General features: G+C 41.5%; 6 protein-coding genes across 8 annotated transcripts; 4 read left to right on the forward strand and 2 right to left on the reverse strand.

Annotated features, from left to right (window-relative positions):
* The first annotated feature begins 14,865 nt into the window (after window positions 1–14,865).
* Window positions 14,866–35,494, forward strand: PDE6B (phosphodiesterase 6B). The gene is made up of 22 exons (XM_032205888.1): window positions 14,866–15,276; window positions 17,734–17,886; window positions 18,223–18,312; window positions 20,584–20,724; window positions 21,736–21,810; window positions 21,901–21,965; window positions 23,425–23,491; window positions 23,648–23,695; window positions 23,867–24,016; window positions 25,009–25,152; window positions 25,768–25,833; window positions 26,434–26,580; window positions 27,634–27,741; window positions 28,681–28,790; window positions 29,802–29,889; window positions 30,505–30,605; window positions 31,941–32,048; window positions 32,437–32,500; window positions 33,295–33,369; window positions 34,365–34,448; window positions 34,556–34,712; window positions 35,436–35,494. Exons 1-22 carry the CDS (start codon window positions 14,866–14,868, stop codon window positions 35,492–35,494), a joined length of 2,511 nt encoding a protein of 836 aa, XP_032061779.1.
* Window positions 35,495–39,913: 4,419 nt separating this feature from the next.
* ATP5ME (ATP synthase membrane subunit e) lies at window positions 39,914–42,182 on the reverse strand. Its single transcript, XM_032205889.1, has 4 exons — window positions 42,088–42,182; window positions 41,868–41,922; window positions 41,493–41,591; window positions 39,914–40,051 (listed from the first exon to the last, which is right to left on the reverse strand). Exons 1-4 carry the CDS (start codon window positions 42,121–42,123, stop codon window positions 40,026–40,028), a joined length of 216 nt encoding a protein of 71 aa, XP_032061780.1. The 5' UTR covers window positions 42,124–42,182; the 3' UTR covers window positions 39,914–40,025.
* A 2,741-nt stretch (window positions 42,183–44,923) lies between these two features.
* Window positions 44,924–58,308, reverse strand: TMEM175 (transmembrane protein 175). The gene is made up of 10 exons (XM_032206363.1): window positions 58,144–58,308; window positions 57,937–57,975; window positions 56,618–56,715; window positions 54,663–54,714; window positions 52,942–52,977; window positions 51,717–51,800; window positions 50,864–51,028; window positions 48,997–49,075; window positions 47,038–47,179; window positions 44,924–46,484 (listed from the first exon to the last, which is right to left on the reverse strand). The coding sequence occupies exons 1-10, from the start codon at window positions 58,306–58,308 to the stop codon at window positions 45,821–45,823; spliced, it is 1,524 nt and encodes a 507-aa protein (XP_032062254.1). The 3' UTR covers window positions 44,924–45,820.
* A 5,725-nt stretch (window positions 58,309–64,033) lies between these two features.
* On the forward strand, window positions 64,034–84,705 carry LOC116500750 (S-adenosylmethionine synthase-like). 2 transcript variants are annotated; one of them, XM_032205970.1, is made up of 9 exons: window positions 64,034–64,160; window positions 68,887–68,964; window positions 72,537–72,659; window positions 73,304–73,416; window positions 74,170–74,313; window positions 75,735–75,953; window positions 77,506–77,688; window positions 80,397–80,530; window positions 83,799–84,705. In XM_032205970.1, exons 1-9 carry the CDS (start codon window positions 64,088–64,090, stop codon window positions 83,899–83,901), a joined length of 1,170 nt encoding a protein of 389 aa, XP_032061861.1. In that variant the 5' UTR covers window positions 64,034–64,087; the 3' UTR covers window positions 83,902–84,705. The 2 variants fall into 2 exon arrangements, with proteins under 2 accessions (XP_032061861.1, XP_032061862.1); XM_032205971.1 differs by lacking the exon at window positions 68,887–68,964.
* Window positions 84,706–88,137: 3,432 nt separating this feature from the next.
* Window positions 88,138–158,255, forward strand: GAK (cyclin G associated kinase). Its single transcript, XM_032205458.1, has 28 exons — window positions 88,138–88,306; window positions 99,824–99,885; window positions 101,260–101,319; window positions 103,240–103,354; window positions 103,766–103,908; window positions 106,566–106,691; window positions 107,436–107,525; window positions 112,199–112,334; window positions 112,975–113,087; window positions 113,644–113,755; window positions 115,509–115,632; window positions 123,016–123,065; window positions 123,152–123,300; window positions 126,634–126,756; window positions 128,575–128,708; window positions 130,516–130,710; window positions 131,840–131,957; window positions 135,856–135,935; window positions 136,233–136,426; window positions 138,296–138,454; window positions 139,312–139,773; window positions 141,658–141,828; window positions 145,804–145,938; window positions 146,306–146,407; window positions 150,187–150,399; window positions 151,525–151,673; window positions 153,722–153,898; window positions 155,430–158,255. Exons 1-28 carry the CDS (start codon window positions 88,165–88,167, stop codon window positions 155,529–155,531), a joined length of 3,936 nt encoding a protein of 1,311 aa, XP_032061349.1. The 5' UTR covers window positions 88,138–88,164; the 3' UTR covers window positions 155,532–158,255.
* A 22,349-nt stretch (window positions 158,256–180,604) lies between these two features.
* Window positions 180,605–254,990, forward strand: PIGG (phosphatidylinositol glycan anchor biosynthesis class G). Of its 2 annotated transcripts, XM_032205648.1 has the most exons (13): window positions 180,605–180,770; window positions 180,874–181,079; window positions 181,841–182,050; window positions 183,525–183,713; window positions 185,382–185,523; window positions 188,024–188,236; window positions 195,051–195,268; window positions 197,971–198,252; window positions 207,119–207,576; window positions 214,603–214,794; window positions 219,904–220,213; window positions 230,377–230,540; window positions 254,067–254,990. In XM_032205648.1, the coding sequence occupies exons 1-13, from the start codon at window positions 180,605–180,607 to the stop codon at window positions 254,290–254,292; spliced, it is 2,976 nt and encodes a 991-aa protein (XP_032061539.1). In that variant the 3' UTR covers window positions 254,293–254,990. The 2 variants fall into 2 exon arrangements, with proteins under 2 accessions (XP_032061539.1, XP_032061540.1); XM_032205649.1 differs by lacking the exons at window positions 230,377–230,540; window positions 254,067–254,990 and having other exon boundaries at window positions 219,999–220,129.
* Window positions 254,991–288,358: the final 33,368 nt, after the last annotated feature.

Raw genomic sequence — 288,358 nt, forward strand, 5'->3', positions numbered from 1 at the left:
GAGCACTAATCGGAAACTCATGGACCATACATGCCCATCTGCAGAGGCATGTGTTCATGTTTAACTGCTTCCACAGGGCAGATAGATCATTAGCACTTCCAATATCTGCATCATCAAATGAAGGTGATCCCTGCTAGACAGATACTATGCATTATCTGCTGAAAAAAAAAAAAAAAAAAAAAAAAAAGACAAAAACAAACAAACAAACATAAGGAGTGCAAAAATAAAGATTTTTGCCCTCATATTCTTACCAAAGCCTTGGAATGCCCAGTACATCTGTGCAGTGAAACATCTTTATACACATTCTTTCCAACTTGCCAACATTTCCAGTTACATAAATGACATAAATGTTACAGCCCTCTCCTTCCCATGATGCTCTTTCAAGTTGATTTCCATGGGGATGCAATAAGGAACAAAAGGAAAAATAATAAAAAATGAATAGAATAGAATAGAAGTAGAATAATAAAATAAAATAAAATAAAATAAAATAAAATAAAATAAAATAAAATAAAATAAAATAAAATAAAATAAAATAAAATAAAATAAAATAAAATAAAATAAAATAAAATAAAATAAAGAATGCAGAAATGGCTAGGCTAGGAAAAAAAAAATGTTAGTAAACACTGCCTGCCATTCTTTCAATTTCCCAAAATCATCAGAAAATTTCCCCAACTGCACAGGCTCTCCACGTACTCTTCCTACCCAGGGTCACCTGGACAGAGACTGAAAACTTCAGACACTCACTTAGGAGTTGCCATCACTGGTGGCTACTTCTCCCACTGGGCTGATGGGTGCCACGAAGCCTTGGATATCCTCACTGGGGATGACTGTAGTTCAGATAACTTGTTAAGGGTTGCCCATTATGTGGGAAAGACAGTGCCAGCTTGCTGCCAGGGGAAACTTTGTTCTGGCCTTTGTGCAGCTTCCACTTCCACCTTAGATGGAGACAATGATACTTTGCATCTGCCGTCTGGTGGGTGTGTGCCTTGTTTCTCCAAATGCGCAGAATGAAACTATCTTTCAGAGGCTGCTTTGCATGTGGACCCTTCACAAGCACGTCGTACATAAAAAAGCAGAAGCTTGCTTTTTGTTTTTGTTAAAAAAAAGAGACTGGATTAAACAAAAACTGGCTTTGGAGCCAATCATAGCCAGTGATATGGTAGGGAAAGAAAGCAGAGGAGTACTCCATGGCTAGGAGTACACCCTTGGGTGGTGAAGACCTTGTGCAGAAGCAGTTGGTGGGACATCGCCTTCACATCTCCAAACACCACCAACCAGGTCTGTATTTGATCCCCGCACCAGATATGCACATGCAGGATATTGGCAGCTGCCAATAAAGTGTCTGCAGGAGCTACCAAAATACTGTCTACAGAATTTCCTGTCATTACAGGCAATTGCCCTTCCCACAGAATAGTGACAAAGGTATTGTCTCCTGAAAATGAGATCGGGAGGCCGTGTGGTGAGCTGTGAAGCAGAACACGGTGGTGCTGAAATTGCCTCAAAGGCATCCTGGGCAAGTTGACAGGGGAGTGACCCTCTGGAGGCTGGTGGGTACCCAAAACCTGATCCTGGGTGAGGAGCAGGACAGGGCTTTGCTCCTCAGCACTGGTGGGAAGGGGAGAGCTGATGGAGCACTTGGGGGTGGTCAGCTTTATGAGCGATGGTCCCTTCTTCTCCCTTTGGTTGTTTGTGTCTGGGCTTATCCAGGGCCACCGGGACCTGGAGATGTGGGGAGATGACACATGCCCAGCTGCTGCAGCATGACCTGGGCAATGTAGATCCACCTTGTCCTGCCTCGACCCTTGGCCTGTTTTTCTAGAGAGATGCCAAATGGCCATTTGCCGGGCTAATCCTTCAGCTGCAGCTGTCCGCTCGCCATATGCACTGTGCCCCGGGGATCAGCAGGGTCCCTGGAGGGATTGCGCAGGGCTGGCAGCCTCCAGCACCAAGTGTGAAGGTAACCAGCTCTCTTAATTCAGGCACAGCTTGTTACCTGTGGCCTCGTGCACACGCCATGCTGCCCAGCCTCAGTTTCCCTGGGACACGCTCCTTGTCTTCACATCTTGTTCACCAGCAGCGCTTGCTGCATTTAGGAGTGGAAGGAAAATCGAGAGAGTGCTTGAAATGCTTGGCCACTTACAGAGTGACAGGAGGAGTGGGTTCCTGACTGCTTTAAGTTGGGTGCCCACCAGCACCCAAAAGGTAAATTCTGAGGAATTTACCCTGAAACATCTGAGCGCAGAATTGTTCTTGTCCACCCCGAAGTGGTGAGTTGAGAGGGAATGAACTACAGCGTTTTCTGTAAATTAGAAGGGCTTTAAAACACTTATCACTTCATCTGTTTCCAACAAAACAGATTAGTTTATGTCCCTGTGAGACATAGGTGACACTTCAAGCCATGCTTAGGTGACCACTTAATCCCCTGGAGATTATAGACATGCTAATAATAGCTAATCACAGCACAAGATTTTGGTTGGTGACTATAACATCTGTCACTCCATTATTTGCTGTTTGGAGAAAGAAGGAAACAAAATCAAACTAAACTTCATTTTTACAGTATTATGGTAGTTCATGCTGGGCATAGGAAAAAAATAAAATAAAATAAAAGAGGGGAAAGACATCTAAGTATACTCCCAGGCCTGTTATATCTGATATAACATGAGAAGGATCTTATAAAGACAGAGGTACTCTGGAGGGTCTGGTTATCAGTGAAAATATCCAAGAGCCTATTCCAGACCTGCTCACCAAAACTATCTGTTTGTTTGTTTGACTGATTTTTCATGTAAGAGGTGCTTAGGCAAAAGAAAACACATGTCCAGTCTACTGGACTCAGCCCAAGAGTTGACAGTAGTTTGAAATGCCTGCAGTAAAACTGGAGTGCAGGTGAGATGATTACTGTCATCTTCTGCCCTATCCTATGAAATACAGAAGCAGCAGTTTGGGTTTTCCTATCCCTAGCAGCCCCCCTTCTTATACCTTATTATTGGAATAAGCATTGGGTAAACTGCTCTGCGAATTACTGCAATTGCACTGCTGGCTCAGATTTAGCAACATGTGCTAGCTCAGCAGCCGATGGCACAGCCTGAGATCTCTAAATAGCCTCCTGCATCAGGCCTTAAGTTTCCTGCTGTCCAGCAGGCAATCGAGTTGTGGGCTTGTTTACCAACATGCTGGAGAACAGCTTTATGCAGGTGCATTTTGAGTTGCCTTTGACAGAGTCAGTAGTGGCCATTGTCCTGCAAGGCGTGAGGATTTCCTGCTGTAGCTTCAGCTCCCGTTCGTGTTGATACAGATTCGGGGCTTCCTGCTGGGGTGTCACACACCTCTTGTCTGCACCCATATCCCCACCCCAGGTCTGCCAAGCCCTGAGAGGGCAGCGATAGCCTGCCCTGCTGCCTCACCCAGGCAGAAGGCAGGAGAAACGAGGCTTCCCTGTGGCAGCAGAACACGCAGAGGCCATTGGCTGGGGACTTCTCGGTTTCTGTGACTTCTGCTCAGAAATGCTGATCTTTTCCTACAAAGACAGCGGTGCAATATCAATGACGGGAAAATCACTTGAAGTTTGTTCCTCTGTGATTCAAGGGTAAGGTTCTTGGGTGTGTTGCATTGTTAGATAAAAAAGGCAGCATAAATCACTGCCTTATGACTCTTAAGGCGCCATTTAAATACCTCGCTGCTTTAAATGACATAAACTGAAAGGCACCTTTTCCCCTTCTGGAGTATGATAATGGCATTCTTGCTAAACATGTTGACTGGTAGTTTATAGACCAGGGGCTTGTTTGCTGCTCTGCACATGACACAGCCCAGGCAGACAGAATCACACATCCCCCCAGCTGGCAAGCAAGAACAGAGGGCACAGAGGAGCCAAGGAGTCTCAGCTCCCCTGCTGCGATGGGTGCTTGGCCCTGGGGCTGTCCTCCTCGGTCCTGCCTGTCCCCCTTGCTCTGCATCCCTGGGCTGCAAGGGATGAAGGGAAGGCATTATGCCCCACCACCATTCCTTGCACACCACTAACCAAAAAGGTGTAACTTGAATTTCAAAGCCACGCAGGGACATTTGCTTTTTCCTTGCAGCTAGTGCAAACTTCTTGTGACCTTAGAGGGGCCATTTCTCTTAGACCTGCAGCCAGCAGGCAGATGAGACCCAAATGCTTGTCTGCTCACTTTCCAAGGCTGCATTGCAGTTGGTGTTGTATTCAACATAATCATTAGAGTTCGTCCCTCTAATTGCACTGCCTTGCTGCAACAGGCCTGGTTGGACTTTTCTCACTTTACATTTTCTCAAGCTTTAAGAGCATAGTCTCACTGGTGGTTTCATCAGGGACAATGTGGAGGGCTTGGCCTCTGTCAAAAAGGTTACTGCCTCTGTCCCAAGCCCCTCAGCCTTGGCAGCACAGAGTGAATACAGAGGTGGCTAAATCTCTCCTGAACTGGGATGTGAATATGCAGGGATCTGCTGACCAAAGGAGCAGATCAGTTTTCGTGCCATCACCTGTTTTCTTCACAGCTGTGTGGAAGATGGTAGCAGCTTGATCAATAAAGCTGCTGGATTCCATTCCAAGTCATGACAGTTCCCCTCATGGCCTCTTGCTGCTCGGAACCAAGAGACCATCCAAGCCCAGAGCAAAAACTCGATGAAAAAGACACTTTTTGACCATCAGATAAAGTTGATACGTATTTTATTATTTTTATTTTATTTTATATTATATCTACCATTTGCTACTACACTTTCTTTTCACCATAGTATGTCTACATTTACTGCTACTGAACTGGGCTATTTGCATATGTTGGCAGATTTATCCATTTCAGTTGTAGCACCTGTTTAAAGCCACAACATTTGTATTTTTATGTCACTGCCCCAGCTCCTGGATCACGGAGGGCACCCACTACAGCACTGCACTTTCAGGGTGGATGAGGAGGATGGCATCTGCAAACAGAAGGGGAATTAAGCTGTCTGGGCCTAAAGTCTTTGCACTTGAAGACAGTCTTAGGGTATGTTAATGGCCTGATGTTTTTCTTTTCCTGGGGGGAGGCAGGAGGAAATAGGTTGTCTCCTTGATGCAGATAGTGCATGCCACATCAATGCACTGTTGGGTGACAGACTGGAGCTTGTTTAATCCCTGGAGTTATTCCCAGGATGCTTGCTGAAGATAAGAGGCATAGAAAGCATGCGAACGTCCTTGAAGGTACAAAATATGCGTGTAGCATTTTAGGTTTAGTTTCTGAATGGAAGAAGCTTAACACCAAAAAATCAGGAATAAATCTATGGGCTCTAAGCTACTGTAAAGCACAGTCTAAGGGTAGAACATTAAAATGCTGCAGACAGCAAGTGCTGCCTCCAGATTATTCCAACAGGGTATTTACAGCTCCTTACATGGCATGCATCTGAAGGTGCTTTACAAAAGACATACTGCTGGCACAGAGCTTGAGCAGTTCTGGATAAGACAGGATGTCCATGCCAGCCCTGAAGATGGATTTAAAAGCTAAAACCAGAAGCACAAATTACCAAAGCCACGGGAATCTCTATGTGCATGCGGCCAAAGACCATTAGTCAGGCACCTGACCTTAGTAAGTATTAAAGGACACAGTTTCCATCTGCAACAGAAGGTAGAAGCAGACTAAGGAGGAAAGGTTTAGGTCAGAGGACTTCTCTGTGCTACAAGGAAAGGGCAGCACATGAACATGAGGCTTAGTGAGTCACAGAGCTGGAGAATAAGCCAAAGGCTTTCACATACACCTGCATTTCAGCTTCCTCTCTCTGCTTTCTCTGTGGGAGGAAAGGATGGCCTACATTATATTGCTTTGGAAAAAGGAAAATAATTGTGGTGGGGTTTTTTGTTCTCTTTTTGTTTTCCTAAGCTATCAAAGATGATTAAACTAACACTGTTTTTATGGAGGGGGTTCTTTTTTGTTTGTTTGTTTTGTTTTATAATGTAAGCAGATGATTTTCTTTGAATCTGCGAGAACTGAGTTAGAGTAAATCTTTCATGGGTAGGAAACTTCAACATTCTCACCTTGGCATGCTTCTTGTCAGCTGGGGGCACTAAAGTAACAGGTTGATTTATTTTACAGAGAGGTCTGAAGGTTCCAGCCAACTCTCAGGGTCCCAACATGTTACCAACTCTGTAAACTTGCAGCTTGAATGCATTTGACCTGAAGACCATGTTTATGTCCACTTCAGACTGAGCAACAAGAAGGAAACTGTGGAAATTGCACGAATAGCTTCAAAGAAATGGTTACAAGCGCCCGCTCAAAATACTGTTATTATCACTGCATCAACCCCTGCTGCAGGAAGCAAATGTAAAGCATTCCTCAGCCTGCAGAGAAGCAAACATTAAACATTCCTTGGCTGCAAGGAGAGAAGGAGTAGGGGGTGAAGTGAAAGTGAAGCCACTTTCTGTGAGTGCAGGCCAGTGCCCAACACATCATATTATCCTGGAAAGGCCTGTCCCTGAGCTGCTGCCATCTTCATTATCTCAGTATGCCATCAGCCTCTTTCTAAATTCACTGGAACATATAATTCCCTGAGCATCTCCCCAGCCTGGTATAGTTGTCCTGGGACTGTTGTGGTGAGAGTTACATGGCATCACCTGCTGCCATCTGAGCAGCCAAAAGCAAACTCTGAAACATTCCCTGTGGGACCCCTGCAGCCTTGATTTTCCTCTTCCTGACAGCCTTATCGGCATGCAGCAATCACCTTCATCCCCCAGATCTCTGCCGGTGACAGGCCCAGGGATTTCTCTGAACAGGTGATGCCAGAAGCATGGTGGGCCATTTTCTGATAGCTTTTACCCGTGGCCCTCCGGGCTTTTTAACACTCTTTTTAATCACCATGCTCTCTGTGCTATACATATAGCTTCTTAAGTTTCAGTCCTTGGCCGTTTCCCCCATTTTTATGGGTTCACTAGCCCATTTTTTCTTCCTCGTTACTTTGTCATCTTCTTTGTTCTTTCTTCACCCTTGAATTTAGAATCACTTCTCCACATCTTCTCTGGTAGGCAGTCCTATCTTCTGCCTTTTCTTTCTACTGTGGCCATGCTTTCACCAATCATTTCACTCATCTGAGATGCTACCCTCTTGTTCTCCAGACATCTGCAAAAACTGAGTTTTTCTTAGACTCTCTGTGCCCTTCGTCATGACATTGGTGTTCCTTCTTAATGTTTTGTGTGTTCTAACATTTCATTTTCCCTAATTTCATACACGGAGGATTTGGAGAAAGTGGCTGCACAAAAAAAAAAAAAAAAAAAAAAAAAGGCACATGATAGAACTTGCAAAGAGTTTAATGATCTCTCTTGTTCTTCAGCTTCATAGGACATTTGACCAAGTAAGTAATAGTCTTATCTAAGTTTCAGTGATTTGTTCCAAGAGCTTTGGATAAAATTAGTCAATTGAAAAATAATAGACCCATGTAGTCTCATTGAAGAAAATTACCACCTTTGCTATACTGCAATAATATATTTTTTTTTAATTATTTTTTACTTTATTTTTTAACTGAGCCATCTTACCTTAAAATTAAGAGGAAGGGAATCTCTGCATGTTTGTGATGGATACAAGGAGGACAAAGACAAGAAGTCACGTCTCCATGAGATATTTGGTGGACTGACTTACTCAAGGCTTGGACACCAGTATTCTGGCGTAGCAAAGATGCCTTTACTCAAAGGTCTCTCTCAAAAAAAAATATCATCCAGAGCTGCTAAATCCCAAAGTGACTTATGTGCTGGAGTGTAAGGAAAAGTTTTGAAATCCCAGAACATGACCTGGAGTGCTGGTCAGTGCAAGGGCCAGCCTCTTGCACGGGGTTTTTCCCTCTGAGTGAAGTGTCTCCGACATAACATCCCTCGTAACACTAGGCAATTACCATGGAAAAAAAAAATGAATAAATACTGCCATTCATTTTAAAACTTTGCAAGATTCTGCACTTGGAGAGGTTTCTTTGTCTGACTCTGGCTTATTGTTGCTTTTTTAGTTTTGTATTTTGCCGTGTTTTGCCTTGTTTTGGGCTGGGCGTCCCCGGGGCCCAGCAGGCCTGTGCTGCACTGCCATCTAAAGGTGCCGGGGGGGACCGGGAGGAGCCAGGGGGAGGCTTCTGGGCAGGAGGTTTTGGTCGCCATCCCCTCGTGGGGCTGGGGGATTGGGGGGCTGTGGGCCGAGGAGCAGGTCCTGGTGCCAGAGGGGCGAGGGGCGAGGGACGAGGGACGAGGGACGAGGGACGAGGGACGAGGGACGTAGCCGTCACCCTCAGCGGGCTGGCCGAGCCCGAGGCAGGAAGGCTTATTCTTGGACACAAGCAGGTGGCATGAGAATATTACTTGGTAAATCAGATAAGCTGCAATCTCGTTATGCCGACGGATGAGTGAGCCTGAAAGGTTTGAGTGTAGCTGTCAATACAGCATCCTGAAAGGATAATGGCTAATCAAATTAGCCACCCGCAGCTCCCCGCCCCGCAGGCTCTTGGTTAGGAGAAAAACACTGTTCCCATGAAGGAGGGGCACAAGCGTCTTCAGACCCATCATCCCCAGCTTCTGCCATCACCCTTTCTTGCTTTATGGGTACTATCAGCTCCATCTGCTTTGGACACAGTCCCACAAATGTCCCTAACAGCAGTATGCTTCGCATCATGCCTGCTGGATTGCTTTCCTTCACAACTGGAGCTTCCCATCAAGAGTCCGAGATACAAGTTGTTCAACAGGGAGGGATTTTATTCCAAGGGAATAAAATTTTACTCCACTTCATTTTCCCAGCTACTGGCCAAGCCCTCAAGGCAGCTTAAATGTTTGGGGTTTCTAGCAAAGGACATCCACCAACACCCAACAAGGCGGAGGTGTTATGCCGACGCTGCAATTCAGTTTTAAAGCTATTAAAAACAAATGTGTGCAACCACACGTGCTCAGATATTATTATGCTGTGAGAGCCTACTGCAAGTTTCCTAAAATAGCAGCCTCATCCTCCTCCAAAATCCTCCATTGTCTGCCTAAGCCCAATCAAACAGCATTATCCAGATGCAAGCTTAGGCTGCATCCACCTCAATTATCATTGTTATGCCAGCCACGGTGCCACATAGGTTTCCCTGAAGGCCTCAAGAACACATGCAGCCTTTGAACCATGCTTTGAATTCTGGGTCCATCCATCCATGCTCCTCCAAGGAGGTTGCTTTGGCACCCCTTTGCACTGATGATTTAGATTCCCGCCTGCCAACCCTACCTGGTTTCTTTTACACTGCAGCTCTGGCTTAGCTTAACCAATGCTACCTCAGTTTCTCCTCTTCTGTGGCTATAAACTTAAGTACTTCGGGACCTATGTGGGTTCCCACTAAAAATCTTATCGCTTTGTGTAGTTTCCAGACCTGCAGTTGGAGGAAAGAACTTGAATATTCTGTGTTTGGAGCCTGGAGTGTCACTGTTGGATACTGTTTGGTTTTCTTATAAATGTTTCAAAACAAAAACATTTATCTTGCACTGAACAGAACGTTTTGTACTGAGAAAAGTGCAGGAGTTTGCCAGGTTGAGATCCAAAAGAGTGTCAACTTTGATTCAATACAAGCAGTTTCCCCATTTGCAATTTTTCAGCTCCCAAATCAAAACCCAAAAGTGCATACAATGATTTGTATACCCCTTAAAACAGTCACTAAACCTGGTTATGTCAGCCTATGCATAAAAAATGAAGCATGGAAAACACCATATGGTACCAATCTCAAAAGGCCTTCTGTTCAAACACAGGGCATCCTGAACACACACCCCAGTTGCATAGATCTGTGCTGAGATACCTGATGTACAGCCCATTTCTTGGGCATTGAAACAATTCAGGAAAGTGGCTGTTAGCTCCCAAAAAAACATTCCTTCCACAAAGGACCTGCTGGGAAAAGGAAGGCCCACTGGGTTAGGAAAATTGTCAGGCCACAGAGCTACACTTAACTTCAGACCATCCTCAAAATCCAGGTGATAGGAAGCTTCATTCCTCTGGAACACCAGCATCCCAAATGGACTGTGTGTGATTTTACACTGTCCTTTCCCCTCCCTGTTGGTATGGGATGAAACAAAGCTGGTGTTTTACAGAATGCTGGGAGGGCTCAGGTTGATATTTGGGTGGAGGCCTTGAAAGGCAGAAGGATGATTCTGGCTTTCATCATGAATAATCACAAAAATTACTCCCATATGGCAGACTTTCACTGCTGCAAGGAAGTTTTTCCTCATGCACGGAGAATTGTTTCCTCACTCCTAACTGTCCTAAGAGGCTGTGGAGAAGGAAGGTTGGGCCCTCAGGAAAATGGGATTCCCTCCACCTATAAGAAGTTGTTTGTCCATACCTCTTCCAGCAAGCTGGCGTCATTTTGTGTGTATCACTTGTGGCATGTTTATTAGGAAAAGAATGGCATCCCTATTTCTGGAGGTATCTAAGAGAAGATGGGAGTCATCTCTTTCAGTGTTTCCCTGTTCCCACTGTTGTGGAAGCCATTCCCTTGCAGATCTGATAGCTTCTCCTGTCCTTCATGACCATGAAGAACAGGCTTTTTCTTCTTTCTTGGCAGTAGTCTTTTATACATTTATACATACACTGTTTTGTTTAAAAAAAAAAAAAAAAAAAAAGAGATGACTCAAAAGAGACATGACAAACCTCAGTCTTTACTTAGAGGTCACATTTTCCCAGTCTTCCAGGTGACTTACCTATTTTGTACAAGCTGGTAAACTGTGTTACACAACAGAAGTTTCCTTCTAATAGATGCATATCCCCTTCTGCACATCAGTGTTCACAGGTATTCAGCCTGTGATAAGCTCAGATAGTGGCTCACTGCCCACCCTGAATTCAACAGGTGACTGTTCCACATAAGCAAGGCTTTACATGCATCCTCTGTGGGTTGTAGTCCACACCTGTTTGTAATTTATTTAAAAGATGGTACTCAATCACATTGACCATGGCATATATGCTAATTTAATATGCATTTTTCCACTCATCAGTGGAAATACTGAGATGCTCTACAGTAGAACAACCTTTGCAGAGAATCCTCCTGAACGAGTTTTTACATTTCATTGCTAGTGAGCTGCTAGCAATTACTTCTCTTCTTCCAAAGAGATTTGTCACTACCTTTTAAGTATTTCATCAAAGCCTTCACCTTAAGACAGACTATTTCGTGTTTCATTTCCTGAAGCCAAGAGCTATGAAACGTGTTACTTTTAGACTTCTTACTGTGGTGTACAGAAATTTATGCTGGTTGAACAGTTTGCTCTTAACAAAACCACACTGAATACTACTTATCTCATCTAGTTATTTACAACAACATTTTTTTTCCCTATTTTCTGAGAGTTATATTAAAGCATGCTAATGGAAGACTCTCAAACTCTTTTTTTATTTTTTTTTCAGTTTTATTAAGACTACATAAATTAACGGAACAACATTGACAGCTCAGAGGTTATTTCATGTAGCCCTCTAAACACTTCAGTCCTTCAATACTGTCCTTGATATTCCTACTCTTTCCAGTATGGTAACTGAAAATGCTCATTTTGTCCTTCATGTTCCTAATTTCATCTAATTTTGCATCCTGGCCTTTCTGGCTTTCCATTTTTTTACTGATTCATGGTATTTTTATACACATCTCTTAAGATTAACTCTTACCATGTGGTAATATGCTCTTTCTAACAAGATTAGCAAAATGGCCTATTTCTTCAATTTCAAACTCTCACTTCATGGTCTTGCTCTCTTTAACTACCCCCCACCTTCAAGTTCTTTGATAGTTTTTCCCCTTGACTCCAGTTAAAAGAAAACACCCTTCTGCTCCTTCTGCCACCCTCTGTAACCAGAGAACTGCTGTAACATGGAAGATCTTATTGGACAGACTACAACCTCTTGCATTCCCTGCAGATGTAATGCAATTAAAATTTCCCATTGCTACAGGGTCCTGTGCTTGTTGCTTGCAACAAGACTCCATCCTCTTCCATTTTGGAGATCTGGAGCAGACCCCCACCATGCTAGTGCTGAGGTGGTCCTTGTCCCTCTGTAGAATGTGGTCATTGAAGGCAACGTGTGCCCCTGGGATACACTACCTAATTCAACAGTCTTCTGGAGAAACAATTCTATTTTAATGCCCTGGCTGTGTGAACTACTGCAGCAAATCTCTGCCATGCTAGCATAAAGGTGTCTAAGATGTTCAACCAGCTGATGCAACAATTTACTGCCTTTCCAGTAATCCAGGAACCGAAAGAGGAAATGCAAAAAAAATATTAGATTATAAATACATTTTTAGATCTTGATTCCAGTATCCACTCTTTTGCCTGTAATCTTCTGAAAGGATTTTTCTGTTAACCACCTTCTCCTACACTTCTGTTTGCACACCTCTGTGGGAAGATGGTAACTTCCCCTTTCAGAGGTGGAGAGGTACTGATCATCACCTAGCTAATCTGTCCTTGCTGCTGATGGGAGATAAGGTCCTCCACATCTGTCCTCTTCCCAAGCTCCAGGCCCACATGCATATGCATTTCTAGTATTGCTGCCTCTGCTCCTTATCCTGTCACCCTCTTTCTAGGCACCCACAGTCACATCTGGGCTGTTGTGCACTCTTGGCAGTAGTGCCAATATTCATCTGGGCAGGCAGCCTGGACCTTTTCTCCTTGTGCAGGTGAGCTTTGGCTATCTTCCAGTAAAATGGAGAATTTAGGATGATGATTCTCCCTGTTCCCCACAGATGAAGACCCTGGCGCATTTTTTCAATTTCCCTGTAGAGTAGTGGCTTCTGTGATATTTGCCTCAAAAGCCTTGGCTGAAGCATTCAGGACTGGTGCCTTACAGCACCTGTAAAAATACAGAATAACCTTTACAGCAGTGGATAAACATGCAAAAGAGAAAGCCTTAAAAGAGCAGAATTATCTCACTGTTTTTGTTCTGACCATCGTGCTTTTTTGTGCAGGATGTGCTTCATACTACTGCATCCAGACCTTGCATGACTGGAGAAGTTCCCACAGCTAGATGAACCCCAGGGATGCTGGTCCACCACCCTGCATCTGTAGAGGTTTTTAAGGCCCACTGCTACTGCTGGGACGAGATCAGCTCAGGGAGATCTGTGGCTGATTGTGGCCTGGCTCAACAAGAACATCTGACTGCAGTGTGCATAGGAAAACCTCTCACACAAGCAAGAGTTATGGCATGGCCTGCTCAATGAGGGTGAAAATTCTAGCCTGCAATTTAAGGGATTCCGGGAACTATCTGCCCAAGCCTACACTCTTGAAGGTATCTTGTGTTTTCAATGCAGTTAAATGAAGAGGTCAGCTTGTGTGCCTCCTATCTGGTGGTGAAACACAACTGCCTGTGGTCAGAATGCAGGAAGCCGAAATCTCGAAAGGCCAGCATGTACTTTTTGTTGCACACAGGAAGCACAGCTTGCATGGAGAGCTGAAGAAGAAAGAAATGCATAGTCGGACAGGCAAATCTCTACCACATCTAGGGGCACAAAGTGCAGCCAACTCTTCTCTGGCATTAGACAGCTTTTCAGTTTTGATATTGCTTGTTAGACACATCATTCAGCACAATATCCTACTAGCAGACACTCAAGATCCTGGACTGCCTCCTTTGCTAATCTTGACCAAGAGTGTCTGTAGATTATACCTGTGAAGTCTTTGTGTGCTATCAGTCACTTCAAAGCCTCAGTTCCAGGAGAAAAGCTGGCCCAAAACTTTCTTAAAGGCATCCTAAGTGCTTTGTCCATGTTCTGTCTACCAAAGCAGTAAAGAGGTGTCCTGTTTACCCACAAGACAGCTATTATACACATTTCTGTCCACCTTGGTAATGGGCTGCATCTATTCCCTCTAAGACACTGCTTCTAATCTTGGAGTATTTCTGTATTTCTTCCCCCAAAAGATGGCAGGGAAATACAGCTGAGTGCAGGAATGGGCAGAATGCATGGTACAGGTCTTAAGGCAGTGGTAGGGTAGGAAAATCAGGAAGACAAACAAGATGGCCTGGGTAGAATTAACCCTGTCAACATCAGCACTGAAATTATGTTAAACCAGAACTGGGTTTTGTATTTTCCAAGGCAGGTAAATTATTCATAGTGGAAAATTTAAGTGCCCCTTCCAAAACAGTGCACGGAAGGCCATTCAGAGAGCTTCTCCCATTTTAACCAATGAGAAGATGTTATCCACTTCCCTCATGAACAGAAATGCTGTTCATTTCCCATCAAAAAAGCTCCACAGATCTGACATCAAGTCTACATGAACAACTGGAGTGTGCATGTATCCTTATCTTATCTGCATGGAAATACCCATTCTTTTTAGTCTCATTAATGACTAGTAAACATAATTTGTAGTTGCCGTACTCTACCAATAACTTCATTAAGCTTTAAAGATTGACATGTTTAACATTCAATGAGAGATGTTTCTTAGAGAAGCTGGGAGAGCAGAAATAATAAGATGCTCACCTTGTTAGCCTAGGATTAGGTCCAAGCAGTATATATTTAATTAGACTTTAAAGAGCTTATTTCAATGTTAGGAGATGCAGCTCTTCTCTGTTGCTGCAACCTCAATATAATTGTTTCTGTAAGTTTTCTGCTTATCGAGAGAAGGGATAGCGCTTTAAGATATTGCGAATACTCAGTTTTTGTTTGCATTTAGATTAAGAAGAAGAAAGTTGACCCAAAGCTTTTGTAGAGGTCATCTAATCTGTTTGGTTGAGAAGATCTGTCCTCCCACAGACTCACCTCCGGCAGTATAAAGGAATACCTTCCTGATGACAGTCTCTCTTTGCAGTGCTACCTTATCCCTGGTCGTTCGAGAAGCATCATCTTCTATTATGAAAATTTAGGAACTAGATCAGAGATAAGAGTGCTCCTCACATAGATCGCATCCTTGGACTACTACGTGTTACAAGATCCAGGACATTCACAATGAGCATTAGTGAAGACGACGTGGAAAAGTTTCTTGATGGAAACCCTGCTTTTGCCAAGCAGTACTTTGAGAAGAAAGTGAAAACAGAGTCCTGGGATGACAATGAAAGTGATATACTTTTTGAGTTGATCCAAGACATGCAAGAAAGCATCAACATGGAGAAAGTTGTTTTCAAGACCCTGAGAAGAATCAGGTCCCTTATTCATGCTGACCGCTGTAGTCTCTTCATGTACAGGCAGAGAAACGGCACACCAGAATTGGCAACGAGGCTTTTCAACATCCAAGAGGGAAGCACGCTGGAGGAATGCCTGGTCTCCCCAGACTGCGAGATAGTCTATCCGTTGGACTTAGGCATTGTGGGCTATGTTGCACAAACCAAGAAAACCATGAATATCAAGGATGTCAGCGAGGTAGGTCTGGCATTTATTCATTCACTCTGTAGACAAAATGCTTGCATGATTACTTGTTCTAAGGGGTCAAGAGATAGCAGGGAACCTTGGTGCTTGGTCAAAACTCTTGCATTGTAATTGCTCTATAGTGGAAACCGAAGCACCAGTAGACAGTGTGTAAGTTGCTTCCAATCTCACTTATGGAGCAAGGTGAAGCTAAGCACATTCAACTACATTGGACATTAATGCCTGCAAACATGTGCTCTGTCACACCTTACCTATCTCATTAAAATAAATAAATCACTTCGAGGGCAGCGGAGAAGAGAGAGTGAGGTAGTCAGATCTGTACCGAACACACCTAGAATTTTCCACACACATTTATCTTCCTTCCATGAGTAACAGTCAGAGAGAAACCCTTTACAATGGGTCCATAAAGGGGTTTCCACCACTCATGACATTTGTAAGTGCTTGTTGTCTGGTGCCGTTTGGGCCAAGGACCTTTAGAAGCATTTTTATCAAGCAAAGGGTGTGGACCTTGGAGCAGGTGAGTTAACTGCAACCTGAGTATGGCTGGTCTTCAAGAGGTATACTTAGACTAAAAAACACTCTTTCAGTAGATGCTGCACACTGCAATACCAGGAGGGATCCACAGAAGTTTTATGTTTTATTCTTATGCTTTCATGACAGTATTTACCCCTCATACTTATACTTTGAATCATGTAAATCTGAATGGCAGCAATTACAATCCGCTTGTTCTAATCATAGGTATAAAACTAAAATCCATGTGACCCAAATATGGCATTTGGGATTACTCAATCTATTGTTTGCTAGTTACAAAGAGACCATCTGTTTATCCATCCGTTTGTTGCTCAGGATGAGCATATCCAAAAGCTTCAGCAATATCTTTGTTGCCCTCCATGGAACATGCTAAGATATTGATTTTGGTTTTGTAACCATTCTTTTGCAAAATTTGCATCAGTGTATAACTTGGAAGGTTTAAGTCTCTCTCTTCAGGCATTTCTCTGAGAATAAGGAAGGATTTCAGAGCTGCCAGCCAAGTGCTGCACTCCAACTCTAGTTCTTTCAGGTGCCGCTATTCTTAACATCAATTCTTCTTAAGGAAACACAGATAATTAAATGCTTGGTCTGCCCTACTTGGCAGTGAAGGCCAACAGTGGGGGATATATGGGGAGAAGGGGCACTAGGGAGTGATTATTCTCTCAGGTGCAGCCTCCCTAATGTGGTCTGAGGAGTCAAATTTCTGGGCTTTTTCTTCTTCAAATAAAAGGAAATGTAGCCGACAAGATGTTCAGCAGAACAGGGAGATGATCTTGGGTCAGCAAGGCCATCTCTGCACTCCCTGTCAGCAGGTGAGGAAGAGGATGTCAATAAGGCACTGTGCAGGACATTGGGCTATCTGCCTTCCCCACATTACCCTTTCTGAGCTTCATTTTATTTTGGCATGAGGGGGAAAACGACATTTTAAGCAACTAGTGGTTGAGTTCCCTTTATGCTGCTCCTACAGCATGATCTAGCACTCTCCTTGTGGTTTGAATGGTGATTCCCTCAAGGGCAGCCCTCTCTGGGCATCCAAACCATGACAGTGCTATCTGCACCTTGCAGCCCCGACCTGGGGCAAGAAGAGAGTGCCAGAAACCATGTGTCACTTGTGCCAGTTGTGTATCCCTGGGATAACCTGCCTTCCATCCCATGAACAAAGGCCCAGCACCATCATGGTTCATGCTACGGTCACTACCACATTTTTTTTTCTCTGCTTTCCAATATCAGCCATAAACCACCATCACATACAGTGTTGATAGGTCGGTTTCTCACGTCTGCTGCTGCATGAAGGAGAGGTGAAGTAACAGCTAGGTGCTGTACATGTAAGACTAAGGCTAATGGTGCTCACACCAACAGGGGAGGGAATTCTCTGGAAAATATTTTTCAACAGAACCAATGGCTAGATAGCTCCACGGAGCCTGCAAACCAGCAGCAGTTTCAGGGGCCAGGGTGAAGCGGAAGAAAATTGAGAAGGGGTACGTGTTCATCGTGCCTGTACTAGAAAGCACTGGTTTAAAAACTGGCTATGCAGCACAGCATAGAAACTGGTTATATGCACCTCGCAGTGTCAATTCAGTGTTGGAGGAAAGGAGGCAGGAGGTTCAGTACAGGATATCAGTCATCTGAGGATGGTTAGCAAAGACTCCTCATGGCAAAGTCCAACACATTAAAGCTCTTGATCAGCAAGATCTTTGCAAAAAGTGAAAAAGTGCATGTGTAATCAAAAGCTACAGCCAGTTTGTCTTTGTACTAGCTTTATCACCTGTATGTTGTCCAATTTTCTAATTCATTTATCTTCTTCAGTAACTGTTTGAACAAAGCTTTCTCTAGGCAGCTTCTCTAGGCTGTGCTTTGGTTTGGCTTTAAGACTACAGACGTTGTGTTAAGTGCTTAATTTGTAAATTCTCCTTTGAACAGTGTGCCCAGTTCAGTCCATTTGTTGATGAGCTCACCGACTACACTACAAAAAGCATCCTTGCAACACCGATCTTGAACGGCAAAGATCTAGTTGCTGTCATTTTGGCTCTTAATAAGCTGAACGGCCCACACTTCACCAGCTCTGATGAAACAGTAAGTGGTCAGTAGCTCAGTTTCTATCAAGCAGTTGTTGCTTTTGCTATATAACATGGATTGCTCCTCTTAACACTAGGGATGTCCGCTTTACTGAAGCACCATGGGTGCAAATTTCCCTACAGGAACCCTGTAACAGATGAGGCTTATTATGAGGATGCTTATCTCAGAAATCTTTCAGGGAAATTACTGTGGGATAAGCCTTATCTCACAGTGGTGCAAAGCAAAGCATTTATCCAGGGGAATTACCGTGACGTTGCTATAGTGGTGTTATGAAATCCAGTATACACGAGGCTGCTACTGCATTTGACTCAATCTCATTGTTTGCCTTTACAGCTTTTCCTGAAGTACCTGAATTTTGCATCCTTAAACTTGAAAATTTATCACTTGAGTTACCTTCACAATTGTGAGACTCGAAGAGGCCAGGTAAGACCGAAAAAGCAGATTGGGCTGTATCTCAAAGTCAAACCCAGTTTTTCTGGTTTTAAAAATGAAGCTGATCTGCTTCAGAGATCTGTGCCTGAAGAGCAGAAAGAAGTTGTCCACAAAGGCTTTCAGATACTGCCCCTTCCTTAGAGTCCCTCATTAGTTTCTCTGCCTGCTGCTCTTGGCAAGACTTCAGGAGTTGAAGCAGTGGCACCACCTTCAGCAGGACTGAGCTACAGAGGTTTTGTTGAGTTCAGTCTATGAAATACTCCTGATGCATTTAGCCACTTCAGACATCAACACTGAAAGAACCTCAAAAACAATTAAGAATGCAGTATTTTTTCCTTCTCTGTTTATTAAAAAACAAAAAACCACACACTTTAGAATTCCTTCTTAGTGGCAGTAAAATGATTCTCACATGACTGTTCTCTTTGTCTCCTTTGGTAGAAATTAATATAAATTATGGACTTATGGTATTTTGAAAGGAACCAGTTCAGCCATGATTCATTTCCATGATTTGCTTTGTGAAAGAACTCTTGAATTTTGTTGGGATGGATGTGAATCCATGCAATCACTTCCTGCAGCAGACAAAAGGTTGTCATTGAAGAGGACGTGCAATTGAGACTACACTTCATGGCAGTCATTTTTTCACCAGTGAGGCCTCCTATGGGGGATGAATGTCTATTTCAGCAAATGGATGCAGAATGAGAGTTTATTTGTGAAGCTTTTTTCAGCACCTACATTTAACAATTCATCATCTCTTGTTCTCTGTCTAATTCTTTGAGCATTCCTAAAACTATGAATAATGATCAGGTGCTAGAGCCATCTAGCAATGCTGAGTAATCAGAATAAGGTAGAATTAGCTAAGGTTTATTCCTTCTGTGGGCTTAGCAGTAATGCAGTAGAAGTTGAGAAGGACTGGAGGAGGCAAGGAAGGTGCTAGAAGGCAGAGTAGATACCCAAAGATCTAATACCTCCTGCAGGGTGTTCTGCTCTGGACTTGAACCCAGGAGTATCTAAATACAGACTAAGTACAGACAAAATGTTGAAAAGTTTCAACAAAAATGACATTTTTGAAAATAGTCTAGGATTACAACATTGCAAGGTCTCAACCACAAAACCTCAGACATACTGTAAGTAAAATGGCTTGTGCAAAGACAATTCAGGCTGCTGGTGCAGGTGCAATAAGAATCTTATTAGAAAACCACATAACATTTTTGCTAGACTTCTTTACATTGTTCCATGATCTGACCTTTCTTCAGGTGTTTCTTACAGTCCTTCTCACTGTGTTGGTGGGTTTGATCCTTTTTTGTTGCACACTGTAAAACAGCAAAAATAAGCCATTAAAAAATAATTTTCCACTAATGATTTGCATAACAACAACACTATCCTATCTATGGGATGCTGAAAGGCTGGTGGCATTTAGCAGCATGTCAGACTCTAAAAGGATGGTAGATTTTTCCTATCTCATGGATTAGAAACAGAGACCAATGCAGGTCAGAATTGAGAAAAATATCCACTAGCCCCCAGTGACTCAGTGATGCACACTTTTCCTGCCTATGGCCATGTGATAGTGCCTCATGTCCCAAGCATTTTGAAGTGCTTCCACTGCTGTCTCCTGGGCTCTCATCTAGTCCAGTCTCAGCAGGCATGCAGGCACCAGTTAAGCTAGGCATTACCATTTCAGTGATGATGAAGTTCTCCCTTAGGCCCACGAAGATCCTCCTTTTTCTACCAGAAATATCTGCCTAATTCACTGCATAACCTCCATTTTTACAAATGAAATAGTAGTCTTAGCAACAGCTTTTTTAAGGCCACGCAGCAGAGCACGGGAAAGTGGGTCATAGGCTGATGCACACACAAGACAGCTCTGCCAAGGCTTCAAGGAAAGTGCTCATTCAGGTATTTCCAACTCCAGCCTTTGCAACCTTAGTGTTAGCTATGTTTGGATGCAAGATTTTACTTATTGATAAAAAAAATAAAAATAGGTGAGGCAGTCCAATTTTCTTTTGGTACCACTACCAGTGCGAGATTGGACTTTAACATAGTGCTCCGTGATGGCATGACCATTCCTCAGACTGCATGCTTCCTTAGTAATTCCCAGTGAGAATAAGCAACACTTTTACATTTTGCCATACGTATTGCTATTGCACTTTTCAGGAAAAGTAGTCTAAAAAAAAAAAACCCAAAGTTTCCTTGTTATTACAGACACATTTGGGAAGTCCAGGTTTCAAGGGGAGGCTATGCTTACATTTGGTTTTTGTCCTGCAGGTGCTGTTGTGGTCAGCTAATAAGGTTTTTGAGGAACTGACAGATATTGAGAGGCAGTTCCACAAGGCTTTCTACACAGTGAGAGCGTACCTGAACTGTGACAGGTACTCTGTAGGCCTCCTGGACATGACCAAGCAGAAGGTAAGTGCTCACCTATGAATTGTTTGTCTTTCTGCCTTGCTGCTATCCACTGATGGGTGATTTGTAAGGATAAGGTTTATTGGGGCAGCCAAAGTCTGGGATAAAACTGGGAAAGACTGGGATAAAGAAAAGAGAGGAAGAGGAAAGAGCTTATCCCTGGACTGCCTAAGCAGTTAGAGACTGGGAAGACAGAGGAGGGGCAAATATGTATGACCATTGAACAACAATCCTGGTCAAAGCCTTAAGCACACACACAGTCTTACCAAGTCTGTGGATGCCAGAAATATAGTGAGAAGCCTGTGGAGCACTGAAGCCATCCTCTTCGAGGATTTATCCATACACATACAATCCAGGCTTTTAGCAGAAATTTGGCTTCGTGACAATGCACACTTACAAAAAGCTGAGTTAGTTCTGCCACTCTGATTTGGTCTGATTGCTTGCAAGCTGATTGACAAGCTTTATGTGGGGGTTACACAGAAATTTTTCATAGGAGCCCTGCTTTACACTATGGTCAGGCTAGTTAAGGCTACCATTGACTTTGATCTCCACCACATTGACAGAGCCATTATAGCACTTGGTCTTATGAAGAGACATATAAAAAGATTGTTAGCGTAGTAAAGACTCTTTTGTAAGCTTTATAATGCAGCCTAAGAAAAAAATGCTCTTTCACTTTAGCAAGGTAGCAAGTCACCCCTATAGCCACGCTCTGGAAAAATAAGAACATGGGAAATACTGAAATAGCTGCTTGCTCTGAGTACAGCTCTTGCTGTTCACTGAATGAAGTGGAGTTATGTGTATAAGCAGTATATAGCTACATACAGCCTTATAATGCACCTGACACTTCCTGATTTGGATGCACCATTATGCTGCAACCAATATTGATCTAGCCATGTTGTTTCATGCCTTGTTTATGGAGCACCAAAACCAGCATGGTAGAGCAGCAGTTACTTTGAGGTTTGATGCAGAATGCATTTTTCCACTCTAAATATACTTCTTTCATCTGAAACACAGGAATTTTTTGATCTGTGGCCAGTGCTGCTGGGCGAAGTTCCTCCCTACTCAGGACCTCGCACTCCAGATGGCAGAGTAAGTGATGACCAGCTTTCCTGAAGTCTCTCTTGTCTGGCTGGATTGTCTCACCTGTTATTTTAACAGTGATCTTCTTTTTACTTCTAGGAAATAGTCTTTTACAAAGTCATTGATTATATATTACATGGAAAAGAAGACATTAAAGTCATCCCGTAAGTGTCTGGCCTACTGCTACTGTTTGTGTGTGCTTGGTACTGACAGGGTGCAGCTAAATCGAGGGTTGTCCCTTGTTTAAAGACGTTCATAAGGAGGTATGCAAAGAACCAACTGAAGACTGAATAAGAAGCCAGATCGTAAGCTGGTGCTTTGTCTTACATTTTGTAGGACAGAGATTTCTTCTAGGGCAGTGGGATCCTGACTTGTAAGTTAGTCTCCAAGAATCACTGAAAAAAAAAAAAAAAGAACAACTCTTTATACCCAGGAATTAACTGATTTGACTACCTGCAGTTTTGCTATTCTCCATGCCAAGTCAAATCATAACTACTCCTTGGTGCCTTCCCTGTGTCAGTGGCTGAGTCCATGCAGCTTGCCCTGGTGTTGAGGCACCTGCTGTCCCAGCCCTGCCTGTCATCCCTCTGGTACCCTCCTGACCACTCAGGGTCACTCCTGTTCTGTTCCCCCACCTGTCCTCCAGCTCCCTTGCTTCTCTCTTCTCTTCTGGTCACTCCACCTCAAGTTTGTCTCTGACCTTTCCTCCTCTCTTGACCCTACACCGAGATCCCCTCCTTCTGAAACCCACCCTCTCTTCTTGCCACTGGATTTTTTGGAGGAGCCTTGGGCACCATTTCCCCTGGGCTCTGAGAAGACATCACCACCATCCTGGTGGTTTAACACTCCAAACTACTTCTGTATGACATGTGTCTCTCTCTGTTTTCTCCTCACTTAACAAAAGGTAAGAAGAGAAAAGCAGCTAACTGCACTTGCAGGAGCTGGTGAAAGAGCACCTTGCTGATCAAGCTTCCTAGCCCATTATTGTGTGCCCGACCAGCTCCTTTCCATCCATAGATATACATCTGCTCTTAATCTCTTCAAATGCTTTCTTGTATACCCCTCTTTATCCCTCAGCACTCTCATTCTCTACCTTTTCCCACTGGTGTAGGATATGGTTAAATGTCAAGTGACTGACAAATCTGACATAACAGAAATTTTGCCCAGTTCTGGTGACATCGCTTCACATTGCTGTAAATTGGATATCCACCTTCATGCTTCAAGAAAAGCCCCCGTTACTTAGATACAGTAGTGGTCAGTCTGGCAGACTCTCTTAACCAGAAACTTTCTTTTATCTTTCTGTATGCTGTAGCTCTGAAACATGAACCCCATTACCAAGAACAGTTTTTTTCTTAAGTCAAATATTCTGCAGACTAAGATATTGTATGTTCTAATCTGTACTGAAACCTTGACAGAAAATATTTACTACAAAAATATTTACATGAAAAATTTATGCTTGCACACATAGGCAGGTTTGAAAGTAACAGGACTGCTTAGTAGCTGAGAAAGAAATGTGTATATGTGGATTGTGCAACCAGATGAAAACATTTCATCTCTGAGATCATCATTGTCCTTCAATAAACTTATATCCTTAATTTTCTTTTTTATTTTTCTTTCAATCAGAAATCCTACCCCAGATCACTGGGCACTAGTAACTGGACTGCCAACATATGTGGCTGAAAGTGGATTTGTAAGTACATAGTTTGGATTCTATTAATGTTTTCTGAAATGAAGCCTGACCAATGCTGTTTTCATCAATTCAGTTTTTTGTTTGATATTTAAACTTCTCACTGTTAAAATTATACTCTCTCTATATATACATTATTTTTTTTCTGTAATCCTCTAGATTTGCAACATTATGAATGCTGCTGCAGATGAGATGTTTAACTTTCAGGTAATGTGCACACTTCAAATTCTATCAATTGCTTACAGAAATGTAATTTACAGTCAATATTAGGCACACGAAAATGTCTTTAGCCATAGGTCATGATGTAAAATGGGATTGCTGCTGTGTTTAGAAAACACATTAAGTACATGGTGTCTTTCTGCTTGCTATTGCTTCAAGGAAGGTCCTCTAGACGAATCAGGATGGACTATCAAAAATGTTCTCTCCATGCCAATAGTCAACAAAAAGGAAGAAATTGTTGGTGTTGTCACATTTTATAACAGAAAAGATGGGAAACCATTTGATGAACAGGACGAGACCCTTATGGAGGTATAGTTCCTTGCTATGTCTGGAAGTAGTTCATATGGTTGAGAGAGATCACTGTTTCGCATTGCAGCCCTGCAAAAAGTCCCCCACTGTTCTGAAGCTAAGTAAGTTTATTTGTTGCTTATACAGGTATTACACAGTAGCTTGAAAGTTTTGAAAGCAGCTAAATGAAGTGATGGGTGTTTGGAGGTTTTGAAAACTCAGCTGTGTTCAGATCATTTTGTTTTGGCATTCTTAGATTGACTGCCTAACTGTGAGCAGCTATGATGTAGTAACAAGACCACTTTGACCTGTGATCAGATACAGCTGGGCAATTGCCTCCAGAAGTTACACCTGAGTAATCTGTGTGGCTGTGATACAAAGTGTGGCCAGCTATTGAATCTACCAACAGCAGCCTTCATCAAAGTCCTTGTGGCTGAGAAATGTTTCTGTGCTAGTTTCAGTCCAATACAAACATCCAGCTCTTGGCATCTATTATCAGCTAGAGCATTTCCTGAAAAAGGTTTTTGCTATCAAACAAAATGACCAAACAAACAACAACAACAAAAAAATAATCAGTTGGAATTGGCCACTGAACAGCAAACATGCTGAGTGCAAACACAGAGTGTGAGTAAACAGATGTGAAAGGTGATGAGACCTCCTTGCTCTCCCTTGATACAAAGGTTCCTGACCTGCTGTCATGGTTATGACACCAGCCTTTCCATAGGCGTGGAGTACTATACTGAACACCTGTAACAACACACAAGTAGCTTTCTGTATGCTGAATGGGACAGAGGGTCCTCAAACCTTTGTCATACAGACACTCTTGAGACCTAGTCAGATCCATCAGCTGGGGTACTGCTGTGCTAAAGAGCAAGTAGTGGTTGGGAGCAGATGCGTGACTGCCCATTGCTAGACTTGGAACCAGCGTGGAGCTTATGTTGTTATAAAAATACATCATGTGGTGTAGAGATGCTTTGCTTACTTTACTGTTTCTCATTTTTCTTCTCTCCAAGTCCCTGACACAGTTTCTGGGCTGGTCCGTACTCAACACAGACACATATGATAAGATGAACAAGCTGGAGAACCGCAAGGACATTGCCCAGGATATGGTGCTCTACCACGTGAAGTGTGACAAGGATGAAATTCAGGAAATTCTGGTAATGCCTTGCAAACTGCAACACACCCATGAGCATACTGGCCTGGCATGTGCGCACAAGCCTGGTCTGTGCCAAACAGCAGCGGTGTCTGTGGACACGGGTCTCCCATAACTCAGAAATGCTTCCAGCCACTGCAGCGTAGAGGCTGGACGATGCGTTTAGTGCACGATGGCAGAACAAGACTTCACTTTGACTTGGGGCCAGTTGTGGTCTGCCCTTTACCTCAGCAGGCTGTGCTGAGTCCTCTCAGGTTTTCTCAGCAAAGCTAGCCGTGGAGGGGGGCTCACACAGATGCTGCCCAGGGCAGAGGTGTGGGGGGTGAAAGAGGAGCTAATGTATATCCCAAAATCTCCTCAGTACAGAGGATGTGGGGTTACTGAACGCGACTGAGACACTGGGAATTTTATAGAGGAATTTTTGCAAGTGGAGGAAAACCAAGCCAAAATCAATGAAAGGTAGGACATTCCTACAAAGAAAAACACATTAAAACACCAGAAATAAAAGTGAGGTCTGGAAAGAAAACATGATCTGCATATGAGAGCTGCCTCTAAAGCAGCACAGCACAAAGTCCTGCGGAATACAGTAGCCAATGTAACATGTCCGTGCTCTTTGCAGCCAACACGTGAAAAGCTGGGGAAAGAGCCAAATGAGTGTGAGGAAGAGGAGCTGGCAAGTATCCTGGTAAGGGCAATGTACCTCTGGAATTGGAAGTGATGCCAAACAAATATGGCCTGGGTGGGGGCAGGAAAGAGTTGCAAGTGCTGGCACGCCAGTGCACATCAGCAGGGCACCCGGTGAAGGGTGAAGGTGAAGCACACCCGCCCTTCCTGTGCTGTGCGAGTGTGAGGCCATTATGGTCATGTAGCAGAGAATGCCTTCCCAGCTCCCAGAAAGTGACTGCTCTGTGCCTCTTTATCTCAGGAGGTGCAGTGTCCACCTGGGAGCACATCAGTGGCCTTGACATATCATACATTATATTCAACAGAGCAAATAAGGGACTTTAAGACTTCTCCTGTAAGACCTGACAGCTTTGGAGTCTCCAATCTAATCAAATCAAAAGGAAGAGCACTTAGCAGAAAGCAAGCAGTATTCCTCAAAATTGACCAAAAATGCTTTACTTCTTCCCCCACTAACGGGGTTATTGTGAAAATCTGCATTTAATTTGAAACGGGAAGGTTCCAAGAACAATCAGACTGATTTTTTTTATTTAGATAAAACACTTCCAGGTGTTCCTAGGGACAGCATGAATGTCACAAACAAACAAACAAACCTCTTTTGCAGAAAGAAGAACTCCCAGGGCCCACCAAATTCGAAATCTATGAGTTCAGGTTCTCCGATTTCGACTGCACCGAGCTGGAGCTGGTGAAGTGCGGCATTCAGATGTACTACGAGCTTGGTGTGGTGAAGAAGTTCCAGATCCCGCAGGAGGTAGGGGCTGGCAGTGCCCAGGGACTCCCAAATTGTCCCATGCCTGCAGGCAAGGGTCAACCAGCAGCTCAGAAATCAGGCAGACGGCTGGGTTGCTGTGGGCTTGCAGGCAGAGGGGCTGGCACCCCGAGCCCCCAAGCCCTGCTGAGAGCAAGGAACCCACTCTCAAACCAGTGGTGGTCAGAATGGGTTTGGATCTTGAAGCCAGATGCTTCTGTTCTGGACTGTCTGAACTCCTGTTCTGCTACAGGAATGGGTTTGCTATGAGGTCTACACAGACGAGGACTGCCCCATGCAAACACTTGCTTATCCCAGTATCGAAGCTTTTTCAACCCCAAAGCCCCCGATCTGCAAATTCAAGGCCGTTTGCAGCCAGCATTGCCCCTGTATGGCTCTGAAAACTGGCGTTTAGGCAGCCCTGTGCCTCCCGGAGGGGTTTTTCAGAGCTTCATGTGAGGCTGACCTCCATCTAGTGGATTCTGCAAGCAACTGCACGCAGAGTTTTCAGCCGCACATCCCTCACCCTGGAAAGGCAGGCTGGAAAGTAGGAGGGAAAGGACGGGCTGTGCAAGGAAATTACTTAGCATGAGCAAATGCAAAAAGCACTCACTATATCTACTCTGGAATAACTAGCTTCTGATGCAGGTGTGAAAAACAGTCATTCTTTGCTGTTCCTTTGAGCAGCTGAGATTTTAAAAAATGAATATTTATCCATGATTTATTCCCTTGCCAATGGAGAAAAACTCTGTAGCTACTCTGTAGCTACTAGAGTTTGTCCACATGAAGAAGTTGAATGCAGACAGAAAGAAAAAACAACACTGTATTATTAAATGTATATTGTAATAGGTGATATAATATATTCCATGTCTCTAGTCCTAGAGTGCCATCTATTTTCAAGCAACATAAATATTAGTAATCAGAATATATGGAAGGGACAAGGCTCTAATCCTCATCCATGACTTCCATATGTGGTCTTTATCCCAAGAGCAAGAGCTGCCAGCTCACAAGTCAGCTGTCATCACACAAACTAACACCCTCTCTCCCAATTTGCAGGTTCTGGTGAGGTTTGTGTACTCTGTCAGCAAAGGCTACCGGAGGATAACGTATCACAACTGGCGCCACGGCTTCAATGTTGCACAGACCATGTTCACGCTCCTCATGGTAAGGTAACACCACCCCAATTAATCCTGTGGCACAGCTTTTTCGGCACTAGGTCTGATGTTGCGCCCTGGAGACACGCAGGGCTCCCTTTGGATCTTGTTGTAGGATGTTTGTCACTTCAAGCACATCTCCTACCAAATGAGGCCTCCATTCACCTTAAGTGATGAGTCTGTGAGTTACCACCTGGGGCCACAACCACTGAATGGAGCGTTTCACTTCTCAAGTGTGGCATTGAAAAGCCTCCAGGTTACCCCTTCTGCAGGGTAGGGGAATGACTGCAGGAATCCCCTTCCTCCAACAGTTTCTGGCAGTAACAGCTGGGCTGCCATTACCTTGGATGAGGACAACCTCACCCCCTCCATTTGTAGCCAGGACAGCAGGGGTGTACATCTTTGGCTAGCATGAGTGTGGCAAGTGCCATTTCTCATGGGCTGTTGGGGTGAGAGGAAACCCACCAAGAATAATAGTGTTGGACGTGTGCCCCACAAAAGCTCAGCCCCATGGCTCAGTGCAGAGGGCATGCCCTGCATACCTGGTGGCAGAATTACACCTTCCACCCCCAGCCCACCCGCTGAGCAGCTCAGCTTTCAGGCCCACTGGCCAGAAGGACACAGAGTGCCTTGTGTCCAGCGAGAGGAGAGGTGTGGTTATCAGGGTGCAAGTGTCCTCAAGGCTGCTGGAGCAGCGGGTAGCCAGCATAGCATGCAGGCATCAAGCACACATGCATGACACACATGCCTCCTTGAGTCTGAAACATTTTGTTTCCAGCTGCTTCCCCACGTTAACCTAATTGTACCACGTACTGTATCTAGTTTCACAAGTATTTTCAGTTCTCCTGGACTGTTTCAACACAGAGATCCCCGGCACAGAGCAGTCACAGCCCAGTACCTTTTCCTGTAAGAGATACTAACAGAGGGCATGCAAATTCTCACCCTCCAGACTGGCAAACTGAAGCGTTACTACACAGACCTAGAAGCCCTTGCAATGGTAACTGCTGCTCTGTGCCACGATATCGACCACAGAGGAACCAACAACCTTTACCAGATGAAGTAAGCACTCTCCTGCCACTTCCAACCATTTCCTGCTGCTTTTGCGTAGAGTGGGGTCAGGCTGTGATCACAGCAAACTCCAGCACAGCTCTGTTTTATGCAGGTTAAGAGCCTTCCTTTGCAAGTAACTTCTCTTTTCACCTTGCCACGGCACTTGGGCTTGTGCCTCAGCCAGCGGGGAAGCCAATATTTTGCAGTGCTCACTGGGGCTTGCTTTACCTCCTAGCAGTCTGGCCTAAGCTGTTTGTTTAAAGCAACACTCTACATTGCTGTTAAAGGGAGGACCAAGTGCAGTGCAGACATTTAGTAGCCTGAGTATAACAGGAGACTCAGGATGCTACTGGCAGCACTCTGGACATGTAAAGCCAGCTTTGTACTGGAAGGTGTCTATGCAGAAAGCACCATGCACAGCACTGCCCTCGCCTGGAGAAACCTAGCACCTGAGAGGATGTGAGCACTGCTATGGGTAGAGTAGTTACCAGCTTCACAAAAACAGCTGCATCATTTCACTGACCAGTCTGTTGCTGGCTTCAGGCACTGTCAGGTCACAGGTTTTTTGATTGATGGCTGTACTATCTAACTGATTTCTGGAGCCTTGGGAAAACATAGGTGAAGCTGGCTGGTGCTTTGGATATAAGCGTGTCCTGCTCTTTGGCTAGGGAGGTGTCCAAGGGCTGCTGGTTTTCCTGTTGCTTTAACCAGATGTAAACATATAGTTCTTCAGAAACTAAACAACAAGCTTGCTATACTGAGTAATAACAGTACTGTTATGAACAACATTTTAGGTGATATTCACAGGTGGAAGGATACATGTATTTTATACAGTGTCCAAATTGCTACAAGCAGAGTTACAGTCTGTTGCCAGTTAGAATGAAGTTGTTAGCTATTAAAAATATTACTCTTAAGCCCTTCATAAAATAAGTTGAACTTGTCTGTGACAAATTTCAATTGGGAGACTTTTTATTTAAGTGCTATACTAACATCTGCATTTTTTTTTCTTTACGCAACCAGATCTCAAAATCCATTAGCTAAACTTCACGGATCCTCAATTTTAGAGAGGCATCACTTGGAATTTGGAAAGTTTTTGCTCTCTGAAGAGGTTTGTAATGAGCTGTAATGTAAGATCCTGAATAATTTACTTGCCACAAAGTCTTTTAGCAACATACACCATGGCTGTCAGCTGCTATGACTCTTTTGCCCAGAAGCTTAGCATAGAATCTTTCTCTGGTTTGGGTTTCTGAGAACCTGCAGCCACCTCACTCCCTTCTACCCACAACTGATTTCTGCTCACCAGAGACCAAAACTCTTAGGCTTCCTATATGCGTGGCTTGGTTTCTTCAGAAGCCATGTTATTAGTCCTGTAGGAAAGTGTTAAACACAGGATTCTCCTCCTGTAGCCCCTCTGATAGGACCAAGGCTGACACACACACACAGCTAACTTTCAGGCAAATTCCTGCTGGGATGAGTGGACGTGGTTTAAGCACAAAGTGTGTATCAAGCTACAGACACCAACCCTGCTCGGTGAGCACGGGGGGAGTTCACCAACAGATGGTGAACTGGGCTCACAGCCCTTGCACCTTAGGGGGAGCAAGATACAACACTTAGAAAATAAACTAAGAAAAAAAAAAAAAAACACATTTGAGAGAGGGAAATGCCCACTAGCTCACAACAACACAGAGCTTGGATTCTGCAGCTTCCTTTGCTTGTTTTTCAGTCGCTGAACATATGCCAGAACCTCAACCGGAGACAGCATGAGCACATGATTCACCTGATGGACATTGCCATTATAGCAACAGATCTGGCGCTGTACTTCAAGTAAGTTGGTCACGTATGCTGTGGGTGAAGGGCAGGGAGCAGCTGGTGCTGTACAAACACAAAACGTGATGCTTTGCTGAGAGAGCCCCTCCGTGTAGCAATCCTCTACACAGATGCTTCCTCCAGAAGACTACTTTTAATGCTGATATAAGAGACAGGGGGAAGAATTCAGATTGTTCAGAAGAATTTTGAGAATTAGATCATGTATGTGACTTTTAGCCTTCTATTTCCAACAAGACTGTGCTATATGACCCCCTAACAGAAAAAGAGATGCTATTTTCTTTTTTTTTTTTTTTTTTTCTACCTAGCACTTCAGCAGTAAAAATACTTATTAATGCTCAATAGCATGGCCTGGGCTCCATTAACTTCTCTGTGAAAGCAGCACAACTCAAATACTAAGTGGTCTATTATATGTGAATATGCAGTTCATAGTCTATTTCACATCCAAAAATCAGAAATGCCCAACACCACAGAGCTGCATACACTGACTTCCTAGGGCATAAAACTGTAAGTCAGCAACATATGACATCCTCAGTAGCAAGGAGCTTTCAAAATGTGTTTTCAAATACAGGGCCAAGACCGGAGACTGCTTCTATGTTTCACACTGAAGAATCATTACACAAAATATAAATAGTCCAAAAAAAAGTAGAGTATGAGGAAGGGCCCAAGACCCAGTCCTCTTACTTTACAGCCTGAATGTTTATATGGGAGCAGATACCACTACTTCCCTACCAGGTGGGAACAAGCTGGTCTTTGCTATCTTTGGCTCACAGTCTATAAAGGAAGGTTTGATTTAGATCAGATTCCAGGCAAAACAGTATGGACAGATTACATCGTCAAGTCTCTTTGTGAATCTGGCCTAACTGTCTTATTTGCTGGCATTAAACCAGATTTTTTTTCATGATTTCACACCTCTCAAAATGCGAGTGTGTTGTATATAAACCACTCCCCAAAATTTGCTACAATATCTAGGTAAATAAATATTTTTAACAAGGTCAGACTGAATTTATAGCGACAGGTAGTCTTAAAATACTCCAACACCTGGGCCAGCTCTGTGTGTCTGCCATTTCCTTAACATTCAGGCAAAAGCCTTCCTGTGTTGTCAGTAAAGCCAATAACATTTCTCAGCTTGCATAACCTACAGTAGCACATACTTTCAAGCAACCTGCTCAAGTCTCACCACAACACTTACTTTTTCTTTAAGCCATTTGCAATAGTTTCCCTTGAGGACCTAACTGCCTGGACAACAACCACTAGAAACCCAGCCATCTGTTTTTAACACAGTTTCTTCTTCTTTTCTTTCTTTTTTTTTTTTTTTTTTTTTTTTCCTCAAAGGAAAAGGACAATGTTCCAGAAGATTGTTGATGAGTCTAAGACATACGATAACATGAATGCCTGGACTGAATACCTGTCTCTGGAGACGACAAAGAAAGAGGTTGTCATGTGAGTAAATTATCTCTTGAGGCGTTAATGATGTGGTTGTGTCCTTCTTTCTGGGCTTACCAGTGGGAGCTCCAAAACATGCCTATAGTATGTCCAGTTTTAAAAAGAATTCTTCTGCTTCAGCAGCAATGGTCTCTAGCTAATACACTCTCTAGCTAATACACTTCTGACACACTTCTCAGAAGCAAGCAGTTCCCTAGCACAAATCCATTTGTACCAAGAGAGCAATCCTTAATGTGTGTCCCAGCCTGCTACAGCAACCCATCTCCTGTATCTACCACTCCAGCACAGAGCTGGGACATAACACAGTACTGGGTGGGGCATGAGTAGCCTGCAAGAGGCCAGGTGAGGGCTCCAGAGAAGAAACTAATTTCTCTTCTGTTTTCAGGGCCATGATGATGACTGCTTGTGATTTGTCAGCCATCACTAAACCTTGGGAAGTCCAGAGTAAGGTCAGGTGCTTGATATACTGTCAGATTTCTCTAGTTTATACTTCAAAGTAATGCAAATTTCTAAGCTGCCTGAAAACTGAGTCAAAGTTTCCTACTAACAATACTGAAAAGACTTCAGAATAATGACAGTTTTGATGGATAAATCTATGTTGAAGACTGAAACTGTGCATTCTGTAGGAATTTATGTTTACCAAAGGGAAAATAATAATAATAATAATAATAATAATAATAATAATAATAATAATAATAATAATAAATAAGTTTCTTGGGCTATTATTGGGCTAATTTTGTGCATGGCATGACATTTTTATTTATTTATCTATTTAGTTATTTATTTTTAAGTGATACTAGCTTGCTGGTCTGTTGTTTGATTTCCTTTAGGACTTCCTTCCTGAACTGTGCTTGCTCAATTGCTAAGTAAGAAACATTAACAGTTAAAGAAGGATAAAAAGAAATAAAGCTCACCTTCATGTTCAGCATGGGAAAAGGACAGCTGAGGAAGTCCTAATAGGAATCCACAACTCTGACTGCGAAGCAAATCCTTGCAAGGATTTCTTTTGAGACATTTCTGAATAGATGAGCAGTAGCTCCAACGCTAAGTTGGTTTTTGGGTTGTAACTGCACAGGTGCAAACCTGTTGCCACTGCTGCCATTTGCAGCAGAAAAGTTGGGGCTGGATGTGAAGTGATGGAGGGGCTGGAAGTGACATTTGTTTCATAAAGGAGATGTAAGGTGAATCGAATAGAGAGCCAAAACCAGTCCTAACTTTTCTTTTTCCCTCCTCATCAATGTAGGTAGCTCTCCTGGTAGCAGCTGAGTTCTGGGAGCAAGGGGACTTGGAAATAAGCGTCCTTCAGCAGCAGCCCATTGTAAGTATCCTGTGAGAGCCAAACAGCTCAGATCAGAAAGTAGGTCTCAGCAGAGACCTTCTTCAAGCATTGATGCTCTCAGGGTGCTGTGAGTCTTTCTGAAACTACCAGGCTGCCCAAAATTCATCAGAAAAGTGGCCATTCAGATCAAAAAGACCCTTTGTGACAGGGCCTCTTGTCCAGCTCTTCATTTAGTTAGATACGGTTCCATTTGGCTGTGAACAAGCAAGGAGTGACTGTCCCACTGGAGGTTTTTCACTGGTCCCATACAAAAAAAAAGAAAACAAAATACCTACAACATAGAGGAAAGCAGACTTTACAATAAAGATAAAAATTAAAAAGAAAAAAAAAAAAAACTTTTTAAAGTCCAGAAATTATTTCTGGTAGGAGCAAGTACTACACGACAGTATTTCTTAATGTACTTTTTTTTTTTTTTCTGCTGAAGTAATAAATATTTAAATTTGGCAGTGAAAAAATCAAGAGTTAATCCTTGACATTGCATCCACCCGTGTGGTTCTGGTTTTCTTCAATCATAGAAACATTGAATATCCCATGTTGAAAGGGACCCAGTAGACTTAAGTAGACTTAATGTAGACTCTAATATATTCCCTCTACCCACAGACCTTATGAGAACATAATTTCATGTTCAGGTATATTTTAGAGAAAAAACAAACAAACAAACAAAAAAAACTCTTCAGCACTTTGTAACACAATCCTTCTCTCAGGTATCTGGATAAAAGGAGCAAGGAAAATACTCTGTCCCCCTCCCCATGATATAAACTGAAAGAGTTGTCTAAAATTTCTGCTGAAACAGCACAGGAAATGAGCCACTTGATCCCTCTGAGGAGCAAGATGAGGGTCGTGGTGGAGAGCCTTTATGGCCAGCACAGCAGAGCAGCCAGGCTGGCACAAGGCAGCTTTGGGGGAAAAAAAGAGAGGAATGTTCTTCAGTGCAGTGCTCTCATAAATCACGGCATGTTTGTGTCCTCCCACAGCCCATGATGGACAGGAGGAAAGCCGCTGAGCTTCCAAAGCTTCAAGTGGGTTTCATCGACTTTGTGTGCACGTTTGTCTATAAGGTAAGCACTCCATCATTCTCAACAGAGAGGTTCAAGTCCCAGCTTCCAGGTCAGCCATGGTGCAGCAGCAGCACACTGAATTGCGCTGATGGTTGTGTTTTGGTCAGGAATTTTCACGTTTCCATGAGGAAATTCAGCCTATGCTCGATGGGCTGCTGAACAATAGGAATGAGTGGAAGACCCGTGCTGATGAGTACGATGCAAAAATGAAAGCTCTGGAGGAAGAGAAGAAAAAAGAGGAAGAGAAGATGGCGGCACAAAAAGGTCAGAAAAAACACTGATTGTTTCATTCCTAACTCAAAATATGCTTATGCAATACTCTCCCGGACCTGCAGCAAGGTTTGTAGCCACAGCAAAGTCAGCAAAGTCCAGAACAGTTTCCTCAATCCTGTCCAACTAGCAAGGTTTAAAAAAGAACTCCAAATTACACCTTGTCTTCAGGCCTGACACCACGACTGGGTGTCAGAAAGGCCATCAGGGGCTCGTGCCTGAGAAACAAGCTACATGCAGCACAAGGTCCCATGCAGCTGGGGCTAGCAAGAATCCTGGGCAGTGTCCATAGGTCCCTGTAAAAGAGCAGGGACACATCCCTTTGTACACAGGGGCGGTCCAGTACCACAGGTTGTGAAGCAAGAGGAGTAAAGAAAAAAAAAAAAAAAAAAACAAAAAAACAAGAAACCTAACACACTCCTAGGTAGCAGTATAAAATATCAGAAGCAAGTGATTTGGAAAATTGTAGAAAAATTATTTCCTAACTAAGGAATTATTTTTTAAGTGAGAAAGTTGTCTGTTAATTCTAAAGCAGTTTCAAAGTAGCTTTGCATGTACAATTACTTTGCATAGCAGATATCTATAGATATGAGTACTTTAAATATTACACTGATCAGTGGATAATTACAAATGCCAAAAACTCCTGTGGTGCCTGAGAAGAGATTTTAGGACATTTATGACTTCATCTCTAATTCTTCGTTTCTTTTTATATGGCAGATGGAATAACCTGTAATGGAGGAACAGCTCCAGCTTCAAAAACCTGCAGTATACTTTAGACCTATTTCCAATGCAATATACAACACCCAGAATGAGAATGCCCATGCTTTTTTTAAAAACAAACAAAAGAAATTATCATGGCTTACAAATACATTCCTGATTGGACTGTTTTGCTACTTTAATTAGGCTTACAACCAACCAGGGAAGGGCTAGATCTCGTTTGCCTTAATTGAATCTTTTCCTGATGGTGAGGAGCCTGTTCTGTCCTGTCCCTCTCTCCATTTAATGTACCCGATGCTGTCAGATGGCATGTGGCAAGTCAGAGCAATGCTTGGCCCAAAAAAACAGGTTACATGACTGCAGAAAAAAAAAAAAATATCCAGCACTGAAACATTTCAAAACCCAAAGCTGATGGGGCCAGCTGAATTCATATTCTATTCTGTACAACCCCACGTGATTGATGTGCAGAGCAGACAAACTGAGGAGCAGCTGAATTTAGCGTATCTAAGCCCGTATCTTTGCAGATATCAAAAAGAAATCTGTAGGTAGGGATGAAGTATGAACACCTTTGAGCTGTTCTGAAAAGTTGCATTTCCATGTAAATCTAAATAAGTGACAGTAATTCTGTGTTCACTTCAGGGCTGTAGGTAGGGTGCTGCTCTAAAAAGCCCAGAGACACACGTGCAAGATCGGGCAGCTGCAGAATCCAGCAGCTGCCGCCTTCTCCAGCAGGATCCATCTACACTGTGTGTTACAACCACTCACTGCAGCTCCAGTTACCCAAGCAACCTGAATCGTGGCATCTCACTTCATGCAGTTTTACCTTGTAATGCCAATGTTATTTAATGCAGTCCTCTTCTGATCGGTCCCAGCCCTCCTTCCCTTTCTCCTTCTGCTCTGAGATGTCTGGTCCTCTCATTCCCCTCCAAACTTCAAAGGACTGATGACTTCCACTCTTCTATTTTAGATAAAAGTTAGTGTTCAAGATTATTAATGCAGCCATGTTAGAACATTCAATTGCACTCTTACAGAGACACCCTTCTGTGCTCCTCCTGCCCTTCCTCCTTCTCTCTCTCTTTCTCTCTCTTTCTCTCTCTCAGTGCATGGTGTATCAGCCATGTAACAAGAGTTCAATTTGTGGGGATTTTATTCATCTTCTATTACTCCTGCTACCTTCAGTGCTTTTACCCTTCAGTAACTTATTTTGCATTACAGAAGTACTGTAAGGAAAAGGAAAACTATAGCCATAGAGGTATCTGGAGCTCGTTTATCCAGGTCCCAGTGTACTAGGCAAGATATAATCCTCTATTGCTTCGCAGCTGTTACGTGAGCAGCAAGTTGTCCTTCAGGAAAATGCAGACACCCGTCCACTTGCATGAAAGCTAAATATGCAGCTGGCAATTGCTTCACACTGTGTGTCTCAGCTCCATTAGTGACCGTGTAGGAAGCTCCCATCGCGTAGCAGCACTTCCAGGACACGAAGCCAAACAAGTCATTGCTTTCAGCCAGCAAAACGCCACGAGCTTATCTTGGTGTGGCACGGCAAGAAGGGGGGGGTTTCAGATCACCTCCAGCCCCTGTAGGGTTAAATGCCTGTTGCTGAGACAAGCTCTCTGTGACTTCACACATTTTCCTGGAAATAAAGAGCTAACTTCCCGTCCTGTGTGCTGGATGCTGCTGGTGTGGTGGGTGCTGCGGGAGGGTTTCTCGTGCTCAGGGGTCAGCGCACCCTGTGCTGGCAGGAGCTGGGCTGGGAGGTGAAATTGCTGAGTAGGGAGGGCTGCGTCCCCTCCTGCCACCCCAATTCCACTTGTAGCACATCGGGCGTCCCATGCAAAGCACACACAGCTCTGCTGCCCGAAGCCATTTCGTTGGACTGTCTGCACATCTGTGCTGGCTCCCCTGGCTCTCTGCCTCCTGGGTGTCGTAGCCTTTCCCTCGGGCATGCCCCACCACCTGCTGTAGGGCTCCACGTTTTCTCACCAGCAGAAAAGCAATTGGGTTAGGTTCCTCCACCCCATGTCCCAGCTGACAGCCCCTCATGCTGCTGTGCAAAGCCATGTGCAGCAACCAGCAGCAAGAAATTCCCAGCAGCTGAATCCCAGGGGGCTGCAGAGATACGCAGAGGCGGCATCCCTGCAGCAGTCACCCCTGGTGCTCTGGGGTGGGAGGGGACAGGCCCGTGCTCCTGCCTGCCTGGTGCTTCATGCAGGGTGGGCACAAAGAGGGGCCGTCACCCACCCTGTGCCCACCTGTACGCACCCCCACGGTGGGCTCGGGAGGCTCCAAAACACACAAGGACGTGCAGGCTTCTCTCTGTCTTAAATTCCATTATTGCTACCTACTAAAAATTGCTATTCCTAAAGCAAGTATATACGACAAGTAGTGATAAATGACCCCAAGTAAAGCGAGTGTACACTCATGATCAATTACTTACATGTATCCCTAAATACATACATGATTTCTAAACGTTAGCATTACAGCACTCCTCAGCTTGCTCTCAGAGGTGGTGCAGATCGGTGCTGGACAGACCCTCGCTGAGAAGGCCCACTCCGCAGAGCTGGAGCCCAGCCACCCCCAGCACGGGTCCAGCCCATCCAGGTCTCACATGGAGACATTCATGGTGGGGGCTCTCAGACACAAGCTACATTTGGGATAGAAATGGGTCATTTTGTGTAACATTAGAGACATCGGGGGATGTAGGATACCACCACCTGAGCAGCCAGTAGATGCTGCTAACTTGTTTTTTTTGCCTGTAATACCCAATAGGTGGAGCTGTTTTGTATTTTCTCAGGCCACTTCTGACTTTTCTCTGACTTCTTTCTGTATTTCCAGCTACAGCAGTCGATAGCTGTCCCCATTTCCTACATTTTCAGACTCCTTTCCACTTCCCAGATAAGCTTGCTGTAAGAATTAATTAGATTTACCCTCGCAGCTTCTTGCTTTTGCACTTACTGAGAGTGTCTCGGATGTGCCAGGCTCTGAGGGAGGCAGCTGCACTTCGAGGATGCCAGCTGTGCTTCCCATGGCTGCTCCTGGCTCCGAGGCCAGCAGACATCTCCCCACCACACCCAGGCTGCTCTCGGGGCTGCTCCCATCGGCTGTAAGGGTATGCGGGCAGGGTGATGGAACCTATTTTTTTGCAGAATAGTAGTCACCGGGTAGTCATTTTTTAAAAGGCCAGGACTGCTCTCCTGTTGGGTCAGCGATCCTTCACTAACAGGCGTTTCTCCACCTCGTGGCACTGCCGCAACCACACCGCTTGTAATTTGCTCCCCACTCAAGGTGTTAGACAGGCGAGGCAACCAGCTGCCCTGGGGGGTGCTGTAATTTAGTTCTGCTTCTGGAATACCTACCTACAGCCCAAGGGGGTTGTTTCACCTTTGAATCAGCACTCAGCTCCAGTGGGAGAGCAGGAGGGGACACTGCAAGATGTGTTACAATGTTCAGAAGTACTATTACTACAGCTCTTTAGCACTGTTTTTTGTTTGTTTGTTTGTTTGTTTGTTAATTTATCCCAGTGCAAAATGTTTTACAAGAGGTTTGCTTGCCTGTCCCCGCAGCCAGGTTTTGAGGACTCCATTGGCATGGTGGCACTTCCACCTCAGCCACATTCCGCCTCAAGGCAGCTCAAGCTGCAGAAATCCCCTGGAGCTCCTCCACCAGATTCACCCTCCACCCTAGCAGTGTTACTTGTGCTGTGTTTACTCACCAGGACGCACTGGAGGTCCAGTTCCAGCAACCGCCAGCTAAAAGCAATGCTGACCTCCATGGCCAGCCCTTAACTAGAACAATGCAAATATTTCAGCTTAAATACCACTATAATCACACTCTGTTTAAGCACAGTGTTACAGCTGAATCCCCAATGTGTTTCATCTTGGTGTTCTTTTCCGTAACCTTTATTTTACGTAATCAGTACTTGACTGCTTAAAGCTTAGCATCACAGACATGGCTGAGCACCAGTGCTTTAAAAAAAATAAATAAATAAAAAAAATTCCAGCAATTCAGATCTTAGAGCTCCTGAAAATAAGCCTTGTGAAAGGATGTTGGCTTTTAAGTATGTAAAACATCCTGTTATCTTGTGAGGTTAAGATGCAATGTTTTGTTTCAAACTTTTTAAAACTTTTTTTTTTTTTAATAGGTTCTTAAAAAGAACCTATTTCTTAAAAAGAACCTATTAATAAGTCAGCAGTAATTCCTCAGATTTCCAAAAGGCTCAAAAAATCAGTGAAATTACAGGCAACAAGTGCAATGACAGCCTTTTCCATGGGCTCAAAAATATGTTAAATCCCATGGATATCCTGATCACAAACATTCCCTATGTGCAATAGGTGCGGAGCCCAGCTCTGATGCCAGAGGAATGCAAGGGGGTGTTCTGTCAGCAGCAGCAGTGGTCAACTTGTGATCAACGTTTCCTCTTTGACACTGTGCAAGTACTTCTGTTGTTTTTCAGTGCAATTCAGTCAAAAAATACTAACTGAAATGTATTAAGTGTTTTATTGATAGAATAACATACAGAGTCCATCAACCATTACACAGTTCAGAGCCTAGCCATGTATTTAGGCGTGAAACTAAGATCCAATCTTACGTTCATTTCAGAATGGAATCTTCACTCGCTAGAAGGGAAGGAAAAACAAACACAGTTAGGGCTACTTGTCACTCCCATGCAGCACTAAAATTTGCAAAACACTAGCAGGATCAAAGGCTGCCCTTAATTATGCCATTTTTTCCTAGCTGGCTTTTGCAATTCCCGCTTCTGCTTATTCAACAGAAGTGTATTTCTTTCCTCTAGGGTAAAGACACTTTTTTGTCTTACTCATTGGTAAATGACAGTTTCTTGGAACTGCCACTTCAAATAAGCCCAGATAGAGTTATCATTATAGATACTTACACTTACCCATTTTTAAAAAACAATCTTCCACTACGAAAAAAGAATCAAGTTAAGCAATTGCTTTTCGTACTGGAAAACCATGCCAAATTGCTGCTGAGAAAGCAGCCAGGCAATTACAGGGCATTTAAATAGATTAACCATCCTAAGGACATCATCACAGAATTCCACTAGCAAATTCAGTAGCAATCCTGTGGTACAGCACCTGTCCCTCAAAATGCAAAAAGCTCCAGCTAAACTAGAAAATATCTAAAAAAGTCAATTTAAATAGTTCAATGAAAGCTGCATATTTAAGGCGGTAGACCTGTGCAAAATAGCTATGCCTCCATTAAAGAATACTATTCAGCAACTTGATTATTTGATTTTATGTACGTGTAGTTTGTTTGTGGTTAGTTTTAATGGGCTTTATTCAGCATTAACCTTGCTCAGGACAACACAAATGCCAATATTACCTACAGAAAAAGTAACTAAGCATGTAGCTACACCAAATACAGCCAGGGTTATTAACCAGTAATCTTCAAGTCTTCCCTTATTTTCAGTGCACTTAAACTCAGGCCTAAGAGCATGTTCCGCTCTAATGATACTGGAAAAGCATAGAAGACCAAAGAAATAACGCTGAGGATGAGAGAAAGCATGCGGCAGCAGGAATATTGTATGGCAGAAAGGAATGAGATATAAAAGCAGCAGGCCACCTTCATTTTTTTCATGAGGCACCACAAATGAAGCTGACCTCTAACACTATGCCGGTGATTACATTTCAAAGTGACTCGCAATCACAAGCAGGTGTATAAGACATTGGATTTTGACCACCAGGTGCCTTTGTGAGAATGGTGTAGCAGGGATAAACAGGGACACAGGTTTACTACACCCAGCTGAAAAGAGGTTGCTGAGTACAGGTAACACTCAACTCCGGGATACTGTTTCCAGAATGAACAACACTTTTCAGCTGCTTGTTTCCTCAGTGGAAATTCAGACAGCCACCTAACCTGGCCTAAGCTCTGCTAGGCTACAACACTGCTTTGCCCTGTTTCTCTGCACACACGGGCAGGATGGAGAGCCCTTCAGAGCCCTGGCCACCAGTCTGTGGACACACAGAGCCTGCAGCCCATGGCTCAGCACCTCGGGTGCACACAGAGCAGCGGCATGGCTCAGGTAATGTGCACAGTTACCTTCTGCAAGCTCCTTTGCGATCCTCTCCAGCTCCTCGCGCTTCTTCTTCTCCTCAGCCTCTACCCTCCGCTCCTCCTCGGCGATCGGCTTCAGGTAGTCTGCCGCCAACACGGGTGGTTACCGACAGGGTGCCCAGCGCTCGGGGGGGGGGGGCACGCTGAGCACCTGCCAGCTCCCTCAGACCGGGATAAAAACCCAAAAGAGGGCGGCGAGGAGAGGCGCAGCCACACGGCCCCGCACCGCCCGGCGCTGCATGGGGCTGGGGGGAAATGGCGGCCGGGCGGCGGCCTCAAGGTGCCCTTGCGGGGCGGGAGGGAGGCAGGGGAGCAGGGACGAGCCCGGGGTGGCCGCGGAGCCCCCCGGGCGGCACTCACCGTATCGCTTCTTGCCGTAGATCATCCCCATCAGCAGGGCCGAGTAGCGGGTGAACTGCAGGGGAGCAAGAGACAAGGGTGTGCCCTCCGCTCAGACCCCGCCGCCCTGCCCTACCCCTACCCCTACCCCTGCCCCTGCCCGGCCATGCCCGGCTCAGTCCCGCGCCTCGCCTCGCCTCGCCTCAGGGCGAGATGGCGGCAGCGGCCGCCGCGGGCTCACCTTGATGAGGGGCGAGACCTGCACCGGGGGGATCATCCTGGCAGCTCGGCGAGGACGGGGCGGCGGAAGGCAACCGGCGGAAGGAGGCGGCCGCTGGAGGCCGGGGGGCGGTGGAGGGAAGGCGGGGAAGCACCGCCCGCCCGCCCCGTCCCGGCTCCGCCTCATGGCAGCCATGGCGCTGTACCCGCCAGGCGTCTGTGCAGCCCCTCAGAAGGGAGCTGCCTGCAGTAAAATGTCAGATTATAAGAGCTGGGGGAGATCTGTGCTTCGCGCCCCGCTACAAAAGCGTCCCCCCTCTCTGCCCTGTTTGGTAATAGCGAACATGGGGTCAGCAACCAGGCACCGTGCTATGCTAACTAACCCCACAAGTTTTCCAACCAGAAGTCTGCAAGCCAAATTGCTGCAGTGAATTAAGGCTTTGGAGAGGGACTCTTCACTCAGATTGACAGCGATAAGACAAGGAGGAATGGTCTTAGACTAAGGATAGCTCTTCATTAGCAAGAAATTCTTCCCTCAGAGGGCAGTGAGGCCTTGGCACAGGCTGCCCAGAGAAGCTGTGGATGCCCCATCCCTGGAGGTGTTCAAGGCCAGGCTGGATGGGGCTTTGGGCAACCTGGGCTGGTGGGAGGTGTCCCTGCCCATGGCAGGGGGTTGGTGTTGGATGATCTTTAAGGCCCCTTCCAACCCAAACCATTCTGTGATGACAATGCTGCCTGCCAGTGGCTGTTAGCATCTTCTGATGTCTCGAATGGATTCATGTTGAACATGAATTCATTAAGGCCAACCTGCCTGAACAAAAGAAACTATCATCATCTTGGAATCACAGTTTTATAAATGGAGAGACAATGGACTTTTCAAATACCCTCCCGTGAATGACCATGTTGTCAAACGTGACCTATTCACAGCTTCAGAGGTAGTTTTTCTTCAGTAGCAGTGCCAGTACCACAGGCAACAATTCCAGTGTCATTAGAACAAAAGTTTTACTGCAGCTTTCCTTCTTTCTTCACATTCGTATTTTATTTAAACTGCTATTGGGACAAAGAATGTAACCAAAATCCTAGACTTCGGAAAGTGTCACCAGCAGGTAAAGGGAGGTAACTGCTAAGACCATGTCTAGAGTGCTTCATTCAGTTGTTGTTTCCTCAGTACACGAGAGCCAGTGACAGTCCAAACTGAGTACAGCAAAGGGCCATGAGGACAACAGAGAGGTTGGAGCGTCTCTCATGAAAGGACAGACAGAGAGCTGGACCTGTTCAGCCCACAAGAGAAGGCTCAGGAGAAATCCTGCCCATGTTTAAGAATACATGATGGGGAGGAGTAAAGACTGAGCCGGTCCCTTCCTGGTTGTGCCCAGGGGTAGAACAAAACACGATGGGCACAAACTGAAATTCAGGAAGTTCCTTCAAAATGGACCACCACCACCACATTTTTTACTCTAAGGGTGTTAAATACTCAGACACATTGACTGGAGAGGTTGTGGAGTCTCTGTGTGTAGACACTCAAAGTCTGAATGGACATAGCCCTGAGCAACCTGCTCAAACCAACCCTAACTTGGCAAGCAGGGTTGGACTAGACAGTCTGCGGCTGTCCCTTTCAACCTCATCCATTCTTTTGATTCTGGGATTATTATAATCACTCTAAGTGTGTCACTTTAACTTTTCTAGAGGCAAAAAACCTGTGGCCATTAGTAATCCTGTAGAAAGTAACTTGTTAGATTTGGGAATATTATTTCTACCTGAGAATATCACAATTCAAATCAATGCTTTTTTCCAAAATGCATTTTGTTTCGTCAACTTATAAAAAATGTCAGTCAAAATGATCTTAAACCAACTCTGTTTATATGAAAACTCAGATCAAGTTTGCCTTCAAATTTAGGTTCTGAGACATTACGAAATTTTGTTTAAATACTACTACCCTGGCTACAGGAAAAAAAGTTCTTTCTGCAGAAGAAATCATTTATTTCCAAATGGGGAAAAAATAAAAAAGGAAAAATGCTTTATTTAGTCACTTTTATTTATTCAGTGCAATTCAAAGCATCCCTGTAAACGCTGGAATGAAACTCTGTGGTCAGATTCAGTTGCAGGTCTCATTTTCAAGTACCAACAAAAAAAGAATAAACCTTTCAAACCTTTTTTTACATCCAATTAAAAGTTTAGGTGTTTTTCCATGCTGCCTTTACGATCTGACTGTCTAAACACTACCTATCACAAAGCATGCAGGTTAGTTCTGTTTTTTTTTTTTTTACATCCATCAACTTCTCTGAGCTGAACCCCAGAACCTAAACTATTCCAGAGCTCACTCACACATATCTGATAAAAAAAAATTGGTATTAACACATATACTTACTATGACAGAAGATAAAAATTTGCAACAAGATGACCAAACTGCGAAAGCAGAAATAAAGGGCTGGAAGCTTTGCTGTTTTTCTTCACTGATTGAAATTTATTACAAATACAGATATTCACTGCTTACGTGCCGACGGCATAGTTGAAACAAAAACACAGAACCAAAAGTGCTTTTATTAGTTATTAGAACGAAAGAGCAACACGTAACACATCACATAATCTTACTGCAAATCATTTATCCTAAACCAGGTATAAAACTCCTTGCATATTTGAAGATACTTTTTCACAAGAATTACACAATACTAAGGATTAGATGTCAGTACCAAGGTGCTTCAAACCAAAAGTACAAGTGCTTTCAGACTGATCTGAACTGAAACTAGGTATCTGAATTTGTTCTCACTATCATTACTCCAAGCGTTATTTGCCAGAGCACTTTGGTTTTATTTTATTGTTGTTGTTATTGTTGTTTGTTTTGTGGTGCTTTTTTTTTTTTTTTTTTGAACACCAAAATCCCCCAAATGCTTTTAAATAAAGCATTAAAGCTGTTAGGCACTAAGTTCAAGATACAAACGAATGCCTCTGCCAAAAAGAAATGTAAGGACTGACAAATTTACCTCTAGTCCCACAGCTCTTGAGATTTCTTCCCAGGGATATACCAAAACTAGTTCATGTAGTCACATGGATCCTCATTTGTGAAATACAGCCTTTCGAAAAAGAACAAGTATGACTGAAGAACTTGTGTTCAGGCAGCCTGGGAGAAGGCATATGGGTCTCAATTGCAACTTCTATCTGAACTTATGCTCAGAGTCATTCAGAATGAAGTAGTTTTCAAAACGCTACCACAAGTTTGTGGCTACACAGAAGAGGCAACGAAACCATAAAAAATAAAAATAAAATTAAAAGGGAGACCACCAATCTGTATACACAAATGTTTACAGTGATTCACCATCCAGAAAAACAGGTCTCCATCATCTCTTCCAAACCTCACTCCCTATCTTGTAGCAGCATAACCAGCTTCTACACCTGTGCTTGGTTGCCACAATGACTATCACAGGTCTGAAAAAGGATATTTTGCTGGGTATCTGTGTATTTCATCATCGATCATCACTGCAGTTGTACTTCAAGCAGCATTTGTTTCCAAAAGGTTAATTGTCAAGGCAGGGGAACATGCTTTCTGTCTTCCCTACTTAGCTCCTTCTCCCCCACCCCCTTATTTTTTTCAGTTACTGGTTTTGCAGAGTCTCAAGCATGACCAGCTACAGCTGAAGTATGACCCAGTTATGGCAAACACAGGCTTTAATTTAGATCAATACAGATTACACATCAAGACAATGTGAGTTAGAAGAATTGCAATTAATGTTGCAACTTCGCATGCACTGCATGGAAATTTATGACAGTGTATCAGTAGGAGACAAACATGCCTCCTCCTCTTCTAGCAGTACAACCTTCCGCCTGGAGAGAGACATCACAGACTTTATGAGAGTTAAGGAAATTCTAACAAAAATGCGCAAGGCAAGAAAAGCAAATGGGATTACAATCTGCATAAGATGGAAAATTTCTGTGCTAAATTCACTTAACAAGCACGTTAGAAAGAAGGCCCCTAGGCTTACGCAAGGGTAGAGAGCCAGCTTGGCAAACATGAAGGCATGCTCCTTGCCACCATACCTAGCAAAAGGATGCAACGTTTCCCTTTCATGCAGGAGGGCTGTAGTCCATATTGCAAACTGAAATATGCTGGCAAAGAAAGTAATAACACAGCTGACCTGAATGGCTTCTATTTCATTGTGAGACTTCTCTGCAAATTCACTGGTCAGCTGGTAAGCCAGTGGAAGCCCGCCAATGAATGCCAATGAAAGTATATTAAGCAGTCCCATTAATCGGGTGGCTTTTGTTACATATAGGAAAAGTGAGTGATGGACAAACCACAGGAGACCAATTGTTACAAATGAGCCAAAGTAGGCAAGGTAGTTTGGCCCATATTCACTTAAAGCTTCAAGAAGGCTGCCATGAAACTTCTCTCTCACTTCTCTTGGATCGGGGACATTGTCTTCACTGTGGAGAGAAAACTCACTTTACTTTGCATGTTAGTTTTATAAAAACACTCCTGGGGCAACAGTTAAGTATTTTGTTTTAATCTGGGTGTGTAGGAAAGAACAGGCATCCACTCTGTAGTTCTCTAGTTTGTACCTCAAAAGAAGCATTTCAAATAAAAGTTCATGAATTAAATTAAATCTGAAAGGAAACACAAAAGAAAATTGGCTTTCCTTCAGGTTAATTTAATAAAGCTGCCACAGGGACTAAACAGCTTTTGTTGGTAAAAGGCTTTTATCTGAAAACACATCTAAACATAAAGGAGACTTTGTCCTTCAAGACTCTCCAACCCAATATACGTTAAACAGACTAATGATTAGTACTTCTGAAATGTGCTAAAAATATCTTCCATTTGTGCACTGTAACTTTCCAAAATATCACACTTGAGATAACCACTACAGGCTTTAGAAGTAAAAAGCAATGTTTGGTTAGCTTTATTTCCTCAGATATTACATATAGACATGAATTGGCATTATAGTTAACACTAATTGTCAGAGGCAACACAAAATCTTACCATATGTCCAAAATGAGCAAGGTTGCTACAATGGCATAGACTCCATCGCTGAATGCTTCTACCCGTTCCTTACTCAGAGGCTCACTAAGGTAAAAACTAAAGGTTTCTAAGCTATGGTATTCCTCTTCTTCATTTCTCTGACCTGGAAAACAAACCTGGATGTATACTAATGAAAGACAAAAATCAGACAGTACAAAGCAAGGTACTTAAAGCATTAAAAAACAAAAACAACAACAACAACAAAAAACCTACTGTGATCTCCCTTTTTCTTTCTCTCCACCCCTCAAAATCTTTCCATAGAAAGAAGGGTCCTATCCACCTACACATGTCACTCATTCCACTTTTTTTCCTGCAGCCGTGGCTCCCCCTGAAGTTCATGTTGCTTCCCTACAGGACAAGCACAACAGAGACAAAAAATCCCTGTCCTTTAAACCGTGTAGCAGACCATCTCCACCAAATGAACACGGGCCCAAAGCTCTAATTGAACAAAATATTTGAGCTAAACAAATCAGATGCTGTGCCAGGAGGGCACAGGACATCTTCCCCAGGAAGCCTTAATAACTGTGGGTCCCCAAAGACACTGTGGAGAACTTATACTGCACAGGAAGAAAAACCTCACTGCAGAACCGGGGCTGCACTGGCACATGAAATCACCTGCTTTAAAATAAATCCAGCCTTTCGCCGGAAGATGGGGCTCTGGAGCTTTTAAGGAAAACATCAAACTCATCCCTAAAGACTGAGCTTTGAATTGCCCAGCTAGCCAAGCTGCACCACCTCAGGAGTATAGATTTGATGAAGAAAAAGCCTGCAGTTTCCAGAATTAAAGAGAGAAACACAATTAAAAAGCAAGTGTAAACACATCTCAATCAATATAACAGTAAATTACGTTAGCCATCTGACAGGGTTAGACAAATACAGCCTTGACCTGGCTGTGAACAGCGGTGTGCCCACTGCAGCAGGCACAGCAAAATATCTCTGCCCATTTTTTCTCTGGATCTGAGACTCTGGCTTCAGCTGTTTCAAAGCATTTCTACCTGTCTAATCCTGCTTCTGCATGGCAGAATCAAATAGGTTCCTATTCGTAGCAAACAAAGATAGACTTGTCCTGGGCTAAAATGGAGCAGCAGAGGCACAAAGGTGTTACTCTGCTGACTCACCTATGCAGTGCTTATTCCAAAGACATACATCTGTTTGGTATTTTTCTGCTCAGTTAATATTACTCTCAAAGGGGGGCAGTGCCTCTTTTGGCTAAATAGCTTGCGTGGTAACATCTCCTCTTTTATTTTGGCACTGGCAACATCTCTCCTCAGTAGAGTCTCAGCAGAGCTGAATAGCAGAAGTGGCTGTTGGCACGGTTATGCAATGGTCAGTGTTGACAGAAAGGGGGCGGAAGGAACCTCAGCAAGGAGCATGAGGGAAGGCAGCATGGATTTAGGCTGCCTTTAGCCATGTGTGAATTTAAACCACAGCAGTTAGATACGTAAGGCATAATGCACTGAACAGTTACTTACACTAGATGTGCTTCAATTACATATCTGCTTGTTACAGACTCTCAAACATGCTGCTGATTGCTGGTTTGAGAATGTGGGACCATAGAGTACTGCTGGGAAATGATACAGGTACAGAGCTTGCTTTCTATATTTTTCTGTCCTCATTCTCCTTTTTTAGAAGGGAAGAAGGATTGCCTGCAGCCATCACTCAGCAAAAAACAGAGAGGTTTTGCTTTCAGAAACAACTTAGTAATGCATACCTTACATATACATGTATCTATTAGTAAATTAAAGGGAAAGCAGAGGGCTACGGAGAAACTGGAAGCAAAGCAATAAAACACCAAATCACTGTACGCCAAGAGTGAAATTGGAAGTAGAGTTAAAATTACTTCATTCCGTGCTATTTGGATAACATGTTGACAACCTAATAACATATCTGAACATACTCCCTAGAAATGCTCTTACTCACCCAAAATCTTGGTTTTACACCACGTAATGAATCGAGACAGATGTGGAAAAATGATTACAAGCCCGAGAAGTACGTAAGACTATGGAGAAAAAAATAAACAGAGGTTAAATTTAGTTATCAAAATGTAAATTTCTTTCTAAGTTTAACATTAAACTGTTATTCTCAACCTTTAGGTATAATCACATTGAGAAAAAAAATCTTGATTTTATGACATGGAAATGACTCACCTGAAATCAACACGCACCTCTTGAATATTACATGTGCATCCTAATGCTTTTTGATAGCTAGTTTAGTTTTGATAGCTAGTTTAGTGCCAGCTATGAATACTGAATTAAAACAGGAAGAGAAATAATCCTGCTAACAAATGCAGTAACGATTTCTTGGGAGTTTGGAGAACCGTTGCATATTTCTAATACTATCTGTCACTTGCCACTCAACCTGAAATGTCAAGTTTGACAGCTAAAACTCCTAAGCACCCCTGCATTGTGCTGGCAAGTTATTTGGATAACAATGTAATAACGTGATCAGGAAAGGCTGTAGACAACAAAACCAGAAAACAAACAAGAAAAGCACAAAATACTTTCTTTGGTTGAATCACAATTTTAATTCCAGCAGGCTGCACAAAAAATGTATTGAAATAAGGTGATGGAGGGTGGTGGCAAGGAAGGAGATATAAAGGTTTCTTAAGCTAAAGCAAAGAAACAGCCGTGAGGGATACTCTCAAGGACAGAGCTCTTCGCAGATTTTGACCAGCATTCTGTAAGAACTTCATAAAATTCTTTGAATCTCTGCTGGTTCCTTTATGTCTTTGATGAAGGCAGAAGCTCTGCTAAGCATCTCTGTGAAAAGTCATTATTACAAAAACACCCCATCTCTCTCAAATTTGAATACATTTATTTCAACAAGTTCCCTAAAAAAAGACCATGATTTAAGTGTCTGTGTCCTGAACTTTACATGCTTTTTGAAGTGTGTAACTGTCTCTGTCCCATTGTGCCAGCTGTACTTAGGGGGGAATTTGCATATGCTGCATGTCTCTGTGTACTACTTCTGTCCAAAAAACAGCTCAGTGGGTCACAAGTGGTTCACAGACTGCACAAGTCTAAACACAAGTGCAACCTGTAGATTAATTTGACTGATGTTAATTAAAAAAAAATAAAAATACTAGTGAACTAGAGAGAGAAGGAAGTAACAGGGAAGACTGAGATGAGGAGAGTATTTTGTTAAAATTGGATATTTTCATGCTTGGACTCATAATTGGCCCTTTTATCAATAGTAACCAAAATTTTGTGGTAAAAACATTGATTATTTTCCATGGTTATTAATATGTAGATGCAACCTTACCACTTAATAAAGGTGGCCGAGGCTGCCATAAGTGCAGGCTTTAGTGAAAAACATTTGTTTTGAGATGCAGGTTGGCTAACTGGTCTATTTATTCAATTCCTTCTTGCACCTTGCGAGTACAGCAATTATATTCACCTATCTTCAGTTGTGCAGTGTGATGTTTATTTCATGTAACCTTTCACATTATCTCACTGACTTACGGTAAGCAAAATGCTAAGTTACTGTTTAGATCTGCTTCTGAAGATCAATTAAGGGAACCATTACAAAAACCAAGGCTAAGCAAGTAAAGCAAATACTGTAGCAGAATATTCTTTGAAAACCCATGCAAAATTCATAGATTAAACAAAATTGGCCTGTATGAATTGAAAACATCCAATGCAAAATAGCAACCATGATTACATCACCATAAAACCAGCAACTGAGAAAGTCTGCATATTTAACGTGGACACCATTATTTTAACACAGGCACAAACACAGATAATACATACTGCTGTACCCAAGTACTCTGTTAACTGGGAGAACTTACCAAAGGAATAAAGAAAAAGGAAAAGACAGCTGCTAAAAAACATAAAATCGGTCCTCTTAGGATAATCTTCAAGATATGACGCTTATAGAAATTCTGATTTTCAGACACTTGTATCTGTTGATTCAGTAAGTGTGGGTGATAGAATCCATACAGTACTATCACAGCCTGCAAGGAGAAGAGCGTTACTGAAGGTAATACACACAAGTACACACAGCATTTCAGCACTATAACTGCAAAATTATAAATAAACAAATATATTTACAAATTCCAGAACACATTCAACCTTATTTTTCACTCCCACATGGAGGACCTGTCTTAGAAACTCTGCGATTTCACACTTTTCTGTGTATCAGGATTTTAGTTTCCTCTGCAGAGCATGACATGACCATGGATCTTACATGAAGAAGGCAGGCCTCCATAGCAAGGAACAGAAAGTGACAAGGCACTGTTCCAGGCAACAAACAGTGCCGTGCTATGTATTTAGCACTGAGTCAGAAAGCCTCTCTCTGTTCACTCAGCCACTGCTGTGTGGCTCAGTGGGAACTTAGGCAGGCAAGGTCAACTACTGTTTCATCAATATTTAAATTTAAAGAATTTAAAAAAAAAATTAAAGAGAGGGAAGAAATTCTGTGGGTCAGCTGATTTAGCTGCATGTATCAGTTTCACAGGACAGTGTCAATCATCTCATTAGCACATGTTTTCTCACAGCAACAGGCGCAGCTTTGAAAAATACTGCTATACAAAAGAAAAAGACACTTAGCAATTTATATCCACAGTTAATAAACCTAATTTTAGTTCTGCCCAATAGAATCTAGGCTCTAAAAGTGAAAATGTAAGGGGATAGCTCTAATACCTGTATAAGGCCAATGACAACAGCGCAGACACTGAACAGGAATATTCCAAAAGGTACTCCTGGAAAGGAGGCCATTAAGGAAAACTAGAAAAAATGCAACCAGATCAAACATTTAGTTTGGAAGCAACGTAGGAACAACAACAGAGAAAAAGGAGTATTCTTCATTCGATACTGAAACTTTAAAGCATAAACACTTGGCTTTCTGATATAATTCCACTAAATGCAGTTTCTAGCCACAAGCACATGCAAGCATCCCAACAGAGGGTATCTGGATAGACGGCTTTGCTCATATGCTGATACTGCTAAAATTCACCCCCTCTAATGCTATGTCTTCTTAATAACTACAGGCTGATTTGCAGCTGAGCATGAAGTTTAACATTTTCAGTAGACGAGATGTTCATAACTGAATATTCTTGATATTAAGATACCTTCTTGAACCTTTTAATTTCTCTACCTCCATGGCTGCTTGTTGTATCAACTTCTGCAGCTTCATTAGGTGAGACAAAAAAAAAAAAAGAAAAAAAAAGAAGCGGGCAGTAAAAGTGTGTATTAGGGTAACACAGCTAACTTTCCAAAAATTATTTCAGCTTGGAGGCAAAGGAAGAAGTAGGTGCTCTTGCTGACAAAGGCCCTTTTGCTGACCACAGCTTTATTCTTTGCAGATTAATACATAACACAGATATATCCATGGAGAAACAAATTACTAGATCATCAAATCTGCATATTTAAAAAGTAGATACTTTTTGCTAGAACCACCACTGCTGAATAAGCCACAAATGATACCAAAAACTCTCTCCAGGTTACAAGAGTAAAATACTCTGCTATCTAAAGAGGAGTTTGAAATACAGGTATAGTTCCCTTAGAAAATTCAAAATTCTCATCAGTGAACTTTGACATTCAATTCATCTGCTTCTTTTAAATAAAACCTGGGATACTATGGCTTTCCATGGTTATTATTTATCTTACACATTACCCATTTTCTGCCAGGCCTACATATGACATGCAGGAGATGAAGAATTTTCAGAAAATTCTTCCATATTTTTTTTTTGATGAATTTTAAGAAATTAAGGATTAATGCACTAATTGTAAAATTAACTGCTAGAATGGATTCAGGGTTTACACTATAATAATAGTCTCCTGGCTTTCGGAATACTTTGGTATAACCTTTCCAAATAAGGAAAAAACCGTAACATAAATATATGTCAACATTTAGAAAAGTACTTACAGTGTATGGCAAGAAAGTTATGATCATCATACAAGCCTAAAGAAAAGAAAAAAAGTGTACTGAAACACTAGGTGAACTACAAGCAAGCAATAGCATCATTTAAGATGTAGCCAGAGAATTGAACACAAACAACTCAAATGCAAGTGTTGCATCTTGAGAAGAAAACATTTCTGAAGTGGCTGAGCTATGACTGAAAGATACAGCCAGTTCTGTACACACCTTCAAGGTTTGCTATGCAAACTGTACACACTTATTTTAGAAAATTCTAGTTTTCTTTACAGTGCCACAGATAAAAGTCTTCCTTATGGCTCCTAACAGACTTCTCACTGGACTAGCAATGCCAAAAATAGAAGCGCCTCCTTAGGATGTGTGATTTCCCTTGACAAAGCCATTAATTTCTGATCATAAATTTTTCAAATATTAGCTAAGGAAGGACAAACAAACAAACCTAAAACAGGCAGAAAAGATGATCAGACAGGGGGAGCACCTCTCCTGTGAAGAAAGGCTGAGGGAGCTGGGGCTGTCCAGGCTGAAGAAGAGAAGGCTCCAGGGAGACCTCCTTGTGGCCTTTCAAAACTTAAAGGGGTCTTATAAAAAGGATGGAGAGGGACTCCACTCAAATAGATAATAACAGGACAAGGGGGAATGGTCTTAAAACTAAGAGGACAGATTTAGATTAGACATTAGGAAGAAATTCTTCACTGTAAGGGGCCATGAGTCTGGCACAGGCTGCCCAGAGAAGCTGTGGATGCCCCATCCCTTGAGGTGCTCAAGGCCAGGCTGGATGGGGCCTTGGCCAGCCTGATCTAGTGGGTGGCATCACTGCCTATGGCAGGGTGCTGAAGTTGGATGATCTTTAAGGTCTCCTCCAATTCAAGCCATTCAATGTTTCTATGAAATGCATAGTTTTGAAAGCTAAATTACAGAAGAATTATATGCCTTAAACAACTCTTCTTACATGAATTCTTGTAGTGTTCTCACAGAATTTAAACTCAGTATTTTTTAGTCACTAAAGTTAAACAAACTGTGTAATTGTACATTGTCGAGAGAACCGAATTTTAAGCAATATAGTAAAAATACGAAGCTTTATCTGAAAGCAGAAATACACTTTCCATTGCAGCATCCCATTACAACTAACTGTAACCAAGATATTACAAGGTAGCTCATTAAAAAATACACACCCAAATAAAGAAAGAATTTTTAACAGATAAGGTTTAGGAAAGAGTGAATCTCAAAACACTGCATCAGAGACTGGTCTCTCAGACGTAGTTTTTTTTAAGATTGTGTTTCAAATAAGCTTCACAATGAATTTCTGGGTAACTCAAACATAGAAATGGCTGAAACCTTAACTCAAACTCAAACCCATAGCTATCATTTTTGCCACAAAAGACATAAAATGTCATTTTCTCAAGTCTGGAGGAAAAAAGTCACATAGACCAGGAAAGTCAAAAGCTTTGTGCTTAGGTACCTCTTGAGTTCCCTAAGATGAACTTCCACCTAACCTCGTGCAGATCTTCTTTTGGTGTACAATGCAAGTTAAAAGCAAGTTAGTTATCAAACATGTGCTTTGGCGAAGAGGAGTTAAAGCTCTCTGTACCTTATGGGCTTTGAAATTTGGTGGAATTGATTTAAATTAGAAACATTCTGTTGTATGTATACAGTCTAAAGAAAAAGTGACCTACAGTTGGTAGCTAATCACAGGTATGTTGGGTAAGACTCACCAGATTTAGAAGCGCAAGGACGTCATCTATAAGTTCTATCACCTGAAACAACCTGTCAAGGCAAGTTAAGATACCATGAACAAGCCAGCTCCCGAAATATGTTACAACACTGCATACAAATTATGCATTTATTGTATTACAGGGGAACCTGATTTCCCTTGCTCCAGAATTTAGGCAAGCAGTCCAAGTGCTACCAAAACATAAATTTAAACATGGAAGTCACTTGTTAGAAAAAAAAAAAAATGAAAAGCTAGATATGAACAGTCAAGTCCAATCAATGGAAAAGTTGTTAAGAACCCCATTTCTATTTGAAGGACAAGTGGCATAAGACGTATCAAACTGACCTCTTATTTTTATTTTTTATTTTTTTGGCTCTATCCTTCCTCTGCACTTGTAATTGTACCTTTACTGTGAGGTAAATTTAACTGTTGTTAAGAGCCAATTCATGTGTGAAAAAGGAATCAAGATGGCCATTCTGACACATCAAGGCGCCACAATCCTAACAATGCAGAGAGCTACAAATGGGTATCACACCTTGGAAAATGGAACACAGGAGGTAATCACAGGTTGCGCCTCTGACAGAATAGGATCAATCCACTTACTTAGAGGAAAAACAGTGGTAATATTTGCTAACGTGATAAATTAAAAAAGCACTGCCATGATTGCTTACAGTGTCCCATCGTTGGAAGTATTCAAGGCCAGGCTGGATGGGGCTTTGAGCAACCTGGTCCAGTGGGAGGTGTCCCTTCCCAATAGGATGGTGGGGGAATTCGATGATCTGTAAGGTCCCTTCCAACCCAAACCATTCTATGACCCTGTGATTCCAATACTGTAGAGAGTAAACTGCAGAGCTGCCTTGATTTTTAGCTTGACTGAGAGGATTTTAATAATACCATAGAGATAACATTTATTCAGGCCATGTTTCCTTTAAAACTATCCTATCTATTTATTCACAGCTTTCTAATATACGCTGACTTAGAAATTAATAACACTCAATTACATTTCATGTTTTCCTTAATTTTTAAGAGGCTGTTGCTTTACCCAGAAAGAAGTACACCAAAGACTGACTGTCGTATTTCAGCTCACCTGTTAACACTGCAAGGTGTTCACTAGAGGTAAGCATATCAAGTTTGAAAAACAAAATGTTGCTTTGGACTATAGCTGTTTGCTATCTAATTATTGTAAATACTTGGATGTATTACCAAGAATCCAGGCTATTAGGGAAAAAAAATGACAAATTAGAATTGCCTCCGTACAACTGATCTCTAAAGAAAGCAAAGTTACTTTATTTTTTAGTGACTTCATTAGAACACAATCCAAACTGTCTTTAAATGAATGGATTTGGAAAGAGGACCAGCTTACCTTGTTCTTAAGAATAAAAACCCTCAAAATACTATGGCAGAAGAAAAAAAAAATGCTTGCTGCCCTACCCCCACAAAACACCTGCATATTAATTTCCTTTTGACTACTAAGGTACGTGTAAGCGGCAAAGTGGCAATGTCCACAGCTGTGGAAAATGCAGCATCTGCAACATCACAACTAGTTTTGCAAGAAGCACTGCTGAGGACTGAAAAAGACAAGTTTTAGGCCAGCAGTCCTATCTGGATTCCTCTATTTGTGCATCACACAACTTAAAATGTCATGCTTTTTCAGCATACTCTTACGTTTAATTCCATCAAGAATATTAAGTGAAATGAAGAGTAACTCTGAATTTAAGGACATATAATACTTCTTTTTCTTTGTATCACAGTTTCTATAGTGTAGAAACACATTAAGTCACTGATTAGGATAGCACTTCTTACAGTGTATTTTCATAATTACTATCCAACAACAAAAAGTCCAGAAACATATCAGCAACATAGGAACGTATCAGACAGAAGGTGATCTTCTGCCCTTTTAAACAACAGCTTTTCTTTGACTCTGTAGTGGAGTTAAACATTTTTGCTTGTTCCTACCTTACATGAGCTGCCCATGCCACTGTGACTATTAAGAAGGTCATCAAGTAGACTGCAATTTTTGTTAGAAGAAGTTGCTGAACGCTTTCACCTAGTTTCTGAAACAAAATAAAAAGTGTCACCCAGACAGAAAGAAAAAAATAGTTATTTTCTGAAAGTACTAGCATTACTTACAAGTGGGAATGACATGCAGTCATACAGAGTATTTTTTTGAAAACGCTTGCCAGTAATGCAGTTTTCCTCCAATAGTCTTTTTTTTTTTTTTACCATCATGCAGACAAACTGTATTAGACACTGATAAGTATACTGAAATGTGTAGTTAATGGACTATGATATTCCAACACAACTCTTCAACCTGTAAAATTTGGGCTTTCCAGACCTCAGTTCACCCTTTGATTCATTCATGCACTCTCACATTGCTGTTACTGTGATAATGCATTTTAGGAGAAGGGCTGGCTACAAAACATCCCTATTATTTCCTTAACAGTGACTTCTGAAGTAAATGCATCCTACGGATTTTCATATGATGATTATTCACAATGAGGCAGGGAAGAGCTCAACCACATCAGTTCTGCACATACCACCACAACATCAGAATAGATTACACAGACTGATGCAGTGTATTTGCTGGATCATACCCGAGTTTCCTAAACTGAGGCAAAACGTTCAACATTGAGTCTAGCTCTGTTTTTAAGAGCGGATAAACAAACTGTGATTAAAAAAATTGTGAATCTCCTCAAGAGACTACATTGCATTGCCCAACACTCCTGCTTCATTCTGATTTAATTTTCTGTAGTCCCTTTTTATTATTATTATTATTATTATTATTATTATTATTCTGATTACAGTTGTGATTAAACTGGTCTTAAAGCCAGCACTACATTAAGTGGCTTCTCTGACAGATGATATATTACAAATAAGAGCTGATTTTTATTTATTTTTTAAATTTTTTTTTCTGGAAGATGCTTTGGTTTGACAGGTAATTTATCTTCATACAAAAGTATGAAATCTATGTATAATAAAAGTATAAAATGTATGTATAATAAAAGTATAAAATCTATGATGTGTATACATATACATTTCATTCAGGTTTTATGTCATTACTCCTGTAGATTACACGGATCTTCAGTATTTAAAATTTTTCACCTTGAGTTCAACAGCTCCTCCTCCTAGAGGAAATTTCTTGTTAGATATAACGTTATTTAGCTTTCTTTGTGAAGTTTGGAGCTTGAACTGAAGTGGGGTGTTAAATCAGGACGTCACATGCATGTCCAAAGATACCAGAAACAACAACAACAGAACAAGAACAGCAGAGATACCTGATCGGGGTGTATTTTTGTGTGGGCCACAGGCAGAATCTGAAAGAAGAAAGCCCAATGAGTACACACGCAGCTCATTTCCTCGCTCGGAGCATGAATGAAGCCCAACACAACTCCAGACGGCTGCAGATAGACATTCGCGCAGTCCCGGCTCCCTGCTCCCCGCACCCCCCCGGTCCCTACAAACCCGGGCAGCCCGGGGCTCACCATCACGGTGGCGATGATGGAGAGCAGCGCGTCGCTGTAGGCCAGCAGCCGGTGCGAGGTCTGCGTGCTGCTGCCCAGCTCCAGCTCCAGCGCCCGGCCGTGCAAAGCCTCCCCCGGCACGGCTCCGGGGACGGGGCCCGGCGTGGCGGCCCGCGGAGCCGACATGGCCCCGCCGGCAGCCGGCGCCTCCCGCGGGGCGGTGGCGGGGCCCGGCCGGGAAGCGGGCCCGAGAGACGCCGGCCCCGCCGGGCAGGAGAGCAGCGGAGCGGCCCCGGGGCACGCGGCGGGAGGCGGCTGCCGACCGTGGCCCTGCCCCGCCGCTCGCCGCCGCACCGGCACCGCCACCGCTGCGGGAGCTGCGTGTGCCCAGCCCCGGGCGGAGCGGGATGAGGGGAGGCCTCATGGCGGCCTGCAGCTCCCTCACCAGGGGAGCGGAGCGGCAGGCGCTGAGCTCTGCTCTCTGGGGACAGCGACAGGACCCGAGGGGACGGCATGGAGCTGGGACAGGGGAGGGTCAGGATGGGGGTTAGGGAAAGGGTCTGCACCCAGAGGGTGCTCGGGCACTGGCACGGGCTGCCCAGAGCAGTGGTCACAGCACTGAGCCTGCTGGAACTCCAGAAGCATTTGGACAATGCTCTCAGACACATGGTCTGATTTTTTGGAAATACGAATTAAGAATGATTTTCCTTAGGTCTGGGAGTGTCAGTGAGAGTATCTTGAAGTTGGTGCCTGGTACAGGTGACTTGAGTTGGCTCTTTACATCTAATGTGTATACACCAAAAATGACACTTCACAGAGGCTGTGATGTTCAGAATTTCTCAGTTTTGTTTATACATCATATTTTAAAATCTGTATGTGAATTCCAAAGTAGCTTTTTTCTTTTTTTTCTTAATTACTATTTTTGTTTTATTACTGGCCCAACCAGCCTTGCCACTTCAAATCATTTGCTTTATGTACTTTGTTCTCTCCTTTGCAGCTGCAACTAGAGGCTTTTGGTTTACGTTCATGTTTTTATCTTGTTGGCATTTAGTTCATACCACAACGACAGTCCATCTGGAATATATATAATTTATAAGCCTACATATAGGCGTATGGTTTCAGTGAAGTTGTGCTCCAGCTGATGTGATTCAAACACTGTTGCAAAGTGGTTTTACTACACAGAACTACTTTCATTGTTAGTCTTTTCTTGTAACTGAACGGGAATATTCCCAAATTTGTGAAAGATTTTAGTCTGGCAGTATCTTAGTCATCATCATCATATTATTATTTTCCCCAGTTCCTAGAAGAGGTATTCTCTACATAGTGGGTTTCATGTAAGACCTCTTAGAGAAGAAGCCAAGAACTCAAATTGCTTGCCCACACTGCTGGGGTGAAAATGTTCTAGGTTTGGAGAAATTCAAATCTGAGAATACACTGAGAGCGTGGTTTAATTCTTAAACATCTGACTGTGCTTACTGACTGGAATTAGATATCCAAGATGGTCTAGACTGAAAAAAAAAAAATCAAAATATAAGATTTTGCACTCTAGCAGTAGAAGGTGCTGCTTGCAGTAATCAGTAATTGATTTGCCTCAGTTCCTCTATCAGCTGAAGCAAAAAGTACAGAGGCTAGATCAGAAATAAGTTGCTGAGCATATACCACATTGGAATGAATTTGTAATAGACTTCTTGAAAGGAATATTTCAGCAGGTATGCCAGAAATGCTGTGGAAATCTCTGAAGTTTATAAATAGGAGTTGGAAATTAGAGAGTAAGATCCAGGCAATAGTTGCAAGAACTTGTGGATGTCAGTCAGTTGTGCCTCAGACTCTGCTGGGGTGTTTCTACACCTGGTAGAAGTTTGCTTTTAAATGAATTGGGGTCTGCAGTGAGGGGGGTAGATGTTATAGACCTATCTGGGTTCCACCACTGATCAGCCTGAGACAGCAAAACATAGTCTTCCAGGAGAGAAGAATGTGAAAAGAGATGAGAATCTTGTCTGCACGCAGAAGCAAGAAACGGCAGAGGAGAGAGCTGCGAAGTTGCAAGGCGTCACCCGGAAAAGGGTAGGAGCTACGCAGCTTTGTAACGTGTATGGGGAGACTTGTGAGGAACTGAAACACGCTAGCAATGGAGCTTAGCAGAGAGAGGCCTGGGAAATCACCTCAGAAATTTTTGTGGAGTGCCAGCAACAATCCAGAGAGCAGATCCTGAGTAAATTTGCCAGTTAGGACAGCATTTGTTCTGCAGAAATTTCCTGAGGCAGGTATGTAAACTGCGACTGATACCCCCCTGTCCCCAATCCCCTGTAATATGGTTAGCAGAACCAACAGTAAGGTAAAGAGCTGTAACACATCAGTCAGCTCGCCATGTATTGCCCCCCACTGCCCTTCTCTGTCCCCCGTTCCTGGCACCAGGGTGTGTTGACAGCCACTAGCAGGCAAGCCTCCTGCTGGCGGTGTGATTAAGCCCTTCAGCGTTATCAAAGCCTGGGTGCTGGGCCACCAACACGTGGCGACACCCATCATGGAACAGGGACGCCTAACAGCACGTGAGATATTGCCTATAAAATCAAGCAGCAGTAAGCCCTCACTGGGGCTTAGACTGGAACTGCTGCTGGACAGCAAAACCTTTGATCCCCATGAGGCCAGGGACACCCCCACCATCATCTTCTTCCTCTGAGGACTGAGTGAGTGACTCATGTTCTTTTAGGTGAAGTCTGAATGTGGAGTATGATTGCTGTATTATATGCTGATTATTAAGAATTTGACATATGATCTGCAGAGGATCCAGGTGGCTGAAAAGTCCACGTAACTAAGAATTTTATATAATAAGATAGCTGTATTAATTATTAGGCATTCTACATTAACTGTAAGCTAAATGCTAGAAATTTTACATAGGAATGAGATATGCTGACTGCTAAAGTTTTTATGTAATAATAAAGCTATAATTCTAACCAGAACCCTATGGCTATTCTTCATTCTGCCAAGGATACCCAGAAGAACCTTCCTGTCCCCCGTAGCCTCAGGTGACGTTCATTTCAGGCTGGCCTGAATGGTCTAAGCTGCAGTATGTGTTGTTAAAACTGAACAAAGTGACCAAGATGTAAGAACTACGTGAGCTGTGAGATCTCTGAAAGCTGCGGTTTTTTTTATAAGCCAGTTGAACTGAAGTGTTGTATTGACAATGAAAGGAAATAGCAGAACTGTGGCAAAAATAAGCTTGTAAAACAACAAGGGGGAAGCCTTTGGCTGAAATACCGAAATGGTGTGCCAAATACAAGCAGGATATGTGTGGACTTCAGTTGGGATTGGTACAGTTTTATGGCTCAAATAGCGATTTCTTTTTGAGATCATGGGCTACAGAGCAATAGTGGAAGTGATTACATCTGTGGAAGGTCTTCCGGATCATCTCTCCATTTTCCATAACAGTTGTTTGCATCTAGTGACACCAACAGTGTTTTTTACACTTGGTCAAGAAGCATTAGCAAGTGAGGAAAGGAAACATGACTGTTAGAGAAGCAGTTCACATTGTTATAGAAAATTCACCAGTGATAGATGAATATAAGCCTGTTCCAGCATTTTGTAACCCTCACTGTAAAGCAGTTCTTACGCATGTTTGTGTGGAATTTCCTGTGTTCCCGTTTTTGGCCATTGCCCCTTGTCCTATTGCTGCACAGCACTGCAAAGAGCCTGGCCCCCTCTATTTGCCTCCCACACTTCAGATATTTATAAACATGGATCAGTTCACCCCTCAGTCTTCTCCAGGCTGAACAGACCCAGGTCTCTCAGCCTTTCTTCATGGGGAAGATGCTCCAGGCCCCGTATCATCTTCGTGGCTCTCCTCTGGACTCTCTCCAGGAGATCCCTGTCTTTTTTGTACCGGGGAGCCCAGAACTGGACACAGTACTCCAGGTGAGGCCTGACTGGGGCAGAGTAGAGGGGCAGGATCACCTCCCTTGACCTGCTGGCCATGCTCTTTTTAATGTACCCCAGGATCCCGTTGGACTTCTTGGCCACAAAGGCTCACTGCTGGCTCAAGGCCAACCCGTCGTCCACCATCCCCAGGTCCTTCTCTGCAGAGCTCCTCTGCAGCAGGTCAGCTGCAGGAGAAGACTGAAATTGTTCATGTGAACATTTTTAGGTGCTTTGTACAACGTGTTTTGCAGAACTTGAGCTCAGGGTATTGCACAGAAGTGATATCCTTCCAAGAACACATATCTCTGTGACTAGTTTATTTTTGAGAGGTATTATAATGAACTTTTTGAAACTAAAGAGAGTCAACAAAATAAAACAAGTGAGTTAATGGACTTCAAAGGGCATTTCTGATAATCATTAACTGCGGTGTAAAGTCTTTATTGTTCTCCTTCACACACATGAGCAATCCTCTGAGAACAGGTGCTCTTTAGTGTTACATGCTGAAAACTCTTGCCCCTAGGATTAATAATGAAAAAAAAAAAGGCAAAACTGAAATGGGTGCACGTGGTCTTTTGCCTCCTCCTCTTCATGTGGTTTTCATTACATTGTCAGTAAATAACTGCAGTTATTTCTGGAAAACTAGTACACACTTTCAGGATGTAAATGTATTGCAACAAGAAATACAAGCTTACAGTGAGGTAAAGTATGTGGGGAAAAAAAAACCCACATGCTGTTGGTTTTGGCTCATTTGTCTAAGTGTTTTATGTTCATTACTGCTTTTATTACCACATATATCACATAAATGGGAAGATGTGTCCTGAAATGAGACACACTCTTATCAGTGAAGCCTTTGCAGAATGAACAGACACCCCTCACAAGACATCTATTGGTGGCCTAGTGAGTGATGTCTTCTGTTCATGATGGCCAATAAGGTGTTCGGTTGTAGCTCTCCACCTGTGTCTCAGTACCCCTCTTGTTGCTGTATAACATGCTTAGGTCATGGAGCAAGACTTTTGGAAATGGCTGCTGATTTAGTGAAGCTGAGCTGAACATGGTATATTGCAGCAGTGGAGAACTGCAGTGGGAACAGGGGGTTTTTAAGACCAGACACACCTGCTGTTTCCTAAGTAGCTTTGTGACACTGTGTTGTACTTCACTATTCCAATGTGCAATTGCAATGTATTCCAAAAAATGCTAAAATAAAACAAGCTTCCAAAGGGGCGGAGCTTGCTTGCTTTTTTTAGATATCTTGAATCCAGCTGTTCCCTAGTGTATCTCTTCATCAAGGCAAACAGTAGGAGAAAAGGATTCTGTAAAATGAACTGAGAAAGCCTGACCATACACAAGTTTACTATTTTTTGAGCAAGGGCATACCCTTTAGTCTCAGAATTCAAGGTAATTTATAACGAACACGCTGCCTTTACTACTGGCTCTACAGACCATGCTGTTGGTTGTTATATATATGTAGCTCTTCACTGAGCCACTGAAAAAAAAAAGCAGTATTTGAGAAGAAGACCACAGCTTATCACCTGGAGCTGTTGTAAACATATCTTCTTGTATAAAAAAGAGATAAATTTCTGCACAGTTCATCACTGAAGCTAAGTACAGTGTATGGGTATTATGCCTAAGATAAAACTTCATTTGCCCTTACAAATTCAGATAAAATCTCCGTGTTTTTTACTATCTTGAAATGCTTTTTACTTAGCACTTAGAAGCAAGTGAGAATGGAGGCTTGGGGAAGTGTGCAAAAGTATTAAACTCTGGCTTAACTTACATTTAACTCACATTTAACTTAATGATTACACTTCTGCAGACTTTAACAGGACCAAGGTTAATCAAACACAAAAGTCTTATGAAAGATTTTTCTGTAGCAATGCTTTTTAAGATCCACAAAGATCAGCCTTAATCTTTTGAGGAACAAACATGCGGAAGCAATTACGTCGGCTGTTTGCATAGATACATTAACCTTTCCACCTCACGTTCTGTCTGTGCTTGTTCTGTAGCTGCTCTGGGTCTTTCTTATTTACAGGCTCGCTAAAAATACTAAGACATGTCAAGTCATACCTCAAAAAAAGAAAAGCGATTTCTTTTTACCTCAGAATCTGTTGCTGAAGGACATTCTGGTAAGTCAAAATACTGACTGAAACTTTGCTTTTATTAATACTTGCACTGAAGAATGCTATTTGATGGGAGTTTAATCATATCTTCCCTCGTGGAGAAAAAAAAAAAAAAAAAAAAAAAAACCAATTAATTACTTTGATTAGACTTCAGATTAATGTTTTTGTTTGCTTGGCAAGAATTTGTTTTATTTGTTTAGTATGTAACATAGTCTGGCATGAAGGGCTTTAAACTTTTGCTTGAGAGGAAGAAGTTTGGAGACATCTTCTACAACTAGACTTAGAGCTACCACATATACAGTGCATTGATTGCTTTTGTAATTCTGCAATGAAAAAAAAATATGTTTTTTTACATAGGTGATCATTTGTCTCAATTTCTGAAACATTTGGAATATTGAGCTTTGATTTTCTTGAGAGCTGCATTCCAGATACTAAATATAGCTGTTTTGCCACGTTGCTCTCCCTAATGCAAGTTTACATATGCTGTAGGCGGTACAAAACTAGTTTATTTTCCAGGGTCTGGGACTGAAAGACAATGCTTCAGCTCTAATTGCTGTTCATTAAAATCAGTTATTTTCCGCACAACATTGTTTAGACAGATGCGCATCTAGAAGATATGTTAACTTGTGGAGTAGAGGAAGTTTGGACCTTCAACATAAATACTAGTGATTTACATTTGCAGTAAAGGTAGCAACAGTTCCTTTTATTTTAACCTTCAGATGGATCATTTTAATTCTAAGGCTAAAATTAACATTACTTCTTTCCATATTAAAATAAAAGACAAAAAGCCTAATAGTAAGAAAATAAGGCTGATGTCAAACACTAAACTTTTTGCAGCTGAGTTTTTGTTGTGTATCTGTGTTCTCAGGATTGCAGTTTGCTATGTGGGAATGGCGTAGTGTGAGACCAGTTATAGTGTCACATCTGTCTGCCCAGCCCCTAGTGAATAGCCCAAGAGCTGCAAAACCACTGCAGCATGTAGTGTGTCACATCTAGAACCGCTGAAAAACACTTATTTGCTTTTAAACACTATGCTGTATGTTGTAATGGGGCAAATAGCTGAAGGCAATAAAACTTATCAGTTGTTCCAGGTTATGCCATTTCTGCTTGAGCATCAGATTCTGTGGCATAAACCTATTTTGCAACTTTCAGGGCTCAGTTTGACTCAGGGCAGTTGGCATATTTGCCATCTAATAAACTTTGAGCTTGGCATTACTGAATTTACACTGGATTTTAAATATAATTTCTGGGTCTGAAATTATGACCACATGATGTTTCTGTCTTTCATCTTACGTCCTTGTGTCATCAAACTGTGGTCATTTTTTAATCAGTGGTGGTACAATATAACTTATATAACCAACCATGTTTGTGATCCTGTAAGTAAATGCTCTAGCAAGAAATTTCAGTAAGGTAAGAGGACAAAGATCACACCCATCTGCAAAAGGGGCCCCACAGAGGATCTGGGAAACTACGGGGCCATTAGTCTTACTTCAAACCCTGAGAAGGTAATGGAACAAGTCCACTTATAAATGATTATAAGCCAAATGAAATAGGTGACTGGGAGGATCCAATACAACATCATTACTTGGAGTATCATCCTTGACAAACTGGCAAGATATAGATGGGACATGTCATCTGAGAGATGGAAATTGGCTAGCAGACCACACTCAGAGGGTGGTGATTGATGCCTTTCATGCAGCCTGGCAGCCCTTCACAAGTAGGGTCTGCCAGGGGTCGATGATGGGCCTCATGATGTTCAATACCTTCACAAATGATCTGGACAATGACATTGAAAGCCCCCTCATAAGTTTGCTGCTGACACTAATCTGGGTGGTGAGGTGGACATGTTGCAAGGGAGAGCCATTTTACATGGATATGGACAGGATGGAAGAGTTGGCAAGTGAGAACTGGATGTAGTTTAATAAGGACAAGCACAAGGTCCTGTGTCTGGGAGGACATGACCGAAGAGCCCAGTACAGGCTAGGAACTGTGCTTTGCTTTTAGCCTCATTCTAATTTGTGTTTGAGGTAATATTGATGGCACAAAGATCCACCTGTTCAAAGTTACAGGCTAGCATGGTTCACATTTCCTTTCTCTTAAAGTATGTTGGAAGTTGTACCATTCTGTTAGGAGAATCAAAATAGCACTTTTTGCATATCTGTGGGAAAGCTGAACACACTGCAAGTCTCTTTTCAGAGAAAATTTGAAAAGTACATATTTGTTATTTGGCAGATTGACAGGTATTAAACTTGTCTCTGAAGTAATTTAAATGACCTAAATTGTAAGTTTAAAATCAATGGGCCACTAGGCCTAGCTGTTAGCGCCGTCATGGAAATTGAATGTGCAGCCTGCTCCGTCAGCAAACACAAACCTGTGAGGAGTACAGGAAACCTCTGGGATATGGGAGGCCAGAGGAGGTGTCACCACCAGAGATGCTGCTGGACAGGGGATTGTGCACATGGGGGCAGGAGCAGGGCTGAAACATCCTGGGTGCAAGTCAGCCTACAGTGCCATGGCGGTGTGGCCTTCAGGGTCTGCAGCTGGTGGGAGGCGCCTTCACATGGGCTCCTTGGCCATTTGGCCAGTTTTTGTCACTTTGGCCAAATTTTTGGCCAAACTCTGGCTCAATGGGTGTTACCAGCTCTGGCCTGTGAAATCCCAATTTAAATTCCTGAATGAAAAGTAATTGTCCTAATGTGTATAAGCTACAGTGATTAACTGAATTAATAGTTTCCTTTAACAGGTGTTCGTGAAATGTCAGGTTTCTGAATGGTTCAAATGTGGTTTCTCACTCATGAATGTCCTATGAGGACACTTGGGCTGTCCAGTCTGGAGAAGAGGAAGACAAGGGGCGATCTGGTGGCTCTCTGCAGCTCCCTGAGGAGGAGAAGCGCAGAGGGAGGTGCAGGTCTCTGCTCCCTGGTCACCCATGTCGGGACAGGAGGGAACGGCACGGAGCTGTGCCAGGGAAGTTCAGACTGGGCATTAGGAAGAAAGTCTGTACCATGAGGGTGGGCAAACACTGGAACAAGCTTCCTAGGGAGGTGGTTGGAGCACCCATGCCTGTTGGTGTTCAAGAATAAAATATCCTTAATTATATCCATTAACTTTTGGTTAGCTCTGAAGTGACCTTGAAAGGTCCCTTCTGAATGAACCCTTCATCATTCCTGGTGATGGTCCCTTCCATCACTCTATACTACTCTGCAGTTCTCATATTAACTTCACTTTAAGCCTTAAACTTTGCATTGAATTACAGATATTTGGGGGCATAGAATAACTGTTATTTTATAATTTCATTCTTATATGCTTTCTTTCAAAGAAGATTAGAAGTAAATAAGTTGTTTAAGGTGAACATTCAGTTACACTCCTCCTTCATTAACTTCATCTTTGGGCTCTCTAGTTTACCTGCATATGTAATGATATTCCCAGAGGAGAGCAACAATAACATAGATAATTACATAGATAATTATGTAAACTTGCAAACAATAAAGACACCTGGTTTATGGATTCAGACAGTGCTGTAGATCTAGCTGCGTAGTTGTATGGCTGAATGTATTTACGATTTTTTTTGTTGTAATGATGGTGGGTACACTCTCTGCTGGGTTAAAAGCTGGCAGGATGGCTGGACCCAGAGAGTAGTGGTGAGGAGAGTGAAATCCAGCTGGTGACTGGTTATGAGTGGTGTTCCCCAGGGGTCGGTGCTAGAGCCCATCCTCTTTAACACCTTTATTGATTATTTGGATGAGGGAATTGAGTGCACCCTCACTAAGTTTGCAGACGACACCAAGTTGGGGGGGAAGTCTTGATATGCTGGAGGGCAGGAAGGCCCTGCAGGGGGACCTGGACAGGATGGGTGGGTGGGCAGAGGCCAGTGGGATGAGGTTCAACATGGCTAGGAGCTGGGTCCTGCACTTTGGCCACAACAACCCCATGCAGCGCCCCAGGCTTGGGGCAGAGTGGCTGGAAAGCTGTGCAGAGAAAAAGGATCTGGGGGAGCTGGTTGATGCTTGCCTGAACATCAGCCAGCAGCGTGCCCAGGTGGCCAAGAAGACCACTGGCATCCTGGCTTGTGGCAGGAACAGTGCAGCCAGCAGGAGCAGGGAGGTGATCATCCCCCTGTGCTCTGCTCTGGTGAGGCCGCACCTCAAGTACTGTGTTCAGTTTTGGGCCCCTCACTACAAGAAGAACATTGAGGCCCTGGAGCGTGTCCAGAGCAGGGCTGCAAAGCTGGTGAGGGGCCTGGAGCGCAAGTCCTGTGAGGAGCAGCTGAGGGAGCTGGGGGTGTTTAGTCTGGAGAAGAGGAGGCTCAGGGCAGACCTGCGCAATAAAATGCAGAAAGAGCAATAAAGAGGGTAGGAATGCAAACCCCTCACTGAAAGAGCTTGTCTTAAATACATGCTCAGAACATGCTTCTTACAACTCTTCTCCTAAAAATAGTATTTCTGGATGCATTTGCAGGTCTTTCTCTTTGTCCCTGACCCACTAGGCTGCTGGTCCTTGCAGACCATAGTAATATGTTTGTTAGATTTGACTTGAGGAGCGTTGTGAACACGGGTTAAGACATGTTCAGAATTTAAGTTATTAAAATAGCCTCTTGGCAGATGTTCTATAAACAGAAGTCTCTTGGCCACTGGAAATAAAATTTTACTACGATTTTCACTTTTCAGTTTTTATCACAAAAATAAATGTTATGTGTTTCTTTTTTTTTTTTTTTTTTTTTTTTTTCTTTTAGACAAGATGTGTGATCAGATAAGTGATGCTGTTCTAGATGCTCATCTCAGTATTGATCCAGATGCCAAGGTTGCCTGTGGTAAGTTCAAAGCAGATAGAAAAACAGATTAATGAAGCACAACAAGTAATCTCCGTTGATAAAACATCCTGTGCTCCAAAATTCTTGCAGTAGTTGGCTGGCAGTCAACACTTCAATAGTCAGTCAAGAGGCCAGTTCTTGTGTGCTGACTCGGAGGAGAAGGGAAGACAGGAAAAAGACTGTAGAACATGAACAGAAAAAAAAAAAAAAAAAGAGAGAGAACAGAGGAAACGTATATGTCAGGACACATTTTCTGGTATAGTGAGTAAAATGTATTAATAAAACTAAAATCCTTGAGTGCTAAATATATATTTGCTGTGCCTTTACAGAACCAGTTCATTTGTATGTGATTCTGATCAAACTGGAGGCTAAGAACTTACTGTTCTTAGGATTGGGATGAACACAGAATGGGAATGTTTCTAAGGGCCTTTGAGAGAAAAGCCATTTCTTTCACAGAATAAGTGATACAGGCCATAGTTGGAGCAACAGCATCTTGGGAGTACCATGATCTAATGAGTCAGTTGGTCTAAGAAATCTCTTTTGATCCTTGAGGCACAGATGTAAGCAATGAGAAGAGGTAGGGGGAGGGTTTACTGTTTACATTAGACTTGGTGAAGCATGTATTTCAGTATTGCAGGCAGTTATGCTTCTAAAAGCTGGAGCTGGTAACAGAGAAACACTGCAAAAATGACAAGGACTAAAAATGGGTCACAAGAGATGTGAGAAACAAGATCAGTTGGTCTTATCAAAAAGAAGACTGAAGTGTGACATGATTACATAGGTAAACCCTTAATGCCTGTGATCTGTTGGGGGGGGGGGGGGAATAAGAGAAAAAAATTAGAAAAATATTAAAACTGCTGGCTAGAGTCAGAAAACTGGAGTATAGCATTAATGTATAAGTCTGGAAAAGATAATTGGTTGACCAGATGCAGTTTGCTTTTTAAAAAAATAAAAAGTAAAAAATAGTTGCTTAGAGAAGAAAAAGCAGTTTCTGGGTAAAACTTAGAATTTCTATTTAATCGGTCAGGCCTACCCTCAAAGTTTCTGAAAGAAAAATAAAAGCATTATGCAAGTACTAAGTCACTGTAACACCACATTTTTATGTAACTATGAAACGTAATTTATGGAGATGTTGAAACTAGGTTCTATCTACCAATATAAAAAACTATATGAAGTTCTCTGAATTTTATTTGCTGCTTGGGCTTGTATGATCAGTGAGTTTTGCATATGAAGTTCTTAATTATTACACTGGCAAGTGCCACTTGCTGGTCGGTCTATGTGCTGCTGACATAAGATATAGCAGTAAAGTCAAGCAGGAGAATACTGTGTGCAAGTAACATAAAGCCAAAGGCAAAATCAGTATTCTACTTCCTCTCTGGTTAAGTGCAAGCCAAATGCTTTCTTGGGAATAAGAGATCCTTCCCAGTGTGTTCAGCAAATCAAAGTCAAGAGACAAAATTAGCTAACCATAAACCATGACAGTATAAAAATGAACTGGAAATTTCTACCTTGTAGTGGAGTATTCTTCTGGGAAGTGGTGTATTCTTTTGGGAAGGCTTAAACATTTAAGAAATTAATCCCCCCATGAAAAGCCCCAAACCTTGTAAGTTAACTTTCTCTCGAGTAGAACAAATGGGGGTGTTGTTAGGTCTCAGTTATGTGTTGCAGCTGTAGTGCAGCTCCTGAGCCATGCTTTCTTTTGGTTGCATTAAATTTCAGTCAGGATGGGAAGTGGTCATAGGTAGCAAGATGAATCATTCTTCTCCTCATACTAAAAGAAGTGTCTTTGTGCCATGAAGTCTTGCGTCACTGTCAAAGCTTTGTGTGGTTGTTACTGGCCTGGGAATGTTTCTAGGGACTATTGGTAATGACTGGAGCCTTATTTTGCTGTTTCTCCAAGCCCTGGTTCTGTAACTTTGCGTTCTTCTGGAAAGACTTTCCCTGCTGGTAGGGACCACACAGGAAATGCTGCAAGTCATTCTGCTCCTCTTTGTGCCTGGAATATAAGGTCTCTTCTGCCAGTACAGGAATCACAGTATGATACCTGCCTCACACACTTAGGTGGTCTGCTACAGTCAGGCAGGCAGGAAGAAGATCACAGGTCAGTAGGGCAGGAGCACAGGGCTGAGTGTGAAACTAATGTTATCAGGATACCTTGTGCTGTAGCGGTATCGCTGCTTGGGTTTGATGTGCTCTGTAGGTTTAGGGCTACTGTGCTATTATGGACTCTCACTGAAGACCACCATGCTGTGTTCACAGCATAATTCAGAGATACAATGTGAGTTGGTATATAGCCCAGTAGTTCAGTATAGACTAATTCCTCTTGCAAACAGAAAAAAAGGTTGCCCTGCACTGTTTTTAACAGATTATCTAAGCTAAACTAGCAAGTGAAGCAAGCTTAATTGTCTTTATGTGATACTGCAGTCCATACCTCTACAATCTTATAGCATATTCCTGCCTGTAATACTTAACCTTGAAAACAAAATTATTCAGATTAGATGATGAAGAGATGGTAAAAGTGATGGATGAAATTCAGCCTAGGTCTATGTAAGGAGAAAGAGAGCACACTTAATCCCAAATATTAAAGGCTAGGTTCGTTGCAAGCACACAGAAGTTGTACAATTACACGGGGGTTGTCACAGACACACATTTCTGTGGAAAGAGTCAGTTCTCAGTAGCTGTAAAAGCCCATGCTGAGGGTTAGGGATTGCACTGAAGCTAATGGACAGTGGAACCGAGAACATTGTTAAGCCAGTATGTAAATTCGGGGTTGCCTGTTGTGAATGCTGTGTGCAGTCTGTTCCTCTTATCCATCCCAGAAAGGCAATAGCAAGATTGTAAAAAGCCCTGGAAATAGTAACAGCATTGTCATGTGATGTCTTTAAATGAATAGCCTAGACCTCTTCAGTTCAGAACACAGGGGATTGAATGGGATATGAAATAGAGCTATATAGTTGTAGGTTGTAGTGATGCGGTGATTTTTTTGTGGTTGAATGCAGTATGGTTTAACACAAAATGTAGAAGGCATGACATGAGATTTGAAGACCACATTGATGCTTGAAACAATATGAAATGATTCTGCACAGAATTTGTAATGTAGTTGTGGAGCTTCCCACTCCAGGATGCTGTAGATGCTAAAAGTTTTCATGGTTGCTAAGAGCAACTGTGTGAATTAATGTAACAAAAATCTGTCAGACTGGTAATGCCATCTGTTAATAAATGATGTCCCTCTAGCTTCAGCAAGTCCCTGAGCTGAAATTGGTGTAGACCAGGAAAGCATTTGGAGCACAGTGCTGTAGACTTGACATGCTCTTATAAATGTTTGGTGCTGGCTACTATCAAGATAGGATAATTGCATTAGATGGAACCCTCATGTACTGATTTTAATGTTAGTATCAGCTAAAGAGAAGAGTAACTGCACATGGACCTATGCTTATGCTAAGGCATTTCTGAGTTTCCTCTATAAGTAATCATTTGTTTATAGAACCTTCTTCAGAATCTTCTTGTGTAATTGTAATGATAGTAGCAGTGTATATTTATATTTTTAATTAATTTATTTTTTTTCCCTGCAGAGTGTGTAGCAAAAACTGGAATGATTTTGCTTTGTGGAGAGATCACATCCCGGGCTATAGTAGATTACCAACAAATTGTAAGAGAGACCCTTAAGAGGATAGGGTATGATGACTCTTCTAAAGGTGAGTGAGATCCTTCTTGCATTCATTGGTGGATCTATTCTGCATGTGGCCAAAGTCTTGTTTTTTTTACGGTCTTCTTGAAAATAAAATGAAACGTGTATCCAGACCTACAAGAAAACTGCACAGTGGTTGATACAATTTTAGTGCCACAACTGGTACTGGGGAAGCTATTTGAAGTTGGCATGTTCAAAAAGACTTGTTCTTGAAAGGGCCATCTACCTCTTGCTCCTTGATGCAGAACTGGTGTTTGCTCAAATGTCAGAAGATGGTTACATCTGCAGGTTTGTACAGCAAAAGCTTTGACACTGGTGCTCCTTGTGCTTGGGGTGAATAAGCCTACAAAAGGATTATAAGCAACATCACAAGCTTTTGTGGGGCAGCTTGTACAGCTACACTTCATACACCAGTTTAAAGAGCTAATTTTTCAACTAATACCTTGTACTTGCCCAGATCTTGAGACTGTTGAATGTGTTGATACTGTCTGCTTCTGTTAGCAATACAAAGCCATGACAGTTTAGGAAAGTTACATGCTTAGAGTTATTAAAGTCTTAGCCAAAATAACTAGATATTCCAAAAATGTTTCTCTAGCAGTTCCTGAACTTTGAAGAATATATGACCTAACTTTCCAAAACTCCCTTCATTAGGATTGGACTATAAGACTTGCACAGTTTTAGTGGCCTTAGAACAACAGTGTAAAGAGATCAAGCATGCTGTCTCCCATGGCAAGAGTGATGATGACCTTGGAGCAGGGGATCAGGTAATGGGACTTCATTCCAGGCACTTACTCAGATTTAGTATATGCACAAAGAGTTAGATTTGTGTTGGAGCAGAGCCTTAAAAGCAACTGTACTGTAAGAATGAATGGCTAAATACTGTGCACTCTCTTAGCCTCTAGAAATGAATAAATAAATAAATAAATAAAATAAAATAAATAAATAAATAAATAAATAAGTTAAATAAATAAAAATAAAAAGAGAAGGAGAAAAAGTAACATAGCCATCTTATGGGTCCCTTCCAACTCGGGCTATTCTATGATTCTATGATCAGTAGCTTCACTGAAAGTGGCTTTTCTTGTTTCCTGCGGCCTTACTGACTAGAGCTACAATTAACCTTTTTATCAGTAGGTGGCAGTGCTGGTCTTTCGAGTCCTTTTGAGTAGCCTTTCTGCCTCTCAGGCATCAGATGTAGCATTATTTTAATTGCCATGAATGGGAGAGGACTGAGCAGTCTTTATGAGGTTTATGTCTATTAATCCTTTGGATTCTTATGGATGTTGAAGTCACTCTTGGGAACCCAATCCTGGTGTGTCTCTGATTCTTGTGCATGAAGATGTATAAATGTTATTTCAGACTGGCTGTGTTCACTTTGCACATTACTGCTGTATATTTCTAGGCTTGGGTGGTTTTAAAGTACTGTGTGGCAAAGGCAGGTGCAGAAATGCAAAGAGAACATGGAAATATGTGGCCTTTTTTCCCTGTTTTTCAATACAGTTCTCTGTTTTTCAATGCAGGGTTTGATGTTTGGTTATGCCACTGATGAAACTGAGGAATGCATGCCCTTAACAATCCTCCTGGCACACAAGCTTACTGCAAGGATAAAGGCTCTGGAACGGAATGGAACATGGCCCTGGGTTAGACCAGATGGGAAAACACAGGTTTGTAAAGTAGAAGCATAAAAAGGAGCTTACAAACTTTAAGGGTGAGTAACAAGAGAAATCATTTACCCTGTCTGCTGCTAAACCAGGATTCATATTGTTCTTGTTTGTTTGTTTTCCCAAAAATGGTGGTGTCTATTTTATATTCCAAGGTGGGGTGAATTTCACAAGGTACATGTGTGTAGCACACATGGGATGTTTAATCTGTTCTGTCAGTGCCTTTGCAGTTTTCTTCAAAATAACACTTGCATTTTGTTTCTTTTCCCCTGGAGTCTAAGATTAACAAATTACTGTCATCAAGCAGTTTTTGTTGTTGTTGTTTGTATGTTTGTTTTCTGAACAAATACCAGTATTCCAGAATCCTGGACTGAGATAGTTCTATGGTTTCTCAGCTAAAGCAGGCCTGCTTTTGTGTCAAACCCTATATATGCCGTATTTGATCGTTGGTCAGAGCCACTAACAGCCGTGTTGCAGAGCTGAGTGGATGAGTCACTGTGCCACACTGTAAGAGTGATGTACTTTGGCAGTCTCAAAGGCAGTAAGTCATCTGTCTTTCAGGCTGTGAAATCTTCAGCAGAGGAAAGGAAATCTATGCATGTGGCATTTCCAAGGCAGTGCAGTGTTTTATTCTTAATTGTTGTTGCTTTAGTGGGAATGAACTGCATTGAGTTGTACTGCTGCAGCTGTTACAGTGCAACACGGGTTGTGTCCGTTTCTTTTGGCAGCAGTGCATAGAATACATGAATATGCCTGCCATGGTGTAGGTATCCAAACATTTTTGAAGAGTAGGAAAGTAGATGTCTTCTGAGTCTGCAAGAAAACCTGTATTAAGGATGAAGCAATGCCATATATTTGCACGTATGTAAAAGGCATGCAGCGTGTAGCAAAAGATACAGCCCACCATATCATAAACTACAGTTACATATTTCAGCAGGGTTCTCCAAAAATTAATTTGGCTTTACTACTTGAAGTTACGTTAACATGCCAAACTGAATGAGTTTAGCATCTGTCAGTAGAAATCTTAGGCTTCTGTATCATACCAGCTGATTTTTTCTATCTCTGTGGAAACACATGTAATATCCTTTACCTAACTCTTTTGGTGATGGTACTTTAACACTTTCTGTATCTTTTCCCATGGTGATACTAAACATCAGCAACAACCCATTAATTTTCATCCATTTTATTTTATTTTATTTTATTTTATTTTATTTTATTTTATTTTATTTTATTTTATTTTATTTTATTTTATTTTATTTTATTTTATTTTATTTTATTTTATTTTATTTTATTTTATTTTTGCTGTAGAAAAGAATTGTGAAGTGTTTTTTTGTTTGTTTGTTTGTTTTTAATTTTCCAACTAGTGTTCCATCTGAAGAAGAGTACCGTAGAGGTGCTGCTGACCTTGAGTGATTTGTTTCCAGGTCACTATGGAATACAAGGACAGCAATGGAACAGTGGAACCCATCCGAGTACACACAGTTGTGATTTCAGTACATCATGCCCCAGATGTACCTCTACAACACATACAGAAGGAGCTAATGGAGAAAGTTGTTAAAGAAGTCATTCCAGAGAAATATCTTGATGAGCAAACAATTTATCATCTGCTTCCAAGTGAAAAGTTTGTAGAAGGTGGTCCTAAGGTATGGTGCTCTGAAAGAAGAAAGGCTAAACAGGCTTGGATTCAGAAAGCCTGAACAGATGTTGCCACATTTCTAAATGCTGTCTTGCACTGCTATGACTTTAAATAAAAAAGTATATATATTTTTAAGGAAGCTTCAGTCACTTCTACTGGAGTTTTAGTACTGAACAGCTTGCATCTAAACTGAGCTGTACCTGCTTGGATAGCCAATTATAAAGATTCTTGGATTTTTGTCTTGCTCTCAGAAGGTATTTTAAATGACTGAATGTTTTCCTGTAGGTCACATGCTAAAATGCCTGACAGGAAGAATCTATTTGCTTTCACACTAAAAACAAAATATAATAATAATAATAATAATAATAATTAATTAAATAAATAAATAAATAAAAAACCCCAAAACAGAAATAACTACATCTTCTATAATTGAGTTTCTACACATAAATAAGCAAGCATCTACATTTATATCATTCAGAAAGCTTCACAAAAGTTAATGGAACCCTTAATGTACTAAACCCCTTGCTACTTGTTAGAATTTGACTTCTGTTCCAGTTTCAACATACTAGTACCAATAAGCAGGTCATTGCTATGAATTTGTAAAAAGTTTCATTGTACAAAACTTTTTAGTTTTGTGTAAGGAATTAAATTACTAAACTTACAAGGTGTGCTCATGATCATACTGGGATGGTGTAGGGAAACTGTTTTCACTGAGGAATAAATATCAGCTTTACTCCTATATTACTTATTTGGAGATTTAATGTTAGTGTATTAACTAAATTAATACAATTAAACAGTTAATGCTGTTCTAGGATGGAGTTTCTTGACATTCTAGTGTTTGTTTAACAGCTTGCAGTTAACAGCTTTGCTAATCTCACAGAAAGACAATAATTCTCTGCTGGTTGAACAAGTTAAATCATCTCATCAAGTTGTGGGAAGCAGGCCAAAGTCCATGCAAAAGGGTGGTTTTCCATCACTGGGGATGCAGGCAGGTGGGAAGAAGCTAGGAGAAGTATCAAGCAGTCCTTGTACCACCAGTGAACCGTTGGATGAACTCAGATAAAATATTTCAGTGCCCTTGTGCGAGACAGCACTGAGATGCAGCTCTGTGAAGCTACTGCTTCCACTTTAGTATGTGTATGTAAGCGAAGCTTGTTAACCTTTTGGGTCTTACGTGATCTGTTGTTCAGCAAGGCCTTTTGTCTCTCAAAATTCTTCACCTCTGTCAAGTGTTATTGAATGAAGTCATTGGTCAGCAATCCAGAGAAAGTATTTCAACATTGCTGATTTGAAGGCAGCACACTTTTTGTGACACGTTCAGTTATGCCACTTTCTTATTAGTTTTCTAACGTTATTGCAGCAGGGATGGTTTAGTACATCCCTGAAAAAATAATTCCAGTTATGTACATACCATTCATTAAACAGTTGTATGTGAAAGTAGGTACTGTGAACAATGAGTTGTATCTGTGGCAAATGCGAAATAAAGCTGTACCTAGTAACCTAGCATGGGATTGGATAAACTGCTGTGTCTCATGAATATTGAATTGTTTGTCCTGCAGAGTGATGCTGGACTGACTGGCAGGAAGATCATTGTGGATACCTATGGAGGCTGGGGGGCCCATGGCGGAGGTGCTTTCTCTGGAAAAGACCCTTCCAAAGTCGATCGTTCTGCAGCGTATGCAGCTCGCTGGGTTGCAAAATCACTGGTAAAAGCTGGTCTCTGCAAAAGAGTATTAATCCAGGTAAGGGCAACTGTGGAAGTAATACACCATAACAGAAATTCTGTCTCTTCAGTTTTTCCCTCAGAATACATGCCAAAATCACAGTCCCACTCCAGGTTAAGAAGATCATGTCCCATATTAAAATGGGTCTCCAGGGTGTTCATCTTGGGAAAGTGTTAAGGAGGCCTGTGAGGGAAGCCAAAGACACAGACCAGGAAGTACCTGAAACAAGGAGTGTTCTTAGTAGTACTCTTCCTCCAGCTCTGTTGCTACCCCTGCTTCTGGGCACTATACCATTGCTGCTTTTATTTCAGGGAACTCAAGTGATCTTCCCCACACATGTGCACTTCCAGCACTTCAACTTGTGTTGCACTGCACATTACAGACAGCTATGTTAGCAGTATCTAGATGCAGCTGCGCAACCTTCTCTTCTAAATGTTCATATTGCTTGTAGCTTAAACCACTTCAAGCTGTATTTGAAATTACCCAAAAGCTACTGCAAATTCTCTGTCGTGGGTTCCTGTTATACTATTATTGTGTGAGCTAAGACTAAAAGCAAAATTCAATTATATAAGACTTTTTAAAGAATTTAATACAAGAACAACTTTCATCAATCTTATATGTTCAGAAGAAATGCACTTCCTTTCTCAGGCATGAATTTTGGGGACTATTAAGTCTAAGAAATGGAAGGAGATTTTTTATTGACACTTACACAGTTACACCATTAAGTACAAATCCAAAGTAAATGCTAAACAATTGAGGTTTGTCCAGGCAGTTGGTAATACACCAGATCAAGCTGTGATCTGATTGATGCTTTGTTGGAGAAGTATGTTTAGAGTTCTTTACCTTCACCACTGAGCAGAGAGGAGGTCCACTGAATCTGTTTAAAATCAAGGATTTGATACCCAGACATACTGATTAGGAACAAGACCCATTACTTTATATGTGCATGTGTTTGATATCTGATTAAACTTAAAGTCTTGAGTAAAACAAGAAAAGGGGAGATTGGGAATACAGCAAGCACAGATAGCAATGTTTACCAAATTACTATTTTATTTTATTTTATTTTATTTTATTTTATTTTATTTTATTTTATTTTATTTTATTTTATTTTATTTTATTTTATTTTATTTTATTATTTTCCTGAGGGAATACAAATTTCTGACTTGGTATGCATATTTGTAGTGGTATTTTTGAACACATATATCACTGTCTTAATTCATTAGTTAGGTGGGAATGTTGTTATTTCATAACTCTTAGACACCCTCCTTAAGTTCCTGAGTCTGACTGTAGTAGACAAGGCAAGATTAATTTCGTAAACAGCAAAATACGGAGATGTCAGATATTAGCAATATTGGGAAGAAAGGAAGAGAGAAGAGGATGAGAGCAGAAAAGCAAAGGTCCTTGTAAGTTGTAGAAGGCTGGATTAAAGATTAACATGGAAAAATCTATCAAGTGGAAATATTAATGTGTTTTCATCCCAGTAGTGGCTGTATTGTAAGACCCTGCCAGCCTCCAGCGAGGCTTATGATTGAGCTGGCTTTGCTATGGACATTGTTTCCACACTAACCAGCTTTTAATACTAAAAAGGCAACATGCAGTTCCAGATGGGAACTGCAGGCTGATTAGCTGTATATTATCACACATACCATGTAGTTTTTATTTAGCATTATATAGAATTATCAGCCTATTTTTTTAATGAAAAACAGGCTTACCATTACAGTGACTTATACTTAGTCCGACTGATGGTTAAACAACACAAAATTATCTAAGGGGAAGATTTGCATTATTGGGGTAGTTTCTATCAAAAATCAATTCTGGGTTACTAAAAAGTACCAAGATAGAACTGAGCCACTGGACTTACTGCTTCCTGAAGTCTGCAGAAACCAGACACAGTGAGGAAGACCTGTGAACTTCAGTGAAATGGTTTGTGTTGCTTAGTTACATTCAAGCAAAACACATTTTCATATAAATGCATCCTGATTAAAAAAAAAAAATGAAGCATGTGTTAGCCTATGCTACAGGAGGACTATGTTTCTGAAAGGGACTGAATGACAAAAGCAAATAGATTTCAAGAGAACTTGACAGTACTGTGCTATGGTGAAAAGAAACTAATGCGATTCTTGGACATCAGAAAGATGCTATAGAGCTGAATATAATGAAATTGCAGGCAGTACTCCCTGCATTACTTTGTGTCTTTCTGATAATTGTGTTTTTAAAAGTACATGAAAGTATTGGATGAAGACAGTGCATGCAAAAAGTTGTTCTGGGAAAAAAAGTGCTTTAAGAAGTAAAGCTTTTCTTCTTTTTTTAAGACCCATCCTACATACTTTTTTCTTTTTTTTACTTGCCTCTGGGAAAAAAAAAAAAATATATATATATATATATATTTGTAGATCTCAGAACCTGGAGTCTCAGGGGCTTGAAGTCCTTGAGTCTAACCAATGGTGAAGGATGCAAAATGACAGTATCTGAGCACGTAGAAGGTACCTCTTTCGCTTTTAAGGCTTGTCACCCAGGTCTAATATTTGATCAAGACGAACATTTTATGAAGAAAATAGGCGATTTCCTAACATAAAAGAAAACCAGCAAAAACATATTTCCTAGCTTTCTATATACAGAAAAAGTACATATGAACTTCCCTTGTTAAATAAGATAGATCTTTCTCTTAAACAAAATGTAGGAAGGACTCTTTAACTGCATCTGAGTTATGTGTGTGTCTTCCACAGCTATCATATGCTATTGGTCTGAGTCATCCTCTTGCGATCTCAGTGTTTCATTATGGAACCTCAGACAGATCCGAAGAAGAGCTGCTCGAGATTGTACAGAAAAACTTTGATCTACGCCTTGGAGCTATCATAAGGTTTGTGTGCTATTAGTATTTGCTGAAAGGAATCGTGTTCTTAATGCTTTTCTAAAGCAGTTTAATATTAATATTTCTGGCTCCTAACCTCACAGAAGTCACCTTCATCATATGTCTATTGCTGCTGTCACTTCTGCTGTTGCCTGACCCACACACTCAGTACAGCATACAAAGCCTGGTTCATAAATCCTATCACAAGATGTTCTGAATAAGTAAGGTCTGGCCGAACTGTATAATGCCACATCTCCCAGTAACCCTGGTAGTGTGCTATGGAGCAGTTCATTAGTCAGGTGGTAGCAAGCTTGGTTAAGTAGAATTAGAATTTAACATTAGATGTAGAGTGTAAGCCTCCCCGTCCCAGGTTTATCTGGAGAGCATCAGAAATATTGCCTCTTACTGAAAGAAGTACTCGGTTAAATATGGTCTCCCCGCATTCGATCTTTAGGTGGCAACAAATTGTAAGTCAGCTGCCATGAGACGGCAAGATTCTGGTGTCTTCACTTTACTAGCAGTCCCTTTGAAATGAGTGGGTAGTTAGTGCCGTAATTTGCTCTTACTCATGCACAGAAACTGTGCGTTGCCTTACCACAGTAGTGGCAGAATGGTGCTTGCTGTTGCTTTTCTGGGGATGTTGACCATTAGCCCCAAAGAGAAAGCAGCACTTGTAAGGTACTAGCTTCTCCAAAAGAGCAAAATGTAACCTGTGTTCTGCATCAGGAAATCTGAAGTCAGCTAAACTTAATTTAAATGGAATGCAGGTATCTTAAATGCTCTCTTAAGCCTCCTTAAGAGGTTGAAGTATCTTGTGTTTAAAATAATGGGGGGGGGGGGGGGGGGGGGGGGAGATAAATAAATAAATAAATAATCCTGCCATGAGATGTCCTGAAGTGAAAAGTCAGTTATGATCAGAAACGTATGAGTCATTGAGGCTACCACGCAGTCACTGAGGACAAGAAAATCCAAGACTACTCAGGCTGCTTCCTGCAGCCAACCCAGGTATATACCTTTCTGAAATATTTGTGGACCTGAGCAAGGAGGTGTTTTAGACAGACATAGTCGTTATATTTAAAGAAGCATGGGAATTGTGATCTTCTCTCAGAGCACAAAAGGCTGGAAGAGAGAAGCAGAGTCAGCTCCTGTGCTTATCAGCAGTGACCCGCCTACACACCATGCAGCAGTAATTTGACCCTAATATTTTTCCTTCTTTTTGTCCTTTTTGTGAACAACTCAGGATGTGAACTTTTAGGAGGTAGATGTCATTACAAGTTTGTAGTCCATCATCCTGAGACCTAATTATAGAGTCTCACTCTCTCAGTCGTGAAGAAGTTTTGAATCTCCTGGCCGATTTTCACCAAACTTTGCAGTCTTGACTTCATTTTGTGAAATATACAACTAATGGAGAGAGACACTCTCTCTTTTTTCTATTAAAGGAGCTGCCACACAAACTTTACTTCTTATTAAAATCTGTAGAATTTGACATGGGAGCTCAAGTCTGAGACAGATAGCAGCAAGAGTCTTCATGAATTGAGTCTGTCACTTTGAGCAATACTGGTTTTAAAACATCAGTTCTGAAATGCTAACATGTGTGTTTGATGTCTCATTATTTGAGGAAACCACTTGTAATGATTCACTTCTTTTTTTGCTCTGGAGCTATTAATATCATTCTGGTCTATGTATTCTGGAGAAATCTTTATTGTATTTGACTATGAGGGGGAAAATGCCAACGTCTGAATGAATATGAGGGCTCTTTTTTCCTTAGGAGGGAGCCGTTTCTCAATACCAATCCACTATGAGACGGTATCAATATTTTTCCAGTGAGGCCAACCTTTTACAATTCTTTTCAGAATGTTTTCTGAACATATACACTGAGCGTAGAGTTGAAGTTTTTGTTTTTGTTTGTTGTTTTTTAATATATATATTCTGAGTTATTATGGCAACTTAAGTTGCTAAGCAATGTTTTCTACATGTCATCAGTTTTACAAATTGAATTGAAACTCTAATTTTCCTTTGTAATTATGGCAGTTCGTTGCCATCAATAGTTTGTGTGGAGGTTCCCAGACACATTCCTTGATTTGGTACAGAAAAAAATACTGCATTTTTAAAGTACATTTTCTTAGTCCCAGAACTTGCGAAGACAGAAGGAAGAAAACAGGCAAAACCAAGATAATTGTTTAGTGAATATTTCCTTGGTAAATTTACCTCATGACAGTTAAAGTCCTTTAAATGGTGCTAGCTACCAATTCTAACCAACTAAGCACCGAAGTATTTTATGCTGTCTTACTTTTCATCTAGTTGGAACTCACATTTTGATGTTTTTTGCTATTACAATCAAGTACGGATGACTGTAGTGGCTCTTGAAGCATGTGATCGTATTACATAAAATGTTATTTGAGGCAAGACTTAGCTGCTGTTCATCATAAGATCCACAAATGACCCCTTAAGTGTTAGAATATGTAATATCTTCACCATCTAAAAAGAATTAACAATCCTGCTAGTATTTGTGTTGCTTTGCTTACTTTGCTATTCCTCAGCTGGTTTTCTCTCTAGCAGCTTAAGATATGAATCATCTATTTTAAACGTGCTTTTAAAGATAATTAAACATAATAATAACGAATGAAGAAAGCACAAATAGAGGAAAATGTCAGGCCTTGCCTGAAATAAAGAAAAACATGGGTGTAGATACCTTTGACTAACCATTTAGCATAGCTGCAATCTGCTACATGATGCAGACTAAAACCCAAGAATCATGACTTGCATCTTCATTATTTATCTAGCCACAGTCATTGTTATGCCCTATTCTGGTGAGTCTGTGCAGTAGACATAAGCAGTTTTAAACCTCCACAATTACTCAGTCCACTAGATGATGATCGTCTTTGGCTGCTTTTTTTGAGATCAACATTGTCTATCTAGAAGAGTAGCACTCGAAAATATTCTGCATTAGACTCACAATAACACAAAATGCATTCTTGCTTGCACAGGTATACCTGAACTTCATTCCAATTGCAATGCTTCTGCATTAGAGTGCTTGCTTATAAAGCTTAACTGTATTACCTTATCTTTGTTAAATTTGAAGAAAGCTGACTGTAGTTACTTTAAATTGAAGCTATCAGCTCACTACCTTTCCTGATGTAATGCTTAGTGACTGGGCAAGGAAACAATGCCTAATATTTTAAATCTTTATTCTAGGGGTAATACTGATTGTCCCTCCGACATGTCTAAATCACAAAACACACTGGAGTAAAGTGTTGTGTTTTTTCTTTTCATTCAGGGAGCTGGATTTGAAGAGGCCAATCTATCAAAAAACAGCTTGCTATGGGCACTTTGGGAGAGAAGAATTTACATGGGAAATACCCAAAAAGCTTGTGTATTAAGCTTTTCAGAATGCTTCATTTAATTGAAAGGTGGTTTAACAATCAGATGCAATTCCAAGCTGTTCATGAAAAGACTGTATCTACTCTTTTTTTTTTTTTTTTAAATGACGTTGTGTAGCTAACAGATGTACTAAAAAATAATTGTATTTAATTTCTAGCTTTCACCATGACCTCACTCTTTAAATGTATGCAGCTCAATTAACATACTTTTCAGCTCTGTCTTTGGTAACGTGTGAACAACTTAGGCCTTTGGCTTCCATCAGATGTAAATTGTACAGATGCTTGTCAAAGTCACTACTGTCCTGCCAGAGAAGCCTGCTACTGCTTACCCAGTTAACTTTGTCCTGAAGTGGGCAAGGTAACTTCCAACAGCTGCCTGTGACAGGAGAAAGAAATAGTGCAAATTGCCTAAATTCTCTGGGCAGTGACCTCCACAATTACAGTTTTAGTTATGGTATTTCTGGTCAGAGCAAATGATTAAAAACACCCATTTCAGAACGTAGCTTGTTGTAACTCTAAATGTACTTAGGTCTGAGGTAGTGTTATCTGTTTGCTTTTAACATTGTAGTGTTGTAGGTTTACCTCTGTGAAAGCTGATGGACTCCTTTGTTGTAATGCCTTTACTTATTTATAGTTACTCCTTTTCAAACTGAAAATATCCATGTCTGCATGAGTTGGAAAAGGTTGTGTAACGTTTCAGTTAAGTTTCATTTAGTCACTTCTGAAATGTAAAATCTTTTTGCAAAAAAACACTTGGAGGACATTATTTTCCTTTGACTTCTGGTTAAGAGCACAAAATGGAGAGGGAGAATTCAAAATCATTCAGCTTTTGGTTTTTTTTTTTTTTTCCAAGGACTGGAAAAGATGAAAAGGCTTGCATACAGGAGGTAGCACTATCCATCCAATCTCCAGAGCTTCTGCTTACACATTTTTAGCAAATCTTCCAATAAGTATTGAATTAATGTTATTTTCATAGGGTAGCTATTTTGCTCAATGTGAAATTTTCCTCAAAAACAGTAGAGGACATGTGCCTTGTTTAAAACAAGCAAACAGAAAAAGGCTACCTCTGCTAAATTTGTAGTGCTTAGTACAAAACCAGAGACAAAACAATTGCTCCACAAAATCAATTAACATCTTTTCAAAATGCTTTCCTACTGCAAGTCTATAAATGAATCACTTAAGCTGTAGCCTCAAAACTGAAAAATGATGCCCAGAGCAGACATAATCATCAAGACTGAAGTTATTGCTGAAAATTTAGGTAAATTATAATGTAGCCTACATACAGCAGTCAATCAAAATATTTTTATTTCCAAGTGTTGCAACTGATATTTTAATAAATGTGTTAATCTCAAACGAACAGGCTTTTCTTTGAAATATGTGTCTACAATATGTTGTACAAATCCATCAAAACATAGTAGTTCATCACCTGTGTGAGAAATTGTAACTGCATATCAGATTAAAAGCCCCAAATAGTTTATGCATTGTACTTTGAGACTTCAGCCAGAGTAGCAGTCTGCACAGATATTCAGCTAATAAAGTTACAAGTATGAAAAATATGTGTTATAGTAAAATAATTTGTAACATCATAACGATGTACACTGTAAAATATAGAGCCATTAGTGGCTGTTCTAGGAAACGTGATGTTTTTGTTTTTTTTTTTTTTTTTTTCAAATAGTGAACTTAGATGTGCACTTCCAAAAGTTAATGATCCTCATGAAGTCCTTTGAGGTAGAACTAAACCTAAATCTTTCAAAAGGACATAGTTTCGCTCAAACCTAGAGAAGCCAATTAGAGAAGAAAATGAATGAAACGGAAGTGCCAGCTTGGCTATGAAAGTCCCTTTCTTTCTGATCTCAGAAGAGATGAAGAGTTTCTGCTGGCAAAACGAAGACATTAAAATTAAGAAAGGTCAAAACCTGTTCTATTTGCTTTGTGTCAGAATTAGCTTTGACTCATGCTTTCAGAGTACATCACAAGATCAGCTGCACCAAAAAATACAAACCTTAGAGATGTAATTAATCTTCCTGCTAAGATGGGACACTCTCCTTCTTCTGAAATAGATTTTCAGCTGTGCTGAACCTAGCAAACCTTATCTAGAGCCATGCAGACATTATTATGTATCCCATTTTGTTAACTGTATTTCTCTTAAACGCTACAGAGAAACGCAAAGTGGAATGTTAATTCATCACTTTTCAATTCATTTAATTCCTAATGAGCTGAAAGCAATTACTGGAATGGAAATTAAAGTGCACATCTTCACTACATGCTAATAAACACAATGAACTTGTCATTTAACAATACCTCAGTTTATAGCTCTCCACTGCCTTGACCTTGTGGTACGAAAGGACATGCCTTCTTTACTATCTTCACCACCTAAGGTTTTTGGTCTAAGTGCTCTTTGCTCCTTTTGGTGCAGGCTGTAGAAGGTCTGGATGAGAGTTAAAATGAGAAGACCTCAGCATTTTCATCAGGAGCTCAACCATCCTGCAGCAGTCCAGCCTGTTTGTCAGAACTGGGATGCAAATTTTTAACAGATGGCAAAATCTTGTTTTCCTCTGCTTTTGATGATGCCAGCATAAAAACTGATAGGCCTTAATGCCTTTAGCAACTTTAAAAAACTATGATGCATAAATAACAAAGAACATGATACTCCTTTTGGCTGCATACCATTAAAACTGGAGCAGTTTAACACAGGTTTTTTTTTTTTTTTTTTTTTTTTTTACTCAGCAATAAATAAAAAAAGCTCAGCCCCACACTACTGGAGAGGCTTTCAAGCAGCTGCACACATTTCAGACCCTATTGTACTTAGTCGTCTGCTTGACCTCTCGAGGATGGTCCTAAATATTAAAAAAAAAAAAACAAAACACAGTAAAATACCCTGATATATATTACCCTATATTACCCTGGTCAGTACAATACCCTGGTATTCTTTCCAACATTTTGGCCAGGAAAACAACATTTATGTCAAACGTCTCCTACTAATAACTATAGTAATTGGAGTTCTAGATCTATCCTGATTTTTTCCAAATGCAGCATTCCTGCTTCTTACCCTAAATTTTTTCCTAGGTTCCCTTCACGTGTAACATGCACTCTCCTGCAGTCTTCCTTGGGATGGACTCCCACTGGTATCTGTTACTGTGCCATCTGAGCAATTTGAAGGAACCAGGGGAATTGTACAAATTGGGGGATTTTCGTATCAGATCTCACATTTGGTGCCTGCCTGCATGCAATATTTTGACTGAAATTCTGGATTATTCGCTCCTTGTGCCAAGATCCTTTTGCAACAGTCAAATCAAATCTCTCTCCTCGCACAGTTTTATAATTTTAAATGAAGTCAGTTTTCACTGGTGGAGTTTCATTTGCTCGCTTTTGTTCTTTAAAAATATATGTACGCTCTGCTAGAGAACTAAGATTTTTAGGCAACATCTAAGGGCATTTCAAGCAGGCACAAGCCCTGCAGGGCTGCTGAAGGAAATAGTTCTGCTGTCCTGTCACCCTCAACGTTTTTTTCCAGCCTTTGTAGCACCTCCTTGTTGCTGAGGTAAATGTGAGGCTTGGCAGTGAAACTGTCAGGAGAGGAGGAGGCTCAGGGGAGACCTCATTGCTCTCTGCAGCTGCCTGAAAGGAAGCTGTGGGGAGCTGGGGGTTGGTGTCTTGTCACAGGTAACCGGTGATAGGAGCAGAGGGAATGGCCCCAAGTTGTGCCAGGGGAGGTTCAGGTTGGCAATGAGGAGACATTTCTGCTCAGACAGAGCAGTCAGGCGTTGGGACGGGTTGCCCAGGGTGGTGGTGGGGTCACCGTCCCTGGGGGTGTGCAAGGACAGGCTGGACGTGGTGCTTGGGGACAGGGTTTAGGACCCAACGGGGCGCTGGGGTCCGCCCAGCCGCCACCTCACGCCCTGAGGCACCGCCTCAAGGGGACGCGGGGAGGGAGGGGCCGCCATAACGGCCCGCCCAACGGCCGCCCAACGGCTGGGCGGGCAGCCGCGCCCCGCCCCTCGTGGGCGTGGCCTCGCCGCACGGCGGGGCGGCTCCGTGATGTCACGAGTGACGCACCGCTCCCGGAAGCAGGCCGGAGCGGAGGGTACGGTGGCTGAGGAGGCGCCCCCCGCCCTCCCCCCCCTCCCTCCGTTCCCCGCCGCTCTCGGTGTCTCGGCGGCGGCGCCCCCCGCCCGCCCGCACGCGCGTTCTGCCCCCCCCCCGCCCCGGCCCCTTTCTGACCCTCGGCGGCCGCCGTGCCCGGGGCGGCGGTGTGGCGCAGCCATGTCGCTGCTGCAGTCCGCCCTGGACTTCCTGGCGGGGCCCGGCTCGCTGGGGGCCGCCAGCCGCGACCAGAACGACTTCGTGGGGCAGACGGTGGAGATGGGCGACATGAGGCTGCGAGTCCGCAGGGTCATCGCCGAGGGTACGGCCGGGGGGGCCGGGGGGGGGTCGGGGTGGCAGTGAGGAGCCATTTCTGCTCAGACAGAGCAGTCAGGCGCTGGGACGGGTTGCCCGGGGAGGTGGTGGGGTCACTGTCCCTGGGGGTGTGCAAGAACAGGCTGGACGTGGTGCTTGGGGACAGGGTTCAGTGGGTGACATTGGTGGTAGGGGGTGGTTGGGCCAGGTGGTCCTGGAGGGCTCTTCCAAGCGTGTCTGTGTCCGCGTTATGGCTGTGCTTCTTGCGTTCCCTTTGATTGAAATAGGCGCCCACAGCTTGCTGGTGGCACGGAGTGAGGCTAGGCAACGCCGCTGACCCAAAGCAACCCGTAGGTATAATCGCTATTCGCCCGGGTGCAGTTTGCTACAGTGAGCCTGTGCTGACACCTGAACATCTTGGTACACCACTCCTAGAAGAGGCGCTTGAAGACACCTGCTCAATTAGTCACTATCTTAAAAAAGAAATAAAAAGGGGGGGTGAGAGGAACCCACCCCACCCCACCCCACAAAAAAAGCCACAAGGTTTTCATTATAAACCATAGTTAGTTCAGTTAAGCTTGGAGCTACAGGGTGTCTGAAAAGTTCCTGCCACTTCTGCCGTCTTTGGACTTGAAAGAGGAGTGGCTCTGCCTTAAACTCACCACTTTGATTTGTTGCCGATACCGTTTTTCCTCCAGCTCTGAACCTGTGCTCAACGCTTTCTTGCAAGTGCTTGCGTAAGTGTTCTGAAGAGCAGCCTTCTCCATGCTCAACAAACTGAAAATCTGTTCGTTTTCAAGTGAGTTCTTTCATGCCAGGTTCCCTGCTAGAATTCAAGGGCTGCTTTCTCAATTTAGATTTCAAGTCTGTGGTGAGATGTGCGTGTACTGCCAAGACAGAGAAGTGGCCTTTTCTATAAGATTGTATGGTCTCCTTTGATTTCAATTGATGTGAGCAGCGTCTGTGGGTTGCAAAGTATTGTGGCAGGCAGGGTAAGTTTGGTGGTTATTGCGCCCCGCAGCTCTGTCCAGATCAGCGCTGTGCTGCCTGCCCGTGTTGGTGCCGATACCTGTGTGCCCATGTTTCGAGCTGGGACACTAGCTACACAGTTTGTGCAGGTCTGTTTCCCTGACTCATTTTGCAGAGATACCACCCTAAGAGCAGGACGGGGCTGACTGAAAATGTGGTGTGCTGCGGCAGGACTGTGAGAACAATGTGGGGAGGACAGGCAGGCGAAGATCCCTTGCACTGATACGACCTCCACACAGAGGATGAGCAGATGCTTGAACAGATTAAGTGTTTCAGGGGATGGCCTGAGTGCTTCTGGAGTAGTCTGCTGTGTCTTCGGCTTTGACTTTTCAATTGCTCGCTGCAGCTAAGAAATTTTAGAGGTAATGGGTCAGTGCCTTGACATTTAATCCCTGCTTGCCTTTCATGTGATGCTGGCTTCAGCAGCTGTCATGGTTCTTTGGGGTCTTCCAGTTAGGTGCTCGTGCTGCTGCAAAGTTCTCCTTACACTAGGTTACTTGCCTAGTTAGTAAAGGTGAGTGAAGGCAACTTCAAGCTCTTTTGTATGCGTGCAAGTCACTTGCCAGGCAAGTATTTCGTACTCGTCTCCCTTACTGTGTGGGCATCTCCTTGTACCAGGGAGCCTGCACACATGGAGTCTAGCTACACGAGACAGAGAACTCTGTAAATGGTGTTAGGTGATGGTGGCTTCAACTGCAATCTGTCAGATCCCTTGCTGTTCACATGAACAGCATGCACAATTTTTTATGCTTTTGCTTCTTTTATGACTTTTCGCTTCTTCGTTTGGTTTTCTGGAGTGTCCTCCCCCTATGTTCAGGATCCTTGTGTCAGCCTGTGCTGGTTAGCTGAGGGATGGAGACTGCTGAGCTGATGATCTGAGTATCGATACGCTGGCACATTATACCTTGTAAGGGTGGGAGGGAGCAGGGGACTGGAGCAGGCTGAGCGGTAGTCCTTAGAAAGTTCTTAATTCGTGCTCCTGAGAGATGGCAGTCTTTAAATATTATGTTCTTCCATGAATGTTTCTAGTGAGCCTGTTTTGTAAAAAGCAGTTAGCGGTGGCACTTTAATTGGTGTGAACAGAGCCTGTTGAGTAGCATTACAAAGTATCATAGGGTAGCAGAAACAGAGTCATTCATAAATTTATGTATCTCATTGACAAAGTGAAAATACAGTAGGTATAGAGAGCTTGAGGGTGTCCCATAACAGTAAGCAAAAGCTTGAGTTGATCTGTGAAACCTCTATGATACCTTTCAACCTCTTGTAAGGTTGAAAAAAATAAGCTTATTCTGCAAGTATTATGTTAAGTGTTTGATTAAATCAGGTAACATTTTTAAAGGTTTTCATAGCGTGTTAAAAATCAGTTGGCAGGGAGTTTGCTAGTAGTTCCTACTGCCACTCAGCAGATAATGTAATTTTCCTACAAGTACTTTATGGCTAGTGAGATGTTAATTTGCTTCTTGAGAACGGCTCTCGAGTCTTACAGGTTAAATAGGGCACTGTTGATAATTTCGTATTTGCGATTTCAGCTTTGTTAAATTTTCTGGAACAGAGATCACAGTAATGGAGAATTAATCTTTAAGAAGTTTTGAGGATTCTTCTGGTAAGATAAGTGAGATAAACCAGACAGAAAATAGGTCTCTATTAGTGCTTTCAATTACTTATTTTGAAATTCTTTGTGTTTGAGTTTTTTTTTTTTTTGAAATCCGTGCTAGAGATGATTGCATCAAGAAAAACTTTTTATGACATAATTACTGTTTAAATATAGTTTTTGTCTTTGTCAACAGGTAATTCAGCTGCGGATTGATTAACCCTTATGGTTTCCTCTTTACTCTTGAGAGTGTAATTGCTGTTCTGTGAAGTATAGATGAAGTTGTTGATTTCTGTATGAACTGGGGCAGTGGTATCCTGGTTCAAACTTAAAGATTTTACACAAAGCAACTCAAGGCCTTGTCACTGGGAAGAGCTGATGGCATGGAATTAGCAGCGCTTGTTCCTCAAAGTCTATTGAGAAATATGCAGCCTGCTTGTGTAGGTTTATTGTAATGTGTTTGAAAACTTGTGTTAGCTGGGTACTCCTTGGTCTGACAGATGAGGAGCAAAACCTAGGCATAAATGATGGAATTGGGGTTTCAGTGCCCATAAAGTTCTCTTGCGTAACAATCAGGGATTTTTATATCCACTAATGAACTGTCAGTGAAGAAGGAGAGTTCACTGTTCCCTTTAACAGCCTAATGAGCAGGTTGGGGGTGCCTGGCTCCTCTTCATGTCTCATGAAATGCAGACTCTGTAGTACTGATCCATGCATGGGACAGCTGAGAGAAGTTGGAGAAAACTGCTTTTCACGCTGTACAGAGGTACTAGGCAAAGCAGCAGAACTTCTCCAACACTTTATCTAAATTACAATTTTATAACACGCTATTTAGCCTTATTTTAGCCTTATTTTTCTTCCAGATGCTGTGATGAGAAGGCAAAGACATGAAGTTTTAGTAAAACTTGTCCCTCAGATTAGAAAGAAACACTTTGAGAGATGTGCAATTTTTTTTTCCTCCAGTGGAGGTCAGGAATGTGACTTCTGGCACGCTGAAGTCTTTAAGGCTTTTTGATATAGGTTAGTATCAATACTAGTCCTTATTCTTTTTAACACAGAATTTTCCTCTCAACACCGTGGCATTTTGTAAATAAGACTTCCCCTTGATATGCTTGTCCAACTGTGCTGCTGCTGGAGTGAAGTTTCACGTTGTGGTGGTAGATTTCCCACTTGCTGGAAAAAGCCAAGGAAAATCATAATTGATGAGTTGTATGGAAGGAAATTCCCTGAAATATCTCATTTGTGTTTTTTTTTTAATTTATCTGGATTTAAGGGAAAAAATACTTCTGTTTCCTTGTTGTACATTTAATAACTTTAAAGTGTTTTTGCTGGTTGTTTTACATAGGAGACAGCAACTGAGAATAAATGAAGTGTGCAGCTTTTTGAGGAGCAGGGAACAAGGAAGTTCTGTAGCATTTATGTCTACTGATCTATTAAGGTTTCTTTAAGTAACAAGTATGGGCAGAAGAATAAGACCATGGAACAGAACCATGGTGACACAAGTTCTGCATCACTGCGACTTGGAGCTGAGTTTAGAAAAATCACTATGAAGAAAGAACCATTACTTAATGAAAAAAGTAGCAGTACAGGCTACAGGCCTAAATTCCTTCTGAGTTCAACGAGCTGTCAGGAGCTGAAGTCATGTATGTGACTTGCTCAAAGCAGTACTAGGACAAAATAAAACTTGTATCTATTGTTAAAGCATTGTGAGAAAAATCTACTTCGATCTTTTGAGTTTATGCAATTAATATTTTGCAAGTAAACAGGCAGAATTACGGTTCACCAAGTTTAGAGGTATGGTTTTATGGTCTCTGCAGCTCCTGGATTCACAGCATGGTGAATCATAGAACGGCTCAGTTTGGAAGGGACATTAAAGATCCCACAGCTCCAACCCCCCTGCCACCCACTCGATGAGGTTGCCCAAAGCCCCATCCAGCCTGGCCTTGAACACCTCCAGGGATGGGGCATCCACAGCTTCTCTGGGCAGCCTGTGCCAGGGCCTCACCTCCCTCTGAGGGAAGAGAGGGTGGCGATGTAATTAAATGCTGGATAGATATAATGCATAAACTTTGGCCAGCAGAGTCACAATGAACTGTTTTGGGGTGTTTAGTTGGTTTGATTTGCTGGCAGGTAGATGGATTTGCTATGAAGGGAGGAGAGCTCGCATCGTGTCAAAGGGAAGTTGGAACAGCCGTGAAGTAAAGGATGAACTGGCAGCTCTGCAAACCGTGTGAGGCAGACTGCTCAGAAGCAGGAAACAAAGTCAGACTCGCTAAGGAAGAGCCCAAGCACCCTGACGTAGTAGCTTTCTGGTTCACGCTCCCTTTACTGCAGGTATAGAGAGGATTTTTCAGCATGAAGCACGGCAATACTGTTTGTTGTTCAAAGCTTGTTTCTTAGGTTCATGCTTGCAGGGGAGCAGTGAATGTTTCAGTGCTCTACTTCTCCAGTTCTCGAGGCTCTGGGGAAAAACTCCCGATCTTTCAGCATACTTCACCTCTGGGGTTGTTTCTTCCTGTCATTAGGACTTTGCAGTTAACACAAATTTATGACTGGACTTGAAGTGCTTATCAGTGCTTGGCAATGATAACACAGTATCTCTCCCTTTTTGATCAAGGGTGTTGCTTCTACTCCTTTAGAAAAGCATCTGCCTGCTTTAAGGTAGGGTGCAATGTAGCTTGTAGTCCACGCTACAATTAGTGTGTTTCAACTGAGCTATAATCAAAATGTGAGCAACGCGGGATAGAAGTAGAAAGAAATTTGGTCAGTGTTTGGGAGGGGAGCGGACAAGTCACACCAAGTACTTAAAAACAGGAAGTTATTCACGTCATCTCTTTCTCATGACTAGCTAAGCGTGTAGAGAAACAAGGCGTTACAGCAGCACGCAGTTTTATGCTGTGGTTGATATCCCTTCAGATTTCATGCCGCCCTAGCCACCAAGAAGCAGAGCAGTCATTTCACTGAAATGGTTTCTGTGAAGATCAGTGAGGGCAGGAAAAACAGAAACCTAATCAAAAAGAAAAGAAGTTTTACATCCCTGTAGGCTTGTAGCGCAGTGAACTTATTTGATACTATGAGGTGCCAAGGTTTACCTCGGAGGAGAAGGCAGATCTCTTTGTTGGAAATGAAAGGGTCTTCTCAGCTCTGTAAGAGGATGATGGAAAAACTGGCAGCAGCATTGCACTCGGGTTGTGGTGGTGTAAGGACAGGTACAGAGTGCTAATTACTAACACCAGAGAGGTAAGGCTAGTTCCCAATGCCAAGCAAGTCAGAAGGCAGTGGCAGTGTGGACCGGGAGGTGAGGCTGGTAAGCTCTGTGCTCTGATTGTGGTGCGTGGGGCAGGCTGTTTCCAGGACCGGCTGTCGTACTTGGCTACTCTGTTTTCATGCGTGGGCATAGTGCTTTGTGTAGCGTGCCTCCTACAGCTAAGTTTGTGCCTACAGAAGATGAAGAAAACCAGTTTTGTTCTGTGGTGGTTTCTGTGACAAAACGGTCTGAGAACTTTTTGGAAGCTCTGTCTGCATTCTAGAAATGGGACTGAAATGCCTCAAGACTGTAAATTTTGTTCCTTGGGGCACGAGCTTGGATGTGTGTGTGTGTGTGTATACATACATACACACAGGTAACCTGTATGGAGAAATCCTAAAATTATTTTGCTGATATGAAAAACCTCAGAAAACTGGCTTAAAAAAAAATATCTACGTATGTTTGCAGGAGTGGAAGTGATGAGTGAAACCACCCAAAACAAAACTCCTTTCTGCACCCCTAGGAAAGAAACTGAAGTAGTCCTTCTGTCCTTAACTTTCATTTCCTCGTTTGCATCGGTTGGTCTGCAGTGGAGGTGTTTGCTTATCCAGGTATGTTGGTGCAGGGACGTGGTCCTTGGCTGACACGACTGACAGGGAAATCCCTGGTGTGGATGTAGTTGGGTAGGTTGTGTTGTTTGCCCCATGAAGATCAGTGGTGAGTGTTCTCCCTGTCCTTGTCTCAACCCCTGGGCCCTTCCCCTCCTATTTTCTCCCCCTTTTTCTTTGAGGAGGGGCAGTGGGGGAGCGGCTGTGGTGGATTTCAGCTGCTCAGCAGGGTACAACCACCACAGTCCTTGCTGGTGCCCAAAAAGGCTCCAAATGTGGGGCTCCGGAAGGTTGAGATAAGGATGATAATTGAGAGAAGTAACAGTCAAAACAGGGGCTGGATGTTGTTTATTAATGTAATAGTTGAGAAGGACTTCAGTAATAATTGCGAGGAATGTGTTTCAGTACTGTGGTGAAAGGACGAGGAGTGGAGCGTGTGTAAATTGTCCACTTTGCTGGTGTTGTGGTGATCTTACATTTCTTTTGGTGTGGGGAATTCTTTCTGATGTTTGTGAACTTCATGAAGATTGATTGTGAAGTAAGAGTGTGTTCTGATCACTCTTAAATATGCTTTTCATTGAGGCAAGGGGTGGAACGAATTTATTTATTTATTTATTCTGTGGCAAGGGTTTGGTAGCAGGGGGCTGCAGGGGTGGCCTCTGTGAGCAGAGCCCAGCAGCTGCCCCATGTCAGAGCAGAGCCAGCTCCAGACGGCTCCAAAAGGGACCTGCTGCTGGCCAGAGCTGAGCCAGGGAGTCATGCTGGGTGGGCCTCTGGGACAGCAGATTGAAAGAAGGGAAAAAAAGCCCAGAGAGCAGGTGGATGTGGCCTGGAGGAGGCTGCGGCCCATGGAGAGCCCCCGCAGGAGCAGGCCCCGGGCCGGAGCTGCAGCCCGTGGAGAGGAGCCCACACAGGAGCAGGGGGTCTGGGGGGAGCTGCCGCCCACCCGTGGGGGACCCGTGCTGGAGCAGACCTTGTGGGATGGACCCATATCTGGAGCAGTGCTTGAGGAGCTGCTGCCTGTGGGCAGCCCCTGCAGGCTCAGAGACGAAGCACTACAGCCGCCGTTCCCAAGGGAGGAGGTGGAGGAGGGTGGATGGAGGGAAGGTGTTTTTTGGTTTGCTTTTAGTTCTCACTGTTCTAATCTGCTAGTGATAGGCAAGAAATTGTTATAACCTCCCTCATGCTGAGTCTGTTTTACCCGTGACGGTAGTTGTTGAGTGATCTCCCCATCCTTATCTTACCCCCTGAGCCCTTTGCCATTGTATTTTCTTCCCCGTTCCCTTTGTGGAGGGAGAGAGAAAGAAGTTGTGGGGAAGTTCAGCTACCCAGCAGAGCAGGGTGAAAGCGCTACACAGATGAAACTGCTTTTTTTTTTTTATTTTTGCAAATCGTATTACTTACTGTCTTGGTCGTGGCAAAGAAGTTTAGCCAGTGAAGTTGTTTCTATTCAGGGTATGTTTAAACTGCTTGAACAGGCTAGCTCTACAAGGAAGCTAGTACCAAATTCTAAATAAAACTGCTTCTAGTAGTGAAGCAGTAGGACGCATTTTGTCTTTTTTATTTTTGAAAATAATTGCTTTTATCGAAAATAGGTGGCTGGACCAAGTAAATAAGTAGCTTCACAACTTCTCACCAGACTTTTTGTTTCCCAGAAAATCTATAGACATAAAATTAGTATCAGCTGTACTACTGCAGTAAGAGTGGATAGATAATATTGTATGGAACCAAACTGTGTTCAGGTGAAACAGAACGAAATAACTGAATGAGAAACTTAAAATTGGTGTTTGACAGGCATGTAGCTGTAAAGGATCAGATTAAGCCCTGCAGCAGTGAAAGGCACTTTATTTATTAAATGGGCATGTGTACTGGGTCTGGCTGGAATGTTAACTTTCCCGGCAGCAGCCCATACAGTGCCGTACTCTGTACTTGTAGCTGGAACAGCAGTGTTACCACACCAGTGTTGTGTCTACTGCTGAGCAGCAGTGGCACAGCATTGGGCCTTTCTCTAACCCTCCTAGGGGGTGGGCAAAAAAGTGAGGAGAGAAACATCACTAGGGCAGCTGACCTAAACCAATCCAAGGGATATTCCATACCATGTGGTGTCACACTCAGCAATAAAAGGTGGAAACAGGAAGAAGAGGGGAGGGGTGGGCTCTCGTTGAGAAGACGTCGGTCCTCCTCTCGAACACCGGCTGCGTGCGTTGAGGCCTTGCTTCAAGGACGTGGTCAATCATCGCTCATTTGTGGGAAGTAGAGAGTAATTTCTTTCCTCTGCACTTCCATATAGCCTTCATTTATTTTGTTTGTTTGTTTTCCTCCCTTTTCCCCTTTCCCTTTTTATTTCCCCTTATTTAAATTGTTTAGTTCATGGTAGTCTTTATTTAATTGTTATTATTATTTCCCTTTAATTAAATTATCCTTATCTCAACCCGTGAGTTGTTCTTTGCTTTACTTCTCCCCCTCCTCATCTAAAAGAGGGGGAGTGAGAGAGCGGTTGTGGGGTTTAGCTGCCCAGCACGGTAAAACCACCACAGCATGGTAAAGAGAATTTAACCAAGCATAATACCAGCTGGCTGGCTTTTGTTTGGGGTTCTGAAAAGTGCAGTGTACTTAATGTATTTAGCATTGCTGCACTTGATTTCTGGTATAATTACTGAAATAAGTGTTTCCTTTAAACTATTTGTATACCCTCAAGCTATCAATATTTTAATCAAGTTGCTTCTTTCGATTTACTGTTTGATGTGAGTTAGTTCTGATGTATTGATTCTGTCACCTGTGCAAATCCAAAGGCATCATTTGATGCTTTTGGGTGAAGCATAAGCTGTATTTTGGAGTGCGTCTGTGTAGATACGTGGACATTGGTGTTTGTGGCGGTGTTAAGAGAGGTGTGTGCTTGAAATACATTTGGACTGACCCCGTTTCAGCACTCAGAGAACACTTGCCAGTGTACCCGGTGCAGCTGAGCATGCAAAGTAACACTTCAGTCACCTGGGGTGCCACTGTCACCATTTGGCACTTGAGTCCCGTCCAGAAAACTGCGTGGTAACTTTCTGTAGTAGAAAACGGTGCTATTAGAAGACCCCAGCTTTGTAAACTAAAGCATGCATTTTTTCAATGTGCCGTTTGCAGGGCTGTTAGAATAAGGCCAGGAGATATTTATCAAGACGCATGCGAAGACTTTCTTCTACAGGTCCAGCAGTACTTTCCCTGTGAGGCCTGTGTAGAAGAGAGGTGTGGAGGCAGTACCACAGCAGCATGGTGCCTGGTGTATGTGGCCTACTGACTGCAAGGGTGGGCTCTGAACCCTGGGTCATGCCTCGTGCTGTGAGCAGGGAACTGGTAGGGGAAACTGAGTATGGGCTGTGGCTTCCCAGCACCTAGCTTCAGTCCAGGGATGGCCCGTGGATTACCTTGCTTGTTTCACTAGTGCTATGAAATCTGTAAGCAGCAGTCGTAGCTGATCGGCTGTGGTTTTATTGCCTATGTTCTCGTTCAGAAAGGAGCCAAAACCTCGTCAGGTCGTACACGAGGATGGTGGCATGCACTTCATTCTGTCTTCAGCCCCTGCCCCCATCAGCATCCCAAATTCAGGTGATCGCAGTTGCCAACCAGAACACTTGTACTGAGGGCATGTGGAAAGCAGCAAACCTGCTTTTAGGAAAAGGATCGAAATAAATGGATAAACACAAAGCAGGCCTGTAAGGGAGGACTGAAGTACTCTGGCAGGGGGTACCGTCTGTCCTCTTTGATACCATTGATACTTCCACTCTTCTTTAGTGCTGTAGTTGCTCTTTATCTTGTTCTCCTTGCTACTGGGGTTTTGGTTTTGTGGTTTCTGCATAAAATTGTACTGTAAAAGAACTGAGTATCAGGGAGCCTGTGATTCATTCAGATTTTGCTGTTGCTGCTTATGGCACAGTAACAGGATATGTTGGTGGTAACATTTGGGAGTTGTGGAGTTTAAAAAGTGAGTACGTGATGGCTGATTGCCATGTGACACTTTTGAGGGTACTTCTTGAAAAGCCTTCAATCTCATTGAATTGCATGAGGCACGTAAGTGTTTGCTTCAGCCTCATGTTAATGTTCCTTGTCCATAGAGAAAAGGTACTGGGCGTTAGTATAACCAGTTATTTGGATCATGCATCTTTTAAAAAGTGCCTTGTCAGCTTATTTCTTGCTTGACGTTTTTATTCCTTACTCTGTTCTCTTAGACCTTTTGACCAGTGAAATTTTCTAGGTCACTGACATCTGGGCTTATTTTCCAAATTACTTCTGGAGAGGATGTCCCTAGGTATTTGAATAGAATTTATACTAATGGTGTAGAAAGGCAACTCAGCTCAAGTTTGTTACTTGCTGTGGTTGGCTATGAGTCCACCAGGTGTTTGCTGCAATAGGTGGAGAGCGAGTGTGCAACCATACTGTTAATGTAACCCCGAGGAAGATATTCACAGGAAAAATAGAAATGGTATAAGGAATGATTAAATTTCAGATAAGTGACAACATCATACTTTATGTGGTAGAGGAAATGTGTGCTTCAGTGCTTGAAAATGCTTTGGGCTTTTAATATGAACACTGAATGGTAGTTATCCTAAACATACAAAGAGATTTGTATTTAAAATTTTAAACTACCTTGTGTTTTTTTTTTTTTTTTTTTTTCTTTTTATGGCAAGACTAATAATAAAAACAAATAAGCAAACAATAATAGTTTTAATTAAAATCATTCAGTATATAGGCTGTAGCAAATGTTGGTTTTATCTGTGCTTGCATTTGGGAAAAAAAAAATAAATAAATCCACATGTGCATACTAACAAAACGCAGAACAGTTACAAAGCTGGTGGGGCAAAAGACACCTGCAAAAGAAAGCAAGTACTGTCAAGAATATATCAGCTCTTGTATGTAGCTTATGTATACTATTGGCACCAGAAAACACGTATACTTACATTCAGTAAAGCTTCTTTATTCTAACGAAGCTGATGTGTGAATTTAAAAATTGGTTTATCTGAATGCTGAAAATTAAAACTGACTTAACGTGTCTTTGTCTTGCAGGTGGTTTTGCTTTTGTCTACGAAGCTCAGGATCTTGGAAGTGGCAAAGAATATGCTTTAAAGGTAAAATGAATTTATTTAACTACAGGTTTGCAACGTCCATCTTTCCCTAATACTTTAGGATGATAGTTATTTCTTGATATATTCCACTGAACAAGGCGTTTGGAAAAATCCAGAATGATACAGTGGTGTTCGTACTGCACTATACCCATATTTAGAACTGTCATTAATCTCAGGACCCTGCATTTTATACTTACATAACAAAAACAGGAGTTACTGTATTAAGTAATAGTGCTGTGTGCCTTATTTTATTTGGGCCTTATGTAGAAGTTCATGACTCTGCCCTGGGGTTTTGTTGTGTGGATATAAAGAACCTGGAACATTTTCATATTAAAATAAAAATATTTAAAATGTTCCATACTTTCACCCGTTCAGCAGTGCACTTTTCAGACATGCTCCTCTGGATTCTCATGTTCTGAAGGCTTAAAATAATCATTTGACAGCTAACAAACAAGTGTTGTGGGGAGGACAATAAAATGAAATCATTTACTCTGTCATACGTTGCTGGAAAAAATCACACTTGTCACTTGTTTCCTACAAAATGACTTCAGTCTTGGAGTAGGGATGTTCTGTGCCTGTATCAGAAAGGAGATCTCTGTCTTGGGGAGGAAGGGGAAAAGGGTAGTAGTGCAAGAGTTGGGAGCAGTAAGGTGGCATTACACAACTGAAAATGACTTGCTCTGTTGTTTTTTTTCCCTACCACATCTTACATAACAAAGCTTGTGACCATAAAGCATGCTTTAGTTGCATGCTTTGTTACCGTAGTATGTGGTCACGACATTCAAAATGTCATGTAGGTTAAAAAAAGTGAACCATTACTGTACTTCTGTAGTTTTGTTGAACTAGAAGTAGCAAATGCTCAGGTTAGTCCTATTCAAATGTTGACTCCAGGTCCAAACAGTACTCAAAATAGTAGTGCTTGTTTTTGTTGCTCATTACTCAGGTACCTAGAAGAAGTTGAGCTACCTCTTTGGACAAAAAACTTGACTAATTAAGGTGTAGTAAATGTTAATCGTATCTTCTTGAGACATAAGATGAATCTTTACTTGTCAGTATGCAGTGCTGGAATCAGGAGACTGCAGTGCTGTATACAGCAGAAGACTGTCAGAGCAGTACGTTTACAAGTGTCAGAGGTTACCACTGCTTATTTGTACCTAAACATGATCAGTACAAGTAGTTGGAAAATTTACCATTACGTTTGTCGCAGTATGTCCAAATGTGCAAAAACCCTGCTCTGCTTACTGCCCCATTGCAGTTCCTTAAGGTTTTGACTCTAGCTTATCCTTTGTGTTCTGAAAAATAAAATACATAAAAACAGTATGCATTGTTTTTCCGGTATTTTCTCAAATATATGTTATTTTTGTTTGTTTCTGACAGAGGTTGTTGTCTAATGAGGAAGAAAAGAATAAAGCCATCATTCAGGAAGTTTGTTTCATGGTATCCTTTTCTGAATGTATTTAAATGTTTTGATTTAATTGCTTGGTGTGAAACGTTTCTGAGAAATAGACTGGTCTACAGATTTGTCTCTGTTCATGCCTTATGCTGGTTAAGAGGACTGACATTTGAGGAAGATCTGAATTCCTGGCTTGATGTGATTCTGGCACTGACATTCCAATAAGCTCAGTTCCTCAAGTTGCAGGAATTTAATGTGCACAGATAATTTTAGTAGGTGGTGTAGACTTTGCCATGTACTCTGTCTACCAAGTAATGAAATTCTTATTTGAGCATTCTTGTGGTCCTCTGGCCACCATGAAGAGAGCTTTTGACCTTTATGATGATATTTAAATCTTAATGATACTTCCTCACATGCACTGGATTTACTGCCTTTTTGACTACTCAAAATCTTGCTTTTACTGTCAGTATATCTTAATTTCTGCATCAGATGCACCTTACTTTAAAAAGTAATAGTGAATTTTGAGGAAGGAATTTCAGTAGAATCCATGGAGCAGAAACAAGGGGCAGAACCATCAGTGTGTTCATCCTTTTCACGTCCAATGATGTCAGGTGTTAGGTATAATACAATCTGTCATGTTTTATTTCTCAGTCCAGGTAATGTTCTCAGTCCTCAGCTTTAGAAGACTTGATACTTGTATCCCAGCATCTCTAATACCCTTACTTTGTTTCAAGAGTCAGTGAGTAGCGGTGGCATGCCGCTGGATTTTGGCTACTATATTCAGTTGCATTTTGAGTTACCATGCAAAATCACTGATCTTAAGTTAAGCTACTAAGATGTTTCTTTGTATGCCTGCTGAAATGTTTGTCAAAAATGTCAAGTGGACACAGTCTGCTGAAAAAAATACACTTGCAAAGAGCTGAATACCAGAACACTGTACAATTTTTAGCTACTCTGACTGCGTCTTGCCAGGAGTAAGTGATTATTCTTTGTGTGTATTTTCACAGCTCACTCACTGAAGTATACTTACAATGGGAAAGAGGCTTAACTGTGCTAACTTTCTGAGATAATATAACTATGTAATGAAACTACTTCTCACAGTAGTTAGCAAAAGGCTCTGAAGAGATGCATATGATAAAAGAAAAAGCACTTCTGATTCATACTAACTTGATGGATTTAACTTGCACTTTTTGTTTTTATACCTCAGTTAGGTTGTCTTTCTTTTTTTTTTTAATTTTTAGACTTGGTGAATGCAGCTTGCAAATCATTTGTTTGTCTCACAGACATGATTCTCAGTGTTTGGCTAGGGTGATGCACATCAGGAACAACACAAGTAGGCATAGTGCAATGTAAATCTCCACTAGAAGGAGCTGAGATCACTTTCGTGGTTCTCCTATTCACATAGTTCAAAAATGATATCTTGGATATTTGAACTGTAAGTGAAAAATGGCAAGAGTTTTAGTATGAGTTATTACTCATAAGAAGGTAAGTTTCCCAGTCGTTTAGAACTTTTATTTACTTTGAACTTTATTGTACTGACTTAATTTTAAGCATTGTGGACTTAATACTTGTCTTGTAGAGGCAGATGTTAATACAACAGCCCTTTCTTGATAAGCTGGCTAGAGAAGCATCTAGTTATTAAAATGTATCCCTGACACTTCTGTTAATGCTTTGCAGTCATTATAAAAAGAGAAGGAGTATCTAAGGCTGTTACAAAGTCCAGTGTCCTTGAAGCCTTAATAACAAGGATGTTTTTATTTTTGCTATGTTACTTTCAGTGGCTTGCCTTGAAGTCTATTTTTGCAGCTGAGACATGGATTTACTTGTTCGGCTGAGTATCTTAAGTGCAGCAGTAATACCTTCTGTGATTTTGAGCTAACATTCAAAAGAGGTGTCTGTGAACTGCTATATACAGTAATATCAATATATTTGACAGTATTCTTCCTTAAACACATTACCTCCAGAAAAAACTTTCAGGCCATCCCAACATTGTCCAGTTCTGCTCTGCTGCATCTATAGGAAAAGAAGAATCAGACACGGGACAGGGAGAGTTTCTTCTGCTTACAGAGTTGTGTAAAGGTAAACATTTTTTCTCTAAGCACTGGACATCACTTCTGACAGCTGTTTTGCCCAGGTTGCTTCACAGCTTAGTTCTAAAAACATCCTAAATATAGCATAGCTCATTAGAGCTAGAATTCAGCTCCCTCTTTCATAAGAGTTGTGTTATGTTCTTTGAGATGGTTTAACATCTTCTTAAATATGGGGTAATCACGAAGTTCTTTGTATTTGAGACCAGTCCAGGAAGGAACAGCAGGAATGTTTCCCAGGAGTGCTATTTCCCTTGGCACTGCAGTCTGTGTGGATTTGCCATTTTTTGGAATTTCTATCTCAAGATTGTAGACCTTTCTTGATGAGTGTCTATTCATGACAGGCTTTCAGACTTTATGTTGTTCTGTGTGTGCTTATGTGAATTTATGTGATTTTCTACAGGACAGCTTGTGGAATTCTTAAAGAAGGTAGAACCCAAAGGACCCATCTCCTGTGATACAGTTTTGAAGATCTTTTATCAAACCTGCAGAGCTGTGCAGCATATGCATAAACAGAAGCCTCCTATAATCCACAGAGACTTAAAGGTCTGTTACAGTGCAAAGGCTGATTTACTCTTAAGGCTGTTGCTCAATTACAGTGGACAGTCACGAGCATAGAGCTTACGTGTATTGCCTTGCCAAGAATACTGGTTGTTGATGAAGGTCATCACTGAAATACTTGCAGCTTTGCAAGTACCATCTTTTTCTTATATTTGTGGCATTATTTTTTTCTATTAGCTAGTACAGGTAGGTTACAAAAAATCATATAACATCTTTTGCTGGTTAAGTTAGTGTAAAAGTTTTTTGTTTTTAATAAAATAACCAGAGTTATGACTTACAAATTGCAGTTTTGGCAAGGAGGTTTTCTCAGTACTGACAAACAGGCTCCTAGGTCATACCAAATAAGAGACTTTAATCAAGCTGGGATGCGTCTTTTTTGGTTATACTTTCTAGAATAAGATCTTGCAATCTTGGCAGAAATCTCTATGCACTGGCCACTAGAAAAGCTTGTTTAAAAAAAAAAAAAAAAGAAGACTCCCCTCTCAAAAAGGGATGGAAAGCTATTTACAGATACACAGTGTCTTACATAGCCAGTTCCATACAAGGTCTTCAGTGTGTTATAGCTGAGCCAATGCTGTAATTAGGTCTGCTTTTTTTCTTGTCAAGGGAAATTCCTGTCAGAGATCAAATAAGGAAAGAGGCAGAAATTTGGTATCATTTTAGAGGCTGTAAAACAAGATGAAATGACAGTTGTGCTGCAATAGGCAGGGACCTTACTATAATCAAGTGTCAAATGGGGATCACTTAACTGTGCTACACTTTCAGGAAAGCAGGCCTGCACTGCGGCATAAAAAACAAACAAACAAAAAACCCTAAGTTAAAAGTTTTGAGTCTACCTTCAAATGAGATCTGAGATGGTAGTGTGTTTTTGGGGAGAGGTGTAATAGGCTGCAGTCCAAAAAGACTGTCTAAACTCTTTTGACTGAAAATAGTAGGATACATAGAGTTTCTGCAGTATAGCTTAAAGATCAGCTTCATATAGTGGTGTCTGTTTCTGTCTTCCTGTGGCTTCCTTCTCTTGCTTTTCAGTGTAACACATTCTGAATCCCTTTGGACAAAGTTTGCAGTTAAAATGCATGTATACAGCACTGGAAGAACCCAGCTAGTTACTGAATTGTGAAAGTTCAAGCTAGTTAAAGAGTGATTGGTAAACAGTCAGTTCTTGTCTGATATTTTAATCGTCTAAATTTGATCTTTACAGGATTTGGCTCCCATAACACAGGTCATGGGGTCTATTAGAGACTATCTGAATAATCAGCTGAAACTTTTTTAGTTATTAGCAACCTTCAGCAGAGTATGCAGCACAACATGTTCACAAAATCTTGATTTTTGTCCAGTGTTACTGGACCCATTTTTAGTGTTCAAACTTGATTCGATATTGAATCATAGAATGTTTTTTGTTTGAAGGGACCTTGAATATCACCCTGCTCTGGGGTATCTTCATTTCTAACCGTAGTCAGGGATGCCACCATCCTTAGATCAGGTTGCCCAGGGCCCCAACCAACCTGGCCTTGAATACCCCCAGGGATGAGGCATCCACAGCTTCTTTGGGCAACCTGTTCCACTACTTTACCACCCTCACAGTAAAGATTTCTTCTTAATATGTAGTCTAAATCTACCTTCTTTAAGTTTAAAGCGATTACTCCTTGTCATTGCCTCCCATTTTCATTGTATATAGAGGTGAGCAAAAGTTATCCAACAAAGGAATTCAATTTGCTTATTGAGTTTGATACTTAAACAGCTGACTGTCATCTTTACAGGGTAGTCAAAATTCATTTTATGGTGGAAGAAGGACATGTCTAAGGGAGGTCAGTGGGATGTTATGAAAACTGAAGTTTTGGAGAATGACATCCAGAGATACAGCAGTGTCAAAAGGAAAGGGAAGATAGATCTGTCTATCTGGAATGTGGTAGCATAATGTTGGAAAAGTTAAAATGCACATCGGACCCTTTTTATGACTTGTATCTTAGCAGTTTTGTGGACATGACCATGTGATACTTCTGCCCAGTATTTACTCTCCATTTTAAGTTTCCTCTCAGTTTCATTGAGCAGTCCAGAAGGGTTGGATTTTCAGGCACTAAGAAAGGGAAGGGTTGAAGATGAAATGTTCAGGCAGCACATGTTCCTCTAACAGTTGGATTCTGTCTGCTCATGAGGTCATGGCTGCATCGTTCTGGCTGTCCACCAACAGCCTGCTTCTCTGCTGGTAACTTCTGTATTTTGTATCTACAGCAGTCCTAACCTCCACTCCACTGCAGTTGAGCTAACAATGTTCAGTTCTGTGAATGAAAGCATTTGTATTTCAAGATACTGCTTATGCAAGTGATGATATAAAAAACAAGCCTATCCTTGGGCACTAATAAAATGACGTTTTTCTCCCCAGGGTTTAGTTCTTGTTCTCTTGGATGTGTAATGCTTATACCATTTTTGATGCTTCCTCTTAAAAATTGTCTGTATTGCAGTGTAGTGCTGTTTGAAACCTTTGTTTTCCAGTAAACAGCTACGTTCCGGGCTAGACTGAAATATTTTCCATACATGTGTTTTTTATATTTGTTATGTACAAATAAGTTGATATTTAAAGTATGTGTTTTGGTGTTTAAAAGTGGAATGTCTTCAATTTATTATTCTACTTCTTTTTGAAGGTGGAAAACCTGCTCATTAGTAACCAAGGGACAATTAAACTCTGTGACTTTGGTAGTGCTACAACTGTAGCTTACTACCCTGACTATAGCTGGTCTGCACAAAAGAGAGCACTGGTTGAAGAAGAGGTGAGACTATTTTAAAGTAATTAATGTTGACAGTTGATTCAGTTATCTGCTATTAATCTGCTGTTAATTCATGGAACTTCTAAGACAAATGAAGATTCTTACAGTTGTGTTCATAAGTTCTGTTTTTATATTCATGTTGCTAGAGTTTAAAGACTGCCTGCAGTTAAAATCATAGCTTGTTTTCTGTAGCTGTGTCTGTAAGCACAGATTCATTTTGAACAGTGTCCTCTCTGCGGTCTGGTGTGGAAATAGAAGTGATTGATTAATAGAGCCTCTTCTAATTGCACTATCAACAGGAAGTTGAAAATTGGTTATGCTGAAGAGATTCTCACCTTCTGAATTTTCTGTTAAAAGGTTTATGAAGAAATAACAGGTCTTCTGAGCAGGACTTAAGTAGGCAGTATTACTGTGCTCCGAGGACTACGGTGACAGCATTAAATATGCTGTTGATTTTTTCCAAAGTGCATTTGCTCTTTATTTTGAGGTGAGAATAATGTTCCTAACGTGGAAGAGTGATTTAGCTTCACATACTTGAGTTTTGGAAATATTCTTGAAGATTACAATGTTATCAAAGTCCTTGTGACTATTACATGATTCAGTTGATGGCTTCTGCATGGACAAGTGTTTCTGAAATTAATTTTCAAAGATAGCTGCCCATACAGACTGGATAGCATTCTATCTCTGTGGCTGATTGTCACTAAAGCTTATTCTAGTTTCTGCTTCAAGAAATTCTATCTTCCACAGATCACCAGGAATACAACACCAATGTACAGGACACCAGAGATGATAGACTTGTATTCAAATTTTCCAATCAGTGAAAAGCAGGACATTTGGGTAAGAAATAGTCTTTTGCTTTATCATAGCTTCTTACGTCATAGTGAGACTGATTATGCAGTCTGCATCTTAATTTTTTGACTAAAATGAATGAAAATAAATGTGGATTAGACTCTGTCAAAATCAATTTAACTACTGTGAACTGTGTATCTAAGTAGTGAGATGTAGACTTAATGTTTTTTCCCCCCAGTTCTAGCTTGACTTCCATTGTGAAAGGAAATGCTGAGCTTTATTTGACAATCAATTGATCTGTTGCTTAGGTGGAGCTTACCACAATACAGACATAATACTTACATGTATAGTCCTTAAATTCAAAATTCAAATTCTTTCCTTTCATGTTCTGTCATGCATGTCATCCTGTGACAACTTGCTGCTAAGTTGAGTTAAAGCCGAGTACATCTAGGTACATCTTGCAAGCTGCTTCATGTATTCCCACTATCTAATACTTCTGGAAATGCAAATGAGGGGCTCTTTGCTGAGGAGTAAAATTTCAAATTTGGGTTCTCCTTAACCAGTACTTGGTAAGAAATTCTTCAGTTTTTGTAAGATCCAGATTTTACTTCTGTATGATTTGAGTATCTGTAGATTTCATGTCCCTTATTTTTTTTTCAGAAATTATTTTGGAGTGTTTGTGTATGCATGGAACAATACTATAAAACTTTTGATTATTTTTTCTTACTGCCTGAAACCTGAGCTGGGTGCGGGAATAACAGTATCTCGATTTGTTTCAAAATCTTCTCCTCCTTTCCTCAAAAGGCACTACGTTCCTCCCCTCCCCCCCAAAAAAACAACAAACAAACAAACAAAAAACAACAACGACGAAAAAAAAAAACCCACAACAACAAAACAACAAAAACAAGAAATAATAACCCTGAACACTTCCACTATGCTAAGGAGTGAGATGAGACAAAATGGTAAAGGAAAATTAAGATTTGTTTGTGGCAGTGCTTTGTGTTGAGTCAGCATTAGTTGACGACAATATCCCCAGGTTCAGTGAGTTTTCTTCCATTCAGGCAAGTCTGCATACCTTTGTCATGAGATTTAACACCTGTTGTGACAAAGTAATTAAAGGCTTTTTTGTCACTTAGTTTTTTCATTTTCTTCTGCCCAGACTACTTAGAACTTCTTAGCAAAAAAGAGGAAAGTTTAATAGTATAGTTGTTAAATTCAGGAACTTCCAGTAAGCTGATCTTTGGTATTAATCCTGCTTTATTTCAATGTACTCTGACATCTCAGAACGCATTTGATATGCTGATTCCAAATATAGAATATGGACTGTAGTCAAAATTCAGAATGGATGGCTGGTTATAACCCTTCTCACTTGATTTTTTTTTTTTTTTAATTATGTGCTCAATCTGTCAAACATTGACTCCTTTCTAGCATTACCACTGCAAGAAAAAGCCTGTCTTGAAGGATTTTTTTTTTTAAATTAAAACTACGGTAGACATCTACCCTCTACCCTCTGGAATGGTGAGGGTAGGAAATTCAAAACAGTAATATCTTTCCAGATTTCCAGGAATAATTTGGACTATAGCTCCTGGTGGTTAAAACTAGATTTTGTACTTTCTCAGGGAGCTGAGGGATCGTATGAATTGTGCTGAATGCTTATTTTCAGTGCTAGGCAAAATAATTGAAAGATAAAAGGGACCAAACATTAATAACATTAATATTTTAGTGTTAAGTAACTGAGATTGGTTATTAGTTGTCTTTTGACTTCTGAATATATTAGAAATGAATTTGTTCTGATAAACATGTTCTGTTTTTTGATATACTTCTGTTGTCAGTCTGGTTCCCTTTAGGAATCTAATTAAACATTAGACAACCTGCTCTATGATTACAGTATTACATTTGGGAAAATTGGCTAAATACAAAAATTCAGAAGTTGTGTTATAATGGGAATAAAAGTGATTATACTGAGTGTTGTAGCGAAGGCTCGATGAAATGGGTCAGTATTAGCAAAATGATGTGAAAATAACGTACTGTGAATTTTAAATGCATCTGGAGCTTAATCTACTTCAGGTACCTGATTAAGAATGACAGGCAGATCTTTAAACTGGAGCTCTTCAGAAAGACTATCTAATTATGTATGCTGATGGCTTCGGAATTACTGACTTCTGAGGAGATTTTATAGATATCACTGAAGGTTACCTTATGAAGATTTACCACTCAGTGCATGAATTCAAGGAGATGGATAGGCTCACTTTTGGCATTGCATTCTGAAACACCACCAGTGTGTGCTGCAGTGGTTTTAACACCTTTATGCTGGGGGCTAGCTGAAATGCTGCTTAAGGCTGCTAGCAAACCAGCCTTCTGGAGGAAGCACTGCTTCTGTAGACGATGGAAATGTAATCAGAATGAGTAGACTAGATTCTGAATAAGCTACTTGCCTAACGAATAACTTTTTCCCACTCTTTAATACTGTCTTGCTTTGTATGATAATGTTGTATGATCCTAACTGCTGAGATTCAGGAGTGCTGTGCCCAACCCTGGAATGTCAGTGAATTATTCATAGTTATTTTTTAACTTTGACATGCTGCATTTTTTTTCTGCTGGTACATAAGTTCACAAATTGACCCAGGCAGGTTCTTTAATGGTTCTTTCCAAAGTTCTGGGGCAACATCTTGGGGAAATGGGCTCTTCTGTTAAGTACATCTGCACAGCCTCAGCACCGATAATACTGGCTTTGGGGAATGCCTTAATGCAACTGGAATTGACTGTAGCCAAATTGAATCACAATTGGAGTTTAAAGTGTTAAAAAATACTAGTTACGATTCTAAGATACAGATGAAGGAGGAGGAATAAATAATACTCCATATCAATTAAAGCAAAGATTGAATCCAAGTGGTCTCTTTGTGTTCACCCAATTGTCTCTGTGCTGTTCTCCCTCGTGTGACTATGGATGCTGATGTGCTTGATGTATTGAACTGCATAGGAAATAGTTTAATTCCTCCAACCAAATTATGATCTGTCTTACGTCTTTCAAAGCAGATATTCCTGTGGCAGAGTAGTTACTGTTCCAGTATTCTCCTGCTGGATTAATTAATGTAGACTACATGGTGGTTCAATGTATACATTATATGGAGTTCTTTATTTTATATCGTCAGACACAAATGTACTTGCTATATGATAACATACAGAATTAGTATACACAGCTTGCTTCTGGCCCAGGATTTAGTGAATTAACAAGTCGTTTCGGAGTGACTATATGTCAAGCCTTAGATTTTAATAATGTTCAACTCTTTGAAATTGTTCTTGGGATAAACGGACAAGCAAAGACAGTTTGAGACAGTGTGCAAGGAGGACTGAAAGCAGTAAACAGATTTCTCAGCTAGTATCTTTGCTGGCTTGTTTTCTGGAGGGAAGGATATAAGAACCCATATGCTTTAGTAAGTAAGCTGGGTACAGAAGAGAGTAAGGAAGAATTTACCAGTACATTGTGCAAACGTTTTCTTAGAGGTATTGGGTGCTTTACTATAAAGCTTTTGTAAGCCAGAGGGAAGCATGGTTCTTCTATGCCAGGATCACTCTGCAAATAGGTTTCATATATTCTTATGAGTTCATATTTACGTATATACACACACACACACAGAGTGTGTGTGTGTATATATATATATATACACACACATATATACAAAACTTAAATTTACTTAACTAACATGCAAAATTGTTCTAACTAATCCATAGCACCTAGAGTATTCAGAAATTAGAACTCGTTATGTCCTGCTGGCTCTGATAGTTGTTCCCTTGTCAGGTTACACAGGTCAGTTAAGTTTGGACACTTCAAGGAACTTTGAAGTTCCTAGAATGTGGTAGTCACAACTCTGTGATTTTTTTCTCTGAGGCTTGAAAAATCCATCTGGGATTGATTTTCAACTTTACTCGCTAGAAAGAATTGAATAACCTTCTGATTAAAGTTGTTACGTGGCTATTAGGAAATAAAGGGACAATCGTTTCAGGCTGATTTTCTTCAAATCTTTATCAAAACAACTGTTTGAGAGACAACTTTGTGTTCCTGTGGCATGGCATTTAAACAGACTGGTTTATACTTAAATGCTTACCTTGCTGGTGCATTGTATAGTAAAGTATTTGGGTTAGAAATAAGAAAGTCCAAACTCCTACTCAAGAAACAGAATTAGTCTCCTTGAAGCCTAAGATGAAGTTTAGAAATAAAAGGTCTAATAATTCTGTAAGAAAAACTGTTCCTGAACATGCTCAGTGTTGCAAGTGCTCATTTTTTTTGCATACCGCAAAATGCAAAAAATAGATGTATTATTATGATTTTTAAAAAGACGTGAATAGGAGAATCACTGAAACTGAAAGCTTCAGGGAGGGGAGGGAAGAACAAACCACATACCTATTTAAAAGCAGTTTCACTTCTAGGAGTGCTCTAAAATGACAAGTGAATGTTTTACTAAGTGTTTCTGTCCTCAGAGAAACATCAAGGCTAATTATTTCAGGAGTGTGAAACTGATACCTAAAGCATTATTTTATATATATATATATACATATACATATGTATGTATGTACATAAAATTAAGGTTGCATGAGTCAGCAGTTGATGATTGAAATCTGATCTGCAAGCTCCATTAAGGAACTTAATCAATTGCATAGTCTAAAATTCCACTTCAGTTATCAGTTCCTGAATTAAATATTTCTGCCTTATCTCTCTGTAGGCTCTGGGCTGTATCCTGTATTTACTCTGCTTTAGGCAACATCCTTTTGAAGATGGAGCTAAACTTCGCATAGTCAATGGAAAATACACTATTCCACAAAATGACACCCGCTATTCTGTGTTTCATGATCTCATCAGTAAGTTGATAGTGTTACTAGCTTGGTGGTCTCAATGGATGTATCTTAGTATTTGTGTTATATTCCTGGAATTAAGTGTTGTCAATCTCTGCATAATCATGTGATGATGGAAAAGTTAACTGTAACAACTTTTCATTGTATTCAAAATTTTAATCCAAATTCAGAAAACTTAAACTTTAAATGAAACGTATTTTTTAACCATGTCACCTGTCTTGTTTAGTGTTTGAATCATTCCATAGGAGTGATTAGTGTTTTGATGAATTCTTTGAATTTTCTTTCGAAATACTTATTTCTTTCAATTCATATAGGTTGCCAAAAGCTTTGATTACAGTACCAGAACTTTGGCTACAAATCCAACATTATTAAATTGTTGTCAAAAAATAAATCCAACATTGCTTCTGAGGTTGGTCATTAATAGACTCCTAAAGTATATGCTATGAAATATTCTTGACCATAAATGGTGTTAGTTGTATCACTTAACAACAGTGATACTTGAATATGGATTTAGTGGCTGCTCCACACTGTTTCACATGTTTGAGTGCTCATATTGCTTTAGAGTGCACTGAAGAAAGTACTGATGTTTGCTGAAAGAAGAGCTCTAAAGGGTATCTGTTTTATTGCCTGAATCATGTTTTTTTAGGCTCTTCCTTGAAAGTGAACCCAGAGGAGAGATTGTCAATCACTGAACTAGTGAATCAACTGCAGGAGATTGCAGCAGCTAGGAATGTGAACCCTAAATCCCCCATCACAGAGGTAAAGGAATCTCATAAAGGAGTATTATTGATTAGGTCTCCTTCCTTTCTCTCCTTTTTTATCCAATGTGAGTTTAGTAACAAATGTCAGAGCAGGTCCCATGTTCCTTAGTCTTTTGAAAACTTCACAATTTTATAATTCATTTGAATTGATCAACATTACCTGTATAGTCTTTGAAAATGTGCTTTTATAATTCAGAGCTTATGTGACATTAGAGTAAACTAATTATAGTTCTTACTGCTTAATGAAAAAATGTCACGATCTTGGGTCATTCCTTTGTAAGTAAGTGCTCTATTTTACATGCTGCATTTAATAATCATTAACTTGCACAGGAAAATCTAATACATGAGGACTCTGCCTACATTGACTGGAAACCCACTTATTTGTCTCCAGTTTGATTAATATACACAATATTGAAACTGAATGAATTGCTATACTTGACCTTCCTGGCTTTCTCACAGATTGCATGCTTGTTCTCACCAAGTTATACTGTGTAAATTACTGTTACAAGTTGGCTAAGTGAGCAAGAAAATCATCACAGTATTGATCTCCACAGCTCCTGGAACAAAATGGAGGCTATGGGAACAATGCTCAGCCTCGGGTGTCTGTAACATCAGTTTCACAGAGCTCCAAGCCTGCAGGACAGCTCAATAACATGTACAATGCAGGTATGTGCAGAAGGAAATATCTTGTTTTTGGAAAAAAAAATAAGTCACTTTAGGGTTTTAGACATTTATGTGGCTACTTTGAATTTACATTGCTGTTTCTAACCTTCTTCCTTTTTCTCAGGGTTTGGTTGTATGTTGATAATGCAAATGTGAATTTCTCAAATTTGTTGCTAAAGATAAAATTTACTTTCTTGTGTAGAACAATTGAAACTAAAATGCGTTATTGACTTGTAGATGGGTAAGAAGTTCTGATAATGAATTAATTGATGAGAGTAACTGACAGAATAAGAAATAGTATTTCTAAGAATAAGAGCTACAGTGAAAGTAAACAAAAATATTTTACTTTAAACCTCAAACTTTCCAGTTCAGTGAGGCATATGATATTTTGAAATATTCAGTGTAAAGTGAGAATTTGTAAAGTTAAATTTAACTGCTGAAAATCTTCTCAGAAGTGCTGAATTATAACAAAAACCTTGATATGTTGTGGCACAAGTTAGCAAAATTGGTTCATATCTTGAGGTCTTGCACAACATTGGATCTCTAATGTAGGAAGATGACACTTGTCTCTTTTCCAAGCAGAACTACTTAGCATTATATATGATATGACCAAAAGCAGCCATTCTGTGTCTTTTTGCATAACTTTATGCTAAAACAGGCTTGTTAATCTAGGTGTTGAGGTAGTCCAACCAAAATCAATCCTAAAATAAAATTTTTTGACAACCTCAAGAAGGTAAAAAGCAGAAGCCTAAGCTCATTTATGGGTAGTCAAGTCATTGCATTCAGAAGCACCATAGCTGATGCTGCCTTGAGTCCAGCTAATTAAGGGATGATTATGCAGAGTTGTGCCAGAGGAACTTTACTGATGAGAAGTTGTGTTAGCATCTGAAGAAAAGCAGTAGTTAGGCTAACAGCACTTAATTGAATCAACCAAAGCATGTCTTCAAAATGACACAATTAAAAGCTCATGTACCCGTTCTATAAAAGTAGGTATTCCAGGGTTCACTCAATTGGAAATATTTGTAGTTCATATAGCAAAGAAAATAAAAAGCTAATGGGCTTACTTGCATCTAATTTCTTAATGAAAGGCAGTTTCTGCAACTATCTTACATCAAGTATGAGTATGTTGCTTAACATTACAATTAATGTAGAAGAAGTCAAGGGAGTATTTCATACTGTATTCAGTTTTCCTTCCAGTTTGGTGGTACTTGCATTATATTATGTATGCTGAATTGCCAGTAAGAGGGTATTAAAGCTCAAGAGGAAATTTAAAAAATTGGGTAATATTTATTTGCAGTAATTTTGTCTGTATATGAATTGCTGAATAGGAATCTAGCTTCCAAATAGGAGTATAATCAAAAGGCTGTCTGGCCATCTGTTTTGTGCGGGATTGAGTACTCTTTGTATACTATCATGCTAACAAATAGATGTTTCTAGCTGAGATTTTGGGCTTAAAATGTAACTTAATTATGCCTGCACAGGCTATGTGAAATGCCTTACTTTTATGAATCTTTTACTGTTTTCTCTTAAATGTGAGTAGTCAACTAAGCAATCTGTTATGTAGTTTACCAATAGCTCTTGATCATGCAGAGGTCATTCTTTTCATAGGCCATCATTAAGGAAAGCTTTTGAACTGTGAGCCTTACAACAAAGTTTAGCCTGTATATACTTCCATCTTTGTAGGCAACTTGCTTTAAAATGGAGCCTATTCCAGGATATGACTTAAAGTACAGTTACTTCTGTTTGACTACTCTAGGCCTGACTGTTGCAGAGTGTGACCAGACTTACGGAGGGTTCTTTGATATTCTGAGAGGAGGAACAGAACGGTTTTTCACAAATATTAAGGATACGTCTTCTAAAGTTATCCAGTCTGTGGCCAAGTGAGTAAAAATAAACTGTGCTGGTAAGAGCTCTAAATGAAGGCTCAAGAGCTTATTGTAGAAATAGTCAAATTCAGCATTGTTTTCTAAATATGAACTCTAATAGCTAATAGTTAGCACTGAGACTTTATGAATTATTATTTCTACCATAGCTTTTGTATTAATATGTTTTAGAAATATAGACAGGCTTTCCCCCCAGCATAAGTGCTGCATTTCCTGCTGTTGTCTGCTGTTTTACACATGCTGAAAACCTGGGAGAGATGAGTGGGGAGGGGCTGGAGCAGGGAGGAGTGGTATAGAAATAAGGTTATCATGGGTCAAAAACAAACAAACAAACAAAAAAACAACAAAACTATACGATGTGTCAATGAATAAAGAAGGAATAATGAAAGATAGAGTAGTGTTAGTTAAAGGGAATGGAGGGGAGAGAAACTGCAGGGAAATGGTGCATTGGCTCTTCTGTCCAGTTTAGTTTGCAGTTGTCATCCAGTGTCCTCTTTCATTCTGTCAAATATGGGTGATTGAATGGAGAGACTTTAGGCAAAATGAGTGGTTCTGCACTTTGTCTCCTTTGCCCTGAATTACATAGAAGAATACTTTCCTCCCTGGATGTGTATGTTCTCAGAGTATTAGTGTAGTGTTGTTTCTAATGATTCTTTTCACTCCCACTAAAAATGGTTTTCACTGCCTCTATATGATTGGTCATCAAAGTATGGATTCATACATTTTTGAACTTATAATCAAGTTTGATACAGTGTGAAAACTTTTTCTTAATTCTAGGAAGAGAGGAAGGTAAGTCAATAGGATAATAGAAGTACAACAACTGTACTTTGTCCTTTACTGTAGGGTTTGTAGCCCTTTAATTGGAAATACCATACTTGAAGTCTTTTTCTTGTAACTGCTTTTCTGTCAGGTGTAGTCTGTTTATTGTACTGCTCTAAACTGTTTGTAATGATCAGAGAACTCGGGTCTGTGGAACTTGCACCTCTGTAGCTACTTTGAGTGTGTTTTTCTTTGTTTGTTCTTATGTTTAGTCTGTTTAAACTTCTCATGTATGGCTTAAAAAGGCTAGGTCCTCTGTTTTTAAAGGTCAGAAAAGCTATGTAGCTTTGATCTGTCCTTACAAGCCTTCCACAGATAAAAGCAATTGGCACAACATCAAATTTTTTTTTGGAGAACTACACTGACTCAAGAGAAGAGTGGGAGGTGTACAAGGGGAGTGAACTGTCGCATGATGAAAAACAGTGAGTTCTCAGCAGCATAGCAGAACTGCAGGAATTCTGTGTATGAAGTATTATGATGAGCTGCTTTTAACTTTTCAGCAACCGTTCCCCATTTTAGTTCTTTGGCACATGCTGTCTTACAGACCTCTGTTCTTTATCTCCTTGCACCTGCTACCTTTTGTGGAACTGATCTTCCTCTGACCGTCTGTTCAGCCTTGCTTTTGTTGCTTTTATGGTGTCTTTTTGAAGAAAATTTCTGTGTGATAATAGTTATATTCTGCCAATTCCTTGCCTTTAGCAGCTCTACTACTTAAAAACGTGAAGGTACTAAATTCCTTGTCTTAAATTCTGCTATTTTGCATTAATTTTGAAGTTTAACAGAGAAATGACTTTTCCTTAGTGATAGTCCTTATTCGTTTTTTCCTTTGACAAAGTTAAAAAATTATAAAGCTTTAAGCTGTCATTCTTGTGCCTTTGTTTTTACTCTTTCACTCTAGTATTTTGATTGTACACTGCATGCTTCTGCACTATTCTTGCACTCCACTTCTTGTGCTGTTGTCTCCACATGACTTTCTGTATTGTGCCTCCAGTTACATCCGAAGAAGTTTCTCTTCCTGTGCTTGCAAGCAGTTTATTCCTTAATGGCCACTGGATGTTTGATTACTTTCTGAATTTCATCTTGTGCTGCTCTCCTCTTTTCCCAGGGGTGAGGGATAAGAGCTCTCTACAGGTGACCTTTCAGGATGGAATGCCTCATGCTGACTTCTCACCTTATTTTTATTTCTTACCTGACTGGTTTGTGGGGCTTTCTGCGTTGTGTGTTTTCATTTGGTTCCATAATAAAAGTAGCATGCAAGCAGTAAAATAGTAACTGTATATTCAAACTCATCTGGCAGCTTCTGATGTATAGAACAGTGAGTACTTAATGGTCAGAGATGCTGGTCAGTTCACATGCTCTTCTCTCTCTGAAATTATTTGTTAGAGAATTGTGATTGCCCAAATAAGTTTTGCATCTTAGTTACAGTGTTCATTTTGAATTGCTAGTTACTGTACTGTTGCTGAACTATATCCTTGGCACTTTAGTTAGAATCAAGTTTTCAACTTTTTTTAATTTTTATTTTATTTTTTACAATTTTGGAAGAGTATGATTGAGATGGAAGCTCTTGTGCCCTGCCCAAAACCAGGGTCACTTAGGCCTTAAATCACAATGAGACACAAGCTGCTGAAGTTCTCTAAACTGCTTCAGACTTAATCCGGCATGATTTACTTTGTTATAGTGTCTGAGCCGCTGTCAGGGATCTGAGTGCTGTTGGAGATATTTCTGTGCATGTCTTGTGGAAATCAATAAATATTCTTAGTCAGGAAAAAGCTCTTCACTTTTCCATCTCATTTGCATTACTCACAGAAGGTCATATGTGGTTATTCACTAGAATTGAGTAACTTGAGAGCACAGGTTGGGGTGGGGTTTTTACACTTAACAGTTGTAAGTGCTAAGATATTCAAATTAGATCATAGACTCATAGAATGGTTTGAGTTCAAAGGGACCTCATGGATCATCCAGTTCCAGCCCCCCTGCCATAGACGGTGATGCCACCCACTAGATCAGCATGCTCAGGGCCTCATCTAACCTGGCAGATAACCAACCATTGGTCTCTTCTAGCTAAAGGGGGATAAAATGCTTCCATGTCCTGTGAGAAACTGAGAGAGGATCATCAGAGTATCATCAGACAGTGTCTGTAAATGTGCCACGACTTAATGGCAAGCTGTCACTTTTGCTTTAAATTGTCTAAACATTAAATACCAAGTGTAATCATGAGGAGATGGGTTCCTCTCCAATGTTTTGGACTGGGCTGATTAAATACAGATTGATGTCTAAGGTGACTCATGCACCTTAAAGGGAATGTGAGGTTGTCAAATATATTAAAGCTCTGCACTAGTAAAAACAAATATTGCTCTTATGGAGAACTGTCTTGATACAACTGCATTTTTTTTCCTGTTTTCCATGTGAATTTGTTCATTGGTTTTGGGAAAGAAAGAAAAGGAGGGAATGCATCAAGTACATGGATGTGCTAGTGAGAATCAGTTACTTCAATACTTGTTTTCCATATGATGTTTAATCAATACTCAAAGAAAACCTTTTCCACTTGGAATTCATCAGCGCTCTTTAGTGGCCCTTAATGCTGCAAGTTTCATTCTCTGAGTCTGTATTCCATTTCACTGGAATGGCAGCACATGAATTAGTGTGAGCAATATTTAATGTTTTACAAGACCTATGTGGTCTGAAGTTCTTTAGCATTTACACACTCACCGTGCTTCTGAGAGTCTTACCACTAGGCTTGTGCATTCTTAAACTTCTTGTATTTTAACTGTGCTAAAATGCTAATCCATTCTTTGTGTCTGCTGTAGGACATAGCTGTTTTCTGTCAGGGTCATTCTCTGCCCTCACAAACTTGTGTTGTGGCTACAGCTTACAGAATAAAGGATTAAATAATGCCTTTTCTACTACTGATTGCATCCTTGACTACCTTTATAAAACTCTTCAATAAACATGAGAAGCAGGCATTCTGGATAAACTAAAATGTCTCTTCCCTGAAATGCATTTTCCAACTCCTTGTGTTGGGGTCTGTCATCTAGTTAGAATCAGAGAGAGGCTTGGGATGGAAGGTACCTGATATTGAAACCTGGTATGGAATTCCTGGTATGGAATTTGCATTCTGCACAACTTATGGTTTGTTTTTTTTTTATTTATTTTTTTTTAATTTTATTTTTTTATTTTTATTTTTAACTTTGTCAAACTTGTCTCTTCTGTTGAAGAGATTATGATCTAAAAATGCAAGAACAATTAGCTGTCTTTTATTGTTAGCTTCCTTTGCTTCTAAGGTAATTTTGTTTCTCGATGCTGCATTAATGTTTTATTTGATAAATCTTAACGTTGCATTGGGTAGCTGAATGATTAATTCAGTTTTACAAAGCAAAACTAAGTAAGTGGAAGCAGATTGTTGTGAGTTTCAGTGCTGCATTTCTTCTTGGCCTGTAAGAAAATAAGCATCAGCAGTGGTGGTACTTAGCTAATGAATAGGTGTTTTATTGTGAGTGTAGAAATGTGTGGAGAAAGATTGTTTAGTGTTAGAGCATTATTTGACTAAAGAGTGCTTTGCGTTCTTACTTTTTAGCTATGCCAATTCATCTGTTTTTTTTTTTTATTCTTTCTTTCCCATCTTCAGGTGATAGCAACACACGGTAACTGCTCATCCAAAATTTTGTGCTGTATGCTAACTAGCTTTATTTTAAAATTGCATATTTTTTTAACTTAATTTGCTGGAATGATGTTTTGTTTAATATTAAGTATCACTATTAAATGCAACTGTTTTGACAGAACTAGTATTGCCAACCCTTTCCACAATGAGAAGTCTCTAACATTTAATTACAACTTCTGAATTTTTTCAGATAGTTGTACTGCAAAATTAGAATTTATGTTTTATTTGCTATATTTTGCTTTAGGTATCTCACTATAAAAGCTTTGCCTGCTGTTATCGGAAAAGGATAGCATAATTTTTCCATTTACCTTTAATTGAAGCCTTTAAAAAGCCTAAAAAATATGGATTTTTTTCAAACCAGAAACCCTACATGCAATGTCGGGTTGTCATGCAAAAACGTTGTTGCACTCATCACCTGCTGGCAACATTGCTATGTAAATGAAATGTCCTGATGTTAGTAGCATGAAAGGAAAAACCTCAGTCCTGGTATTTTATTACAGGGTTGTGTCTTGTAACAGGGTTATGTCTTGAAATGTATAGGAAATGCATATCACCATGTGTGTGAAAAGTGGACTGAAAAATTGTGTGTCTATTTTGTCTTCCTGAAAATTAAAGGAATCTTATTTGCCAGTCTGAAGTGAAACACTCCAGTAAAAAGAGTATCTTGTGTTCCATTGTTAATACTGAATTAGATCTCAAGTCCTCAGAATAAAGCTGAAGGAACATGGAACGTGGAATAGGAATTTGAGGAAAGTCACACATTTTAAGAGACTTTTGTTGATTCTGCAGTTTGCATAGCAGTTACATTTTAATTAAGACAGCAGAACCATTCTGAAGCTTTTTTCAGTTGCAACAGGCATACAGATTTTTTCCTGCAAAATAGCAAGCTTTTCTTGGCTGTGATGTTATTGTCATACTAAATAACACTTTTTCAGTAAGTGCTTTAGCTTTAATGTGCATGGGGCTTTTCTGCAAGTGCGTGTAGTGAGAGCCATGCTCCTAGTAATGTTGCATTTTAATTTAGACAAATGTAAAAATCAAAGATATATAGACTAGTGTTTTTAGTAAACAGGTTAGTATCTGAAAATATTCCCTAATGAATGTAAAGACATTTTTTTGTTTTTCTTTTTATAGATCTGTGCATTCATTTCACACTGTTGTTTAACCTGTAGTAATGTTGAAGACATAATAGATCTTTGTTCTCAGGCTATCATATTAGGTGGTTCTTTGTCTTGATACTAAAAAAAGTCGAAGTCGTTAGAATGATCTGCATGTTTTCTTGCTTAAAGCTGGTGGGTGTAAGTGACAGAATTTGACACTTCTCAATCATAAATGACTGTGTTCATCACTAGTAAGAATTTATAATTGGCTCTGAGTATAATTTTCTCCCTTAATCAGTTTGGCTGAGGAAGTTAAATATTTCCAGAATTGCAAAGAAGTTTGAAATAGACAAAATGGCCAAACACTGTCTAGACTGAGTTTTCAGTGCTTTGTCTAGTAAGGCTCTCAAAATTCCTTGTAGTGACTTCAATTTATCTTGAGACCTTGGATCATTTTTCATTGTTAGGACAAGGACTATGCCAGTCCATATAAACATTCTTTCATGTAATTGCCTTCAAAGGAATTGTTCTTACCTCACCTAAAATCGTCCTCCCAGTCCTTGTAAATTCAATCTTTCAATCAATCCCTCCAGGCTCTTTTGTATTTAATAGCAAGCCATAAGGAATCAAAGAAATAATGTTTTATCTTAATGTTTTGAAAATGAGTGCAGTATTCTAAGTCTTCTCTTTCAGCGTCTTGAAATTTTGTAGTAATTCTAGAACACCTGGTTTTGATAATGCATTTACATTGTTTAAATATGCATCATACTGTGGTGAACTTTTGATATTCTGGAGTTATGCTACTAATTTCAGTTAGGTATCTAACCCAAATTCTGTAGGTGATATTTGTTCTTGCTTTGCCAGTCAGGAGTGCAGGCCTGTTGGATCTGACCCAAGGGTGTTGGGTTTATGCTGGAGTCTTTCAGTCTTTCTGAGGCTTTTTCATCCTGCTACATAGCAACTACCCTGGAAAGAAAAAATATCAGTCATTTTAAAATACTAAGTTGTTGGCATAATGTAGGTGATTAAGCAGAGATGGAAGGAATTGAACTAAACAAAAAAAAACCTTCACAATTATATAGAACTGAATAGTAATTGCTCACTTTGAAAATTCACTTCCAAAATGCCCAGAGGAATGATTTCAATTTATAAATTCAATGAATATACAGTAAATTTAAGCTGAAATCTATGAAGACAGGCAGAGGGAGTTGGGGTTGTTCAGCCTGGAGAAGAAGTCTCTGTGCAGACCTTACAGCAGCCTTCCAGAGCCTAAAAGGGGTCTACAGGAAAGGTGGGGAGGGACTCTTTGTCAGGGGGTTTATATAACATCTATAATGTTATATATAACATTAATTTATATAACATCTATATATTTATATAACATGTTTTAAATAACATCTTTGTAGTGATAGGGCAGGGGGTTATGGCTTTAACCTAAAAGAGGGAAAGTTTAGCTACTGGGGAGAAATTCTTCCTATAAAAAAGATGGAGAGCGACTTTTTACATGAGCAGATAGTTCTAGGACCTGGGCAAACTGTTTTAACCTAAAAGAGGGTAGATTTAGATTAGATATAAGGAAGAAATTCTTTACTCAGAGGGTGGTGAGGCACTGGAACAGGTTGCTCAGAGAAGCTGTGGATGCCTCATCCCTGGAGGTGTTCAAGGCCAGGCTGAATGGGTCCTTTAGATGGAAGAAATAAAAGGTTGTTCTTTGTAGTGAGTGGACGCTAAGACCTGAATTTCTGAATCTATGTCTCAAATGCTTCTGCTTCCCAGTACTAACTCCAATGTGTTCTGTTTCAGTTATGCAAAAGGAGACTTGGATATATCATACATCACTTCCAGAATTGCAGGTATGATTACTACGTCTCTCGATCATTTGATTGTTCTTAGTATATGAAGATCTCAAGGTGAAGTATTCACTTCTTTCTGTTTTCAGTGATGTCCTTTCCGGCTGAAGGTGTAGAGTCTGCCATCAAAAATAACATAGAAGATGTGAGGTTATGTCTGGACTCTAAACATCCTGGGCACTATGCTGTGTATAACCTTTCTCCAAGAACATACAGGCCTTCAAGATTCCATAATAGGGTGTGTATAATTTTTGTGTATTTTTATAAAAGGTCTCTCAACAAAGTATCTTAGTGTATATCTTCAGCTTCCTGTTGTTGGAAGCTTCCTGTGTGTTAAAGTAGGCTGCTTAATCAAAAATATCACAAAATAAGAGTATAAGCATAAGGTTAGAGTAGCCTGTGTTCTGCTTGTTTTTGGTTCCTGTTCAAAGTTATAAATTAAGGCTAATCTTTAATCTTACTGACTCAAGCACATTTCTTAGGCTAGTGATATGTTAGAAGAAATGTATTGGTACCCTTTTTTATTTCAGATTTAAGTGAAGAACAGCAGTCTTACTAAAACCTCAGTCTCTTCTCATTCAGATCTTTTTTTTTTTTTTCTTTCAAAAGTAGTACTGCTTTGGAGACTGATTTTAAATAACACTGATTGGACTTTCTCCTTGTCCCACTGCATACTGTTTGACTCCAGTGTGGCCCAGCCCTAGAGTGTTGCGTTTTTCAGAGATGACTACCTGACTGCTTGTTGCTACTGCATGAGATACTGGTATAATTTAGCTGAGCCTTCAGTAGCCTTCCTGGCTATTTCTTTGATGCTAAAATGAAGACACATCCCCAATTCAATAACACAGTAATGAGGGCAACTTGTTGGGTGTTGAAACTCTGGACTTCTGTCAGTGCTACTAAATATGCTTCAACTGTCCTGTAACTAGCTCAACAGTCTAAGTTACTGCTGTGTTTTGAGTTGTCTAGCACTGGCTATGTGCTAGACAACTATAGCACACCCTATCTACATTGTGTGTAGTGATCGTGCCCCTTCCCCACAATACTGACTGCCCAGTGGGGAGTCTAAAAGCATTATGTGCTACATGAAATATGAAGTCCTTGTAGACATTATTCTGCAGAGCCACCCTTTAGCATTTCTTCGGTTATCTGAGTTTGCTTAAACGTCATCAGGCTGGGAAATATTTAATGTATGTTATCCAGTGTTTGTCACTTCCCTATTTGTATCCTTACTTTGTACTGTCTACAAGTTTAAATGTCACACCTGAAAAGCAGTTATGACCTCTTTGAGTGGAGGATTCTATTCAGGACCAAGATTTTTTGAATTTGGCTCAGTATGAGGTTTAGTTAAAGACTGTTAAACAGTCTTGGAGCAGGTGCTTCAAACAAAAACTTCAGGAATGCATTTTAGCACTAAGATCCTGGAGAAGTCCACCGAGGCTGATGTATTTAAGTGAACTCATTTATTCCTTGTTCTACTAAATCTATCAGTCTTACCTAGACACTGATATTCCTGATGTATTAATGCTGTGAGTGGCAGTATGTATGCAGTTAAATCTTCCAGTGGCCTGAAGATTTTCTGGTATACATCTGTCTTAGTGACATCGATTTTGTTGTATGATCTTTGTTTTGCTGTATCTGGAAAGAAATAATATCTTGTATCTTGTCATAACACTATGTGTTCCTGCCCACTTCATTGGCTAGGAGTGTTTAAGTTCTATAAAAAGAAGCAAACAAAAAAGCAAAAAATTGTATTCTGTAAAAACAGATATTTTACTTGAGAAAAACCTTGTATGAAGAAAAACTCATCTTGGGAAAATTTTCCCTGTCCATCTTTGAAATCCAGATATACAATGAGTAATGCTTCCTGACTTTTTTAACTTCGTTAGTCAGTGCTGGGCTAGAGCAGTCAAGTAAGAAGCTAAAGAAGCTTAAGCTTCTCTAGTGCCACAAACGATGATTCTGGCAAGCCTTAAACCCTTAAACTTGATCAAAATAGAACAGCATCTAAAACATTTATGAAATGATACTTTCACGGTTTCCTGTGTACTATGTCTAAATCCTTTTTTTTTTTTTAAAAAAAAAAAAAAACCTTGATTAAAGTTAATGGTAGCTTTGAAATCCTCTCTGCTAACTTTGAGTTGTGTTTGGAACAGGTTGCTTTGAGAGGTTGTGCACTCAGTCTCTGGAGATTTCTAAGACCTGCCAGTATAAAGCTCTCAGCAAGTCAGTCTGACCTTACCACTGACTCTGCTTTGAGCTGTTGGAGCCTCGGGAGATCTCTATTTCACTGCAATCTGAATTTTTCTTTGATTCCATCTTATAAAAGGAGGTTGTGGGTCTTTAAAGGTGTCAGCAACACAACATGTTGGCAATTTCAATTTTGATAATGACCGGAACATATTGAGCTTCAAACACAGCCAAATGGAAAGTGGGCAATGTTGTGTGGTTTCCATTTCATGGCAAAACTAGAGTCTGAGCAGAAAGTAAACTTTAAGTCAAAAAAAGTAATTTCTCTAACTTTTAGAATATGTATTTTCCACTTTATTTTCTGGTTTATAGCTGTAATGCTGCCGTATGATTCTTTCAGTGATAGTATAATATTTGAGATGTATTGACGCCCATGTTGAAATCTGTGGTGAGCAAGAATATAAAGGGCTGCTTGCTTTAGCTTTATTTGGTCTGCGGTGACTTTGCAAAACTTTTCAGCAACAAAAGAATGTTAAATCTCTAGCAAAGTGAGGTTTTCTGAAACAGCCAACTTTTTAGCTTTTCACTGTACTCTAGGATTTTAATTTATAGAAGACATCATATGTCAGATTATCTCTTGTAGCCTTTTTTCCTGAGCTTGGCATCTCATTGAGAACTTCTTGTGATAGTTCAGGTAATTAATCTGAGTAACCTTTGAGCTCTTCTGTTTGAGAAGATGTGTGGCTGATAGTGAACTTGGTCTTTCACCTTCATTTTCAGTCCTGTCTAAAAAGAAAAAGGTTGCTTTGTAAGTTGTTCACTTGGGTCCTGATAGAGCCTTTGCTCTCTGAGTTGCAGGTTCTCACGGATCAGCCTTCTCATGTACTGCATTCTTCTGTGGTTGGACTTGATGATCTTGAGGTCTCTTCCAACCTACAAATTCAATGATTCTGTAATACAGAGGCTGAGAAGTGAAGCAATTATTTGGCAGTCTTTTGTAAAACTAATTGCAGAAGGAGTATTACTGAACTGCTGAGGCTCTTTGAGTAAAGGACAGAAGTAAAAACATACTGAATCTAGCATTTTCCTTAAAAATGTGCACTACTCAGGTTGAAAGCTTTTACAATCTGAAATTTTCTCAGAGGAAGAAAATCTTATGTTGTTGATACTTCAGCCCTCTGGTCTGTTCCAGTCTGCTGTCTTTGATCCTATAACATGATGCTTGTAGTGTTGCAATACTGTTTCTGGGAGGGGCACTTTGCTTAATTTCTGCACAGAGATGGCATTCAAGTGCAAAATTTCATTTTATACACATAGTTTATGCTGTGCAAATATGTGACTGTCATGTTGTTTGTCACTTTGGCTGGATCTCTCATTTCAGGTTTCTGAATGTGGCTGGCCAGCAAGGCGAGCACCAAATCTTCAGAATCTCTACAGTATATGCAAGAACATGCATTTATGGCTGAAACAAGATCAGAAAAACGTTTGCATTGTGCACTGTCTTGTAAGTAATCGGTTTGTCTCAAGTGTTTTGCTCAATCCAACTTTAGGTATTAAGTATTAAGTAGGTATTAGGTATTAGGTATTAAGGATGTTAGTATCACACAGTTCATGAATATTCCTGATTTTCCTCACTGTAGGGCCTGGAGGGAATTCCATCCTGCTATGTATTAATAAATTATTTCCATAAATTTTCTTTTTAGGCAGTTAGTGGGATGATGTAGCTCTTCCTTGCTGTTCTGGTTGCAGTTGGGATAGAGTTAATTTCCTTCCTAGTAGCAGTTATGGTGCTGTGTTTTGGATTTAGGATGAGAATAAAGTTGATAACGCACCAATGTTTTAATTGTTGCAGAGCAGTGCTTGCACTAAGTCAAGGACGTTTCAGCTTCTTGCTCTGTCTTGCCAGCGGGCAGGCTGGGGGTGCAGGTGGGAGGGGACAGACCCAGGACAGCTGACCCCAACTGGCCAAAGGGATGTGCCATGCCACCTGATGTCATGCTGGACAATATATAGGGGTGGCTGGCTGGTGCGGGGGGTACTGGCTGCTGGGGGATCGACTGAACAATGGCCTACAGGTGGTGAGCAATTGCAATTGCGCATCGCTTTTGCACAAATTATTATTAGTAGTACTATTATCATTATTTTCCTTTCTTTTCTGTCCTAAGAAACTGTTTCTATCTCAGCCCACCGGCTTCTTTTTCTTCTGATTCTCTTCCATATCCCAGAAGGGGAGGAGGGAGGGGGAGCGAACGGCTGTGGGGTGCTTATCTGCTGGCCAGGTTAAACCGCAACACTTGCACGTAATATAGAAGGCATTATATAGGAGGGATTAAGACAAAGTAGCCTTTGGGAGCAAAAAATGTTTTCTGCTGCCTTAGTGTTTGCTTTATTTTCTCACTCTACTATTTTGATGGAGCACTCTTACTTTGTAAGTAGCGGCTGGGTGTATTCTGCTTTTCGCACTACTGTCTACTTGGAAATGTAATTATCTGAAGGATTGCAGAAACCGACTGTGGGACTTCGGTGGATCCTGCTTTTGCGGGCAGCCTATTGCCTTGTAAATTCCAGTGTTATTTAATGTGTCACTAACTTTGATATAGCCCTCAAAAAAGCAAGTGAACTGATAAAAAGCAACCTCTCGTGTCAAATGTGGGAGATGACTGTTAAAGCAATTTGAAGGAGGAACATTTCCTTTTTCCCCATTTCTACACATACATGCCGAATGACTATGGAAAAATCTATGCTTGCTGATAAAACAAACAACAGGACCTCAGGCTTTTATTGCTTTTTTTTTTTGTTTTTCTGTCAGCTGTTACCTTCTAACTTCTGAATATTCAGTATTCTGTTTTGTAGGGAGGAATATAGGCTGTGTGTAGCAGTAGTTCCTGCAGATGGATTCATTTTTTTTTCTTTCCCTTCTCTTAGTTCAATGACAAGTATTAATCTCAGTTTTAGTCGAACAGCTATAGAACGTAGTATGGCTCAGTTCTTAGAACTGCTTCTATAGCAGAAGCCCATGGTTATTGACCTAAAACAGCACCGAACTTGGTTAAGACCAGGAAACAGACATTAAAATAGATGTTAGTGATAGTAAGGTAATAAATATCAAACTGAATTTTAAACAGCAGTAAGCTAAAGCAGTAATTTATTCATGTTTGAGCAAGCAGATAGTCTATAGAATTGTTTGTATTATGTGAAAAATCAAATGATCACACCAGAACTAGGGCTTTTTAATGCAGAACACACAGGTAGTATGTTCTTCGGTAACTTCTGTAATGCTTTTTCCTTTAGGTTTAATAACAAATTTACAATTTTCTTGTAGGATGGAAGAGCCGCATCTGCTGTTGTAGTTTGTTCTTTTCTGTGTTTTTGTCGTCTCTTCACGACTGCTGAAGCTGCAGTTTATATGTTCAGTATGAAAAGATGTCCTCCTGGTATTTGGCCTTCTCATAAAAGGTATGCTATCGGTCTGTTTGTAGGGTACTATTGAAGCAAGTATTTGTGCAATTGTGAATATGCAACTATTTTTACAGGGTCCTTTTTACGATAAATTATTTCAACAGTGTCTGTGTTAAAACAACAAAATACTTGGAAAAACAAATGTATTGTAAGTAGATAAAGTAGTTCTGTGAGTAGTTTGAGACCTTAATTACTAACGGTGTTATCACAACTGAATCAAATATGATATGTATGTAGTGAAGCAGTGTTAGGAGTGAAAACAAGGGTATGCAGTGCTTTCGAATGCTGTCTTTAGTATAAAATCCTCTTCCACATGTAGATGACGTTATATTCCACATGCACCAGCTTACTACATGGTAAGTTTTAGTGTGTCAGACCACAGCAAGTTCTGTTGGAAAGAGTAATAATTTCTTGTTCAGATAAAAATGCCTTCTGTTTTTTAAAGGAGTGCATGCAGAGGACTTTGGAATATTTGTCAGAATGTATGAAACTAGGTATTTGAATTAATTTGATAGATCTTTATGGTGGTTTTACCATGCTGGGCAGCTAAACCCCACAACCGCTCTCTCACTCCCCCTCTTTTAGATGAGGAGGGGGAGAAGTAAAGCAAAGAACAACTCACGGGTTGAGATAAGGATAATTTAATTGAAGGGAAATAATAATAATAATTAAATAAAGATTATTATGAACTAAACAATTTAACTAAAGGGAAATAAAAAGGGAAAGGGGAAAAGGGAGGGGGAAAGGGAAAAATAAAAAGAAGGGAGGAAAACAAAAAAACAAAAAAAATGAAGGCTATATGGAAGTGCAGAGGAAAGAAATTACTGTCTACTTCCCACAAATGAGCGATGATTGACCACGTCCTTGAAGCAGGGCCTCAACACACGTAGCCGGTGTTCGAGAGGAGGACCGACGTTTTCAACACGAGAGCCCACCCCTCCCCTCTTCTTCCTGTTTCCACCTTTTATTGCTGAGTGTGAGCCCATACAGCAGCACTGTATGGGCTGCTGCTGGGAAAGTTAACATTCCAGCCAGACCCAGTACAATCTTGTAACAATAAAGTCTCCAGAGCAAGTGACTGTGGTATTAAATGTTTTTCCTACAAAAAAAAAAAAAAAAAGATTAAATTTAGAAAGGTGAGAAGTAAAGATTAGTGAAGAGTAACTGACAAATTATGAAGTTGTACAAATTTATTCTAGGTATATTTAATGGGTCCTGTACAGGGTAGGTCATCAAAGAGGATAAACATAAAGGTAGCCTGATGTGTAAAGTGCTGTTAGGAGGCTTTGAGTTACTAGCTTCAGAACTGCTGTAACTTTATTCCATTTTGTGTAAAATATCAGTGGACAGTTCTCTTAGTGGGGTGTTGTAGCTGAGGCCTTTGGGAAGAGCGGCTAGCTTGTTTTACAAGTGAGTAAATGTAAAGCTATAGACCTGAGGCAGAGGCTAGCATTGTCTGTAAGGTGAAACAAAGGCACAGATGATTTCATATGTGGTGCTGTATTCAATTGTCTGAACAGCATATTTTTCTGCTGTGGTGGAGCTATTAGATTTTCCTGCAGAAATTGTGTTGCTGTCCTTAGAAAGACCAGTTAAGTATCATAAGTATTTCCTCACATTTCTATTTTGTTCTCCTTTTGTCAAATTCTATCAAATTGAAAAATCTGTTTTCAGGAAGTGCTTTTACATGTTTCCAGTTCTATTACCACGTGTTATTGCTGGGTGGCTGGGTATTAACAAAAGTAACTTGTGTGCCCCTGTTCTTATGATTTCGTTCTCTGATCTAACCTTTTGTATTTAACAGATATATTGAATACATGTGTGACATGATGGCTGAAGAACCAATTATTCCTCACAGCAAGCCAATCCTTATTAGATCAATCATCATGACTCCAGTTCCTCTTTTCAGTAAGCAGCGTAACGGCTGCAGGCCTTTTTGTGAAGTATATGTTGGGGATGAAAGAGTAGCTACTACCTCCCAGGAATATGACAAAATGAAGTAAGTATAGGTTATGAAAACTGCACGTTAAGTTTTCCTTTAACTTAAATAAGAAGTCTTTACTATGAGGAGAAAATATGATTTTGGGGCTGGTTGAGCAGAGAGCAGCTTAAATACGTGGAAAAGCTCCTCTATCCTATTTTAGTTGATCCTGAAAGGTAAATCATGGGGAAGAGACAAAGTGGTTAAAAAAGAGTTTGAAGGTGTCTGCACAGAAAGCGTGGATCACAGTGGAGTGGCATATTACACTGTGGGCTTTGGGAAACAAAGTTGAACAAGACCTTCTCTATACCACATGGAACAGCATGAAACTAGGAAGACTGATCTCTGCTGCACATGTAGTTGGGGTGGTGTACCAACACCACTAAGACTGAACTTTGTGATGCAGTTGTGCAGTAAGCATCCACCAGCTGCCATAGCTGTAAGGAAAGAGCTTAATTCTGGTATATCCAGGGTAACTCTGGTGCCTGCTGATGTAATGCAATGTTGCAGCTATAAATCATACTAGCAATGCTATCTGGCAGTCAGTCACAAATGGAGGTAAGGTAAGAATGCCCAAGTCCTTCCAGCTTTCTTAAAAACCCAAGCCCAGTAAAAATTTGTTATGAACTTGGAGAGGGAGCAAAAGAAACAGCTACGGAGTGTTAAAATATCTTCCTTTTTTTTTTTTTTTTTTTTTTGGACTACTGTATCTCAGTGGGGATCCTAACTTATTGGTTACCAGTATTGTGTAACAGTGTAGCTACAGTTTCTTTTCACCTTTCTTTGGAATAGCTTTCATAATTCCCAGTCTGTTGGCCACTGTTCTAATTGTGCTCTTGCATTTTTACAGCAGTTCCTAAGAAGCATATTTCTCATATATTTGATTTGAGAGTTATGAGTCTAAATGTATTTGTAGCTCTGTTTTGGGCAACTGCTGCTTGTCAACTACTTGCTTTTGACAAAGCAAGTGACAAGAGCAATTTTTAAGTTTTAATCACTTAGAGTGCATTCCTTCATTCGTAGTTAAGAATTTACGGTGGTATTTCATGGGTTAATATTGAAGGGCTTGGGGAAAGAAAACTAAGCATAAGGAAATAATCCAGCTTCAGAAAAATATAGTGCAAATGTGGATATGCTTTTTCTTCAGGGAATTCAAAATTGAAGATGGGAAAGCTGTAATTCCACTAGGTATAACAGTACAAGGAGATGTTCTCATTGTGATCTATCATGCCCGCTCAACACTAGGAGGCCGACTGCAAGCTAAGGTAATAATAAATTTAACAACCTGCATGAATGGCTTCCTTCTAGGTATAGTTTCTATTGTAATTGTATTTGGAATCTCATTAAGTACGTGAGTTTATTTAGTGTTCTGTGTTCAAATAAATGTTTGTGTTCATGCACTTGGGAATCCAGTTCCTTCAGGCCTGGTAAGTGTCCATTTTCTTCATGCTCTACATGGAGATGCTTTGGTAAGCATTTCTGGAAATTACTCCTATAGTGATAGTAACTAGCTAAAGGCTCTCCACACAAATACAACTTTTCAGTTTATTTGGTCTCATCTATTAAGTTGCACAATAGGCCAAAACTTCTTAGTTCAGTATAAGTAAACCAAAATGAACAGAAAAATGCCACTTAGTGCAAAAGTGGTATTCCAGGGACTGACTGCACTAAACAGTCTCAAATAAAATAAAAAAAATGCATGTGGTGTTGTACCTTGTTTCTAAGCAAGTTTGAGTGTTGTAGCTAATTTTATGACTGGTCTTTTTTTTTTTTCTCCCAGAGAGAATGCATATTTCATTTTTATTTCAAAAAAAAAAAAAAAAAGCAAACCCTCATGTACTAGAATCACAAGTTTGCCAAGTCTGACTCCAAATTCCTATAAATGAATTTTGGGTCCCCCTCTTGTGGTGTGACCAAATTAAACCCAGAGGTCTATGTAAATAAACCTGGAGGTCTATGTAAAAGATGGGATGACACAGCAAAGTTTAGATAACTTACAGTATTGCGAAAATTGATCCAGAGGTTCTTCAGACAGTACTGCAGATTCCAGACATTTGCAGCAAAAATACGTACTCGTACATTTCTGCTATTACTGAAGTAGATGTTCTCCCTACATTTTTTACTTTGCATAGAAAGTTGAGTATGAAATTGTATGTTGCAGAGATCCAAGACTGAGAAATATTTGGCCAAAGGTAATATGTTCTCCTTGTGCAATCTCAGTGTCAGTTTCACTGATTGTAAGGTTAATGCCTGGTTTCTCTGGTATTTAACCATTAACCGAGAGAGATTAGAATTTTCTCGTCTGTCTGCTGTAACACATGGTATATCAACAGTGTATGTAATGATACTGGTTTGGTGTTTTAATGGAACAATATTCATTGTCTTCGTAGTTCTACATGCTGTAAAATGCTCCCTGAAGCTCTCTGCAGAACTCTACTAAGATCAGCCATTGCATTTCAATTTTGCTGTTGAGTGCTTAGAGCTGTGTGTTGTGAATGTCTTCCACTTGTTTACAGTTGATTTGAGAGAGGATTTAGTTTATCTTCTAGGAAATGTCTTGCATAACGAGGGATTAAAACTTATCTGATAGTGTTTCAGGTTTTCATACGTAGTTCAGGATAGGGCTGGATGGATGAGAGAAACTGCCTCTTAATTCCTTTCTTGGTGTGTGTCACTAAGCTGCCTTGACCAAAAGTTCCTAACAATCAGTGGTGGGCAGAACTTTTGAAGTGAAATTTAACATGGGGAGTGAGATACCTGCTCAGGTAAGTGTCAAGTGGTCCACCTACTGGGAAGAACTTTTGCATCGTTGTGTCATCATGGTTCTCATCTGTCAGGATTTGTAACTTCATGCCTGTGACACTAGCAAAGTGTAAATAAAGTTTTGGCTGTAAGAGGTGTTAGTAGGGAAATCTTGAAATCAGATGCACATAACAATGGGAAAATGTGGAAGATGCTGGAAAACATGGATACCGAGTGTGAGTATAAAAAGGGAATTTCAGGCAAAGCTGATTTTTATATCTTTTTGTAATCCACAAAGTGTTTAGCAGAAGGAATTTTACAAGATAACTCAAGCACATCAGAGCTGTACATGTATTAAGATGTATTTAAAGAGGTTGTGCACTAGAACTGGGTTATACAAAGCTTACAGACTTCGTAATGCAGCATTCGGACACATCGGCCAGAAAAGAAAGACCAAGGAGGGCTTACTCTGATGGATGAGAAGGGAGAGCTGGTAACCACGGACATGGAGAAGGCTGAGGTACTTGGGAAGTTTTCCCTCAGTCTTCACTGACAGTAAGCCTTCCCATGTCTCTTGATTCCCTGAACCTTGTAGATAGAGGCTGGGGGAGCAAAGTCCCTCCCCCTGTAAGCGAAGAGCAGGTTGGAGACCCCCCTGATGAAACTGGACAGGCACAGCAGGTCTGTGGGGCCCGATGCCATGCACCCCAGGGTCCCAAAGGACCCTGATGGAGCTGCTAAGCCTCTCTCCATTGTATTTGGGAAGTCCTGGCAGTCAGGTGAAGTCCTGGGTGACTGGAAAAAGGGAAACGCCACTGCTATTTTTAACAAGAGCACCTGGGGGAACTACAGACCTTTGAGCCTGGCAAGACAGTGACTTCTGTGCCTGGTAAGATCATGGAACAGATCCTCCTGGAAGCAATGTCAAGGCATGTGCAGGACAAGGAGGTGATCTAAGACAGCCAGCATGGCTTCACCAAGGAAAAATCATGCCTTTGAGAAAAACTCACTGAGAGCAGACCTGTGGAGAAGGACTTGAGGGTTCTGGTGGGTGAAAAGCTCACCGTGAGCCAGCAGTGTGCACTTGCAGCCCAGAAGGCCAACTGCATCCTCGGCTGCATCATCGGAGGAATGGACAGGAGGCTGACAAGGGAGGTGATTGTACTCCTCTGCTCTGCCCTCATGAGGCCCCACCTGGAGTGCTGCATCCAGGTCTGGGACCTCCAGCACAAGAAGGACATGGACCTGCTAGAGTGGGTCTAGAGGAGGGCCACAAGGATGATCAGAGGGCTGAAGCACCTCTCCTTTGAAGATGGGCTGAGGGAGTTAGGGCTGTTCAGGCTGGAGAAGAAAAGAGAAAAGGCTCTGGGACACCTCCTTGTGGCCTTTCAGTACTTAAAGGGGTTTTACAAAAAAGAGGGAGAGCAACTTTTTACTTGGGCAGATAGTCACAGGACCAGGCAGAACTAAACTAAAGGAGGGTATATTTAGATTAAGTCTTAGGAAAGTAATTCTTTATTCTGAGAGTGGTGAGGCCCTGGCACAGGCTGCCCAGAGAAGCTGTGGATGCCCCATCCCTGGAGGTGTCCAAGGTCAGGTTGGATGAGGCCCTGGGCAGCCTGATCCAGTTGGTGGCATCCCCACCCACAGCATAGGGATTGCAACATGATCTCTAATATCCCTTCCAACCTGAGCCGTTCTATGATTATAGGAAAAGCTGTCAGAGTTGTCTTATTAGACTGTGTTTGTATCACTTGCACTATAAGGACAGGCATGAATATTCTACATGTGCTGTAATTAAAGCCAGGGAGCAAATATAGTGTGGGTTTATCAGTTTGCTGTATTTTGGATTTGTGTAAGATGAGGAGCTACATGGATCTTTTATGGTAGAGTTTTCTTGATTCTTGTTTGCTGACCAAGCAGGGGCGAAGTATCTTTTCTGTAAGTGGAAGAAACAGTGGGGGTAAGTTGAATGGTTGTAATATGTTTGGAAAAACAGCCTTCTATATGTTACTTTTACAGCTGTACTGAATGGACTCCTATGATGGGTTCCTATTTCTAGATTAGTGCATTGCATGATGAGTTTTTTTCTGAATATATTATGCTGAAAAGTGTAACAAAGGTCATGACATTTAAGCCTTTACAACAGGGTCTGGAAATATTTGACAGACTTCAATAATCTGAGGCTAGTACTGAGAGTAGTATCTGGTCCAAGGGCTTTTTCTTTCTTTCTGTTAATGAATGCTATATCTGTCTACATTCTGTCACAGTCTGCATTTAAAACGTTCTAGGTGAAGTATGCAAGGTGGAAAAATGAATGCTTCAATACTGAAAATACTTTGCTTTATATTAAAGGCAGAAGACGGCACACACTTTTTATGCATATTTATGCAGTTTCCCTGTGTTTCTTGTTTCCAACAGATGGCTTCTATGAAGATGTTTCAGATTCAGTTCCACACAGGTTTTGTGCCCCGAAATGCCACCACAGTGAAATTTGCTAAGTATGTTGACACCTTTTTGTAAGGAATATGAAGGAATTTTCTTTCAAACTGTTTAACTTGCCAAACTAACAGCTGAGGAAAGGCTTTCTTCAATAATTTTTCAATAAATAGAATAAATACAATAAATATTTTCCTTACCTAAGTACTACCTGTTGAAGATCTATGAAAAATGTAAACAAGTACAGCATACTTTAAGCCTTTTACATACTTTAGTGCCTTGAAGTCCTGGCATGAGCTACTATAATTTAATCCTGTTAGCACATAGTCTTAAGAATTTACTTGCATACACTTTTGCAGGTATGATCTGGATGCCTGCGACATTCAAGAGAAGTATCCTGATTTATTTCAAGTCAATCTGGAAGTGGAGGTGGAGCCCAGAGACAGACCTAGCTGTGAGCAGCCACCATGGGATAACATGAATATAAAGGGACTGAATCCCAAGATTCTTTTCTCTACCCGAGAGGAACAACAAGAGATTTTGTCAAAATTCGGTAATGAACCTCTTGAACTAGAGAACCTGATGAAGTTTCTAATAACCTAGCAGTTGAGGATGTATTCTGATTAGTTTCTGATATTCCTTTTAGTGAAGAAAAAATTTAAAGGTTTTTTTTATAAATATAATTTCAAAAAATTTGCATTGTATGAAGGAGTATAAATTATCCTCCAATTATATAAGGATTATAATTATCCTTATCTGACATCCACTGCTGTTACACTTGCTTGTTTTAAAGTTATGAATATGCTATTTGCAGGGATTTTAGCAAATGGAATGTTGACAGTCAGGATTTGTAGACAAAATGTCTTGAAAGAACTATCTTTGACTAAATTGGCATCATTATAATTTAATTATTTCAGCTTTTCTTGTAAATAGTCCTACCTAAAAATGTCATCAATGTTTTCATCGTATATATAACCAATTAATTTAGTAACTGATGTTCAATTTGTCAGTAGTTCCTCATGTCATCCATCAGATATTTAACTCTTTAAACATTGCATGTGTGCTTCATCTGTAAATGTCTGTATTAATTCCATTTAATGTTGTTCAGTATCTTCTTCTGGAATCAGTAATTACAGTTTTGACACTTTCATTAAGGCTTTCAAGCCTTGACCACGCTTTCCCTATAAAAAGCTTGTCATTTTGGTACACCATACATGAGATTTTACTCTCTACTTTTAATACTGTATGTTCTAATTCCATGTCTCTTGATAGATATTAGTTGCTGCTGTCCTATATTGCTGCAGAATATGTTCTGCTCATACCACGATTTAGGTCATTTTTTGTTTAACTTAAGACTTTTACTATCAGTATAAACTATGGTTAAACACTGCTCTCAGCTCACTCAAGTTAAGATGTTTTGTTAATGAGAATGAGAATTACATTTGACCTTTTGATTTATAAACTTGCATTTCAAGTCACTTTCTTTTTCTTATTCATAGAAGGGAAGAGTGTTTGCTTTCTTCTGTATTATGAACTTTCTTTATAAAGCTTGCCCTATTAAGATTGAATTTACAATATTACGTTAAGCATGGTGTTTCATGTATGTTTTCTGAAACATACAGAAACTATTTTTTCAACATCTGTTACAACTGAGTTTGTGGGAGGAAGGGAGAAAGTGCTCTACCAGACTTGATGTTTGGATTTAGACAAATAACTTTCTCCCAAGCATTCATCCCATTCTTTTCAAGCAGTGGATGAACACTCATTGACATAGGAGATTCTTGTCTTGTCTTGAGGAAATCCTTTTTTTTTTTTTTTTTTTTTTTGGGGGGGGGGGGGGGGGGAGATGGTATTACTGTAGGTAATTAAGTCCAAATCAGTTTTTTAATACAAGAGTCATTTAAAGTCTGATCTCAGTCAAATAAGCATTATAAGGAGAAGTTGATAGCAACACAGTGCATTACTTAACATCTTTGAGATGCTTGTTAACAATTCCATATTACTCTCTAGCATTATACTCTTTTTTTCTATATCTGCACTTGCTCTTTTTTGATATCCTGTTCCTTATATAAGCTATTGCAGATGCTGTTCATAGCTCCTGCCTGTTTTAGGGGATAGGTGGTACAAGTGAGCTGTTGAGCACAAGTATTTTTAAAAAATGTAAATAGGATACTTGAGTGTTTTGCTGTGAGTCTGATACATTAATGATGCAGTTTAAAATAGGGTCTTACGAGCCTTTGCAGTTGAGGCAGGCTTAGTAATGACAGCTTCAAACCTGGGAGATTTTGCCTTTGTGGAATAATACTTCAGGACAGGTGTCTTACTATAGCAGTCAAGTACCAGCTGCTGTGACCAGGATTGAGACTTAGAAGCTTCTCTCTAAGGGTTCTGGCTTATAAATTATAAATCTATCTTCTTTTAGGGAAACCAGAGCTGCCTAGACAGCCAGGTTCAACGGCACAATATGAAGCGGAAGCATCCCAACTGGAGCAGTCTTCAGAAAGCGCCCCAACTGAGACAGAATCCTCACATAGTAGTGGTACTGATGCAAATAATTTCTTTCATTCTCTGGATTGGAAAGGTATTTTTTCTCTGAAGTAACTATTTCTGTTTTCTTGTGTACTTTTCAATGAGCACTATAGTTGTTTCTTATACCCCCCTTATTCAGTGAAATTCACCGTGTTGCCAGGCCATGAGCAAAAGCTACTTAAAGGGTGAACTCTGCATGTTAACATGTTAGAAAGTGTTAATTCAACTTCATTTGGTTAAATACTAATGTTTGTTTTTTTTTTATTGCTCATAACTTATAATGAAAAGTGTAGTTCAGCATTTAACAATTTTAAACTTAAACATCTTCAAGGGAGTAGTTATATTCTGACAACCCCGCTTAGGCCTGGCTGAGGAACAGGAGAAACATAGACCAGTCAGTGGTGTCCAGACCAACATGTACGGACTGAGAAAATGTAACTTTATAGTGCATGTGTAAGTCCTATTTCTGAGCTCCACTCTGTTGGCAAACATAGCAGTAACTGATTATGCTGCCATTAAATGTTGTTGTAGAGTGGAGCAACAGTTACTGAATAATTTTCTAAGACATAAGTGGTATGATGTCCTGAGTTGAGATTGTCTAAGTCAGTGCCATTTTGAAAGCATGTGTAGTACCTTCTCTTTTAGAGTAGCAAGTATTGCAGAGTTGTTTGTCATTTTTATGAGCACGCATTATAGTTTTCTTGTTCTAATGCTTTGTAGCTGGAGAACTCCTCTGTTAATTGTCTAATTTGAACTAGTAGAATGTGAGATGCCCCTTTGCTGCCCTGTTCAAGGAGGTGGTACCCAACAGTTTGTTAGGGATTGCAGAAACCACATGAAATCAATAAGCCTGACATTTTTGGCAGAATTCTGTTAATCTTTTGCTGTTATCTCTTGTTTCTTTTTAAGAAGGAAAATGTCCAGAAAGTGGACCAGACGATAATTCATCCAAAAATGATAATGTTCAACTATCTGATGAGAGAGAAGAGAGTGATCCTTCAGATGAGGAATTCCCCACATTTCCAAGTGAAGAAAAGGTGGTAATTGTTGATGAGAGAGATTCTGGTACTCAGGAAGGAGAGTTGCCTTTTGAAGCCAATTTTGAAGCTCCATCTGCCTCATCACAAAAACCTCTCACTGAAGAGAGTGTAGATTTACTGGGATTGAACTCTGATATTTCACAAGAACAACCTATCTCAGAACCAAGCTCTTCAACAAGTAATGCAGATTTGTTGAACGATCTGTTTGTGGGTAGCACATCACAGGTCGCAGAAGAGCCCACTGGAGATCTTCTTGGACAAGGAACATCTTTCTTTTACAGCAAGCAGTCTCAGTGTTCAGATGCTTCTCAGGAGATGACTTCAGCATCAGGTATGTAAAGTTAATCTCAGTACTCTTCAGCTGGCACCAGGTAAAAACTGTTGCCTCTGTTGTGGTTGGAACATAGCTAACATGTTTGATATGTACACTGAAGACATGTTGGTCTATGGCAAGAATCTGAATAGAAAGGTATTTTTAATGCATGAAACAGACAAATTGATGCACACTACCCGTGCCTTTTATGTTATCAATATCCTATTAGCTCCAAACCAAGTAAACAGAAAAGTGTCAGGTTTTGAGTTGAAAGCAAATTCACCATTTTTAAAGAATCCATAACTTTCCAATGCAGGTGTTATGGATCTAGAAAAGGATCTAGATCATGTATGTAAATAGCTGCTCTTGCTCAGGCTGAGAATTGTAGTAAGTGCATACATTCACTTTATGTAGAGCAATTACACTAGATGTAGTGTATAGCTGTGCTGTGTAGGTCAAAAGGTCATGGTTATTTTTTGAGTGCTAAACAGATAAGACTGATAGGCAACTGGAAATCCTGTAGATTACTGTTGAAAACAGTGTGATAATGCTGCTGCTAAAAGCTGTTGCTGCTTTTACTGATGATGATGGCAAGTTTTATGTCTGGAAGGAGCATGTTAACTCTATCTGGTTTGCATTTAAAACAATGTTTTAATGTAGAGATCTTTCCAGTGCATTGTTATCACTTCAACATGTGACTAAATTTTGATAATAGTAATGCTTTGTCTGAATGTGCAGTAAGAGTTTTAGGAATATTAGTCAATCAGGGTAACTATTACAAGCTTTAGTTTATTTGCGCAAAGGTAAAATGTGTTTTTAGGGCTTTTAGGTGACTTCAAAAATTTCTTCTGAAGTAATTCACTCTTGAACTGTGTTACTATGGTCAATAACAAATCACTTAATTTACCAGTTTAAACATAGGCAGAAGTCTACGAAAGAAGCTTTTTTATATCATCTTCAAAAATGTGAGCAGTGGTAATTTATATATATCATTCTACGTTTGAATAGTATTACAGAAGTGAGCAGATGAAGCCACTTGAGTTTCCCCCTGCACATCAAACTTGTAGCTGAGGTTTTGTGCATGTGCTGTGCTGCAATAAGATAGTTTGTACATGTGAACTCAACATTTGCTTTTTGAACTGTTGTTGAGACATGAGAAATGTGATCGGCACCTCAGGATGCATTAGGGCACCATGGGAAGATTATTTCTTTTCAGCTTCTGAGTGAATCTGGCAGGAGTCCCTGGGCTCCAAAGGATTTTGACCCTAGAGGGCAGCAGTAACAGGAAGATCTAAAGCCATGATTCACGCAACTGTCACGTGTTATCCCATGCTGTATATAAATACTCTTCCAATTAGTTTTTGCCTCACTATAATCACTAAGGACCTGTTGAAAGTCTTGCTTCCTTTTGGCTTTTATTCTTGAGTTGACGCACTTTCTACCCTGGAGTCAACAATGCCTTCAAGTCAAAGCAGTAGTATGAATGCTTTTCTTGATTTTTTCAGTAGTTTAATAGTCTAGTTTGTTTAAATTCTTTAGAGGCCTGGCATTATAGATCACTTTTTAACAAATGTGATTTTTTTGGTTTATATGCAACTGATCACTCAAAATTAAGGTATGTCTTGCATGGAGGAAAGTAACAATATGATTGAATATATGCAGCTTTGCTAAGGATTTGTGTTTGAGGACATAGCTGTTTTAACAGTGTATGGCTGAGAAACTTTCTATACCAACATGAAAGTACCAGTGTCTAGAGGCAAAGACAGAATGGTGACTGTTTGCTACAAAAATTCAGAGCTGCTTAATTTGCCAACATAAACTCTGCTTTTGTCCTTGTCCCTGGAGTAGTAAAGTTTTGTTTTCTAAAACTTGTCATAATTTTATTTTCTGCTTCTTTTTTAGCTGATCCTTTTGGCCTGTTCACAACGTCATCAAGTTTTGAGAATCGTTCCCTACCTAGTGCAGACCTCTTCAGAGACATGCTTAATTCAAATTCAACATCTACTCCTAATACGTTTCTTTCTACAAGTAATACATTTCTGACTTCTTCCAGTTCAGATTTCTTGAATTTCGGTAAGTGCACTTCTGGTGTTGTTTCTCAACAGTTTCTGCTGCTTTGTGTATTTTTTCTTTTGCCTTAGCCGGGGTGGATTAGTGTCTTAATAGGTCCACTTGTTGTGACTGTTTTAATTAACTCCCTGTTCTGGGGACACAGATACGCATGTACCAAGTTGCAAGGATTTCCTATATAATGTGATTCTAATATTTATTTCCAGCATTGCTAACCTTTCAAGAGCTGAATTTTCCTCCAAGAGCTCTTAAAAATGATGGTACACAAACACTTGCAAACATTCTGACTAGATGACAATACTATTTTGAGTGTATTCACTTATTAGTTTTTCTGAAAACCTGTGAAAAGGAGTGAGTGGTTCAAGGAAATTAAAGTACAGCACGATCTTAAAATGCAATCAGAGGCTAGCTTGGACCTTCTTGACCTGATAATATACTTACGGAATACATTATGTAATACTCTAATCCTATTTGCTTCATTTGATTTCTGAGTGTTCTTGGTGAACCTATTCCTCGTGTGTTTATTCTAAAATCTATTTACCATTAAACAAAGTTTTGTAATATGTTGGGTCTTCCCTTGTCTCCATCTTCAGCATGTTACATCTTAAGTGTTACTAAATGGATCTTCTAAGCATGCTCATTCTTTAAAGAAACACACTTTTACAAAACCAAAGTGGCAGAGCCAAATGTGTTGCTTTTTAAATTTGATTTTCAGAGAAAAGGGGCGTATACGTGGTCTTGCTGTTTGTGGTGTTAGCCAATAGTTAAATTCACAAAAGTCGAATTTGTAGAGCTAACTTTTTATCCATCACTATTAAAAGCAAGAGCGTGGGAACATCATGCAAACCAAAACATTACAGACCTGGACAGGTATTCTTGGAAGGATGGCAGCATTTGCGAAGGGGGTGTACATGGTTAGAATTTGATATTGAAACTCAGTATTTCAAATAACAGAAAACTTGACCCCTGTATGTCTACCAATGGCTGTACTTTGAAAACATCTTACTGTCCGTTCTCAGAGGGCAGTGACTTCTAAAATTTCTTCACTGTCTAGGATTTATTTCCCTTCATTTACAAGAAAGTGCCCTGAGACTGTGAGTCAACCTTGGCTGATTACCAGATACCCAGAATGGTGCTTTTGCTCCCTCTTCTCAGGGGGACAGTAGGAGAAAAGATGAAAAATCTCATGGGTTGAAGTATAAAGACAAAGGTCATGTAGCAATTACTGTCATAGGCAAAACAGTAACTTGGGAATGATTAATTTAATGTATTGTTAATTAAAAAAAAAAAAAGTAGGATAGTGAGAAACTATTGAAAGAAACGTTCCCACCACCCCACTTCCCTTGATGTCATTCCTTCATTCCCAACTCTTGAGCATCCTTCTCCCCACTCTGGCACATGGGGATGGGGAATAGGGACTGTGGTCTGTTCCCTCTATAGCTCCTTCTTCCTCAGGCTGTTCACCCACATGGGGTCCTTCCTATGGGATACAGGCCTTCATGAACTGCTCCAACATAGGTCCTTCTCTTGCACTGCAGTTCTTTACAAGTTTCTCAATTTGTGCCCACTGCCTCCTGTCCTTCCAGTGGACAGTGCTGAGAAGAGCCTGGGTCTGTCATCATTATTTCATCCCTTAAGTATATACACTTACACACTTCAAGAAGATCCTTCATCCCTAATCCTTTTCTCCTAGTTAAGCAATGCCAGCACACTCATCCTTTTCCTCATGTGACAGATGCTCCAATCCCTACATGACAGAACCCTTTTTTGTACAATATTGAAGTTGAAAAAAAATGCACAAATGAAAATTTCAGCTCTTTAAATGTTTACTTGCAACCTCAAGGAGATCATCAGTATGTTCAGCTATCTGTAACATTTAAGCAAGTGTGGAAGAAAAAGATATTTTCATATATCTGACTTCTGTGCATAGTGTTTGTGCTTTGTCTTTTGGCTATGGTGACAATGTACCCTGGTAAATGCAGTAGCTTGTCTACTATTTTGATGTATTTTCTAGAGGTTTCTGTCAATATATGCTAAATATACTTCAAATGTACCCATTTTCTCTTCAGACTACAGTTATGCATTTCCCAATATTTATCAGTTTCTGAAACTGTTGCTATGCAAGATATAAAAACTGTGGAAGTGGAGAAACTGGGTTAACACTTCATGTTTCTTTAAGTTTACCTTTTAAATGACAGCTCTTCTGTGTGTTTAGCTGAAATAAATTACGTATTTGAGGCTTTAGCATTCCATCCAGTCACAAGTATCAATTTTAACAAGAAGATGAGGAATATTAGTAGTTCTAATGCTTTTAATATGAAGGAGTGCATATGACTGGGAAGACATGCTAACTAGCAATTGGAGGATTGCAGGGGAGAGCATGCTCAAAAATGACAGATTTGGAAAAATTGTGTGGAGAGCACAGAAGAAAGTGCAAACATCAGGTCATTAAAGTGAGGAACAATTTAAAACTCATTAAAAATAAATTGGTAATGTCAGTGCTCATTTAAAACAAGCTGCAGTGACAAGATACGGTGAATCTATTTTTGGAGAAGTAGCGAGTGTCAAATCAAATTCTGAAGCAATGGATAGGCTTTCCTTTGGTAGTAAACAATTACTAACCTCTATAGACATAAGGAGGAATGCTCTTCAGTGAACACTAATTCAAGAACTAAAATTTTAGACTTATTTCTCAAGGGTGCTTGAAATTTACTGGAGTTTTAAAATATAAACTTAATTTATAGAAAATATACTTTTTAAACAATGTGTGGTCTGTTAAGGCATTCTGGCCCATAATATAAAAATATATAGATCAGTTCTACTAAAACTGTTTTGGGAGGAAATCTAATTTTCTGTGAAAACTTTCAGTTGCTTGAGAGAGAAGCTAGGACACGGGATTAGCATTTACTTAAGAACAGATCACCTGCTTTTAAGTCTTAAGTGGCCACGCTTACAAAATTTTCTGCAGATGAAAGAGTGTGTATTCTTCCTCACTAAATAAATGTTTAGTGAGCGTTTCTGAGAACAGAATTGGTTTGTTTAGGTGTGGAAGCAGGTCATCTTTGATGGAAGTCTGGGCAGGAATGTATTTCCCCATGTGAGGATGTACTGATCTGATCAAAAAATAGCAGGAGGCATGAAATGTGATCAAAAGAAAATTGAGTGACCAGTGTAGTCGTCTTCTGAGGAGGAGCTGTTTTCTGTGGTGATTGTGCTCTCAGTTGGTCTCGAAATGAGCTTGGAAAATTTGCATCATAATAAACCAGCCTTTTGGTTTACAATAAATTTCGTTGTTCTTTGTGATCTACAGATGAGAAGTTACATAAAGAAAGCTTAATGTGTAGTTATTTCTTTCATTGTGGTTTTATCACAGGAAAATTTAATTCAATAAGTGGTTGTAAACTGTCTCATCTCCATGTGGAAAACATATAACTGCAGAGATCATAAGCCAATTTTTTTTCTAACTTAAATATTAATACTAATTATTAATTTCAGGCCCAATTAACATTTTGGGAATGGCATATAGTATGTAAAATTTCTGAACTGATGAATAGGCACTTAGGTACTTCTGTAACCAGTAGCATTGCTATATAGCAGATAGCTGGGGTTCTGAGCACCGAGAGGCAAATACACTACTGCTTTCTGGTTACCTGCTGCATCAGCAGGAACAGGAGCATGCTCTGAAGCCATCCATTAGACATTTCTTCAGCCTATGAGACCTAAGCTGTTAAAGTCATAGCGTTACCTTTGGACTAAATTCTCTGAAATATGTGGGATGTTTGAAATACAAATGAAAGGATTTGGTGTGAAAACCCTTCTGATTCCCATTTAAGAGCACGTTACTACTATGGAGATACCTAAGCAACCCATGTAGTAGGCCAGCTGACAATGTGGTAAAGCTGTAGCAGTACTGGCAAAAGACTTGTTATTGTGGTAGTTTTCTTAAAAGAATAATCATGGATTTTTTTTCTTTTGTAGGGAAATTGGAATTAGAGACAAGTAAAATGTCATCTTCTACAAGCTACCCAGATCTTTTAGGTGGATGGGATTTTTGGGTAGATTCTTCCAGACCTGTCTATACACCATCAGCACAAACGAAGTCTGCTGTTGAAGGTATGATGAAAAAAGTCTCCCATTAGAGGAGATAAGAAATACTCCGGACCTGGTCAGTTCAGTCACCTGAAACTGCTGAACATGTCTGCCTGCCTTTTGCTTTGTTGCTTAAAGGACTCTATGCTCTTGTGCTTAAAGGGCCTCTTTAAGGCACTTGAGTAGTTTTTCAGAATAAGTTCAATGTATAGGAACTAAATAGTGTCAGTTGCCTATAGTAATGGTGATTCTTGTTCTGGTAAAAGATGTCATCTAGCAGAATACTAGAGAGGCTTACCTGGAAATTACATTTCTATTAATTTTCTCAGTTTCTAAATAAGCCAAGTACATGATGTGTTTTCATATTAAACAAGTCCAGTTCTTACCACAGGAAGTCAGCCCAGTGCGTCTTCAGGTCCAGCCTTAAACCAGGCTAAGTCTCAGAATGTGGACCCTTTTGCTGATCTTGCCAATCTTGGATCTGGTCTTCCAGGTAAGGCCTTGTCTGAACTTAATGCTTCTCTGGTTTCTGATTTGCTTATTGTTCCAGTAAGTGTGAATGGTAGCTTATGTAAAGTTTTCTTTTAAATGGTAACAGCCAGCTTCAGGCAGTTGCTGTGAGCAGATGTGTAACAAGAAACAATCGTACCTTTATAGAGATTGTGTGAAATATGCACAATTATGTTTAAGAAGGTGACTTCAGCTGTGATTTAGAAATGTTTTACACGCTTAATTCTTGAGACTTCTAGTTGAGAAGTTAAGAGAAAGTATTTGTCTCTGCTCCAGTAACTTATCATAGGGTTTCTAATATATTTTTGCTTGATACGGTAGTGTGAAAGATATAAAATAGGAAGCCAAATTAAATTCTTGATTAGGCCCAAAATAAAGGGTAAAAAAGAACTGTCAGTTCAGTACTTTTCTTAGAAATAAGTAGGTTTGTATAGTTCTGCTACTCAAATTTGTCACGTCTGGGTCTGATTTGTGCTTGCTGTAAATACTCCTACACCAATTCCATCAGTATTATAAAGATTTGCCAACTTGCAGTTGTGTGAACAAGATGGCTATGTAAGATGGGACACATCCCAGAGTAACAGTTGTCCCAAGATGTTACATTCACCCAAACTCAGGTGTTTTCACAAACAGCAGAAAAAATAAGAGCAGGGAAAAGACCTTTCTTTTCAGTACCACGCTGCCACAGCTTATGGCCAATTGGCTGCTGTTAAATGTGACTAGCTGCCAAGAGTCTAAGAAGAGCAATTTGGAACTGCCTATAGCTACTGAGTTGCAGAAAAATATGCTTTTACCTTAGCTTGAAGCTGACAGAAGCTTCTGTTGCCTTGGCAGTTAGTGTTATATATTGAATTGAATAACCTCTTGGTGAAATTACCTTATTTAAATGCAAGGTGATATACAATGCTGGCTTCTCTGCTGCCTTGCAAAATACTGGTATTGAAGTGGTGCCAATAAAGCTGCTGTGCAGGAAACAATTTACAGAATTATTCTAGTTCAATAGTTCAGGTAAATATGGACTTTTTAACACTATAGGCAGGGTGAGTAAACTCATTTCATGTTAGACTTGGAGACGCAGGTATGATTGTACGCTGAATGAGTAGAGGGAATTGTAGTGATTTTAGGATTCAGATCAACTCCTTTTAGGGCGATGAATCTGGTGAAGGGTCTAGACAACAAGTCTGGGGAGCAGTTGAGGGAATTGGGACTGTTTGGCCTTGAGAAAGAATGCTTGGGGAAGACCTCATCATTCTTTGACTACCTCAAAGAAGGTTGTAGTTGGGGGAAGGGGGAGGCTACTCTCTTCTCCCAAGCAGCAAGTGACAGGATAAGACAAAATGGCCTCAAGTTGTGCCAGAGGTTTGCACTGGATATTAAGAAAAAATTTCTTCACTCAAAGGGTTGTGAAGCATTCGAACAACCTGCCCAGGAAGGCAGTTGAATCACCATCCCTGGAGGTATTTAAGAGATGTGTAGATGTGGTGCTTAGGGACACGGTTTAGTGGTAGACCTGACAGTGCTAGGTGGACTATATGATCTTAAAGGTGCTTTCCAACTTAACTGGAAGTCTAATCATAAAATCATTTAATTTTCATTAGAAAAAAAAAAGGACTGCATAAGGAGGTGGCCAGGTGTAACTGGGCTAGTTAGCCTCAGGCTTGAAATAAATCTTCAGGGAAGTGTAAGAACTGCAGTTTAGACTTAGTACTGTCTTTCTGTAGGAGTTTTTGGGCTTAACACTTCTGGAATAATGACTTGTATGTTATGAGAGTGAACACTCCTTAATTGGGAATATTATATCACAGTAAGGAAACAATAGCTGAAGCTAGTAATAGCATGAAGATAATAGTAAGATACCAACAGTGACCTGCGATAGTTGGTTTGGTCACACTTTCTCGTTTCTAGTAATGGTCTTCTACAAGAGAGTAGGAATGTGCTGTTGAAAAGTTGGTGCTGATAGTGAGGCATTGGCTTGCCCTATAAGGAAAAATTGGTAGGCCATAACTGAAGCAATATAGAATTATGTGAAAGAGAGTAGTACAATAAGATTATTTCTTACTCTACAAGGTAATTAATGTACCTAGGTAGCAGGGATTTTTCTGTAAATTTCACAAGTTAAAGATTGGGACTACTCAAAGCAGTTCTGTAATGGAGCACTTCTTGCAGAGGGAGTTCTCTCAGGTGATGTATTGCAATACTAGGTTTTACCAGGTGAGGTATTGAGAGGTATAGCAAGCTATCTTGCACATAGCCTTAGGGATCCATTCTTTATGTAAGCTGTTAGTATGCACAGCAGCTACTAAAATGTTACCAGAAGAACAGAAATGTAGGGAACTAGTTTTGAAAGAGAAAACTGAGTTTATATTGCTGAGCCTAGCCAGACAAGCTTTTTTTTTTTTTTTTTTTTTTTTCCCTCCTGAGTTTTTAGGACAAATAAAGGAATAGAAAGATAGAAACAAGATCAGGTAAGTCTAAACTGGCCTGAAATGTTTGAACTGAAAGTTAATTTCTAATGATCAGCAGCTGGGTAAGAAAATAAGTGGAGTTATAAATATTAATTCACCTTTCTTCAACTAATGAGACAGAATTATAAGTTTGTCATTCAAAACCAAGTAATAAAAGAAGTCTTTCCATATTTGAAGTGTCAGTATTTCATTCATATTAAACTTCAAAGTTCCTGTCTGACTTCAGTTGTGTAACCATCCATATAGTGACGCTAGTGTTGAATTTTTGTCATTTTTAGGGAATTGTTCCAAGATGAAGAGGTCTTATTCTGCTTTAGGTTGCCATAAGTGTGGTGTGAATCGTTTCCCTTACAAAAAATCTAGATGCATCTAAATTCAGCCATCATGCTATTTTTTCTTCTTATTGATATATGCCAAGACATCTTATGCTCTAACTTCTCAGGGGAACTGAGTTCTAGAAATGTCTCCAAGGTCAGACAAGGGTAGTCTAATGGTGGGTTGGCTTAGAATAAAATTCAAGTTTATTCTCATTAGTGAGACAAAAAGCTGAATAATGAATTTAAAAGGTTGGAGCTTTATTGTGCTTAATTTGTTTGTAGTGAGTATTTGTAGAATGGAAAAATGTCCTGGATTTTCTTCCCAAGGATTGTAGCTGGTGAGGCTGCTAAGCAGCTGTATCTATACCAGCTAAGTGAAGGGAAATGGGATCTAAATAATCAAGACAATGTTGTACTGTTAAAACAGGCCTATGGATTGTGCTGTGAAGTTTTCAGGAGATATTGTAATGACCAGTATTTTTTTCCTGTGCTGCATAACATATGCTGATTACTATAGCGTTATCTTCTGAGTTTTCTTAAATAATAGTCCATGAAATCACTAAAGAGGAAACTTAGAAAGCATTCATTTGAAAGTATTCTCAATATATCACATTTTCTTGATCATAATTAGCTTTTAATGTCCTCTGGTACCCATTAACAGATGTTGAAATGTAGTAAATTGGTAGGCATAACTGCTGTCACTGAACTATTTTTTGGCAAATACATTTGCCTGTCTGATCAGATGAGTGAATGCTTCTGCTAAAAATTGACAGCTGAGAACTTGAAGTAAGGCTGGAAGAGCTTTTGTCATGGCCGTGGCTACTGTTATGCAAGTTGCTAACGAGACCAGCGTTTTTTTATGCTTTCTCTTGTATAGTGAGAAACTATACTGTAAACTGTGTAGTTAAATGTTAAGGTCAAAGTTTCTTACTTGCAAGTGAGATATTGAGCTGAACAACTAATTTGTTATTTATTGTTAGGCTCCTCCACGAGTGGATTCTCTGGTAGCGGGTTTGGTCAGAAGGCTGCTCCATCTCAGAAGTCAGGAAATCAGTGGCAGAAATCTACAAAACCACAAAGTACTTTGTGGCACTCCCAGACTAAACCCAGCACTACAGCTAAACCCAATTATAGCGGGAACTTTGGTGTTATTGGCGGACGAGAAGAAAGAGGAGTCAGAACCCCAAGCTTTGGTAAGTTTTCTGAGGGCATTACTTATAATGGCCTGTGTGAAGTTAGGTGTGCTGTTAGCCTCAAACTCTTTTACCTTTGTCTTTTTATTTGTTTACATTTAGTATAAAGTAGAAGAGAGTTTGGCAAATCTAGTGTCCTGCTGTTGTAACGCTGCACTAGAATATCACAGACAACCTGACCATGGCCCATTTGCATGTTTGGGTATAAAGTCTCAGGGCTATAGTCTCTCATCCAAATGGGTACTGGCTTTCTATCATTGAATTCAAAAGGTAAATTTGCATGAATGCAGGGAAGAGAGGTTGGTTAATAACATTACTCAACAGGCAAAAGGATGCAGCCCTTTCCCTAGCTAAAGAGGAACAGCTAGTCTTAAGGAAAATTGATGAACTTAAACGTACTGCAAATCACTGTTTCAAAGAGCAGAGTTGGGGTAAGGAGCAGACAGATTCATTCTTGGAAGCAGTCCCTTATGATGGATGTGTCATCTGTCTGTGTTAGCCTTTTGGAAGAGGGGAAGGGGAAGGAAAATCCTGATTTATAGGTATCGGGATAATGCCTCCCTTTCAATGGTATTGAACAAGGACTTCATTTAATCTGAAGTGGTGTGGATTGGACTAGATGACATCCAGTGGTCTCATCCAACTTCAATTGTTCTGCAGTTCTCCAAAATTCGTGGGTTTCATAACAGTTCTGTAACTGTTCTTGTTGATATTTTTTTCCTTTGTTATTCTGCATAAATTTCAACATACTTAAATGTACAGAACATTTCTGACTAGACCATTAAATATTCAGTCATCTGAAAAGCTGTTGTACAGCAGTTAGAATTACTCTATAGTGGAAAAATGAAACAATTTCCAAAATCATGAATAGCTAGATGTGTACTTCCTCATATCTACTCCTCTTTAGAAAAAAAAGAGGACATTTAGTCATGAGTATGTGTGAGGTTCTATTCTTCTAGACTGAAAACTTGCCAATGACCCATTTCGTTTGTCCTTTTGTTACTCTTGTGGAGTCTATCTAGCTGCTGAAGAGTAAAGTCATGCAGGTGTAGCTAAGTGCATGCAGTACATTTCTCCAGTTAATGCGTTCTCCCATATAACTTTAATGTTTTTTTCCTTTCATAGGTCAGAAGCCAAAAGTTTCAGCAAATGACTTTGAGGATCTCTTATCTAATCAAGGGTTTTCGGCTAAATCTGATAAAAAGGGACCAAAAACTATTGCTGAGATGAGAAAGCAAGAAATGTCTAAAGATATGGACCCCTTGAAACTGAAGGTTGGTTTGACAGATTTTGATTCAAATGCAAATCTGAGCATATGCTTTGAACTACCAATAACAAAGCAAAATCGTACAATAAAAAACTGATAAAGCAGATAAATGAAGTTTTATTTGTATTTAAATTAAAATGACTATCATACTACCATGAAGTTAATTAGCACGAACAAGAGTTAGCTAGTGATGAAGCAGCAGGGACAAGAACACAAAGTGTGTGGAAGGAATGCAAGTTCCTATTTCTATTAGCTGAGCACGGAAAATTTAAGAATGTACCTTGCTAAAATAGACTTTCTGAAGCCAAAATTGTTCTTAATTTGTAGAGTTCCAAAATGTCTCCTTAGTAAAAGAATAGGAATAGAAGGTATTTTGAGCAAGTTTGCTGATAACACCAAACTTGGAGGAGTTGTGGACTCGAATGAGGGCGTAAAGGCCTTGCAGAGGGATCTGGACAGGTTGGAGAGCTGGGCGATCACCAACCGCATGAAGTTCAATAAGAGCAAGTGCCGGGTCCTGCACCTGGGACGGGGAAACCCTGGCTGCACGTACAGACTGGGCGATGAGACGCTGGAGAGCAGCCTAGAAGAGAGGGATCTGGGGGTCGTGGTAGACAGCAAGTTGAATATGAGCCAGCAGTGTGCCCTGGCAGCCAGGAGGGCCAACCGTGTCCTGGGGTGCGTCAAGCACGGCATCGCTAGTAGGTCAAGGGAGGTGATTGTCCCGCTCTCCTCTGCGCTGGTGCGGCCTCACCTCGAGTACTGTGTGCAGTTCTGGGCACCACAGTATAAAAAGGACATGAAACTGTTGGAGAGTGTCCAGAGGAGGGCTACGAAGATGGTGAAAGGCCTGGAGGGGAAGACGTACGAGGAACGGCTGAGGTCACTGGGCCTGTTCAGCCTGGAGAAGAGGAGGCTGAGGGGAGACCTCATCACAGTCTACAACTTCCTCGTAAGGGGGTGTCGAGAGGCAGGAGACCTTTTCTCCATTAACACCAGTGACAGAACCCGCGGGAACGGGGTTAAGCTGAGGCAGGGGAAATTTAGGCTGGAAGTCAGGAGGGGGTTCTTCACAGAGAGGGTGGTTGCACACTGGAACAGGCTCCCCAGGGAAGTGGTCACTGCACCGAGCCTGTCTGAATTTAAGAAGAGATTGGACTGTGCACTTAGGCACATGGTCTGAACTTTTGGGTAGACCTGTGCGGTGTCAAGAGTTGGACTTGAAGATCCTTAAGAGTCCCTTCCAACTCAGGATATTCTATGATTCTATGATTCTAAAGATGGATTAAGCTGATAGTGCAACTATCCTTAAAGAACAGACAAGTGAGAATAGATAGGGTGACCACTTGCATTTACATGTTAGCTGGTTCTGTTGCTGTCCTAAGAAATTATGAAAAGAAGTAGTTCTAGAGATGGGCTGTATAACTAGGAGTCTTATCTGATCAGCTGTTCAGATTTTCTTGGTGTATTGATGATAACAAAATATTAATACATTTATATATTTGAATATTACTGTTACAAAGTCAATGAAATGGACAGCTATTCTAAGTAAGTTTCATGGAGATATCTGAAAGAATGCTTTGTTTTTTTTGCAAATTGCTTAAGCAAACTATTAGCATACGAGACCTGAAACTTCTGTATATAACTCAGGTGAGAATCTTAGTGAAGAAATTAATGTTGTACCCTGAGAAGGAGTTAATGTAATTGTAACAGATGTTTTTAAGTACTATTTTCTATTCTCTTGTCATGAATTGTACAGGGTTTTGTAATACGTAACTAACTCATCAATGTCTTTTCCAATGACAGAATTTCTGTAGTAAATCAATAACAATGAGCTATTGTCTAGGGACAGATGCAAAATACAGCTTTTGATTGATAATGGTATTGGATGCAAGAAAGAAGAATGTAGTGTAAGACAACTGGACCTGGGAGATCAATACAGCAAGACAATTGTACTTGGGTCCCAATCTTGTACAGAAAGAGTGAGAGTTCAGACTTTGTACAGAGAATGCTTGCACTGTTGCATTCAGTTCTTATGCATTCTGTTTTTCCCAGATTCTTGAATGGATTGAAGGAAAGGAGAGAAATATCAGAGCATTAATATCAACTCTTCATACAGTGCTTTGGGAAGGGGAAAATAAGTGGAAACCTGTTAGCATAGCAGATCTAGTAACACCCGAACAAGTGAAGAAATACTACAGGAAAGCAGTGCTGGTAGTTCATCCAGATAAGGTGAGTGTATTCCTCTAATGTTCTCTCCTTCAGACAGAAGTAATAGAAACTGGTTTTACTGTACTGGGCATGTCTCTGACAGATGATACAGTGTTGGCTCTTGATCAGGATCCTAGGTGCTCTTTACTTCTCTTCCATTGTCTTCTGAATTTGATGCCTTACTACATCCAGGTACTGCAGGATTTTTCTTGTCACTCTGACATAGCACAGGACTCAGCAAATCAACGTTATCAAATAAGATCCCCTGAATGTCACTAATGACTACATTTTTGGTTATGCTGTGTTCTGATTGCATTGTGGCATACTCAGTGCTAACTTTGTTTCTACCAGCTGAGTCTTTAGGACTTTCAGGGCTATTCACCAGTATATGACAACTAAGACTGCCACAGCAAAACTGGCGGGGAAGAACCTGTTGAACCTCCTTTACAAGAGATTACTCAGCTGTTGAAAAAAATGCAATGAACACAGCATTCCACTGCTTTTTAAATATCCTATGCGTTCTCTTGCTGTTTCTGTTAGTCTCCAAGTATATGAAGGTAGCATCTTTTTCTGAGTCGGTGCTCTAGGCTGTGTTTTAGGTATAAAGATAAGTGTTGAATATACCTAGTTTAAATTTTCAAGCTTATTTTTGCTGGTAGTTCAGTGAGCAGTTGTTCAAGTCCTTTGTTTTGTTGCAGCCATAACAGAGAAATAAGACATCAATTTTTTTCTCCCCCCTGTTCTTTCCTGTTCTTGGCAGTGTGGTTTACTTCAACTTTGTGTTAGTTTCTTGGTGTTTTCTGTGAGCCACTTAACTGCTCAATGTCAGAATACAAGCTTTTTTGAATCATTTTCCTCTTCAGCTTTAATTTCTCTTCTATGACCCTGAGTTAAAGCAGTACACAAATCCTTGAAGTGCTACAGCTGGCAAAAGCCAAGCAGTAGAAAGGGAGTGACATTGGCAGGTGCCTTTGAAGCTTCCCTTTCCTTTTAGAAAGAGCCTGTTGCAATGGCCATCCCATAATGTGGGACTGGGTCCTTACTAACCATGGGGGTTGGACTGACCCAGAGGTAGGGCTGCTGTGACAAGGCAAGGAATCTTCTTTGGTCATCTCCCTTCCTTTGAGCGTGGAGGTAAATGCACGGTCAGGAATGTGTAGTTAATGTTGAAACTTAAAATCACTTGCAGTCAGCATTATTTTATATTCCTATGAGGACTGTTGTGAAGCAACTGCAGAAATGACTGGATTTAGTTTTTAGAGCTATTAGCTGAAAGGTTTTCCAAGCTCTTCTTTTCAAAAATAGTTTCTAAGTTTCAGTAACTTACAAATTGCACTGAAGTTTGAAATAACATAAAGAAACCAAGGCTTTGGCTTTGTTTAAAATATTTATGGCAAAATCTGTTGGAGGCAGCAATGCTGTGTGCCTGCAAAATGTTGCTCACAGTAGTCTAATGTTGTTCACTATGTTAACAAGCAAAAAAGTTGAAGATGTTTCCCAAGGCACACAGTTCCAAGTGCTTTTATGTTTTTAACATCTTGTTTGTTTTCAGGCCACAGGACAACCTTACGAGCAATATGCCAAAATGATCTTCATGGAATTAAGTGATGCATGGTCAGAGTTCGAAAACCAGGGGTCCAAGTCCCTTTTCTAAAAGTTCGTCTTTTGTTGAACTACTTCCAAGAACTGGAGTTGCATTGTTGTGATTTCACCTTTTCACCTATGATTTATGAAGTGCTTTTCCATGATTTCAGCACAATTTGCAATCATGCACTTAAATGTGGTGATGTATTTTGTAAGATGTGGAGTACAAAGCATTACATAGATGCATTAAGAAAACAGCTGCTCAGTACTTGAAGAAATCATGGTCTGGGGATAAAGATTTTTCAGTTTTATATATGGTGAAATGGAATTTTAATGAAGTTCCATGATCTCTGGTACACTAGTATCAATTCTAAATCATTCCACTTCTGCTGATCTCTGCTTTATCCTCTTCATTCCCCTATTTGTTATTTTCAGTAGTTTTGTGATTCTGTTTTGATGTTTCGTGCCTGTCACCTTATTCAAAGTGCTTTAGTTATCAGTAGTGAGTCTGTTTGGATTATTTCAAATCTGAAGGTGTATATTTTCATCTGTATTTTATGTAATCAATCTGATAATCATTCTGTAAATAATATTTTCTGACAATACCTATGTTCCTTACGATAAATTAACAGTTGTTTAGCCAAAAAGACCTCAGTTGTAGGGAAAGTCATCCAGGGTTGTTCTTGATTTTTCTTTAGCTTTACTTTCCACATATGAATCTAGAAACAAATCTTGGCTTAAAAGTCTGCATGTTCCTGCTCTGTTATTTATTATGAACCTTTGGAAGGCAGTACTTACTTTACCAATTCTTTAAATGGTATCTTTTCTATCTGATTTCAGTGGAATATGCTTTCCATTGGACTTCAGACACTGACAAAAGTGTTATTCTGAAACTTGACGTGTAAGCACAAAAGAGAAAACATTTTACTCTGCTTTGATTTGTTGTCAGTGAATGCTACATGATTTATTATCATTTAGAGAGCATTTAGAGTTTTAACACATTTTTTGCAGCATGTCTGAACTTCTGTATTTTGAGATATGCATGACATTTGGTGTATGTGCAAACATGGGATGTATTGGTAGTGTTGTATTTCTGGTCATCCCCCTTCCATGCACCAAGTACGAGATGAGCAGAGACCCAGCATAAGAACAAAACTTGCCGTGTTCTCTCATCCCTGTTCAGGTGGCAGTTTTCACTAGGGCAGAAATAAATGAATGCAGATGACCAATGACTGTTACATTCTGTACAGTAATGAAGTGCAGTTCTCAAATCAGATTTGAGAATGTCAAAAATCAGTGTCAAAAATCAGCAACATCTGAAAAGAAAAAAAATGGGATTTCAGTGCCACCTGAACAGGGTTTTAGATGCAGTTTTCCACTGCTGAGCCGGCCCAAGAGCCTGGGGGTTAGAGACTTGTGAACACAAGTTGCAAATTGGTCCATGTTCTAACACTGTCAGCGACTTTGCTGATGAAAGATTGTGTATGCATATTCACATATATTCAGTTACTGTATTTTTTTTTAAGCCAGAAGCCAGGATCAGTTATGGATCAGGAAGGCTATGTATTATTTGTAGTTGCAGTTGTATTTCAGTTGCAACTTTGGAGCAGTCTTAAGTCCCATTAGATTTATTCTTTATGAAAGCAGGTATTTCACTTTCTGACTTTTCCTTTGGGACACCTCAGGTTTTTTTTTTTACATACGTGGTCTGCATCCTTAGAAATCAAAGGCTTGTGGTATGTTTTGTGTGTTTGAAACCTGGTTGGCTTTTTACAGTTCTAAGGCAAATGATACAATATAGGCTGAAGTACAGACATTTAATGACTGACTGCACTCCTATATACAGTTGAGAGTGAAAACATTTCCAAGGGAGCGAAAAAAAAAAAAAAAAAGAAAATGACTTGGAAAAAAAACGTGTTCCTTTCAGCACATTCAAGAAACTTAATTTTGAGGGACACATTTTTATCGCTCTCTTCTCGAATTTAAATTTCAGAAGAATTTTCCTCTGCATTGACTGCTTGGTAGCATTTTCTGGATGACAACTATGTTTCTCTGGTTTTATTTGTCCACTCCTATTTACAAAAAACTATTGACAAAAATTTGCTTGAACAGCAGCCTTAGATACAATTTTAAGTGAGCAGGGAAACATGAGCACAATTGTTTTAATTGGAACCTAATATCTCTTGAAATTGACTGCCCATTTTTTAAAATTACAGAGACAGACATTTGGCTGTGGATTCTTCCAAGATACTTAAACTTTATTCAGGTTGACAGGAACCCTCTACTTATTTTACAGGTTAATCACCTTTGGTCCTCAGTGAGGAACTGTCTGATTCATTACTCTGCTCCTTTCTACTTGCTTGAATTTTAGCGTGAGGAATCTAGGAGGGGTTCAGACTTCAGTGAACTTTCACATTGTTATATTTTGCTTACAGGGCATTACTGAAATACAATTATTATAAAATCCAACTTCTTATACATTCCTGTGTTCAGCACAGCTAACTGACACAGTTAAACAAAAATTCTAAACCAAAATTATTTCATCATCAAGATTTAAGCGATGAACACGGTAAATTGAAGTTTTGTGTTTCGTAGTGCAGAATGAGGGCCAGTAAAGGTGCTTCATCGTCTAAGGGTAATACATAACATTTTTTAGTTATTGGGAAGAGGGAAGTTAAGGTACATTGTATATAGGGTTATGCTGAGTCATAATGTTGCTTTTAAATGAGATGGCCATTTGGAAGAAGAAAAAGTCTAGTAGTTCTGTCTGAATTCCTCTTAGAAATAAAAATGGTTAAAGAAAAAAAAAAAAAAAAAAACACCACCTGGGAATGAGGACTTTACCCTTTCTCTTGCTCTGTACTTCATCGTCAATTGGTTGAGTGCTGCTGTATGGGAGAAGACTGCACCCAAACCATTACTCATACATTTCATTACAGCTGTTCTTACTGTTCACAGGCTGGAAAGCTTTTCAGAATAGGCTATAGGAAAATTGATTACACAGATTTGATTTTAACTGATACAGTGAATCTTTTCTGGGTGTAAAATGCATATTTTCCATTCATGCTTATTCATTGCACGCATTTTGAAATGTTGAAATGAGGTGGTCTTGAGAGCTATGGTTTGTATCTGCTTCTGATTGCAAAAGCTGAGGTTTAAGTGATTCAGAACTGGTGTTGCCATGTTGAAGTTGTGTCTGCCAAATTTCAAATGTGGCACTTGCATTTTGGAGCATCTCCTTGACTCTTGCAGCAGATTGCTATGCTCTCTGCCCCATGTTTCTCATTTCTCTGTAATGACAAAGAACTGATACCATCTCTTTGCAGCCTTCCAGCCTCTGTTCTTAAACATGTCAAGCTACTCAATTTTATTGCAAGAGCAATGAGAAAAGCAACAGATTAAGTGAAGAGTAGAAAAGAATGTCTAGACTCTAACCTACATCCCAAATGGTGGTTTTTTTTGTTTGTTTGTTTTTCAATTCTCCCTTTACTTTTCTGTAATTCTCCCTTTACTGGCCTGTTTCTAACTATCCCTGCTAAAAATAGGTCTGTAGTCTGCTTTTCCAGCCCTTTTAGAAGTGCTACTGACTGGTTATAGACCAGTGGCAGTAACCAAGTGCTTGGCTTTCTTTCTTTGCAGAAGTTGCTATAAAGCAGGGCCTTTGAAATGGTAGGGCAGACTTCTGCTAGCTAGTTCTGAATTAGGTTGGTTATGTTACATGGTTGTTAGTGTTGTTAGAGCTGGAGAGTCTGGCAACTTCTTTTAGAATAGAAATCTGTGAAGAAGACAACAGATGTTAAGGGTGTATTTGGCTAGGACCTGCCTTATGGAGAAGAGTAAGGTGTCTTGGCCCTGTTGTAGAAATAAGTTAGTGTTTTAGCCTTTGGTATGGTTGTTTGGTGTTTCTTAGTGCTGTCAGATTTCCTTGAACTTAATAGCAGGGAAGAGAAATGAAAGTGAGCAGTTAAACATTTGCATTCCTATTAAATCATAGTTAAGCTCAATATTGTGAGTCAATACTGATTCCTAGGCACCAAGTCTGGGAGGTAGAGTTCCTCTGTTGTTTTCACTTGGGTAAAGTTTAGATAGTTTGCTAATTAATGGTAGCTTCCTGCAGAACATACAGAATGGGAAGCCGACAGCAGTGCTGAGTAAGTACATTTCCATGGAACTGTGGCAAAGTCTTTGGCTTTACACCTCTGAGGGTAACTACTGTTCATGGAAAAATACTTTGTTTACCTCAATTTTCTTGTTAATTCTAAAAAGTCCCTCTAAAATTGTTTTGCCAAGCACAAAGTAGCAGCTCCTTCCTGAATGCAGACAGTCTCTAAGCTGCATGCAGAGGATTAATATTTTGCACGAACCAAAGCAGAGTTTGAGGATAACTGAAATCTCAGCTACCCTTTGGGATTGCTGGGTTACTTTTTTTTTTTTTTTTTTTGTTTTGCTGCTTGCAGGAATATTTCAGGGGATACATAAATGTGGAAACTTTGTTGCTTCTTAGCTCTGTCCTTAATTGTCTTAACAATTGCAGTGTAACGAATGCTTGTAAATAGGTTCAAAATAGCTCTGTAGAGTTGCCTGTGCTTTTTTGTCTGTTGACCTTTTCTGTCAAGACCTTGCAGGTGGTTGACCTGCAAAAGCTGTAGAAAGAACTTCTTGCTTCCCACTGCTTGAGTCTGTCCCTGGTGCAGAGTACCTCCAGCTACCATGCACGGGGACGAGGGGCAAAGCTGAAACGTAGTTCCAATCTTGATCAACCTTGGAGTGCTTGCTTGCTCTGTTTGGGTGAGCTTATTGTAGACTGCAGTTTAGACTGCATCAAACTTCAAATATATGCTCAGAAATATAAATCCAGTCATTTTTATGAAGGATACATTTTGTCATAGAAGCTTTTATTACCAAAAGGGGATTAAGAGGCATTGTGAGAACTCCTGAAACTCTTTAGTGGAATGTACTGTATTTTTGCAATGTAGACTTCTAGAAGCAATTGTCATCTCCATGATAAGGACTTAGCTTGCTCTGAGGTCCTTACTGTAACTACATGTAGTTGTGATTGTACTTTCTATACCTGTGATTTTTTCTGGTTTGGGGTGTGTGGAAGAACAGAATAGATACTTAAGTCCTATTTTTGCCATCTGCCAGGAAATGCAATGTACTGAGTAATTTTGCTACTAGTGAAATGAGAATCTATACCTGTATGTATATAAGGTAATATAATCAAAGTTAAACCTGGTTTAAAAATAGATTTAATGTTTGGCACAATGTCCTTGAACAGAATATTTTGCTTTGAAATGTATTATTGACATAATCAGTGATCAATTAAAAATAAATAAAAATAATTTGCCTGTTTCTTTCTTTATCAAGGGAAAAATGAACTGAATATGCAAAGCACTTCCACTACCTTTTTCAGAAAGATATGCAAGAATTTAGAGAAATGGTGCTCATTAGTATGTTAAGGTTGACTGAACCTGTTAGAAAACCGAGTGCCTCTTCGAAAGGTCTGCTCTCCTGGTAGAGAGGAGCCCCTGCAGCCTCCCCTGTGGTTTTGGCTGATGAATTTCTTAGACTGCTGTCCGTGTTTTGTGGTGGTTTCACCTAGCTGGGCAGCTGAGCTCCACCACAACTGCCCTCTCACTCCCCCTCCTCAAAGGGAAAGGGGAGAAAATACGATGAAAAGGGCTCAGAGGTTGAGATAAGGACAGGGAGATTGCTGAACAAGTATCATCACAGGCACAGGGCAAAGGAGTCGCAAGCAATAAATGATTAATCTCCACATGTTATAACTAACAGATTAGAGCAGTGAGAAACTCAAAGCAAACAAAAAACTCTTTACCCCAATCCACCCCCATCCACTCTCATCTGCATCCTCTCTCCAAGTGGTGCAGGGTAATGGGACATGGGTGCTGTGGTCAGTCCCTGATGCTTTGTTTCCACCACCCCTTCTTGGTCCCTCCCTGCCCCTGCGGGGGCTGCCCACAGGCAGCAGCTCCTCAAGCACTGCTCCCACACGGCTCCGTCCCATGGGGTCTATCCATCCATTCCCCAGGAGCAAACTGCTCCAGCACGGGTCCCCCATGTGTGGCCAGCAGCTTCCCCCTGCTCCTGCGTGGGCTCCTCTCCACGGGCTGCAGCTCCGGCCCGGGGCCTGCTCCTGCGGGGGCTCTCCATGGGCCGCAGACTCCTCCAGGCCACATCCGCCTGCTCTCTGCGCTTTTTTTCCCTTCTTTCAATCTGCTGTCCCAGAGGTCCACCCAAACTGCTCTTTAGCCAAAACTGCATCACACCGATCATTTTGTGTGTGTTTGTGCATTTTGTATGGAAATGCTGTGTGTGGATGTTTCAAGCTGGGGTGCTGCTGCCTGCTGTCCTCCTCCAGGAGCTCACGGGGTGCCCTGTGGCAATGGGTGACCAACTGCTCGAAACAGAAGCAAAACACCTCCCTAAATGCCATCTTACCTGAGCTGGAAGGAATATGTTTGTTCTCTTCGCTCTTGTGCAAAAAGGTGTAAAATTCAGGCAAAGTGGCAGCAATTCACTAGGAGTTGATATCAATGAGACCTTAAAAGCTAGGTTTGGCATTTACCTGGAGGAATGGTTGGGAACTGCATCATTAATATGATCAAAAATCTTGTGTACAGTAAACAAAAGCAGATGAGCTTCAGCTTCCAGTCCTGTTGCAGTCAAGTGTAATGTAGCTGCTTCAGCCGAGAAAGGATAAATGCTGTTCTTTAATTCCAGTGCTATCCAAATAGTATTAGAAGATTACTCCTGACGCTGGAAGATCAGCATCTGCTGGGAGATGAGCATTGGCTGGAAAAAAATCCGTTGCTGTGATCCGCAATGGTGTTTAATGCTTCTTACTCTTTACTAGAGAGATACTGAAATGCAAATGTATATCCCAAAGGGTTTTTTCTTTTTTCTTTTTTTTTTTTTTCCTAGCACAAGTACTTGTTATTTGTTCAGAAGCATACAGGGAAGGCTTTGGTAAAAGACTGTGCCTCATCCAGGAATCTGAAACTGAACCACAGGCCTACAGAAAACTGGGGGGTCTTTTCATTGCTGAAACTGGGCTAAGCTGCATTTTTGGCTGGTCCCCATTTGGAGGAGGTGCAGGAAAAGGCATGCATCCACCTGCTGCTCCTGCCCCTGTCCAGGACAGCCCAGGGAAGCTGCATGTGGCTGAGGTAAAAATGGTGCTGGGGGGCCTGCTGGCACGAGAGCAGCGCTGCTGGAGCCCCCCCCTGAGCCCAGGGGCAGGGGTTCACCTGCAGGCCAGGAACCTGGATGGAGCCTGGCTTCAGCTGGCTCCTCAGCTGGCTTCTCCAGCGTGGGAGAAGGAAGGAAGGAAAGGAGATAAAGCTTCAAAGTAAAACGCGTACCTTGCTTGACTTCCAGCACCAGACGCCTCACCAACATCTTGCCTTAGCCCTTCCTGTGCATTGCACTTTGGTGTCCCATGTCACTTGGCAAGAAAAACACAGTGTTGATAGTCGGTGATTTCTTCCTTCTCATTCTCGGGTACGTTACCTTTGTATGTTTCAACCCCATGCTTGCTAATAGGTTATGCTTTGTCCTCTCCTGTAGGTCCACAGGGTTAGTTACGTCATGATTCTTTAGGGTTCCTATTTCTTTGCATATGACATGATTTATTAGGAAAGGAGAACCACACAGCTGCACAAGCTAAACAAAACTTTAAGCGAAAGAAATTAGGGAATAGTGCAACAACAAGAAGCAGAGGACAAACAGCAGGCACCTGGGCATTAGGCAGTGCTGCTGGTACAGGTAGGGCAAATGAGGCACAGGCGTCATAGGTGCAGGTGATGTATCTTAACTCATTTTTCAGATACGGCTGAAACCACAGAATCATAGAATAACAGAAACACAGAATGGCTTGAGCTAGAAGGGACATTAAAGATCACCTGGTTCCACCCCTGTGCCATGGATGGGGATGCCACCAACTGGATCAGGCTGCCCAAAGCCCCATCCAGCCTGGTCTTGAACACCTCCAGGGATGGGGCATCCACAGCTTCTCTGGGCAGCCTGTGGCAGTGCCTCACCACCCTCTGAGTGAAGAATTTCCTCCTAACATCTAATCTAAATCTCCCCTCTTTCAGTTTAGTTCCCCCTTGTCCTGTCATTATCTGCCCAAGTAAAAAGTTGCTCTCCATCTTTTTGTAAGGCCTCTTTGAGTACTGAAAGGCCACAAGGAGGTGTCCCAGAGCCTTTTCTTCTCCAGCCTGAACAGCCCTAACTCCCTCAGCCTATCTTCAAAGGAGAGGTGCTCCAGCCCTCTGATCATCCTCATGGCTCTCTCTTGGACCCACTCTAACAGGTCCATGTCCTTGCGCTGGGGTCCCAGACCTGGATGCAGCACTCCAGGTGGGGCCTCACAAGGGCAGGGCAGAGGGGCACAATCCCCTCCCTCCCCTGCTGGCCACCCCTCTGTTGGTGCAGCCCAGGCCTCAGTTGGCCTTCTGGGCTGCAGGCACACACTGCTGGCTCGCGTCGAGCTTTTTGTCCACCTGCACCCCCAAATCCTTCTCTGCAGGGCTGCTCTCAGTGAATTCTTCTTGTCCTCATGTCTGGGATTGCCCTGACCCAGGTGCAGCACCTTGCACCTGGCCTTGTTGAACCTCATTAGGTTCACGTAGGCCCAAACCTCAAGCTCGTCCATGTCCCTTCCTTCTGCTGTATCAACCGCACCACTCAGCTGGGTGTCATCTGCAAACTTGCTGAGGGTCTTGCTAATGTCTCTGTGGCATTAGCAGTGGGTTCTCCTTCCAGCAGAAGGGTTTGGTTGGAAACTTATGCGCTGCACTTCTCCCTTTTTCTCTAAAGGGCAGGGTAAATACTGAAGGGCTAATAAGATGCAGCCGAGCTGTCTGAATAATCCTCTAATAAACTGTGTAATAAAGAAGTGAATTCAATAGGAGATCAGCTGTTTACTCTGCTCCGAAACTGATCCCTAGCAAATAACACATCCACTTGGCATCTTCCTTATTTTCATACAGGCCAAAAGGGACCTTTCAGCCCCAGGGCACTGAGGATGCTCCTGGCTTGCTGGTGATGCTGCAGGGAGCGGGGTGGCCTTGATGTGCTGGGTGCCAGCCAGGCTCTCAGAGCCCTGGTCTGGGGATAGATGCTGTGCAAGTGCAGCAGGACACCCCTGGGAACCTCCACGCCACCCTCTCAGCCCCAGCTCCTCCTGCATGGCAGCACCAGGGCCCCTGTGGTGGTGTCTGGGTGCGTTTGCCCTCATGGCTCCAGCACAGACGGGATCTCAGGGCTTGTGAACAGCTCCCTGATACTCCGGAGCACACAGAGACCTCATCTGCCAGCAGGCTGGCTGGAATATGCAGAGCACGTTGCCTGCTGCATCGCCTGCTTTACTGCAAGGAGGGCTTTAGTGGCTGTGAAATGAGATAAGGCGAGCAGCCTGATGTAGCTGTCGGTGGACAAAGGAACTGAAAGTAAGGGTACTGCATAACAAAAACAAGATGTATTAAGCCTGATGTTAGACGGTTCATGAAATAATTAGCGTTTCCAAGTGTGTCCTAATTTCTGACAAAAGTGAAAAATACAACAAGATGAACAGAAAATGATGGGTTATGTGAGTGGAACAAGGCACTTTAATTGAGCCAGATGGGCCCAGATGTTTCCGCCCACTCTCTGACTGAAATGATCACCTATTCAGAGGGAAATGTTGTGGGAGAAACCGCAACAAAGACGGGAGAGGAAATTTTCCAGAGCAGTGATTCCATTAAGGGGACTTCAGGAGGCTCTCACTGTTCTGTGGAGGGTAACAGCATATGAAAATAGGAGCCTCTGAAGGTTACTTGAAAAGGTGCTAACTGCCACTAACACTTCAGCTGGCATTTTGATCCGAGAAAGACTTTATAATCGGTCTCCTCTCTCAGAAGCTGGCTTTGACTTCAGGTTTCCTTTTGGTCATCTGCTCCTCCCGCTTCTGGTTAATGCAGGCAAACCTCTCCCCTCTGTCTTTGTGTTCCAGCTTTCCTGCTGAGTTCAACAAAGGTGAATGTTTTTCTTCTAATCAATTTTCAGAACTTCAGTTTGAAGGTTCACCCGAGAGGAATTATTTTCTCTCATTGAAACATTTGACAGCTTCAACCTAACCAGAGCTCTTTGATGAACAACTCATACAGCGAAGATCTCCCTGCTTCCCTGCACGTGTTTTTGGAGCTGTCAAGGAACCAGGAGTACATGGGGAGGTGGAAAGCATCCGTGCACTCATATACAGATGTACTCACAGGAGAAAGTGGAGATTTAAGGCTGTGACACTAGGAGTCTGGTAGTTGGGAAAATGATGAGGCTGTTGGTCTGGAATGGGTTTAGGTGTGTGGATGCTTGATCTGTCTGTCCTGGTTGCTCCCTTGCTAGCCAGGCCATGCTGCCCACTCTCCTCCTCATCCTCTTGGCTGTAGTCAGTCACACGTGATACAGTTGGGAAAAAGATTTGGTTTGTTCCCCTGCACCAGGCCGTGGTGGTCAGGCACAGGGCTGCATGCTGGTTTCCCTTGGACAGGGTCAACCCCATCCTTTAGTACTCCTGTTCCTTGATCCTCCTTTTGCTGCTCTCATCCTTCCCTTTCTCAGCTCAATACCCTCCCAGATAAAAAACTCACTCTTAACCAGTACTTCTTCCAGTTTTACTGCATCCATACAAACACTTGCCTCTGTGCAGACTGCCAGCCTTGGCACTGGAGCAGGGGCTCCTCAGGTCCCACATCACCCCAAGAAGGAGCCGATGCACTTCAGATGGTGGGTGGTGCATCCTCTGCTCCTTCAGAGGGGTTTGGCTGTGCTCCATGAGCTGCACTTGAACCCAGCTCAGCTGAGGAAGAGGGCTGGTAATCAGTGGTGAGTGTTACAGTAATTAGCACTGCAGAGCAGCGTTTCTCCCTCAGAGATGTGAAACCTTCTCCTACGCTGCTGGGAATTGGTTTCTGCCAGGAGTCTTTTCCCCAGGCTGGTGAAACAAAAGCCCCAGGGGAAGCCCACTGCTTCCTCTTCCCCCTGCTTGATGAGGGCCGTGTCTGACCCAGGATTTGGATTTGCTTTACAACCACCACAGCAAACAGGAGACTATTTCCTTCAGCCAGCCCAAGGCATCATTCTCCACACCAGAGACAAGGAGGGCTGAACCACACAGACCAGCCAGCAACCCCTGCTCTGTCTGGGCAGCCTCTCCCTTGAGCACTGCAGCCAGTTCGTGTCTCAGTGCTTTCTACGCAGGGCCCAAATGGTCTAGTGCTCTACCCATACCATGATAGACCCCGAGACGAACTGCCTGTTAGTTCCTATTCATCGTATAGGAAGAGCTTAAAGCTGTTTGACACGTCTTTAGCTCTGCTCTGGATCCTGGTGTGCGGATTAATCACGGGAAGCCCCAGGGAGCAGAGCTGATGCTCGTGTTCCGCTGTTGCAAGCAGGCATTACACGCCAAGCAGCTGTTAAAAACAGTCCTATGAACGCAGTAACTCCTCACCACCCCCTCACAGCTGTTACCTAGTAGCTCCTCAAATCTCCTTTATACTGATGGGCATAAAGAGGGTTTTTTTCTTCCTTCCCCTTCCTACATCAGGATCACTTCCCCTGGAGTGATCCTGATGTAGGAAGGCAGCACCTTACATGACACGCTGCCACCCCAGGTACACCTGCCGTGGATCAGTGAGCTGCTGTTGGGAGGGAGGGAGATGCCGTACAGCTGGATAAAAACACAAACCTGCCTTGAAGTATGCCTTGTTCGCTGGTTACCTGCAGCTACCGTCACCATAGGGTCTCAGAAGTGCAGGGTATTTATTTAGGAACAGGCCTCGATGGTAACCAGGCCTTTCATAAGAGCTCCTGTTTTGATTAATAGAAGGGAGGTGAACAACAGCTCCAGAAGAGGGAGCATTCCCTGAGCACACCCCGGGGTATGGGAACACCATTCCCTCAACCTTGGCAGACCACGTGCAACATTATTGGTGATCTGGACAATATGCCAAGGTTATTTCCCCCTTGACAGCCTCACAGGTGCTTTTTTTATTTTATTTATTTATTTTGTTTTAAGTGTTCCCCTTTGATATATAGGAGTTGAGTGGATGAGAGATAAAGACAAGCTACAGAGCTGTGAGATGCAGCAGTTTCCCAGCAGACTCACAGAAACTGTCTTAGGCGCTCAAAAGCTACTCTATTGCCCAGAACACAGCTTTTCACATGGGACAAGTAAAAGCAGAAATACACGTATATATTTATATAAATATATTAAATCACAAAAGCCAAATTGTTTTAGTAAATGTCACCTGGCTACCAGCAACACAGCACTGAGCAAAGAGAAGCCACCTATAAATAAATGATGACTCGCTCCTGGCTTTTGAAAATAAATGTCTGCCTTACCACTGCAGCTGGGATAGCTCCCCAAAATTGCTTCACTTCAGCCCTGAGAGGGCACTTACTCTCTGCATGTGCGATGCTCTCAGAATGAAAACACCCTCATATCTGCAAGGGCAGAAAGCTACCACCATGCTGCTTGCTTTGGTGAAGCACTCTCCTTGCTGCTTGCTGCATGCTGGTGGATTGGGCACTGGGAAAACCTGCCTGTGTTGATGCACCTGCACACCCCTCTGTATTGCTCAGAGGTGTCTGCTTGGCTTTCAGCTGTGATCCTGAAATGCCATGGCTCCTGCAGAGCATTATTGGCTTGGCTATGCAGTCAAGGACAGTTCTCATACCGTCTGACACCCAGCTGTGGACCGAGCTCTCTTGCATACAAAAGCCTTGCAGGGGAAATTGGCTTTCAACAGAAGATGAAAGGCTGCCGAGCAGGTAGCAGGAACAGTGTGCTCGAGTGGTGCCCCAAAACAGCACGAGGAGAAAAACATGCTGATTTGGGTCACTGCTGCTTCCTGCATTTCACAAACAACCTTAAGTAAGGATGGCATTTATTTCAGGTGTCAAGCAGAAATAATTCAAATGCCTGATGAAAAGTCAGAGGAACCTGTGCCGGCAGAGGAGGACGAGGGTTAGATTACGGTCTAACAATGACACCACTTCTTCACCCTTCTCCCCTGCTAGCATCAGATCTAACCGTAACTAGATTTGGGATTTACGACATTCTATTGTTATGGTAATGGTTCTCCCTCTGCCCTACTTCCAGGCTTTCTGGCATTCATAAATGTCAGTGCTTTAACTCCTAAATGGAGTGAGTACAGGCTTCTTCTTAATCCGAAGAACTGAATGAAAGAGATGGTGATTTTTTTAGCACTTCATGCTGGGCCCTATTTTGAACTTTGTTGCCAGTCAAGTTCCCCTTGAACACTGACATTACATGGACTTTCCAACGCCAGCAAGCCAAGAAGCTCCCCCAGCAGAAGACACCGTCTGCCTGCTGGCACACAGTGCCTGTGTGACGGGGGCTGCCCCTGCTGGGGGTGAAGACAGGCTGCCTCCAAAGCCAGGGGGAGGAAAGAGGGTGTCTAAGAGCCCACATGGGCTGAGGGCATGCACCCACAGACCATCAGCTTAGCTTGAGCGAGGATGCTACAAGAAACTGCCCCCAAGGACCGAGGTCGGCCTGGGCAGACATACTGGGCACTGGGAGGGAGCTCTCATACTGTGCCCTCACTTCTGCCTCACTAACAACGAGCTTTGCTCAAAAGCAGGTTGTGTGGTGCCTGTCCTAAGCAAACATTGTCCCAGAAAGGCTCAGGATGTCTTCAGGGCTGCCCCGAGGCCTGCATGGCCTAGCAGGGGAGGCAGACAAAGCATTGCCTGACAACGTGGCTTATATTCACTTGTTCATACTGACTGGGGAGATGCAGGAGTGTCAGAAATGGATTGCTTCTCAGAGAAAAGACTGGATTTGCTCTTTGTGCCAAAATCATGGTGGGAGCTGCCACTGCCTATGTGTCAGTCTCCAGCCCAGGAGTATTTCCTTCTCCTGTAGTGGTCTCCTGTGATGCCTTTCAAGCCATCTCCACTGTTACCAGTCATTGCCTCCCTGGACTGAACATTGTGCTTTCTGGCCTGCTTCAAATCCCTGCTGTGTCAGCTTGCTCTCAAAGGGTTATTTTCCTGGGTAAGACCCCTCTACCAGGCGCATGCGTGACGTGACATGAATTGTATGACAGTATTATCTGTATATCAGTTGGTAGCTCAAACCAAAAGCTGTTCGTTTCTGTGCTGAGTCTGGAAGCATCTGGGGAGCTGCTGAGTAGCCTGCATGGTCTGTGGAAGGTAGGAAGGCAGCAAAAGCTGCACACAGGGAGGAGACTCTGGCCTGCTGGGGAAACACAGTGAAGCAGAGCTAGCAGAGAGGTATGCGCAGAAAAGCACAGGTCAGAGCCAGAGGTGCCACAGAGCTGGCTTAAAGACAGGGCTTTTACCAGCAGTAACATTTGGATGTTTTGTTCTGCTTCTCTTGCATAAGTAAGAAGAAAGGAGTTTGGTGCCTATGGTTTCCCCCCAGACCCAGTGGCATAACATCAGCTTTATGGTGACCACTAAGTCAGGCAGGTTGACACGGGGACAGACACATGCTGTTGTTTAAGCAGATTTCTCAGCCTCGGGTCCCTAGGCGAGAACTGCCTTCCAGGTTTTAGCTCATCAGAAGCCAGGCATTTCAGAGGAACTGAAATTAGAAGTCATGTATGCAAAATAAACTGTGTAGTGCAGCAGGTGAATTGAAATGAATGCAATATAAATATTAAACAGCATAAATATCATGCAATGTAAATTCTATAAATATAACAGAAGGGAATACTTGTACTGAACATTTTGAAAGCTTGAAGACGTTGAAATACAACAGATGGGTAGCCAGACATTGCACAAACTTCTGATGCAGCCTAGTTTTGTCACTAGTTTTACACAATTTAGCCTGGTTCTCCATCTTGTAGTCCGTTTGAACTACTGGAGAGGAAATCACACAAATAAAAAGCCTGCATTTCTTCTACAGCTTCTTGCAGAAGACCATGTCCTCTGGTTCCTTGTTCCTCTTTGATCTAGGTTAGGCTGAAAGTCTTAGCATAATACTCATAGGCTTTCAAAGAAGTCCAAAGCCTGTGATGTAGATGCCAAAATGTACTGTCTCTGCTATTTTTCTACTCCTTTTTGTACATAAAACTCCTTCAGAATAAGAGTAGCCACTCCGTGTTGTGTTTGTAGATCAGCTCAGCAGATCTGGTCCATATCTGGGGTTCCCACATTCTGCTGAGAAGCCTGAAGCCTGCCCTGGGTTCCTCAGGCAGTAGTCATGCTTGTGCTCTTGCCATGGCAGTGATAGGCCCTCCAGCTGACCTACCAGCTGCACCACCAGGCACTTGGTCCTACACTGCCCTTTTCCCATGCCAGCCCTAAAAAATACAACTGTCCTTCCAAGAGATTGCTGTTCCTGTGTCAGCTGTGCCAGTTTGGAAAACAAGCATGTTCTTGCTGCCTGTGTAAACAGCTAGATGGAGGGGCTCACCGAGTCCCACCTCTGTGTAGGACGAGACACTGATATAACGACATGTGCCTTGTGCAAGAAGTGGATGCATTCATTGTGCCCTCCCTCACTGCAGCATCTCCCAGCAGAGATAAAACAGTGCAGGATTTCTAGCAGAATCTTCCTCCCAGCAGACACTTACTTTTTTCAGCAAGTGCACTTACCTGTCAGCTACTGGTATTCCACTACAGCCCTTAGACAAAATCTCTTGGACTTTTATAAAAATATTTGGTTTAGATGCAGGAACACTGTGCTCTGGTGGCACAAATTAAAAAAAAAAAACAAAAAAACAAAAAAAAAAACAGACTCCTATTTGGTAGCATAATAAAATGTAAATTTCTGAAAGAGTTTCTGCCTTGGTGCTGTGTCATATCGTCCTTCCCTTGACTTCTTCTCTTTGCTACAGTCTTCAAATGAAATGAATTCCTTGTACTGAGAAAACAGAGCAGAGCTGCTGCTGACTGCTGCCTTGCATCCAGAGGTGTACTGGCGTGCCTTTCCTGCAGCAGCTCTGGCTGTTAATTCAGCAGAGTGCTCCAGTCAGTACCTGACTCCAGAACTGGCCCCCAGCAGATCAAATGAAACCTCCCACAGAACAAAGTTCTGTTTATTCTGAGTGGGAAAAGCTGATCCTTGGTTAACTTTATTGCCTTCTTCATACCCTGTTCTTACAGCTGCAGTCCCCAGATGGCACTGTTTGGCCATTTTATATGGGTTTTCATGTTCGCATTTTTTTTTCCTTTCCCAATTTATAGGCAGTTATTATGTACAGTCTTGGCAGAAATGCTATATTCTTCCATATAGGAGGAAGAGCTGCTTCCTAAGAACCAGAGCTTGGTGACTGACTTGATAATTTATTGGTGTTTTTGGAGTCTCATCTATGGAAATGACTTTGTTCTTTTTGTACGTTACTGTTTTACAATGCTCTGCTCTCCCCAAACCTCTTCCTACCACGACAAATCCTCCCCTCTCTGACCTTGAATATTTCTCAATTATTGCAGGCAGCAAGAAGCTAATAGCAAGAGGTAACTGTAACTGTATAGATGACATGTCCAGGAGTATCATACAACCTGATATTTTCTTTGCAACTCTAAATTACTTTTACTGCTGGTTGTGTTTCTCCTTCCTTCCTTCCTTCCTTCCTTCCTTCCTTCCTTCCTTCCTTCCTTCCTTCCTTCCTTCCTTCCTTCCTTCCTTCCTTCCTTCCTTCCTTCCTTCCTTCCTTCCTTCCTTCCTTCCTTCCTTCCTTCCTTCCTTCCTTCCTCTCTCTTTTTCCCTTTCTTCCTTTATTATTATTATATATATATATATATTCACATATAGGAAGGGAAGTGTTGAAATTGAGAATGAAAGTCATACTAAAACAACAACATGAGGAAGACAGAATTACTGATACTTGGTTTGGGGTGCTGAAGAATACCTGATTCCAGAGGATGAAAGAAAGAGACGGTGGGTGCTGACTGTGATAGTCCATTCAGTTACCTTTTTATTGATGATTTTGGCACAAGAATTAGAACTGAGTTACTTGAGATGAGAGTGGTGATACTGCGTGAGTTTCAATAGCTGAAAGTGGTAAGATTATGCTCTTGAGAACCAGCAGTGATAATCCCTGCTATCACCTGGAAATGCATCAGAGATGCATCGGAGCATGCCAGTTACAAGACGATCAGACTACTGGTGGGACACAAGCGTGAAGAAGCTCCTCAGCTGTGTCATAGCCCTTCCCATCAGACAGGAAAGAGACTCTTAGAGACAGAAATTACCTACAGAGGCACCCTTTGAAACGCTACGTGCAGCACTGGGTCACTTACAATACCAGAATGAGGCCCACTGTGACAAATCATAATCTTGGCAAGTGCAGCACAACGCGCAGTGACAGGGCTCTCTGCAAAGGCATCAGTGCAGAGGGAGGGAGAAACAGCTGGGAGTGAGATGAGCTAAGCTGGATGACACACAGTGCTGGCACATGAACAAGGGATCACTAATATGTTGAGGGTGGGAACTGTTGCTTTCTAGCAACCGCAAGTCATCTTTTTTTCAAACAGTCTAGGAAGTCCAAATAACAGCAAAATGGAGTGTGACAGGTTTATGGAAGAGAAGATATAACGTGATGGGAAAGAGATGCCTGCAGTGTCTGAGGGGTTGTCCTCTTCATATCATGTCCTGTGTCATTTCATGAGGAGAAAGAGAAGGGAAGGGAAGGGAAGGGAAGGGAAGGGAAGGGAAGGGAAGGGAAGGGAAGGGAAGGGAAGGGAAGGGAAGGGAAGGGAAGGGAAGGGAAGGGAAGGGAAGGGAAGGGAAGGGAAGGGAAGGGAAGGGAAGGGAAGGGAAGGGAAGGGAAGGGAAGGGAAGGGAAGGGAAGGGAAGGGAAGGGAAGGGAAGGGAAGGGAAGGGAAGGGAAGGGAAGGGAAGGGAAGGGAAGGGAAGGAAGGGAAGGGAAGGGAAGGGAAGGGAAGGGAAGGGAAGGGAAGGGAAGGGAAGGGAAGGGAAGGGAAGGAAAGGGAAGGAAAGGAAAGGAAAGGAAAGGAAAGGAAAGGAAAGGAAAGGAAAGGAAAGGAAAGGAAAGGAAAGGAAAGGAAAGGAAAGGAAAGGAAAGGAAAGGAAAGGAAAGGAAAGGAAAGGAAAGGAAAGGAAAGGAAAGGAAAGGCAGCTCTTCATAATCAACAGAACAAGTGAAAAACATGCAAAACAGAAAAAAAAAGGGGGAGGGGGAACGCACCCCCCACCCTACCCGAAACTGCAGCTCTTTCACTGTGCTGTTCTGTTGTTCTGGGTGTGCTGGTAATTAAACTCACAGTTCAGTTTTCTGCAGTTGTAACTGGACTGGGTAATGGAAGACATGTCTCAATAGAAGAGAACACTCATGTGCCTGTGCTATTAGCAGAGGCATTCAGGGAATGGAAAACAATTTTTTTAAGGGCTTTATAGAAACCTCATCTTCCTTAACAGTTCTTGATTCTTAGTTAGAGTAATTCTTGTGCTCATTGAAAGCTTCAAAAGTCATTAGAAAGAACAGAAAATAGTCTTAACCTTTTTTATTCTCTGAAATCAGAAGAAAAAATGGTGGCCTTAGGAGATATTCCAAAAGCTATGCCAATTTCAGTGTTGCTGTGACCCAAGCCTGATTTTCCATCTACATGTTGAGAAAATAGTCACTATGAATAGCTAAAGCAAGGGAGATGTCTTGCTTAAGCTTTATTTCACTTGATGGCTCTGCCAGAAGCTGTTTTGGAAATGAAAGGAAAAGTCAGACAAGGAAACTTTGTCAGTTTACAAAAGCAGATAAGCTTAACAGCCTGCAATTGGATGTAAGGACTCTTTGCCTGATATCCTCTAAAATAGGACTTTTAGAGGGTCACAGCATCTGTGTGTGTCAGTGTCAGTCCATCTCAATATTTTAACCCTTGGGGAAACAGGTGGCTGGTAAAGTGGGGAGAAACTGTTACAGGCTGGAAGCAGAAGAGCAAACGAATCAGACTAAGGTCTTATTAGACCTTAGGACTCCGTGAGACTCTGTAAATCCCTCTGCAGAAGGGAAAGCAAGAGCTCCAGACATCTTAAGAAGCAAAAGTGTAGAAAACTTAGAGAATTTAGTTATTTTGCTTGGCAATTTGTTGTTTTCTTGTCCCATCTGCGAAGGGCAGTGCATGCAGGGACAGAAGCCAGAGATCTTGCTTGCCCAGGCAACACGCTCAGGATTGACAGGTACAGTGATACCTCCGGCCTCCTGGTCCCAGGCAGCCTACATGTGCACATACGTGATTTACTCCCATCTTCTCCTCCTTCCTGACCTCTCTGTGGCCACTGCCACGTGTGAGTGAGGCCCTTGTACAGGTTTGGCTTCTCCCTTGGTGCTGGCTTGGCTGTTCTGCATCGCGCTCGATAGACAAAGAGCACACTTCAGTTAGCAAACAGACAAACAGCCTGTACTCCTTATGTCTGCTAGCCTTTCTCATTTTCTTCTTGTTAATCTAAATGGTCTAATAGTGCCTGAGTGCTAAGATGAGCAGGCTTCTGAAGGTGGCTTTGTACAGCGTGGTGTCTGCCAGCCTTGAAAAGCGATGCATTAAGGCCCCTCTCCTGGAAACAAATACCTGTGCTAAGTGGTGTCAGAGAAAAGCTCATTTCTGAAACAAGATGTGTTTACATTACACAATGGTATTTTTTAACTTAAAGAGTGTGGTGTTAAGCTGTTAATAAATATCTGGGCTTAAAATAAATCAAAGACAGAGCTACTGAGCACCTGGCACCTGCAGGTGACGTTTGAAGCTGGCTTATTTTTAAAAGAAGACTTGGGCTCAGAGAAAAAAATGATGTGGGGCAGGAAGACAATAAAGCTAAAAAAAGAGCTTGGCTCGGATTTCTTACCAAGGCTTGTTATTTCAGATAATTCACATTTGTTAGATTAGTATAATTATATTTACTACTTCAGCTTTCTAGTTGTTTTTCACCATTTCTCACAGGGACCCAGGCAAAGAGGATTTCTGCACCTTGAGGGATTCTTTCCATAGGACAAGGACCTACTGCCTATAAAATAATAATAATAATAATAATAAAATGATAATAATAATAAAAGCTCCCTAATCCTCAGGTAAACAAGGAGTGTTGGAGGGGACTGAAGTTACCCTTGTACGCAGGGGCAGCCCTCTGCCTTGCAGGTGAACGCAGCTCCCGGGTGCCCTGGTGACTGAGATGAGGACGTGGTTGTTGCTCATGCTCCGGCTGGGTTGCTCATCTCACGCCTTGTTTCTCTCACTGCTCAGCTGAGACTTTGGCACCTGCTAAGGGGCTGGCTTACACCACAGAGAGTTGCATTTATTTATTTATTTATATTTATTTGTTTTGGTGGGAGCACATCCAGTGTCCATTGGCTATGTCCAGGTTCTCCTGTAAGCTGCAGTAACTTAGTATCGCCAGGACCCCTGTTCACTGCCTCTCTAGAGATGGGTCTCTAGAAATGGGCTCAGATTGTCAGGAAGAACAGAAGAAGGACTGTCAAACACAGAGCATGCCTGCATAAGATTTTTCCTCAGGAAACAGAGATGGAAAATAAAGGGAAAGAGATTAACAGAAGAAGCAGTAAGATAAGGGAGGGGGAAATTATCAGGAGGAGGGATTTTGAACAGTTTTCACATGCAAGGAGAAGCTGTGGGTTCAGCTATGTCCTGGTCTGGATCTTTCTGCCAGTGCCTGCCCAGAAAGCCAGACGGCTGATATTACTCTGTAATCAGTGGAGTCCATTGATATCTGGGTTTGGGGCGTCTCAGGTATTTATACCACCAGAATCTGTCCATCTTCTAAAGTGGGTTTGGAAATTTTCCTTGGAGACTTTTTCTTTTCCATTTCTGTTTTATCTGAAGTCCATTTAGACTGAATGAAAAAATAAAATTGACTCAGAGCATCCTGAGATCAGTTCTAACAAGCAGCACTTGTGGAGATCAAGCAGAGCAATCCCATCCTAGGCTTGTAGCTCTGAGGGAACCCGCCTGGATGGGAGCATAAATGCAATTCTAAGGCCAGGGCTTTCTTAAGAAGGGATGACTGTTCACTTATCTGTAAAACCCCGTGCAGATAAAGAGGGATAGAGATACTGCTACTAAGCAGTGTAAGCTTTGAGGGCAGGGCTCTGGGGGCAGCTAACGAGCAGCCTCTTTCTTCAATTAGTTCTTCCTCTGCAGCTTTGCTTCCCCTTTGAAAGCAGATAATTTCGTATTGCAGCAAGGAGTAAGTCTGCAGTCTACAGAAACAACAGACTTTTTGACTTCCCACAGCTCGTCACCTCTGGGGTGATCAGGAGTTACCGTCTTCATGAGTGTGTGTTTTGTATGTGCCTATGTATGTGTGAAGACAGACAAATCAATTATTTGACACAAATAAAGCTATTGAATGGTTTTTGAATATATATATATATATATATTGCTGTCCAGCTCTCTTGTATGCGCAGAAATTCCCATTTGGTCTCAGATTTGAGAAACAGGGTTTAAAATGACAGTGCTTTTGCATTGTCCTTCGCCTCAGCAGCTGCATACCTCTGGAGACTCTGGAGTACACCAGAATGGAGGAGGGAGATTCACACTTCAGTGGACAGTCTTTGATAACTTTTTCTGATGTTTTGCCATGGCTTAAACCAGCAGAGACCTGACATACATTCAAATTGCCAGGTACTGACGAATACAGAAATGAGATAGGAGAAAAAAGTCCTTCTGGATTTCTAACTACATGGTAGTGCTGTCAGAGACACCTCTCAGCTTTAAAAGTCTTGGATTTTTATTAGAGCTTCACTTAATTGATATGCTATGCACCCCTTGTATGTAAAAAAGGTAGCTTTTACTTATACCTGCTGAACTTGGTCACTGTCCCCATTTCTGCTTCTCCCGTGTTTTCCCAATACAGAATTGAATGCACTAGGGACAAGTTCAAGAAGCATCACTCTGATTACAGAAAAAGGATGCTGGTTGAAACTGCCAACATGAGAAGTTGGCATATCTGACTGACCATGCCAGGTATGGTAGAAATGTACAGGTTTTACACAAACACATGTGAACACACACACACCTATTCACATGTGAATTACAGTTAAATTAGGACTGTAGAGGGAGAATTCGAGGCAGTTCAAAGAGGTAGTAAACTGCGGATCCCCAGAAGTTATTGCCGTAACACCAGAGATCAGAGAGCAGGGCTGCATGGGAATCATTCAAAACACAACTAAGTTAGACAAGGGGAAAGGAGAAAGAAAAACTAAGTAAAATGGAAGGGTATTGATTGTATTTGAAATGGGAAGAGAGGGTAAGGATTGGGCTCCCCTTCCCTCCCCTTCCCTCCTCTCCTCCTTTTTTTTTAATCTTTTTCTTTTTCTCTTTCATTTTTCTTTCTTTCTTTTTCTGTAAAATGCCTACAGAAATGTACAGCAATGAATGTGAGTATATTATGCTATAATAGACCCGTAAACTAATAGACAATTACTCAGTAAGACCTAACATCCTGTGCTGAACAAAGATTTTTTTTTTTTTTTTTAGATATTTGATGCCCGAAGTAAAATGCAATAATAATGAACTTGAAAACCTGTTGCTGTAAAAAAAACCTTGCCAAATGGTTCTAGGGAGACAATGGTGATGCTTCTAAGTAAGTGCTTAGAGATTGGTACTGAGGAGTGTGAAACATGTGCCAGCTGGTGTATTCATGTCTGTGGAGAAATCCCTTTGAATGAACACAGAAACAATAAATCCTAAGTAGGAATCTGAGGATATGAACCATGAAGAAACTTACTCTTAAAATGGAAAGTCATGTAATGTTTGCTAAGAAAACAAAAAGAAAGACATTTCTTACTTGCTGTTTTGAGACTTACAAACACTGCCTGCATTAATGTGTCTCCTATTTGTTAGTTGGATTAACCTTTCTAATCTTCTGTTTGAACAGTCTCACTCACTGGTTCAAGTTTTAAAGGAAAGGTGAAAATGCCCATTAAAAGTAAGAAAGTGAAGAAAGCAAGAATGCCCATTAAAAGTAAGAAATACTGCTCTTCTGGTTATACAGATTATGCGACTTTGAGGTGTGATAGATAAAAACATTATAGAGCTTGAAGCACACATACAATGGGCTAGCCAGAAGTTTCCTTTCACCTTTGCTACTTATTTAAAGCTTTGCAGATCCTCTCTGAATTTCATTGCACTGGCCGTTGTCAGCTGCTGTTATTTACAGAGTATTAATGCACATGGGACTTTGAAGGCTGTGCTTCTGGAAATAAGCTGACAACCGTAAATACAAAAACACTTTTTTTTTTTTTTTTTTTAATTTTATTTTTAGCATAATGGCTTTGCATCTTCCTAGCATCTTGAAATGTTAGAAGCAGTCTGAGAACAAGCATGACCAACCTAAGTAGGAAAATATTTTAAAAGCATGGTACAATGCATTTGGCCTGTCTTGACATAATGCAGACCGCAACGCAGATGTTACTGTTTGCCGTGGAAAGTGGCCCAGGAGGAAAACTGCCCTAGTGCTCAGTTACATGGGGTTTGTAGAAATGCATCAACATTTACATGTATATATGGGATGAAGGCTGTAAACATGAGGTGTCACACTGGCATCACGTTGTAATGTGGCTTTGCCACAGACCACAGTGAGCTAAGCCCTGGATGGTGAGTGGCACAGGCAGACTGTGGCTGGCTGGGCACTGTACCTGTCAGATTGGGGAAAACCTGCAGCTCAGTGGAAAGGGTCGGGTGGTTATGTATGCAGCAAAGAATGTGCCATGTCTTCCTAGCAAAAACGTGAGGCCTACAGAAACTCCTCAGGTAGAGATGAGAAGTAGCATTACTTGGGAGAATGAAATTCTGTGTTTTGCAGCTATCTCCCTTTACCAGTGAACACAGCAAGACAATTTCCAGAAAATTAACTTTTAAAGCCTTCTTTTCTACTCATTTATCTTCTTTCATCTGTCATGACCCATCTGCTACAGTGCTTCCTTTCTAAGAAGGGGGGAAGAAAGATTCTGCTTGCCCAACACATGTAATTGACTTCAAAATTTCCTTCCTAGCCTGTCACAGGTGTTGGCCTAGGACTGGGGGGAATGGCCTCAAGTTGTGCCAGGGGAGGTTCAGGTTGGCAATGAGGAGCCATTTCTGCTCAGAAAGAGCAGTCAGGCACTGGGACGGGTTGCCCGGGGAGGTGGCGGAGTCACCGTCCCTGGGGGTGTTCAAGGAAAGGTTGGACGTGGTGCTTGGGGACAGGGTTCAGTGGTGACAGTGGTGGTAGGGGATGGTTGTGCCAGGTGATCTAGGAGAGCTTCTCCAACCCTAATGATTCTGTGACTGTAGAGGAAAGAGCTCACAGTGCCGTTAATTTCTGGAGCAAACATCAGCTTGTAGCACAGATTGCACCAATGTGAATGGGTTCAGACTACACAGGGAGAAGGGTGTGGAGGTAATCACAGGAGAGTGAAGGGGTGTTATGATATGGTATGGTATGGTATGGTATGATATGTTGACGTTTAGATGTAGAGCTTAGGGATATGGTTTAGCGGAGGAGTTGTTAGTGTTAGGTCAGAGGTTGGACTCGTTGATCTTGAGTTCTCTTCCAACCTAGACGATTCTGTGATTCTGTGATTCTGTTATGGTATGTTATGTTATGGTATGTTATGGTATGACATGGTATGGTATGGTATGATATGTTATGGTACATTATGTTATGATATGTTTCATGTCACGTCATGTCACTAACATAACCATGGCCAAGGTGTGCTCCTGCCACCTTGGCTCTCCCCTTGGCCACGCCCTGTGCCCCCAGCACAGGATGTCCTCTCCCCGCCGCCACCAGGCCGCGGCCGGGCCCCTGAGGGTTGCCCCATCTCCTGTCACTGCGACCTCCCTCCGCGCTCTGCGCCGCCTGACCCCTCCACCGCCCCGTAGGCGGCCATTCCTCCCTTTCCCCTCCACCTCCCCGCTGCCACCACCTCCACCCTCTACTTCCGCCTCCGCGCCGCGCCCCTCAGGGAAGGGCGGAGAAAGCCGATGCCCGCCTGGCCTCCAGCCAATCCCCGCGCAGCGCAGGCGGCTCCAGCAGCCTCCGATTGGCCGCGAGCGAAGCGTGGGCGGGGCGAGCGGAAGCCGCCCTCCGTGCCCGGAGCAGGGCAAGGGGTCCGGGCCTGGGTGCGGGGGATGCGGCTGCGGTCGGGGTCGCTGGCGGCGGGCTGCCTGCTGCTGCAGGCCATGGGCGCCGCCATCTTCCTGCGCGGCTTCTTCCCCATGGCCGTGCGCGCCCGGCCGCGGGGGGGAGGGGGGGAGCCAGGGGACGTCCCCGCCGAGCCCGCCCCGCCCGGCTCAGGTGAGGCGTATTTTGCCTGTAAAACGTTGAAATTTTGTTGTTAAGTGTGTGTATATATATATATATATATATATATCTTTTCTGCCGGGCGTTGTTTCTCTAGGAGCGGTGTCCAACTGGAGCGCCGTGCCCCCGCCGCTCTTCAGGAAGGTGGTGCTGGTGCTGATCGACGCCCTGAGGGAGGACTTCGTCTTCGGCCCCAAAGGCAAGCAGTTCATGCCCTACGCCACGCAGGTCATCGAGAAAGGCACGTCCCACAGCTTCGTCGCCGAAGCCAAGCCGCCCACCGTGACTATGCCGCGCATTAAAGTAAGCGCCGTCCAATTTCCCAGCTGTCTTCCGTCCAAGATCACTTTAGGTGGTGCTTCGCGTGGTGTTCCTGTGGCTTCTGACAGCAAGCCTCGCTGCACATACATTTATATTGTCATAAGGTCATTATCGTTTGCAGACTTCAATAAAAAAATAAATTGTGCCAAGCTCAAGGTAACCAAACAACGGATTTTGGCTCTGTTGTCAAAATATCTGTTCATCTGGGCCTGCCAGTGGTGGATCTGGGTGGTGTTTTGGTCATGGATAAGCTGAGATACAGAGCTTCTGGAAGGCCAGTGAGAGGGTGAAGGGGAGATAACCTGGTAGTTCTGGATGGGTGGATTTCATTGCATTTTCCCAGGAAATTCTTAATTTCTGTTTTGACCGTGCTACCATTTGTAGTATTATGTTATGTTAGTTTCGCTTAGGCCATCTAAACTGTCTTGCTGGAGTTCTGCTGAACTGGTAAATAAAACAAATTCCAACTGGGATAAAAAGTGTTTTTGCTACTCACTAATTAAGAAAAGATATTTACTTTTCTGTTAATCAAGTAGTATTTCTGATATCAACTAGCAGCGTGTTGTCCCAGTTGATATAATGTGGCATGGCTGTTTTTCTTTATTATATTTCTTTATTGAAAGTGTAATCTCTTTCCTCTCTGCTTCATTACTTCCCCTTATGCTAATTTTTTATTCTGAGTACTGAAAAATTCTTAGTTTCTGTTAATACATCGCCTTTTCTTTTCTTGTTTTTTTTTGCAGGCCTTGATGACAGGTAGCATTCCTGGCTTCATTGATGTTGTTGTGAACCTCAACTCTCCAGCTCTGTTGGACGACAATCTGATTTGGCAGGCAAAAACAGCTGGGAAAAGAATAATCTTTTACGGTGATGATACTTGGGTCAAATTGTTTCCAAAGCATTTTGTAGAATATGACGGAACAACATCCTTCTTTGTATCAGATTTTACAGAGGTGAGAGGCTTTTTGTAATCTCAAGTTAAATAAGGTATGCACAAACACATAGTGACATCTGAAAATGAGTGAAACTATAATTGTTCAGAAACGTGAACCTGGCAATTAAACAGAAATTGGGTTGTATATTTTCAGTATTGATAATGTGTAGCAAAGTTCCTCTGGCAGAGGCAGTGGAGAAATGTTTGGATGATACAGTGATAAACTGTGTTTGTTATAGTTTGTTTAAAAATGCCACTATCCATGGTTCCAGTTTCCCATCACATTTTTTATTAATAAAGGCCATCTTTAAAAGGCTTCCTAACAGATAATCTTATTCTTCCAGATCCATACTTTCTATAGTATTGTATTGCTTTTGCAGGTGCAAGTTGGGCAACGTTTCAGTATATTAGAAAAGAGGGAACATAAGCAGGAGATAAAACAAATTGTGAAAATTTTTATTCTGGGATTACTAAATGCGTCAGTGGGCTAGCAGTTCTGGTTTGTATTTTGAACCTTTGATTCGCAAAACCTCAGGCCTTTAACACGGTGCTACTGACATCAATATTTTGTTATCATGTTTAAGGAAGTTAGGCCCAGTATGAATGGAAGATGCTTTAACTGGTTATTCTAAGAAAGCCTGCTGGAAGCTTCAATGTGGAGAGAAAAAATGCAAATATGTTGCTGGGTCTGTGATTACGTAGCTCTCAACGCTTCATGTGTTTTTTGTGCTTTAATGGTCTCTCACTCAGAAAGACATAGCATTTTAAAGTTTTTTAAGATTGTTGACTTTGTTGGATATAACTAAGTAAGCTTTGCACATGCAACATTAAATATTTTTAATATTTAGAGGAAATATATGCAACTAAAAATGGGTTCTCAACCTAAACAGGAGAATTTATAAGGTAGTCCCCAAACAGCATTTTTCAAATCTTCCTTCTTTCTTCCTATGTGGTCAGTTCTTTTTGTCACAGTAAATGAAATCCATTTGTGTTTACATAGAAGCTAAAAAATGAATTGAAAGATCAGGAGGGCTTTCTTATTCCTTTGCTTCCAAGCTCCAAAGAGATATTGTTTGCTATATCTGCTCCTCCGAATTGATGAATCAGGAGTGTAAAGGATGAAAGTGACTAAAAATGTCTTGTTTTAAAAGTGTCTGTGGAAGCATGTCAATTCTGTTTTCTCTCCTTGTATATAATACGATCCTTCACAAGCAGAAGGGATTGAAATGGGGTGAAGAATCTTTTGTAAGACAGAATCTTTGACTCTGGCATTGAAACAATCCAACAATCCATCTGTTTTTTTTTTTTTTTTTTTTTAATTTGAGTGGGTTTAGTTCTCATCAGCTTCTACAGAACTTCCATGGCTATTGAGATGTAATCTTTCTATGCTTTTTACAAGCATATGCTTGTAAAATACAAGCTTTTTTTTTTTTTTTCTATGCTTTTACAAGCATAGAAAGTATTTTTCTAATTGTTTTCCTTTTATTTCTGAGGTTGATGATAATGTTACCAGACATTTGGACAGGGTGTTAAAGAGAGAAGACTGGGATCTCCTCATATTACATTACCTAGGATTGGACCATATTGGACATGTGACTGGGCCAAACAGCCCACTAGTGGGACCAAAACTTCGTGAAATGGATAACATCCTGAAGAAGATCCATATTTCCCTTCTTTCAAAGGTAATATATCTCGTTCTGAGATGTTATTTATAGAATAGCATTGCATTAATACTCTCAAAACAATCGCTTGTTCAGGGGTAGGCGTTTATTCCTAGACCAAAGCGAGTGTTGTTCTTTTTCCTTCCTTGCCCGTTCTCCAGTTAACAATACAGTGTAGCATTTAAGGATTTACTAGCTGACCTTGGTAATATCTGTTAACTGTCCTTTCTAAATAGCTGTAGCAAATAACTGCCCCTTGATGTGCAGGAAGAGGGAAGGAATACAAGCCAAAATTCTCTTACTGATCATGAATAATTATGATAGTTGGTATGATTTTCCAGTAATGATATTCCAGTAATGAAATTCACCAGAAGGAATAATAGGTATATGTAGCTGTGTCACTCATTTTTATGATTTGAAGGTATGATTAATTCTCAGATGCTGAAAAGTATCAAGTAGAACTGGAGGTAGTAGACAGCATTTCTTTGTATACAAAACATAGCACGTTACATTACCAAATCCGAATCTCTTTTTAGAGTTGGAGATACAGGATGTCTCTTACCTAAATACCCTGGATGTTGAAATACCATAACCTAACTCCAAGTGGTCTGAAGTTTTTGTTTGTTCGTTTGTTTTAGGCATCTGCAATTCAGAATAGCTACGCTTAAAATTTCACTTGTCTCTTCAGACAAGAGAATAGTGTCAAACTAAAGGGGAGGTTAAATTCCTGATTGCGGAGGTTAAAATCTCATGTGTAGTGTGGTGGTTTTGGCACTGTTTGCCTGTGTGTTACTCTTTTGCCAACATGTGCAAGGCTTTGTATTAGTTCTACAATATGGAAAGAATGAAGGCACTTTTCATTTGTGTGTAACAGGTACTGGTAATCACTAATGACTTTGTTATGGAATGACAACATTTATTTCCTGTGGTCTTTGATTTGTTACCTCAGAGCTGTTGAACAGGCCTCACTTATGCTTCTGTTTGTCTTCAGAAATACAGACATGATTTGACATAAGTCACATCAGTTTTCTACTCCAAAGACACTTGAAAGATTGGGGAAGAAATGCAAATTTAACTTTATTCTTTCTTTTCTCTAGACCATGTTTGAGTTTAAAACTCACAGTCTAAAATGGAAACATATAATGAGTTTTCTTTTTGTTTTACTAATGTAGCTTATTTTCTTTGACCCTGCTCAAATATTCTTTAACCCATTGCTTATTGTAAGATTTATAAAATAGGTTTATCAAATTAATATTTTAATGTTTTATATTTTATTAAAATCTCAATAAAGCTGAAGACACTCTTCAGCTGGGGAAAACAAACTTCTCTGTCAGTGCTACTGCTCCTGTGCTCCTGTTTTTTTCACAGAGTATGAGAACCTTTGTTTAATCTATCAGACAAATTCTTCTGACTCTGTAAATGGGTTGTGTTTTTGTTTTTATTTTAGGAAGCTTCTTTGTAGTGTTTGTTATATAATGACACATACGTATGCCTTAAGTTTTAAAAGCAAGTATTGCTGCATAACATTTAGCTGTGGGCATCTCTGGTAATCTGCTCTGTGTGTTGTGATCCAATCTTGAAAACTGAATTCATTTCAATAAATATTTATGCATGAAATGGATAAAGATAACAGGGCATTATGTATATACATACTCTTCTTACAGTAACTTAGATTTCTGTGATTTACAGGAAGGAGAGGCTTCTCTGCCGAGTTTGCTGGTTGTTTGTGGGGATCATGGGATGTCTGAAACAGGTAGTCATGGTGGTTCTTCAGAGGGTGAAGTGCACACACCACTGCTGTTTATCAGCTCTGCTTTTGAAAAGAGAAGTGGTAAGGATCAAAAAACCTTGGTTAACTGAACTTTTTAGAACACATTTTCATGTTTAATTTATATTAGCTCTAGATTTTTTTTTTTCCTGAAAAGTGCTGTGGTTGTCTTGTGCTATCACCCTGGTGGTGCTAGAATTTAGCTCACGGTTCATTGTACGTGTATCTGGCAAGATACCACATGTTCTGTGTGACCTCTGTGTTTAGCTGGAGTTTGCATCTGTGTCATGCTGAAACTGCAGCTTTGACTGTGTAACCACAGACAGAACTAGGTATTTTTCAGATTACAACCTTTGCAGAACTGTCTTACTTGAGTGTTCAGAGCTAATGAGATATCTTCTTGTCAGAATCATGTCATGATCTGTATTCTGGTAAATGGATTAGACTAGAACTGAAATGTTGTTTGAAGTGAGTTTTAAGCTTTGCCTGTCTTGGTCAGAATATTTCCCTGGCCTCCATTCTTCCCTCTCAGATGTCCAGGAGTGAAGAATAAATGCCAATTTCTTATGCTGAGAATAACAGGAAAAAGGAAGGATTGCTCTTATGAAAGGAAGAGAGATGAAGCAGAGAAAACAGGACCATTGATTAATAAGCATCTAAGGAAAGAACATGGAGCACAAGTATATTTACTGTATTGGCCAGACAGTTCATTTTAAATCATTAATGTGAGGTTGTCTTCTTCTGAAGCTCATTTTCTACTTGTATAATATAGCTTAAGGTAAGAGGAAATAAGGGATTGGTGTGTCTAGCACAACCTGTAGCCTAGCTTACAGCATCTGGCTTAAATAAACTCCTTGACTGAATGAATCAGTGGAATGTAGTTATAGGAGTGAACGTTTTCTTGAAAATAATACTTCCCCTGCCTTTCTGCCTCTTGCCCATTTCCATCTGTTTTCCTGCTTGCTGAACCTTGCCTTGCTTATTTTGCTGGATGTTCCAGCAGCACAGTGAAAGTACACTTATCTTTCTATCATTTGTGAAACTATATCCATCTGGAATAGAAAGGATTGCTTGAGGAGTCCTTGAACTCCTCAGATACAAAAACAAAACAAAGTCAAGAGCTTACTGGAGCTCTCAGATAAGCTTTTGCTTTATAAATGTCACAGGTATGTGTTGACAACCAGGCCAGGAGAGCGTTGATTCTGTGAATGGAAACTCTTAGTCAATTGTATGGGGTTCTGTGGTGGTTAATCTGAACATGCAGTTTTTTACAATATAATGAAAAATACCTAGTCAACTGTTTTTTTTTTGAGATCAAGTCTGTGATTTGTAATGATAACCATGTAAATACTCAGCAGGTTGCTTCTTATTGCTGTAGCAGTCAAAATTCTAGTGATTGCTTCTTATGATCCTACTGTAAACAAAATGTATTGTCATTAATATGGTAGACCTCAAAATGGTAATCCCATGGGTTTTCATATTTAATATGTGGTCAGACTATTACTTGCATAGCCTTCTACAGAGATGTCACCCATGGTTGACTAAATGTGGTTGTTAGTTGGGTTTTTTTGACCAGTTAAAAACTTGCCCTTAAAGATGAAATCTGAAAATTGCAGATGTACAGGCACTCATGCAAAGAGTATTTAGGGATTATAGATGGCATTCTAAACAAGGATGGGATTAATTACAACTAGATGAGAAATGAGAGATGAAGTTCTAATGCTCTTAAAGGGGGCCTTGAGAGTAATAAATGCTGTATATCATTTTTTTTCCACGTACTTAAATCAAAACACTTAATGCCTAGATTTGCAAAGAGAACTACATAAACACAGAGTAGAAAACGTGTTATGTAACTAGTAAGGCACAGGAATCAACAATTGTCGTTGCAATCTTAAATGTTTGCATACATTAGTGAAATATCTCACGTGGATAGGTAGAAGTCTGTGAAACTGAAGGCTAATCCTGAAAACAGCAGTCAGGTAACCTAGATGACTCTGTGATTCTGTAATGGGATCCTGCACAGAACATTTTAAAATCACACGGTTTGCCTGCCTGGATCTCCAGGATTTGGGCCTCAACATTCCTTTACCTGACCTCTGATTCTGTTTGCCTAGCAGCCTGGTGGAGATTTAACTATATCAAAAAGCTTCTAGAATGCTGCAAGCATTATTTTAGATTCTCATACTTCATTCATGGAAAAAAACAGCCTACTGTAGTATTTTCTATTCATTCTAATATAAAAGCTATCAAACCCTCTCAGGATATAAACTACAACTTGATATTATTAAGGTGGTCTCCTGGACAATCTCTTCCAATATTTGTACTTGTATAACGTTCATATTGTGTTAACAGTAATTGCTTACATTGAAGAGTGGTACTTGCTGAGAATTGAGTAAGTTTCGGTTTTACAACAAAGAACACTCCGTAGATCACTTGAACTAGTTGATCTAATGGCAGTGAACATATTTTTAAATTAAAAAAATGTCTCTCTTGCTATAGAAATAGTAAGGGCCTGTAATTGAAATGCTTTTTCCTTTCTTTTTTATTATCTTGTTGGTTGTAGGTCCTCTAACACAACCTGAACTTGTACAACAAACTGATTTGGCTAGTACACTGGCAGTAGGTCTTGGTCTACCCATTTCAAGAAACAGCGTTGGGACCCTTATATTGCCAGTTGTAGGAGGCAAGACAATGAGGGAACAACTACGTTTCTTGCACTTGAATGGATTCCAGCTTAGCAGGCTGCTGGAAGAAAACACACCTGCCTATGAAAAAGGTAAATCATCTTAAAAAAAAACAATTTACAAGAGTATGTTTACCTTATAATATGATATTATTTATAACACAGTTTGAGCTTTTGAGTTCAAGAGTATAATATTCAAATTAGCTATTTAATTGAGAGCAGTATTCAGAGGAATTGTGCTGAGTTCACTCTTTAGTATCTACTCTGGCACACTGCTTTTGAATAAAGTTTTTTAATGGCCAGTACTCTTACTAGTAGATAAAAGAGCAGAAATAGTGATGGAGTAAGATTAAAGTAAAACTGCCAGTATAGTTAAATCTCATTTTTTTCATATGTGCTATTTGTGAGGTATCCAACATAAGGCACTGATCCTGAGCACTGTTTGAAAGAAAAACACAATGGAAAGAATTTTCAGGTTTAGAAAATATGCCTGAAGTAATGCTGGGATATAATTTAGTATGAGTTTCTTTCCAGTTCTTCTGTGTAAATTTGCTTGGAGTCAGAACATAGTTAACTGCAAAATTGCTAATATAAGGAATGTAAAGCTGTGTTGTTACAGCTATGAGTACTTAAAGTAGAAAACAATATTAAGTTCAGCAAGATGACCATTGTTGAAAGGTAATTCATTCTTGATCTACATTACAGCTTCTAATCATAGTTAAACCCCGACTGGGTGTCTGACAAAACAAGTACTGCCAATGGTAGTGAAGTGTTAATATTAGGACACGTGCTCCCCCTGTTCCCATACTTTTGCCTCTGTGAATGGCTCAAATGGGGAAACTCACCATGTTGGTGGGGTTCAGAATCAAAAATTCTGACACAGAGCTCCATCTATTTCTGCAAGAGCCGGTGAAGGAGACTGGAGCTTCTGTTTTTTATCATCTATATTTTTGTCCAGCAACAGGTTTATTTCAACTTGTAGCTTTCATTTGAGAAGTGAAGATGAAATACCTTAAGATGAAAATGCGAAGAATATAATGCTACTTGCTTGTGACTGTGAAGCAACAATTAATACTCTACTGAAGTTAATACTCTACTGAAAAGCGCCCATGACGACGTCCTCTCCTTCCAGTAACAGAGTGTCAGTAACATGGAATTAGATCCAAGTCCTTTTTATGTGGTCTTAGGGTGAATAGGGTGTGCTGTACACTTCTTAGGGGCTGTTCTTACAGGGTCCTGGATGTGTAAGGCTGTAGCTTAATATATACCATAGGAAGCTTTGCTTAGGACCATTAGGACTGGCAGGGAAAAGAGATGCCTTGCTGTTTGTTTAGTGTTAAGTTTTGTTGTTGTGGATACTTCAGGACCTAAAAAATATTAAAGGAAAAGTCACAAAGTCAGTGACTGTTGCCTGTAGTTCATAAGCATGGATAAACTGCAGCAAATGGAGTTCTGCCTAGGAATAGATGATTAGCTCGTTGAGAACCAATGGAACAGGATTAATGGACAGATGGACATGGGCTATGTTATTATGGACAGTCTCGTTGGGAAGAAGTAGAAGAGATCTTCAGAAACTTGAGGAAACCTCATGTGTACCACAGACAGAGAAGAAGGCTTCAGAAGCTCTGGTTAATACTTTTTTTTTCCTTCGAGGATCACCTCCTCCAAGCTGAAAAGCAATGTCACTACCATCTGGAGGAAATATCCACATGGAGCAAATCAAACAGAGGTGGCAGGAGGCACATGTGGATAGATGTGAAACTTAGATATGAAAAAGAAACACACAAGAAGCAGGAGGGTTGGGTAGCATCATACACATTGTCTCATTATGCAGGGGTGAGATTAGGAATGTCAGATTTGGAGTCTATTGGAGATTTGCCTCTTTGGAGTCTATTGGAGAGGGAAGCAATGAGTGCTTCCACGGGTACATTAGTAGCAAAATAAAGACCTGAGAAAATGTGGGCCTGGTGCTTGGTGGGTAGTGGACCTGATGATAAAGGCTGTGGAAAAGGCTGAGGTAGTCAATGCCTTTTTTGCCTCAGCCTTTACTAGTAAGACCAGGCTTCAGGAATGCTAAGCTTCTGAGACCTATGAAAAAGCATGGAGCAAGGCAAACTTACCTTTAGGAGAAGAGAACCAAGGTAGTAAACATTTAAACAAACTGAATATATAAAAGTCTGTGGGGCCTGATGAGATGCAGCCACAAGTGCTGAGGGAACCAGGCAATGTCATTGAAAAACATTCTTGAAAATCTTTGACAGGCTTTGGTGATAAGGGGAGGTTCCTGAAGACTGGAATAAAGCAAATGTCATTCCTGTGTTTAGGAAGGACGAGCAGGAGAATTCAGGGAACTACAAGCTAGTCAGCTTTACCTTGATCCTAGGGAAAATGCTGGAGCAAATATTATTGGAAGACATTTCCAGATTTATGGAGGATAAGAAGGTGATTGGGAGTGGTCAGCATGGATTTATGAAGTGCAAATCATACTTCGTCTACCTGACAGCCTTCTTTCTACAACAAGTTGGCTGGCTTAGTGGAAGAATGGAGAGAATCGCATGTTCTTCAGCTTGTCAAAAGCCTTGCTAATGTGTTTGTCTCCCAAAACACACTCAAAGACAAACTGATACAGTGTAGATTAGCTAAATGACTGGTAAATGCAACGGACTGAGATGTGGCCGAACTGCCAGGCACGGGGGTTGTGATCAGTGACAAAGCCCAGCTGGTGCAAGTCCCTGGTGGTGGGCCCCAGGGGGCCAGTGCTGTTCAACATCTTCATTAATGACCTGGAGGATGCAAGAGCACGCCCCTCAGCAAGATTGAGGATGGTACAGAACTAGGAGAATAATATACCAGGTGGGCTTGATGCCATTAAAACAGACTGGAGAAATGGGCTGAGAGGAACCGCGTGAGGTTTGGCAAAGAGGAAAATTAGAGATAAGTAACCCCATGCAGCAGCACAGGTTGTGTGCTGACTGGCTGAAGGTTGAAAGTGTCCTCAAAATATTACCAGGCCCAATCTGTCATGGGAAAAAGGAGCTTACATGTCCAATCACGTCTTGAAAACCTCCAGTGACTGGGATTCTACCACATCTTAGGTGAGGTTGTTCCAGTGATTCATTGTTCTCACTGCACCTAGAAAAGCACTTTGGGTTTCTTAGTGTGTTCATACCTCACTGTAAGGCAGTCATCTGTAGTTAGCTAGTACTGCTTCCTTCCTATTCTGAACTTCAGAACATTCATCTGAATGATGAACTAGACTTGTTTCTGTAAAAGACACTTTTTTGACACTTTTTGAGTACAAGCTAGATGTTACTAAAATGAACGTCCACTTATTAGTGTGGAATACTGAACTTGCACTAGGAGTATGTATTGAGCGGAATAATTCAGTATTTCTGAGAGATTTATATACTGAAACTGGAGAAGTAACTTCTACATGATACATTCCTTTTGTATATTTATCAGTGTTTTTTTTGGATGATCGATGCTAGTGATTGTAACTAAATGAAACTGTTATGAACCACATGCTTGGGAAGCAGAGCCATTTGCTGCGATAGCGTTGGAAGAAGGCTGAGGCAGAAAATGCTGGTATAATTCTGTGCAAGCAATCCATTCCTGTTGCTTTGGGAAACCTGTGCAAGGGCAAACTTGCTTTGGATTTGGCCTCAAGTTTAGCTTCTCTTGTGTGTATGCCATGCAAGGCTGACCTGCAAATGTTATCCACCAGTTACCAAAACATTTATTCAACAGTGTCCATGGCCTGCCTGGTTTTATACTTACTGCATACAGATGTGCCATTGAAGACTTTGGAGTTCTCAGAGAAAAGTTCCCAGTCCTTCACTTCTTTCTGCAAGTTTTTGGTATCATTCCCTTAATGTATTTCAAAAATGTAAACGCAGTTTGACTAAAACACTTATCTTTTGCAACACAGATAGAATGTGTTTGGTGGGCAGTAGCATGGAGAGAGGTAAATGTGATGGGGGAAAAAATGCTAAAAGGAAGAAAGAGGGAGATGTGGCAAAAATCATGAAAAGGGATTGAAGCAGGAACAAGATGTAGGAAGAATTTATTTAGATTTCAAAATACAACTTGAACAAGTTTCAATGTTCTGTGTAATAAAATAGCGTTATGTCAAATCTCAGTTTAATTAAAGCTCATTTTAGATGATCCTTTCTGGATTTCTGGATTTCCTCAGAGGTATGAATATTTAACTTTTTTATTTGAAATAAGAGTTGTTTGCATTTCTTAAACTGGATGAGGAACTTCCTAGGGAATCCACTGTTCAAGAGCAGTGAATGGTAGGAAAGTCTCAGTTGCACACTGGCAGCTGTTCCGACGCACAAGTGCTTGCTGGTGGTTGAATTGTACTCACCACCAATACCTGTAAGCCTCCTGCATAATAGGATCAGAGATCACCAGGCCCAGCTGCCTGACCAACAGGCATGGGGCTCCAACCACCTCTCTAGGAAGCCTGTTCCAGTGTCTGCCCACCCTCACGGTACAGAATTGCTTCCTAATGCCTGCTCTGAACCTCTCCTGACACAGCCAGTTTATCACCCAGCGTAATGTGCACCTGTTCATCTCACCATAGAGCAATCTGTCCAGAAGGATACTACCAAAAGCCACACTAAAACATGTGTCAATATATTAGAAGTTGTGGAAGAGAAGATGACATTCTGAGTTAAACATTACTTTGTGAAATTCTCATGTTGATTCAGCCTGTAGCAGATCACTGTTTTGTAGTGATAAGAGACTTACAAACCTTAAACACAATTCCTTCATAACAAGAATTGTGAGCAGAAATGCTGCATTCACCTTCACTTACTTGAAGTAAAATGAAAAATGTGTCTGAATTTAATAATGTACATCTTGCTTTGCTGAAAAGGTCTCACAAACAGCATAATGGTTTCTACCAAATCTGATCCATTGTTGATCTATCAGGAGTAAAAACTAGCTGTAATTTAAGTTTTTGTGACACCAAACTCATTTCAGTCACTGCTTTCACTCTTGGCTTCTGGAACTACACAGCAAATCTTTTGCCCTACTTTTAGCTAAGAAGTTAAGGATTTTGAGATAAGAGGGTGATGTTTTTATATAACAATTTCCAAGTTGGCCATTTTACCCTTAAGTTATTAACTGTAGAGTGAAATGGCATGGAAATAATAAGTATCCTGTGTGGAGCTGTAATTTGGACTCAGTGATCCTTGTCCTTGATCCTCGGATCCCTTCCAACTTGGGATATTTTATGACAGTTATTGATGTAAAAGGAAACTAAACATTTATTTCTAGCAAAAAATACAGATGCATGTGAATGCTCACACAGCATAATGTCCAGTAAAACAGAAGTTCCCTTTGTTGTTGATGGAGTTTATGTTGTGATTACATACTCTACTCAGTGACTGATTTTTAAATACCACATGGCATATTGGAGTATGGGATGATGCACCTATAAAATGAAAAAGGAAAGCATGCTTTTAGGTGCTTTTAGAAACAATACCGCTGTCAACATTTACAATAAAACACAGCAACTGATCTAATTTGCTGTGTTGCTAATACATGCTCTTGAAATTAAACTTATATGAAGTGAATAGAATACTCATCAAGTGGATGTACAACCCAAAATAATGATTTTGGCAGAATTTATTTATTTTTTTAACCTTTATGCTTATAAAGATAAATTATTATTTTTTTTTCCACAAATTGATGTCTCTTCTGTGTATGCCTGCACAATCTGGTTATTGTCATAGCTGAGTCAATCTTTTTGGGAAGTGAAAATGCTAAGGCTCATTCTTTTGTATGCTGCAGCTTTTTGCGTTAATGTTTAGCTAAAGGGAAAGTTGACAAAATCAACATTAGACGAGAAAAATTGTAGAGTCCTCTTCTGTATCCTTTGAATTGTCTTGTATCGTTGTCCCTCCAAACCCAACCTTTGTCAAACTTTGTAAAGTAAGAGTTGTGTCGCCACTCCCCTCCACCTAACCCTCCCACTAGGTTTTTCTTGTGGTCAGAATTCCTTTAGATGTGGATAGGACATTATGGAATCACCTAACTGCAAGCCTCTTGCTTCTGTAGGTTGGTGGACATCAGGTTTTCCCTTTATTTTATTTTATTTTATTTTATTTTATTTTATTTTATTTTATTTTATTTTATTTTATTTTATTTTATTTTATTTTATTTTATTTTATTTTATTTTATTTTATTTTATTTTTATTTTTACCAGGTTTGACTGCAGTCAACCCTTCCAATGTAGCCAAAATACTGAATTTCACTGGAGAGCATTGCTTTGCACCAGCTCTGTAATGCAAATGCCTGAAGACAAACTGCGCACTTCAGCTGTTAACTTTTCTATTACTGTTTCAAAATTTGGCTTATTTTGTGTTTCTGTTGGTGTTACCACCTGATTCTCATTATCTTTGTAGCAAAATCAGGGCTCCTAATATGTTGTGTGTGTGTCCTTTGATATTTTCTCCAGAGGTCAGCAGTTTGGTGATTTCTCACTTGGCCTGTGCAATACAGTCTGGATAATGAGTGGCTCCAGTGGGAAACATGCCTTTTTCAGGATCTAAAGCAATTGGATATGTTTGTTCTGGAAACCTTTTTTAAAAGTAAATGGCTATTTTAATACATTTGTCACATTTAGAGGCCTTGACATTCCATCTGATTAGGGATTAATTGGTTTTATTCTGAGTAACTGTCTCATTATGGCCTTGCTGCAGGAAGATAATGTAACTTTCTGTCCATGAAAGAAGTTTAAACTCCTGTAGCAAGTTTTCTTCAGATCATACAAGAATATACAAAAGTATGATTAGGTTTCCTATTATCCTCCTTTATTCATGGATCCTCTTACCTGTGTGTTTTTTTTGTTTTTTTTTTTTTTTTTTTTTTTTTCTTTTTCTTTTTTTCCCATTAGATCCTGGATATGAGCAATTTAAGATAGCAGAGAAGTCCCATGGTAACTGGATCAAACTGTACTTAGAGGGGAATAATTCAGAAATACTCATGAATCTTGGCAAAAAGGTCCTGAAGCAATATTTGGAGGCCCTGAAGACTTTGAGTGCTTCCCTAAGCAAACAAGTGGCACAATATGACATGTATTCGATGATGGTGGGGACTGTTATTGTTATGGAGGTATGAAAATACATCTTCCGGGGAAAGAAGCTAAGTGCAAGACATGAAGGTTCCTATTTTTTGACTACTTAGTGTATACTCTTCAGAGTTAACTCTTCTGCGGTTTGCTGACTGTATTTGAAGAATGAGCATAATATTCTTTTTAAAGAATAACTTAGCGTTTAAAATTATTCAACAGAGCTTTTGATATAAGGTGGTTATGTTTTGGTGTAAATAGGTGCAGTAAATATGTAGATGTGCTACAACAACCTAAATTACTCCCATATCAGTTATCTTCCTACTTTTTAAGGAGACTTCCTGCATTAAAGCAAAACCAGAAAGCATCTGCAAGTAAATTCCTGTTTTTTCCTCTTTATCTAACAATTACAGCTATTTAGAATAAGAAGACCCTGTGTGGCTGGTTTTTTTTTTTTTTTTTTTTTTTTTTTTTTTTTACCATTCCAAGAATTATTCTTTGTACTGATAGGCGTAGAGCCCCAAAATAGGTACTTGCTGAAAGGTGCTGGGTCACCATTCCATATCACATGTAGGAATAAAGATAAGATATCCCACGTCTGGAATTTTAAGTGGTTATTTGCAATTGATATTTTGGGGAAATCTCAAGTGTTGGAAATATCAGATACCTTAGTGGTAATGCTTTGGGAAGAATGCTGAGGGGATACCATGCCTGCACACTGAACTTTATATACAGAAACGCGCACCTACCTTTTAGGTAACATCACTGTCAACTTTTGTGAGAATAAGCATTGTTCCCTAGGATGGAAATGCCCACTGCTGTCTTGATTTAGTCCTAGCCTGTGAGCAGTGCTGTCTACCTACAAGGCTATGTAATAGCTGTACCTGTGGTTCTGTTCAGTGTCTGGAATGGATCAGATGAGCAGCTTGAGTCTCCTCAGGCCTTGTGGGCTGCATGCAAGGCCTCATCTTGCATGCCTTGTGCTCTGTGTACGGAACACACTGGAAATGGCTTTCTGATGGACTGCTTGGTGTGCTTTATCATTCTGCTGACCACTTCTCAGGAGTCAGTTCCGCAGTCCCTGTAGGAGGCGAGATGGTGGGTTCTGCTGCCAATCTACGGATAGCAAATCTGGAGATGGACAGTGCCCACGTTAAAACTGAAGTGCTTATAGTCTTGTTCCTTTTCTTTGGGAACCTAAGGATTCAAACTCCTGATGGTTTGTACCCAAAGCACTGGAATTCTTTTTTTTTTTTTTTTTTGGGAATGCAGTTGCTGGTACTTTTTCAACAAAACAGACCTCAGGTGTTTTAGTCAATGGGCCTTTATCGATAGAAATATGCAGCTACTAATTAGCTATGAAAGTGTGGTTAACAAGAGCTTGCACTAGTGTCACTGGAAGACAGTACAAAATGTCTGCATTTTTTTTCCCAGTGCAACACTCAAGAAACTGCCTTGCTTTCTAAAATTGTTTAGTTTTACATGTATTTTCCACCCACAACCATAGAAGGAAAGGCAGGGAATCTCACAGGTGACTACAAGCTACGTGATTCTATAAATGCTGTTCATTCTGTGAGGAGAATACCTCTGGAACGTGAACTAATAACTGTATTTGCTCAGTGAGTTAAATTTAGATTTATAGGTAACTACGATTTGAGCATTTTAGTATCATGAATGCTTTGTTCTAAGTCCTGTGTTAAACAGTAAAAATGAGCCAGTATGGTAATGTGAAACCTCATGCTTTCATAACCAAGTGAGTTGTGAAAGGTACAATATGAATAAGAATGGACTGCTGCAATGCATTGCAATTAGTTTGATCTATTTTACTATATCTTGCTGTATGGATGGGTAAGTTTTAGATACCGGTCTTCACAAGTGAAAGATTATAGGTTGGCAGTGCTCTGATATAACTGCTTTCTAAAAATTTGTTTTAATCATGCCCTACAACAAGCATACTGAGCTCTGTTTAGTCCATTTGTGTCTTCTGCAAAATGTCTTAGCATGTGGCTGAATTTTTCTTTACTTGTTCATGGGTAGCAGAAATTACTCAAATTAATTCCACTGCTACAGTTACCTGAGAGGAAATCTGACATTCTGCCTCGTCTGTGTGCAGATTATAGCAAAGCAGAAGTGAAGCTGGTAAATCAAATTAGGACAAGGAGAGGGACAAAAATAAATACCAGAATTTGTAAGCTTGAAAAACAGCATATACTTCCGTGATAGCATGAGAACTCTCCCTGGCTTAGGAAACTATTTAACTCAGCAAGAAATCTATAACTTGTAAGATAAATGGCCTTTGGTAGAACGCGCATTTAACTTTTTATTTATGAGTTATAAATGAGTCAAATTTGTTTGTTTAGGAGCTATTTCAGTATTGAGAGTTAAAACAATTTTGTAGAGAGTTATTAAAACTCTTACAGTGAATCAAGATCAGGCAGGTGGTCAGTCAAAGCAGGTCAGGAGGCACGTGGTAATATATTAAACCCCCATAAATCATGCATCCGAGCCCTTAAATCAATAAATGAAAATACAATCTTTGTTTGTCCGCTTTATATGGTGATAACTTAGGCAAGTCAAACCATCCAGTATATTGTTGCACAGTGCTTTTTAGATCAAGCGATCATACTAGATCATAACAGAGTGACATGGATGACACTGGTATGATTTTTGTGTGAATTCTTACTGCATGCTTTAGCTAATGCTGATTCTTTATGTGTTAATTCTCTGTTTTATTTTTTTTCCCTAGGTTCTGCTTCTGCTTTTGCTCAGCGTTCCAAAAGCTCTGAGCAGCCGGGCAGAATTTGAAGTGCCCCTCTCCCCTTCAGTCTTCTCTCTGCTCTTTTACTTGATGTGTCTGGTGCTGTGTGCGGTTCATGTCATTGTGTGCACATCAGCAGAAAATTTATGCTATTTCTGCAGCATGTCCTGGTTAACAGCACTTGGAGTGATGATGCTGATTTCTGCACTCATGTGTGGTATTTTATCTGCCATTGGAAAGATCCTTGAGAATTCCAGACTTCCAGTGAAGGTGAGACCGTGCATTAGTTATGGTTCAAAATGTTTTGCTCTTCATGGCATGCTTTCTAATAAAGTTTTGTGGAGGTTTTGTGTGTGTCCTTAAAGGAACTGTAATTTGTAATGTAATTAGTATAATTTAGTGTTGAAATGCGGTTTGTTCATTGTGGCACAGTAACAGATTCCTGTAAAGAAAATCATAGGAGTGCTTATTTTCAAATTACTTTAAGAAATGTTCTAATTAGTGTACATTATTTTACAGTTGAATTTATGAGGTCAGAAACAGTTCCGTGTACTAATTTTATGCTGTTACACAGTGATGTTTCACAGCTGCAATTAATGCAAGATGTATGATATTTTTGCAATAACACTTTTTCAAGCTAAAAAGCAGACTTTTTGCCTTGCAGAGCTATGTAATAACTGCTCTGCTCAATAGAATTGAGAAAAGTCACTACTGAGCAGAGGTTAACATTTCAGTCAGTGGAACTATATACTGGAATTCCTGAGCTTAATAATATTTAAATTATTTTGAGTAAGGCTGCTAATGTTTATTATTAAAGCTATACCAGTTATACTTTATCATTTTGTTTCTGTAGTTTCTCAATTTGTGTCATTCCTTCCTGGAAATACTGTTTTTCTGAGAGAAGCCTTGTGCTAAAAGTAATACCATTTTCTCCCAAAGGCTGCTAACCCCAATTCAATTTTCCTTGGTGCAGTTCATTCTAGTGTATTAAAAATGATTCAAAAAGGAGTTTGAATAGATCTTGTTGTTTCATACTTATATTTATTGGTAACATAAGATTTACACGTGTATGTTGATCACTTAGGCTAAAGCAGAGTAAGAAGTCAGCTATCACTTTTGCTTAATGATATCAGGGAAAGAAGTTTCATCTCAAGCATAACTGCTAGCAGAACAGGCTTTCTAAGTGTAGATCACAGTTTGCTTTTGGTACTGAAAATTTTTGTGTCAAACTAGGCGTAATGTTTTGTTACAAAACCTAATGGTGCTATTGTGGATTATTTTTAAGGGCAAATGAAAGAAGAAAGAAAAATTAATCAACGTGAAAGGACAGATCTGCTGAATTGTACAGTTTGTTAAAGCTAGTTAGTACTTAGGGATGCGTTGGTCTCTCAGTGGACTCAGTTCACTTCAGCCTTTTCTGAGTTGTACTACTTACAGCCTTTATTTGTTTCAGTGTAAACGAGGTAGAAATTCCTCTTTGTAGAAAGTAAAAGAATATGGCCTTGAAATCATAATTAGTGATGCAGTGTTTTGAGTAGAATCTTAAGATTTACTTGCTATGCAAGTAAATAGCAACAAAGGAATACAGTAAACAAAGGAATATAGTACAAAATATATTAAAGCAAAGAGTAAATAAACAGTAAAAAAAAAAATAATCACACAGTAAAGAAAAAACCAAGCAACTGTGGGAAACAAGCTCATTTTTCATCTTAATACTTTTTTTCTAATTTTAACAACAGTAAGTGGTGACCATCTAGACCTACATCAAATTTACAGACAATTCTACTTCACTTGGGTTGAGAATGATGACAGTGGCTTTTAGCTTTGCCCTCTGGAATGATAGTCTCAGAGCAACTCGGTTTGTTTTTGACCTGAAATCTTCCTTACATGCCAAGAGATGAGTTAATCCTTTGTGACACCCACCACTGTAGGAGTAATGGGCATTAATGGGCACTTATCTTTAGTCTCATTAAAGATAAAAGACTAGCCTTCAAACATAAGTACTGCACTTCTGACTATTACACCTATCCATGAGGTCAGTCGAGAAAATGAGTAGATACTTTCCTTGCATGTCTAAGATCAGAGCTTGAAGCCTCTGTAGAACAGGAGGTGATGCAAAGCATCATGTTCCTGACTTTAAAGTGATAAGCTACATGGAGGCTTGCTCTCTGCCTGTGCCTTCAGCACAGATGCCTGGAGACCTTCTGTCTTTTCTGATTTTTGTGCATATTCCTTCCTTCACACTCAGTGTACCCTTCCTTCATACTCAACATTACAGCGTGTGGGCTGGAAGTACCATGCAAAGTTGTTATAAACCAGCCACTGCTTAAGATGTGTTTCAAAGTTTTTGTTCAGTATTTCCTCAGGGAAAGCCTTTTAACTCTTTAATAGCAGGGCAGCTCCTGTCCCTTTGTCGTTCTGTCATTTTGATTCATTTTGTTGTAATTATTTATTTATTCATTGCTTGTGAGATGAAGCTGACCTTAAGGGTCAAGCACTCATGAACTGCAGACCCGACACCAGAGAGAGCCCTCCAGCTTCATGCTCCCAAATTCGGGTGCCAGAACTAGCAACACACTGAGTTGATCAAAGAAAGAGTATGTGAATATAGTGCAGATCTTCCACGTATGTTGGCCTTTTGGTACCTGCTCTTGCCCAGGAAGCTTCAGGGAGCTCATTGAGTCCTCCTTTGAGTGGGCTTTGGTCCAGATTTTTTGGGTCTCCCCAAGTTGTGGCTGTGCTTCAGTAAATCAGGAGCAAAAGTTAGAGCTTCAGCCTTTTTTGCTCCCCCAGTATTAATTGTTGCTTGTTTTTTGTTTGTTTGTTAAATTAAGAACAGGCTGTTACCATATATTATTTTACAGGTATGGGTCTGCCTTTTTTGTTTGGCCTGAGTCCAAGGGTTTCATTCCCACCTGTTCTTGGCACATTTACATCCTTGCTGGTGAGAGGCAGCTGCTGGTGTAAACAACTTCCTGCAGGTGGCTTATGTATTGCTAATACATCTAATCTAACAGTGATCACAGCAGCAATTGCAAAATGTCTCCTAGTGTTCAAAACTTGAGTTGGGTGAAATGGCTTTCCTTATGATATGACTTAATTGCTGCCTCCCTGATGGACACAGATAATTCGATCAAGGAAGACATTAAAAGCAGCACACACATAATCTGTGCTGCTCCACTTTTAGAATCAGTCATTCTGAGGAACTTCCACAACCATGAACTGTTGGCCATTTCTGATGATTCCACCTGGTCAGCTATGCCTAGGAAATGCAGTTGAGAGGACGTGTGAGAAGTCTTTCTCTCTCTCTTCAATCTCATTTTTTTTCCTTGCCTACCCCGGCTTTTCCTGCACGTTTGCCTTTGAGAACAAATTGAGCAAAAATAGACTGATTAGAAATGACATCCTATATAGAACTAGAGGGAATGGCCCCAAGTTGTGCCAGGGGAGGTTCAGGTTGGCAATGAGGAGACATTTCTGCTCAGAAAGAGTAGTCAGGCACTGGGACAGGTTGCCCAGGGAGGTGGTGGCATCACTGTCTCCAGGGGTGTTCAAGGACAGGTTGGACGTGGTGCTTAGGGACATGGTTTAGTGGGTGACACTGGTGGTAGGGGGATGGTTGGGACATCTTGGAGGGCTTTTCCAACCCTAATAATTCTATGATCGTACCCAGTTTTATATATTTGTATATTTGTCTGCAGCACCCCACGTTCTGCTTACAAGAGACCACAGCAGTTAGAGCTTTCTCCCCATTTGATGTAGCACTATAAGCCCAGTTCCGTGTTGCTTGAAGAAAGATGTTTCAGCAGCAACGTGTTGTTTTTTCCTCTTTGGTACCAGCAATTGAGACCCATCTGGAATGTAAGAAGTGGGGAAAAAAAAATATTTACACAGGCAGTAACACCTCTGTCATTTTATGGAAGTGAACAGATCGTGTCTCTTGGACACGACAATGCAGAAAATATCTCCATTTGGCTGTAATGGGACAGTTATCAATTCAAGTATTTCCTGCTTGGACTGGAAAGAAGGGAGAATGTATGAAATTGGTGCATCATGAATCAGAAATATGTTCTGGAGCTTTACCCAGCTAGGAGGTCAGGGCATACCAGCAGATGATCAGATCAGCTGCTTCAAGTTGGTAATGCATGAATGAGGACGTTTTCAACAGTGTTTCCAAGACCTTCACTTACCACCCCCTCCAAAAGTTGGGGTTGGTACAAGTGAAAAGTACTGGATTCTTGATTCTAGTGCTGCGTCTCTATTCCTGTACCTGAGGCAGATTTGAAGATGTGGAAAGCTGAAGTGTGTCTTACAAAGCAGACAGGACTTTGTATCCAGACCTGTAGGAATCCATTTTCACCAAACCATCTTCATCCTACTCCATAAAAGACTGGGTTGGTGGATCCATATCTCATCCTGTAGTCAAATAAGCTTTGCTGTTCCTGTTCAAGTTCCAGAGCAAGCCTGAAATATGCTGCACGTTTAGTTAGTGCCTCCATTCCTGACGTGTGTAAAAGCAGTGACCTGGACTGGATTTACATTTTTACCAGTCTAAGGACTGTTGCAGAAGGATGTTGTGGCTTCTTGCAGGTAGCTGCTTATGTGAAGATAGAGCCTGGGAAATGTGAAAGGGAGCAGAGAACAGTTTGGTGTTGCCTGCATTGTGGGTGTGAAAGATTATTTACTGGTAATTGAAGCACAAGCAGTAAAATATGCACACCGTTGTGTCCCTGTTTCTATACCCTTTTCCAGCAGAACACTTAGACTTCAGGGGAGAAGCTGATTGTATATACTCTGTTGATCTTAAAGTGCCTGCTGTTAAAATTAGGAGAGCTATTACACTAAAATATGTCTAAATCCAAGTGCCCATGACCAGTGCTTCTCCATAGTCTGCATATGTGCTCCACATCTGAAAGAGCTCCGAAATCCTGCTTTTCTGATGTCAGGAGAAGAATCCTGAATCAGGCTTTTGCCAGTAAAAAAATCTAAAAGCCTTCTCTAAGCTTATGCTATATGATAAAATGCAGGTATTTTAAAAGTAATTAAGATAAGCTCTCCTTTTAATGACTTCAGAGCTTTTTTTTTTTTCATTAAATTGTTTCCGTTCACATCTAAAGATTTCTTTCAAGTGCTTCTCATTTGTAATGCTGTTTTTTTTTTTTTTTTTTTTTCTTCTACTGTGACTGTATATAGAAGCTGATTACCAAGTTCATGAATTTTCTGAAGACCAGTGCAGGCAGTGTTAGCATCTGCTTCCTGACTGTTATTTATAGGTTCTGATTACTATGTTTCTAGCAGCACCAGTCCCTTATTTTAATGGCTCTTCAGGTTTTAAATAGTTCTGCAGCCCTTTATGATTTCCAGAAGATACTCAAAAATGTTAACTTCTGGTTCATAGCTTTGCTCTAATTGCATACCAGTTCTTAAGTACAGTATTTACTACTACTACTAGTTGCATTTTTTTTTCTGAGAGAAATCAGAATCAATAGTTTTTTTGATAATAGAAGGTGTAAGCCAAATATTTTCAAATACAGTTTTTGAGAAGCTTCATTGTGCACAATTGTAGTGTAAATTGTAGTTAAAATCATAGAATCAAGGAATGGTTTGGGTTGGAAAAGACCCTAAAGACCATCTAATTCCAACCCTCCTGCCATGGGCAGGGACATCTCACACTGGACCAGGTTGATTGTATAATTCCTTTGGCATTAAATATGGATGATTAATTTTGGTGAAAAAGAGCTTCACTCTCAACTGGACAGAAGGCCCATAACTGGAATTGGGCTTGGAAGATAAGGTGCAGGATGTTTTATCTCAAAGTGAAGAAAATGTACATAGATTCTATTGTTTGTTTATTCGTAGCTGTGCAAACAAGTAAAAGATGTCAGAGATCTGGCAAGCAGATCTGTTTCTGTATTATCTAATTACTACTGCTTGTATATCAAATACTAAAGCTACCCTGGCATGGCAAGTTAGAGGTTTAAATTTAAAGTCTGGCATATAGAAATTTCATAAACCAAAGATACTGTGCTAAATTTGTGTGTCAAGACAGTGGTGCAAGTCCTACCAGGTTTCTGGTACCTGGAGTGCCTACTGGGTTCTTGAGGTCTGGAGGGTGTTCAGCAGCTAGGAAGTCAGAGCGGTGAATAGAGTAGGATCAACAGTTTTGTGCCTGTAAAACAGGTCTAAAAACTAAGAACAATCCAAGTAATCTAAGGTCAGGCTGCATAAAAAAACTGTAATGATAACATTCCTAATATGGCACAGCTCATATGAGGGATTACCAGTAAATTTAGAAAACCTTGATGAAGCTATTTTCAGTATTTCTTAGACCATGAAGGCTCAGGAGATTATAATTTGCTGCATAATTTTTCATCTTGCATAGATTTGCTCGAGTGAATAACTCTGGTCTGAAATGTGGCTTATCGATAAATGCCATTGGACTTAACCCTGTGAAGTGAATGGAGGAGTAAATTTTGTTATCTTCACCGGAATTGTTAGTCAGACAAGCAGGCATGAAATATGAACTTCTAACACAGGGATGTTTCACACTAATGCCACCATTTTTAGGAGGTTGTTGCATGTTCCCTGTTGATTACACATCATTTTTTCTGTTAATGAACCTACTGTTCAGCCCAATGAACTTATTTTCCTGTCGGTGCTGACAGCCAACTCATACAAGAGAGCAATCCTTATGTAGATTTTATGTCTCATAAAGGAGACAAATGAATTGTATTGAAGACATTTGAAGACATACAAGAAATTGTATTGTATTCTCATTTGTTGAGAATCTCACATTCCTTTGTACTCTGCAAGCAGATGATGCTTATGCGCTCTGTCACCATTTAGTGTCAGCCAAAACCTTTAAGGTCAGCATTGGAGTTTAAGCTTTCCATAGTTCAGTGATTTACTTACTCTTCATGTCTTAGTCTTTGTGAATTTCATGGTCTTTCATCTCTGCACTGACTACAGTTCTACCTGGTCTTTTTGTTCCAAAATGTGGTTTATGGTTTCTGATTTGCAAAGCAGAGGACTGAACAAAAAGGAGTAATCTTATAGGGCACCAAAGAAATTTCAAATGTTAATCAGTTTAGATTGTGAGCTTGTGCTGTTTTTGAGATAATGACTATTCCTGTGATAAATTTGTAGTGTTTTTTTTTTTTTTTTCTTCATTATAGTGATTGTAGCCTCTTTTTGTTGTTTGTCTGTTTAGTTTTGTTTCTTAAGTGCAGTGACTTTAGTGTATTTCTTCAACAGCACAATAAATGAAGGTGATATGAATAGGTGATAACTTTAATTATACCTTCTGCATTCAACCTCGTACGTCTTATTCAGTCTCAATTCTGCAAAAGTTGTTTTCCTCAAAGCAAAATCACGGTAATGTTAACAAGCCTCTTGGGTCAGGTGTAGCTATTGTCCCCTTCATGTTGTATGTACGTGAATATTGAACACAAATACATGTGCTGCCCTCAGTCAGTCTTAAGAGCAACTGAGGCTTCAGAATTGCGTCTGGATGTTCAGGGTTATCAGTATGTTTATATCCACTGTTGTGTTCCTTGCTCCCAGATTAGTGAGTTTCTGTATTCTCCTAATATAAGCTATTGAAACAGTTCAGGAAGGTGAGTACTTTCCAGCTGAGACTTTGATTCTTACTATGGTTTTCCTCTTACTCACGCCTAGTTGGGCTTGGAATTTTGTGGCAAATTAAACGTAGACACTCATGACGCAGTGGATTAAATTCAGCAAAGATACACACACGGAGGTCCCTCCAGTCACTGTCCCTCTGGCCTCCCTCTCATACAGCCGTATGCTCTCCAGACCCTCTTGCTCCTGACATGAGGCCCTCCAGCTTTATGGCCGCAGGCCTTGCTTGCCGTGAGACCTTGCAGCCCCCAGATGTGGGACAGGGAGTGAAGTGGCACAGAAGGACAGGGAACAGGGGCTCTGACAAGCGAGGGTAGGCCGCAGCGATGAGGTGCAGGGCTGTCAGTGGGATCAGTGTGGTGGCTGGCGCCTGCCGGTGTGTGGCTGGCCCCCTTTATCTTTCCTCCTCTCACCTTCCCCATCCTGCCAGCCTGCTCCTCTGCAGCCCCTCTCCCCCAGCTCTCTCGCTTCCCTGAAGTGTTTCTTAATCAGTCTGCATAGCTCCACAGGCCCCCTCACACTGGTAATACCGATGCTGTCATTTCCCCTTATCTGTTACAAAGTCCAGGCTGATGCTCTTCGGATGTATGGCTGTGGTTTCTTAATGGCCCACCAATTAACGTCTGAGGAGTTTTGGTCCTCTTTACTGTCTCCTTTAGTGCTTACTAATCAGGGGCCTATCTCTGTGTGTTTTCTTTATGGCTTTCCCTGTTACTTCCCCTTCCCCATGAGGAGAAAAGCTCCTTGACCCGATAACCAATGAACCAGACGATCCCACCTTCCCCATACCCTCACACTCTCTTTTTAGCCGTGCCATGACAATGGAGCACTTCGAGTAGCTGCTGTGAGCGAGAAATCGAACTAATGGAGGCATCAGACAACGAATTTTGTGGCTTTAGGTAGACTCAGCATGTGGAGTAAATAATAGGTGGATAAGATTCATAACGGATTTTGTGCTGACAGATGCACTTCAGGCTAAGCAAGGATGAGAGGCACAGCAGAATGTCTGCAAGTAACTTCTGTTAATTTGAGTAACGAAGGCTGTCACTGTACCGGGTTGTGGACAGTACAGATTTAACCTATTAGAAAAGTACCTATTATTTGTATTGCAAGTTTGATTTCTGAAAGATTTCTTTTTTTTTTTTTTTTTTTTTTTTTTTTACTTCTACAAATATGCAGCAAGGAGAGAGCTTGTTTCAGACCTTTTGTCACAGGGTGGTAGGGGATTTGAATCTGTTCAGCTGAGATTATGCATGAAGTTTCTTACCTTAAACAGAATGTCATTCTAAACAGTATGATTATACTGCAATGCTAACTAAATAGGCTACCATAAAATGAACCTTTCAGAAATTCGCAGGATTTGTCAAGGTGGAAATAACTTGTCTTGCTGTTTATTTTGTTTCCTGAGAGGAAATTGCCGTAAGCACACTTTGAATGCTTAAACAAGTGAAGTTTTTATACAACTTTCACCACTGTTCTGTGTTCTTGTTTGCAGAATCCAGTTGTGTCCAGTTCCAGCTGGTCAGAAGTAGATGTGCTGATGCTGGCTGGAACAATTGGCCATGTTTTGAGTTTGGGGGCAAGCAGTTTTATAGAAGAGGAACATCAAACCTGGTATTTTCTTATCAATACTCTCTGTTTGGCACTGTGTCAGGAACTTTGTAGAAACCATTTTCTTCTGAAAGAATGTGACCCTCAGCATGGCATCAGTTTGAAACAAAATTTTGACGGTATCGGGGAAGCCTCTGATTGCAAGAATATAGATGTACCAGCATCAGGTAATTCAAAACTGGACAAGGTTGCATCTTCAGCTGAATTCATTAAGGGATCGGATAAATGGATAAGCTTAGCGAGTCCATGGATCATTCTTATTTGCTGTCGACTACTTCGATCCTTGAATCAGACAGGAGTCCAATGGGCTCATCGGCCAGACTTTGGGCACTGGCTGACAAGGTGGGTATCTGATTTATTATCATACTTACTGTCTTATTTATAAATTAATGTATGTTTTGCTTGGTGAAATATGTATACATTTCTATACAATCTGTACAACAGAAAGCGCTGTAAGCATGCAAATGGCATAAACAGTGAAACAACATAAGGAATTTTTCAGAGCTGCTTCATGTGAGTGTAATTCCTTGTGTACTATCAATAGATTATAATCTTAGCCCTGCACCATGACTTATCTAATTAATGTCAATTATACACGTTAGGTTTATCACAGGCAAAAAGTAAATATTTTCCTTGTGTAAGTCAACAGTGGCTGGTTTGGGAAAATAAAAATCACTTAACAGAATTAAACCATTAATTTTAAAACAGAAGGTTCTGCTCAATTCCAGACTTTATGAAGTTGTTGGAGAAGGTGCTGCACATAAAGTTCTTCCTTGTCTGTCACAATCATTTCATGTGTGGGTGGAAAACTGAAGGAATTTTTCAAATGTAGTATGGTAAACAGAGAAAGGGAATTTCTTACAACTTGAAGTACACTGAGAAAGGCTTTTACTCTTACTGCCTTCTAGTATTGTGAAAAACTAGAGACATTGTTCAGTGATAAAAAGTACTTAATATTTGAACTGTTTTCTGTATGTCAGCTGTTGGATGGAGAAGCAACACCTTGCAACTGACTAGTCAGTGTTTTACAGACAGCAGATGGGGAGGCTTTGCTGTGTAAGATAAAGATCCTTCTTGCCAGTGTCTTACAACATGTTGATGAAATGTCATTCATCATTCATTAATAGCGACATGAGTAAATGAACTAATATGAGACTGGTTACATATTGGCAGCCTCACAGATAAAATGCTAATTGCTGTGACAGGCATGAGTGCTGAGAGACATGACTTATGAGGAAGTTCACTGCATTACCGTAGTTGCCCTGTACCAGAGCTTTCACCATGCTTCCCTCGTGTGATGAGGTGAGGGATTGAGGATGGAATGTCATATTCCCAGTCCTGAGTCCACAGCACAGAGAACTCCATAATGAGCTAAGCCAGTATGTGACCAGTCAGTCCTATTGTAAATACAGCATTAGCTGTTATTCGTTGTGACTGGGAGAATTTTTTAAAAGATGAATCCTCAACATTTTCCAAAGATTTATTTGCCCAATAACTTCCTGGGCCAGACATCTTCAGACTGGCAGCCCTTTTCTTGGACTGTTTGTATACCACAGTGCTATGGAAGAAGAACTTGATACTCTTGCAGCTGAAAAGCTGCATTTGTCTTCCTTGAATGTATTGATCTGTTCTCTTGTGCTTTTGTTTGGCACCACAAAGACATGCCTGGATTCATCTTCTAGCACCCTTTAACCCCTGTTGGGTTTGGTGAGGTCTATGCTGAGCCTTCTCTTCTTGATGCTTAACAGTCCCAGTGTTTTCAGCTTCTCCTTGTATGACAGATTCTCCAATCCCATAATCATTTTTATTGTCCTTTACTGCACATGTCTTTCTTTGTACTGGGAAGCCCAGAACTGGACGCAGGACTGAACAGAGAGGAAGAAATGCCTTGCTCAACCTGCTGGTAACATTTTTGCTAATTCAGCCCCAAATGCTGAATACAGTCTTGGTTGCAAGGGCACAACTTGGTGTCCACCACAATGCTCAGAGCCATCTCTGAAAATATGCTGTATGCCTGGTCAGCCCCCAGCCCATCCTGCTCTGTGTGGTTCTTCCATCTGAAGCGCAGGATTTGGCATTTGCCTTTGCTGAACTCCACGGATTTGTTGTCAGGCCATTTCTGCAGCGTGTTGAGTCCCCCCGTGAGTGACAGCACACCCATCTTGTGGTATCCCAGCAGGTCTTCCCGTTTTGCATTGTGTGCAGACTTGCTGGTCTGTCCTGTCATACAGCTCACTAATGACTTTGTGGTACTGATCAGAAGAAGCCTGTGAGCTGGGCAGCTGAGCCAGTTTTCAGTCCACCTCTCTGTCCACTTATCTCAACCCTACTGCATCAGTTTGCCTGTGAGGGTGTTGCAGGAGACTTAAAAGCCTCGATAAAACTGAGATAAACACCACTGCCTGTGCTCCACTCTTCCACCGAGCTCGTCATCTCCTCACAGAATTCTCTCAGGTTGATTAAGTATTAACTTCCCTTTCATAAAGCCAGAACAATCCTGTTATTAAAGCTGTTTGCCTCCCCCATCAGAAAAGCTGAAGTACTGGCAGCTAGATATCAAATCTGAAACTTCAGAATGTCACTGGTGAACTGCTCTCTGTGTTTCCCTCCTAATCATACATGTATATTCAAATCGGGTGTATTTGCTTGGATCTTAAAGCAAACAGAAGAGGACAGGTCCAGCTATAGTCTTAGGCTACGATTGCTTGTTTGGCAGTAGTGGTATATTAAAGAGCCCTTTCCTTACCGTGCAAGGTACCTACTGCCATGCTGTTCCCATCACAGACCCTTTATTTTACCAGCACAGCTGTTATTTTGTCAGTGTGGTGAACTGATATGGCTGGAAAAATAACCAAATCTGGTGTAGGAAGCTCTTGTCTTTCAGATGGATCACATCCCACTCTGATTTACCGTGCAGCTTAACAGGCACGTGTTCTGGCACAGTACATGGGCTGGCTTAGTAACAGGATTGCAAGAATGGGCGAGTGTGCAAGCCAGCACTGCTGCTGTTGAAATTCACGTCGAAGCAAAATAAGTATGTGCATCTTCTGAATTGATGCAGGCATAAGCACCTTTTTTTTTTTTTTTCTTTCTGTCATTGTCAAGAATTGTTTAAAAAGACCTACTTGCCTGTCAAATGTAGATGGGAGAGAATTAATGATTTTTCAAAATTCTACTTTTTTTGGGATTTAAAAAAAAAGAGTTTTGGAAAAGTCCAGAGTGCAATACCATGGCAGGCTAAGATGATGTGTAATTGGGGCTGCCACAGCTCTGCCTTTTTCTTTTCAGAAAGCCACTTCTGCAGTGTTCAGAAAGCTCAAAAAAGAGCAGAACCCTGGCATAGGTTGGCTCAGGATGCTGTGAAGCCAAATCCTGACTTAAATCACAGGAGCAGCTTTTAGCCTAACAGGAAAATACAGGATATGTCACCATGGTGACATGTATTTCAGTTGCTTTATATGGTTAAAAGTTTACATTAATAGCAGCATTTTAAGTGCACAGTTCTTGGACTTGAGTGATAGGATGTAGGTGGGGTAAATCCTTTCTTGGGTCTGAAGTGGTTCATAGGATGAGCTTTGGAAAGATTAGTCAATGAATCAAATAAATCTTTGTGCATCCTCTGGATGTTTGTGGGGGTCCAAACTCCTATTGGGTGAGCATGCTTACGTTTTTTTTTGTTTGGAGGTTTTAACTTCTTTGTTGCTTCTCCTTCACAAGAGAACAGTATGGTAGAGGTGTCTGTTTCCCTAATGTTTTGATCAGGATTCAGATGATGTGTTTTCCTTATAGCATAAATTAAAAGTTGGTGATAAGCTGAGTTGCATAAAGCACTTATTCCTCCTCCCAAAATGCACTGCGAGCCTGGAAGGTTGATTGTCATTCTATTTTTAGTATGCGTTCAATTTGCATAGTTATGTCTTAATAGCACATTTTCTAGTAATAAGAAATTAGAACCTTATTCAGATCATGTGTATCTTGTTAGTTTGAGTTAAAGCTGCTCAGGCTTTTTCTAGCCAGGATTCTATTATTTTGTGTTTTTACGATAAGCTGATGAACAGTCTTCCTTTTTTTTTCCTTTTATTGACTCTTTACATACCTGTAGTGATGCTCTGACCAACACTTTGCATACCTGGACAGTGCTTAAGTGGCTGAGCATTCATGTGAGGGAAAGGAATTATTGCACAGGTTTGTGCATGGAAAAACGTCAGAAGCAAAACACAGAAATTCGGTTTACTTATAGCATGTTGAGTTATTACCATTATTATTTATTTATTATTTTATTAGGGATTCATTCAACAGTGCTGAAATTAGGGAATTGTTCTATGTTATTTGCAGAGAGACTCTGCAAAAGCTGCTGCAAATAAAAGACATGCTTCAATGAGAAAATGCACAATAGGAAAAAAGGCAGTAGATGAAGCAGAAGAGAACATCCAATCCCTAACAATTCCCTTGCCAGAAGTAAGGTTTTCTTTTTAATTACTTGGTATTCAGACAGTTTTGTTCAGGTGTTTAATCCTGGTAAGAGCTCATACTTGGAAGTTGTCAGATGCTGCATGCCTCCCTGTAGAAGGGGTGAAGGTGTTAGCTGGAGCACCAGCTTGCAGAGAAGTTTCCAGAAGCACAACAGCAGGGGAAAAGGATTATGTTTTCTTTCAGTAAGGTACTTAACTCCCCCAACCTGTGCCACCCCCTAAAAACTAGCATGCAGTGTGAATCCTGTGTATTCTGTTGTATGCTAGTAGTATGAAAGAAAAAATAATAAAAAGGCCTTACCCACCTAAAATGTGATTCTGCACACATTTATAACTCCTTTCACTCCACTAGCATTAGCAGGAGTGAGGTGAGGTCGAACCAGTGGAAGGAAATGTCTTCAATCTTTATTCTGATACCAGAAATATGAAAGTGTAGACCACCAGCTGTTACAGTAAGAGCATAAAATACAAAGTTTTTTCTTTCTTTCCCTTTTCTTTCCCTGCCCACCCCAACCCATGTTCTCAGGTCGTTTCTCATGGAACTCTTGGTACTTCAATGTTCATGGTGTGGCTTAGGCAAACACCACTACATTTCATCTAGGATAACAGTAGCATGTTCCTGCTTGATTTTCTGTGTGGGATATCAAAATCATGTAGAAGTTTGCTAAATGGCTGAACTCTGTGTTGAACAACAACAGTCGTGTTTCCAACTGCATGCTAATTTAATATACACTTGCTGCTTTACTGTAAGTACTGTGGTTGGAAGACCTGGAATCTGTAGGTGGTTTATGCTGACCTGACTTTGCTTGCTATAAATCCTTTTTATTTGTTCCTTCAGCAAACTCTTTGAAACACTGGAGTAATATTTTTGTTGTTGTTATTTTTTTGCAACAAATTTACTTGGTTCAAAAAATTCCTAACCAGAAGTAAGAGAAGATTATCAGAAAACACGGACAAAGGCTGGATATAAACCCCGATGCTAGCAGTCAAGAATATGCCATTTGTGACTGGTGTGCGTGTGTCTTTGAACATACCCTAGCTTTCCATTGGGCCTTCTACGAGGATTTTTCTTTGTTTTTTTTTTTTGAGGGATAGAGTATGATTTCAAGTGTTCACTGTAGGAAATTGCAGGTATTATTGAATGTCTTGCTTGATATAGCACCGGTTATTAATTCTTTCAGGTAAGAGTTCTTTTTTCTGTGCGTGTGTGTGTTACTGTGTTAAATTTACCTTCAAGAGTCTCTTAACAGAAGTGCATTGATAAAGAGATGAAGACTAAGTTGATGGTGATGTGCTGTTGTTTATATCTGATTTGATTTATCTCACTCTCACACAATGAATAACTAAGAACATATCCTGAAAGCTTTTAAAATTTACCACAAGTGTTCATTTGAAAGATGCATTGGCTACTAAATCAGTTCTTTATGTATAGATCATAAGAAATTATGCATTCACGATGTTCACAGGTTTCTGCAGCAGTCCATTCATTCCTTCTGCTATCTCTTCCTGTAGAAGAAGGATACTACCAAGGAGCAACATTAAGAGCACATTATATGTTCTGTAGTGTTCTGTTTCTCCCTTTTCTCTACTGTCCTGCAGAGAGCAGTACATCCCCTGGGAGTCCTTCTAAGTCGTATGAGATGTTTGACTGAGTCCTGCATGGAGGACTAACAGGGCATTTTTTCTGCCCCTTATTTTTTCCTATGTGACTTTTTCATGCAACAGCTGATAAAGCTATTGATCAAAACACACCCCATAAAGCATGTACCAGCACATAGGAAAGTAAACCTGTTTCAAGTACTGTAATTTTGATTAAATCAAAGATAAAACTGGAATTTCATAAATGCGATCAGAGTTAATGCAGATAATAGCACAGGCTCAGTATTGGTCTGCTGAAGTTGATCATCTTTTATCATGGCATTTTGAAGTGTGGAAGACAGAGATGGAGGGCTTAGTTCTAATGCTCTAAATGATGTTCTTAGCAGAAGGTAAATTAATAAAATTAGTGTTTCTGGGTCATTTGGATACTGGGAATATTTGCAGTAGGCAAATTTTAGCGACTTTTGGATTATAAGGGGTTTTCTGAAATTACTTAGCTAACTATAGTAGGGATTAAGTGCAGATGACCCCCTTAAATTTTGCAGTACTAAGTGATATCACTGTAGATTTAAATATGCTTATGGCATATTTAAGTATGGCAACATGCTTAATGAAATGCTCTTGGTTCTGTAATGAGTGTTATATACATAGAATGAGGAAGAGCAAACAAACTGTATCTGTACTCTTGGCAATGATGCAAATTCTCAGTTTCTATCCCTTGAATGTATTGGTTCACTACAAGGTGATATTGTATATAAAAATAATAATCATATAATGCTAATGTATTTATCTGTGTATATGTTTTAAGCTATATACGTATATTTCTGGTCATTATGGCTAGGCAGTATTTTGCATGTCAAAAATTAAACAAATAAAATACATATGCAGTTACTTAAAAAGGGAAAGTAGTTCAATTCAAAATGTTCATAATGCAAAAATCTTCTATGCCTTCTCCTAGAAAATGAAATCATATGGTATAAGCAAAATATGTTTTTTCAAAATGTGTAAGTAACAAAATCCTAGTTTAAAAGCCTTAGACCTTTGTCCTTTATGCAGCTCAGTTTTTATATAATTAAGAGAATAGCTATCATATGGTAGAACACATTAATAGAACCTCAATAACAAAAATTTTTTGAAACTACTAAAATATTTTACCGTATCTCTTGGAAAGTTTATAATAGGTGTCAGTGCAATGATTAATTTGGAAATACAGTGCTTTAGCTAAGGCTTTGTCAAATATGTTTATCAGTAATTGCAGTAGTTTAAAGTTTTTTTGTCTGTTTTTTTTTCTTTCTAGTTCTGAACATAAGTCTGAACTCTCCTTCTTGGCTGCAGTTTCCCTAGTTATGATCTTCTTTCTGGTTCAAAGAAGATGCTCCCTGGTTTCAAAAATTGCTATGGCACTTGGGCTCCTGGGAGTCTACAGTTACCGGGCAGCCATTGGAAATGTTGTATTTCCATGGCAACATGACAGCAAAGATATTTCAAAGTAAGTTAATCAACAGATATGTAAATCTATTTCTAGGAAGGTGTTAACACTTTCAATATCAGGGAATAGGGTGAAAAAGGATGTTATGTCTAGGCTGGGATCAGATTCTTATGAATAAAACTCTATTTTGTAGATGGTAGGCAGTCAGTTTTTATGGATTGTGCATAATTTTGAATCTCATGAAGTGTCATGCAACTGTCAGATTAGAAATCTGTCAGATAAGGACTAATCTGAAGAAAATCCAGTAGTCATTGTTAGTATTTTTACTATAAAGAAACTCCAAAAACACCATCTCCTCTTGTTTTAGGTGGATTTGCCACATTTAGCAGAGAGTATGCAAAACTCATTTAGCTATTTCGTAGCTTTGAAAAATACTTATACAGTAATTGGGAGAGTTAGTTTTCTGTATCTTCCTTTTGGAGTTAGTTGAGTGTTGTGTAATGTACGGCTTTTCAAGATGTAACAAAATCCTTCATAAGACCCAGGCTGTGCTGCACAATGTATACTGAGGATTTTTATGTGGATGGTAGATTTCTTACAGAAGTAGTTGCTGTAGCTGTGAGGAATCTATTAGCATTTTTAGCAGTGACTACTTTTGGAACATAGCTAAGAGGCTTTAGTTTTCTCATGATACTTCCTCTCATTGCATTGTACCTGGCTCTGCAAGCTTCAAATTTTCTGATATGTCAAAGCTGTGGGAAACTTCCAGAATTAGGTAGAACATTCAATGAGGAGGAGAAGGAATAATAGAAGTCATAGAACAGTTCTATTATGGATGGAATTAAAGTTTCTCTCAGTCGTTTTGAAGTTGATAGGTGGTTTCTTTTGGAGCTTCTTAACTGGGGACCAGAGTTTCACAAGATACAAAAAAGACTTGCAGGAAAAGATCTTAGGACATACAGAAGATCAGATTTCCTGACAAGATACTTTTATAAACTATATTTACATGTGTATACATCCAGATGTATTTACATATGTCCCATCTTTCCAAATATTGAAGATAATTCTAGTTCTATCCCAGTGTTAGCATTGTGTGTTGTTTCTGCTGGATGCAAAAGTAATGGTAATCTCTTCTTAGTCTGCAAAATTTGGCTCTGTGTTTGAAAATGTTTCTGGAAGCACGTCTGATTTCTGGGTGCAACCTCTGGTTTTGTTTGTGTTTTAGTAAAGTCTTTGGGGAATAATAATAATATCCTTGCAATAAAAGAAAAAAAAACCTACAGTGTGGGACAGAACATTAAGTATAGCAATTGAGCTTCAAGTGAAATGCAATTAGAGAAATAAGTGGAGTATTTAAGACAAAAGCCTTTATTGAAAACTTATTCATTCTGTAGTCAGTGTATTGATTTTAATTACAGGAAGAAAGATAAAGGGCTTTTTTATTATTTCACCTTAATAAATGGTGAATATGATTATTTGCTTAAATTATGTCAGACGTTTATATATCTATGATTATATAGTTATTTGAAAGTTACTCTCAAAATTCTTGAAACAAAGCATTATGAAACAAGCTTTACTGTCAAGTATAGTGGTCTTATACTTAAAGCTCAGCTTGAAATTAAGTGGCTGTTTATCTGGGAGCAATTAACATACCTTTTTTTTAATTGAAATATCTTTGTGCTTATGTGAGTGAGTACAGATACCCTCCAAGACTCCAGACACTTGTCATGTATGGCTCAAGAAGTAGAACTGGATATTCCAAGAGGCTAAGTGCCACATGATTGTATTTGAAAAATTGGCCAAGTGCAACCTTGGCATTACTAAAGACACTTCACATTTTTGCATTTTTGTATACTAACTGGTGCATTTTGTGCACTTTTAAGCAGCCTGAAAAATCCTTCTTGTGTGTTTTTATTAATACTTGATGTGCCCTACCCAGTGAGTTATACCCTTTAGACTCACAGCATAAACTGTTGAATAAAAGCTGACAGGGCTAGCAAAATCAGGTTTTTGCCTCTGCGGATGGCATGTGTTCTGCGCCTGGCGTAAGAATTGCAGTGTTGGGCTTTTCCTGTTCTTCAACAAGAAAGATCCAACATCAAATGGTTTAATTAAGTAGCTGTTTTAATTAGTCAGACTAAAAAGTGGAATGTAGATAGCAAGCCTGAGGTCTCTTCAGGTGTTGGGAACACTTCTTTCATGGAGCAGCAGAATTTTCACATGGTACGCCATGCAGGTCCCATCTCCTCCCATTCCATGGTGCCATTTATCTTGCATAAAATAACAAAACCTGTGTCACCTCCTGACAGGCTGGAGTGTTGTCACTTCTAACACCCAGCAGCACACAGCACAGGGATCCCAGTCCCTTACAGCAGCAACTCATGCTAACATAGGGGCTTCTTAAACCTAAAGTAAAAGGCCTAATAGGGCAGGCAGGGTTTGTCCAAAATGACTAGCTCTTCAAACACAGTGTCTTCAGCAAGGAACTCAGTACAGCATGCCAAAAAGGAGGGTAGATAAGTTAGCATATTTCAGATGTCAGTTGATCTGTCAGTATAGTGGTTCTAGCTCACCATGATTAGATGGCCGAGGTGATAAAAGGTAAAGTCTACTTAAAATGCCATCATGAATGAAACCAGGACTGTCCTTTATATGTGGCTGGAGGTATCTTTAGCATTTTCATGATGTAAAGTGGAGCTGGATCCAGGTGCAAAGTCTAAGACAAAAAAAGGCTGTACGTAGCTACCACATGAGCAATGCTTATTTATTTAAGACAGAGAATCTGCTCTGAAATTCTCCCTCTCCCCTTTGCTGAAAACAAGTGTTATCTCTGAATGTGACAGCTGTTGGGAGGTGGATGAGAAGACAAAATTGAAGAGTGTCCCTTCCTCTGTGGCTCTCACTAAAATAACCTCTAAATTAAAAAATGCAAGGAAGTAATTTGGCCTTCAGTTTTTCTGAGCTCTTTTATGTAATGATAGTTTGTGCTGTTAACAAGATGAGGATATACCGTGCTGACACAAACAAAGTAAGTGCTTTTGCCAAGAAACTGTTCTTTTTTAGTTTGAATTTCTGTGAACCCATTAATCTCAGTTATCACTTAACTGTTTTAATAATGATGAGTATCCGAAGCAGTTTCCTAAAATTTTACTTCCAAGTTCACAGAACCATAGAATAGTTTGGGTTGGAAGGGACCTTACGGGCCATCTAATTCGACCCCCCCATGCTCTGGGCAGGGACACCTCCCACCAGCCCAGGCTGCCCAAAGCCCCATCCAGCCTGGCCTTGAGCACCCCCAGGGATGGGGCAGCCACAGCTTCTCTGGGCAGCCTGTGCCAGGGCCTCACCGCCCTCACAATAAATAATTTCTTCCTTATGTTTAATCTGAATCTGCAACTGTTACCCCTTGTCCTATCGCTGTATTTCCTGATAGTCTCTCTCCAACATTGCATGAATGTATTTGAATACTTGGTAATAATTACATCAGAATTACTAGAGATGTTCAAATAGGGCACGTAATTTCCGCATGAGCCAGAAACACAGGAACTCTGTGGTCTTTACTGTTTGCGTGAAGAAACAAGTCTCTGTGCTTTACAAAAGAATTTAAAAGTCTTCCTACTTCAGGGAACAGAATACTATTATTTTCCCTCTTGCTTTTTGGTTTTCTTTCACCAATATGGAAAAGAAAAATTGAATTTAAGTTCTCTTACTGGTAATTGTTAAAGAAGGAAGTTGACCTTCTAAAGGTTGAAAGGTTATATAAACTTAAAAGGAGAAAATTAGTTTTAGAAATTTTACCTAGCAATGATTTCTGTGGCCAGATAGTTATACCAGTTACACCAAGTGTAACTATACCCTTACTGTTTTTAGTGCTATGGTCTAATTCACCATATATATTTTTTTAAGTCTAAGAGGCTCAAGAATTATCACTTCTGAATGAATTGTATTACCTTTGTAGGAGAACATTTTCATTCACCATTCATGTATAAAGGGACTAAAATTCCCTGAGGAGATAATGTATTATAAATTGTGGATAAGATGTGTGGATAATGTGTATTTTTTTGTCTCTTCCAAGATTAAGATGTATATACGTTAAAAATTCTATGGCTATATATTCACTTACTTTTCTTTGTGCCTTGGGCTTTGCTCTTTTAGAATAGCGGGAAAAATCATATATTCTTTTAGAATATAATTTTAAAGCCTACTGGCCCTTGTCTTTGTCAGCTTTTTGGGTGAGATGCTGTGCTTTCTCCAAAAGCTGACTTTCACAGGAAATGCAGAGGCAGATCAATTTATAGTTGCAATGAACAGCAGTAGATACTAATGACACTCCAGAGCATTCATTTTGTTTTGGGATTTGAAAAATATATGTGACTTCAGGGAAAAAATGTGCTGGTTTGTATTATACGTGTGCAACTGTGTAAGGTGAGAAAGTATCTGGGAAAGACGTTTAGATGTAGAGCTTAGGGATATGGTTTAGTGGGGACTGTTAGCATTAGGTCAGAGGTTGGACTCGATGATCTTGAGGTCTCTTCCAACCTAGAAATTCTGTGATTCTGTGATATGCAGACTGAAGTAAGGGTCTTCAAATGCTATCCCTGGTTGTTTTTTAGTCTGTTTTGATTGGCTAAAACTAAATACCTCTTTATGCTAATGAGTTATGAAAAATCACCGAACAGCTTAAAAGAATAATCATTTTTCAATCAATTTGTTTCTTGACATAAACATTCCATATTAGCCTAAAGAGTATTTTGGGGGAAGTTCATTATGTTATATAAATGGAATAATTACATGAATGTATTTATGGATCTAGACCTTGAATAGTAATAATGCGAATTTATTTTGATTGCATTAACTGACATTTATTTTTATATTTTAGGTTTGTTTAGTTTTTTAGCACAATCTGTTTTGCTTAAAGTTGCTCTGGAGGTGTTGTTATTTAAATGTGAACTAGTTTTAGAGTTTTCATAATTGAGAAAGCCCTCTCATAAAAATGTCCAGTACTAAAACTTAGAATTTGGCCTGTTTGGCAGGACTGAAGAGAGGCTTTGCACCTCTTTTGAAAAAGACTTTTTTTTGACCTGTGAAATAGATAGTAGTAGCTTGTCTTTCTGTTTTATTTGCTTATTCACATATACATGTATATATTTTATTTTATTTCCTCTTTAGGGGGATTACTGAAGCTCGTTTTGTTTATGTCTTTGTTCTTGGCATAGTCTTCACTGGCACTAAAGATTTACTAAAGTCGCAGGTTATTTCTGCAGACTCCAGCGTGAAGAGTACAGGATTATGGGAAGTGTACAGTGGATTGGTTCTACTAGCAGCCCTTCTGTTTAGACCTCACAATTTGCCAGTGTTGGTGTTTTGTCTGCTGATTCAGACAATGATGACAAAATACATCTGGAGGCCTTTGAAATGTGATGCGGCACAGATTACTATCATGCACTACTGGTTTGGCCAAGCTTTCTTCTATTTTCAGGTAAGCTGAATATTCTCCCTACTATGGGGGTGGGAGGGGGAACAGTTTTTGCATGAAATATTTTTCATGGTAAGTGAAGTGTCAACTAAATCTTGTAATGGGAGAGTTCACTGAGTTCTCGGAAGTGTTTTGTTTCTAAGAATATTATTAATGTTTCTATCTCAGAATCAGGGAAAGATGCATACCTTGATAACTTGATAGCCTCAATGCAGACTTCCACAACTGTCAAGAGTATCAGAGACCTATACTACGGGAGTTTGGTCTGTTTGTGGACTACCTAACCACCACTACGGTGATAGTAAATGGAAAAATATCAGCTGAGTTGTTTAATACCAGTAACAGGCACTTGCATTTTTGTACTTGATCCTTGAGGCTTCCAAACCTTCTGGTAATGTAACAACAGGTCTATATACAGTTCAAGACTGAAGTGAAGCTCTATGACAAAATAATGCATCTTTATGAGAATCTAAACTAAATGACATTCATATTTTAAGGAATGGTACAGTCTTTCCTGAGGAGTCTTACTAATTTCAGTAACATTGTTCCTCACATTGCATATAAGGTTGCAATTCAATAAAATCTTTTCTTTTCATCAAAGCTGGAGAGGTTCTTTTCACTTCTAATAGTGTTGGAAACTTAGCGTAGCAACCTATCTCAGAAAATCATTTGTTGGGAATCAGGTTGTTAGGGTCTGGATTATGAGGAGAGGCTTTCTGATTTTCTGCAAAATGTCAAGGTACAGCCTGTACTGGCTTTAATTTTGAGGCATGGATGTTAAACTGCGGTCAAGCTGAGGGTACGTTAAATGGTTTCTGATCCTGTTAGTACTCTTTGAGGATTGGCCTCACTTTGCTGAGAGTGCATCTCAGGACAGAGAATTGCCAATGGGCATATAATCACCATGATTCACCCTTTCCTCCCCAGTTTTCCCTATGCCCCCTCCTCTGAGGAGGTAACGTTTTTTGGTTGAATAGCTTTTGTATGTCTTGCATGTTACAGTTCAGACAGCCAACTCTGATTACTGCCTTTCGAGAGCTGCCCTTAGTGGGGTTGGAAGAAGGCTGAAGGCAGAACCCTCTGCACACTAAGGCAGTGAGCAAAACTGGCTCCCAGAAATGTAATAGCGGTTAGGCTGACAAGAAAATCTTACTTGCAGAAAAGAGACTAATAAAGAATGATCTGAATGTTTTCACAGAGCATCTATTTTTGGTGGAGTTGGCTGAGAATTTCACAGAACCACCAAGTCACGGAATAGTTGAGGCTGGAAGGCACCTCTAGTGATTTAATCTATCCAGATTAGGTTGTGCAGGGCAGTGTCCAGTCTGATTTTAAATCCTTGCAAGGTTGGAGGCTCTACAACCTCTCTGGACACTGTCTCCCAGTGTATGAGCGCCTTAACCGGTAAAAAGGCTTTTTCTGATATTTAAATGGAACAACTTACATTTCAGTTTGTGCCCATCGCCTTTCATCGTTTCAGCAGGCTGTACTGAGAAAAGTCTGGCTACATCTTCTTTACTCCCCCTCATCAGGTATTTATAGACACTGTTACAATCCTTGCTTAGTTTTCTCTTTGCAAAAGTAAACAGACCCAGCTCTTTCAGATAATGTTTGTGTGACAGATGCTTTGTTCACAACATCGTGTCTGTGGTCCTTGCTCCAGTACATCCATGCACTTTCTTGCACTGTGGAGCCCAGAACTAGACTCAGGACCCTGAACGTGATCTCATCACTGCTGAAGAGGGAATGGAGCATCATCTTCAACCAGCTAGTGATGCTCTCCTCAGCGCAGCCCCAGGTGCTGTTGGTTTTCCGTGCCAGAAGCATAAATGGCTGGCTGGTAGGCAATGTGGTGTCCATCAGGATAACCTGTGTATGTCCTTGTCTGACAAGCTGGTTGCCCAGTGGTGAGCCCCCAGCCCACCCTGGTGGCTGGGTTTATTTCTTCTGAGGTGCAGGGATTGGCATTTGCCTTTGCTGAACTTCACGGGTTTGTTGTCAGGCCATGTCTGCAGTGTGTTGAGGCCCCCTGAATGGCAGCACACCCATCTTGTGGTGCACCAGCAGCTCTTCCCATTTTGCATTGTGTGCAGACTTGCTGAGGGTGCTCTCTGCCCTGTCATGCAGGTCATTAACGAAAATGCTCAAGAGCATTGTCCCTGCTGTGAAGCTCTGGGTTCAGTATCTAGTGAGTGGCCTCCAGGTGGGCTTTGTGGTGCTGACAAGAAACCTGTGAGTTGGACAGCTGAGCCAGTTTTCAGTTCACCTCTCTGTCTACTTAACGCTACTGCATCAGTTTCAGTTTGCTTGTGAGTGTGTTATGGGGTGTTACATGGCTTTTTTTTTTTTTTTTTAGTGCTTTTATACTGGTGTCATTGAGACGATGTAAATATCTTTTAAGATTTTTCTTCTTACCCTAATGTCTGTTTTTCTTTTCTTTTCACTTTCTGTGACCCTTGCAGTTAGAGAACTTATTAGTTTTTGGAAGATGGGAAGAAGTGACTTCCACGTTAATTAGCTGCATGTTGTATTGTTGGATATCTTGAACTTGCAAGGCTTCCCCCCACAGCCTACTACCCTTTTGGCAACTTTGACATTTTTACTGGATGTTTTTTTCTTTGGGAGTAATAACATCTGGTGTGATACAGATTTCAACAAACTTAAGGATATTTTAAAAATTAGCTTTGATGAAGGAGCCTCTGTGCACATGTGATGCTGCTGAATCACAGCATCCAGAGCTCAGAAGGGTGTAGTTCTCTATTGCTTTGTTGTGATTCCTGTTGCTTGACTGTTCTTGTGTATCCCTTGTCACTCAGGATCTGGAGAACGAAAGGTGATAGTTAATTCTCAAAGCTTCTCGTAGAGACAGAGCAAAGCTTTCTGCCCTCACCCCCAACCCTGTTTTCTTTCCCAGACTGGTTTATTATTAAGTTCAATATATGAAAAGAGCAAATACAGATAAGGAGCTACCTCATGTCCAATCACTTGTCTGTAAACTCTAGCTCTGAAGAGATTCTTCTGAGCTTAGCAACTGCTTAGCATTTTTTTTTATTAATTCCTATTCTCTTTAAAAATATATTCCCCATATAATTCCTATTCCCTTTAAAAATATATCCATGTCAAAAGACCTTGCCAGCAGTGCCTTGCAGACTTTTTTGTGGTCTACTCAGAAAACCAAAGTGTGTACTTACCTTTTCAGTTTGTCCAAGACGTAATGAAATGACAAGTGAATTGGAATAGAACAGAAGATCTTTTTAGAAAGAACAGTTTTGATTATGGCCTTTATAATCCTATAGATATTTTGAAAACAGAAAGATCAGTTCTGCTAAGGAAAAAAGTGTTTTAAAATTCAAAGTAGGTGGAATTCTTTTCCCTCACTCTTACAGAGCAAGTTTTCAGTTATCTTTAAAAAATGCTGTACTTGCATTTACATTAGATTACCTTTATACGATGGAGATGAAGTGTTTGACCAAAATAATCCTCTTCAGATGTTAGCTTGGTTCATTTATTCTCTGGTGAAGAAACCATTCTGCAGCTATGGGAAGGAACAAACTGAATCATACAAGGCTAAAAGTTTTTTTTTTTTTTTTTTTTTTTTTTTTTTTTTTTTTTTTGCACCTTCACAGTTAAAGGCAGTTATTTGATGTGCAAAGTATTACCATAGAAAAGCAGAACAGAAGTGATGGTAGCTCATAAAATTACAGAGGCTACAAACATCCCTCAAAATGTAGTCAAAGCTTTTTCTTCAGTTGGTAAGTAGCTCCCACTTTGTTCTGCTTTCAGCTTTCTTGTCTTGGGCTGTAGCACTAGGGATGGAAGAAACTTCTTCCAACAGTTTGGCTAGGGGAAGTTTGCTTGTTACGTAGTATTCTGATCTGCACTACCAGGAAAAATTAAAAACCTGACAACCGAGAAAACCCACTTCTTCATTGACTATTTTTTCTTAGATATCTTTAAATTTCTCCTTCCCTTTCCTTTGAGTTCAGAGTCCAGAGCAGAAGCTACCTGTTGCAAGGAAAAATTGCTCGGTTTAGCTTAAAATCAGGATTTAAGTTTTTTGTTGTTATATTAGTGACAAATAATTAGCTGTCAGTCATCTGTTAACAGCACTTAATTAATTGGCTATCACTAAACTGCAGAATCAGGGCCCAACCAGATGAACAACAGGTGAACACGCATGGACTTCTATGCAATTTTGTACACCTAATCTGAAAAGGATCTAACATGCCTCTCAGCAACATCTATCCCACAACACTTAAAGTTATAGTCATCCTTTCAGGTATGCATTACAGAGACCCCTCTTCACTCCATGCAGGTTCCCCTGTTTACTCACAGCTCATCTTTAGTTGTTGAGGTATATCTAAAGAGTACCTTGATGAGAGACCTCAAGAGAAGCTGTGGATGATGGGTTGTTACGTACACCTCTCAGCTCTTTCTTACCTGAATGATGAAAGGAGTAACTCTGAAAGTGCCTATTCTTTTCCTGATGTAGCTCTCTGTTTTAGTAACAGATTTTATTTTTTTTCTGTAAACACTTAATCTTTTTCTTTTTAGGGAAAAAAAAAAAAAAAAAAAGAACTATGTTTGGTGACAACTTTCAGTTAGATCCCTTCCAGTGAAGATATTCTGTTTGTGCTAAGCAAACTGAAGGTGTTCCTGTTTTAGCAACTGCCTGTCTTGGCTATACCATCAACACTAAGGTCTTAGATTTTGACTGACTTAGGGAAAGGTTGAATTTCAGACAGAGAACAGTTTTTCAGACGTAGAATAATTTTCGAAAATAAGCATTAAGGAAGTACAACAGGCTGTTCCTGCAGGAGAAGTCTCTCAAGTTCTCAGCTTCAGTATTGATCTGTGATCAGCCTGCCTTGGTACAAGCTAATCACTTATTTGCCACCTCTGTACTGATCAATATCTATGCTTGAATGCTGGGGAAGAGATGGGAGGGAAGCAGAACTGTATTATGCAGGTATGATGTCCACTGCTGGCAGAGATTTAAGTGTCTTCTCTCACTTTCTTTCCCCAAATGTCATGATTACAAGAACTACCACTATTAAACTGTCTGGGTTCAGTGTGGTGCTAGATTTTTAATTTCCAGGCAGACATAAAGATCTAATGTAGCATGTGAAAATGTTAGTACATTTATGGTTGAAATACAGGAATTGAAAAACACTGAAAGTTGCTGTTGGTGTTGATCAGATTGGATACTAAATTTAAACTGTGCTAGCTAAATGAGGCAGGAAAAGGGAAATATAAACTAAATATAAAACCCTTCCATCTGGAAATAGGAGAGAAATTTGGAGAACTACTTTTTGCACATGTTCTGGTGTGAGTATAAGGAGAATGAGATTTCTTGTCCATGTTTCTGAGTCTTTATTAAATCTTGGTAGACAAGATGATATGTAATGAGAAAAGCAGGAACTCTGTCTCACCAAGTATGGAATGTAAGTGATGGCCTTTTGAATAGGATAGTGAGTAAAAATAGCTTTGTTCAAGATAGCATATTTAATGAATGAGGCAGAATTCTTTTGAAAAATATTATAGGGTCTTTAAAGACTTCATGGAGCAATTGCAATGAAAATCCTAAGTGTACAGTATAATCAGGGTTCAGAGGAATAGATTTTTTTCATTAATCAGTCAGTATACTTCAAGAAAGGGGGTGAAAAAGATGACATTTCTGAGTGTGAAAGCTAATATTTTGATCCTGAATAGCAATAGGAAAAAACGTATTTGAAAACATACGCTTTGAGCTTATACTTATTTTTTTCATTCTGCACCTTAACTGTGTCAGGACCCTGAGTGCATCTCCTGTCTAGGAGTGAAGTACAAAGTCATCTCCTACAGTGAGGGCAACTGTTGTGAGAAAAGCTGGAAGCAAGGGCCTGTCCCTTCTTTCCTTTCGGAGCTGCTTTTAATAATGCTTTACTGTTGACTCTCATCAGTGCTATGTCACAGCTGTGTAAGCGGATATGTCTGTGTTCCATCTCAGTCCTGACCTGAACATGAACCTCTTGTTTGAGCTTCCTGGCCTGCTCTTGTACCTGACGTGTCGCTATGGATTTGCTGGCTGATCAATGGACTGCATCTGACCCTGTTCACTATTTCCAGATCCAGTCCTGACCCAGACTTACTGCTTGCCGCCCTGACTCTTTCCTGGTGAATTCACTGTGCTCACCTGGCTTGTTTTCCCAGCTTATTTTCCTTTGCTGAGCAGCTGGCCCTTCCATGTCTCCGACAATGTGAACATAAAAGGCTAATTTATTAAACTTGCAACTTATATGGGACTCGCTTACATGACACACTTTTTTTCCTGGACCATTACTAAGATTGTGAGTAGTAAGCATGGGAAAAAAATACTTAGATAAATTTTGCAGTCTTCGTTCTTGGAGGTGTCCAGATCCTGGATAAAGTCCAGAGCAACCAGGTCTTTTCTTTTATATCTGAACTTCTTCTCAGCAGGAGGTAGTACTAGATGACTTTTGAGTTCCCTTCCAGCCTGAATTATCTTATGTTCTCATGATCATTTACTTATTTCATCAAGTTATTTATGTGAACTTGGGTAAAGCTGCCTTGTTTAAAAGTTAGGATCATTGCCCTATTTATTGTATTGTGCAAGTTCATGAAGAGAAGCAAAGTTAATAATGTTCCAGTTCTGACAAGCATACAAAATGTATGGCCCCTGCTTACTTACATTGGATATTATTGCAAGCTTGATGATTTTGTCAACAAGCTTGAATGACTGATTGTTTACTTTTAAGCCCTGACTTGTTCACATCTTTTAACTTGTCACGTACTTCCTGGAAACATCCTGTATCTTCATCATTGCTCCTTGTTCTTCAGCATGCAGTGACAATAGAAATAAATCTCGGTTGCCTCTAACTGTAGCAGCTTCCAAAAAATATATGTTGCTGTAAATATTTCTTAAGATATTTTAGTTGCCTTGGATAAGAGCTCATAAATGAAGAAAAATTAAATATATTTCATTATTGGTCTTGTGTTTTTTGTTTTATTTCCATCCTTAGAACAGTGTATCTTCAGTAGAAGGGAAAGGAAATGCAGTCTTTAAAACCTTTGAGACTTGTATATACTTATATATTGAGACTGGTTATAATCCAGTTACTTTTTATCACAGAAGGAGAACAGCATAGACTTGAATCTTTTCAGAATCTTTTTTATCTATTTGGTCTTGCCTTTTGGTAGAAAGATGGACTGGGAGACATTTTAAAGTGGCTTATATCTTGTCTTGCGTGGTTTTCCAAGCATTATAGGCTGTCTTACACTGGAGAGGCCCTCAGGAGGTCTGTGGTTGAATCCCATTCTCAGAGCACAGTCAGCTGTGAGGTCAGACTAGGTTGGCCAGGGCTTTGTCCGATCAGGTCCTGAAACATCCAAGAATGGAGGTTGCAGATCCTTTCTGGGCAACCTGCTCCAATTACTTATTTTTTCCACCTCAAATTATCTGGTTCAAGTAATTGAATTCCTCTCATTCCATGGTTCTTAATAGTTACTAGAAAGCCATGGGAAGGGCTCAGTGGAAGTACAGTAACAGTGTGCTGTGTCAAATCGGTACTGCAGCCAGAAGCATGTCACTTCTGTGTTTCACCTCTGTGCAACACTTCTGAATTTCACCTCTTCTCAGTTCACTGAGAGTCGTGGAGGTGCTGTAGCTTATAGCTCGTATGTGATGAGCGATGCGGTATCTGAAAATTTTCCAGAAAAACCATCAAGACTTTGAGGAGAGTTTGTGATTGTTTTCATTCATGTCCATGGAGGCCTCCTTCTCTGTTAGCGTCTCTACCCAGTGTTTTTACCTTTGTGCTTCCTTGATTCAGGTCGTGATGGATTACTATGGAATACCTTTATGTGAAATTGAATTGCATCCTGTCACTTCCTGCCATTACAGCAACAAGCTATGGTGCTGTTAGAAATATGTTGGTGGTACTTTAAACTAAGAGCAGATACTCTGAATTGTCAGCTATTTATACATTGTGTGGAACATATGAACTTGTCTTGGTGAAAGATACCTGCCGTGGAGAACAAATGCTTCATCGGGGCTCTGCCAGCAGTACCTGAGGAGCCATCCACGAGGCTCAGGGGGCTCCTGGTGAGAACGGAGTGGTTGAACACTTAACATGCAGTGTGGTAGGAGTTGTATGCGTGAGCTTCCTGAACTCCTGAAGTTTAGTAAGGTGAAGTGCAAAGCCCAGCAGCAGTATGTGCTGGGGTCAGGCAGCTGGAAGGCAGCTTTGCAGAAAAGGAGCTGGGGGTCTTGGTGGACACCAAGTTGAACATAAGCCAGCCTTTATACAAAGAAAGCTAATGGTGTCCGGGGCTGCATTAGGCAAAAGTGTTGCCAGCAGATCAAGGAAGGTGATCCTTTCCATCTCCTCAGCACTTGTGAGACCACAGGTGGACTGCTGTGTCTAGTTCTGGGCTCCCCAGTACAAGAGAGGCTTGGGCACGCTGGAGAGAGTCCAACACAGGGCCGCTCAGATACCTGAGGGACTGGAGCATCTCTCACATGAGGAAGGGCTGAGAGCTGGGACTGTTCAGCCTTGGCTTAGAGGGGATCTCATCAGTCTATATAAATACTCGAAGGGACAGCGCAAAGAAGATATAGCCAGCCTCTTTTCAGTGGTGTCCGGTGCCAGGACAAGAGGCAGTGGGCTCACACTGGAGCACAGGAGGCTCCCTCTGAGCACCAGGCAGCATGCTGTGCTGTGTGGGTGCTGAGCACTGGCACGGGTTGCCCAGGGAGGCGGTGGAGCCTCCTTGGAGATCTTCAAGAGCTGCCTGGACGTGGCGACCTGCTTGGTGACCCTGCTTTAGCAGATGACCTCCCAGAAGTCCGTTCCGACTTCATTGTTGTTTGATCCATATACTGTGGCCTATTTCTCACAGTGTTCATGCAGATGGAGCAAATAGTGTGAAGACACCTTCCAGCTCTTCGTGAGATGAGCATGATTGTCTGCTTTCCCTCTACACACATCATACAGGGGAGAGAAAATAAGTAGTGAGGGGGAAAAGACCTGTTGCTATCTGCCCTGACTGGGGGGAAAAAAGAACAGGTTCTCGCCCTACCTGGCTCTATCATGCTTTGCTTGCTGAGCTGCAGCACCCTGCACAACTTTCAAAGTGCTGCACCTGACCTTTTTGCTCTTACCATGTGTTCAGTATTTACTCCACTAGGACTGTGTCTGGGGCCGTCAGTGTTGACAGCCCTTGTATTTGGGTTGTTCTGGGATCCTGCAGAGAGGAAAAGAGAATTTGATGGCTGCTGGAATGCCAGTGATGTGGAAACTGACCTGCTGAGTCTGAGGAAACCTAACCGTGGCCTGCTACACTAAGAAATATTCTGCCGTAATTCACAGGGCATGTTTGCTGCTTAATGTATTTGAGTAAAGCTAAATAACAGGGCATCTTCAGAGGAAGACATTTCCTTCAGTGTTATGTTATTCCTTGTTATTTAGTGGTCTTAGTCACTGCAAAAGAAAGCTAGATAAAGCATTCAAGTCTTAACTCTTGATACTTTGCTTTCTAGTTTTTCTTGAAATGCCTTTTATTGATGATTCAAGCTCTCTAGGCTTTTTGTCCATTTCAGTGCAATCTGTTGTGGTGCAGAGACTTGGGAAGCAGGAACCTCTCTGAATTTGCAAGTCTTAATCCAGTTACATGCAGTAGCTTGTGTCGTGGGCAGGGAGGGGGCTGGTACATGTTCCACTACAGCTCTAAATTGGAGCCCCATTGTCTCTAATGGCAAGAAATATTTATTTCTCGGTATAATTTCAACCACAGCCTTAAAGTCTTGGTTTTGAACCTTGTGTGGTGAAAAATGTATTTTTTCATCACTAGACTGAAATCAGCAGGTGTAGTTGCCTGTTTTAATGATGTAATTTATTAAACCGGCATATGTATTTGCTGACAAAATAAGACAAGCAAAAGATGCTGTTCATGTCCTAAGCAGACTGTAAATCCTAAACAGAAGCTCCTGTTTGGTTAGCCGCTGTATTGAAATTCCAGTGTAAAGAATGTAAAGAATATGTCTGTACTGTAAAGTGGCTCAAAGAGTAAGCCTTTAACTGGTGCAATAATTAATTATATTCTGATGTATTATAAATGTTTCTTTGGACGCATTTGAATCTTTTGGTTTTTATTCCTGTTTTCAGGGAAACTCGAATGGCATTGCTACTGTGGATGTTTCAGCAGGGTTTGTGGGACTAGAAAGCTATGTGGAGATACCAGCAATCTTCCTTACAGCATTTGCAACGTATGCAGGACCTTTGCTTTGGGCCATTCATCTGCTGTGCTACTTGAGTTCTGAAGTTAGCAGGTAATCAAGTTTAAAACTAAAGTAATGCTCCCTTACGTATTGCAGATAAAAATGCCATCTGTATAATGTACAAACAGTTTTATTTACATCATTATTTTCCTTAAAAGTTAGTTTTCCATTAAGAAAATACATATGTTTCTGGTATGAGTTTGTATCACCTCACTCTTCCAGTTTCATTTTACCTGCAGAAATTTTGTATTGGGAAGATATGTCTGCATTTTACTAATTTTGTTTCTTAATGAGATCTCATTTTGCTGTGCTAAATTATCTAAAATCTTATTATATTTTGTTTTAACAGGGTGTCCTACCTAAAAACAATCTTCTTGGAATCTATTAAGTAGGAGGCCTGAGAAGGCCTTTTCAGAATAATGACATAGAATTCAAACTTAACCAATGTGCTGTTCTTTGACAAGCTGTCCTTGCTTGGCGAAGTGGCATTCAACCTCAGATAAATAAAATAAGCTAATTTTATTGTATGTTCATGGTTATTGCTGTTACTTTTAGCTAAAATGTTTGTGCATTTGTATATCTTGTGTAGCACAGGAATTAAGGAATGTAAAATAAATGAATGAATGTGGAATTTCAAGAAGAGGTAGTTGGAAAATGTTTATGTAACTTAAAGTTCATGTAAAATATGATTAGACTCTTTGCTACTGCATTTAAGCCATTGTGCAGAGCACTTAAACTGAGAGATGCAATATACTAGTAGGAAGGAGCTGTAAATTCAGTATCCTATTGATCCACAAACACAGAAACTTGACATATGTTTTCACTGAAATAACATTTGACAGTGACAAAATTCTTACCATCCCAGAGCTTCCCAGAGCTTTTCTTAGTCAACTACATGTCTTTTCTTTATTATCTTTGGAATTTAAATTTACTTTTTTTTTTTTTTTTTTTTTTTTAATGGGAAACAACATTGCAGCAGGACTGGTGTGTGGGATTGGGATTTTAGACATTATTTAGTTTATTACAACTCTTTGCCTTATGAATAGTCATCCTCTGTGAACACATCTGACTTCCTTTATCTACAGAGTGTCATCCAGTCTCATCCTGTCTGTGCTTTGTGTTACCTGGCTTCTCTCTTCTCCTTTTGCTTGCTTGTCTTGGGCTATGTGTACACAGTGAACTTGTGTTGGCACGTGTGTGTTTGTCAAAGGCATAAGGAGAGGGTATCCCCAACTCACCTCGCTGCATAGAGTAGTGGAGGTTTTTGTGCTGGGAAGGAGCAGTTCTAACAGGCTGAACTCCTGCACAGTCATTGTGTCCATTGCTGTGTATTAACAAGCACCTTTAACAGACAGAGATAGCACCTTACTCGCTGACCTGCCTATCTACCATGCTGGTTTTTAAGGATACCTGACTCTGTGCTTTGTTTTAGTGAAATTATGTAGCCTAGTGCTGAGTGATTGTACTGCACCAGTAATGTACTACTTAGTAGATTGAGATTTACTGTAGAACGTTTCCTCTTAGTTTAAGGCTGGTTACCCTGAAATCATACTTGGTCTTATGTAGGTTGATACTGTCTAAATACTGGTCTTTATGTTTAATACATCTTTTTTTTGTTCATTCTGATATTTTTTTGCTTTGGGAGGAGAAGATGTATAATACAGTAATTACTGATGTCTGTATTTGTATAACCACGGTAACACCTTTCCTGAGTTTTCCCTACTACTTGATGTCTTGACACAAACTCAACTTTAACTCTGCTTCTAAAACTCCTCTGTTTAGCTTTATTTACTGCTGTGCTTCATCTTCCCAGTATCTAAGCTCTTCAAGCTCTTGACTTCCGTTCTTTCTACTCTCTTTAAAAAGAGTTACCGTGTACATATAAAACTCCCTGCCTCATGTCTTCTAGTAAATATGTGACCCATGACCCTGGCTATCACTTACATTCTATTAATCTACCATTTTTCACAATTCCTTTATATCTCTGTTTACATCTACCATGCTGTGTTTAAATTAGCGCTAGACAGTTCCACTGGTCATATCCATGTTCCTGTTTTTTTTTTTTTTTTTTTTTTTTTGTTGTTTTTTTTTTTTTAGTACTACTTTCTGATCTTAATTACATTGTAGGTGCTTTGGAACTGGAAATTTTCAGTTGTACTTAGAGGATTCTGAGCACAGAGATGTAAACAGCCTCAGTGCCATTGTGTGGAGAGGGAAAGGAAAAAAACAGAAGTTGTGTAATGTATTTAAAAAGACAAAGTTTTAATGTTGTTTAAACCCTAAACAGCAGCCTGTGATCAGCACTAACGTACAATGATCAGAAAATGATACCATATAGCATGTTTTTTTTTAAGATCATCTAACAAAATAATGAAAAACTCTCTGAAACAAAATCTTTGAAGATCTACAGATGTTTAGTATTGTTTCAGATAATGTATGTCTATGATAGTGTTGGTTGTTCTGATGTTTTCTTGATTGAATTTTTGCAGATTAAAAGCTCAACTAGTAGTGTTGCCAGGTACAGTGCTGTTTTAAACTGCTCTCAGGTGGGCAGCTGTGACCTGTAATGCCCACATCACTTATGTAAGTAGATCCCATCAAACAACTTGTGCCTGTAGAACTTTTAAGGTTCATTTGTGTCAACTGGTAAGGCTGTTTCCTCTACTAAGCTGTGAATAACCCTGGACTGGAATCTCTCTAGCCCTTGGAGATAATTTAAATTGGTATGTTACAGTGCTCAGAACTGTGGTCTATGCACATTTTATTTTACTTCTGTGTTTTGTTGCTGGCCAAATGGTTGCCACATTTCTTTGTTATTATTCCTTGGTCAAACTGTGGAAGACACAGGTCAGCTATTCCATGTGATTTCTTAAATGTATGGAAGACAAAGTTTTTCTTTTTTTAAAGTGCTGGATGCTTTAGATTGTTCTTTATAAAAGCTTCTCAGTTTTTTGTATGCAAATATGCCTTGGTCAGTGCAATTCAAACCCTCTCCTTTCTTGTGTGGTTCTGAATGAAAGATGAAGATCCTTTACCTGCTTCCACTAGGCAGGAAGGTCTAAAAGAACCCAGCTGCCATGGTTTTGTTGAGTATGCTGAGTAGGTCCCATTAGATTGCCACAAAATGCCATCAGGATTGCTGACCCATCCTAATACACTCACAGCTGAACGGATGTGTTCAGAAGAGCACAGCAATGCCATTCTTAATGCAGTTTCTAGCATCCTGCAGCCTGTTTCAGAACTGCTTGCATCTGAGGAAGGTGACTTGAGCAGAGAAGTCTGACCTCCGTGTTAGATGTCATCATTTATTGCAGCCACTTAGCAGAGCCCCATGTAATTTATAGCTGCATCAGCTGACTTGGCTTACCAGAACTTCATGCTGCAGTTCTTAGAAGCAGAACTCCACTGGGGCCCTCAGTTCCAAGGGGCAAATATGTAAGCATAACCTTTGCTCTCTCTGTACTTTGCATTCATGAAATCATGGAATACTTGAGCCTGGAAGGTATCTCTGGAGATCATTGGTGTCAAGTCTGCTGTCCAAAGGAGGGTCAACCAGAGCAGGCTCCTCAGGGACATGTCCAGTCAGGTGTTAATTATCTCCAAGGATGGACACTCAATAGTCTCCCACCCATCTTGTGGTGCACCAGCAGCTCTTCCCATTTTGCATTGTGTGCAGACTTGCTGAGGGTGCTCTCTGCCCTGTCACGCAGGTCATTAACAAAAATGCTCAAGAGCATTGTCCCTGCTGTGAAGCTCTGGGCTCAATATCTAGTGAGTGGCCGCCAGGTGGGCTTTGTGGTGCTGATGAGAAGCCCGTGAGCTGGGCAGCTGAGCCAGTTTTCAGTTCACCTCTCTGTCCCCTTATCTCAACCCTACTGCATCAGTTTGCCTGTGAGGGTGTTACAGGAGACAGCGTTAAAAGCCTCCTTGTGAAGGAAAAGCACATTAGATACCTGTAGTCTATGTATTTTCAGACCACTATGCTAAAAAAGAATAGAAAATAAGGACTGCTTGAAATAATGTATTTGCTCTGGAATTGGGATTGTAAGTGGTTAAACCATTTGCATCCATCTAACCAGGCACATGGAACTATAGAATCTTCTCCTCATATGCAAAGGTAAATATATTTCTAAAATAACTAATGGCATGTGATAGACAGTAACATGGATATTACTGCCACTTTTAGTCCTTCATGCTCTCATAAGAAACTTGGCAGCTGGAATGTGATGGGATTTTCACAGACAGAAATAGTAAGAACTCTTCTGCTTTAGTCTCCATGGAAACTGCAATAACTCTTGAAAATACTTTTGAGACAGGGAACAATGATTAAACAGATGCCTAAACTTAACCAAGTATTCTGTGTGTGACTGGCATAAATTCCAGAGAGCGTATGAGTCATGTAAAGGATGGTTTTTAGAGTGCTCACTGCATCGCTCTGATCTGAATTAGAACTTCACATTTGGGGATCCTTGTGATCTGAAAAAAGGGCCGTGTTACTGGATAACCAGACCTGTGTTACATGACCTCACTGTACAGTACACTCCAGATGGATTCAATTTTTAAGTTCCTATCCCAAAAAATTGTCTCGTTGGTGACAGTCACAGTGTTGTGTAATTACCACTCTTTAGGTAGGCAGCATGGTAGTTTTCAGCTTCCTTGCACGTTGAAATCTGTGTTTTAATTGGTGTAATGAGTCAGGTTCCAGGATGAATGCTGGATGTCTCCTAGCATTAGAAAAAAAGCTGCATGTCTGTTGACTTCTCTCTCCTAGTTATCAAAAGTTTTAATAATGCTTTCCTGTTAGCAAATAGCTTTCAGGTATTGAAGACATAAGTTACGCCCAATGGGAGGGTATTGGTTGCAAAACCTTTAATGTTCTGCTGGGACTTCGTTAATGTAGAATGCTTGCACGGCAAATCTACATTTTTGCTGTGAATTCTCTTTTAATACTGATATAAAAAGAAGGAAAGCATGCTTGTTACAGGAATTTGAGCATTTAACACCAGCTTTTGCCATCTTCAACCTAATGCATTTCATTTATGGATTCCTTCATTCATAATTCATGTTATTACATCGATAATTTTGCTTTCTAATGTAAGCTGGACATGCAGTGAGTGTTTCAATTTATTTTCTGTTTTGAGTCCTGGGTAGAAATTGCAGTCCCTGATAAAGACAAAAGAACACTGCAGATCTTTTTTTTTGAACCTTTCAGTATTTACATATGTAGATTTTAATTCCTCTGGTTTCACTTCATTCTCTGTCCCTTAGGTTAATTAAAGATGAAGAAATATTTACAGCTAAGAATATACAGCAGCTATGTTCTCTAGAATGGTAATACCTGCTCCATACTGTGTTTGCCAGCAACCCAGCACTCTGACTGAAATAAAAAATGTAGAAGAAGGGACCTACTGGTTCCTTCATGTGTATGGAAATCTGGAAGTGATTTAAAACTGGGAGTGTGGCTTTATTGCCACAGGGTGGAAGAATATTCTACTCACTTTGGTATCTCCTGACGTGCTGTCATTGCAGTGACGAGCTGGAGATCTGTCGTACACATCATTAATGTTCTGTGATGGAGACCTCTTCGTCAGTTGCCTCTGTTGCAAACAAATGACAGTTGCTTCAAAGCCATTTGCAAAATAAATGTCATCCTCTTCCTCTACGGACCAGCTATGCAGCTGTGTTTTAGGAGCTGAAACACTTTCTATGTAAATGTTAAAGGAAGTAGTGAGCACAGAATTTAAAGCACACAGATTTGGGGTGGGCTGAGTTATTTTTGCTTTATGCAGATAGAAGGAAGCATCTAACAGATTTGGAACTTTGAAAAAAAAAAATAGAAGAGTGATTTAATATTTGGTAGAATCAGCATATTAATGAATTGGCATGAGGTCTGTTTCCTGATAATGACTGCTGACCTTAACTGAGACCTCACGCTCCAGTGTACTGCGTGCTGCACAGGTGCATTGCAGAGGTGATCACACAGCTTTTAAATAGCCTTACCAATGCTGTGTATTGTTGTTACTTTGAGATTGTGCTCATCGACAGAGCTGCTGGCTTCAGGCAGAGGCTACTTTAAGTAAGCATATCAGACCTGCTTGCTAATTTCTACGTGGCCTACCACCTTTTTTTTGGTGGGTCATCCTGGACTGAAAGGAAAGGGTTCTGCGATGATGTTTTTTGTTTCTGCTCTAATTTGGTGGTTTTAGAGCTAGGCTGCCTTCCTGCTTTTGATCTCAGGGTGTCCATCTGACCTACAGAAGTGTGTTTGAAAGCACATAGCTCAGCTGGCTCGCTGCTTCCAACTCCACCTGGGGTGCAGGCGTGTGCAGAGTCACGTTGCTGTACAAGAAGGTGCAGTATTTCACATTTGTTCATGCTTGGAGCCTCTCCATCATGAGACAATGCTTTTCTGACATCCTGTATAGCCAGGTTTAAAAATGCTTCTTATGCAAAGCAGTTCATTAAATTTAATATGCACCTGCACTAATCCACACCTGGATCTGTTAGAGGACTCCCTCTCACTTGCATGGGATTCTTCCCTCTACCTTCCTTGGCATCCCTGCCCCTCTTTCTCTTGCTGTTTCTGTCTTCCTGCCCCCTCTGTTCTGTCTTTCCTTCTCTCCCAGGACTGTTTTATGCCCCTCTGGTGTGCCATTTCTCTCACTGGCATGTGCTTTGTCTCTCTGCCTGTCACATGTGCCTTTTCTCTTGTGCATTTGCTCTCCCGTGCTCCCTCCTCTCATTCTCATGCTTTCTGTTTCTCTCATTCGCTGTTCCCCTCCCTCTCAGCATCCCCTGGATCTCCTGAACTTTCCCGGTGTCTCTCGAGGCTTCCCTCTCTTGGCTCCTTTCCCCTGCCATGAGCTTTCTCTCTCTCTTCCCTCCTCGAGGAATCCCTCTCTCCCTGCAATGCATTCCCTCCCACATGTGCTTTTCCTCTCTGTCATGTTTCCTCTCTCTCTTTTGTGCTTATCTTACCCCCTGTGCATTTTGTGTTTCATGTGCTTTTGCTTTTTCCTCTCTTTCTCCTTTGTATGGTTTTCCTGTGCTCTCTGACACAATATTCCCCTCACTTGCACTTACCCTGTTGCTCGCACTTTGTCACTGGCTTGTGCTTTCCCTCCACCTCTCTTTGCTGTCCCTCTTTATCCCTTCCTACCCTACTGTTGCTCGTTTCCCCCTCACTCCCCTGCTGTCTTCTCACGCACTATCATGCTCACTTTCCTTGTGTGCCCTTGCTTTCCTCTCAAATTCATTGTGTTCATGGCATTGTGCGCTTGTGTTCCTCTTGTGCCCTTGAGTTCCTTCTCACCCCTACCCCTCCCTTGCCTTCCCCCTTCTGTTGCTTTCTTACCTCCCCTGATTTTCCCTCTCAGGCATGCTTTCCCCTTTGTTCATGCTTTTGCTCATCTTTCCCTTTTCTCCTTTGCTTTCCCCCTGCCTTGCTCTCTGCCTTCTGTACCTATGCCTCCCCCCACAGCTATTCCTCCTCTCTCTTGCTTTCCCACCCTCCCAAATGCTCCCTGTCACTGCATGCTTTCCCCATCTCTCCTGTGGGTTGTCCCCATCTTTCTTCTGTGTGGGCTTCCCCCATTCCCCTGTCTCTCTCATGTGTGACACTCGTGCTTGCTGCTCTCTCAGGATCCAGTTTTCCCCCCTTGCACTTTCCCACTCCGACACCACCTCCCCCCTTGCATGCGGTGCATTTTTCCCACATGGACCTTGCCTGCTTCCCTCCCTTACGCCTTGCTCTCCTTCACGTGTCTCCTCTCTGTCACTTGCTCTGCCTCTCGGCTTCACGGATGCTCTCAGGCACGCGTGCACATCGCCTTTCCCACCCATGCTTGGCCTCTTTCCCTGCCGTGCACTTTTCCTCTCCTGTGCACTGTGCTGCTTTGTCCCACATGCTTTGCTGCTGCCGTGCTGGCTTTTTTTTTTTTTTCACACTTCACTCGTATTCTCTCTTGCTCTCCTGTCTAACATAATTTCCCCCATAGCATGCATTTCCCTCTGACATGGCTTTTCTCTCATATTTGCACTTTGTCTCATTCAGGCTTCTAGTTTCTCACTCACTGCCCTTCCCTGTCCAGCTCACTGCCCCTCTCTGTCTTGCCGTGCATCCTCCCAGGGCTTGTCACCCCCTTCTCAGTTACTGCTGTGCTCTCTAAAACCATTCCCCCTCTGTCCCAAGCTTCCCACCTTTTCCTCTCTCTTTTCCCTGCCCTGCCCACTGGCTTTCTCTGTCGTCTCTCCTTTGCTGCCCCTGTCTCCCTTCATCTCAGTCTCTGCACCACTCCCTCCCGCGCAGTGCCTTCCCTTTCTCAGTTGTGCACCCCAGCTTTTCTCACACACTTCACTTCTCACGGGCTCTTTTCCCTTTTGTGTGCTCCTTTTTCATCCTCCCTTGCTTTGCACGCTTCCTCCTTCGCTCCTGCCTTCACCTCCCACATCCCTTGCATGCTCTGCCAGCTCTAACACATTCTTGCATGCCCTTTTCCCCTTGGTCATGCTTTCAGTCCCTTGCTTGTGCTCTCCCTCTGTTATTTGGGACTCCTCTATTACTTTCTGTCCCTGCTTTTCTCTCTTTCCTTCCCCCTCTCCACCTCATCCTCCCCCCCTCCCTCCCTCTCTCCCCTCCCCCTGCTCCCTCCCTGCCTCACACACCCCTCCCTGCTTCCTCGCCTTCCCCCCTCTCACACACCTTTCCATCCTACCTCTCTCACGCTTGTCCTCTCTCACCTCACTTACACACTTGTTCTCTCTCACATTTCTTCTTTCTCTTACAACGTTGTGCGTTCCCCTTTGTTGCTTTTTACTGGTGCTGCTTGCTCTCTCCCTCTCTTGCACGGTCTTCTGCTTTTGCTTCCCACCCAACACTTTGGCATCCTACTGGTGCTTTTCCAGCCCCTCTTCTCTGCTGCCCCCCTGATCCTCTCCTCTGCCCTTCTCTCTCTGCTCCATCCCCACCGCACCCCTACCCCCATTTCCCTTCCCACTTGGATGTAATTTCTTCCTCTTTCCCTCTCTCTCACAGGTGTTTTCCTGGTCTCTATCACGTGCTTTGCCTCCGGCACATTTTTTTCCTTCCCCTCAGTCTCATGCACTGTTGTTCTCTCATGCAATGTAACTCGTTGAGCTACTTCCCACCAGGTGAAGTGTTCTGCCTATTTCTCATCATTTCCTTTGTACAAAAAAGTACTTGTGCTCTTTTGCTCTCTTCTGTGTTTCTTCCCTCTTGTGATTCCCTCTTGCACTTTCTCTTGCCACCTCTGTCTCCCTTGCTCTGCTTCTCTCTGGCAGACCTTCTCCTTGCAGACGTGTTTCCCTGCAGCACATTTTGCCTCTCACACGGTCTGCCTCCCAAAGCACGCTTCTCCTCTCTCCATGCACCCCCACCCCAGCATCCCTTCTCTCACGGGCACTCTTCTCACCCCCCTCACACAGCCGGCCTGGCTCTCACACCTGATTTCCCCTGCCCTTGCACTTCCCTGCCTGATTCTGTCCCTCTTTCCCCCTCCTCTCACATACACTTAGCTTCTCACACACGCACTGCCCCGCTCTCCTGCTTGCTTTTTGTCTCTTGTGGGTTTGACTCTCTTAGGGATTTCTTCTTGAAGCACGAGAGAGACAGTCTGATGTGTTTCCCTCTCTCCCTGACCCAGTGTGCCTGCTGTTTCCCTCTCGCATCTTTTGCCTCTCCCTCACATGTTCTGCTTCTTAAAACCATGTGCACTGCCTCTCTCTTGTGCTGCTTTCTCTCTTCCACTTCCCTCCCTCATCCTCTTCATCCCACCCTGCTCTGGTGCTCTCTTGCTTTCCCCATCTCTCATTTGCTTTTCCAGACCTGACACGTTTTTCCTTCCTTGCATGCATTCTTCCTCTCATACTTTCAATCACACTCATTCCCCACTTTGTCGTGCACTTTCACTCTTGTACTGCTTTCTCTTGCTCTTCTCTCTCTTTCTCTGTTGCTTTCCCCTGCCTTTGCAGTCTTTCCCACTCCTGCATGCCTTACTATCTCTCATGCCTGTTTCCCCTCTCTCACTTGATGCAGGTGGTTACCTAGCAAGCAAGGATGAGGAAAAAGCAGGTGCATTTAATGCCTTTTTCCTCAGTTCTTAATAGCAGTGACAGATTTTGGGCTGTCTTGCCCTCCGTAATCCTTTTCTTCTCACTTCTGCAACCTCACTGTCACATTTGCCGTGGCTCGTGGACTTTCCCTATTATCCACTGTTCTGCTCATTTGTGCAGCCCATCTCATGTCATTTCCCTGTCTTGTGCCATCTCTCCAGTGCTTTCTTTTTCTTGTGCCTTGCCTCTCATGGGTGTGCTTTCTTCCCCTTGTATCTGTGTTTTCCTTTCCTCTTGCATGCATGCACTTTCCCTCTCTTACATGTGCTTCTCAGGGAGTGTAGTGCTTGGACAAGGGGTAATGGTTTTAAACTAAAAAGGGGTAGATTTAGATTAGACATAAGGAGGAAATTCTTCCCTCAGAGGGCGGTGAGGCCCTGGCACAGGCTGCCCAGAGAAGCTGTGGATGCCCCATCCCTGGAGGTGCTCAAGGCCAGGCTGGATGGGGCTTTGGGCAGCCTGGTCTGGTGGGAGGTGTCCCTGCACATGGCAGGGGGTGGAACCAGGGGATCTTTCAGGTCCCTTCCAACCCAAACCATTCCTTGACTCTGCTTGCACTTTACCTCAGCTGCATGTGCTTTGCTACCCACTGACTCGTATGTTCTGTTGTGAAGTCCTTCTGTGATGCTGTACTTCTCCCTGCATTCTCCATGCATGAATTACTTCTCTCCTGTGCATGTGCTTTTCCCTCTGTACCTCCCTTCCTCTCTCTGCCTCTTGTGCACACTGTGGGCTGACGTCCCTTCCTTCTGTGCTCTTCCTGGCACACTCCCCACGTTTGTGCTTCCCCTCTCTGGTCTGTGCTTTCCCTTGTCTCTCCCTCACACGCCTTTTCCCTCTCTCACACACTCTCCCATGCTTTCCTCGTGACTTCCCTTTCTAGCATGCTTTCCGCCTCACTTGCTTTTTCAGTCTTCTTCATGTGCTCACCATTATCTCCACTGCGCCTCTTCCCTCCCTAACGTGCCCTTTCCCACTCTGTCTTGCCCTTTTCTTGCACGCTCCCTCTCACACGTTATTCTCTCACAACCTCTCTCCTGCTTGTACTCTTCCACCTCTGTGCATTCTCTTCATTCCTCTTTCTTCACTTGCTTTTCCCCCCCGCTCATGCTTCCTCTCCTTTGACACACTTTCCCTCCTTCTCTCTCTTCTACTCGTGCTTTCCTTTTCTTGCATGCCCCCCATTTCTAGCATGCTTCCTCTCTCATACATGCTTTTATTTCACATGAGCTTTCCCCTCTGTCTGTCAGACAGCATTCCTTGCTCTTTCCTGCATACGTTTCTCATGTTCATGGATGTGATCTCCTGTTTTTCTATCTCACTCTCATTTCTTTCCTTCTCTCACACGCATGCTTTCCTCTCTCTGCTGTGTGCTTCCACTCTCTCACTCTTTTACCTCCTTTCCGTTGCTCATTTTCTCTCTCCTGGACACACTTTACCTCTCCTGTGTAGCCCTTTCCTTTCCTTGCTTTTGCTGCCCTCCATGTGGTCCCTCTTTGTTGCACGCATTCCCCTATGCTTTCCCTCCTTCCTCTGTGCACTTCCCCTTGCCCACAATCTTGCATGATGCCCCCTCTCATATTTGCTTTTACTCTCTCACATCTCCTCTCTCTTACAATTTTCATGTGCTTACTCTTGCTTCTGCTTCCTCTCTTACACTCCATTTTTCCCACACACATTCCCCCTTTGTTTTGCTTGGTTTCCTTTTCTCGCACGCTTCCCCTTTATGTGTTCTTCCTTTCTCACACCTGTGCTTTCTCTCTCATGTGCTTTTTCATGCCCAAGCCTTTCTGTTTCTTCTTGCGTGTGTACCCTACCTTGGCATGCATTCCTTCAGCCACACGCTTTCCCTCTCTAGCACAGCTTCCCTCTCCGTGGTCTGGTGCATTTCCTCTTTCATTCCCTCATACCATTCTTCTCTGGCGCACACCTTTCCTCTCACTCTCTTGTGGACTCTCTTTTGCTCATGCTTTCCCTCCCTCTCACATGCTTGCTCTTTGCTGCCCCTTGCACACTTTTTGTCTCTTGCTTGCCCTGTCTTGTACACTTTCTCTCTTTGCACACTTTTCCATCTCCTCCATCCCCTTTCATGTGTGCACTCCTTCTCTAGTGAACATCCCTTCTTCTCTCATACATTGCCTCATAGCTTTCATCTTTTCATCACGCCTTTCCCCCTTTTTGCATGGCTTTCCTTTCTCTGCATCTTTCCCTTTGCTCGTTTCTGGTGTATGTGCCCATTCACTTTACAGTGCATGCAGGCTGCCTTTCTCATTCTCTCAAGCTTCCCCTGCCTCAACTCTCAGTGTTTTTCACTCTCTCACGCTCTCCTCAGCACTCCAGCTTAACACAAGCCCGTGGTCTCTCCCTCTCAAATACCTTCCCTTCTGCTTTACTTCTGTGTCATGCACTCTCTTTCCCTGTATTGCCTGTGCCTCTGTCCCCTCTCAGGCAACCCTCCCCTCCCTCACAGACACAATTTCCAGGTGTCTTTCTATCATTCTTCCCCTCTCTCTCTCCCTTTCTCTCTCTCTTGCTGGCAGCTTTACTCTCTGTCACGTGTTTCTTGACAAGTGCTTTTTCTGTCTCTTTGTGCGTTCAATGTCTCCCTTCCCTGTTTCCTTGCTCTCTGTCTACACTTCCCCTACATCTCACAGCCATTTTTCTCTCTCCCTTTCTCCTGCTTTGTCTGCCTTGCCCTCTTCTTAGTGTGTGTTCTCACTTTTCACCCCTATCTTACACTTTCTCTGTCTCAGGCTTTGTCAGCATCTCATTCTTACCCTCTTGTATATACCTTCTTTCTTGCATGCTTTCCCCTGCACACATGCTGTCCTCACCTCTCTCCCTCCTGTCTTCTTCCCTTCTAGACTGTGTGCAGGTTCCCACTCTTGCGTGCTCCCCCCACATCATCCCAGGTACTTTCCTCTCTATCCCTGTCTCACATAGTGTCCCATTCCCTCCCAGGCACTTTTCCTTGCTCTCCTTATGCGTCCCCTCTGTTGTGCGTATCCCCTCTCTCTGTCTTGCATGTGGGCCTTCCCCCCCTCTCCTGTGCTTTCTGTCTCTTGCATGCTCTCTAGAGCTTCCCCTCTCTCTCCTGTGCAGTTTCCCTTACTGTGTGCTCCTTCTCTCTTGTCACCCTTTCTCAAGTTTTTCTGGGGCATGTTTTTGCTCTCGTGCATGCCATCCCTCCAGTCAGTGCTTTTCCCATTTCCTTTCTTTTGCTCTTTCTCTCTTTCTTGTTCCCTTTACCTCAGGGAGAGGCCCTGAGCAACCTCTGTGCCCGGGGACATGCCGGCCTGCATCCTCCACAGGAGCTGCTGGAAGCTGTGCACTGGTGCCTAAAGACCATTCCTGAGAAGGTTTAGGCTCGCCATAGCTGAGATGAGGATCTCTTTCCCCCGTCACACTCTGCTTTCTTTGCCTCTGCTTTCCCTGTGCTCTCTTCCTCTTGTTTGCCTTCTTTTTCCTTCCTTGGACTTCCTCCTCAGCCTTCCCCCTTCCTTTCCTTCCCGCCTGCATTTCTCCCCTGCCTCTCCTGCTGCTCCCAGTGTTATCTCTTCCTCTCCCCCTGCCATTTTCTCTCTCCCTTCCCACTCACTCCCCTCACCTGTCACTCCTCCCCACTCTCTCCTCTTTGTCTCTTCCCGTGTCACCCTTCCCATGGTGTGCTCTTTTTCCTTCTTGCCCTTTCTCTCTCTGCCCCCCATCTCCCCACCACCACCACCTCGACTCTGCCCTCTCACCTCCCTTCCCTCTCACCCCCTCTCTCCACATTGTCCTTCTCCCTCATGCCAGTGATCGCTCTTCTGCTGCCTGTCCCTCGCCCTCCCCTGCTGCTCCCCCCTCTCTGCTGGCCCCTTCCCACTGCTGGGCCTCTCTCTGTCTCCTCCCCTCTCCCTGGCCTTTCCTCTCCCCCTGTCCCTGTTCTCCCTTCTCTGTCATCCCTGACAACCCTCTCCCCCATCACCCCTCTCCACCCATCGGGTGATGTTCTTATTTTCCTCAGAGCTGTTTCTTCAGGTTCCTTCGCCATGGAACACACTCAGACTTCAAAGTAGCATCTCTCTCCTGTTTACTTCACATTTTCTGTGTTGGACTCCAAGGTGAGCTTTGCAGTGTCACCAAAGCTATGGCATGAGAAATCCTGTGCTGTTTTTTCCTGCATTCTCCTCAGCTTGAGTCCATTGAGTAGGAGGGTCTATAACTAGCATAGGCACTACACAAGGCATCTTCCTCAAAAATCAAAGTGCTCTGCCACCTGATTTCTTGCCTAGGTGAATCCATTTCTGTTTACTATTCCTTTTGTGCTCCACGGTATTAGAGTTGCCTCATCCTTTGCAGAGATAGTGGGGCATGGATTTGCAGGTCCTGCTGTAATCCATTTTGCTTGCCAGAGAAAGTGTGTGGAGCTCTACACCCTTTATGCTAATGTTTGGTATTGTTTTTAATTATTCAACTTCATGCGAGTTATTCGTAACTCCAACAGTCCTGTAAACTTGCCAAAGGAAAAAGTGGTACTTGGACTTAATAACGGTATCCCTGCACAATCCCACAAGTTTCTCTCATTGCTCCACATGGAACGATGAGCCTCCAAAGAGGAATCCACTGCGCATTGTACCAAAGACAAAACTGTGAAGAAAGGTGGTAGCAGCATTCAGTATGCACATTGCACTCAAGGAATCGTCTCCCTTTTCTCTTCAGTACTTTGGAAATGCCATCCTCTTAATTCTGAAATAGAATATTCTGGTTGAGACTTCATACCAACTTTATTTCTCCTCTACAATTAGCAAGGGCTGCGTGATAACGATGGATTCTCAGTGCTTTATATTAGTGCTGAGGCAGGAACAGGTTTATTCAGAAAGATGGTTCTGGAAATAAAGGACCATAATTGTACTCTTTTGCTTACGTTTTTATTGCAGAAATGTTTCTAGGTGTAACCTGTACTTTTACATGGCTGTGTCTTGCTGATTTCCTGAATCCTTAAGTGTATTTCTAGGAATTTTGCTAAAATTTTAAACCACGCTGCAAGAATTCAGTCTATGCTTACAATCAGGTGGAGGTCTTAAACTGTGTATCTGTCAGATTATTCTTGTTAGCTATTGTGAAAGGTGAAATTATCCTAATGGAAAAACATTATCAAGTTTTTTGCATGCACTCACGTAGTCTGGTGAGGTTCTTTTAAAAAAATATGATCTATTTATGCTTCCTATTTACGTGAAACCAAAAGGCAGAAAGACTTTGAGTTCTTGTTTCCTTTTCTTACCAGTTTTGCTGTCATGTACACATGACATGTCAATATAGTTGGCACTGTTTGCTTCTGTTCTGTTGTCTTCGTAGCTGATATGATCCAAAAAAAAAAAAAAAAAAAAGAAAATCAAAGTGTTCTGCCAGCTGATTTCTTGCCTAGGTGAATTTCTGTTTGCTATTCCTTTTGTGCTCCGTGGTATTCGAGTTGTCTCATCCTTTGCAGAGATAGCATGGTGTGGGTTTACATATCCTGCTGTAATCCATTTTCCTTGTCTTTGCTTGTCCAGCGCATAGATTATGAGCAGCAAAACCACTATACAATGTCATGGTACTTTTTGAGACTTCGGGATTTGAGTTCAGCAACTGTTAAAATTACAGTCTTTACAAGGCTTAACGTTTTCAGGCATGGTTAGTCTAGTCAGATCCAAGAATTTCTAAGTGGACTGCATGTAGCATCTTACTGTATTTCTCTAATTTTTCTTAAGATGAGTTTCTGCCATAATATGATCTCAAGTTGTTACTGGGTCTGATGATTGTTCTGAAGAATTATTTGTTTTCCTAATAGAGCAGGTTTTAAGATTTTGTTCTTAATTCTCAGATGTATTGAACAAATGAAAAAATGTTTATAACAAAGCAAAAAGCAGACCGAGAGAGAATGTTTCACACATCTCTCTTTTAGTTCATGTTCAGAAAGAACCTTGAAATCTACGTTGAAAACGGATTTCAGATCTTATATTGAAACATTAAAATTAAATATGGCATACCCAAGATGAAACCAAAAGCAGATAAACCTTTGTAGTCATGGAAGAACAAGCATGTGTACTGCTCATTTGTGAGTAGAGTTAAAATGAAATGTATTGGAAATGCTTATGCTGCTTTGTCTCCAGTGTTCTGGTTACTTATCCAGATCATGTATAACGAGTTAGTCACACATGCTGTAAGCGGTACTTGAAACGATATGGTAAATGAAAGTGGTTTGATTTGGAACTTAGAAAATCCTTGTGCCTATTATTGCCCATTTGGCTAGCTGCAGACAGTTTGACACTTAGCACTCTACATAATTAATGTTTTTGGAGGCTTTCAGACTCGTCTAATCAATATCAAGCAGTAGGCATCGGAATGTAGTTGGAAATGGGCAGTTTCAGCATCTCATGATGGATATTGACAGTGGTAAGCTAAGTTGGCTAATTGCAGCTCCTGCTCGTGGGTCACGTTTGTGGATACAGCCACATCCTCAGAGGTCTGCACTATTCCATGTTGCTGAAGGTTTTCTTCTTTGTGATGGTGGCTGATGGTTAGAGGTCTGGGCTGAATTTCCTCTCGCTGAAAACACGAATTCCAGAGAGCACTGACAACCTGTAAAGAGGTACTGTTGTGCCCATCTGCACAACACCAGCCGAGCACTGTTTGCTTTCACAATCTTTGGTCTTGTAGAGCTGATAAAAGTGATATTTTCTTCTGGTTTGGTCTGTGGCTTTTGGGCAGCAGGTAATGTGAACTATAAAAAGAAGGAATTTTTTTGTCTGTGTTTGAGCAGAATTATTTCAGTTCTGACTTGCTTTTTTTTTTTTTTTTTTTTTTTTTGCCATTAGTTTTTATTCCTTTTCTGTGCTATGGTCAACATAAACAGACTTCTTGGTTCAGGCAGCTGCGGGTAGGACTGTACGTGGGATGCTGTCCTTCTGCTTTTATTCAGGATTTTTCTATCTGCTTTTCCTCACATCGTTTCTTAAAGTGCACAAGTTCTTCTCAAATGTGTATGTTGTTATTGGGATTGCGAGAGTAATTTGAGGAGAGAGCTGTTATATTAGTTAAGTCACAAGATTAAAAATAGCTACTGTAATGGAAAAATACAAGAAAGAACTGACTCTGCCCTCGGTGCTGAAGAGCAAGTATTTCTTAAATAATTTGTGCCTCCCCCTTCTAGAAATGCCTTGTGACACTGTTCATTTGCCCTCTTAGACTGGTGTATTCTGAACTGGTCAGTTTGATTTTAACTAAATAACATGGTAACCACCTTTTTTTTTTCTTTTGGTCTCCGTATAGCCTGCCTATCTGGAACGCTTGGTTACACCTTTAGCTGGGACGATGAAGAGCAGCGTGTTTACAAGTGGGGCAGGACAGCCTGTAGGTGCACCTTAGCAGAAAACCAAGCTAGAAGTTTCCTTGTTATAGCTTGCATGTATGATGCTGATGTAAAAAGCTTCAGGCCTTTTTCTACTGGAAGTCTTCAGAAATGCTAAGTGGATTTGGGGAGAACACTTGCAGAAAATTGACTAATGCTGGGCTTTGAAATAATTATGATTTGTGTTTTGCTTGTTAGGAATTTTAATGATTTGGTTATACCTTGCTGCTTTAAAGTCTGGACCAATGTCAACAAGAGCAGACTGATTAAACTTTGTTGGTTTTCTTGGAGCTGAACAGGGTAACACTTGTTAAGGATTAGCCTTAGCGGAGTCTGACGGGAAGGCTTGAGGCACTGACAGCAGGCAGTGCAGTCTCTACGTATATACCACGGTGCTCTTGCACAGAAGTAGTGCGTGAGGAAAAACATACCGAGCAGAGCACTCAGGGTGTCATGGGAATCCTGTCCTTAAAGGAGGGATGGAACTCATCATTAGCTGTTGTAGCTGAGATGGAGAGAGGTGGATCAGAGAGTCAAAAGTACCTACTGGAAAGGAGTGGCTACTTTGTGGTGAAGAAATCTAGAGATTATATTGCAGTGTTGCCTAGAGTGCAGTTTAGCCATCTCTTTGCCTGCAATCCTGAAATAGATACGGGTAATTGAGCTAGTAAAGTGCTTTCTCTTGTCTCTAAGGGGAGGTGGGGACTGATCCAGAGAAGTTGAAAAGCAGTCCAGTCCTTTGCAAATTGATTGCCAGAGGATCAGTATTTGGGAAAATGAGCCCACGCAGGGGATGAATTGGGTCTCATGGGCGTCTCTCCAGCTAGGTTGCGAAGTCTTAGAAGGAATTTTGTAGCCTCTGTTAAAGGCACAGTTTGTCTCTTGCCCTAACAGTTAAATTACGACAGTAGCCGTTCGGAGTTGCTGTGCAGACGTGGTGCAATGCCAGGATAACTGGGTTCCTACTGGATCCTAACTGGATCTCATGTAAGTCTTTGTTGGGTATCCTATTTAGGGAGTTCCTCTGTAGCTGCATTCTGGGGCCAAGCCTGACTGAAGAAGGGAAGAAGTAACCTACAACTTAATTGAAATAAATAAACCCCTTTTTTTGACAGTGCTTTTTTCTAAGCAGGCTGGGGATGCTGGTAAGAGGAGTTACCTCTGCCTGGGTGGCTGAGACGTCCCTCTCTGATGGGAAGCTCCCAGAACAACTGATTATGCCAGCAGTGAAAGAGAGCTTTCCTGCTCTTGGTGCTGAAATGAAGATCATTGAAGTTTCAGGGCTTAATAGCCCTTCACAGCTAAGCCCTTATGAGAACCTGGTGAACCCTATTCTGCAGTTCACCCATGCTGTACTAAATACCACATACCACAATCACTGAAGTTACTACTACAGATTCTAGACCTTGCTCAGGTTGTTGTAGCTTCCCTACCTTTCTTACTTGGCGTTGGGATGGACAAGAAAATCAATGGTCATCTCCAAGTTCCTTCACTTCGCGGTTGCAGAATAGACTTCACATCCCCGCTTAACTTGTTGGCAACTCCTCTTTTTGATACCTGTTAATTTGACGAGGTTTGGTGCCAAAAGTTGTGACTCTGTAGAATTAACACTGAAATAATTGAAAAAGCCCTTTAAGATGAATAATCTGTACTAGGTTTGATCAAGTAAATTTCCAAAGGGCTCTTGGTTCCTTTGGATATACAAAAAAAATACAATATATATTTTTTTTTTCCATTACAATGCAGGATTGTATTCTGTAATCCAAAATAGCACTTTAAGAATCATGCTAGGTGAGAACAGGGCAGGTGGGAGAGACATAGCAAATTTGTTCTTGCTTGCAAAACTAATTGATATTTACTTAGAGCTGAGGATTTTCTTTTGGATTACAGATACTTTTCAGATGTTACAGATACACACTTGGAGTGCTAGAGGGTTTATTTCTGACTGCAACCTTTTATTAGTATGTGGAAACAGATTAACAAAGCGCCAGCTATTTTTCGGAGAGCACTAAACAGGGAGGTATTTAAAAGGCAATTGCAGAAAGCCTAGAAAGAAAAGTGTCACTAATACAAAAAAAAAAAAAAAAAAGAGGAAAGAAAAGCAGTAAAAATTGCCTTCAAGTATGTAAATTCAGTATCCCCATTAAGATGTAGTCTAGGCAGTGAAACACAGATAGAAAACCAGGAGCTGGAAGGACAGAAATGCTAGAGGATGGATAACTTCTGTTCAAAATATTTAGTAGATTTCATACTGAAAACCTCCAGACACATATCCCCCAGTCCCAGCAAAATGACAGCCCTGTGGTGTTCCTTACTTGTATGTGTGCATTTTTCTAAGGCATCTATTTAATTTTGTGATCAAAGATGAGAACTATGTGAAGTGGTGCGTTTCTGAATTCCTTGTGGAAGCATTTGTAGGGCTGTCTGTGGAGCTTTTTAGCTTGATTTGAAACTAAAAAATTTGTGCTGCCATCTGCCAAGTATTCTGTATAAATGGAAGACACGCTTTTACAAGAAAAGAGTGTTTTTTCTTTCATGTTTTTGGCACTGTAATTTTTTTATTTTACAAACCTTGTATTGTGATGTGTAACCCATTTTAATACCACGAGTATGATATTAAACGGGGACTGAGATGTGAAAGCTTTCTTGGCAGCACATTGGCAAGTGATTTTTAGGGGATTCAGAGAAACAGAAAAGCCATTAGAAGCAGGAGTCCTTGGCCTTTTTTTTTTTTTTTTTTTTTTTTTTTTCCTCTCCATGTAGTAAATGTTGAACTAAAAGAGAGGGTTTTTGTTGACAGACAGTATGTACTCTAGAAGTCTCTGGAAGCATTTGTTCTTCTGGATCTAGCAATCTTCAACATAAATCTCGCATAGCGTTTGGATACACGTTACCATCTTTACTGCATCTGGATTTCTTGGTGGAGTCTCCAGAAGTCAGCTTGCTAAATGAGCTCAGTATTAGCTCACTTTTCTTTATATATGTATTTAAAAGGAGCATATATACATATACATACATAATGTATATCTATGCTTCTTTTAAACTCCATTATGCAGATGTCTGAGTGTTGGGCTGGTTCAGTTAGAACATTGAAGTAATATATATAGTTTACCTCCCTCTATTTCTGCTTTTCCCCTTTAAATATGAAAAGGAATTAGCTGCTGCAGAGATAATTCAGTATGGAGTGGTTACAGGTCGATGCTTTAGATGTGCCCTGTCATCTTCCTTTGTTTTCACTGAAGGAGTGCTGAAGGATTGCATGATTATTAATTTTTGGCTGATGCAGCTGATAAATGGTAAGGGTAGGTGCGTGGCCTGCTCTCCTAGTGGCTCTTTTGGAGTAACTGAGGAACCAGCTGAACCAAATGGGTGGTCAAAGTTGGTCACGTTAACAGCAGCAGCCTGAGCCCTGGCAGCTGCTTTCCTTGTGTCCTTGCTAAGCCATGTACACTGTGGTCACTTCTGTGTGTGTAGAGCAAGGAGAAGAAGCGTACAAAGTCATTATGCTTAGATGTTCAGCAAGCTGGGTTCCCAGCAGAAGCACAGGGAAAGGCGCTGTGCCAGAAGAACCAAGGTGCTGCCTTAGCATCAGGGTAGCAGGGTAGCTCTAACTGCTTGTGCTCAGTCATTCCAGTGCTGCTTCTGCAACAACAGGCATGCGAACTGCTATACCAGCTCCAAAACATACCTAACTATGCGGCTGTTGAGCCCCACTAACAATTTAACTTGGAAACAGGGTGCTTCTGTTGCCTGCTCTAAATTGCACCGCTGCATTGTACTGTGAAACTGTCCCGAGATTTCCCTCTGCAGGTAGGTGACTATATTTTGTTCAGAGACGAAGTGAGTGCTGAAATCCTTTGCAAGTAAATGTATTATACAAACAGAAAACAGTTCATTATTTTTACTATATCAGGTTAGAGAAAGAATGGTAGCATTTACTTTCTGATGTGGGGATTGTTTGCTAGAAACCATAATGCAAAAATAGAGAATTTAAATGTTAATGATGAAGATTATTGTGTGCTCTTATTCCAGTGTAAAATATATCTGAAATATTAGTCTGCCCAATTTCTGAGCCAAAGAAGTAAACACACAGAGATTCCATTCAAAATAGTCTTACTAGCAGTTTCTTATTAATTTTAGAATTAGCCATTTAAAAAAAAAATATATATTTATATATAATTGATTTACAGCTAAGAGCTTTCTTTAACTGTGTTGTTATATGAGCATGAACTGGGGAAAAAGAGATGAACTGAAAATTAAATTTTGAAAGCAAGGTTCTTGCAAGACCTAGATCTATAACTTCATGGACACTCCTCTCCTTTATGATTCAATTGAAAATCCTTTTATGGAGCTATAAAATCTTATTATTGGTGTTGAGGGTACCAATAATCTTCATCCAGATGATCAGTCCTAAAAAATGGCTTGAAAATTGCCTGTTTGCCTGTCGCACTAAAAAAAACAAAAACAAACCTTTCCTGTGTTTATTCAGTTCTATCATCTAACTACTACAAATACTGTTTTTACTCATAGCAGCATGCAAACAGCTAAGACTGAGTGAACTGCATCTTGTTTAATCGTTGTCAACAAAATCGCTTCTTAAACGTGAAGCTAGTTATTTGCACAAACTCACTGAAGGCTAAGTGGTACAGAAGAAAGGAGGAGCCTCGTTCACTCCCAGGTCACAGTCTCTGGCTAAGCAGCTAGGGAAATAGTTATCTGTGAATTGAATGTGTGTTTTTCAGTCATTCGCACCTGCTGTTAGTTCATTTTTCAGCTCTGCTTTCGTGACCTGTGCTTTCCTTCCACAGAAAGCCTTGGGAATTTTGCTCTTGCTTTCACTGGAAAACAGGACTGTATCCTAATTATTTTGATTTAAAGAATAAGAAGTTTAATGGTTCATGTAAAACACTGCATTCTGTAGCTTACTTAGTCATAAGTGACTAATTTACATCTCACAGAAGTGCTAGTCATCTTAAATTTTTATTATTTGGAACACGATCATAATTAAAAACCAGGAGGAGCAGAACAGATTCTCATAAGAGAATTTCAGTGTAAATCATTTTGCCAGTGTGCTCTTTTGGGAACCGATGAAGTAAAACATTTTGATGAGGAGAGGAAAAGGTTCTGCACATTATTACAGTGAAATAGCTTTGTTCCTTCCTTTTGTCCAAACAGGTAAGCATCTGAATTTGGTGTGAATTAGTCTCTGCAGATGTGGTTTGGGGAAAGGGAACATATATCAGCCCAGCATCTTTGCTGACATGCTGACACTTCAGAGAAGGGAGAACAGTCATAGTGCAGAAAACCCTTTCACTTCCATTTTCACCTGACTCCTGTCAGCCACAAAAATACTTCTGTGTGGCAGATTTGGACCATGTAGGTTGTGTATGGGGTGGACATCTCTTGTAATACAGTGGGCTCAGCTAAGCTAAGCTCCTGTGACAGGAACACGATGTTTTGCTCATGTAAGCCTAAGAACATGGTGTTCTCTGGAGAGTGCTAAGCTAGCTTTGCAAAGTTTTATAATAGCTCAATTTTTATGTTGCTTTTTATACATTACTAGTTTTGGGCAGTAGTGTACTCTGACAAGTTCTGTGCCTTTTACAAGGGGAGCAGGCTCTGTCTGATTATCTGTTGTACAGGCTAGGCTCTTTGTGAAGGGGTCCTGAAGTCTTTCTTCTCTGCCTGTCACCATCCAGATTCTGTGCCAGGGCACTGGAAGGCCAACAGGAGATGAAGCTGTCTGGCAACTGCTTAATGGAGGCTTTAGCAATTAGAGAAAAATGTATTAAAACACAGAAACTTCTCCATCTGAGGTGAACTACTGGGTGTCTGCCTTTACTGAGGTTGCAGTGGCTATGCGAGTACTTAACATACTTACACACTCGGTAGGATAGAGGAGGTGATAAGGAAAAGTGTGTTCTTAGCGGCATCACTGCATCAATAACCAGTCTTCTAACACCAAGCAGAACTCATCTAAATATTTTTCCTGATGTGAACTAATACTAAAGAGTGGATAAACCGGGATGTTTGCTATGTTTGCCTGAGAAGGAACTCCTCTGTTTTTGTTACAGGAATGCAGCAGCAGTGGGCCATGGCTGTTTCTGCTACGCTCTCATGCGTTCAATTCCAGTTGCCATCTACATCCTTCTGGTAACAGGCCTGCGCTACCACCTCTTCATATGGAGCGTCTTCTCGCCAAAGCTGCTCTACGAGGGAGTGCATGTGTTCATCACAGCCGTGATCTGCTTGTTCTTCACAGCCATGGACCAGAACCACTCCCAGAAAGTGCAAGACTGAGAATACATGCGCAGTACGCAGTTCTGCACAGAGATACGCTGTGTGTCACTGGAATGGAAGGAAGAAAAGAGTGGCTTGATACTGTTGGGTAGAATTGGAAGAGTAACCTTGAGTATTTTACCCAGTATTGCATAGGGTCTGAAGGGCTTGTCCTGTGTTAAACTGAATTTACTTAAAACTGTTGAATTGAAATAAACTTTTTTCATAGGTAGCTTTTATTCTATAGCTGTCATTATGACAATCTCTGAATAACTGAGTCACAATGATACATGACAGTGAACTTCACTGTATGCCAAATATAAAGTTGTATTTTTAATATGTAACTTAGATATCAAACACTGTTTTTTGTAATTGTTTTTTCCAATTTTTAAATGAATTTGGAGGCCTGATTGAAATTAACATTCTTGAGTTTCAAAGAAAAATACTTTGGAAAAGAGTTGAACACTTTGTCTCATCTTCAGGCATTCTTGAGCTGCTGGCTTTTTCACATCCATTTTTATGTCTGACTTTTTTTTTTTCTTTCACTTAGAAGATGAAGAAATAAAAGTTCATTAAATGCAGTCCCCCCCAAAACAGTTTAGAATCTTGTAGTAACTTGTAATCTTATGTAAAGTTATATCAACTTATCTGTATATGTTTGCAAATGTGATTTATTGTATTTTTTTTAGCACAGAGATAATGAGAAAACACAAGAAACAGCCCATTTTAATCAGTTTATTGTGCTGGGAAAGCTTTTGTTTGATGCATCCATGTAACAAACCACTGTAAGAAAGAAGACACTAGTAAAGGCAGTAAGCTTAGGCAAAACCAAGCCTAGTGTTAGTTTACTTATTGAAACTTGAAAAAAGCCCATACTTCAATGGTTTTGGTTTGATTAAAATAATTACATATATATAAATGCAATTTGAATTTAAAAGTACAGATCTCAATGTAAGTACAGATCAGTTTCTTGTGGGCACTGAAAAAAACTTTTGTGTTGTTTGTGTGTGGTTTTTTTTGTGTTTTTTTTTTTTTTTTTTTTTTACAGCATCCTACAATATGCAGGATGTATTTTTGCTGTTCACAAGATCTTATATTCATTAATCCTGATTTTTTCCTTTGTTTCTTGCGTGTGTGTTGAATGTATCATTAAATAATATAATTGTACAAATGTCCCAGGTAAGAGGTGGGTTTTTTTATTTGTTTTCTATTAATAAGCGGCATTTCTATTAAAGGCAGTATTTCTTTCCTGAGTGTAATCATTAACTGATGGATTTCCCTCTGCTAAGATCTTGTGTTTCTTTTTATTAATTTTTAAATGTTAAATCAGGTTGGTTGCTGCTGTACTGAACATTGGATCAATTTTCCCACACTAAGGTAGAGAGTTCTGAGCCATGAGCAGAGAAGTAGTTTAGTGGGCTAAGATCACAGCAGAATTAAAGGTGTGTTTAAGAGAAGGTTTGGTGGCTAGACAGGGCGCTACATCACACTCCTAACAATGACATTTTCCTTGCTAGAGCTGAGGAGATTATACAAGGATGACCATCCTGAGCATCAGTTTTGCCTGTGTCCACACTGACAATCATTAGGATTTAATGTGTATTTATTACGGGTGTATCAGAAGAGGAGCACATAGGGAACTTTGACATTTGTTTAAAAACCTGAAAATAAAATGCTTTTAAGCCATATGTAGGTGACAGCACATTTGTCAGTATCACGTATATGCTTTCCATGTCCTGTTTCAGCAAATCTCAACAGTAGGCCTGTTTTTTTTTTTTGTTTGTTTGTTTTTTTTTTTGGTTTGTTTTTGTTTTTTTTTGTTTTTGTTTGTTTGTTTGTTTTTACATGGTACCGATGTTAACAGTAAGCCATCTTGGCCACTAATAGTGACATTTTGTATGTAACAACAAAAATTTGAGTGTCCTGACTGCGTTTTGCTGTTCACCTGGAGAAAAGACTACTGGATATTGAATGGCTATTGAATGCCATTCACTGTGACACATTAGAAGCTTGAGAATTAAATACTTCTAATAAATTGTTATTTTTCAGTTCACTTAAAGAATATTTAAAATAGTTTGTGCATGTCATACACTTTTACCATTTTCATCATTCTCAATATTTTTCTGGTTACCTGTTGCCTAGCAACAGTATGGGGATTATTGACATCTTTGTTTGCTGACTTGGTTAATTCCTGAGCAATCCTCCCCGGTGTTAATACAGAACATGTTTCTAAGAGATCTGCCTCAAACAGACAGGGTGCTAATGAAGAGATGGAAGGGGTTGGGGAAAAGTTGCTTCTGGGGTGCAGAACCCTAAAGCAATGTAGGATTTCTTGCTAGCTCTACGGTATCTCTTATCCCTTACTAATAATTTTGTTTGCTTAATTTTTGTAGCTTAATACTGGAGCAGCCTGTCTAATAGTGGAATCTAATCCGGTGTGTATGTTTTAAGGTTGAATTTCTGTGGATTACTTAGTTAAATAATTACAGTGTCCCCTTTCTCCTTTGAAACTGAAAGAGGACTGAAGACAGGAGTACAGGTGCAGGGTGATAGATAGCCTCCTCCTCAAATCTGTTCTGAAGCAGGGATGTTGTGTACTTCTCTGCTGGGGTGAAGTTTTGGGTCATGGTAGCTTTTCCCACTCAGCATCTTCGCTGCTGGTCGGAGCTAGGTTCAGCCAGTTAGTAGTGGCCGGTAACTTCCTCAGTCTCACTGGATCACCCTGGTCAGTGCAGCTCACTGCTACTCAGTTTCTAACACATTTATGGTACGGTCCTAAAGATCCAGAGCATGATGAAGCTTGAGCTAAGAAGAGACTCTTGTGAATGCATTCAGGTTTCAAAAACAAGCAAAAATAAATAAAGAAAATTCCACCTACTCCTACTTGGGTACTATATATCTGTATTTCTCCCCTGTAGACAAAACCAAGCTTTTCTTTGCTCCACGTAAGCCAGAACATCCACACGGTGTGTCCCAGCCTTTGGTGCAGGCGATGGGGAGGTGCTAAGCCACGGCTCCTGTGTGGTCCTGCCTGTAAAGTTCAGAGCACAGCTTTTTGGAATGCCTTACGTAAAACATCTGCAATTTGAATGAGATTTGCCTCCACAACCACAAAGTCACAGACTCATAGGATGATGCAACAGATGCAAGTTTGCAAAGCAGCTTGTGCCTGGCCCATTGAAGTGATGGCAGGCTGTGGAGAAGGGGAGAGCATTTAATGTTGGACAACTTGGCTCTAACCAGGCTTTTAGTGTGGCCTACATAGTGCCCAAGCAGTGAGCTGTGGGGCACTGGCTGCAAGGTGGGGTGAACGTCTGGGATCTGAATGTTGTCTGCAGTGGATGGAGGTCCCATGGCTGGGGCCCTCAGTCTTTTTTAACAAGCTGGATGAGGGGATGGAGGGCACTTGGGCAAGTCTGCAGGTGTGCTGAATTGGGGGAGCAGTAGATACAGTGGAGGGAAGGGCCACCCTTTGGAAGGGCTTCTGTGGGCAGGAGGAATGGGCTGCTGGGATCCTCCTGCAGCACAGCCTAGGCAAATGCTGGTCCAGCCCCTGGTGGTAGTGGTCCAGGATGGGGTCCACAGGCTGAGGACCACCTCCAGTTTGGGTGCTGGACAGCAAAGAGAGACTGTGACTGAGTGGAGTGAGCATGGCAGAGGCCGCCAGGATGCAGAGGAGCTGGAGTATGACAGGTCGCAGCAGTGAGATGGAGTGTGTATTCCTGCTAGGCACACATCTGCACTTGCACACACAGCATGATACTGCACACAACCAAGCATGACCAGTACAGGAAAGAGTGCTTTACCAGCACACCCATAAATGCACAGCACTCACAAAGCCTTGAGCAGCTCTGGCAGCCCAATCCTGTTCTTATTGTCCAGCTGATCAGGAAACAAGGAACACGTGTAAAGGTGCGTATGTGTGCATATTTACATTTGCACAGACACTCAGTCTGTCCATCATCTGGCTTAAATCCCAGTGTCCTCCCCTGCTGCTGGCACCTGAACAGAGGAACGGCAGAGGTTTGCAGCCATGCTCTGCTTGCTGGTATACACAGCTCTCATCTCTCTGGTGAGCCCAGCTGGAAGTTCACTGGTCATGCCTGCTGAATTCACACATAGCCTCCAAGAATAGTCTGCACTCACGGAATACATGTATACTTAGAAGTAGGGTTTAATTAAAGGATGCGGTACTGTGGTGGTTTTACCCTGCTGAGCAGCTGAACTCCACCACAACTGCTTTCATACTGCCCCTCCCCAAAGGAAAAGGAGGAGAAAATACTATGGAAAGGGCTCAAGGGTTGAGATGAGGAGCCAGAGATCACTTAAAAATTATCATAACAGGCAAAACAGATTCAGCATAGGTAGACTAATATTATTTATTACACACCACTAGCAGACTAGAGCAGTGAGAACTAAAAGTAAAACCACCAATAAAACTAAATATATGCAGCCTCCTCCAGGCCACATCCACCTGCTCCACCGGGGGCTCCTCCACCCATGGGGGGGCTGCAGCGTGGAGATCTGCTCCATGTGGGACCCATGGGCTGCAGGGGGACAGCCTGCTCCACCAGGGGCCTCTCCCTGCACAGCCCGCAGGGGAACTGCTGCTGCCTGCCTGCAGCACCTCCTGCCCTCCTGCGGCACTCACCTGGGGGCTGCAGGGCTGCTTCTCTCACGCTTTCACAATCCTCTCTCCCAGTTGCTGTAGCACAGCAGTTTTCCCCCTTCCTTCAGTCTGCTCTCCCAGAGGCCCACCCAGCATCACTCCCTGGCTCAGCTCTGGCCAGCAGCAGGTCCCTTTGGAGCCATCTGGAGCTGGCTCTGCTCTGACATGGGGCAGCTGCTGGGCTCTGCTCAGAGGCCATCCCTGCAGCATGCTGCCACCAAACCCTTGCCACATAAACCCAATACAGGTACACAGCAGCGATCAAATGATGGGCTCTATTGCAAAATATGCCACCAGCCTGCTTACACTCAGCCATCCCTTTTATCCACGTTTTCTTCTGTTTTCCCATGTTTGTTCCTTGCTGAGCAATCCTGTTCATTCTCTTTTCATCTTTTGGGTCCTTTCTCTAATCGTTACGTAATAACTCTTGTCTATTCTCTCAATCCCCTTAGAGACCCCATAATAAGTTTTACAGAGTCCCTAGATATTCTTCCCCCTGCATCCTGTCATGCAGTCCTTCAGGCAGTAACCTCCTTCAGCATGCCAGGTATTGGAGGAGAGGCGTTTCCTTGGTTGATTCAGCCTGGTGGGTTTCACATCAGGTGCAAGTGTCTAATTCCTTAGTGAATGACTGCTTAGTAATTAGTCTAATGAAATTAATGGTTAAACAATGAGGTTAGTAGAGATCTTCGCCATGTCCTTGTTTGCCAGAGCCTCTCTATCCCTTATATTAGCCATGCACAGACTTTAATCACATCAGTACATGGTGATCAGTGCCTTTCTTTGGGAAGGGGGGAGGAAGCAGCAGGGAGCTCCTTCGGCCACCATCAGCTCCCAGGAGAGAGGGAGCAGAGGCGATGGAGGGGGACAGGCCCCAAAACAACAGGCACAAGTCACAGTGGGCACTTCCAGGAGGCCAGAAGAACACGTTTTCATAGGGGAATGCCTACTGCCCGGGCTGGGGTCCACTCCTCCACACTTGGAGACCTTTCAACCCTGAGCTGGCCCCACTGCAGGCAGGAGGTTGTGTTGGGTCTGCTGCAGAGGCTCTTCCAGCCAGCATTTCCAAGGATTCTGTGGTTTTCTTGTGTTTAATGTTAGCTGTGACATTTTTATGGACTGTTTTACAGGCTGTTTCCTGAAGTCAAAGATTTGTCATTGATTTCGTGACAAAAATAAATAAATAAATATATATAACCAACAGGAAATAAAATATACATTGCAGCTTAAAGCTGGTGATTTGTGCTTGATTTTATTTTTTTATTTTATCTAGCCATATATTTATACATTAGACCCAAGAAGTAAGAGTCACAGAAGAAATAGAAGTTTTATGCCATCTGCCCTTATCTGTGCCACCTACAGTGCCTCTGTAGCTCGAGGGTTCTCAGATTCAGTGATAAAGGGTCCCATTTTCTCATTGCTTCTGTTATGATACAGATGATTTCCCAGCATGTTCACCTTGTGTATCAAGCCTGAAGTGAAAGTTCTGGCTTGGCTGTAATCTCTGTGGGCCGGTGCTGGGTACAACCCTTCAGTGAACAGCAGCATGGGACATGGATTTGGTTTACAAAGCACAAGCTGATGCGTGAAACATGTTGAAGACTAATACGTGGAGAAATACATAATTCTCCTCTCACATATTTGGCCTCCTAGAAGCAGTTTTTAAGAGGTGTCCCTGCAGGATGTTCAGGAGCTTCACATCCTTCAGCTCTGGGTGCATGGAGGGGAAGGGAATATGGGGAAGTCCTGTGAGGGCACTGGAGCTCCCTGCAGGCCTTTCAGTAGAGGGCTGAGATGATCCCTGAATGGGATGGGAAGAGCACTTCAGGGAAGGTACAGATGTGGTGACGAAGGTGTGGGAAAAGGGACTGGAGGAAACAGGGAGGAAGCTGCTTGTTATGTGGCAGCTTCTGCAGGGTGGGCAAGGCCACTGGGGAGTGCAGTAAATCCCACCTGCACTTGTAACACATGCAGCACCTCTAGCAAGCCAAATGAAGCCAGTTTATGAAAATCCCAGGGGAAACAAACAAACAAACAAAAGACACACAAAATCATGACAGTTCTTTCACTGAGAGCAATAATTCATTTATACATAAGCTCACAATAGCTGCCTTCCAGCATGCCTTTGTCCCAACATCTTACTCAGAAAAAGTTTTAGTGGAGTGTCTGGGCAGGGAAGGGGACAGGAGGAAACAAAGCACATGCAATCTAAATCAAACTGCTGACCCATTTCAGACAAACCTGGAGAAAAGGAGGTGTTGTAGGATCACTCTGAGTTCCTGTACCTCTAAAGGACCTCAGGGCAGGGCCCTGCTAAGGACTAGGCAATCACGACTGAGCTAGTGTCTGGGCAATGCAAAGGCATCTGTTGGTCCAGACAGGTCCATGCAACTATGCCTTGAGCAAAGGGTGGATGTTGCAACCAAGCTTTGCTGGTTCCCCTGGCCCTGGAACAGCTTGCTTTAAATGCATACTGACGAAAGTCCTGAAAGCTCTTCTACATTCACTCCAGACCCAGGCTAGCAGCAGGAGTCCTCTGGCAAATGTGCCTCTGTAACAGAGCTTTATTGGGCTTTTGATGTAGGCTTCTTAGCTCAAAGCACAGTCAATGTCTACAGCTCTGTCCTAGCATCCTTGTGGTGGATTTTGGATAGCTGTTACCTGTTTTGGCTTCTGAGTACAGGTGAAAGATAAGAGCTGAGACACCATTCCCATCTTTCTCTGCATTCCTGCATCTATCATTATATGAGAAACCATTTGCACTAGACTGACCTCAAAAAGGGAGCCTGTAGAGCCACACTTCTAGCCAGGGACTGGGACTGTGAGTTGCAGTGAAAGCCTCTTTCCCTTTACAAAGTGTTGTGAGGACATGCCTGAGGGCTGTCTGCTACCAGCAGGAACACACAGTGCTCTCATACCTTGTGGATTAGCACAGACATGGTTGAAGAAAGGCCAGTCTATCCTTCTGCTTCCCCTGGAAAACTCATTGTACGGCCTACTTGCTTGCCCCAGGGTGAATTTGGCAGAACCAATGCGAGACACCAAAAGGGAGCATGGCTAGCAGACAGGTATAGCACAAACAAGCTATTTAAAGCCTGAAACTCTGATGATAAAATACTAGATGATTAGCAAAGTAATTTTACTCCATTTGCAACAAATGTACTCATTTGCATGAAGAGTGCTGTGAACGTAGATTAGCTGAAACAAAAGCACAGAGATTGGGCAGTTTTCCTCTTTGATGCAAAGATTATAATTAGTTCGCATTTCTGTATGTGATGGCTTGAAAATGCCTTCACTGAATACAGAGCAAGTGTAACTTCTCTGGTAGTGTTTACCTATTGTTGGATGCTTAACACAAATTGTTGGATCCTCTTCTTCAGATCAATTAGGTCGTCTTATTTTCTTTATACATGTGTCACCCCCCTGAAGCCCTCTAGAGATACCATTTGTCTGGAATGGCGTTTTTAATGTTATTGCTTAATGGCCTTGCTCCATTGCTGCTGAAATCAGGGGAGCTTTGCTCATGCTGCCAAAAGAGCCCTAACATGCAAATCATTTCAAGTTCCCATCACTGAAATCTTTTGCTTGCCTGATGCTGTATTGTTTAAAATGTCTTAAGTACTCTTAGAAAATAAAGGCCAAATCAGTTTAATTCTGCATTTGAAATGTCAGTGTCATGCTGCTTTTATGTAGGCATATGCATATTGAGTATTATTTTCTGAGTGTAATTGCCTTAAGTGCTGTTGATCATGCAAAGAGAATGATGCATTCTCTGACTCAAGGGTCTGAGAATCAAAGATCCAAATCCTGCAAATGCTTAAGCATGTGGAGAAAGCCCTCTCAAGGGATGATGTGGGCATCCAGATACTCTTGTGTTCAAGGCTGTGGTCCATATTTAGCAGACTGAATCTAGCAGAAGCACGCAGCATGTCCTCCCTGAGCAGCACTGGTTGTTGTAGGGAGAGGCTGTGCAGAAGGGAGGGAGAAGGACTTGTGAGGACAAGTGCAGGAAGGAGAAGAGCAGTGGGGATGGAGTGTTTGGAATCAGATGGAAATAGCCAGATGGGGCACAGAAAATGCCAGGAAGCCAAATGCAGAGAAAATAGATAGGAAGACTGGGGAATGTGTAACTCTAGGGTCAGAGTGGACAGTGGTCTTCAGCTTTCTGGTGGTAACATGAAAACATTGGGTTCCAATCATTTTTCAGTATGTTTGTGGAGGGTTTGCTGTGATTGTGTGTCACTGGGATGTCTTGCTGAATTGAAATATCAAGAAAAGAAAAGGGGTTGATAAGATAGCCTAAGAACAATAAGAAGATCTGGAAAGTTGAGACCAGCCTGAAGACCAGTGACGTTTATAAGAGTTGCCAGTTCAGATTGCCTACTTTTATTGCATACCCTACCCTCCATCTCCATTTTGAGAAACATTTATTTCTATACTGCATGATTTCTCATGAGCATTCTCTCGTATTACAATCTTAGTGTGGTGAAATCTGATAATCCATAATGTTTTGGGTTGCCTATTAATCTTCATTTTGGTTTGCTGACCAGCCAGTGCTGCATGGGATCCTGTCGTGGTCACCCTCCCAATGTGTTCAGAGCACTGGGTCTTGGTGCAGTGCAAGCAGAAAAACAAGGAGGGGCTGGGAAAGCTGTAAATATAATGTACAAATATCCATAGAAATTACATCCTGAGTATTGCTAGAGCTAATAGTACAGAACAATTTCCTTTTTCATGCATGAATGTTTTACAGAACAGCAATTTGATGGCTCTTATTTGTTTCTTGCTCCCTGAAGGTAGCATCTGAAGAAAGGCCCACTCACAGATTGTGAATAAAGGAGGGGGGCTTGTTTTAAGAAGGACCAAGCCCAAAGTCTTGAAAGTAGCTGGGAATTTCTTCATTTTACAGAGAGAGAGAAAGTTTTGCTGGTGAGCAAACAACAGGTATCTACAAAGAAGTATTATATCTGGGAAATCTCATATTTTCTGCCCTCTTACAGGAGCATACAGGATGACTGCAAATGGAAGACAGCATGCGTATTAGCTTGCATTTTCTATTTCTTTGAAAACTCTTGTATCTCTCATGTGTCTTCTACTCTTTCTTGCTGTATCTTACTGCAGGTCCTGCACTATTCAGCTGCACACAAGCCAGTTTGTGGGAACACCACTGCCCATACCTCTTTCAAGGTCCATCTCATAGCCTCATACATGTCTTTCTGTGTGTGTGTGTTTGTATTTCACATACCTATGTTGAAAGACACCCAGGTTGGTTTCAAGGAGTGGAAAAGCTTTTTTAGATAGCAATTTTGTGCTTCTTCCTCCACTTGGTAATTACTGCCTTGTGGGTAGGTACAAACATGGGGTACTGGGATCCTGTTTCAGCAAAGTAAACAACAGAGACCAGCCTCTTCTGCATGCTTCCTCATTACTGCTGGTTTTCATGTGAGACATGACTTATGAAAACTTGAATATCTGAGGCTGGTAACTGATGAGGCAGGGGGAATATTCATGCCTGGCAAGCACAGCATTGCAGTGTCCAGGCTGTGGCCCTGCATGAGGAGAGATGAGGGCAGTAAGACAAGAGTTAGGCCGCTGGAACAGAGGTCCCTCTCCACCAGTTAGGGCTACTGCACTGACTTCTGCAAGCTGAAAGCTTTGTGGGAAGTCAAGGGGAGCTGCCATCAGCACAGCTTGCAGTGTGAGCTGCAGGGATTTGGTTGAGATGCCCATGTGCAGGACAGCATTGGCAGGAAAAGGCACAACTCATGGTAATGCAGCTGAGATGAATGAATCAAGGCTTGCAGGGAGAAAGAACATATTTTATTAGGCAACGTAAAAACCAGGCAAGTTTTTCTGGTATGCATGTGTGCACAAAGACTATGCATCTGAGGGGTATAGCAGTGGTAAAAGGGGTAGGGTGCAGATCCAAAGGAGAACACCTGCAGCCTCACGGAAACCCTGGCTAATGATGTCTCCTGATGCGTGGCCTTCTGCAAGGGCATGCAGGTGGGCTAGACAAAGCCAGGAAACATCACCCTAGGGAGCAGTCCCTGTCATTTGGCATGAGGTAGGGAAGGCCTCTGTGATCCCCACAGCCTGGGGGTGAGATTTAGGCTGGTGGCACTTGAAGCAGGGCTTATCAGTCGAACCCTGACTTGTGAATGTCCATGCTCATGTAAGTAAGCTCTCTGGTGTTTCTGCTGCTCTGGTGTGTTACAGGTGGCACTGTGATGGCTCCTTTCAACTGCTGAAGACTTTCCTTATATTATCAAGACCAAGTGTATTCATGATCTCATACAAGATTTGCAAAGAAAGTCTTTTTTTTTTTTTTTCTTTTTTTTTTTTTTCCCCGCTTCTCAGAGTTATCTGAAGGTATGTGCAGACCTCTGTGCCTAACCTGGTGGTGAGGATGCTGCCAGGCATGCTGCTTCCCAGGGCACAGCCCATGAAAGCAGGAAAGCAGGAAGTTGGCTGATGAGATGCTGACAGGGGAGAGTGCAGTACACCAGGGACCTTGCTTGGAGGTCCCCAGAGTGCCAAAGGATGAGACTTCGTGACTGAAATAGCAGGTGGAGAACTCTTAATTTGTGCGGCTGACTCCTGCAGTACAGAAAGTCACCGCTGCTTCTCCTGGCATGTAAGTGCTGTCTTGGAAGGTGTTATTTTCCTCAGTGTGAAGCTTTGGCACAGGTGGATGCTGAGGGCAGACAGAAGCCCTGTATCTGTGATGCTGGGCACCAGTGCTGCTGCCTTGTCTCCCAGTGATCTGCACTGGGGGCCTCACATGGCGCTGTGCAGGATGTGTAATGCTGGCTTGAACCTGGCATGGGAACTTCTGAAGGTGCTTGGCGATAAGGCCAGCCTCCGCAGATATGGGTGGCCAGGCTGAGGCTGCTGTGCTTATGCCCAGACAGCCACACCGTGACTGTCTGAGGATGGGCAGCCACAGTGATGGGCCTGGAAACATGGCCTGGATTGGTGAGGTTTCCTGGCAGGCTGATTTCAGCAGGTCTTTGCCATGTCCCACAGAGCTGTCTCACACCAAAGTGCTGAGCAGAATCAGGCCATGTGGGCACAAACAGTTCACTGCTCTGCAGCTCTACTTTGGCTCTTCTGTCCCTGGTGGGATTGATCTCAAGGGGTTTCCAGTGTCAGGCCACAAGCCTTCAGATGTTCCCTTCCTCTGGGACCTGCTCTCTGGCAGGTCATGTAGAGCCTGGATACAGCCAGGGAGGGAGTGTTGCTGCCTGGCAGCTCCTTCTTTGGGGGCTCAAGTGCCTGTTATTTCCTGCTGGCTTCTTGACATAGGCTGCCACAGCTGGTGGGAGACGTTCTTCAAGGACAAACTGGGAGAAACCCAAAGCAGCACCCTCAGAGACCCAAGCTTTTGACAGCCCACTGTTTAGAAATCCCTCAACTTCATTCTCGGGTGCTTGGTCTCAATCTGTGTCTGCCAGGGCATGGTCAATATGTGGTGGTTTTGGAAGGGATTGGGTCACGGCAGGCTGCAGGGCAGAGCCTGGAAACCACCCACTGGAAGGCAGGCACTTAAAAACACATGAGGTGCAGCCTGGCTTTCAAACAGGCAGGGAACACGACATCTCCCACAGGCTTTAGCAGCAACAAAACAACAAACCTACCTATCAGATGTGTTGCCCGTGTGCCTGACATTAAGTTTTCACCACCATTTATGTCCCAGTCTATTTTTTTATTTCTTTCTCTCTCTGTTTAACTACAGAGAAACTTTTTCTTGCTTTGCAGTGGAGATTCAGATGATGAGCGAGGATGAAAACTCAAGTAGATATGTTGGGCCTTCTGGTTTTGCTTGTGCTAATGCCCTTATCTGGGATGCTACAACCCGATGTGATCTCCCCAGAGAAGGCTGTATTTGGCCCTGGGAGCTGTTAACATCCAGGTGAGACATCAACAGGAGCCTGAACAGGGAGCCTGTGTTGGAGACCATGGCTCTGCCTCCTCTGGTGGCTGCTGGAGCAGGGGTGTGCTGGCTCCTGAGCCAACTCCGGTATTCTTCAACTTCCCTGCAAGCTGTGGTTTAAATGCATTAGTATGTTTTTGAAATATTTAGATAAAAATCCGGTGCTCAACCCACACCTTTTCAAATGGGGATTTTTTAACTGGACTGAAGTGTAACTCTGTGATAAGAAGAGATGGCAGATAGAATTGGTCTGGTGACTGATTTTGCATTTACAAGTTACTACAGAAAACTTTTCAATCTAGAAATATTTTAGCTGGCACTTGTTTAAATTGGATTATCTTAAAATAGCATGAGTTATTTTAGAAGTCTCTTCTGCCTTGAGCTTCTTAGTACCTATTAGGAAATATTAAGTGTGCATTCACTATGCTAAAAAGAATAATGGAGATCTCAGAGCAATCAGTTCTGTGTGGGATGCTTAAAGCTTTAACATAGTTTGAAGTGATTATTTCCAAATTAAGATACCTAGAATTGGAAATGATCATAATGTGACTTCAGCAGTTGAAAGACATAGAGTAGGAAATGCAGCGAGCTGGCAGTGTGTATGTGCCCTGCATTAGTATTAAGTGTTTATGTGTGCACTTTCTCAGTCCATTGCAGTGGTATTATTAATATCCATCCACATATAATTGGTTTAAAAGCTACTCACTCTAAGAATCAGTTTCTGTGATCTGAGAACTTCATTCAGAGCTACTAATCTCAGCTAATTTAAAGCAAATAATGTTGTAATTTGTTATTGTATAGCGGGTTTTATTATTTCCTTTTATTGTATGTAGCAAGAGATTTTCTTTTCAGTGGGAATATAATGACCACTGCCACAGTGGAGAGAACAGCCATGTGCTTGGGTCTTCACATTGGTTGGAGAGGCATGTGCCAACTCCACATGATGCAGAAGTGAGCTTCTGCCAGGCACAGCTTTGGCTTCATTGTAGTCCCTTGGGGGCCATATGATTTTGTAGATTTTTTCATATTTACTTCTCTCTGGAAGCCCCATGGAGCTTTAGGATCCAGCCAGCCTAGAACAGGAACCCCACTGGCACCTGTATTTACATCTTTGGGCTGTGACCTGATTTCTCTAGCCTGCAATCATGAGGAGGTGGCTGTGGTGGTTTCACCCTGCTGGGCAGCTGAACTCCGCCACAACCACTCTCTCACTCCCTCTTCTCAAAGGGAGGGTGAAGAAAATATGCTGTAAAGAAAAAAAAGCTCGCAGGCTTTTTTAATTTTTTTTTTTTTAAGTAATTAAGGATAATTTTTAAAACTTATCCCTATCCTGAGATAAAGGTAATTTAAAGACAAAAGAAAGAGGAAAAAACAAAACAAAATAAGCAACAACAACAAAACTAACAACAACAACCAAACAACAAACAAGGAAAGGTAGTGAGGAAGCACAGAGGAAAAGAAAAACCATCTATGATTTATAATCTCCACTTCCCATCAATGAGTGGTATTTGGCCACATCCCAGGAAGCAGGGCCTCAACACATGTAGTGGTTGTATGGGAGTGCAGACATCTTCATGAGCACAGTCCTCCCTTCTCCTTCTTTCCCTTCCCTATCTTTTATTGCTGAGTGTGGCACCACACTGTATGGAATATCCCTTTGGTTGGTTTAGGTCAGCTGCCCTGGTGATGTCCCCTCCCCACCTCTTGCCCACCCCCAGCCTGTTGGCTCTGGGGGTGTTGGAGGGAGTCTTGGTGCTGTGCCAGCGCTGCTCAGTGATAGACACAGCACCGGAGTGATACCACTGCTGTTCTAGCTACAGGTGCAGAGCACAGCACTGTATGGGCTGCGGTGGGGAAAGCTAACTCCATCCCGGACAGACCTAGTACAAAACAAAACAAAAATGCAAAAAATGCAAAAGCATTTTGTCCTGTGTCCTTCATGAAAAGGACAGTGATGCTATGGGGAAGCCGCTGAAGCTGGTGACCTCCTGCCTGCTATCCCCTGGGCTGGCTTTGGTGCAGTGGAGGAGAGACCCACACCTCAGATGGTGTGGTGAGGAGCAGCAGCATGTTCCAAGCACATTTTGGCAATTTTATGGGGGTAGTCTAAAAAGAAAAAAGTACCACAGAGTATGGACAGCCTGTAGGGATGGTAAAACCAGTGTCCATTTCCCTGCTAAATCCCTGGGTGGACATCCCTGCAGCTCTGCTTTCACTGCGTAGGATGGACCTCCCTTTATTTGTGTGAGCACATCTCCATTTCTGGCACTTTGTCAGATTGTGTTCATAAAGGCAGTAATTCCCCAAAACACATTAAATGGAGAATGACAAAGAGGTTGGCTGAAGTCACAGCATGGTAAAAATCTCATGCTCTTTATTTTTTCTTCTCCTGTTGGTTGGATCCAGCGGTTCATGCATATCTCTGTAACTGTGCAGTCCTGAAGGCCTGAAGTGGCTGGATTTGTGCCAGGCACTTGGACTGCTGTAGCTCTTCCTAAGTCCACCTTGTTACTGAAGTTGCCACTACATATCCAGGGAATTTAATGCAAACACAGACACACACATCACACACACATACACAGACACATGCAGACCTGGTAGCTCTTTGTGGTTCTTCAACATAAACAAACAAACAACAACAACGGCAACAAAAACCCTACAACCCACAAAATAAAATATGCCCAATCTGGATTTACTCTAAAAAAATGACCCTGAGCACATCAAATTTAATGATTTGTTTTCCTTACACACTAAGCCAACAGCTATGCTGTTAGAAACAATGGGTAAGGTCTGCACTTGGGGTTTTCTTCTTACCCCAAATTGCCTCATCCTTCAATCTTCTTTGTGTTTTGTGTACTGCCCTGTAACAGATTCTCTGTGTTTGGAAAATTATTATTATTATTATTATTATTGTTATTATTATTATTTTGAGTAACAGTGGAGACAGACAGCTTCTGGAAGGTATTAAAATACTATTCTAGTTTGACAGGTTCATACAGCAGAAATTTGTTAACAAACAAAAGCACTGGTTATCAGCACCTACTGCAAATGCTGCAAAAATAAATAAAATTGAAAACCATTGTGCTCATGCCTTAGCTGGACATAGACCCCAGTGGAACTTGCCATCAAAAGGTCTTTAAACAAAAAGACACTGAACAAGTGTTTGTCTAGAAAGCGTTTCCCAGCGCTCTCCCTGCCCCAGTGCCTCAGAGCATTTTGGGCTCACACTTGTGCCCAGCACAATCTTTAAATCTGCTGTAGCTGCTCAGATGGGCACCCTGGAGAAAAAGCATAACGAGGAAGAAAAGTGAGCATGCTACCAGAAATCCCCTGCAGCAGACGGACTGAGCTGCTGAGATGGCCTGGGATGAGTAACAACCCATTGCTCACTGCTGGATAGATTTACCCTTGCTGGGAAAAAGGAAAAGGGGAAAGCCTGCTGCCCACGGTCAGGGATTTTTGTTGGGCGAGGATGGACACTCTGAGAGTGTTTCTGAGAAGGGATGTGGTTGCTCTTGTGGCTCTCAATGGCAGTGGTCACCCCGTGTTTTTTGAAGGGTAGCTTTTGAGGTAACACTTGGCTTGCTTGGGACACTTACATAGAAAATTAAAGCACTAACACTGGGGTGTTACCTCCAGGCTTGATGCTGCAGGGGCTGCAGCAGAAGTGCTGTGTCCAGCCCTGGAGCCTGCAGCTCACAACCACACTGGTAATTTGGAGGAGGCTCTGAGAAGAGCAATGAGAACAATTAGGAGACCAGAAAACTTGCCTTTGCAGTGAAAGGGCTGGGAGTTCAATTTGTTTGACTTCTCACCCAGGAGGCCAGGTGCTGGCTTCATCCCAGTCTGTAAGTAGCTGTTGGGAGCAGGGATGTGATGACTGAGGGCTCTTTGGTCAAGCAGACAGGCAGATAGCAAGACCCAGCAGCCACAGGTTAAAAGAAAACAAATTCAAAGCAGAAGTGAAGAGCAGCTTTTACCAGCGGGGTTAACTGAGGACTGTGGTGGGGTCTCAGCCTGGCTCCAGAGGTTGCTCTTGAACCTGCATGTGCTCCTGCCAGCAGGGAGGGGCAGTCAGTGGGGGAGCACCCCCTGCTTTGCATGCATGTGGGGGAAGGCTAGAGGGGTTTGCCTTAGTCTCTGGGACGCTGAGGTGCTGCAGGTGATGTGCAGGTGATGGTTCACCAAACCAGAGCACTAGCACATGGGTGTGGATGGCCCATGTCTGCCCTGCCGGGGACTAGCACACCCATGCTTCATGGCAGGTGTCCTCTGGATCTCATGCACTGTCCTCATGCCCCTGAAACAAGAAAACCTTTTGGGTTGGTAATATGCAGGATGATCATGGTGAGCAACCCTGGGCACAAGGCTCCTGAGAGCGCCTCTGTGTCTGGAGAGCATAATGGAAAAAAATTGCCCTGATAGCTGTGTGCGAGTTTCCTCTGAGGGGGAGTCGGATGGCAAGAAATCACTGCTGCTAGCCTGGGATCAGAGTCTGGGAGTGAAACAAGCTGAGCACCTAGGCTTAGGCTTTTGGCATGGCTTTGTCTGTGGCTGCATAGAGGCACTGCTTCACAGCTATTGCCGCGCCTGGCTGTTTTATAAGACCTTGCACAAAAGCTCAGCAGGGTTTTCCTTTCTAGACAAGTGGCCAAATTTTCATTGCTATCTCAAAGATTAACTCTAGTGCTCAGATGCCTGCACAGTTTTCTTTCCTAGCTATGGGAGTAGCTGATCCTGCCTCTGAAGCACTGTGTGACTTCCTGAACAAAAAGGGAAAGCGCCGAATTCTTCTGTGAGCTGCTCCGCTCCACTACTCAGTAAAGCATGATATTTGTTCATGGCAAACTCCTGCTCCTTAGGAGAGGATGTTCTGCTCTTCTTAGTGAAATGTGTGCTGTGACACTGAAGTCCTGTAAAGAAGACATTTTCTGCTTGCAAGGAAAGAGCATCAAAAATCAGTTGGATTCAAACTTTCCTCCCTTGGAGGGAGCTGAGAGGAATACTGCATGCATGATGTGGGTTGCTTTTACACCCAATTTTCTTCCCTTTTTGAACACATTTCTGCTATACAACATGAGGGGAGTATTTATTTCCCAAAGCTGCAGTGCTCCTCCCACCAGAGGTCTAATGCTGTCTCTGCCTGCGGTGCACACAGTTCAGACTAGGAGCTGCAGACCCGCATGATGTGCACCACCAGCGATCCCGCAGTCATTCTGGAGCCTACAGCCACCAGCAGAAATGTGATCCCTGTTTTCCAGGTTCCTCCTGGGGCATGGGCTCTGGGGTGCTTGTCTGCAGCTCTTGTGATTTCTCTCCTTTTTCTTTACCCCTGGCATTTTCCTTGGTGGCAGCTGGCTTTCCCTATGGGCCGGCTGATGCCCACACCAGGCTGCAGGTGCAGGAACAAACTGCGCCTTAGGGAACACAGGGAGCTTCCTTTAGTTGACTCAGAGGCCTCCCTGGAGTTTGCAGTTTAATGGCTTTGGACCAGATAAAGGCAAATCCTGCCCTGACAAACTCTACAGAGACTGCATGTGTGCTCAGGGCTTGAATGGGCTGAAAAAGCTTTAGTGGGGTCAGTGGGGAAGACTAGGAGAAGCAGAGAGCTCGTACCCAAGCAGGAGAGGGGGGAGGAAAGAATGACTGGATCACTCTTCTCCTCTGTATGAAATTGCTTAATAAAAGCCAAAAAGGACTTGTTTTCTGTTGTAAGGGAAACTGATTTCCTAATGAGTGAGTAGGAGACTTCAGTTCTGACAGGATGGGCTGGCTGAGGGTTTGTAAAGCTGTTATGCTTCCAACTTTTCCAGATATGCCATCTTTGCTGGAAATGATGTTTGGCTGAAATTCACAGTCTTTGGGTGCCTGCCAGTAATTCCAGATGTTCGGTGGCCTGGTTAGAGCTGTTGAGCAGAAACTCGGAGCCCAGGTGCTGCAGACGAACTGGTGTGCTCTGTGCAGGTGACTGATTTGCTCCACGCTGAAATGAATGTGCTGAACTTGTTGTACATGCTGCGTGGAGGAATGTGTGAGCAGGATGCCAAGGGATTGTTGTACAGGCTCGTCCATGATGGGACATGTGCTGGACACGGGACCACAGACCGTCTGGATCCAGTGCCCAGTCTCAGACTAGGACCAGTGACATATGCTCTGCTAAACAAGCATAAAATGGGAGCTATATTTGGTGACACTGTGGCAACTCACCTAACATCCGGGTCTTGAAAAATGATGAGAAAAATGTTTTTGCCTGTTTTGGGGGCAGGCTCCTGCAGTGTTTAGGGATGGCTCTTGTTCGGTGGCATGGATCAGCAGTTTCCCCACCATTGCCCCATGCCTGTCCTCACTTTCCCCCTCCTGAGGACCTGGCCCTGCTACCTGCCTTGGTTCCCTCTGCCCAGCACAGCAGCACAAGGTGTCAGGTTGGTTGTGCAAGCATGGCCATGTTTCACCCTCCATCCTAGCTCTGAAACTCTGCATGGCACATCAAGCACCCTTTTGCTACCTCCAGTTGTCGGTTTCCTTGCTGACATTTGGGAAGTGAACTTGCAAAATGCCCCTGATACTCCGAGACATGCAGGTGAGAGAGAAAACTTAAATTACCCTCTGAAGCCAATGGACACCACACGTTCTGTAAATTGGGTGATTTGTTAGGTTCACCATAGCAGAAAATACAATATAAGGCTGAGTGTAGGCCTATTTTGGACGCGGTAGTAGCAGAATTAAGAAGGGAAGTATCTTTGACTTACTGGGGGAAGTAATTTAGGAAGAAATTGGAATGGTTAATTAGAGAAAATTATCTCAATCTAATCCTTTAAGACTAATTTAAATGCTCCAGTCTCTTTTATGTAAGGAAAAGTCTCTTTTAATAGCTTAGATTATTATCAGGGAATGTAAATTTAGTGGTAGCAACAAAGTTTTATAAATTTCCCACTGACAAGCATTGTTAAAATAACCTCCTAAATATTGTGAAAGAGATGTGAAGTTCCTAGTGGGCTCCTTTTTATTCTTTTTTTATTGGTGGGGTCAAGGAAGACAAGGGTCTGGGAAGGGTATTTATGAAGCTTCTCAAATTTTTGTGTAGCAGAATGTGGTTTAGAAACTTAAAAGCTGTACCTGTGTGATTCTAGAATTTCAGACTACCAAGGGAAACAATCCTTCTTTTGACAAGATCCAAAGATTTATGGGGTTGACAGTAGAAATGCTTCTTTTTTGAAGGTGGGTATCATATTGGAAATTCCAAAAATATTTTGTTCTGCTTAGACTAAGGAATTAAAAAAGCCCTGGGTTAATTACATACCCTTCATTAAATACATATATATGTATATATATGTATGTATGTGTATATATATATATATATATATATATATATATATATATATATAATTTATTTATTTATTTTGCTCAACAATATTTTGTTGCTCAACAGAAGCCTTGGTTGGATTTCACTGATTTTCCAGCTATAAAAGAACATGACTTTTTTCCAGTCTTGGTGGTAAAAGTGTGATAGTGTTGGTTGGTAAGAGGGTGATAGCCTCCTGTTGGTGCTCTCTCTGTTCCTGTAGGAAGGATCCGCACTGCCCTTGCTGTCCCAGCTGATGGAAATAGGGAGGTGCCATTGGAGAGTGGAGGACAAAACAGGGCCTGGAGACTGTCAGTCTCCTGCTTGCTTTGTGAGAGTGCCACGCTTGTGTCTGCGGCTGTCAGCATGTCTGTTTTCTGCAGCAATGTGAAGCGTCTTGTTACCAAACGCTTAGTTCCTACTCTCATTTACCTTAACTCACACAAGAAACGAACAGCTAACCAACCAGTAGCTCCTCCTGCCCTCAAAAGGAAGCAAGCACCACTCCTTCTTTCAAAATCAGCAGAAACAGGTTGCTTATTTGCGTACTTAGCCCGAGTCCACCGTGTGGCCATTAGGCTGTGTAATGACGGAGGGCTTTCATGGGTCACTGCAGAAAGCTGCCTTAATGAGCTGCCCCTGAATGTCCCACTCAGGGCTGGCATTTCGTGCTTCGCCGAGAGGTGGGAATCTATTAAGCTCCTCTAAACTGTGCCTCTGCCCTCACACGTTGGGGAGGGATGAGAGCCATTTAGTCACCGGGTAGATAACACGTGTCTCATGGCAGTATCTGCAATTACCTAATGAGAAGTTGTAGGATTTTTTTTTTTTTCCCTTTGGGAGATATATTTTCAAAGTAATTATGTATCTCCTACACCAGGGATGCTTTGCTTCAGCTAGTGTAAATTCTGCTTTTCGCTGCACTTTTTTTCTTTTTTTTTCAGAGGATGGGGCAGATTCTGCTATGTTTGTCTAGAATAAATATGCAGTGATTCATATTTTCAGTAGAATAATTCCTGATTTATGCCAATGTTACTATAATAAACTTGTCATTATTTTTTTTTGTATAGCACAGTTATGACAGGATTGAGTTTTCAAAAACATTAGAGGAGTGAATTAATTTCTGTAAAAATGGTCAGCACTCCACTTCTTATATAAGCATGATGTGGCAGCGTTGGGAGCAGAATACAAATGCCTCCTGAAGGTATGTCTCTACCGATGAATTTTCATGTGGAATGCCACGATGACTCCTGTGTGGCACTCGGAGAGCTGGCGAGCATGGCCCTTTCCGAGCTGATGGCTGCATTCCCAAGTGCTTATTTGCGGGCTCAAGCCCACAAGTTTTATAAGCAGCACCAAAATGGGTACTCACCTTGGATTACAAAAAGGAGGAGCTTTATGGAAGCAGTCAGCACATTCAGTGCTGTGTAGTTGCTTTGAGGCATAGACCAACCTCTAGCTGCAGTGGAGGCTGGAAAGGAGCCTCCTACAAGCAGATCAGTTGGTAATAAAGCAGTGCCCAAGACTTTCATGTCTTTCCATGGAGCAGCTGATCCTGGGCAAAGAATTTTAGCTGGATACGCCACTGTAATTGCCTACTGTCACAGATTCTATGTTTACAAGTGCAAGTAAAGTCTTTTGGAATGAGCCTGATGCTAGCACATGGCAAAACCTGAAAATAAGGCCAGATCCTGATGTCCTTTGGATTCATTTTAATATGGGCTAAATCCAAGAATTTAGGCAAAGTTAGTCCATCTCCAGCCACTGTAAACTGAGCCTGACCTTGCTCCAAGCTGCCACATGCCTCGGTTCACCCTTCCTTTGCTTCCCCTTCAAGGCTCAGGCAGTGTGCTGCCCCACGGTGACACTGACCACAGGAGGACAGTTGCAGCATGCAGTCTGCTGCCTCTGGGTGCTCTGTTTGCTCTTTGGCTTTGCAGGGAACATGGGCCTCTAGCCCAGATGGTTACACTACACCTACATGTATCTTCCTGCCAGCCATCACCACCAAAAGGCACGGCAGCAATGCAGCCGTACTGCAAATGGCTGTTTCACAGTCCTGGTAGGGAAGAAGAGGAATTTGCAAGGGTAGGAGACAGCTGGGGAAGCAAGGAAATGTAGCAAGAGGCTGAGGGGCCATGGCAGGGAGGAGATGGAGAGGGCTGGGCATGAAACTGGGGGCAGAGAATTGCAGGTTGGAGGAGGAAGGGGCAGCTGGGACAGGCTGGGGAGGGAAGTCAGCAGAGAGCTGTTCATGTGTCTTAAGCCAGCACGCAGTGCTTTCATTGAGCAGGCCAAAGGCAAAAAATGAGGCATCTCCTATTTTTAGCCAGGCAGCTGAAATGCTCCTGTCCCCTGCCCCCGGGGGTTGGCGGTAATGGAAGCCACCCTCTGAGCAGAGCAGCCGCAGGGCAGGGCTGCGTTTTGCCTGCAGGCACAGCTGATTTCGGAGCCTGTGGCAATGCGGACCTCCTCTGAGCTGGAGCTCAGAAAGCTGGAAAGTGGTCTGAGGCCAGGGACAGGCGTGTGTGTGCTGCTCCTGCAGCATGTGGGGGGCAGCCGTGATGGAGCTGGGCTGGATCCTGCTTCCAGCGCTTGTGGCATTCCCCATGCTGTGAGCTTTCACATCACGTAATTTCAGTTCTCTTTGGCAAACCCTTAACTGTATAGGGAGACTGTCTTCCTATCCTATCAGCAAGCACCGCAGTGCTTCTCCAGAGGGTGATTCAGTGCAGCTTAAGTCAGGCTCCTGCCTTGCTTTGTGCTTTGCAACACCCTTTCTCTAGTGACCTTTCTCCAGCACATGCTTCCAGCTCACACGCTTGAGTTAGGTGATGTTGGATATATGTGCTACGGGTCTCCTCCCCTGGTCTGTGCCTGGAAACAGGAGCCATGCATCCATGAGGTCTAGGAGGGGTGTGGATGGGAGTGCAGAAGATGTGTAAGGCTGAGGGTGACAAAGGAGATCCGAGGATCAGGGCCCTGCTGACATGAGTGTTAGTCATACTTGCAAAGACCTGCCTTGATTTCCTTCTTTACAGGGAAATCTTGGTGAAGTATTTTACATGCCATTTTCTTGAGTGCTGGTCTACAAGAAGTATCAAAAATCTGTTCATTGTGGAGATTTTATTTATTTTGTTACTGCAACATTTTTCAAACATTTCAAGCCTGAAAATGGTGTTTGACAGAGAAATGAACTGACATCACCTTTTTGTCCTGATAAGGTCGGCAAAGAGAAGAGGAGACAAAATGCACCAAGTACTTCACCACTCATAAGTTTATATCTTTCACGCAGGAAGTGGCCACCAGGTTTAGTTCATGTATTACAGTTTTGAGTTATTATCCATAACTGCTGGGTGCAAAAGAGCCACAGTGGATGGGTTTCTTGTGCTCGTCCACTGAGATAACCCCTTGCAGCTCTGCTCACTGCTAGTGAAAAGCTGGGCTTTGCTGGGGCTGTGAGGCTTGCGGAATGCATCCAACAGCATGTCTTGCTGTATTGCTGCTGGAGGGGCTCCAGCAAGAGGCAGGACTGATTTGTCCCCCATAGCTTAAGAGTGGCACACATATGGTGGCTATAACCCAGAGGAACAGAACCTTATAAAAAGGGGGCCCTGTCAGCATCACAATCATGACTGCCTTGTCCTGCTATATCTGCCATCCTTGCTCAGTTTATGCTTATGCCTGTGGGTATGTACCGCTTATGGCAAGGAAGACAGGATCTCTGGGAGGAAGCTGGCTGCAGGGAAGAAGGATGAGCTGGCACTGAGCTACAGGGAGCAGCAGCTGTGCTGCAGGCACCCACCTTCCCTTCCTCTTCTTTGTGGAAATGCAAAGCTCTGGCAAGCTGAGTGTTAAGGCTGTGTCTGTTCTGAAATTGGTCGAGACATTTTAAGGCACTGTGTGACAGTGCCTGTGGGTCATTAGTTTGCCGAAGCATCTCAGATCAGTGTGTTGAGGAACTGGGGACAATGGGAGCACTCAGTGCTAATTTCTGCCTGACATCTATCTACTTTGGGTCCTGCAGGACGCAGCGATTTCTAGAAACATTCCTGTGATTCAGTGATGTTGCTGTGCTGTGCTGGTGTAGGCCTGGTGAATCCTTTCCTGCCCCAGATGTTTTGTAGAAGTGAGATATTGGTAACATGGTGCTTTTCCACCTTTAATAACCCCGGCCTGGAGTGACAGATGAGCTTTGTCACCAGCCCCATGTACTATGTCCCATGAGTGGTCTCACCCTGCAGCTCCCCATCTCCTCATCCTAGTGCAGAGCATGTATGAAGACCAGGAGGTGCTCCCCAGAGACCTGCACCTGGGCACCTTCTAGGATGCTGTATGGGCATTTCTTTGTATGTTTTGCCTTTGCCCATGGGGCTGGGAGTCCTATGCTGCTTTACCTGACCACCCTGGCTACTGATCTGGATGAAAAAATTGTTAGGGATGGAGGAAAGCTTGGAAGCAAAGAAATTACTTTGACACGCATATGCACAGTCTTTACAAGGGCTGTGTGAAATGCTGTTTCAGTCAGGCTTGGGTTTTTGAAGGACTCTGTTGGGCTGGCTGGATTTGGGCAATTCAGCCCAGTTGCTGCTCTGGGTCTATCAGCTGGTTAATCCATTGCCAGAGCCTGAAGTGGACCTGGCAGCAGGGGGCACACGGCTCCTGCCCAGCTCGGAGAGGAAGGGCAGCAACCTACTCTCCCTGCTAAGCTTGCTGGAAACATGATTTGGCCATAGTGGCTGTTTCTTACTGCTGCAAGACACTGCCGGGCTTCAGATGGTGCCTGGTGTTTCAGGACCCACCAGGAGCTGAGACCTCACAACCCCTTCCCTGGAAAGCCAGCCTGCTCCATCTGGAGTGCCAGCAGGACCTCTGTGGGTGTCACATCCCACACTGAATAAGTAAGCAGAAAGCTCCTGTCACAGGTTTTCACTGCAGGATTATGGAGAGTCAAGCAGCAGTCACTCAGCCTCTCTGTCCTGGCCTAGAAGCACACTTTGAAGGAGGGGGTCACATCGCCTTAGCCATCATCCACCTCTCCCCATCTTGGGGACCACGAGAAAGTTCATGTCTCCTGACAGGGAGCCACAAAACTAATTTTCACAGAGTGTCGCAGGCTTTGAGGGTAAGCAGAGTGCCTCCTGCTGAGTGGCTGGAGATGTGCTTGGCTGCCGTGACAAAAGGGCTGTGGGTGGCCCCTGGAAAAAAGGAAGAGTACGGAAGAGTTTCTGGAGCTGGCTGGTACAATTATTTTAATATTGCTGGGATTTTAGGATATCTGTGATGTGTTAGAGCACTGAGAGCCTTGGACAGACAGCTTTTTATTATTGCTTAAGACTAGATAAGTTAATGAATCACCATTGGTACCTGATCTCAGCTAGATCTGATATGGTGGCTGTCTGTACCTGCTGTTCTGGTCCTGCAGATTTTTCCATTGTGTGGTTTCTGCAGATAAGATCTGTGGTGTGATTTGAACATTAGTTATTATGGGTACAGAAAAACATTGAGATTTCCAGGTAAGCTGAAGGATACATGAGCGGGACCTCAGTGATACTGTGTCTGAATTTTGGGTCATTTGGAAATACTACAGATGAAACAATTTTTTCCAGACTTTGCTGGGAGAGGAATTACAGATGTATCTGGAATATTTTCCCTTTTCTGGTATTACTTTGTAACTTCAGCCAAGATGTTTCCAATAGCCTTCTTCTGCTGTTCTCCAGTTTGAGTCTTCCCAGGGAGCACATGGCTTGTGGTGGTTCATAAGAAGATATGTAGCTCTTTGGCTCCATCTCAAAAAGTAATTCACCACCCACATTTTGAGGAGAATGGCACCAGATACCTCAGGCAATGAAGAAGGGTGCCTAAGAGGCAAAGATGTGCCATGGATGCACCTTGGAAATGCTGCTCATCTGGTATGTAGCCGTGGAGGACTGAGCTTGACATAAATGTTTGATCACAGCCTCGAACACCTCCCTGTCTCTCCCAGCAGACCAAGATTAACATTCTGACATGCGTAACAGATCCAACCAGGTTTGATGTGCATGGGCTTAATGACCTCTTTCTTGCCTGTGCCAACCCCAGTCAATACCCTAGTTTTTTTGGAGGATATTATGGTGTAAATTAAACAAAGCCAAAAGGAAAAGAGGCAAGATGAATTGCTGATAGCAGCTACTGTTCAGCTCAGGCAGATGAGCGTTTTATTATCCCTTGCACAGTATCCAGGGGAACCTCAGGAGCTCCCTAGCAACCATGCAGTAGGGAAAGGAAGTGTTTTAAATCCTGGAATGAGTGTGTTTGTGCAGGGATATTGGCCCATGGGTGCTATCTGGCTCAATTGTGGTGGAATCGAGAGGTGCTACCTCCTTCCGTGGCAGTGCTAGACAGCAAAAACATCAAAGGCTGCAATTCCTGTTACTGAGAAAGAGGAATGTGAGCAGTTGTGGTCTAAGGGACCATTGGGTTTCTCCATGAGGAAATTATTCTCCAGTCGTTAACTAGGACACATCCCACCTGCACACCACATAGAGCATAGCTGGGTGACCTCTCCATTTCCTCTGCCCTCACAGAATTCCACTTCTTCCAGCTCCTTACCTCATTTTCCATCTCCTTTAATTGACCCTTCATCCAAATTTAGAGTTTTCCTGTTTCTGAAGATATCATATCTCATCTTGTCATTATCTCTCTTACTGCTTGGCTGTAAGTGGGTCACTATGAGAAGATGGGAAAATGCCCTCAGTTGTCTCAGGACTGGCTTTATAAAATATCCCAAATTTCGTTGAAGGTACAGCTTTCAAAGACAATATGCAAACCACTGACCATGAACACAAATGGTCCCATGTGCAAAAATCACCTTATAAATTTGATTTCAGCTTTTTAATTGTATTTAGGTATTTCTCCCCATATCATCTAAGTCACCAGTGCATCTTTAAATCCCTCTGCATCTGGGATATGTTCACCTGATGCAGTTCCTCCAAAAGGCATCATGATGAGGTGCGCTTTGCAAATGTTCATCTTCAGCTAAAGGTAGCACCTGAGATTTATAGAATCATAAAATCATTCAGGTTGGAAAAGACCTCTAAGATCACCAGCTGCAGCTGTGACATTTGGTAGCTTCCCTCCAGTTCTTCAAGCACTGTGCTTTGTTTCACTTGGCTGGACTGACACATAAACATCTGTAACCAAAACTGAGCTGTTAACAAAAAATCTCACTCCTTCCACATAAAGTCTTGAAAAAACACTGTGTTGCACTGTTATCTCCACATGTATCCTCTGCTCTTGGCAGGCACAGGTGTGTCTTCTTCCAGAGATGGGATCACTGGGAAAGAGTTCATGCCTGGTCCCAGGTGCCCATGGAACTGGTAGTATTTTGTCCAAAGCGCAATGGTTTTCACCTAGACTGTGCTAGTGATTGGAAGGGAGAGAACCCTTCTCCCAAGGGAAGCATTGACTTCCTCTGTCTTCCAGTGAACAGATTTCCTGTTGAAAGGAGACCTATCCATAGCTGGGTAGTTTTGCTGTTCTCTTAATCACCCTGACTAAAGGGGAATAAAATTGCTGTACCACTGATGCACATTGCACTGCAGAGATCTAGCCATGGTGTTTCTCTCCTTTACCGAGCTGTGCTATGGGTGTCTGGATGCTATGCCACTTTGCACATCAGCAGGCTGAAAAGCTAGGGAATTTTGCCAGCTCCATGAGCATGCCGTGTCCCCCGTGCTCGGTGATTTGGGGATGAATCTGCACCCTCCCCTCCCCCCATCCCTGTAGTGCTATTGCAGTGTTTGCAGCCATGATGAGCTGAGCAGAACTTGGGCTGATGATTCATTACTGGAAGGGTGCTGAGCATACAAATGAGAGGGTACAATCAGCAGTGGAGCTTGTTTTGCACATTTCTGCTCTACTTTGCCTCACCAGCAGGAACATTGCTAGGACCAGCCTGCAGTCCTGTGCAGCCCTGAGGACCTGCTCTCTGGAGATGTAGTGCTGTAGACTCCTGTGACATGCACGAGCAGCGGCAGGAGTTGTGTACTTGCTGCACACAAGGTACTGCTGGCGTGCACCTATGCTCAGTGCCTCCTCTCCTGATGGGCTCTGTTGCTGATTGCTACTAAAACTCAAACTTGCTGAGCCAACTGAACAGCTCAAAGAAACACCCCAAAAATGGGACATATGCATTTCACTGCCCTTCTCATATAAATCAGTGTGCAGTGATGAGTCCTTATTATTTGTGTGCTTCTAGCTACTTGTAGATGGCCACAATCCAGATTAGATGCTCTGTGCCAGTACATCTGATTGTCAATAAGAGGCAGCTTGACTCAGCTGAAGCAAAAGCATTTTCTGCATATGACAGAAGAGTGTTGCTAAAGTTGGCTGACTCCCGGACTGCGTAGGATATATTCCAACTAAAGTTTTTTTTTTTTTTTTCCTTCTTTTTTGCTAAGCTTTTTTTTTTTTTTTTTTTTAAAAAAAGAAATGAATTCAGAATTTCCCATAAGGCATTTGGCAAAGCAGATAGTCAGCATTTTACATGCTCTGATCTTTTTCTGGTGAAAAGAGACAGATTTTACTGTAATGACATTGACTACAGTGATTTATTTCCATTTGTACTCATCATAGAGTTCAAAACCAGGACCTGGTATTTGCCCAGTGGTGTCACAAAGTTCAGTGCTGGATGAATGGTAGGTGTGGGCAGAAGAGAAAAAGAAGCCTCAGTGCAGTAAGCAAAGGGATCAAGGTAACAGCCCTGTTGTAGAGATGTCTTAGTTTGTGTCCCGTTGGTGCTGATGCTGCCAGAAGAAATTGCTGTTTCTCTGAAACAAAGATGTGGTAGTGACAGACCAGCAACTCACACACGCAATTTCAGCACAGTTGCTCATGCAAGGATTTATCATGCTCCTTCAGGAAGCAGTTGAACCAGGCTAGTGTGCTGCCTCCCAGGTGCTGAAATAGCCTGTTGTCTCCTTGTATTAGTTATTTGTGTTGAGGTTCTGGTTGTATTTCTAAGTTAAAGTGGGTAAATGTTTGTTCCTTTCCCCTCTGAGCAATACAGTTATTCATAGAAGTGAGGAAATTTAGCACGCAATAGCTCAGGAAACTCGCTCTTTCCTATTTGGAGCCCTAATTAGAGCAATTAATCACTGCTGCTTCTGCCATCTAAGCTTCCAGGCTAGAATATATTGTCCTCTCTTGTCAGAGCAGAAATGTAAAAATGGTTTCCCTTTACCTGACACATTGCCAGTAGAGCCTTTATCAGTGTCTGCCTCCTACCAGCTTCTCTCTTGCCTGAGAGCTGGAGCTGAAAATGTAAAGAACAAATTGACATGCCTGTTCCAAAGGAAAGAAGAGGTGCGAAATTTTCAGAGATCAGTTTCTACCCTATTTGTGTTGGATTTCTCCACTTGAACTCCATTTCCCTGGGAATTTCATGTGGGTTTCCATTGTGCTGTGTGATAAGATAAACATTTTTCACAGAGTCACAGAATGGGTGAGGTTAGAAAGGACCCCTGGAAATCATCTAGTCCAACCCCCCTGCCGAGCAGGATCACCTAGCACATTGCACAGGATGGCATCCAGGCAGGTTTTGAATATCTCCAGAGAAGGAGACTCCACAGCCTCTCTGGGCAGCCTGCCTCAGTGCACTGTCACGCTCTGCCTGTTGCTGGGAACCACTGAAAAGAGACCAGCCCCATCCTCTTGACACTGTCCCCTCAGATATTTGTACACATGGACAAGGTCTCCCCTTAGTCTTCTCTTTTCCAGGCTAACCAGGCCCAGCTCTTTCAGCCTGTCCTCATATGACAGGTGCTCCAGGCCTCTAATCATCTTCGTAGTCCTCCTCTGGACTCACTCCAGTATCTCCATGTCCCTCTTGTACTGGGAAGCCCAGAACTGGACACAGTCCTCCAGGTGTGGCCTCACTGGGGCTGAGCAGAGGGGCAGGATCATCTCCCTCGGCCTGCTGGCAACGTTCTCCCTAATGCACCCCAGGATACCATTGTCCTTCTTCAAGGGCACATTGCTGGCTCATGGTTAACCTGCTGTCCATCAGGACATTTTTGTGGAAATATGTGGACATTTCCACTTTTCCGCTGTTAAGAGTCACCTCTCTCCCCCCCACCCCTTCACCCCCCAAGGTTCTTTAGGTTTGTGCACTGGTCAGGATGGGGATGTGGTTCCCGGCTCCCTCCATGTGTTTTATCTCCATAAATTGCCCCTCAGCTGGTCCACCAGTGCTCAGGATAACTGGCTGAATGCATGATTCTCACTCTGCTCCCCTCTACTCCCCCACATGTGGCTCCTAGGTGCTGGGAGCACCTGCGTGGACACTGAGATGTGGAAATGTGGTGGCTGAGTGAGGGCTGTCTCCTGCCCTGCTGCCCTGCCAAACAGAACAGCTAGCTTGCCTCACCAGTGGCGGTGACTTGGCTAATGGAAGTGGCCATCTGTCCACAGCCAGCATACTTATTCTGGCTGTGCACACGCAAGACTAAAAAGTACCAACATGCAGCTGTGCACACAGTTGGTACTGGACTGCAAGTCTAGTCACATATAAAATAGTTTTTGAATAGTCATCTGGAGATTTGAAGCATTTCCAGCTGCATATGTAAGACAAGTTGAAATTCCTGTTATTGTTAGTCTTTGCTGACAGCAGAATTGTGAGATATCCATTTTCCTGTGGTGTAAATACCTTCTGCTGTTTCTTTATCAGCCAGCTTCAAAACCTCTTACAATGAAACAATTCTCCGCATCCAAGATGCTAACACTAATGTTTGTCTTTTTGCTGCCCTTGATGAAAAAGTAATGAACTATGAATGAATGAACAGTTCTGCCCTGTTGATGTTTTTTCTCTTCATGCTTGGATGCAGAGATGCATTTACTGAAACAGGGCCAGCATTGCTTTTTGACTTTTGAGATAAATTTGTGGAGGAAATCCTCCAACAGGAATGCTTGTTCTTAGAGCTCTAGATCCTGCAGACCTTAGGCAGCTAGCTACCGCCACAACCTTCAGTGAAGGACAACCCAGGGTGTCATGTAGCTCTTGTAATGTGACAAACATAGGGCATGGGCAAAAGTTTTTCGTATTTTGTTACTCATTTCTATTTATTGCCTCATCAACTGATGGAATAATCTGGCCCACCATTAGTTGTTGCTCCCCACAAGCAGAGAGGCAGCAGTGAGCATGCATTTTGCCATCTTAAATCTGTGCACACTCCTCCCTTGTAGATGTTACTTCAGGGAGCGAAGGCTGAAAAGTGAACCCCAGACAGCACTTAACACCTCTTCCTTGAAGGTCTGCAAATTGACTGCTTTTGATTTGTTCAGGGGGAAATGAAGACAGCCCCCATTCCACTTGGCTTGGCCATTTCGCTTTTGCAAAAGTGACCACAGTTCACACGCAGCCCAGACTGACCTCTGTGCACCCAGCAATACTGCAGCAAGTCTGGAGCCTTGGCATTACGACAGCAACAAGCCTCCCCCACCCTGTAGTGCGGGACAGTGTTTCCTACGGGCTGCAGCAAGTCCTGGCTTACCTCCTCTCAACAGTGCCACAGTGCGTACACTTCTGGGGCTTCAGGAGCTCAGTGCACCTCTCCAGAAGGTGCTCACTCTGTGGTGTCATGAGAGACAACTGCTTACACCCACTGGCAAGACAAGATGGTATGTAGTCCATGGTATAGAGGAACATGAAGCTCAATGCTCTAAGCAATGGTCCACCCAAGGTTGGGTGATGATGGTGTCCTTCAGTATTTTCCGGTAGCTCTCCAAAGACTTTACTGAAAAGGAAGGCTCTCTGCCAGCCAAATGCTGTTCTGAGCAGCAATCCGCTCCCAAAATGCTGAAAGAAGCACCCTTCTGTTCTGTTCAGCGTGACAAACAATATTTCTTAGCAACAGCTTCAAGTTGCATTTCCAGTAGATGCTTTTTAGAATAGCCTTGACAGTGTGAATCCTTCCCTTTTCTGGATTGGGTCCTTTTTTTGGAACTGGTACACAAAGAGCTGTATCTGAATTTCTTTCCTTTTGATTTAGAGCAAGAGAAGAATCAGAACACGGTATATGATGTTCTCCCAGTCTTATTTTGGTAGTAGTCTTTTTTTTTTTTTTTGGTTACTAATGATTTTGACTGCTCAGTGTTGCTTAAAAAGGGCTTTCACTCTCCACAGCATCTCAGTGTATTTGTAAAAAGGTCAGGAAGTACTTCTCCTGTAATGAACACAGGTCTCGATTACATGTTGTAAAATTTTGGACAGATTTAGCAGTTTTCAGCCCTCGCTTTTCAGTTTCCTGTGTTTTCCTGGGAATGTAGTTTGGATGACCTGTGTGGTACTTGGCTGCCTATCAGTGTTAAACTGTGACACATAGGATGGTAGCTTCTGGGTCATTCAGAAAGAAGAAACAGCTATTCCAAATCACAGAAAAGCAGAAATTTCTTGGTGGCTTTCTGCTTTCTGCTTCAAGCACGAGCTCCTTCTGGCAGAAATTTTCCATGTTTCTAGGATATTTTTGGTCTAGATATAGAAAGAATAGGCTTCTACTTAGATCTGCCACTGACAATAACCTTTGGAAGTTTTTGTGAGGGGATTCATTTTAGCCATGAGTGCATGGTAATTTATATACTTTAAGACTGTACGTAACTTGTGCGAAATCCATGACTGCCTAGTTGCCTGGGAGTGGATTTGGTCATTTGGAGCTTTTCTTTCCATAGCACAACTTTGTGCTGTTTCCCCTTTCATTTGTGAGGGAAAGCCAAAATGTGGATGTTTACACATGTGCCAGATGCAGTCTGACCTCTATAGGAATTAGTGGCACTTGGTAATTTGTAGGAGAGAGCTCTACTCAATTTCCCTAAATTTAATAATTTAAATCCTGGAGATTTCACTGAGTATTTCAGCGAGATCAGCTTTCGTTTAGAATGTAGAACCTGGGAGAAAAAATAAAATTCTGAAAGAACCTTCTCTAAACACAAGTATTAGATTTCCAAAAATATATTCCTGGCAATAATCCTTTTAGATATTATAGGTATTCTTCCATCCCCTAATCCAGTGTCTTAATATAAAACAAATGAATGCTTTGGAACGTTTAGTCCTCCGAACCCATTAAGAGGATCACAATAAGCTTTCTCTCCTCCCACACTTCACTTTATCCTCTGCTAACAATGGCCACAGAGGAGAACAACTGGTGAGGATGCTTGTGGTATTTAGGAGGTGTTTAATCCCTGTGTACTGTACTGAAACAAATGATTCACTTCCCAAGATCATGAAACAAACTTCCTAATGTCCCTGTTAGATGGAACCAAGCCAGGTCCAGAAATCCAGAAGTGAAACCGTAGGAACTTGAGCTAGATTGTATCGCTACCAGGATAGATCTACTGGATGGTTTCACTCAGGATATTGCATTTTCTGTGATCTGTTGATGAGCCAGAGCCATTTTGTATGCATTTGTTACTAAAAGCATTTTCATTCCATAAAGCATGTGGAGGTCTTCCAGATTTCTACAATTCAGTGAGTGAAGGAGTAGCAGCAGTCTGCAATGTCATCTCCACTCCTTACCTCAGGATAAACTCACTGAAGTCAAAGGCAGCTGCGTCTGAAGGAAGAATGAAAAAGGACATCAGTTTTTGTTTCTGTTTTCCTCTGTACAGGACAATATGCTCTTATTAAGAGAGTCTTATGACTTCTTAAATGACTTGATCTTCACTCTCAGGTTATCTAGGATGACATCAGGGTGACATATTGGTAAATTCAAGGAAAACTTCACCAGGTGCCCAGACATTGGATGGAAAGACATAGCACAGCTGCCCAGCAGAGAGAGTGGCTATTATTTGAACCAAATTTGGGGAACAGTGATTTGCGTGAAGCTTTTTTTTTTTTTTTTTTTTTTTTTTTTTTTTTTTTTTTTTTTGTGGGACATCTGGACTGCCCTGGATTTTACTCTTAGAAAGCTATGTAGGGGAGGAGCTTCGGTACTGGTATTGTAATAGGGAGAATACAATAGGCCTGCCTGTAACTTAAGCACTCAGATTTCCTGTAGTTACTTTTTGTGGGTAGTGCCTCCCTTTGGACAGAACACGCCACACACCGAATTGTTGCAGCGTGTATTTGAAGATTTTCCCACAGCAATGCATCAGCCTGTTGGCTTCC

The sequence above is a fragment of the Aythya fuligula genome, chromosome Z (genome assembly GCF_009819795.1).
Source record: "Aythya fuligula isolate bAytFul2 chromosome Z, bAytFul2.pri, whole genome shotgun sequence".
In the NCBI taxonomy this organism is placed as follows: Eukaryota; Metazoa; Chordata; class Aves; order Anseriformes; family Anatidae; genus Aythya; species Aythya fuligula.

Coding starts and splice junctions, on each gene's coding strand:
- PDE6B (XM_032205888.1), top strand. CDS start 14,866: ATGAGCATTAGTGAAGACGACGTGGAAAAGTTTCTTGATGGAAACCCT. Junction 18,313..20,583: donor GTGAGACTCGAAGAGGCCAG/GTAAGACCGAAA, acceptor TTTGTCCTGCAG/GTGCTGTTGTGGTCAGCTAA. Junction 23,696..23,866: donor ATGAGATGTTTAACTTTCAG/GTAATGTGCACA, acceptor TATTGCTTCAAG/GAAGGTCCTCTAGACGAATC.
- ATP5ME (XM_032205889.1), bottom strand. CDS start 42,123: ATGATCCCCCCGGTGCAGGTCTCGCCCCTCATCAAG. Junction 41,923..42,087: donor AGGTCTCGCCCCTCATCAAG/GTGAGCCCGCGG, acceptor GCTCCCCTGCAG/TTCACCCGCTACTCGGCCCT. Junction 40,052..41,492: donor CGCAAAGGAGCTTGCAGAAG/GTAACTGTGCAC, acceptor CTTCCCTTCTAG/CGAGTGAAGATTCCATTCTG.
- TMEM175 (XM_032206363.1), bottom strand. CDS start 58,308: ATGTCGGCTCCGCGGGCCGCCACGCCGGGCCCCGTCCCCGGAGCCGTG. Junction 57,976..58,143: donor CCATCATCGCCACCGTGATG/GTGAGCCCCGGG, acceptor TTCTTCTTTCAG/ATTCTGCCTGTGGCCCACAC. Junction 56,716..57,936: donor CAAAAATACACCCCGATCAG/GTATCTCTGCTG, acceptor ATTTTGTTTCAG/AAACTAGGTGAAAGCGTTCA.
- LOC116500750 (XM_032205970.1), top strand. CDS start 64,088: ATGTCAAGTCATACCTCAAAAAAAGAAAAGCGATTTCTTTTTACCTCA. Junction 68,965..72,536: donor AGATGCCAAGGTTGCCTGTG/GTAAGTTCAAAG, acceptor TTTTCCCTGCAG/AGTGTGTAGCAAAAACTGGA. Junction 80,531..83,798: donor CGCCTTGGAGCTATCATAAG/GTTTGTGTGCTA, acceptor CTTTTCATTCAG/GGAGCTGGATTTGAAGAGGC.
- GAK (XM_032205458.1), top strand. CDS start 88,165: ATGTCGCTGCTGCAGTCCGCCCTGGACTTCCTGGCGGGGCCCGGCTCG. Junction 115,633..123,015: donor GTTATCCAGTCTGTGGCCAA/GTGAGTAAAAAT, acceptor GTTCTGTTTCAG/TTATGCAAAAGGAGACTTGG. Junction 131,958..135,855: donor GAGGCCGACTGCAAGCTAAG/GTAATAATAAAT, acceptor TGTTTCCAACAG/ATGGCTTCTATGAAGATGTT.
- PIGG (XM_032205648.1), top strand. CDS start 180,605: ATGCGGCTGCGGTCGGGGTCGCTGGCGGCGGGCTGCCTGCTGCTGCAG. Junction 198,253..207,118: donor ATTCCAGACTTCCAGTGAAG/GTGAGACCGTGC, acceptor TCTTGTTTGCAG/AATCCAGTTGTGTCCAGTTC. Junction 230,541..254,066: donor TTGAGTTCTGAAGTTAGCAG/GTAATCAAGTTT, acceptor TTTTTGTTACAG/GAATGCAGCAGCAGTGGGCC.